This window comes from Panthera tigris, chromosome A1, assembly GCF_018350195.1.
Source record: "Panthera tigris isolate Pti1 chromosome A1, P.tigris_Pti1_mat1.1, whole genome shotgun sequence".
NCBI classification, from domain to species: domain Eukaryota; kingdom Metazoa; phylum Chordata; class Mammalia; order Carnivora; family Felidae; genus Panthera; species Panthera tigris.
This window is the reverse complement of record NC_056660.1, coordinates 94,635,964-94,907,627: the sequence shown is the minus strand read 5'-3', so window position 1 is coordinate 94,907,627 and position 271,664 is coordinate 94,635,964. Positions and strand designations below refer to the sequence as shown.

Genomic DNA, 271,664 nt, shown 5'->3' with positions numbered 1-271,664 from the left:
ATTCATCTTTGAGACACAGAGACAGAGCATGAGCAGGGAAGGGGCAGACAGAGGGAGACACAGGATCTGTCGCAGGCTCCAGGCCCTGAGCTGTCAGCACAGAGCTCGATGTGGGACTCGATTCACGAACTGTGAGATCAAGACCTGAGCTGAGGTCAGACGCTCAACTGAATGAGTCGCCCAGGTGCCTCCCCTGGGGCTTAGTTTTTAACGCTAGAAACATCTTTAGACGTAGACAGTAGAGGGTTTTGTTCTAAGAAACCATATACAAGGGAATAATAACAGGTAAGAGGAAAACATTTTACTAAAGCAAAACATTCTAGGGACCACGGAGTTATAGAATCATCTAAAGGGATGTAGGGTAGTCATCTGACCCATAAAAAAAAACAAAAACTGGAAGGGGATCCACCCAGTAGATGGATCCTGGGGTACGTAGACTTCAAGTCCAAGAATACAAAAGGTGTCTGAGGCATCCAGTTGGCCCTTGCAACTTGTCAGTAAAGCTTCAACATAATAAATCCTTGAAGTAGTGTTTTTCTATCAAAAAATAGAAATATTTTTAAATGTGATGAATACTCTCAAATTGCCTTCCAAAATGTAGTAGTTTATACGCACAGAAGTACATGGAGGGGCGCCTGGGTGGCTCAGTTGGTTGGGTGACCGACTTCAGCTCAGGTCATGATCTCGCAGTCCATGGGTTTGAGCTCCGCGTCGGGCTCTGTGCTGACAGCTCGGAGCCTGCAGCCTGCTTCAGATTCTGTGTCTCCTCCTCTCTCTACCCCTCCGCTGCTCACACTCTGTGTCTCAATAATAAATAAACATTAAAAAAAAAAGTACATGGAAATTCTCATTTTCCTATAACCCCACCACCCTTAAGTATTATCAGTGATGAAATGATTATAAATATAATAGATAAAACATGAAAAATCATATATCATTTGAATTCAAATCTCAACATTATTAGCAACGTTTAGAATATTCTCATCTGTTTTTTGATCATCTGAATTTACTCTTCCAAATCACTTGTTGATAGGTTTTGTGTAGTTTCCTATTGGGTATTGTCTTCACTTCACCGATATGTAAAAACTTTTTATATATCACTGATATGCTACTATATATATATGTATATATATATATATATATATATATATGCACACACACACACTTACATAGAGTTATCATACATATAGATTACTCCTTGATCCATCATTTATTCATTAATGTTATTTGTTGGGTGGACTTTTTTTTTGCCATATCGTGCTTTTAAAATTATATATAGTATGTATCTTGGGGCACCTGGGGCGCTCAGTCAGTTAAGCATCTGACTTGGGCTCAGGTCGTGATCTTGCATTCAATGGGCTCAAGCCCATGTCGGGGCTTTCTGCTCTCAGCACGGAGCCAGCTTCGGATCCTCTGTCTCTCTGTCTCTGCCCCTCCTCTGCTCAGGCTCTCTCTCAAAAATAAATAAACATTTTAAAAAATAATAACTAACCAAATAAAATTTTACCTAGTCATGTATCTTAATCTTCTTCTTTATGATTTATGTGTCGTGTATCATACTTAAAAGACTTTAGTTACCTGAAAATAAAGTATTGCCTTTAGTATTTTCATTGTTCTGTTTTTTTCGTTCAGATCTTTAACCCAATGGAATTTATTTATATATTTGGTACAAGTAGATATTTAACTTTTTATTTTCAAACGGAAATCCAATTATCCCAAAGTCATTTATTACAAAATACATTCCTGCTCCACAGATTTCAAATGTGATCTTTTTTTTTCCTTCTAGATCTCAGTGGATCCTCTTTAGTGTTTCATTGGTTCATTTATCCATCACGCACCTGGGCCACAATGTTTTAATTATATTATTTTAGAATTCCTTAATGCCTAGGAAGGCAAGTCTCTCTACAATAATATCACTTTAAAAAATTGTTTAATCTTTTGAAATGTTTTGCAAGTGTTTAAACAAACTTCCACATACAGTCTTTCAAATAATGTTTAAAAAAAAATTGGCCAAGTCCCCTTCCACTGACTTTCCATCAAAACTGCATTACAAAATATGATAGAAGTTTCAAAAGATTGGCAATAAGAGTTTAAGAAAGATGCCATCCTGAATGCTACATTTATTCGGTTGTAAATCTCTTTGGGCAAAATGCCACTTCTGACTTCATGAAGACTGACATTCCTTATTACCTCTAGTCTGAGACTTTCCACAGTTGCTGTTGCTATCATTAATGAGACCTTAAAAGCTCATATTTAAAAAAAAAGTTAATGTCAATTAACCATTTGTTGTGGTAGAATTAAACTACCTCCGTATATTCACCTTGCTTCCAAACACCTTGGTGAACTTTATGATTGGTGTGGATTCTACTTTACTGAGGTCCATTTGACTTTCTAGGCATAGGGTCATGTTTTCTGCATATAATGAATGGTAACTGTGTCTTTTTTTTTTTTTTTTAAGATTTTTGTTAATGTTTATTTATTTTTGAGAGAGAGTGTGAGCAGGGGAGGGGCAGACAGAGAGGGAGACACAGAATCTGAAGCAGGCTCAGGCTCTGAGCCGTCAGCACAGAGCCCGACGCAGGGCTCGAACCCACAAATCGCGAGATCATGACCTGAGCCGAAGTCAGATGCTTAACCAACTGAGCCACCCAGTGGCTCAGACCCCGGTGTCTTTTCTAATACTGCATTGATACTTTTCATACTGCATTAATTAGAATCTTCCCAAATTCGGAGGTGGGAAATGAGGGGAAAAAATGACAAATGCCATTTCCCCCGCCCTGAATTTAAAGACAATACATTTAGTATTTAATGTGACAGTTGCTATTTATGTCTAATACTGTTGTTGGTTTTTTTTTAAGATTTTATTTTTAAGTGGTCTCTTCACCCCACATGGGGCTTGAACTCACAACCTCCAGATCAAGAGTAGCACACTCCACTGACCCAGCCAGCCAGGTGTTCCCCTCCCCCCCCCACCCCCCGCTTTTTTTTTTTTTTTTCCACATTTAGGAGTTTGCCATTTCTTCCTATTTGTTTTTGAGCTTCTGCAAAGAATGCATGCTTAGCTGATGGAGTTACTAATCTACTATCCTTGTATTTCTCGAATAAATCCCATGTGATCACACTCTATTTGCTAAAATAATTTAAAGCATTCTGGAATGCCTAGAATAAATCTCACTTGACCATGAGGTCAAGTCAGTAAGTCTAGTAAGTAAGACTACTTGTAGTTCGGGCACTCTTTCTGTTGCTCCCTGGCACTCTGGGAATCTCTGAGCACGTAACTCCCCAATCATTCTTTGCTGGGCTTTGTGAAGTTTGTCTTCATGTGCTCTCGGCAGAAACCTTAAGAAAAGGCCAGGCAGGTCTTCGAGCTTGTGCTTCTCTGCTGGACCTTCAATTCTCGAACTCTGCATTACAGCGTCTGGTCCTTTCAGTCCCCCAGCCCCAAAACGCCACTCCCCATCCTCCACAACGAAGCAAGGGTTCTTTGTCTTTCTTGGTTTTCTTATCCCCATGCCTATGTCCGAATATCTCCTCCAAGCGTTAAGCCAAGATCACAGGGCTTACATCATCGGCTCCCTTGTCTCAGGGATCGCGGTGCGTGCTGCCGGTCTTCCAATAGCTAAAAACAGTTGTTCCGTAGACTTTGTCCAGTTTTACTGCAGAAGGTTACATCTGGTCATTGTAACTTCTCTGAGGATGCAAGTAGAATTCCCAATGCCTTTTTGAGGACAGATAGTTGATACCTTTTGTCATTTCTGCAGTACTTAATTCTTTGTTCAGTTTTGGTTTTGGCCACCTCGCTCGAAGCAATTTGCGTCATTTTAATTCTCTTACAAAATGATCGAATTCATTTATAGTCTCAGTCTTAAATAATTACTCTCTTCCATTGGTAACATCACCACATGGAGCCAAGAGCAAGAGAGGACTCACAGTGAAATCTGAATTCCCGGTAAACAATAAATAGTAATTTAAGTACGTCCCATATATTTGAGATATTATTGGAAATATCCCTTAGATTGTTATCCTAGATTATCTGCTGTTTTTCGTAAATTCTAATTTGACTGAGTGTACAGTATTTTACCTGGGAAGCCTATCTATTATGCATCTTTATAAAACAAAAAACAACAAAAAAAAAGGTCCGGTTTTTTGATTAAGTCCAGTGTATTTGTTGGTTTCGGTGGTAGGTTTGTTTTTTAATTTTATTTTAATGTTTATTATTTTTTTTTTTTGAGAGAGAGACAGAGACAGAGTGTGAGCAGGGAAGGGTCAGAGAGAGAGGGAGACACAGAATCTGAAGCAGGGCCCAGGCTCTGAGCTGTCAGCGCAGAGCCCAACGCGGGGCTCGAACTCACAAACCAGAGATCATGACCTGAGCTGAAGTTGGACGCTCAATGGACTGAGCCACCCAGGCACCCCAAGGTTTTTTTTTTTTAATATAGCAATTTCTGCCTCACATTTATTAATTTCTTGCTCTCTTGCTTTCACTTGTGGTTTGTTTCTCCTTTTCTAGTTTTCTAAGTGTTCAAGTCATTTGTATTAAAATAAAAAAAACATCTGAAGTCATGAATTTTGCTGAGTGCAGCTCCATTCACATCATGGAGATTTTTCAGTGAAGGGAGCTCATTTGCATTAATTGCTAAAGCATTTGTAATTTCGGTTTTTTATTTCCTCTTGATTCAAGAGTCATTTAGAAAAGTTGTTTTTTTTTTTTTTTTCCAAGTCCTGAGTGGTTTTTTATTATTTTGTTTTACCACTGAAATCTAATATTGTGACTTTTTGGTCAGGATGTGTCCTCCAAGTGTACTAGTTTAAGAAAAAATGTTAGAGCTTTTGCAGGCCAAGTCTTTAATTGAATTCTGCACACACTTTATAAGCAGAAGAGGGTCATATATGTACTCCCTCTTTATTGGGTTCAAATAGAGAAATATAATAAAGCCAGTTAATTGTGTTATTTAAATCCTTCAAATTTTTACTTGTCTTTGGCCCAGTTCACCTTGAACAAGATCCACAATGAACTTTTGCTCAAGACTTGCAAATGCAGCAAGCTTTTCTCTCCATGATTTATGATGCCTTTTGGAAACATGGCTGGGTAGCTATGAAAAGTGTCCTTTTACAGGGATTTATTAGATAATGTATCATTGAAAGCCAATTAGCCCCTTGTTCAGAATATAGTAAAGGCCAAAAACATGAACGAGATTATGTAGACAAGATGCTTTAGACAATTCACCAAAGCCGGGTTTGCCCATCCCTCTACATAAAAAGCAAGATAGTCATTGTTTTAATCAATGGATTGTTTGAGGGGATATGGAGAAAGAAGGCTGTGAATGATTTTTGTAAGGTCTTACGTGAGCTTCCGGAGGGAAAGCCTGGAAAGGCCCAATCGGAATTTTACGCATTGCTAACAAGTTGGTAAAAATAACAACACTCCCCCACCCAAGGTTGGATGCCACTAATGCTAACGAGTCAATTACAAAATGAAAGCGAGAGGGAAGGCCACATTTATATGTAATTAGGAGTTGTTTTCAGTTTTCAGCCCCATCAACCACAGATTTTTGTGAATTAAGTAGACAAGACTTTCAAAATGTGGACTTTTTTTCAGCGTTCTGAGCTTTTCAATGGAGAACACCTATTTTTTGAAATACAGTTGATCCTTGAACAACGCAGGTGTTAGGGCACTGACCCCCTGCATGGTCACAAATCCACATATAACTCCGGACTCCCCCAATACTTAACTGCTAATAACCTACCACTGACTGGACGCTTTACCAATAACATAGTTCATTAACAAATAATTGTTAGTTATATGCATTTGACACTGTATTCTTACTATAAAGTAAGCTGGAGAAAATATTATTAAGAAAATCATAAGGAAGAGAAAATACATTTATAATACTGCATATGGAGGGGTACCTGGGCGGCTCAGTTAAACGGCTGACTTTGGCTCAGGTCATGATCTCGCGGTTCGTGAGTTTGAGCCCCGTATCGGGCTCTCCATTCTCAGTGCAGAGCTGGCTTCAGATGCCCCCCCCCCTTCTTTCTTTCTCTCTCTCAAAAATAAAAAATAAACATTAAAAAAAGTTGTATAATACTGTATATGTATAGTACTGCCCGGTATTTCTTGAAAAAAAAATCAAGAAGTATAAGTAGACGCATGTAGTTCAGACCCATGCTGCTCAAGGCTCAGCTGTGCTGTCTGAACTGGCTGGACCAAGGACTGGTATTATCATCATAAAAACATCACTCTCTGTGATGCAGTGATAGAGCTAGTGTTCTCAACCTTCCTGAGTGTCTTAGGGAGACCAAGCCATCACTAACCTTCATCTACTTGACAATGCGAGGCTTCAGGTGCCCTTCTCTGCATCAAGGTTAGAGCAAAAGCTGAGGAATTAGATCACAAAGGCTCACATTCCGAGTCTGACATTTCATAGATAAATTATGTAATCTCTCTCCAAGGCTCGGTCCCTCCATTTTAAAATGGAGAGGATGATGATAATGCCTTCCTCCAACACAGTACTCATAAAGCATCCATCACAAACCTGACACTCAATAAATAGTACATATTGTTAGATGGTATTTTGTAAGCATGCTATCTTGATTTTGCAAAATCCCTAAGCAGAAATGGTTTTCACATGGCTTCTTTAAAGCATTTCAACATCCTGGTCCTCATGCTTTTTAAGAGTGATACCATCCATGCCTTTTACAATGAGCAACCCCAGTCATTTTTTTTTTTAATTTTTTTAATGTCTATTTATTTTTGAGACAGAGAGAGACAGAGCATGAATGGGAGAGTGTCAGAGAGAGAGAGGGAGACACAGAATCTGAAACAGGCTCCAGGCTCTGAGCTGTCAGCACGGAGCCCGACGCGGGGCTCGAACTCACGGACCGTGAGATCATGACCTGAGCCGAAATCAGACGCTTAACCGACTGAGCCACCCAGGCGCCCCAACCCCAATCAATTTTAAAGATGATCAATGGTGCCATGTTCCAATCACTACACTTGTATACTATTTTAGAAAACTGATGAAAGGGATTCACCCAAACCATTGACCAAGTCAACTCAATGACCTCAAGCATATAGTACAAATGACTCTCCCCAGTAAGGCTGCTCACCAAGGCTTCTCCCTATAACCAATGTCAGAAGGTTAACATTTGGTAATTCACCCTACACTGAAAACTGAAAAAAATCTCTACATTTGGATTGTGGATTCCAAAAGAGTCCAGATCCTGTCCTTTTTTGCATGTTGTATCCAGAAGCTAGAACAATGCCTCACTCACTATCGAAAGTACAGTACGTATTTTTTTTTAACTGAGATATAATTGACATGTAACATTGTATTAGTCTCAGGTGGACAACATAATGATTCAATCTTTGTACTGCAAAATAATCTCCACGGTCAGTCTAGTTAACATCCATTGCCAACACATACTTTCAAACAAATTATTGCATACGATATTGATAGTGAAATTAAAGAAAGCACAATCTTCAATTCTTCAATGTGTATAAAGAAATGAAATTTTAAGATCATCCTGCCAATGTCATACTGAAATTGAAGTCTGATTTTCAAAAATTGTGGTAAGGCTTCAAATGGAAGCAAACGTGCCGTGAGACTGGCGTAATAAAAAGCCAAAAACAGAACGCCAGGGTCTCCGACCCAGCTAGGCTGTTGAGCAAGTCACTTATTTTCTCCAAGCCTCAGTTTCCTGATTTGGAAAGCAGCAGTTGGCTTGCCGATGTCACAGAAAAGTTCAAGCAAGGCAGAGGATTGGAATGAAAAGGCTTTGAAACATAGAAAGTACCGCACGATACAAACGAGTGTTTAGAAATGTAAGGTGTAGAACTGTATTCATCATACCAAGCACATAAAGAATAAGATGAGTCACTAATGGAAAAGCACAAGAAATAGAATCATAGAGCACAACTGTTTTCTTAAAACAAAAAAATCCAAAAAGGGTGTCTAGATAGCTGATGTCCATTGTTTGATATTTGAAAAGAACATCTAATCACATATGTGATACTCAACTACCGGGAAAAGCTATTTTCTTTTGTACAGTTTTTCCTCTTTATTTTTGCCCCAAATTAAACTTATTAATGGTCTCTATTTATAGAACAAAAAATAGCTCTGCTGCTTACATTGTGCCTTTCCTAACTTGTCAACAGAGGCCAGAGAATGGATGAAATGTGCTAATGGAAGAATTTAAGAATCTCAGAAGACACATCTACTAGTCTATGTACAAACAAAAAAGACTGCAGAAGAGAAACAAACAGAGGAGGGGACACACACACACAAACACACACACATGCAACACACAAATTCCTACAAGCATGTCTCTGAAGAGCAACTAGGAAAAAGATTTAGCAAACTTGCACAGGTGTTTAAACGGCCGAGATAGGTAACCAGTGACACAATTGCTACATAAAGATGTCAAGGTAACAATGAAATGCTAGTTGAACCTGCTTTTTCTTTTACCGGGTTGTTTGATGGAAGTCTTTTTTTTTTTTTTTTTTTAAGTTATCTCTACACCCAGCATAGGGCTCAAACTCACAACTCTGAGATCAAGAGTCACATGCTCTACCTACTGAGCCAGCCAGGTGCCCGGATGGAATATTCTTTTTTTTATTTATTTTTAATGTTTATTTATTTTTGACAGAGAGAGAGACAGAGTGTGAGTAGGGGAAGGGCAGAAAGAGGGAGACACAGAATCCGAAGCAGACTCCAGGCTCCGAGCTGTCAGCATAGAACCCGACACAGGGCTTGAACCCATGAACCATGAGATCATGACCTGAGCCAAAGTCGGACACTTAACTGACTGAACCACTCAGGTGCCTCCCGGATGGAATATTCTTCATAGTGATCCGGCTACCTAGACAATCTTTGGTTTTATGGGTAACTACAGGGAAAAGAGACCATGGACAATGTGAGTAAATGTTTAGATAAGCAGCATATACAAACTTTTGATCATGAATGTCTAAATGTTTTGTGCCTTTATATACATGTAGGACCAGACACTAAGAAAACATAGATCCGTGACTCATGCTTTGGGGAATAATGTTTCAGAAGGGAAGAAAACCTATTTTCTTAATTTCAAATAGTCAAAACATTTTATGAATCGTTTCCTTTTGGCCAGCGTCCGTTGCAGTCGAGCAAACTTTTAAAATTCCATTTGTCTTAAAAATCTACATTTTATTTCCTTTCATCGTGTTTCTCAGGATTATCATCTTCTTCACTGTACCCTCTCCATTAGCACACAACCATTTTGTTATCTTCCATTTACAAAAGCACCTTGATCCCACGAACCCTTCCACTATTTGCCTCAGTTCTCTGTCTCCTTTTGTACCAAAACTTGATAAACGATAGTCTGTGCTCCTTCACCTCACCTTCGCCCCTCAAGCCACTCCAGGGAGGTCCTCACTGCCCCGCCGAAACCACCCTGGTGGACATCACCGAGGCTTGCCATCTCGCCAAACGCGTCACTCCATTTTTCTAGGACTTCAATTCAATTTCAAATGGTTCCCACATTTACATCTCAGCCTGACTTCTCACCTAGGCTCTAGCTCATATATTTGTAACTGCCCAGTCGACACTTCCACTTTGATGTCTCATAGGTATCTCCAACCTAACATGTTTAGAAGACAACTCCATAGCCCACCATCCCATGCCAGGCTCCCCCAGTTTTTCCCTTCAGGAACTGAGAGTCCACTCACTCTCTTGATCAGGCTTGGGACCGGAGTCATCCTTGGCTCCTCCCTTCCCTCCACCCTAAGTCCCACCGTCCCTCCACAAGTACTTGGACTCTTTATCTTCATGACGATCCAGAAGCCAGCCCTTCTCCAGCATCCTCACTGCTACCGCCACGTCCAGTCACTGGCATCGCTTGCCTTGCGGGCGTGGCTCGCTGGCCCTTCCTTTGGGAGGGGTCATCCAGTTCACCTGCCACCGACCCTTCTTGACCCAGCAGCCCCAGTCATCTGCTAAAGACAAATATGTCCTGATATTCCCTTCCTCCTCACAGGACTCGAATCTCATGCTGTCACGTGTAGCATGTGCACAATACGGTCCAAATGAATCCAATCTCACTTGGCCAGTTCCCTCAGGACATTGAGATCTGTTGTTCAGATACTACCTCCTCAAGGAGACTTTCGCAGCAAACCTCTCTAAAAAAGTCACTCCACCTGCTCCCTCTCCATCTTCTTTCACAGCAAACGCATTTTCCTTTACAGCCCTTGTCACAAGGGGAGGGACTAAGGGGGCCAATAGCAGTTTGAGTCTGCGGCTGATGGTGTAGCACTTCCTAAGGTGAGCCAAAGTGTTTTCTGCTGTCTTTTCATCATATACCTGTAGGACCGCTATAAAAGAGTAAGTAAGCTCTAGCAAATTTTTCCTATGTCCGTTGTTTGCAGGGACAGAAGCATGGTAGAGAGCTGAGTAGCATAGGCAATAAAATTGACTCCAATAACCCTAAGAGAAATAAGTAAGTGAAAACTAATCCTTCTCAATAGCCATGTGACCCGTAAATATAGGAAAAGACATAACCTTGTTAGCAATTGAGAAATGCAAATAAAATTATAATGAGATGCTTCAGCCCAAATGGCTAGAATTAAAAATAATCACAAGATCAAGGGTTTATCAGCATGGAGAGCAGTCCGAACTCTCATACACTGCTGGTGGCTGTGTAAATTGGTATCATTGATATGGAAAAATGCTTGGCAGTATCTATTACAATTAAAATTGGTTTAAAAAAATACCCCAGTTCCAACAATTCTATGCCAGTTATATAACCAAGAGAAATGCAGCTATGTGTAGATGAAAAGATGGGCACAGGAAGTGTTGGCAGTCACAATATTTGCAGCTATGAAAAACTAGAAACAACCTAAATGGCCATCAACCGTAGAAGAGGTGAATAAACAATAGTATATTCACACCATGTCATAACGCTATTCACCTGTGTAACCAAATTAATTATCATTCTTTCCGAAATCTAGGAGGTCGCTCAAAATAATACACAGTACATGGCTCCGTTTTTATAAAAATTTTCAAACAGGTAAAATTAATTCATGCTGTTGGCAATCAGGAAAGTAACAGGAAAGGGGCCGCCTGGGCTTTGAGGAACATTCTCCTTCTTGACTTCATCTGCAGTTACACAGATGTGTCCACATACTGATAATCCCATTCCAAAAGAAATTGTGATCTATTCATATAATACAATACCATCAACAAGCATAAATGAATGAACTGCTGCTATATGCCAAATCTGGGTGAATCTCAAACATTTTTTTTTAGATGAGTGTGATTTGAAAAAAATTTCTTTTTACTGTTTATTTATTTTTGAGAGAGAAAGAAAGAGAGAGTGCAAGCAAGGAAGGGGCAGAGAGAGAGGCAGACACAGAATCTGAAGCAGGCTCCGGGCTCCGAGCTGTCAGCACAGAGCCAGATGCGGAGCTTGAACTCACAGACCGCAAGATCACAACGTGAGCTTAACCGACTGAGCCACCCAGGCGCCCCTCAAACATAATTTTAGGCAAAACAAGCGGACGAGACACAGGGCAGACCATGTGATTCCAGTTCTACAAAATGTGAAAAGCAGGCAACATGAATTAATGGTTTTGAAAATCAGGAGAGGGAGAGGAAACCAAGGAAGGGCTTTTGATGTTTTGATTTCGAAGCACCTAATTCCATGGGTTTTTCTTGACCCCAATTTTTCCTCTTCTCGGGAACTAAAACTTGCCAGCTCGCTGGATGGCCCGAGGATCTCCGTGCATGTAAAACAAACAAAAGAGTTGGAGAGGGAAAAGCCTGAACCCTGGCCCAGGGCAGAATGGTTCATTCCTGGAATACTCATTTGCATTCAGCCTGAGGGACGGGAGATTAGCATTTCCGAGAGAAAACAATCTGGCCCTCCCAGTCCTGTCCCCTCCTGGAACCCTCTGAATCACTCCCTTCCCTTGCTGCCACCCTAGTTCTACACCAGAGAGAGCCATACTGTGGAGATGGGGCAAGTGACTTTAGAATTACAGGTAGTTTGTAAAGAGGGCTCTGCTGTATTTGGGGCTGAAAAGCACTTTGGAAATACATGTGATTATTGTTGCATTAGAAGTAAACCTAGGATAAGAAAAATCCATTAGCAAGTGTTTCTGCCGAATGCTTTCTCAGGTGGCCATTCAGAGATACATTTGAAGACACAAAATGCACCAGGATTCAATTATATCTTCCTGATAAGAAATACTTTTAAGTGTCCAACAAGAGCTAATCATGGAAAGCCATCAGAGCCGCAATTTCTAATGGGAGTGAAAAGCAAATCCCTCCTTTAAGGGTAACAGCCTAAAGATTTGCTTAAATAATACCATTTTAGAGACTTCCAAAACAACTCGCCTGTATTTACCCAAGCAAAAGGTCATAATAACAACTTGATCTCACAGTCTGTCACCAGCCTAGCAGATTTGAAAAACCTGGGATTTTCTATTCCTTTCTTAAATCTGAAACATTAGGTCAAAGCCTATTATTTCAAGTTAGGTTTGAAATGAGAGCAGAAATTGATGTGCATATTTTAACACTAACAAGATGTCTTATGTTGTTAAAGATCCTTTAGAATTTATAAGTAATGCTTAGGGTCAGACTGTGCCTATGGGTGAACATTACTTTTCAGCCAAAAAAGCAAGTGATCTCTGTAAACCACTTAAGCCCCTGAGTATAGAATAGAGACCCAGTGAATGTTAGTTATCTTCTCTTTTCCCTTGTTCTCTCAAATTTCTTTTTAAGTTTATTTATTTATTTTGAGAGAGAGAGAGAGAGAACAAGTGGGGAAGGGGCAGAGAGAGAAAGGGAGAGAAAGCATCCTAAGCAGGCTCTGCATCACCAGTGCAGAGCCTGACACGGTGCTCGAACTCATGAACCTCAAGATCATGACCTAAGCCAAAGTCAGACGCTCAACCAACTGAGCCACTCAGTTCCCCCTCAGATTTCTTGAATCCCGTCTGAAAAAGAAAAATAATAACAAGACGCCTAACTATCTTTCAGTTGGTGTCTAGGAAATGTGGTCATTGTGGAAACCACTATCCATTAAATATTCTCTAATTTGACCAACTATGGGATAGATCGTATCATTATCCTCATATAACATATGAGGTTAAGAAAACTGTCCACAATTTAGATGGCAAGTTTTAAAAAAAGGAGGACTGTCTCCTCTCCCACATTGGTCACAAGGGAATGACCACAGATTTCTTTTGACCCCCTGTGACGAATCTTTGGGACTGAAGATTTGCTGGTTCCAAACTGGGCACCCTGTATGTGTTTTACTGACATCCTGAAGAAGTCAACTTGCTAAAGAAGATTGGTTAGCTCTTTTTCTGTTTCCAGAATTCATCTTTCATGATTCCGTGTTTGTGGTAGGTGACTAGACACACAGAGGTAAGGTCTGGAAAATTCCTTTTGGTTTTCAGAACAAATTGCTTATTTTACTTTCTTCAGGGCAAACGTGTAGGTGTGACTTATGTCAACCCTCATACGGAGCCCTGCAAACACGCGCCATATGCCGCCAGGTTAGCAGAGCGCTCAGGGTGCTGTCGAAGCCAAATGGAATGTTATCGAGAAGTCCTTCAGAGTTCAGTACGTCTCACCTTTGAAAATGAGTTCAAATCCCCTTATTGGTGAATACCTTGATATGATTCCCGATTGCTCTCCCACACAGTGATTCCATGGTGTTTCATTAATTACTTCCAACTATCTATTAAATCTTCTGAGAGAGCAAGGTGATTTTATTTGGGGGATCATTTTTCATAATGAAAGAAAACGTCAGTCTCCAAAATAGGTCCCATTCATTCATTTTTTTTAACTTTTTTAGACGTTTATTTATTTTCAAGAGAGAGACAGAGCATGAGCGGGGGAGGGGCGGACAGAGAGGGAGACACAGAATATGAATATTATTACACTTTATTGTAATAATTTCAGGAATAGAATTTAGTGATTCGTCACTTACATATAACACCCACTGCTCATCCTGACAAGTGTGCATCTGTTTACATTCTAATCATCCTTCAAGGTCGAATTAGATTGTGGGTCTGTAGCCATCACTGAGCTCCATGTGCCTATTGCTTTCTTGATTACATACACCTTGCCTCTCCTCTCTTGGTTCCTTTGAGAGCCTTAGTGTCCTACGTATAATGGCACTCAAAACATTCTGCTGATGATATGTCATTTGTGGCCTGTAGTCCACAGTTCAGTACTGAGTCATGTGTTGTTTTACACCGTTCACCTCTAAGCCATAAGCATTAGTCTGGCATATTTAACTGAATTACATGATCCCTAAGGGCAGAAATTAAGTGGTATATTTCTTTCTTATCAAACATAAAACTAAGAACATAGTCGTGATGAATGAACACAATCTTAGAATTGCTCAACAAGTCACAAGCACACACACATGTACACACACACAACACTGTGAAACCTAAATGAGATGATTTAGGCAAAGTTTCTTAAATAGCATGCTCTTGGCACAATTAGGCACTTACCAAGTATACACATGTACTTGATTTCTATTTCACCAAAGACTGCCATCTTCATTCAAAACAAGTAGCAAAGCAACAAAAAGGCAAAGACAATTCACATTCAGTGTTTGGGAGAGTGTGGGGCAGGGCACTTTCATAAACAACGAAAAGTGAAGAAAATCAACATAACCTTTTTGGAGGAAAATTTGGCAGTCTGAAGAGATACTACGAATAATCATCTGTTTCTGAGATCTTTTAATTTTTAGACTCAAAATTTTTCCCATTGTAAATAGATCCATGTTACTTTTTCGCATTTATACTATATTACAGTTGAGAACATAATGAGGGTAATGATCACTGAGAAATTATCTCAAAAAAAAGCCCAAATAAAGCAAACGTCTTACATTGTAAGTAACCCTTTGGACAACACAGAAATGGAGGACAGTTGCTATACTTTGGTTCCAGAGTGTTTTTTTTAAGTTTTTATTTATTTACTTATTTTGAGAGAGTGAGAGTGTTGGGTGAGGGCAGAGAGAGAAGAGAGAGAATCCCAAGCAGGCTCTGCACCGTCAGCACGGAGCCCAGTGCAAGGGCTTGAACTCACGAACCATGAGACCATGACCTGAGCCGAAATCAAAAGTCAGAGGCTTAACTGACTGAGCACCCCAGGTGCCCCTCTCATTAAAAATTTTGAGGGGCACCTGTGTGGCTCAGTTAGTTATGTGTCCAACTTCGGCTCAGGTCATGATCTCACGTTGTGGGTTCGAGCCCTGCATTGAACTCTGTGCTGACAGCTCAGAGCTTGGAGCCTGCTTCAGATTCTGGGTCTCCCTCTCTCTCTACCCCTCCCCCACTCATGCTCTGCTCTCTCTCTCAAAAATAAATAAACATTAAAAAAAATTGAGACACTGCTGCAGCGGGTGAGAGCATAGAGCCTGGGGCCCAGGCTACTTACATTCAAATCCCAATTCTACCACTTATCAGCTGTATGATGGTGGACAGATGACTGAACCATCTCTCTGTGTCAGTTTCCTTATCTATAAAATGGGAATAATAGTAATACCAATTTAGGACTATAGTGAGGATTAAATGTGTTCGTAGATCTCACACTGACAGCAGTGGTAGGAAGAGCTTCGAAAGGGTTCATTTTATTATTGGTATCACTACTTACTAAGTACCTATTATGTGCTAGGGGCTGAGGATATGGTAGTGAGAACTTCACAAGACATATTCTAATGGAAGAAATTATATAGGTTGTAACAATCACAGTAGGGGACTTTAACACCCAATTACATCAAGAGAGATCATCCAGACAGAAATTCAACAAGGGAATAGTAGCTTTGAAAAACACATTAGATTGTTGCCTGGGTGGCTCAGTTGTTTAAGCGTGGCTGACTTTGGCTCAGGTCATGATCTCATGGTTTGGTTCATGAGTTCGAGCCCAAATCCCATGTTGGGCTCTGTGATGACAGCTCAGAGCCTGAAGCCTGCTTTGGATTCTTTTCTCCCTCTCTCTCTGCCCCTTCCCTCCTCTCTCTCTCTCTCTCTCTTTCTCTCTCCCAAAAATAAATAAATAAACATTAAAAAAAAATTAGGGCGCCTGGGTGGCTCAATGAGTTGAGCAGCCAGCTCTTGATTTCGGCTCAGGTCGTGATCTCACAGTTTGTGGGTTCGAGCCCCACGTCTGCTTCTGCACTGACAGTGTAGAGCCTGCTTGGCATAGTCTCTCTCCCTCTCTCTCTGCTCCTCCCTTGCTTGTGTGTGTTCTCTCTCAAAAAAATAAATAACCATTAAAAAAAAATTTATAAAGGAAAGAAAGACACATGAGGCCAGACGAATCTAACAGATATATATAGAACATTTCATCTAAAACCAACAGAATACATATTCTTTTCCAGTGCACAGGCAACATTCTCTAGGATAGATCACATGTGAGGCCACAAAACAAGTCTCAATAAATTTAAGAAGACTGAAATCATATATCTTTTCTGACCACAACACTGTGAAACTAGAAATCAATTACAAGAAAAAATCTAGAAAGAATCTAACTATATGGAGACTAGACAACATGCAACTAGACAACAATGAGTGGGTTAACGAAGAAAATCACAAGTAAAAAAGCACAACAATCCAAAATCCTTGGGAGGCAGCAGAAGCACTTCTAAGAGGGAAATAGAGACCAACCTCAAGAAAAAGAAACATCTCAAACCACCTAAACTTACAACTAAATGCACTAGGAAAAGAAGGACAAAGTCCAAGTCTAGTAGAAGGAAGGAAATAATAAGATGACAGCAGAAATAAATAAAACAGAGATGAAAAAAATTGAAGCAAAAAAAGTCATTTGGTAGGTATTGACTAAATCGACGCACCTACTCTTAAAATTATGGTAAACATCCTAATGGAAGAATCATAGTTGAGAATAAAAAGGATACCAAATATACTCTAGGGGTTGGCAGTCATGTAGGATAATCCAAGAATCAATGGGAAGAAGAATATTCTAGGCAAAGCACATTCGATAAACCGAAGAAAACCAAGATGGCTCACGACCAGAGAGTGATGAGGGAGAAGGGCACAAGATGAAATTGCAGAGGTTGGCAGGATGGATAGATCAGAGGCATACGGACCAGACCATCTTAGAGATCTGGGATATTGTCCAAGTTCAGCCGAAAGCTAATAAAGAGTTTTAGGCAGGAAGTGACATGATCAAATTTATATCATCCTGGTTGAAAAATTATGTAGAAGATCTTGAGTTCCTACACAGCACAAAGACGATATACAATAAAATCTCCACACTTGGAAAAATTCAGCCACACGTTCTTTTTTTAATATGCAATTAAAACACTGTAAATTATATAAATCTATTATGTATTATACATTATACATTTATACGTACACATGACTGTGAAGATGTGTATTATGCATGGTGAAAGTTATTACGGGTCCGGTTTCACCTTGCAGCAGGGTGGGAGGGGTCCCTATATTTCCAATAAGCAATTCTTGGAGACCAGTAAGATGTCCAAGAATTCAACTCAATTCTGACACTTACTACCCAGAGATAGCATCAGATCCCACAGGTTAAGGACTCAATCCTGAAAGATTCCCTCCACCCCAGTTCAGCCATAAAATGAATGATGTAGACCTTCATAGACCAAAATGGAATAGTTAAGGGGGAAAACAAGCCATTTCTAGGAACATATAATTAGTAATAGTAAGATTTTTGTGAAAATATAAATATGAATAAATAAAAGTGTCAATGTTTGTTTATCCAGATCTCAAGGTATACACATCAAACCATCAATATCGATTACTCTTTGAATAGTAGGGTCAAAGAAATGGTGAGCCTTTACTTTTTACTTTGGGTGCTTCTAATTATTTGAATTCTTTATAATGAATATCTGTCAATTTGCAATCAAAAGCAAGCAATGAAGAAGGGGCACCTGGGTGGCTCAGTGGATGGAGCTTGACTCTTGATTTCTCTTGGATCATGATCCCTGGGTCGCGGGATGGAGCTCAGCACTAGCACTGAGTGTAGAGCCTGCTTAGGATTCCCTCTCCCTCCCTCTCTCTCTCTTTCTCTCCCTCCCTCCCTCTCTCTTAAAAAAAAAAAAGAAAAAAAAAAAAAAAGGAAAGGCAAGGAAGAAAGATACAAAAATAAAATCACATCCAAGCTTTGCTTTCTGTTTAGCACAAGTAATTTATAGCATAATAATAAAGTCACAAGTAGTGAGTGAAGGGAAAAGATTGATCTATGCTATTTATAACTTTTTAAGAGTGGCATATAATTAAGGTATTTCCTGTTAATTACTGACAGGCAGAATTAAGGAATCTCTGTCACCCATTATTGATCAGGTAATACAACCTGATGTCAGACTAATACATGATCTGTAGAGGACTGGGCTTTCTTCTATGCCGGCTTCCTCTTCTTTCTCTTAATCTGCCTGCCTGCTTCAATTTGTCTTTTTGAGAACAAATGGGCATGGAAAGACTTCGATCAGAGTAGATGTAGAAATTGCCAGCTCTACTAATCAGTATTCCTAAGTCATGTAGCCTGTGCCTCTCCACAGGTGTCTGAAAAAAATCATGAACCTTCTTTATCAGCTTATAATGAGAGGGACAAGTTAGTTGTATCATACTATTAAGATGTACTCAACAGAAACATGAGAGGGTAAAGTCATCTAATTCAGTATGATTCACTTCTCTGACTCAGCTGAATGACAGGTCCCAAAATACCAGGCTTGCCTTTCAATAGTTTCAGGATAGCTGCCAGGAAATTGTACCAACAAATTATTTTTTTATATTATCTCAATGAGTGCCACCATATTGTGGACCAGCCGTATTAAAGACAGGTTGTTCTCCAGAACACTAATTTCAAGTGCATTTAATAGATGTCAGGTACTTTTAAAAGGTGGGGGTGGGTTATTGATTAAGTAAACTTCGAAAATGTTGAGTAGGGGCATCTGGGTAGCTCAGTCGGTTAAGCATCGACTCTTGATTTTTGCTCAGGTCTTGATCTCAGGGTTCGGTTCTTGGGATGGAGTCCCTACTTGGGATTCTCTCTCCATCTCTCTCTGCTCCTTCCCCGCTCGCTCTGTCTCTCCAAATAAATAAATACACATTTTTTTTTTTTAATGCTGAGTAAAATGAAGTTAGGGGAGTTTTTTTATTAGACTTTTTGGAGCCATTAATGTGCTCATATGAATTATGCATCTTCAAGACATTGCTAGAATAAACAGTATCTTCAAATACTGAATTTATTTTTCTAGGAAATCCTTTCATTGGTGATATCAAAGGCATGTGAAAGATAATATTAGGGGTTTATTGCTCTTTTGGAACCTCATGGTCGATCCTAAATTTGGTGCTTTAGGCTATAAAACAAGTTTCGGTTGCTTCCTTGCTTTAATCATTTAAAAGAGTTGTAGGACCTTCAGGGGTGCTGGGGTGGCTCGGTCGGTTAAGGGTCCAACTTCCCCTCAAGTCATGATCTCGTGGCTCATGGGTTCGAGCCCCGTATCGGGCTGTCTGCTGTCAGCACAGAGCCTGCTACAGATCCTTTGTCCACCGACGCTCCCACCCCCGTCTGCCCCTCCCCTGCTCATGTGCATGCGTTTTAAAAAAAAGTAGTATGACCCTGTAAGATAAAATTTGCCATTTTGTCACTCCCTCTAGAGAATATTTTTGTCTTCATCCTATTAAAAAGCTGCAGAAGACGTTGAAGCCTAACTAGAGAAAACCAAGATATACTGAGTTGTTCATTCATTCCCTCCCACTTTCTGCCTTCCAGTTTAGCCATGTTCTGATGAGAAACACACACAAATAAAGCTTGGCCTTGGCTATAGTGAACTTGGGGTGGCAGATGTGAATGTACAAAAATAGACTTGAACCCTCAAGTTGAACGTGGTTAGTATTCTTGAACCCTCAGTTCATTACTAGTACATTTCCTAGCTACGACTTTACCACTCACTAGTATCTGGACAATTCATGTTGACTCCGCAGTAAAAATACAAGAAAAGCATTCTGGAAAGCATGTGCCCACATTGCAAAGTCTTAAAAACGTTTCTTTTACCACATTTGATCCTACTTAGAGGAAGTGATCACCAAAATATGTGTAGGAATAACCATAGACACTTTATTCATAATAACCACACACACAAAAATGGTACACTTATACAACAGAACCTTATTTGGAACTTTAAATTGATTCTTTGGAAAAATATTTACTAATGTGGGAAAATACATATGTCTATACATACGCATTTTTATTTTTTTAAGTTTATTTACTTATTTTGAGAGAGAGAGAGCATGAGCAGGGGAGGGCAGAGAGAGAAGGAGAGAGAGAATCCCAAGCAGGCTCTGTGCTGTCAGCACAGAGCCAGACACAGGGCTCAATCCCATGAACCATGAGATCATGACCAGAGCTGAAATCAAGAGTGGGACACCCAACTGAGCCACCCAGGTGCCCCTATATAAGCATTTTTTAAAAAGCAGATATACCTGGTGTGCCTGGGTGTCTCAGTTGGTTAAGCATCTGACTTTGGCTCAGGTCATGATCTCATGGTTTCGTGGGTTCGAGCCCCGCATCAGCCTCTGTGCAGACAGCTCAGAGCCTGGAGCCTGCCTCAGATTCTGTGTCTCCCTTTCTCTCTCTGCTCCTCCCTCCTTATGCTCTGTCTGTTTCTCTGTCTCTCAATAAAAAAAGAAAAAAAAAAAAAGCAGATCTACCTAAATACTTTGGTACATATATACTGGTATAAACTGTATTTGCATAGATTATATGGAAGGATACATAAATTGAAAACGGTAGGTACATCTGGAATGGAGAACTGGGAGACTGAGGGATAGGGGAAGGAGAGAGGCTTTTTAACTCTACGCTCTTTTGCACTGTCATAATCCTTTACCCTAATAAATTAAAACAGGAATAAGAATGGAAGGAAGGAAGGAAGGAAGGAAGGAAGGAAGGAAGGAAGGAAGGAAAGGAAGGAAGGAAGGAAAGAAGGAAGGAAAGAAGGAAGGAAAGAAGGAAGGAAAGAAGGAAGGAAGGGTGGGAGGGACTGACCCTATGATTAAATAAATTAGCAAACAAAATGCCTCTTCAATCCTGTATGTAGCCCCAAGTAACCAACTCATGATATTGATAATTCAAGCACATCAAGTTTGAGAATTGTTATTCAAATTCTCTACAGTGTATTTCAAATTTTGTTCATTTGATGTCTCAGTTTCTAAAACAATGTTAATGTACATTTTCTCCTATTTTTAGAGATTTCTGCCTTAGGTAGAAACGATGTGTGCTCTTAAAAACTCGTGACAGTTCAACCTTTCATCAGCATGATATAGATTGCTTTTCCCTTTAAGTAACTTTAGCCTTGGAATTGATTTTCCACTATTAATATTTGGCTTTTGTTATCATTATTATCATCATTAGCATTTGCTTAGATTATCTTTACTCATCCATATAGTTTCGTCTCTCTCGGGTCATTTCATGTTCTGTGTCTCATAAAGAACATACGGATGGATATTAATTTGTCTAAACTGTAGTTCTTTATGTTTTTTTTAACAGGATTCTTTAAACCATTTACATTTATTTCTTATACTTTCTATTTGTCCCATTCATTGTTTTGGTGTATATTATATTTGTTGTGCTTTATGATTTATTCTTTGGTAAATGTATCAGATTGATGGTATCTGTTTTATGCATTGTTTTATTCCAGGCTTTTGCTTTAATTTGCTTGTATGTTATTCTCCCGCTTCTGTTTCTCGGTAGTTTTACCCAAGTGTCTAACACACATATTTAAACTTACGTTACATTCACAGAAGGCTTACGTTTATCTGTGGAAGCCTGGCTTTATCAGTACTTATAACCTCCTGTCCTCTTCCCTTCCCCCTAAATTTCCACACTGTGACATTATGGGAATTTAGTTCTAAATTTTATTATATTATAAATAATTGATGCTCAATTAAATAATTAATGCTCGATTATAAATTATGCTTATTTTTCTGCTCCATACTGCATCCTTATCTTCCTTCTGAGTTGGTTTTTAATATTGCTGAAGTCTATTGTCTATGAATCATTTCGTGTAAGGTTCACAAATGGTATATTTTTCAGTGTTTGTTGCTTAAAACATCCCATTTTACCTTCACGCTCGAATGACAGGTGGATGGAGTATACAAAGCTGTTTTCTCACAGCTCTCTGAAACTACCAATTATACACATTCTAAAATCTCCCTTTGGTTACTCTATTAATTATGTCCCTTCAGATATTTCTTTTTTTGAAAAACATGATGTCTGCCTTTCATGATGACTGCTCTCCTGTAACGTCTCATGGCTTTTGGTTGCAAGGTCATTTTATGAGCCTTTTCCTTTCAGCCCTGTCTGTGCTTAGCCTCCTAGCAAGGACCAGAGTGGGCACAGGGGCTCATCTTGCCCTGTGGGCTTCACCAGCCACCACAGACATTCCCCTTCTCCCAGCTTTGCAACTGCTGCCCAGAACGGGGAAGGAGGAAGCTCCCCTCCAGAACCCTTTCCCAGTAGCTCCCAGCCAGGTCCCTCTGGCCCTTCCGTGTTGCCTCCCAGCTCCCAGCTCCCCTGGGACCATCACCCTCCTGCTCCTGTTTTGGGCTGTGGATTCATCCTTCAATCTAATCTCGTCTAAACTCCCAACTTTCAGGGCACCTGGGTGGCTCAGGGTTAAGGGTCCACCTGTTGCTTTCAGCTCAGGTCAGGATCTCATGGTTCATGGAATCAAGCTCCACATCAGGCTCCAGGCTGAGGGCATGAGCCTGCTTGGGACTCTTTCCCTCTCACCGCCCCTCCCCCACTTGCACTCTCTGTCTCTCTCCATCTCTCTCAAAATAGGTAAGTAAACATTTTAAAAAACCTAAACTCCCAACTTTCAGAGTCTCCTCATTATTTCTGGTCCACTAACTCTATGCCCCCTCTTTCCATGTATTTAAGATTTGTGTCTATTAATTCTAAGGACTTGGGGATCGAGGCGGTTGTGGGTAGAGAGAATATGAGTCTGCTCGATCCAGCCCTTTGGTCTATCTAATGTCCAACCTTACTAACATCTTAAGTCACACACACACACACACACACACACACACACACACACACACACACAGTCTCTCTCTCTCTTTCCCTCTCCCTCTCCCTCTCTCTCCATATTTTTATGCTAAGTCTAAATAATTAGGTCTGCAGTGCTTACTCTCACAAAGAGCAAACCAACCGCATTTCAGTGACGTGCTTGGATTGCACAACCTTCCCTTACAATCTTTCTACCCAAGAAATAGTTCCCCGAATTTATTTTGATCTCCCTTTCAGAATGGAGATTTAGAGTCCCAGATAAGGAACGGCTGCTTCTTGGTTTGGTGACCCTTGCTAGTTTTGTACACTTTGCTGCCTCTTTCCCCGTCTCCCTCAGCCCACCTTACCAAGCCCTCAACATCTGCACAGGACTATCCTGGGATGTGGGGTTCAGCATGTTGCAAGACCCCTTTCTTTTCTCGGAATCTAAACGTTGGAATTTGCATTTAGATGAAGACGCACATCCCCTGGGGTCAGAGGCCACAAATACACTCCCAGGACCCGCATCTATAAAATGGGGACAATAATGGTACTGAATTCTGAGACCTGTGACTCTAGTTTTGGAAGGGCGTGAATGCCTCTCGGCGCTTTTCTGACTTTCCACAATGACATTCTTGCTGCGGGCATCTCCGCAGAGCAGACCACACAAAGGGGGTGCAGATGAGAAGCCACTGTCAGACTCTTGGGCCGGTGCCCAGGCGCCCTCAAGACGCGTGTGACTCTTCATCCTTCAGATCTCTTAGGAGAGTTCAGAAGAACTCCCTGTAGCTCAGGAAGCTCGTCAACCCTCATCTGTTGGGGGACGGACCAACAGGCCACGAGAATGACACTGCTGTGCCTCACACACTCTTCCAGGCCCAACTCAGAGAGCCTGGCCCGAGGCTCAGACAGCCTGTTTCCGCCTGGGTCACGTGCACACTTGGCCGCTGCCGTTTCAGGCTCTGCCGTTGGCAAACGGCCGTGGGCGCCCAGGAGCCCGGCTTAGCCTCCCGATGAGAACATCTCCGAATCGGTCCTGGGGGTCCGGGCCGACCTGGATTGCCCACCAAGGCACCCTCCCAGCCAGGCTCTGCCAACAGGTCTCTTTTCATCCCCTTATCTTAATTTAGCCAGCGTCCGTGCTTTGTGGATTACCAGCGTAAGCGCTTGAGGAGGATGGGGAAGGACAAGGAGAAAAGCAGCTAAAAATGGTGCTGCTCCTGGGTTATAGAAAAGAATAGAACTGCTTACGACGCGGCGGGTGGAAGTGGATAGAACGAAAGATTCTTTCTGTTCCGCCTCCTTTTCATATTGACCAGATGGCTAAGAGTGTGAGCAAATATTTCCTTGGCCTTCCCCCTTCCCTCTCCCGTTGTTACTCTGGCCCCACAACCTCATCCGAGGACGCATTTGTTTGCGTTCCTCATTGACCCGACACGTCTATTTACCAAATCCTAGAAATCGATCGTCTGCTTTGAAGACGTGAGCCCTTGCCTCGCTTTCCTGTATACGCACACACACAGGGCTCTGTCATTTCTTTGACGGTCAGCAGACACGCAAAATCCTACCGAAACCGGGTCGGACGCTAAAAGCAGCTATAAAGACAACGCTTTTCATCGGAACATGCCAGGACCACGCCAAGACAGGTGGGTGCCCTAGAGACCAATAATTTGCTTTCTCGGCCAATGGATATTCATTAAGATCTTGATAAAAGAACACCAGATGGATAAATGAAGAGGGTAATCCAATCCCTAAGGCAGCCCACCTCCTCTCGGAGAACGGAGAGAGGCCCCAAGCAATCCACCTCTCCCTCAAACTTGCACTCCCACCTCTGCAGAACAAAAGCCCTGTGATTAACCACATCCACCCCTCTTTAAAGGCAATTTAGCAACCTTAGGACCGAGCAAGGCCTTTCGGTTCCTTACACCCCTCCAGGCAGAGCACTGTGCCAAATTATTCCAACAACTCCACCAAAACCATTCTCCCCCAGAAAGGAATTCTGGTCAATATACATTTCCCCACTTCACTACGGTTCCAGGGATGCTTTTGTGCTGTTTCTATATCAGCGCCCCAGACAGCTCCCCAGCCCAGCGAGCACAGAATGGGAACCAGGTGGGAAGAAGGAGCAGGGGTTCAGAGGGCAGCTGTGCTCTTAGCTTCAGCACAGGCTTTTGGGAAGGGGGTGGGGCAGGCCCGAGGCCAGAAGGACCCGCCATCCTGTGAGCACGAGGCCATTTTCTAGACGCAAAACCAAAAACTTTTCAGAGTCCACAGGATGGGAAGTCATGGTGAAGTGCCAGCCTTGATCGTATGGAATATCATTCACAGAATGCACAGGGGGACTTCGTTTCCAGTGATCTCTCTGTTTTCCTCCCTTTGCAATCTCCTTAACAGACCACTTCCATAGCACTGATGTCCAGCAGAAACTAACGACAGCCATAGAGTATAATTATTAAGTTTTCTAATAGCACGTTTTCTTTTCTTTTTTTTTTAAACTTTTAAAAACATTTTATGTATTTTTGAGACAGAGAGACAGAACATGAGCGGGGGAGGGGCAGAGAGGGAGGGAGACAGAATCTGAAGCAGGCTCCAAGCTCCGAGCTGTCAACATAGAACCCAATGCGGGGTTCAAACCCATGAACCATGAGATCACAATCTGAGCCGAAGTCGGATGCTTAACCAACAGAGCCACCCAGGCACCCCAACCTTTTCTTCTTTTTATATTTATTTATTTTGAGAGAGAGAGACAGAGAGCAGGAGCAGGGGAGAGGCAGAGAGAGAGGGAGAGACAGGATCCCAAGCAGGCTTTGCGCTGAGACAGGGTTCGATCTCCCGAATGGTACGAGCATGACCTGAGCTGAAACCAAGAGTCAGACGCTTCACCGACTAAGCCATCAGGCACCCCTCTGATAGCCACATTAAAAAAAAAAAAAAAAAAAAAAAAAAAAAAAAAAAAACCAGGTGCAATTAAATTTAATATCCCCTTTAGCCCAATATACCCCAAATAGCATCATTCCAACATATAGAAATATTAATGTATTAATTGTTTTAATATTACATATTGGGCAATGCAGTTATAAAGGCTCTTAGCCTCATGAGGCGATTAGTTCTTGTTCCCAGAGAAATTTCAGTATGAAGAGACAGTTTAAAGAGTCTCTGTCTGAGAGGTAGAGTTATCTGAAGGTCCCATCCAGAAAAAAAAAAAAAAGAAGAAAAGAAAGAAAGAAAGAAAGAAAGAAAGAAAGAAAGAAAAGAAAAGAAAGAAAAATCAAACAAGCAAAGAGGAACTATAAGTGATTAGAGGTCAAGGATCCAAACTTAGCCATAGATCCTCAACTCTGCCCCTGCCTATTTAGGGAAAGAGAAGGTGGAAACAGAACTCCAACATAGGGGAAACAGATTCCCTGTAGACAGAGACCCGGACACTGGCTTTGCCCTGTTCTGGGTCTCAAGGTATTGAAAGAAGGACACATTCAGCATTTAGTAAGGGCGGGCACAGTTCCTGACTGCTATATGGCTGGTGTGTAGGGCCCAGAATGACCAGAGCCCCTTCTGGCCACATCAGCTCTGAGTACAATTCTGTGGGTTATGGAGCAGAGGGGGAGGAGGAAAGCAAGAACAGCAGAGGTCTGCCAGCACCAGAGAGTCCTTTATAACCCAAGCTCCTCCTCCTCGGGCAGCAGTGTGGTCCCATAATATATTCCCTCTTCCCCGTCGGGATTTCCTGGTCAAGGTCCTGTTCTCAGTACCAGGTGCTAAAAAGATGGGGTGAATTAGGACATCAATGGAGGGAAACATAAAGTCTCTGAAGTGCTAAGAGCGTACATAGCCCAATCTCCCATTTTTACCCTCTGTGCTCCTTTCTAGGAGTCCTAACAGGATCTTTTACTCTCTGCTTGTCCATTTGTTCAAGCAAGCTCTCTGGTTGACCAGGTGTTAGAAAGATCTCCCCTATGTGGAGCCAAAGCAAACTTTAGTCGTAAGTTCCAGCTCACCCTGGGCATTGGTCTTGCCCCTGGGACATGCGTAATATCCCTTCTACAGACCACTCTTTAGGTGCACGAAGGCGGCCATCGCATCTCCCCTTTGCATTTTGTGAGTGTGTGCCAAACGAACACCTTGGGATTCCTTAGTTCCTTTCTCATTCATCAAGGTTGCCAGGCCCTTCCTGGCTCCGGAATCTGCTGCATTTTTTGAATGTCCTCTTAAACTGCAATGCACGGCGTGGAATACGCTCCTCCCTCTCTGCGCTGAGCAGCGTCCAGCACAGTGGGGCTATTGTCTGGGACACAGCTTGGCAGCGCGGCCGCACGTCCGCCTTACCATCCTCCTGGCCGATCAACGTTCCCCCTTCTTCTCCCACCGGAGATGCTCTGTTCTCCCTTCCACAGCGACGCTCCTACCTCCTCCGCACCACCCCAGCCCTGCCTCTGCCCAGGGCCTCGTCATCGCTCACCAAGATTCCTGAGATGGGTTCCAATGGCTTTACCAATCCCAGCCTCTCCTGTCTGCAATCCAACTCTCACCCTGTTTCGAGAAGGTTCTTTCTGATCCACAAAGGCGTTTGCGTCACACCCTTGTACAGAAACAACCACAGCTCCCTATGGCCTTCAGAGTAAGTCTTAACCTCAGGGTATAACATTCATACTTCCAGTTATCTGGCTTTAAGCTATCTTCTTGACCTCATGGTCCACTCTACCCTTCCAGCCATGCCGGATCCCTTGCCATTCCCTTTGAGCCTCAAATATTCATACTTCCTCCCTGGTTGTAGAAGGCTTTTTGATCATCCTTTAAAAATTTTTTTTTTTTAACGTTTATTTATTTTTGAGACAGAGAGAGACAGAGCATGAATGGGGGAGGAGCAGAGAGAGAGGGAGACACAGAATCGGAAGCAGGCTCCAGGCTCTGGGCCATCAGCCCAGAGCCCGACGCGGGGCTTGAACTCACGGACCGCGAGATCGTGACCTGAGCCGAAGTCGGACGCTCAACCAACTGAGCCACCCAGGCGCCCCTTTTTGATCATCCTTTAAAGCCCAAAGTCAAAGTCACTCCTCCATGATGCCTTTAACGACCTTGGAAATCCCACAGCGTATTATTTGTATTTCCTTATTGGGTCATTCATTTATCTTTCTTTTGCTTTTTTTTTTCCCCTTTCCTTTTTTTAAGTTTATTTACTTACTTTGAGAGAGAGAGAGAGCATGTGCGAGTGGAAGAGGGGCAGAGAAACAGGGAGGGAGAGAATCCCAAGCAGGCTCCGGTTCAGAGCCGGACCCAGGACTGGATCCCATGAAACGTGCGATCATGATCTGAGCCAGAACCAAGAGTCAGAGGCTTAACTGAATGAGCCACCCAGGTGCCCCACCTTTCCTTTTCAACCAGACACTGTCCCTATACGCAAGGAGGTTCTGACTCTAATGAGAGAAATGGACAAGCAAAGAGCAGACAGAATCATGAATGCTCTAAGGGAGGACAGGTATGGGAACTTTAGGTGTAAGGGGTAGGTGTCTAACCAGACAGACTTTGGTGGCACAGAAGTCTGCACAGAGAATAGGTCATTAGAACAGAGTCACGACCTGAGTGGGAGCTCCAGGCTAAGGGAGTTATCTGTGAAGAAGCCATATGACGAGTGAGATCATGAACCACTGAGAGAAATGAATATGCAAATTTGTGGCTGTGGCACAGTATAGGGATGGGCCATGGAGAGGACAGAGCTGGGACACTGGCGAGGCCATTTCACACAGGACATTGAAGGCTACAGGGTGGCGCATCAAGGAAGGGTTGGAGCAGGGGAGTGATGTGCAGAGATTTCAGGCTTAGAAATACCATTTTAGCAAGAGTGCGGAGAGTGGCTGAGAGCCAGGTTGGAGTGGAGTCAGGGAGACCCATTTTGAGGCTGGAGCAAAACTACAGACATGGCCGTGGGCCCAAAGATCGGTGAACAGATTCAAAAACGAAAGGAGTAAGAAACATCAAGTGGGGAACTTGAACATGAACAGAGAAGGATAAATGCTGGGTCTCTATTTTGTCTTTTTTGGTATAAACTGCCTCCAGAGAGGGAGCCCCACCCTCAACCAAGCCCAAAGTCCCTGGTAACAGGCATAATCTCTCAATCAGCTTTAGAGCCTCCTCGTTGCCTTTGACAGTATTTTGCACAGGTAGGGTCTTCTTTTTCATCATCTTCTTCTTCTTTTAAAGTTTATTAATTTCTTTTGAGAGACAGAGTGAGCAGAGGAGAGGCAGAGGGGGGGGAGGTGGTGGAGAGCATCCCAAGCAGGCCTGTTACCATCAGCGCAGACCCTGACATGGGGCTCGATCTCACAACTGTAAGACCATGATCTGAGCCAAATCAGGAGTTGGATGCTTAATCAGCCGAGCCCCCCTCCCCCTGCTTAATCGCCTGGGCCCCCAGGAGCCCCGACACAGGTAGGGTCTTAAGAAGCTTTTGCCGAATCTGCCCAAACACCTAATTTTTGGTAGGCAGGTTTAATTTATGACAATGTGTCAGGTAGGGCACAAGTTGGGGTGGGTCACCTTGAGAAAGGCCCACAGTTGGGTCATTCCACGTTCATCCATCCATTTTTTTCTCTCCCCAACTATTTACCCAGCGTCTCTCACATGCCAGGCATTGTTTGAGGTGTAGGAGACAGATCAGTAAATGACAACAAGCTTCCTGCCTTGATAGAGCTTATTCTACCAGAGGAAGACAAACATAATCAAGTAATCCAATAAGATGAAAACATAAATTCACAGAGGTATGATTGCCAAGAACAACTGACCATGGAGGTAATATTTAAGCTGTAAACTGGATGACAAGAAGTCAGGAAAGACATGTTAGAAGAGTATTCTAGGCAGAGGGTGTCTGGGACATAAAAGGGAGGGGAAGGAAGGGCAGGGAAGTGCCTAGAATGAGTTCAGAAAGGTGGGGAAGCTCTTTTAGGGCCTCACAGGTCGTGGAAAAAAAAAGTTTGACTACTTCGCATGATATTGGCATGATCTGGCATGAACCCCGCTTTGGGGTTGTTATAACGTGCTCCTCATATCATTGGAGAAAAGCAGAGCAGTTTCCTATGACCGGGCTTTTCCTGGGAATGTTCCACAGGGAACCACCCCAAATCACATGAGCGACCTTAATTTAGTAAAAATTTCACCCAGGTTTTGCTCCAGCATCTTTAGCAACATTCTGTACTCCTTATCTAGGTACAGGAATGCATATGGCTCTTGGTCCACCAAGGGGACCTGAGCCTAACAAAGTCTCTGTGGCATGTCTGCTGTGTGTGGTGCCTTTGCCTCTGTTCCCTGTCTCCTCCTGCAGCGTGAGGTCCTGGGATATGGTGGTAGACTGAGACAGAGCCAACATCGCATCCTGTGACTGGAACCCAGTGCGGAGGTGCAGAAGGAGAGGGAGGAAGAGAAAAAGGAGGAGGATGGTACACTGGCCACGCCAGGCCTGGCAAGAGCTCGTGAGCAGTGACCGTGGGTGACGACACAGAGGTTCAAAGAATGGGGAAAGAAAGGCCGAGGAGAAAAATTTGGCTCTGTGCCTCTTGCAATGAGATAGTGACTCAGCATCAAAATCACAGCCATGGGACACTTGTCTCTTCTGGTTCCCACCGCCCCCCCCCCCCCCAGGAGAAACAGAGGTAATTATTTCTGAAGTTCCAAGGGAAAAAACTGGAATAAGCAAAGATCGCAATGAAACCACAAACTGAAGAGAGATATGACAAGCCCTCTGTTTTTTCTCCACCCCATTTTTGCACCAGGTCTTTCTTATGCCTTAAAGGGCCAAGAGAACTTTATAGAATAAGGAAAAAAGACTTAGAACCGTAACTCCTATAAAGAGGGAGATTATCAACAGCAAATGGGCCTCTGATGAGCAAGTTTTGTTTTGTTTTCTCTTACAAAGATTAAAACACAAGGGCCTGCCACGATATTTTTGTGACAATCATTCGCCCCTGTCCTGACTCTCCCCCGCAAAACAACAACACAAAATCTCCCCATCCTTACAAGAAGCCTGTTTGCAATTACCTCTAGATTCGTAGATGACGGTTCCTTTTCTGCTCGCTATAAATGTGGTTGGGGCCATACCATACACTCTGGGGTCTCGGGTTCTTTGGCCCAGTCCCTAGGATTTAATCAATGCCCTCATAGTCGAATGGCGCCCATGTGTTAGTGATCTCACAGATACATCATTGTAATGCTTCATTATGGTTTTCCTTAGAGGGGGGGAGGAAGCCGGGGGGGGGGGGGAATTCTGTATGAGTTCCAGCATGTACAAAACACTGCTGTCAGAATCTTACCCACAGTAGTAGCCTGAGCATGTCATTCTAATCACAGGGGAACCATATTGGCTCCTTGTCAAATGTTGAATTGATTTTCAAATGGCTTTGATGACTTATATATTCAGCGCACAGTTTGGGGCCTCTGTTTATCTCTCTGTATGAGCCTAGTCACAGCTTGAGAGCATTTGGAACTTGTTCTGTTGGCCATTTGAAAATATAGGTTTAAGTCACTCTTTGGTTGCAAGAGACACACATTTGGAGCTCATTCCTGGCTGGTCTCCAAAGCACAGAATGAATAGATCTATTTAAGATGAAATTTGAGTTTTATCTTCACACGGAACGCTTTTGAATTAAACATATACATAAGTTGTGCATGATTTTATTTGGGGTAATATAGCACACGAGAGCTTGAAAGAAGAGAAGAGGAGAAGAAAACAAAAACACCACCCAGCCTCCTGGTTTACGCTGGTCACATGCTGCCTAGTTTACCTTCCAAGTTCAGCCAGGTGTTCCGTACGGCAGGAGATCTGACTTTTGCCTGAGTCTCCCTCCAGGATAGATAAGAAAATCTTGCCAGCATGGAGTGAAAATTCAGAATTGGACTAGAAAGATGAGACTTTTGCTCACCTAGGAATTGATTAATAGATAAGAGAAAGGAGGAAGGAACTGCAATAAAAACCCAGAGGAAATCTACACCTGGGACCTGGCTGGGGCGGGAGAGGGGGAGGCTAAGCTTTTGTGTGACGCATTAGATCAGTGAGGATGATAATTAGTTGAAATTAGCAAAATGGGAAGCAAGACAGGAATGTGAGAGCCTGAACACCCAGAGTCGCCCGAGCTCTGCTTGTCTGATCATGACTAGCACAATTTTCCCCGGGGTGGCTGCAACACACAATTCCTTATGCTATGGACACATTTGATGGATTAAATGAAAATCTAACCTGGGCTATCTATTACACTGCAAGATGCATGCTTAATACACGTGGACTTGGTTGGAAATGTTTATGACGGGAGGCAGAGACAAGTCAAGCCTGCTTTTTAAAATTCATAAGGTTAATGCTTATGTTCCCCAAGGTCCAGAGAGCTAATGATTTCACTTTGTGATCATGCTTTGTTCCTGTCTATATTGGAAAGAATTCAGTTGTTTCAATTCTGTCTCCAGAGAATTGAAATACCCTTAAGTCATCACCACAGATGTAAAATGAGAGAGCAAGTAAGCCCTGAATTAGCTAGCATTCCTCACCCCATTTCAGGGTTCGAGGTCTGCTGGAAGAGTCAGAAAGAAAGAAAATGATGTTACAGCCAATCCTGGCCATGTTCTATCAATCTGTCATGTCATTTTCCAAAACATAGGGCCTAAATGCTGAATTCAACAGAGAAAGGTATATTGGAGCTGGGACGTGAGGACAGCTAAAGTATTCACAGCTCTAAGGCTGCCAATCCAGAAAGGGTTAAGATCTTAGGTCAAGCCAAGATGGGATCAGTCTGTCTCCGCCAGTCAATACGTTTCCAAACGATAGTTTTAAATCTGAACATCTGAGGTAGATTTCCAAAGAGGCCAATGACTTTTTTAAAAAAATTATTTATTCTGAAGGGGGTGGGGGGCAAAGAGAGAGAGGGAGAGAGATTACCCTAAGTAGGCTCTGCACTGTCAGCACAGAGCCAGACGCAGGGCTTGATCCTGTGAACCATGAAGTCATGACCTGAGCTGATATCAAGAGTTGGACGCTCCTCCGACTGAGCCACCTGGGCTCCCCTCCAATGAAGCCAATGCCATTTAAGCTTCAGACCTTGAGAGGGACCTTAAGTATGTATTCTCATGGTCATGTGTTTTTATAAAACTTGTAAAAGCAAAGTCCTTTAATTACCATGGAAAGAAACTATTGTCCACCCTGACTTACTCTCCATCATACTTCCCCTCATGTTGGGAGGCCCCAGAGTGGCTGTGCTCATGCTGAGTATCTAAGAAGGGAAAGTCGAGTTGGAGATCCCTTGGCTTGGGTTTAGGATGACATATTTATGAGGTTTTCAGGTGTTTAACTGTGTATAGTTAAGTGATCACTAGTCATGCCGGAATGACAGTGACTTCAGAGATGGCCCAATCACCCACAGTGAAAATTCTCCCAGTGTTGGTTCATGAAGGGACAAAGCCTGAAATAATATTATGAGATGAATTTCTCCCATGGTGTTCAGCACCAAACGTTTGTTGGTTGGAAAAGAGAAAAAAGTTGGACAATGCTTGGATCCAGAAGCTATTCTGGCTTTTTTAACTGGATTTGTGATGTTAGTGGTATTTGATAGCTGTTTTAAATGTATGATTTGTTGTGATTTCTTTTCTTATTCGAAATTAATATTTATTTTTACATCTAATTTTTTTTTGAGAGAGAGAGAGGGAGAGCACAAACTGGGGAGAGGGGCAGAGGGAGAGAGAGAGACAGAGAGAGAGAGTGAATCTTAAGCAGGCTTCATGCTCAGGGACAGCCCGACGTGGGGCTCGATCCCACGACCCTGGGATCTTGACCTGAACCAAAATCAAGAGTCGGATGCTCAACAAACTGAGCCACCCAGGCACCCTATATTTTTACATCTAACTTATATTTGTAATCATGGATTATTTTTCTAAAGAGCCCTAAAGGTGATTCACCTCTGCCAATGATCCAAGAAGTCAACTAGATAGCATCAGAGACTATAGACAAAGGGTTAGTGTAATAAAACCTTCTGGAACCTGAGATTTCAGAAGCTACAGAAGGTATATGATCACCATTGCTAGAGATTCTAGTATAGCCTCAAGATATGCCTGACCAGTCCATCACTGGATTCTGAATGAGATCTTTCACTCTAAACAACTTCTTCCCAAGAAAGACACAGTACCCTTGAAGAAGGGTCATAATCATATGCCATGTTCCTTCCCACAACAGCTGTCATACTCCAAGGGCTGGACAGAGTACTCTCTTGAAGAAACTGATAATTTTTTTTTTTTTTTTTTTTTTTTTTTTGAGAGACAGAGAGAGCAAGGCCGGGAGGAGCAGAGAGAGAGGATCCCAAGCAAGCTTCGTGCTGTCAGCGCTGAGCCTGACATGGGGCTTGAACTGAGAAACCCTGAGAACATGACCTGAGTCACAATCAAGAGTCAGACGCTTAACCAAATGAGCCACCCAGGTGCCCCAAAATTGTGATATCCTATCACATACACTTGGTTTACCTCCTATTACCACTTAACCTCAAGGTAGGAGGTGTCAAATCCCAGAGCCCCTCCCTATCACCTCAAACCCCCATTTGTGTTTCTCCAGGATGCCAACCTCCTCATCCATTCCAGGATAAAAGGAAATGAAAACCAAGCTCAATGTGATTTACTTAATGGCCAGAACACATTCTCTCTTCCAACTCTTCAAGCTCCCGAGCGTTTATTCTGTTCCACAACACAAGGCTTTGTTTAGTGTCCTAACACGATTTCATTATCTCTCAATGTCTCTGCTTCTTTCATAGCCCATCTAAACACCATTCTCCAAACGATATTAACTAACAGAAAAAAATAGCTGATGGAATGTAGTGTGGGGTCAGGACCTATCATCACACGTACTTGCTTCTGCTCCACAAAACACAATCGAAGCACCACGGCCTCAAGCAGCGCATGTCCGTCAAATGGGTTTAGGTAAGGTACTTTCAATACAGGCCATTTGTGTATTTATTCTTGCACAGAGCTGTAGCAAATTTGAGTCGATTCCAAAGAAAATATAATTAACTTTGGGAGAGTAAAGAATAAGGAAGTTTACATCCCATAAATTAATATGAGCAAAAAGTTCCCAGGTATATGAAGCTATGTTAAAGTGTGCATGCATTATATGGACACTTCACCCCATGGATGCAATATGTGTGTCAGCAACCAGTTATAAACCGACATTCTCCGAGATGCACTGTCAACTATTTGTTTAATGAAGTTGAAAATCTTGCGTTCAAAAGCATCAGACTGCAAGCATAATAATAAAACATTGTCTCAGCATTTGTTTTTTTAAAAAAAAATTTGTTAATGCTTAATTATTTTTGAGACAGAGACAGCGTGAGAGGGGGAGGGGCAGAGAGAGAGGGAGACACAGAATCTGAAGCAGGCTCCAGGCCCTGAGCTATCAGCACAGAGCCCGATGAAGGCTCAAACCCACAGACTGTGAGATCATGACCTGAGCCGAAGTCAGATGCTTAACCGACTGAGCCACCCACGGACCCAACATAGTCCCACCATTTCAAACGTCCGCAATTAAAGATAACACTAAACATAAGCACACTGAACATCCTATTCTTACTATACACTTTACCAACATAGTACAAACAGTAAAATTTTACCAGAAAGTTTCCCGAACTGTAAACAGCATCCTATGATAGCCAGTCTCCAAGATGTCCACCAATGATCCCTGCTTCTGGGGATTCACAGCCCCCAGATAGCCTCCTCCTCAACCGTATCAGATTTGATCGGTGTGGTCAACAGAATATGGCAGAAGTCATGATATGTCACTTCTGAGATTCGGCTATAAGACTGTGGCTTTGGGGGCACTCTATTGTTTTTTCATCCAATCTCAATCCTTTCCTTTCCTTTTTTTTTTTTTTTTTTTTCTGTCTTTCCCCCTTCCCCACATCACCTCCTGTGGGGGAAGCAAAATGCCATGTTTTGAGCTGCCCTCTGGACACATGGATGTGTTGAGAACACTGAAGCCTCCAGCCAATAGCCAGTGAGGAACGGAGGCATGCTAACATCTGAGTGGATGGAGATTTGACTGGTACACCCTCCCCCACACCCCCACCCCCACCCCCAGTTCCAAAACTAAGTCCAAACTTCAGTAACTTACTGGTTGAGGGCATATCTCTATGACCTCATAGAGATGAATGAGAAAAGCCTGTGTGTACATTTGAAACAGAAAGAGTCACATGCTGAAGAAATAATCACCTCCCTTGTTCAACCCAAATACAAACAAGTGTACTTAAAGGCCACGAGAATGGAGCAGAGCACAAACAAAACCATAAACGGTTCTGTTCTGTATTAGCTTCAAGCCCATCTCATCTCCTTAACCCAGGAGGAAAAAACACGCTTAAACCCCACGTTTTAGGGGCATGTTAAAAGCGCACGGCACTGAATTTCCTGCAGATTTCTTTGACTTTGCATTTGCTGTGCATTTAGAAATTGCTTCTGATAAGTCAATTAGTGCTTTTCAGAAACTGTTAACTTAGGCAATATGTCAAGTAAGCAAAGCATTTTTTAACCTACCAAGGGAACGGAATATGAAACATTCAATTCTGAAAGTTCCCAAAGGTAGAAGTCAATACGCCCTAATTCATTGATATTTCTGCCGCAGATTCTATGGACAAGAAGTCAATATTTCTACCCTAAAACTTTGGAGAGAAGCAGAGTGGATTTCCAAGTGACTATGCGTATTTTAAGAAGGCCTCTTCTTCCTCATTCTATCTTCTTCCTTCCCTTGTAGGACTGTCACTGATGACTCCTCTGCTACCATATCCTGGAGGGGACAGACGGTGTCTGGTTCACTTCTGAGTCCCTTTCACAGTGCTTATCACAGAGCAAGTGGACCCTAGATATAACAAATGGTTTGATGTTAACCAAGCCCTTCCTTCCCAGGTGAGGGCCAAGGAGATTATAAAAGAGAACAAGGGTCAGTGAAACAAAAAGTGAGTAACATTCTACAACAGCAAGAAAACGAATACACAGGCACCCTGTGATATCCTCATGAATTCTTGCTTGAGTCAAAGACGAAATATACTCAGTATACTAAAATAGAACAAGAGTGAGTGTGTAACCAAGATTTAGAGCCAAAGCAACATATACTAATGTGCCAGAACAAAGTGGGGATTTTCCTGATTCCATAGAAATCACCAATCTTTGTACATGTTAGACAATCAAAACAAGGAAAGTGCTGTGTTTTCATGGGTAATAATGGGTTGTAGTGAGCAACTTTTCCCATATATGTTCCCACTGAAAAATGTTTTTCCATGAAGAATTTACTGCTCCTCAATCCCGGAATTTGTCTCATAAAAATCACACAGAAATCTCCTCGGTCTTCTAGTGTATGTCATAAACTTCTCATCCCAGGCATCCAGGAAATAGAACTTTATTTACAAAGTTAAAATAGAAGCTGCCATAAATAATTACTGCCAGAAGGCTAAAAATAACTTTTACTCCTAATTACTACTAAAATAATACAAGGAAATGTTGGAGCCGTATTTCCCAGCACTTCCTGGCTATGAAAATGCCAAAGAGTCACTTGGCAACCATAACTCAAACAACAGAGTTTTGTGTCAATCAAGACAAAGCAACTGGGATGCCTTGGGAGGCGAGGGAGTGGGGGGGGGGGAGGGCAGTTGGCAGCTCCTTTATGAACAAGATTATTATCTGTACCCTACCCCGGCCCTTTCGTATTTTTATGCTTTTTCCCCCAGATCACTTGTTAATTTCCCATTAGACTGAATCAAGAGGAAACATTCTCAAGTATTGAATAAGCATCTGGTCATAATGCAAAACAACTGTGTTGGTGAATCAGCACCTTTTCTAAAATTGAGTTTGACCAATGAAGCAGGCAGTCTGTAAGAACTTTCATGTTCAACAACATCTGTCACTAACGGAGGTATTTCCAACTGCTCTAAATTTCCTATCTGCTAAATAGTTCCCACATCACTAATCAGTTCAGTCTGACTTTGCTAACCCAGTATCTTCTGTGCAATTGGGTACCAAGTACATATTGCCCAGGAGTATGGACTGCCCAGGTTTGAAGCTCACTGTGCCACTTACTAGCTACGTGACCCTAGGCAAGTAACTTAATGGGATTTTCAGCAATGGCAAAGAGGAGAGAAGAATGGAACCTATTTCATAGGATGGCTCTGAGTATTGAACAAGGCAAATGAGCATCCCACATACTTGGTACAGTACTGGGCATAAAGTTAAGTGCTTAATAAAAGAGTGATGGGCCTCATTATTCTTGCCATTTTTTAAAGTCTTATTTCTGCTGTTAATATTATTACTCTTCCAAAACTATGAGGACTGACCTCCTCCAATAAATGTCCAGAGGCACACTCACATGTAAAAGCTTGACTACAGTCCGTGCGTTGATAGGCTATGTTATCAAAAGGTACATTTATCAAGCCCAGACATATGTGCAGGTCCATGAAAGGTACAGAAGAGATAGGGTATGGGCTTTACATCCTCAGAATCAATCATGTGTGTTCTCTGGTCCCGTTTTGAGTCACCAAGCTGTTTCTCCCAATATTCGGCATGGTAATTATTTTACATCTGCTATGAAAACAGATTCCAATTCTCTTCTTAAACCCAGACTCTTTCACCCTCTGTAGTAATTCTCAACTTCTCCAGTGGTAGAATTCACGGGATAAGGGATGAAAAGAACTTTTAAGAAATTCATCTCCACTCCAAAGAACAAAACCATAGCCAACAGGGATTCTATAATTTACTCATGTCCTTATTCAAATTAAGATATGGAGACACCAATAAGGGAAACCAGGAAAGCTGTAGGCTAAATAGCTCGTCCAGAAGAAAAAAAAAGGGGAGGGTTTGGCCGCTCTGAAATGAAGTCTTCTTCATAAAACCAGAATTCCTGCGGGGCAAGTCAGCTGATTGGTTTTTAATGGAGTGCAAAGTTTAATCCCGTTACAAACTAAATCGTACCTAAATCAAATCGGAATCCCTCCAGCCGACTGTAAAAAGAATCTAAGAGGGTACCATTCCTGTCGCTTGCCTAAACATCTCACACCTCCATGCTGTGGACATCATTCTATAAAACACAGAAATCATTTACCGGTAACTCTTTGAGTCATGATTTACATTGAGTCAACTGCTTTTGGGGAAAAATAAAACAAAAAAGAAACTGTCTTCTCTTCCTAAGGTCAGGAATAATCCAGGGCTTTTTTGAAACAATACAAGAGACAATATACTTTGAAAGAGGGTTACCAGTCATGTGAAAGTCAACTTTCATCTGTTTTGAACTTAGCAAAAATAAACCAAACAGTGGATGTATTTGAAGTTCTGACAAACGGAGAAAATGATCATTTATGTCAATGGGTAGAACTCATCTGGCCATGGTAAAAAAAAAAAAAAAAAAAAAAAAAAGAGAGAGAGAGAGAGGAGAAGAATTGACCATTCGTTGTGAATCTATTACATGTCAAACAGTGATGTTTTATGTAGACTGTCATTTACTCCTCATAACAATCCAATGGTGAGAATATCGCTGTTGCCATTTTAGGGATTATCAAAGAAACGGATATTCAAAGAACTTGAAAAGACTTCGCCAGAGTACTGCAGCTATTAGTGACTCAGCCACCAGAGACCAAAAACCCATCCCTGGTCTCTACACTATACCATTAGCCTACCAATGGACCAACCTACCTCACACAGGTACACAGACATTAATTTTTAAGCAAGTTCAAAAAATTATTAACCTGGATGTCAGGAACTTAAAGTGCATTTTGATATAGAAATAACCGTATAGATGACAGACACGTCGGCCACTTTGCAAACAGGTAACAAGGCCAGAATTTCACAAAAGCGAACAGCTGAATAGCCCTATTGCTGCTGCAGAATTGTTGGTTATTTGGGCTTCCTTTTTTTCTCAGATAAGGGGTTTCGGTCTGTAGGAGAAGGAAGGTGAAGAATTGCAATTAGTGATTCCAGATATTAGCCAGGGACGATCTGGTTGCCAGAATCAAAACTCACTTAAATTAGTTTAAGTAAAACAGGAAGAACGTGGGGATTAAGGCCGGGACTGGCAAGCTGGCACGAACAGATATTCCAACCTCCAGCTCCGAGGGTTCAGTTCTTGCCTTTGCACTGATCTGTGAGGCTGCTTCTTTCTTCTCTCTCTGAGGACAATTTTCCCTGCCTTTCCACACTCGGGGGGCAAGGGGGGGGTGGGTGGGGTGGAGGGAGGGTCCGCTTTTATCATGTCCCAGTTCAAATACGTCCCTGAAAACAAAAATCTCTGAATACATTGGCAAATATCCTTTAGAATATCTGGCTCACTGGAAACTTTGATTTCTTTTCTGTTCCAGCAGCAGAAGAGGGCTCTTCAAACACTCAGCTCATAGACCTGTGTCTTAGTCTGCTCAAGTTGCTACAACAAAATCCTATAGACTGGGTGGCTTGAACAGCACACATTTATTGCTCACAGTTCTAGAGACTGGGAGGTCCAAAAGGCAACTGTAGACAGCTGCCTTCTCAGTGTGTCCTCAGATGTACACTGAAAGAACTCCGGGTCTCTTTATCCTACTGTAAATCCCATCATGGGGACCCACTCGCCTGACCTCATATACCATCACATTGCAGGTCAGGGACACACACGTTCAGTCCATAACAAGGTGGCTCACCAGGACCTTGGTTCTCAGTGTCTCTAAGGGAGTCCCAGTCCCACACTTCCTGGCCTCTCCTTCCATCCATAATCTTTCTTCTGCTGACACTTCTTTTTTCTCTGTTTCATCACCTGGCAAAGCTCTAGAAGAGCTGTTGGCCAAAGACTTTGGACCAAGAGTAGTTTGGGCACTGAAAGGTCTAACAGCAGGTATACAGCTCCGGACGGGTCTCTGGTGGAGGTGGTCTCAAATGCAGCAGCCCAAGAGCAGATTTAGGGATCGCCCGTCCCGGACTTTTTTCAGGCACCATCACCTGATAACAGTTATCTTGGGCAAGTCACTTGTTCCTTTTCATGTTCATGGGAAGATCTGAGTAGATGAACCCTCAAGTCTACAATTCTGCGTAGACAGAATTCTGGCATGACACAATGCCAACTTGCCCATCTTCCATTCATTTGACCTGAAGTCTATATAACTAGACTGAAGGCTTAAGCTACATTTACCCTCATATTACAAATTGCCTTCTCTCCATACTTGTGAACACAGATTTTTAGTTCTTGAACAATCACCATCAATCAAAAAGGTTATATTGTGTTTTATGAGCTCTTTACTGCAATTCGCACTCCAGGGGAGTCATTTACTCATTCATCTCTTTGGACCACTGCTTAGTGGCATGAAGAAAAGGGTAAAGGCATGGCATAACCTCAAAGGAAGCTGAACTTCAGGGGAGAGAGAAGACTGATCACCATCAAAGGACAGCAGAGAGAACTGGCAGCTTTAAGGAAGGCTAACCATCATGGCAGGCTAAAATACCTTTAAAGTTCAGAATTATGGGAGAAAATATCAGTGATGATGTTTGCCAAATTTCTAAATGTGTCTGAGAAAGCCAAGTCCTTACCAGACCAGCTCCAATAAGCTGTCTTCTAGGGGAATTAACAAGTCACAAAGATACACAACAAAATTGAGCATGAAGGGAAATAGGGGAAGGGATATTATTAGTTGGATCCAGGTCTAGCTCTTATCTTCTTGCTACAAGTGGGGAGGGGAGTGGCAGAGAAGGTAAGAGTTTTAGACATCTGTCACTCATGATGCCATATTGCACTGGAACAAAGGTGATTCACAGAAAGTCCAGCCAGCCAGCTGTGTGGGTCTCCCTGGTCATTTCGTTAATGCCCATCACCATCCTCATATAAGCCAATAAAAGAAACTCATGGTTTGTATGATTGAATTTTCCCCATCTGTATTAGCTGGAATTCCCCAGAGAAACAGAAATCAGTCTACCTACCTACCTACCTACCTACAAACCTACCTACCTATCTACCTATCTACCTACCCAAATATAGACAGAGAGCAATTATGAGGAATTAGTTTAAGAGATTAAAGAGGCTGAGAAGTCCCGAGATCTGCCATCTCCAAGCTGGAAACCCAGGAAAGCTGGCAGCATAATTCAATCTGAGCCAGAAGGCCTGAAAATCAGGAGACTGTTGGGGTAAATCCCAGTCCAAGGTCAAGGGAAGATGAAATGAGATGTCTCAGCTCAAGGAATGAGGAAAACAGAGGGGATGGTGGTGCTGAATTCCTTCTTCCTCCACTTTTGGTTCCATTTAGGCCATTGACAGAATGGATGCTCACTGGGGAGGGCAATCTTCTTTACTGAGTCCACCAATTCAAATGCTAACCTTTTTCAGAAACACCCTCATGGCATGCTTATAAGTAATGTTTAATCTGCTATCTGGGAAACCTGTAGCCCAGGCAAGTTGACAGGTACAGTTAACCATCATACCGCTTACCACACTAGGACATGGTTGCGCTCTATGCGAATAGCTTATAAATTGGGGTAAGGAGTGATGGGGGTGGGGCAGACTAATTGTGAAATAAAGGCAACTCTAGGCCTCCCACAGGCAAGAAAATGTGCTGGGAGTCTAACCAAATAACAAGAAGGATGATCTGTGAGTTTCTGCTTTTCTTCATGAGTGTCTTCATGCCCATGTTTTTGCTCTACTCCCACGCTGCCCTCTTGACCCATTCACCGTGGGGTTCCCAGCTGGCCTCCCCAGGGCTAGGCTTCCTATCCTTCAATGGTATTTTCAAACCTTAATTAGATATCTTCTCCTGACTGATTCCATCACATCACTCCCCTCTCAGAAACCTGATTCAGTCTACATCAAATACCTGGACATAGCATTCAAACTTCCTGTTCTCATTCCCGTCAAACTGGTCTCACTCCCACAGACAGCATGCTCGTTCCTGCCTCTCTGCCACGCTCCTCTTCTCGAATACCTGACTACCTGCCCATCACTGGCTTGAACCTTCCAGTCCTTCAAAGTCAGGAAAGGTCCCCCATCTTCATAAAAGTCAGCTGTGACCACTCAGATCCTCCCCCAGGGGATGGGCCCTTCCTCAAACATCCACACTGCCATGTCAAACAAGTTTGCGAGTAATGATGTGTTTTAATAGCTTTTAATCTTGTGTCTCCAGTCAGACCGTCAACTTCTGCCACTCAACCGGTCACATAGGCTCTATCGGTGTTTAACAACTATAAGAATGAATGACTATACTTGGCCATATGACCTATACCCTTTATCTCTCATAAAACAAGTCACACAAGGCAGTACCGATATTTCAGCCCAAGTATTAGTTAAATGGTGTCCAGTGGTAGCACTTGGAAGAGTTGTGAGGTGATAACACAGGCAAACTCTTACCTTCACGGGGCAAGGCACGTAAGTAAGAAAGACAACATCTAACGTCTATATGGTCAATTGAATATTCTGGACGTATAGAGGATGGGGAGACAGTTGTCATGCGCACAGGCCACGAGAGGATGTGAGGGCAGTGGGATGGCAGGCAGAAAGCAAAAAGAGGAAAAAAAAACCTGATTAATAATGAAGACGAGCATGGAGACATCTGTCCACATCTCAGCTTGGATAAGGATAAAGGCAAAGAAGGGAGGAAACAGGCACAAGACATATGTACAACCTGGGACCCCTTTAGCTCTGTCCCCAAAATAGGAGTCTGTGCCTGTTGGAGTTGCAGCAAGAAGGTGGGGGCTGGCTTAACCCGTTGGTTGTAACTCCAAGGATCTGAATGGATGCTATCCAGTCACCGACTCCAGGTGTTGTGTGTGGGTTCTGGTGGTGATTCATTTGTTCATTTGCTATTTTATTAGGTGTTTACTGTTTGTTACGTTCCCTGCCAGCTGATGTTACGAACCATACAAGGCCCTGGGCTGGCCCTTCAGGTGAAAATAAAGGCTGATGAGAAGGAAGGAAAACGGTAATGTGAGAAAAGCAGGCAAGGACCCTGTGGGTGACCCTCTATGTGTCCAGAGAAGAAGGGCTGACTCTGGAGGCCGCTGCTGAACTAAGAATTGGTTGGAGCCAGCTTTTAAGAATGTTAAATTGTTTGGGTTTACAGTATACATTTTTTTTTTTTTATTTTGCATTTCACTGTATCTGACATCAGGATAATAATAATAGCAGACATTTAAATAGCACAGGCTGTGTGCCGTGATACATTTTCAATGCTCTACAAGAGTTCATGAGTCTTTACAATGACACAATGAGGTAGATACAATTATCAGTCCTGTTTTAGCGAGGAGGAAACGGAGGCACGGGAGTTAAGGCGCTTGCCCGAGACCACAGGGTTTTCCAGGGGGAAGCCCTAGTGTTCACGCCACGGAACTGGGCTCCAGAATCCCCTTTCATCAGCAGTAAACTTAAGGGAATATGCACACGTGTGCATCGAATATATCCACCCCCAAACAGCTATTAAATCAAAGTGCATCTTAAAACCAAGGGCTCCTTCAGATCACAGAACCCTGCACTGCCTTGAATTGGGGTGGGAATCCTATGGGGTTTAGCAAATATTTATGTAGCTGTGGAGGATTAAGACACAAATAAGATGTAGTCACTCCCTGTAAGGAGGTCAACGTGTAGTGGGAAACCCAGATAAGTAAACACCTCATTATGGTGCACTGTGCTATGGGCTGTGGTCCTATTTCTATTGTGTCGACAAGCTCGTGGGCTGCTAAAAACAAAAGGATTCAGTCTGTCTGCCAGGTCTAAAGAGGCCTCACAGCACTGGTAATCACTGAGCTGAGTCTCAACAGAAGATACATTTCACTCGGGCTAGCAAAGGATTGTAAGCGTTAGCAAAGACCTTCCAGGAGGTAGTCCTACAGAAAGCTAATAAGGGATAATCATGAAATGGAACTGTAATAGCACCTAAATTCTGTTTTGGCCTCTCCAGTCCTTCCTCTCCAAGGTTTCTGAAGAGGGGCACCCGGGTGGCTCAGTCGGTTGGGTGTCCAACTTCAGCTCAGGCCATGATCTCACAGCTCATGAGTTCAAGCCCTGTGTCGGGCTCTGTGCTGACAGCTCAGAGCCTGGAGCCTGCTTCGGATTCTGTGTCTCCCTCTCTCTACCCTCCTCAGCTCATGCTCTGTTCTCTCTCTGTCTCAAAAGTAAATAAACATTAATCAATCAATCAATCAATCAGGTTTCTGAAGAGCCCAGGTGCACAAAAAAAAAGCCCAAGCAAGGTTAGCTAATATTTTCTTCTGAGCTTCCTGCCTGCCTCCCAACCTCAACCCCTACTATAAAGTCAGAAGCTAAGCTAGACCCGTGGAAAATGCCTTCATCTAGGTTAGGATGGTTGAAATACCCTAGAATCCCAACAGCGCAGAACCCAAACCACAGGTCTCAGCATTCTGGTTTGATGATCCAGGTGTAGCACCGGAGTCAAGACAGAGCATTTGAGCACAATGGCCTGGGCAGCATGAGAGAGAAGAGAGCCTTCCAGTGAGGAGCCTGGGTCTCTCCTGTGGCCCGAAGCACCCCCCGGGCAAGTAAATGGAAACACAGGATGTGGGTAAGAGCGAGAAGCAGGCTGCTTACAGGACTGGTCCTGATCCTCAGTTCCACTCCTGCCTTGTGCGGTCCTCCGGAATTTTCATAATACATGCACTGGGACTTTATTTTTTTTTAAAGATACGGTATAATGAAATCTTTAGCCACTGGCAGTCCTTATGAGAGATGGATTTATAGCACCCGTTCCTTCATAGAGTGGAACAAGCCAGGTAAAGGGAAGCCTGAGGAACAAATGGGTCTGCATCCCCCACAACACACGGAGGCATAAAACTCCGCCATGCATGTAGGGAGCCAGTCTAATTCAGCATTGCAGAGCATCTATTCAGTGAAGAGTCAAAGAGGTGAGGTCATGTCTCCCGGTCAGTCTGTCTCCCCATTTGGAAATGAAGGAAATCATCCTGAGATCTTAGTAGGCAGCAGTTATTTCTGACACTCTAAGCATTTTTTGGTCCTAGCTGGGAGGAGACCCAAGGCTTGAAGGAGGACGGGATTTCACTGCCTAGCTCTGTGGCCTCACGCAGGTTACTGACCTCCCTAACCTCACTTTTGAGGATCGGGATGTCAACAAAATGGCAGCAGTGCCTACCTCCTAGGGTGCTTGGGATGAGCCAGTGAAAGAATGTATGTCAAGTGCCTCACGTGAAGGCTGGCACGTGGAACTTGTTGGTTCTTTGTGAGGGCCTACTGTATAAGGACAGTCTCTGCCCTCAAACTCTATCAGACTGGGCATAATTACTGTTAGTTGCAGTAGGGTCAGTGCAGGAACCAGAATTCACCCCACATGTTTTCAGCAGAATGGGTTTAATACAGGAGTTGAGAGGCTGACAAATTCACTAGAAAGTGAGAGATGAGCTTCTTGGAATGAGTCCCAGAACAACCCAGAACTGGCTTAGCACAGGGCCTGCGAACGTAGAGGCCCAGCTACAGCCCTGGCAGGCGTCTGAGGCCCCTGCTGCAGCAGGAAGCAGGAGAATAGACTCAAGAGGCTGTGCTTAGAGACTGGAGATCAGATCAAGATGTGGCCACTACCCCCACTGCTTCCTGACAAGCAGGAAGCTACAAAAGACCAGAAGCCAGGGCAAGAAAGCCATGACCTTGCTGGGCAGTAAAGACAGCCAGAGTGGAAAAGAAGCCCCTGTTTCTCTTCTTAGAAATCTCCTATGAGACCTTCTATCAGTGGAGCCTAATTTATAGCTTGGAATTTTAGCCGCAAAGGAGCCTGGGAAATGTAGTTTCTAAGTAGTCAACCATGCATCAAGCCAAAACGCTAGGACTCATGACAGAAGGAACAGAATTTTGTAAACAACTAAAAATCTATTTCTTTCAGTACAAGATGAAGGAGAGGGTATGTGAAGGCAGAGAATAGTATCACTAAGCCCCCGAGGAAGGAAAAAGGAGTCAGCAAGAACAACGGGATGACCACCAGGAAGGAGGATAAGAAGGACCCTATGAAGAAAGCTAGAAACTGGGTACCTGACATTGTCTAACAGTGGAAATAAAGACCATTTCTGACTTTCCTATTTTCATCCTTTTGGAGAGTAAAAACTCCTAATTCCTTCTTCAGGATTCTTCTTTCCTAAGTGTCCCCAAATGCTGTTGAAAGTCTCATTAACTTGTCTATTGTTAACGAGAGCATCATTAACTGGGTCCAGAAAGAACCAGAGGCCCCTTCCTCAAAGGCCGGCTCTGCATGGAGCTGGTCCCCACGAAGTTGTACCACATCATCGGCTTAGTTCAATTAACGCACAAAGGAGTTGTTAGTAATTACCTGCCACTAGGTTTTCTGGATTTCTCTTTTAAAATGCCATGTCTTATTATTATTATTATTATTAATCAAGGTATGCTCTTTGAACCAAGATTGCTTAGAGTTGAGTACGGATTGGCAAAAGGAAAGCAGACCATGGGTGGCAATTAGGTGTTTACAAGGAAACATATTTTATATCTTGAAGTACAAGCCTCTGATGGCTGACGCCATTTTTCTTTGTGCCCATGGTACAGGGAAAGGCGCTAGTTCTTTACTGGTGAAAATGGGAATGGCAGAAGCAAGCAAAAAGACACTATTGTTTTCATTTTGCACGAAGGTCCCCAGACAGAAGCAGGCATTTCTCACATTTGCTTTCTCAAGGCCTTTATTGTCCCAGCTTCCTGTTAAAAATCGAGCTAGTGATGGCAGACCCATGCGATCCCATTAGAATACTGAAAGCAGTGTATTACAGTACCAGGCAGGAGAGTGAGGGCCAGACAATAGGTATAATAGGAAAGTATTAACCCCAAATGAAATCGACAGTAAGCTGCAAATTGCAGAGCCCGGGCTCCAGCCAACACAACGAAGACACAAGTTACCATTGATGGAGTTTCACAAGCAGGCAAGATCGGAGAGGCTGAGAACAAACAGAGAGGAGACAGAGAGGTTCAGGGACCCCCAGCTTTGTTCCTGTCAATTCTCCCAGGGAATTCACCACGTCTCTCTAATTTACATTAAGTTGGCGCTATCAGAGACAAGCATAGCCCAGACATTGAAAGAACAGTTTCGAACAGAGCTATTTGGACGAAGAATGCTGGATCCATCAAGTGGAGAAACATGCTCGGAGCCTTTAATCTTTTGTGTGCATGCCCCTGTGTGCATTATCAGCCATAACATCTAATGGTGACTCCTCTCCTTGCCTGAGCAGGGGGGAGCAAGAAGAGACTGTCTTTCAAAAAACAGAGAAGATGAACTTTCGGGTCGGTTTCTTAAGGGCTTCTGGCTAGATTTCCTCCACCCTTCAGCGAATCTAAGAGGTCATTGGCCAGAGAAAGATCAGCAGGTAAACATATAAGAATAAGGGTGAGTGATTCTTCAGCTGGGCCTTGAACATGTCCCAGCGGAAGAATTATGCTGAAATATTTCCAAATTACTAGAGAGCGTGTTTCTAAAGATGTAGACATACAACCATAGGTTCACAGCCTCTGTCCACATTAAACGTTGTCCTAGAGAAGGCAGGCCATCCCTTGCACAGAGACGGATTCAAAATTCCCCATAAAGGTATTTATTCCAAGAAAACAAAAACTCACCTTCCCCACATCCTCCTGCCTGGAACAAATGGCAAACCTTCTAGAAAGAGAAGACACATCCTAATGATCTGAGGTACACAAACTTCTCAAAATCAGCCTAGATATTTTCAGCAGAGAAGATGGGTCTATTTATACACCCTTAACTGAAGTCAGGAAGTGGGAAACTGTAAGATTGTTCCCGTCAAACAAAAGACTTTTGCCTTAAGACCTATATAAATAAAATCATAAAACTTTACTGAAGAGCATAAAAGAAGATTTGGATAAATGGGGACATACCGCTTTGCTGGACAAGAAGCATCGACGTGATAAAAATGTCAATTCTTCTCAAATTAATCTACAAATTTGGTGCCATCTCAAGTAAAACACCCACGGTTTCTTTCATGGAACAGACAAGGTAATGCTCTGGGTTTCTGTGGAACAGAAAGTGTCCAAAAATAATTAACAATAATTTTTTTAAAAATTGTTTAAGTAAAGCTATATGAGATATTGTGTGATTAGCACAAAAAAAGTCAATGAAAACAGCTAATCACAATAAAGTACTAAATATCTCCCGTGTATGTATGTGTCTGTGTGTTTTGTGTATATATATGGGAAATTACTTCCAATTAGTCAGGGGTGGGGCACCTGGGTGGCTCAATGGGTTATAAGTATCCAACTGTGGTTCAGATCATGATCTCACAGTTCGTGAGTTCGAACCCCATGTCGGGCTGTCTGCTGTCAGCACAGAGCCTAATTCAGATCCTCTGTCCCCCTCTCTCTCTGCCCTTCCCTACTCATGCTCATTCTCTATCTCAAAAATAAATAAGTAAACTTTAAAACATCAAATTAATGGGGGAAGGAGAATAACCAATGTAAATGTAGTTTTTTACCCATCTTAGGATAGATGGGTAAGAAATATAAGGTCTATCCATACCTTCTAATACAATCCCCCCAAAACAATCAAACATTATCATAAAAGCATTAGGAGATGCAAAATCTAGAAGAAATAGAAAAGACTGACAAATATAACTGTGCAAAACAAACTTGTGATCGTAACAAAATACTGTAAAGCAAAAAGACAAGGAATAGGTGAGAAGGGAATATTTGGAACATGTATCAGAAAAAGGGATAATACCTCACAATCTAGAAGTAGGTACTGCAAAGCAGTAACAGAGAGCACCATAGTCAAAATGGCAGAAGGTTTGAAAGGCAACCATAGAAGAAACTGGGCAGATAGAACTGAATCTTCCTTGACTCTTCTTTCTTTTTTTTTTTTTTTTAAGTTTATTTATTTATTTTGAGAGAGAGAGAGAGAGAGAGAGACAACGTGAGTGGGAAAGGGGCAGAGGGGGGAGAGAGAGACAGAGAGAGACAGAATCCCAAGCAGGCTCTGCATTGTCAGCGCAGAGCCAGATACGGGGCTCAAACCCACAAACCATAGGATCACAGCTTGAGTCAAAATCAAGAGTCGGACGCTCCACCTGCTAATCCACCCAGGTGTCCCTCCCTTGACACTTCTCTGTCACCTAGCCCTACATGCAATACATGACCAGTTCTTTTCTCTCCAGTTCCACTGCCAGTACCCTAGTTCAGGGTCATCTCTCTCTCCCTTCTACCCTGACAGACTCCCAATTGAACCCCCTGGCAACTAGTGAGTCCTCCACACTGAAACCAGGCAGAGCCCGATGAAACACATCACCCCCATGCCTGAATCACTGCTTCCATTACTCTTGGGGGTGAGAACCGAGTGCCAGCAGGGTCTACAAGGCCCTACAAAGTCTGGCTCTTACCAGCCACTCTGAGCTCGTCTCCCATGGTGACAGATTTACTCTCTGGATGTTAGCCTTGTTTATTTTTCTCAGATGCATGTACCTCCTCCTATCATGAAGCCTTTTACCAAGCAGCTTCCTCTACCTAAAAAGCTCAGCTGTCCTGGACCCTCTTTTCCCCTCATGCCTGTAGAGGCCAAGGGCAGGCCACTCCTGCATTGAACACAGTTTTGAGTTAAAGGCAATTAGAGCCCAGGGGATTCAAGAAGGGCTCTCTACCGCTCCCCCCTGCACCCCCCCCCCCAGGCCTAAATTTACACAGGAAAGGAGAGTTTATACCAGGAAGACAACTATCAACAAAAGATTCCTCTCTACCTGAGAGACTACTTACTTCATAAGGCAACCTTTATTTTGCAAGCATCTCCTCTCACATTCTTGCCGATGTATCCTCAGACCTCACCCCTCTCCTTGGCTCAGGATGGCCTCTAAGCCTCGTGGAATTTTGTGTCTGTGTAAACCCCCCCTTATGTACGAAACCAAATTTGATTTTCTGTCAACTCGTCTCCTATCAGTCTGATTCTCAGTCCAGCTAGATGGACCCCAAGGGGAAAGGAAATCCTTGCTCCTTGACATCCCTATCTTTTCAAGGCACCATCTATCTTCTTCCTGAAAATCTCAATTCAGTGTCATCAGTTCTTCCAGAAAACCTTCCCTGGCGTCTTGGATTAAGCCCTTGTCCCCAGCATAAAGTCTTATAATACGTACCTCTCCTTCATGGATGGCACTTGCCACATTTGTAATGTTACAGGTTTCTTTAATTAATCTCTCTCTCCTGCACTAGGCTGTTAGGCTCCCCAAGAAGAGGGACCATGTCGGTTTTTGGTCACCACGGTATCCCATTGCCTGGAACATAATAGATGCTCAATATATAATGTTATGAACAAGTGAATTTTTAATAAAAATGCATATATGTATACTTATATATACATAAATTTATGTATACGTATAATTATATATATTTGTATCTATCATTCATATTTATGTGTCAGATGGAAAGTGCTGGAAAGAGCACAGACACTCAGTGTTAGCAGAATTTTTCACTGGGGATTTTTGGAGATTTTTACTCAATTTCACATTTTAATAGTGAGTATCAATTCCATTGGGAAGCTAAAAAAAATGAAGTTATTACCATTCGGAGGAAAATACTCAAAGGTAAAAATTAAAGCTATGTAGCAGCTGGGAAATTTAAAAAATTATCAGATTTGAGATGATGATTCTGTATTCCTTTGTTGTTTTTCTGTTTTGTTGTGCCTTTTTTTTTTTTTTTTTTTTTTTTTAATGTGAGTTGGCCAAAAGCCACTGCTCAGGCCACCCACTCACCTACAGCTGCAGGATTTTCAAGTCACCTCACAGCTTACTACTGCAGGTTAACTTCTCTTGTCACCTCAGTTTTTTTACCCTTATCTGTTGTTGTTGTTGCTTTACTATTGTTATTAGTTTTCCTTCTTTCTTTCTTTCTTTCTTTCTTTCTTTCTTTCTTTCTTTCTTTCTTTCTTTCTTTCTTTCTCCCTTCCTCCCTTCTTTCCTTCCTTCCTTCCTTCCTTCCTTCCTTCCTTCCTTCCTTCCAGCAAAGCTCATTTTAATTGCTCACTGCAAATACCACCTACTTACCTGGCAACACAGACTGTCCTCCGCCTGTTTAAAAAAGCGAACCTAATTAGCAATAATGCCAAGAAGAAACTAGAAACAAGAGGGTGGAGGAGGCAATGGGAAGAATAATTGAGAAAAAGTATTTTAAACAGTTTAGAGCAGGGCCCCCAAAAGGCCAAGGTGGCCCTGAGTTTTGAGCGATTGTCGGGCTTCTTAAAGGTGAGGCTTCTCAAATAATTACGGTAGTGGAGCCGGAAAAGGTGTTAATTGACTTGGGGACTCAGGCGGCTTTTCACTTTGCATAATTACTCAGAGGAAATGAAAGACAGTTGTGGGTTATCCTATATGAGTCCATCTCTACAGTAACCCAGGAAGGGACTAGCGTTGTGACAAAAGAAAGTTAATGAAACGAGGATTTTTGATTCAAAGTTTTAGATTTTGGCCTCAGCATTTGTAGGATTTCATTCCCCTTGCAGCGCTGAAAACGATCATGCCCTCTACCACATTTTAACAAAATGAAAGCCATGTACCAATTTTAAATCTTGGAGACCCTTAGCAACCCAGGCATTTGCTCTGATTTTTATAGCTATTATGAAATTATTGCAAATCTCACCTTAAAAAATTAATAAGTGACACTCCGTGAGCATAATTACATTGTTCATCTTTCCATAATCCATAATTCCTCTGCGTGTAATAACATGTGATCGGTCCTTCTGTAACCCAGCTGCTTCACATAATTGCTTGCTGTCCTACTGAGAAAAACTTTTAATAAACGACACATTAAGCAAAATTGCGCAACTCTATTCTCTTAGCTACAAAATCAGAAATGGTTTTTCCCCCAGAATTGAATCCTATGATTCTTTCTCCCTTTTCACAATAGCATTGGTGGGTTGGGGAGGAGTGGGGATTCGAATATTTCAATTAGAACCCCCACAGTTCTCCAGGAATACTACCAGGATTTTGCGACTAATTGAAGAAATAGATAACACGTGTCTTTCCTGCAGCGGCTCTTATTTCCTTAATGGACATTTTTTCAGCAACTTTAAGACATGTTTCCCTTTTGAAATACAACATCACATAATGGGCCCCATCTGGAATGGAATGTGCACAAACTAAGAAATGGGGGAAGAAAATCTTTTTTCCTTTTTTCTTTTTCTTTTGGTCTTTATCTAGGGTAATTGCAATTAGCTACTGAACTATCTATATATGTTACCATGATAGAAAATGAGCAAAGCTTTTCAATGACTAGGAACTCCAAATCTTGAAAAGGCTGATATCCAAGGAAAAAAAAAAAATCTTGTGAATTTTGTTTTTCTAGAAGGGAACCGTTTTGTTTTCTATTTAGCTCTATATTACCTTCATTACTGATAGATTTGCTTTTTTTTTTTTTTTTTTTTAATATCCATTTGGAATAACATCTGAACTTTCTAACCCCCTTCTTCAAATTTGGATGAATTCTGTGGTGAATGAATCTTTTCTTTCAGTCAAAAAAAAACATGGAGAATTTCATGAGGAAAAGTATCCTCTGAAATCTTATCCTAGTGTTGGGGTAAATGAAGACTTAGACAAAGCAGAAGGATTTAAGACCTAGAGACAGAAAAATATTAAATCAGAGCTGCTGACTCCCTTCATTCTGTAAGGATTTCCTAGGTCTGCCATGAGAATTGCAGGTATAATTTAAAACACCAAATACCCTGTAGTGCGTGAAAGCCAAGGCCCAACCCTGGAAGTATGGACCAAAGATGACATTTGGGAGGAAGCAACAGACAAATATAAGATGAGGGGATCATTGTCTTGAGAGCAAAATCAGAGAGGGATTCCTAGTCCTGTGTGGAAAAGGGCCCTGAATTTCAAGTCATGGAAGTGGGCTAAAATATTAGGTGGTTAAGGGACAACTGGGAGGCTCAGTCTTCGGCCCAGGTCATGATCTCCCAGCTCATGAGTTCAAGTCCGCGTTGGGCTCTGTGATGATGGGCCAGAGCCTGGAGCCTGCTTCACATTCTGTGTCTCCCTCTCTCTCTGCCCCTCCCCTGCCTGTGCTCTCTCTCTCAAAATAAATAAACATTAAAAAAAATTAAAGAAAAATATGAGGTGGGTTAAGTGATATCCCAGCTTTGGCGGATACTGACAGGATGGCATTGGTGGCCACATTAACACAATTTTGTTCTTGCTCTGCCTTTCTCTGCCATCCGTGGTAAAAGCCATGGGACCAATCCTGGAGACGTGTTTCAGGATAAGGCAGTGAGTTCAACCCCTTCCTTTAGTTCTGTTGTACGACATGGTTCCAAATCAACAGCTGTACATCCTGTTTGGGCAGAGTTTTCTCCACCCCTCCCCCAGAAATTAAGGTAAGGTATGCTACCTGGCAAATGAAGAAGAGAGCAGGGGTTCGTTCTAATTAGTTCTAATCAAAGCATCAGGTTTTGAATTCTCCTTGTCATTCTATCTGAAGGCCTTTATAAACCCAACAATCATCTATGACAGCCAGAATAAGAAGCCTTCTCATTCTCCTCCAGCCTTTCTATTGAATAGTCTTGGGCTGCTGATTGCTAAAATGCAGATCCTATGACAGTGTCTGTGCATGGAAATCACAAGCGTCTTCCAAGATAAAACAATGAGTGCAAAGCTCAAGAAGCATTAAAAGGGAACTACCTGTATTTTCAGACCTCAAAGGAGTGTATATCTTTGGAAGATAATGACATCTTGGACACAAAAATCACTACTTTACAATAGAAATCTCTGATATTCAATCTGCCTCTGTCAACATATGTTTAGGGCCAACGCATGCTGCTTATTTCATTAAATCACCATGAATCTGGGATTGGAATCGTTACACTATTACAGTGCTGTGCCTTCCTCTAAAGCATTATGTTCCCCTTAAGTGTTTACTTTCATTCTTTATCCCAGCCCTCTATCCTATTTCCCCTCTCTCTGGCAATTATCCATGACAGTAAGAATTGTCTGCTGGTGCCATTTTGTAATCCAGGAATACGGGAGCTCATACAAAAGTTTTACAGTTAACTTTGGGGAATGAGATCAAAGACTCCACCATAACACTCTGATTGAACAATTATCTACAAAAAAAAAAAAAAAAAAAAAAAAACAACCCACAAACGTAGTAACTGTTACACGGAAGGCATAGCAAGTCAAAATTTCTCCATTTGTGCGTGGCTGCAATCCTCCTGACGTGTTATCCATCTAACAGCCATAACCTGCAGCCCAGAATAATACCTCCCCCAACTCCAAAACGTGGTAGATCCCAAGGGATTCCTCTGGAGTCACAGACATCCCCTCAGGGTGACATCCCATGCCAGTGAAACTCAAGTTCCCAGTTAAGAGAGGTGACCACAGGTAAAAGTAATGTTCCAGAATTCATCTTTCAGGAACGGTAAATCTAGAACCTGTGTAATTAACATTTTGCAAATGTTTCCCTCAAGGAGAAAAAAAAAATTAGATAAACGCTCCATAAATTTTCATAGCGAAAAAGGGCGACGTTCTGACTGAGGCCCACCCACCGCATAAACAACTGACAGAATGGGCACCACTGGCGAGCCCCTCTGAGGCTTGATTAAAGGCTCACCGCACTTTTCCTAAAAATCTCCGTGTTATCACACACTCTCTGGCAAACCCTGAACCCTGTCATTACCCTCGGCTCAACAACACTCAGAAACCTTGGTCCCCAGGGATGTTGCCATGTTTCACAAAGGGCCGCATTGTGTCTCTAATTCCTGCTCTCCTCGCGGTTCATTTTATATGCTCTGCATGTGTGTTTGGATTTTCAGAACATGACTCATACCTTTTACATTCCTCTGCAACCCTACCAATGGAGAAAAGGAGTGATGGGTTGGCTGATTGGAAGTGAAAGAAGGTGTCCTTCTCTCCCTGGACAGTATGACTTTTTAAAGGATGCACTAAGTGACTTCCCGGCTCACCAAGATCAATGCGATGTGACATCTGAGAAGGGACAGGAGTAGTGGGTGTTCTCCTTATGTTATTTTTAGACAGCTCATCATTTCTTCCACTGACAGAAATAAAGCTTTTTTTCTCCCCCGTCTTTCTCTCAATAGAATAACAGAGCAACATGGAATGAGTCTAGCTCCGTTAGCTCTCCCACACAATTGCATCTAACCGAAAGATTTCGCTAAGCCACCTATTTAGCGTCATAGTCAAAACACATTGAACATGATTCTGTTATCAGTGTTCGGCCCTGAGAGGCTGTGGAATTTTTAAGGAATATGTAAATTTTTCACACTTTTGTCAGGAAGTGAAGACAATTTTTTCTCTGGATCCAGTTGGAAACCCTCTTCATTATTTGAAAGAGTACCTTCTGGAAGAGGAGGAGCCTTGCCCAGGGAATTGGGGGTGGTGGAAGGACGCTGCCCTGCTTGAGATGAGGAAATGAAATCTGTTCTTTGGCTCCCTTAATGGTAAGGGACGAGGGATGTGGGAAATGAGAAGGGTCAGGAAGAAGAGTCAGCTTTTGGAAAGAGGCTCTCAATCTCTCCTGGAAAGGAGTGGTCACTCAAGATATGTCCGGAACGGAGTACTGTCTTCACTGTTGCCGAACAAACGGAGTCCCACCTGCACACCCAGTGCACTCTCCCCCATTCCTACATGATCGACCTCATGTTTGGGATGGAAAATGGGGACTGTTGGGATCAGAGAGGCTGAGTTTCTCTGTGCTGTCTCTCTAGGTCACACGGTAACGAGTCTGCCTGTCGGCCGCAGAAACCCCAAGACAGAAACGAGAAAAACTTGTGTAACCATCAGAAACCTGGGGAACTTGTAGAAATCTTGCAGAGACTTGGGGTGCTCAGAGACTCGGGTAATCTGACTCAGATCTATAAGAGCAGAGAGGTTCCAGCTACATCTGGATTACACTTTCCCCCTCTCTCGGTATTTACACAACCTTTTTATATTTCGTAGGCGTATGTCCTGCGCACACGTAGGTTTGGGTCTGTCCATGCACGTGTGTGTGAGAGAGAATATTTACAGCAGGATCTGACCCAAGACGGGGAGCTCACTGCTCTTTTCCATTCTTCTTTTTTCCCTAAGAGCGTGGTTAGCTTGAGACAAATCTGTTAAAAACTTGGGTGAAAACCCTGGGGCCTACAGAGAAAACTTGGCTTGTCATTGAACATTCCAATTGTCCTGGGGTGGAAGGCTCTGACATCATTGGAATCATAATGCTTTTTTGTTCTTTTATTCTTTGGACTTACGTCTTTTATACTTTTCAAAGGACTTTCATATCCTTTATGTCATCTCACACTGACGACATCCCTGCAGGGTGGAAGGACAGGTATTATTATAATAACTCAGCCACTCTTCCAACAACAGTCATCATTCATGACTGAGGCCCCAGAGCCCACAGCAGGAAAAGCAACTGAATCACTTTATGGCCTCCCAATCCCCACCCAGGAAGGTCCTCTGAGGCCGACTGTGTGACCAGGCTTTGCAAGTGGCCGAAGGAAAGAGTCCCGATCAAAGGGCAGCCTGCCTGATGGTCAGATGCCAACAGCTCTGCCTGGTAGGAGCTGGGTGGGTTGGGGAGAGAGATGCTCTCCTGTACGATGACTTTTCTTCTTTTGAGTCTATTAGAGCACGTGAGTTAGAGGCATGGGGTGGGGGTGGGGGGCTCGCCAGAGTGTTTGCTGCCTTCCTTCAGTCTGGGAGATAGAATGCAATGGGACAGGATGAGAAAGAACATTCCCTGTTTTTTCGTTTAGAGTTCCTTCTTTGGTAAAGCAGCAAGAAAGCAAAACTCTCTAGATTTCGAGGAAAGATGCATAATGTTCTTTTCTTTTGTCCTTTCCCAGCCGGTGACGAACATGCTTCTGTAGAGCAAATGGCTGGACTATTTCATGGCCCCAGTGAGTCATTTTATGTTCTTCAGGAACTTCTGTGTTCACAGCATGAATTTAAAAACAATGCGCAGGGGATGCCTGGGCGGCTCAGCCGATTGAGAGTCTGACCCTTGATTTCGGCTCAGGTCACGATCCCAGGGTCGTGGGATGGGTCCCCACGTTGGGCTCTGTACTCAACGTGGAGTCCGCTCCAGATTCCCTTTCTTCCCCTCTGTCCCTCTCCCCCGCTTGTGTGCGTGCGCTCTCTCTCTCTCAAAATAAAATAAAATAAACCATAAATAAATAAGTTAATTAATTACAAAAATAAAAATGTGTAAAGTTATCAACCTAGTACCTGCTACACAGTAACAGCTCAGTAAGTGTCATCTATTGCTATGATATGCATAATTATATATATACATATGTACCTGTGAGTGTGTGTATGTGTGTGTATATATATACATATACATACATATATATATATATATGTATATATATATAAAATTTACTCTCTGCAACAGAGTAAAGGTTGGTATGTCTCTTGAAGCGGCGGGAGGTGCCACATAGTACTTCCGTGCCTAGGCGTGTCTAGATGAGGCTCATAATTTGAAATTGGCAAAACCAGCGTCCTACCTGTCCAGGAACTGGGGTAAGCCCAGCCCGCATGGAGAGGCCATTGGGTGTAAGATTACCACCAACTCTGCTGGACCCACTAACGCAGGGGGAGCACACCTACAAGCAGACACCATTACTTGGCACTAACACGTGAAACCGTTCATTAGGGGCAGGGAAGCAGTGTGACCGACTCGAACAGGCCTATTCACATTTGTTGGATCATCCCCCACACAATTCCAAAGGCAAGAGCCCGCAGCCATTTTTAAATGTATCCATTTCACAGCCAAGCGAAAATGTTTCTGTACCAAGAATAATCTTACATTAAATTTCTCTTTTTTTTTTTTTTCCAGCAGCCTAAATTTAACCAGGGGGAATTCTTTTTTTAGACGCTATTCTACTCAACCTTTAAAAATGAAGGATCCGAATTTAATGTGAAATCTGCATTTCATCAAAGATGGGACACCGCGTCCTTGGCTTAATTATTCTTTGGAAATCGAACATCTTTACTACTGCATGCTTAACAGGTAGAAGGAAAAACAAACTGCAGACGATGTGATTCAGGCCTGAGGGACTGGAGGCACTGATTCCATCTACACTGATATCGCATGGGGAACCCCCTTTGCATTGATAATACTCACATGCTGAACTAGCACGCGGTATAATAGTCAGTGATAATGTCGCTCGATGTCTACCCTTAGAAAGAGAATTTAGAGCATGAATCAGTAGAATAATAATACTCCCCAATTACATGACACTTTGCTTTATAATCCCCCCCCCCCCATAATATGGATCTCTCCATTTTATTCTTTTATTAGCCCCTGGAGGGGAGAGTCACCAGGGCTCAGGGAAGAGAGATTACTGTAGGTGGTGAAGTCAAGATTTGCATCTTACCCTTCTAGAGCACTTCTCTTGCCGTGGTGCAGCTTCCTAATGAACACTGAGAGTTTTGTGAATGGGGGGGGGAAGGAAGTGTAGTAACTGTACCTCAGGAAACAGCTTCGTGAAAAAACAGAGGAAGAACTGAGGGATGAAAGTCAAACTCAGCCGGAGCCTTGATTATGCTTTTGAGGCCTCAGGGTGACCTGGGACAAGTGCCTTAAATATCCACTGCCTCTGGTTTTCATCTCACAGGAGGGAATGTTAATTCTAGTTCTTTCCACCTCATCAAGTTTTTAAGTAAAGAAGGAGCTAATGAATATGAAACTGTTTTAAAAGGTATTAACTCTTTTCAAAATGTAGGCACTGGGAGATGATTTTTGAAATAAAGTATATTGCTAGTTAACAGAAGCACTTGGATCAAATGAATGTACTCAAGGCCTAGGAGGTCCAGTCTACTCCTGGCCATTTAGATGCCTCCAGAAACCAGTGATGGAGTGGGCACCCGGTCTCTGTGCCGTTTCACTTGCATTTCCCTTTTGATGCTAAAAGGTAGAGATTTACCTTGGGAAACTCCTCCCTCTGGATCCAGACAAGAAGGGAGCTTCATCAAGGAATCCACCCTCCCTGGGCACGGGCACCCTGAACAGAAATCGGAGATTGAGCAGAAGGTTATGGTACCTAAGAAGGGTTGGTGCCCATCAGCCTGCAGTGGAGGCTCAGAAGAGGCCTCCCTGCCTCCAGCCTTCCGACAGTTCCTTACTCCTCTGCCTGCCCTGCCTGGTTTCTCAGCCTTCCTTTTGATTCTGGAAATTCTCCCACACCCTTGTAGGAAATCCCATCCATGCCCTCTTAGGGGTTGTTTTACACCACTGAGTCTAAGAGGGGCTTGCCAGGTCACCATAGTTATCAGAACAGAAGATTTCTTGAAAGAGGGACTATTAGAACCCCGTCAATGTTTAGACACGAACAACCTGTTCTTTGAGTTGGCCAGGGTTAGTCCCAGCAACTTGCAAAGAAAACACCCTAATGGTGAAAGCTGCAACACTAACAGATCATTGCAGCCAGAGGAAGGAGGACAGAAGAGTGACGATCAAGAAAATCAAACCATTTGGTCACCTAGGAATCTACTGTGGAACAAAAGGCAGGCAAGTCAGGTAAAAGAGCCGCTAATAAGTCTTCAACCACCATTCTTGAAAAAGTCTCCTTTTTTCTTCCTTTGCTAAGTCCATAAAAGTTTAAAAGATCAAAATAAAAATATTACGGTTATGACAAAAATTAGTTTCAAACTAAATTACACTATATGTGTGTGTGTGTGTGTGTGTTCTAAAAAATTTTTTCTGTGGCCATGTAAAGAGTACTGTTTAGTGCTATTAGTTTTATAAGAAATGTACTAGTAACTCTGCTAAGGAAGTTGTCAACTTTTTGGTTTTTTTAACTTTTTTAAAAATATTTATTTTTGGCAGAGAGAGAGAGACACAGAGCATCAGCGGGGGAGGGGCAGAGAGAGAGGGAGACACAGAATCCAAAGCAGGCTCCAGGCTCTGAGCTGCCAGCACAGAGCCCGACACAGGGCTCGAACTCACAGACTGCGAGATCATGACCTGAGCCGAAGTCGGACGCTCAACCAACCGAGCCACCCAGGCACCCCAGTTGTCAACTTTTTGTATGAAAGTTAACTCTCAGGGTGCGTGGGTGGCTCAGTTGGTTAAGCGTCCGACTTCAGCTCAGGTCATGATCTCATGGGTCCTGAGTTCGAGCCCTGCATCGGACAGCTCAGGGCCTGGAGACTGCTTTGGATTCTGTGTCTCCCTCTCTCTGCCCCTTGCTCCACTTGCTCTCTGTCTCTCTCTCAAAAATACAATATTAAAAAAGGAAGGAAGGAAGGAAGGAAGGAAGGAAGGAAGGAAGGAAGGAAGGAAGGAAGGAAGGAAGGAGGGAAGGAAGGAAGGAAGTTAACTCTCTTCAAGACTCGGTTCTGCTAAAGTGTATTTAATGGTATGGGGTCATCACGGAATGAAATAGCAAGGAAGAACCGCTTTCCAAAACCTTCGAAATGTCCTAAAATCAGATAAATAAATATCTAGAGATACTTCCACAAGACTGTTCAACAGCCAGAACATCAAACGTGAAAGGGAAATTCAACAGGTTCCCCGCACAATAAAATCACCACCCTCATTTAGTATCACACTGTCTTCACACCTAAACATTGACATATTCCCTCTTTCAAGAAATCTTCTGTTCTGATAACTACTGCAACCTGGCAAGCCCCTCTTAGACTCAGTGGTGTAAAACAATCATTTTCTAATGTTCCCAAATTCCATGGGTCGGGAATGTGTAGCGAGGACGGCTTGACTCTGCTCCGGGATATCTGATGCCCAAGCTGGGAAGCCATGGTCATGGGGGCGAGAATCGTGTGAAGGTGCCTTCCCTCACATGTCCACCGAGAATGCTGGCTGTCAGCCAGGACCTCAGCTGGGAATGTCAACCAGAGCATACATGAGTAGGCTTTCCATGTGGCCTGGGCTTTCTCGCAGCCTCAGGGCAACTGGACTTCTCACGTGTTGGCTCAGGACTTTTTCCATGATATCCCAGCCAACAGGGTGGGAACTCAATCTCATTTTCTGGGCTAGCCTCCAAAGTTACAGGGCGCCATTTCTGCTGGGCCCAAATGAGTGACAAGCCCATTTAAGAGAAGAACACACCAACTTCCACTCTGAATGGGAAGAGTAACAAAGTCTCCTGATAAAAGACCAGGTGGGATGGGAGAGATTGTGTGGCCACCCTTGGAAGATACAATCTGTCACATCATCAGGGATCTCTTCTTTCCAGCTAGAAATAAGCTCTCCTTCTGTAAATTCTCACAACGCTCTATTTTCGAACTGAGGCTTACAGATTTCCATCTTACACTGTAATTACCATGGAACATGGGCCATCTTCACCATTCGATGAGCTCCTAGGGTTTTCTTTCCTTTTTTTGGATCTTCACGGTACCTTACAGAGCTCCTGGCACTTAGGAAATGCTCAATAAGGTTTACTGAAGAAATGTGGGGTTTTTTTTAACCAGTTTCAGATGGGACTACAGCTGACCCTTGAACAGCACAGCCAAGCCCTGGCCCGATGCAGGTGAAAATTCACATAGAAATCCTGACTCCCCCAAAACTTTACTAATAGCTTTCAACTGACCAAAAGCCTTATAGATAACATAAAGCGTGGATCAATACATATCTTGCATGTGATATGTATTATATACTGAGATCTTAACAATAATTCCCAATTTTTGTGTTACTTTTTAGGGTATTTCTAGGCTATGTGCTTCACCTGGGAGTTTTTTCAAATTGTGGCAAAATCTCCCCCAAATTTCCCAATATATTTATTGAAAAACACCCGCGTGTAAGTGGACTCACACTGTGAGTTCAAGGGCCAACTGTATTAGCTACCTAGGAGACACTCACAAGTGCTTTTGGAAAGAAGGGAGGGATGAAGGAAGGGAGAGCGGGAGGGAGGGAAAGGAGTGGGGGGAGGGGAAGACGATGCAAGGCAAACAGGCAGGCATAACTGTTTGAAGTTAATCGTTCATTTTAGAAACATTTACATTGCTGCATTTAAATTTTTCTCCGGAGGAGAAAAGATCCAGTTCTCCACCTTTCATGTACACAGCTAAAGATCCCTAGGGAAAAACACACAATCACGCTGACAGGTGTCATTTCAAACCCAGGACCGTGAACATCAAGGAGGCACTTGTGTCGTGCTTCCTTAACCCATTCGTGTCCCTCCCTTCCCTCACAGGTGTCTATTTCATACCTTCTCCTCTCGTCTCAACCTTCAACATCTTCTCCAACATCTTTGTTTTCGGTCAATGACCTCCTTCCTTCTGTGAACAACAAAACGATGCAAAGGGAGAGCTGCAGAGACCCCTCCCCTCTCATCGTCCAGCCGGGCCTCCATGCAGAGGCCCTCTGTCTTCCCACCACTGCCATACATGGGCCATCTATGCCCCATTCCAAAGCCAGTCCCGCTGCTCTAATGCTGGACTCTAGTCCCACCTACCATGATGCTCCCAGAAGTCCCACCCCCGTCCCCCTGCACCAACAATGTCAGTAGTTGTGTCAATATGCTGGTATTTCTCCCTTCTTAAAAAGATATCTCTCTTCACCATGATTCACCAACGGCCCATTTGTTTTCTGTCCTTAATAAAAAAAGAAAAAAGTAGTTGAAAGTTGTTTATACTTATTGTTTTATCTACATCTTCTCAAAGTGTCTCTTAAGTTCACCCCAATCAGGTTTTCACCCCTACCACAAAATGTTCTTGTCAAGGTCACCCTTGGACCATCTCAGGACCAAATCCAATTTCCAATCCCCAGTCCCCATATTGCTTGACCCATCGGCAGCATCCAATGCATATCTGTAATTGACTTGGTTTCCAAAACACTGTATTTCCCCCTACCCCCAACTACCTCCCCCACTCTCCTTCTGTATCTCCTTTCTTGGTTCCTTCTCCTCTTCTTCTTTGCATTTAATGTTTGGAGCTCGAAGCTTAGACCTTGAATTCTTCTCCATCTCCCCTCGTTACCTTGTCCAGTTTCTAGTTGCAAAGCTTTAAATTACCATCTCTACATGGGAAAGAGCTCCCAGAGTTTATCTCCCCCCACAACTCTCGTCCAAACTCCAGACTCAACATCTCTGCTTTAGATGTCTAGGAGGTAGCTTGTACTTAACATGCCCAGTAGTGCTCGTGTAGTCTCTCCCACCTCAGTTGATGGTAAACTCCAATCTTGAAAATGCTTACACCAAAAACACAGCAGTCATTCTTGCCTTCTCTTACATTTTATATCCATTATATCGGGAAGTCCTGTATCCAGACTGTGACCACTTCTCTCCACTGTTTCAAGCTACTACCATCCCTTGGCTATTAGAATTGCCTCCTAACTGGTCTCCTCCCCGCCCCCTCCCCCCCAGCTCCTGCCTCCCTACTGTCTGTTAGCAACAGTGCAACCAACATGGTTAGTTAAAATACCAGTCATATCCCGTCTCTCCTCTGGTTAAAGCCCTGCAACACCTCCCCATTTCAATCAGAGGGAAAGCTAGAGTCTAAACAATGACCAACAAGCCACTACATGGTTACTTCTCTGACTTCACCTTTTATTGTTCCCCACCTCCTCCACTGGCCTTGTTCTTTACTTTGAATGTTCCAGGCATGATCCCACATTAAGGTCTTTGCCTTGGCTCGTCCCTCTTTGTGGACTGCTCTTCTTTCGAATATGTGAATGGCTTATTCCCTTATTGCCTACAAATCTTTATTCAAATGCCATCTTTTTTGTGAGTCTACCCTGAACACTCATTTCAACCTTCAGTGACTTGCCCCTGGGCATTCCCAATCTCTCTTACCCTGCTCTGTTTCTTTGGTATCATTTATCATTGTCTAACAGACTATTTAATTTCCCCATTTATTATTTATCATGTCTACTGTTTGTTCTGTATCACTCCCTGCTAGAACATAAGCCTCAGAAGAGCAGAGCCTTTTGTCTGTTTTGTTCACGGACGTGTCGTGAGCCCCTAGAGTACTGCCTGGCACATAGTAGGTGCTCAATGAATAATTTTTGAAAGAATAGTGTGAAGACAAAAATCTGTGCAGAAATGGAGTAGAAGAGGGGCACCTGGGTGGCTCAGTCACCCAGAGTGTCTGACTCTTGATTTGGGCTCAGGTCATGATCCCAGGGTCATGGGATTGAGCCCTGCATCAGGTTCTGCACTCTCTCTCTCTCTCTCTTTCTCTCTCCCTCTCCCCCCTCCCTTCCTCCCTCTCTCAAAAAAAAAAAAAAAAAAAAAAAAGAAAAGAAAAGAAAAGAAAAGAAAAGAAAAGAAAAGAAAAAGAGAGTAGAAGAGAACTTACATGGTGTGATTTTAGGGACATTGTGGCATTTCTTTTGTCCCAAAGTAGCTTGCCCAACACAATACCAAGGCGTGACCACCCTTCCTTCTCTGGCTTACAAGTGCCACCTTTAGACTCAGTCATTATTAGTCCATAATAGTGCAGTCAATAGCTAAAACACACACTCATTCTGATGTGTTGGTAGGAGCTCATAGCAAAGTTGGGTTGGGATTGGCAAAGAGGTGAGGGAGACAAGAGACAGGGTGTTAAAGTCAAAGGGCATTGGACTGCAGTGTTTGGCCGGCTCAGTCCAGAGAGCACACGACTCTTAATCTCAGGGTTGTTAAGTCTCATGCCCACATCAGGTGTAGAGATTACTTAAAAATAAAATCTAATAAAAAAGGGGGGGGTACTGGACTTCGGAAGAGTTCTATAATCTCCTTTCCTCACCTGAAAAACTGAAGAGGTGGATTGTGATCACTGTGTTTCCTCCATGCAGTGAAGTACAATAAAAAGCCATCTTATTGGAAGTCAGACAGCTAGACTCAAATTCTAGCTTTCTCACTCAGAAGCCTGAGAACACCACCTAACTTCCCTGTCTGCCCTGACCAATAAGCAACATGAAGGCTCCCAGACCATGAAAGACAATGCCCGGGGTGTGTCCTCAGAAACAGAAGTTAAAGGATTTCAGAGGCATTGAAAGATAAACATGGCTGCCTCCATCATTAAGCCTTGCTCTGTAGTCTACATACGGCCAAGACAAACATAGTCTCCCCGATCTTTAAAACATCGTAGCGTTACAAAGAGGACATGTGACATGGAAAGGGATGCTCTTACCTTGTCATCCATTTATTAACTGTGACTATGATGAAAACCTAGAGGGAAACATGTCCTTACAGTAGACCCTGGGGCCCAGGACTATAACTTTAAGTCAAAAGAGACTCAGAGGCGGTACTGTAAAACCCAGCCAGGCCAATCCCCTGGGGTCCTTTTAAGGAACACAGGCATCAGAACCATGTGTCCGCGGCCCTACGGCACAAGTCAAAACAAGTCAGCTCAACAAGACTTTCATTTAGAGCTAATTCACCCTCTCCTGTAAATAAGGTCTAAGGTAGTCATGAACTGGCTAATGTAGCTTGTTCATATTCTTCCAAAATTTTTCATGGACTAGATCACTTTCAGAGTAGCTACAGTCAAATGGTACCCAACAAACGTCCCCTCTCATGCTCTTCCCCACCCTCCCTTCCTGCCTCCCTCCGTGCCTCCAAGAATGGCATGGAAACCATCACGGCATTATGTGTAGAATCAAGAAACTAAGGCGGTGTTAACAAAAAGAAGCCAGACGCCACAAACTGCATCCTGTATGATTGCCATTTATATGAAGTTCAAAAGTCAGCGAAACTAATGTAGGAGGTGAGAGGTCAAGGTCATAGCTCAGTTAGTGGTGGCTGCTATTATAAGCACCTGCTAGGGAGTTTCTAGAGTGCTGGTAATGTTCTCCCTCTTCATCTGGGCGATAGTCACATTATAATATACTTTTCCATAGGTTCATTCTACTTCATGTAAAAAACAAACTGGGAAGTGTTTTTGAGGGAAACAGCCTCCTTCATATTATCAGCGAGCCCACAGTTCAATCACACTACAGTGAATATGGTGTCTGTTCTGTTCCAAAATTAAGTATATGGCAAAAAAAAAAAAAAAAAGTCACAAAAATTAGTAAAAAATCTATCATACCATCACATATTTGAAAATCAGCATGGGGGCACCTGGGTAGGTCAGGTGGCTGAGCGTCCGACTTCGGCTCAAGTCATGATCTCATGGGTCATGACTTGGAGCCCCACATCAGGCTCGCTGCTGTCAGTACATAGCTCGCTTTGGGTCCTCTGTCCCCTTTTCTCTGCCCCTCCCCTGCTTATGCTCTCTCTCTCAAAAAAATCAATAAAACATTTAAATAAAATAATGTAAAGCAAAAAATAAAAAAAATCAGCTTGGAGGTCTATAATATTTTAGTATCAAATTATTCATGTCTCAAATAGAAAATCTCCAATGTTCACATTTATTTTTAAATTTTGTTTTTTTGTTTTAGAGACAGCATGAGCAGGGAAAAGGGGCAGAGGGAGAGAGAGACTTAAGCAGACTCCACACCCAGGGTGGAGGCTGACATGTGGCTCAATCCCACAACTCTGATCATGACCTGAGCCAAAATCAAGAGCAGGACATTCAACCGACTGAGCCACCCAGATGCCCCACAAATGTTCACATTAAGGTGGCAGCTACTGCCTACTGAAATACTGACTATATGCAATGCAGGCATTCAATCAGCGTTTGAAAGTTTTGGCAAAGCCAAAGCACGGCCTGAGAACAAAGGAGAAATTGGATTCTAATAGATGTTCTGAGATGTGTTGCTGAGAAAATCCCATACTATAATACTTGAACAAAAACTGTGGTATGGAGGGGTACCTGGATGACTCAGTAGGTTAAGTGTCCCACTCTTGACTTCGGCTCAGGTCATGATCTCATGGTTCCTGGGGTTGGAGCCCCATGACAGCATGGAGCCTCCCTGGGATTCTGCCTCCCTCTCTCTCTCTCTCTCTCTCTCTCTCTGCCCCTCCCCTGCTTTCTCTCTCTCTTTCTCTCTCTCTCTCTCTCACAAAATAAATAAAATGAAGATTTTAAAAAATTGTGATATGGAAACTCTCCTCCCTGCCCAGATTCTGAACCAGTGAGTATGGAGAAATGCCTCTGGTGGAAGAGAAGAGAGCTTCTCCAGGAGAAAGAAGGAAGGAAGGAGAAACTCACCAAACAGGTAATTTCACAGCATCTTCTATTCCCCCGGGGAAGGAATGAGCCAAGGCCAAGATGGCAGCACTGATGCTCTTCTAGTCTCGTGGAAGGAAGCATAGTGGGGTCCAAACTCCCTCAGTTACAGATACCAAGATTTGATTAGTAAGTTAAAAGGTGCCTTTCAATGAGGTGGCTGTTGCTAAAAGGACATTCCACAGATCCAGTCTTCCACAGAGGTGGGTGCCGGCCCCAGTGCTGCTTTTTCCTATCTTTCCCCGAATGTTTTAAGGGGACCATCCTGGGGGGGCACCTGGGTGTCTCAGTCGGTGAAGCGTCCAACTCTTGATTTCAGCTCAGGTCATGATCTCAGGGTTCTTGGGTTTGAGCCCCACGCCGGGCTCTGCACTAACAGTGTGGAGCCTGCTTGGGATTCTCTCTCTCCCTCTCTCTGCCCCTCCCCCGCTCCCTCTCTTGTGCTCACTCTCTCTCTCAAAATAAATAAAATTTAAAAAAAAAAAAGAAAAAGGGAACCATCCTGGAGTGCATGAGGGGTGCCCTTGTGGAATCTGGAGAGACGAACTCTGTGCTGGGCAGAGCTGGGTGACAGGTTTATGACAGCAGGAACTCGGGGGCCAGAACAAAGGAGAGGCAGTGTGATAAGGAGCCAGACTTGCCTGGGCTCAGGGACCTGCCTGCTCAAGTACCTGGAGCTCCACCAGCCCAGGCAGGGAGCGTAAACTCTGTGTGTCTCAGGCTCCTCACCAGCAAAACAGGATAAACACAACCATCTCATGGGTTTATCATCAAGTTTAAATGACCGTATGTACATAAAGCACTTAAAACACCTGGCATACAGAAAATGTTATACGATTTTGGCTGTTATTCATATCATTGCACTAAATAATAATGTAATATAAAAGGCAGGACACATTTGGAAGCCTGGAAATGTACATGCTTTGGTTGTTTTGATTTGCTTTTCTAACCAATCAAGGGAGAAAGTTAATAGGGATGCCCAGATGTATTAGTTGAACCATGTAAAACAGGTGATTTGGGGCCAATTGTGTTGTTGTTGTTGTTGTTGTTGTTGTTGTTGTTGTTTGCCTATGCAACAGCACTTTCATGTGATTTGAACTATTATCAAGAGGTGGGATATGAATGTGGGGTTTTTTCCTGTTTTTTGAACTGTCTGGGCCCCTCTTGAACCTAAGGCCAAGAAGTGCTTATGGATTTGCAGTCCCAGGGCTCAGCCATTAAGCATCCTCTACCCTCAGATGCCGCTGGCAAAGGTGTGCAGCCGGCCACAGCCACACTGGGAGACCCTTTCTTCTCGCCTGAGCTTTTAGGTGGGCAGGGAGGCGGAGAGGGCCCGAAGGCATCCATGGTTTTACCCCAACTATTTCACGGGGCTCTTCAAGTCTGTACGCTCTTCAGACTGAAAAAAAAAAAAAGTGACATGACCTCCTACTACAAGTCCCAACCCGCGGCTGAGGATGCCAGCCTGGTCTTCCTACAGTGTATGGACCCAGCCTGTTTCACAGTGCACAGTTATTTTTTCACTTGATCCATGAAGGTATAAAATAAATACGAAATCTTCCTTGCCTATCCTCAATAACTGACCCCTTTCCCTAAAATAAATACTCTTAAAGGTTTTTTTTTTTAGGTATTTAGCCTAAAGAAGTTATGTTTTTACCTGTATTTAGGGTTCTGCTTTTTTTTTTTTAAGTTTATTTATTTATTTTGAGAGCGAGACAGAGAAAGAGAGAGAGAGAGAGAGCTAGGAGGGGAGGGGCAGAGATAGAGGGAGAGACAGAATCCCAAGCAGGCTCTGTGCTGTCAGCACAAAACCCAACGCTAGGTTCGAACTCACAAACTGTGAAATCATGACCTGAGCTGAGATCAAGAAATCAGATGCTTACCCGACTGAGCCACCCAGGTGCCCCAATATTTCTTTTTTAAAAAAATCTACCCAAATAATGGGATCTTCCATGCATGCTGCTTTTTCTTTCTTTCTTTCTTTCTTTCTTTCTTTCTTTCTTTCTTTCTTTCTTTCTTTCTTTCTTTCTTTCTTTCTTTCTTTCTTTCTTTCTTTCTTTCTTTCTTTCTTTCTTTCTTTCTTTCTTTCTTTCTTTCTTTCTTCCTTCCTTCCTTCCTTCCTTCCTTCCTTCCTTCCTTCCTTCCTTCCTTCCTTCCTTCCTTCCTTCCTTTCCTCTCTGTCTCTGTCTCTCTCTCTGTGTCTCTTTCTTTCTTTCCTTAACAACCTACTTAGAAATCTATTCACTACGTACATATAGGAGACCATCCTGGAGTCCACGAGGAGCCCCCAAGGAGTCCTAAAGGTCTGTTGGGGCAATGGTCAGTCATGTTGTAACACTACTAACAGTCCTATCATAAAGTAGCTAGAAGGCTCAGAGGCTAGAGAAGTCTACCTGTGGAAAATTCTATTGCATAGATGTTGCCCCCAATTTTTAAAAACAGGTTTTTTTCCCCATGACCTTCCATGTTCCTCCCAGTTTTTTGCTATTTAAAATGTTGATACGCTATTATCTTTGGCTCAGAGATGCACTATTTTTCGGACAACCTGCTCCCCTGCAGGACACTCCAGTTATTAGGAAATGTGTCCTTGATTTGATATAATATCCAACACTTTTTGAGTTCAAAGTATTGGTCATCAATTATAACTTTAGAGTCAGAGAGACAAAGAAGCATGTGGAATAATGCACTCTCAAGTTTATAAGTCATTGCCAGTTAAGTATTGCACATGTATCCCTGGCAGGCTTGACAGATTTAACAAATAAAAATACAGGACACCCTGATGGATTTAAATCTCAGATAAGTAATGAATAACGTTTTTGGCATGAGTTTGTCCCATGCAATATCTGGGGCATAATTATACTTAATAAATATTAATTGTTTATCTTAAATGCAAATATAACTGATGCCCTGTATTTACCCGGTAAGTATGCACCCTTGGGTTTCTTCTTTCAGCTACAAAGGTCCAGTTCCTGTGACCATTTTCCATACAATTTTATTCCCAGGTCCTCTAGCATTGGGACATCTATTTGTTAAAATTTTTAAGAACTGGGATATATTTTAAAATTGGGACATCTAAATTAAAAAAAAAATTGTTTATTTTTTCAAGTTTATTTATTTATTTTGAGAGCAAGAGAGAGAAAGCATGAGCAGGGGAGGGGCAGAGAGAGGAAGAGAGAAAGAATCCCAAGCAGGCTCCATACCATCACCACAGAGACTGAGGTGGGGCTTGAACCCAAGAACCATGAGATCATGATCTGAGCCAAAACCAAGAGTCAGACACTTAACCTACCGAGCCACCCGGGTGCCCCGCAGCGTGCACTTTCCTTAATGCAAACCCTAGACTTTCATAATGTCACTCACCCTTGAAGTTTCTTCTCTCTATATATATTTTTTGTAACTTTGCCAAATTGTTGGATTATCTTTGAGGCTTTTATAGGAGCCAAAGCAAGCAGGTTTCCATAAAACAGATACTATTACCGCTGCTCAATTATTCATTCACCCGATCGTGTGAGCTGGGGCGTGGGCAATGGATCCATTTGTTTTGACACTTCGACTACCATTTTGGATGGGCCGCGCTGGTTGTTGATGACAGTAAACAGAAACGGTTCAGAGTAGGTAGATTGGGCTCCCAATTTTAAGCCACGAAGGCAGGGGATTAAGAGAGGGAAGAATGGGGAGCAAAGGGGAAGGCAGAAGTCATAAAGGAAAGTGGAAAGAAAAGGCACGGGAGAGGACTCATTACTCTTATCCCTGCTCCTGAGTCCCTAACCCAGGTCATTTCTTCCTTTCTTTTTTGTTTTCTAATGTTTTATTTTTTGAGAGATCGTGCATATGAGCTAGCACAGGGGAGAGGCAGAGAGAGAGAGAGAGAGAGAGAGACAGCAGATCTGAGGCAGGCTCTGCGCTGTCAGTGCAGAGCCCAACGTGGGGACTCAAACTCACTGTGATATCACAACCTAAGCCAATGTCCAATGCTTAACCAACTGAGCCACCCAGGTGCCCCTAACCCAGGTCATCTCTATCAGGGAATCATTTTCCTAAATAGCCCTGATAAAATAGAATTCTAGTAACTGCAACTTCTTCTCCACTCAACAATGCCTCCTGAAGATAATTCCACGTCAACACTCACAGACCCACCTCACTGTTTTCACTACTGCATACAGCGTCACTGTATAAATAGACAACAATTTATGTAGACAGCCATCAAGGTGTTTACCTTTATTGCCATTATAAACAATGCCGCGAGACATATCCTGGTTCAGTCATTCTCCTGCACATTCAATGGGTTTTCGTAAGTGTAACTTCTGAAAAGTAGAATTTCCAGGCCAAAGAAAATGAACTTTAATTTAAATAGATACTGCCAATTTGGAAAAGGTCTGGAAGGTAATGGTCTGTCTTCCGGGGAGGGGACTGGTGTGACAGCCAAAAGGAATTTTAGCCTTATCTGGAATGTTTGAATTATTTTTTCAAGAACGAGAATGAATTCACTTATTAATTATGTAATGAGAAATAATTTTTAGAAAAGAGATTTTAGACACAGAATACATCAATGGCTTAAATAACCTGGAGAATGAAAGAGATCCAATCAACCTGCCTGAACTCTAAGGGCCCAGGTGATAACAGAGGTGATAACAGCTGTCCTACTGAAAGGAGCTCAGGCTTGCTAGATGCTTCTCCCCCGCCCCACATCACACACCATATACACAACACACACCATGCCCGCATCATACATGCCCCCCACATCACATACCACATACATCACACACACACACATACACACACACACATACACACACACCCACACTACACGTATACCACAGACCAACCCCCATGCCTCCACACATACCACACATCACACATCCTACCCACACGAACATACACCACACATACACCCCACAAACATACCACACAAACACACTGTCTGAAAGGTATCCTTGCGTGAGTCAAACCTGGTACAAGTTGTGCTCGACGGAATTTGGGTTTCTGAAGGAGAAACCAGTGAGTAGCTTTCCCTGAGGAATGAAACGGGATTAAATCCCGTGAATTTAAACACAGAATTAACGTAGAGGCCAAAATATCTTTATCAAGCTGATTCTGTAGGTTTAAGGATATGGTTTCCAACTGAGAGTGGGTGCTTGTACTAACACGGAATTTAGAACCGTAGAACAGGCCAGACACCCCTACCAGTCAGGCCTCCCCTGGGTCCCTGCTCCCATCAGTGAGGGTCCCAGCAGGATTCAGAAGACACTCTCAAATTAGGATAATTCAGGGAGAGTGCGTCAAAAGTATGGCGGGCGAAAGTGCTCTGAGGTGAAGTTGGTGCCGTCGGGAAAAAGCTCTGAGACAGAGATCAGCAGGCAGGAAGTCCACTGGGAAGCATTCGCAAGCCCCACATGTGCGAGGGAGTAACAGAGGCGGAAGAAGCAGAGGGAGGGGTTGAAAGTCCGGGACGTGGCAATTGAAGTCCTCAATTGATCCAAGGACTGGGATGAGCCTTCCCAGATGTCCTGCTCAGTGCAAGGGAGATGGGCCATTACGCTGACCCCATGCTGGACGGGGGCTGCCTCTTGGGAGCGGGCTGTGACCTGAGGGGAGAGTGACCTTGGCTCTCTTTAGCGGAAGGCAGCTCCCGGAGAGGGCCTCGGCTGAGAGGCCCGGGTCACCGAGTCACGAATGTTCTCTGAAGCTGCGGGGATGGTCTCCTCTGTCCAAAAGGGGGATCTGGCAGCTCAGCCCTGGGCCACGTGGATCCACGTTCTTCAAAGGTAAGATCTGGGAACAGCTGCCCCTGGATTCTGGCTGGCCTGTTTTTCTGGGTAAATTTCCTCTTAAGGAAGGCTAGTAACATGAAACACGGCTGTTGTTGGGGCAGCTTGTCTCAAGGTCACCGATACACATCATCTCTCCACTCTGCGATTGCTTTAGATGCGTCTCGCTCTCAGCTAGCACCGTTGTGGGTCTAAGGGGTTGACCTGGTGGGCTCACCCTGACCTTCATCAATGACATGCTCTGAGCCCGTAGTCACCATGCCCTTCTCAGGCTGTGGCCACTGCCTTTATCTATTTATTGTTAAAAATGAGTTAAGGGAGGGGTGCCTGGGCGGCTCAGTGAGTTAAGCAAAGGACTCTTGACTTCAGCTTGGGTCATGATCTCATGGTTCGTGGGATCAAGCCCCTCGTGGGCTCTGTCGCTGTCTCTTAAAATAAATACACTTTTAAAAGAATGGGTAAGGGAGTTCCAAGAGACACCCCAGGATGTGACAGTAGCCCTACCTCCTCCTGATCATCCCAGTCTATTACCCCTGCTTGGATGGAGATTATTTCCCTTGCTTGGAAGACTCTGGCACAAAGGTCAGTCAGCAGATAGGGCTTAAAGCTTAATGTGACACCTGCTGAGTTTCCTGATGGAAATGTTCTCCTTCTGGAAAGGGAGGTATCTAAACCCAGAAAGCCGTGAAGTGCAGTAACACGAAGCAACACTGCCCTAAGTGGGTCACTGGGAATGATACAAGCAAAGCCACACCTCCTTGGTTTCCAGACTCACACTTGCTACCTACTGGTGACACAGCCCCATATCATGGTGGTTGATGTAGGGTGCATTCAGTGTCCTGAGGATGGGGCCCATCCTCATAGCATATCATCTCTAAGCTGAATCCTCAGTGGCTGTTAAGAAGCTGTTTCACTGAAGCCAGCAACTTCTGAGTGACACAGTAGGTGACCAGGCCAGTGGACCCCACGGTCATGCGCCCACTGCCACACCTCTATGTCTACAATTGAGTCTCTCAGTCCAATGACGTGGGATCCTGTGTCAGTGAATGGAGAGCTCTACAAGCCCTTTGACAGTCATGCTGGCAGATGCCTCCGGGCAGAAAAAGCAATCCTATGTCCGGTGTCCGTGTTAATTCAGTCAACATGACTTGCTGCTCCTTCAAGATGGCAGCAGTTGAATGTAATCACTTACCGACAAGTCTCCACAGAGAATGATGCCAAGTTAGCAGCTCATTATTGGTCTCTATCCCTAGAATGTTGGGCAGATCACCCGTGGTGAGAGGAAACCCATGCTGTTAGAAACCCATGCATAGCTTTCATCCCTTCCACCATGGCACGAAGCCCCTTTTGCCAGTATTGGAGTGTCCAAGGATTGACATCACTGGCCAAGGCATTTTCTCAACTTGGTTGTTTAGTGTCTCCTCCATGGTGAATGGATGCTCTCTGTTGAGCATTCACGTTTAATCGGAAGTTTGCACCATATCATGCTCCCTCCCATAGATGCTTCCATATCCTTCTTCCCCAGACTTCTTTGTCACGTCTCCTCCAATCTTTCTCCCTCTGGATCACCCTCATCAACCAGACAAGCCCTTGATTACTGACCATGAGCCCATATTTATTGTTCCTTTGGCTACTTGTCTCTCAGCACAGAGTGGCTAATCAGATACATCTCCCAAATCCCTGTTGAGAGGATTTCTCTTCACTCTTTCTTTCAAGCAGCCCCTGAACGGAGCTACAGGACAGCAGCTTACTGTCAGCTTACAACAAACACTAAGAGCCAACTCATCTGAAAACTCTCTTTGGCCTTTTACCTCTTTCCTCAGTTGGTCACAGGGGACCTTGTTGGGGGAGGTCATGGAGAGGACATGGCTGCTGGTTGAGCCATGAGCTGGACCCAGGCAACTGAAGGATCCTCACCCCCACCCGCTGCCCATGGAGTGTACGTTCTGCCCATTTATTCTGCCCATTTGTTTTATTGTGTAAAATAATAAAATAGGGAGCCTGGGTGGCTCAGTCGGTTGAGCGTCCAACTCTTGGCTCAGGTCATGATCTCATAGTTCACGAGCTCTGTGTGGAGCCTGCTTGGGATTCTCTCCCTCTCTCGCTCAAATCAATAAACTAAAAAGAAAAGAAAAGAAAAGAAAAGAAAAGAAAAGAAAAGAAAAGAAAAGAAAAGAAAAGAAAAGAAAAGAAAAGAACTGTAAAATAGAAGCCATTTAGTTAATTTTTTGAAAGAGAGGAGTGGAATTCATTCTATTATCTTACAAACATGGCTCTCCCTTCCACCCCATCCCAGGGACACTAACAACAAAATCACCTAATAACAATCAGCAGCCTCACTGCATCAGAGGAAGTGAGATTCTCACCTATTTTGGCTGCCAGTCCTTAGGAGGAAAAGCCTAACAGGACTGGCTGAAATTCACTCGCAGGCAGGGGAGGGCTCTCGTCTGGGAATTACGTAATCCCCCCCGCAGGGCAAACAGCCAGAAGCCAAATCTGGCAACTCACCAGGGCTTGCTGATTTCTTCCCCTGTCTGTTTGGCCCTTTGGCACACTGCTTTTGTTTTGGTTTGGGATGTTGTGAGTGATGTTTTGAGCGGTGTGAGTATTCTCAGGTCTGCCCCTTCCCTTATTGGGGGAGAAGAAGAGAGCTTCCTTTGTTTGTGAAGCTCAGTAATGATCTAGCTCTTTCTACCGCAGAAGGTGTCAGAGAGTTCAGGGGTTCAAATTTTAATCTCGCACCACTGCGGGTCCTTCTGATGAATTTGTGCTTTAATTTTTCATGCAGGTCTCAGCACCAGACATCATATAAATAAATGAATGCATAAATAAAATTCATGAGGCCGGCCCAGGGATTTGAGGCTGGGAAGCCTTGCTGAGTTCCAGGGACGAGTTTTAACATCAGAGCTTTCTCATCTTATTCTTACCTACGCAAAACTCCATAATGAAGGAACAAAGTAGGTCAGCCCCAGCTGTACTGAAGGAGGACAAGGTGAAAGAATTATCAAAGAAATGCAAAAGCCTGGCGTGGCCATCAGGAGTGCACACTTCTGTAGTGTTTTCTGGTTTTTTTTCTTTTAGTGATAATCTGGCCAGCCAAAAACATGCCAGTGGATTGACTTCTCCACTGTCATCAAAGCAGCAGTCATAAATCTGGATTCCTAACAAGGTTTGTGTGGAAAAGAGCAGTGGGTATTCATGACAACTAAAAGCACTGGGAACCTGTGTGATGTTATTCTTGTGTCTTGGGGTTTTGTTTTCCTGTGTAAAATAATAAAACAACTTCAGTTTCCTCTGACCTCCTGAAAGCTGCTTTCTACGCTTCCTGAAAGCGAAATCCAAATCCACTTTTGGCTGGATTCTACGGACTTTTCCTTGGGATTACCTGCATTCAAATAGCTCTACCAGTCTGCAAACTTTTTGTTCTGCAAAGATGTAAACAAAAACAAAAACAAAGGTTTTTGGCAATTTGCCATCCTAAAAAGGAGCTAAAGTCAAATCCCACTTTAAAGAAAAGTGGGATTCAGGGGCGCCTGGGTGGCTCAGTCAGTTGAGCATCTGACTTTGGCTCAGGTCATGATCTCATGGTTCGTGACTTTGAGTCCTGCTTAGGGCTCTGACAGCTTTGAGCCCGGAGCCTACAGATTCTGTGTCTCCCTCTCTCTCTGCCTCTCCTCTGCTCACGCTCGCTCTCTTTCTTTCTCAAAAATAAACATTAAAAAAAAATTTTTTTAAGAAAAAGAAAAAGTGGGATTTGAAAGACAAACATAATGAATGAAGACAGAAGAAATCATGGACTATGGGTTTTACTTTTCAGAGGGTTTCCTCCAAGAGAGGTCCCCCGTTAGAAAACATTTGCTGAATATTGGGGTGCCTGGGCGTCTTGGTCGGTTAAGCGTCTGACTCTTGATTTCAGCTCAGGTCATGATCTCATGGCTTGTGGGTTCAAGCCCTGCGTCGGGTTCCGCAGTGAACGGTGTGGACCCTGCTTGGGATTCTCTCTCTCCCTCCCTCTCTGCCCTTGCCCTGGGCACATGTGCACCCGCATGCACACGCGCGCGCGCACACACACACACACACACTGACTCCCTCGCTCTCAAAAATAAATACTAAAAAAGAAAGAAAACATTTATCAAACAGATATAGTCTTAGCAGAAGGACGCACAAGGTCCAAATCAGCCCTTCCTGAAGGCAGGAAGCACTGTTTTCTCTGGTTCTGAAGAGACGCAGGTAAAGCCAGGAGCCTTGCACCTGAAACGCACCTGACCAATAAGTGTAAATTCCCTCCTCACTTATCTCCTTTCCTACCTCCATTTGGAGGGCCACCTGATGAAGAAACCAGCCTCTACATTCATGCCCGGGAAACCTGAACCCCACAAACCCCTTCTGCCAAGGGCTTGGGAAATCATGTCCTCCTGTTTGGTACGTACCCAACAGGCAGGGTGACCTGAGAGTTTTATCCCCCAAAGAGAAGACACCTGCTTTCTTCCTTTTCCCTCCACCTCCCCATCCCCAACCTGCTCCCTGGAAGCATCTCTGTCATCTGACATAATACCATGTCCTTATAATACTAGCGTCCTTAATCCTTTTCTCCTCTTGATGTCAATTTAGAAAGGAAAAGATCCTCAAAGGGGAAAGGTGAGAAGTGGGGCAGGTGATGTGAGAGCAGCAGAATATCCCCTCTCACCAGGCTGCTGTCCTCAGGCCACACTCACACACACACACACACACACCGTGAGCCCCCTCCTGTGCCTCAAGCTGCAGAGGTAAGATGCACATCCTTTGAGGTCATGAGCCCGCTTCTGCCCAGCCATCCTCTCATCCCCCACGAGAAGCAGCTTCCTATGTCTAAAGGTATGGACAGTGCCCCACGCAGGGCCCTAGAGACATGGTATAATGGAACGGTCCTGGGCCAAGTCAGATGGGCAGCCTTATCCCAGCTCCCCACGGATGCGCAATCTTGAGCAAATTACTTAACCTCTTTGAGCCTTTATTTTCTCCTGAGTACATGTCATAGTAACACCTAGGTCACAGAGCAGATAAGAGGCTCAAGAAGATAATGTATAAAAAGCTTCTAGTCTGGCACGCAACATAATCCCAATAAATATCAGCCCTTTTTCTCTCTCACACACATACTCACACGTAAGGGATGGAAAAGTCAGGAGAGGAGCACACACAGATGTGTACAGAAGTCACTCAAGTTTCACAGGCCATGGCGTTGTCCGCTGTAAAGTCAGTAGGCTGGGAGCCATGATTTTGATGACCCCATGGAAAACCGAGGTGATCCATGACTGAGGGAGAGAAAAGAAATAAGCAGCAAAGGAATGGCAGACCTCAGAGCTGGATGGCAGGTTGGATCACAGTCTATAGAATCCCCAGAAGACTAAGAAGGCTGCCCTAGAGGGGATCACAAGGGTTCTTTGCGGTTCCCTTTAAGACTCCAATCCCAGAGGCAATCCCAGAATTCGACCTGAATAGAGCCAACTCAACAAACGAGTGTAGGTAACAAGTTCAACGGCACACCTAAAAATGTTGCATTGAGATTGGAAATGCTGCGTCCTCCTTGGCTCCTGTTGCACCTTCTGTTGAGCAAGAGGACAAGAGGTGGACAGATGGAAGGGAAGCATGGAGGAGAGGTTCAAGCAGATCCCCGTCCTACAGACCCCCTTCTCCAGCCTTGCACCTCAACCCAGATTCCTTGAAGAGTCCAAATTACTGGGACCTTGAAAACACATCCAAGTGTAGATTGCAAATATGCCAGGGAGTTTCACTTTTGACACACAGATTCTGGAGGTAATGCACACTTATCAAATGATAGGAGGACTCTAGCCTCCCCTTCCATCTTGGAAATGGGTCATTTCATTTCCTTTTTACCTTGAGAATTTACCCTTTATTTCATATCTGATACAGGTGAAACGAGACAACTGTCAGGTCAGAGATTTCATTATGATGTGCAGAAGGGAGTGAAAAAAAAAACCAGGCATCGTTCAGAATGGGCACCCACCCCACTCTCGGGTGCCGAGAGGCCCAGCTTAGGAAGGTGGACACAGATCTCCCTCCATCCACTTCCAAATGTTTAGGAGTTCAGGTCCAGGGTTTCTGTCACTTTCTTCCTCGGTGTATTAATATAGGACATGAAAACTCAGAATATGTCTGTAGCCACCCTCAGCATGGCCAACCCATCTGTTCTAAGTGGTGAATGATTAGAGAACATGAAAGAAGAAGACAAGCAAGATGTCTTTTAGGGTAAGTGTCTCTCCTTTAAGTTGAGCTGGAGATCGGAAGCTGGAAGTTGAGCTGGGTGGGAGTCAAAAACTGGGTGGTCCCAGAGAACTGCCAGCAACCTACCCATTCAGTGCCTCGTAGATATTCTAAACAGCAACATGTTTTACATTTTTGAAAAGGGTGTTGGCTTTGGATTCAAAATCAGTTTCAACTCAACAACATTCTTTCCCTGTCTTGTATTGTCTATGGGACATGGAAGGTTGCCTGCCCGTAAGTGAGTTGAGGGTCGCCTTTGGTGCGTTTTGTTGGAGATTCACAAATGGTGGGGAATTTTGTTTCCCTGACTCTATTATAGGTGCTTTGTGATGTGGCATGGTAGAGTCAGGGCAGCTACGTTGTACTCATTTAACCTTAAGATCGAAAGCTCGGTGCATTCCCTAATGAACACCTGACTCTCTCCAGCCAGTATCACATACAATGAGGCCAAACACTTTTTGCTGGCAGGTTCAAAAGAAAAAAAAGGAAAGTGGGATTAAGTCCAGAATGTGTTTTCTTCACTAGGAGACTTCTCAGCTCTGCTTTCTCTCATTATAAAACTGCAAGAAAGTGGCAAACACAGAGAAAATAAGGATTTCTGGTACAGTAGGTATTATGGAGGTTTTACCCTGCTAGGTAGAAGAATAGTATTTTTTTTTTTACAATTTCTTCAAATTCAGGCCCTGAGTAGGCTCACTCATATAAAACCGGACCCCACATTCCAATCTGTACCACATCCTATCAGTTGATTCCAGGGGTCACACTCAAATGGTGTGACCTTGTGGGGAGTCCAGTGGTATGAAGGCTGGGAGGTCCGGGTCTCAGGAGCCAGATGAGCCTGTTTGATTTAGTGGCGGTACCAATCTGATCCTTTAAATTGCTTCCTAGCAGAATGTAACCAGCTCTTTTGAAAGTCAGTCTGACTGTAATTTGCTACTAATTGTGGTGTAAAATGAGCTACTCTGGGTCCAGCTGATAGCAAAACATAAATTCAAGTGGCTGTTCTCAGCATGTCCTTGGATTAAGGTGAGCTTTAATATTCTCTCTACCCGGGCTTCTGGAAATCGGATCATTTCCCTGCCCACTGCACATATCACACTACTCATCAAGTTAAGGTAACCTCCCACATGATGAGAAAGATAAGAATGGCTTGGACGGTGCTGGAATTTCATCAAAGAACAGTGTCTTAGTAACTCACTGTGCAGCTTGCTTCCATTACAAATGCCTTTGGGGTGCCTAGGTGGCTCAGTCGGTTAAGCGTCCAGTTCTTGGTTTTGGCTCAGGTTGTGATCTCACAGGTCATGAGTTCAAGCCCCACATCAGGCTCTGTGTTGACAGTGTGGAGTCTGCTTGGGGTGTGCAGTCTCAGTCTCTCTCTCTCTCTCTCAAAATAAATAAAACTTAAAAAAATATATGTGTTTAAAATGTGTTTTGCTGGCTGCCCAACTTCTGACATTTTTACTGCTCCTATGACTACTTACTCCTTAGGGCTATATTCGCCAAGCATGGTCCATGGAGCATGATGGGCCCTTGCAAAAATGCAGATCCCCAAGACGTGATTGAATCCTACCGAATCAGAACTCGGGTGTGGGGTAGGAAACGGGTCCCAGACATCAACACTTAAAATAAGACCCCAAAGGGATTCGATGCACACCCAAGTTTGAAAGTCACTGCCTTAGAGAGAGACAAGGCTCATTCAACAACGGGAAATTTTTAAGCCCAAGAACTGAGTGTTGACTGTGGTGGAATCAAAACCAAGAGGAGAGTGTGGGCTGGAGGTACCAGTAGGAGTTCCCGTATCTCCCTTCAACCTCCATTACGGTCCAAATTACTGTCACCCCCCTTCCCCCATAGGGCTGGTCAAAGGGTGGTATTAAGATAACAAACCACAGGTCTGGGCTCTCCATGGTTTGGCCTTGATGCCCTCTCTCTTTCTCAGGTCCACGCCAGGCTGGCCAGGTTAGTGGCCTCTCTTCGCACATCGGCCGTGCTCATGTGGTCACGTGCCCAGGCCAGACTCCATGCCCTTGTCCATGCTGCCTCTTCCCCCCACCCCGCCATATAGAAAGCCTCACCTCTGCCCCTTGATACATCTCAATCCTACACATCTTTCCTAAGTTCTAACTCCATATGAACCTTTTCTGTCCACCTCAGAACACCATCTTCTCCGTTATTTGAAATTTTATTACCCTGAGAAGCAGTCTCAGGTTTGGGTGTTTTGGTTAGCATTTAGTATGCCATGTAGGGCCCATCTTGCCAGCTAGATTTGGAAGTTCTCTAGGCAAGGACACTACTGTGTTACTTATTTATTAATTTTGAGAGAGAGAGAGAGCGCACAGGGGAGGGGCACAGAGAGAGGGAGAGAGAGAGAACCCCAAGAAGGCTCCGCGCTGTCAATGAGGAGCCCGATGCAGGAGTCAAACCCACAAACGGTGAGATCATGACCTGGGCGCAGATCAAAAGTTGAACGCTTACGTGACTGAGCCACCCAGGTACCCTGACACTATTGTAATTTAAAAAAAAAATTTTTTTAATGTTTATTTACTTTTGAGAGAGAGAGAGAGACAGAGAGACAGAGAGAGAGAGAGAGAGGAAGGGCCAGAAAGAGAGGGAGACACAGAATCTGAAGCAGGCTCCAGGCCCCGAGCTATCAGCACAGAGCCTGATGCGGGGCTTGAACTCACAAACTGTGAGATCCTGACCTGAGCTAAAGTCAGAGGCTTAACCGACTGAGCCACCCAGGTGCCCCACTATTGTACTTCTTACCATTTCCCTTAATTTTTAGCACTGAGTGCAAAGTAAGTAAACAGTGCAAATCTATTAAATTCTCATTAAACTGTTGGTTGACGGAAAATACTTGCCTGCCCGGAGGACTATGTGATGATGTCCACCTCCCCTATCCCATCTGGCCACTGTCAGCACTCACTGAGTCAGTGGTATCGTAGAGGACACTGAGAAGTTGCATAAGAAACAGGCACAGAGAGGACAGCCCTCAACCAGTCATTATTAAGCACCAACTGTATGCCAGGCACTGGGTTAGGTGCTGAGAATACAGTGATTAGGAAAACATTCTCCTTATGGAGCTCCTGCCCTCCCAGAGGAGACAGATTATTCAGGTGATCATAAAAACCAATATAAGATTGCAACACGATACATATTAGAAGGGAAGGATCTGTGTGGGCACCGAAAGCAAGATACGAGAGGACCTTATCTTTGTGCAGGATCAGAAGGAAGGAAACAGTGTTGGACACAGAACTCTGAGCCTCCAGGCTGAGACTGTGCAAACCTCTCCCTATATCCACCTCTCCCCCCAGGGACCCCCAACAACTGGAGAACTGCTTGAGTCTGTGGCTGAATCGCAACTGCCAGGTAATTAATAGGTTTTACCCCCGATGTGGCCAAATCCCTGGAATTCTCCTTGGACTTTCTGGCAATAAAATGGGTATGACAGGACAGCTCTGCTAAGGTCACACTGGAGATGAAAGAATGACCGTAATGCATTTGAACTCCTGGAAAGGTAGAGCAGTCATGGCCCCAAATTAGGAGAGTCAGCCTCAATTTTTTTTGCTAACCAACCCCAGGAAAATGTGAAGGAATGAGGGACAAGGATGTGTGTGTGTGTGTGTGTGTGTGTGTGCGCGCACGTGCGCACATAATAAATTAAACTCAGTTACATAGCTCAGCTGTTCTCTTGTGACTTTCTGTGGATTCCAACAAAGGGACATTTTAGGGGGTTCCAAAAGAATCTTCTGAGGAAAATTTGGCTGCCTATCAAATGACAGAGGGTATTGTTTACTCCTGAATAGCTTCGTCAGCAACGGGCAAATTTAACAGGATAGTTACCCTGAAAACTCAGTACGTAGGAAAAGCAGTAACATATGGAGATAGATACATGGTTTTATTATTTTTCTGTTCTTGTAAAGCTCACATAAAATGTGTTACTTGTCCTTCCCTCCTGAGAGTGTGTGGAAAGGTAGGGAAGGGATGAAGGGAGCCACCAGAGACGTTGGCTGGCCACTTACTATAGCCCTGTTCATTCAGACGGGTTGTAGTGTGCAATCTCACACATTGAAGACATTTCTCTCCAACTTTAAAACAGGAGGCTCAAAACAGCACTGTCATAAGACCCAGAAGATCCGCACAGATAAGGCAGCTGATTGTACTTAACACATGTACACATACACACACACACACACAAACACATTTTCAGTGACTCCATCTATGGAGCACTTTTGTATTAAAATCTGATCTGCTTCTCCTAGCCGATTTTATAGTTAATGTAATATAAAAGCAAAAGAGACCTGTTTTTACAAATATATGTTTTCCTGGCCTATCTGTATGTCTTGCTCCTCTAAGAATTCAAATACTACACATTCGGAAGACAACGTAATGAGAAGAAAGCATATTTCTGTTTTTCTTTCTAGGCCTCAAGCACCACTCTGCCTTGAGTTATAGTTTAATGCATCTCCTATTTGCATACGGGCATTGTTTCCATTCCCAGATGAGGAACCCAAGGCACAGAGAGGTTTAGTAACTTGCTCTAGGTCACAGAGCCAGCTTAGTGGTTAAAGGCACGAGTCGAATCCAGGCATATGGATGCTAGCGTCCATGGTTTGCCCGCCTCTGCTATATCCTCTCTCTGACGCCATGTTAGAGAGATGGCTGGTGGTAACTGTAATTTGCTTGGAGGAGACTGGAAAAATTTAGTGTTTCCCTAGGCTTTCCATAGGCTAATTTTTAAAACTCTTGTTTAGCTAGATGGTTAATGCTAAGGTAGTCACCAGTTAACTTATAGCAAACTAAACGCCATAAATAAATCGCAAATGGCTAATTTGTACAGCCTGAGTCAAGATTCGCAATGAAAGCAAGGGGGAGAAAATGTTTGAGCGAAGTATCTTCAGAGAAAAAAAGCAGTAAGTTAAAATTGACTCCCTGAGGTAAAAAGACTCTACTCTTTGCAATTTACCCAAGTGCTCGGAGGTGACTTATAATTCCCAGCCTACGCTCAGATCTGAGTTTAAAAGTGCTTCTTTTAGCAGCTCTTGCAAGGATAAATTATGACTTCAAAGCGGAAACGTCTCCATTCACAAATGGGTCGCTGACAAGAGCTTGAGGGTGCAAAGAAAGTCTAACAAGCAGGAGAAATATGGCAACAAGAAAAATGAATTTTTACCCTAGATTCCACTTCCTCTCGGCGCTTTCACGCCGTATTATGGAGAGCCCCATTCTCCCTCTTGTCACACTGGGAGGAGCACGAGAAGGGGAGCAGGTTCAATGAAGCCCCGTGGGTCGGGTCCACGCAGAAAGAGGCTGCCCGCATAAGAGGCATCGTCTACTTCTCCGAAGGATCGTGCGGCTCTCACGGCGTGGGGGTTGACCAGGACGGGAGGGCCAAGTGTGGGGGTGGAACTCTGGGCCTGAGGTGACATGGAAATGCCCTCCAGACGTATCCCATGAAATCTCTCGGTGACCAGAGATTCCAGGTCGTTGAGGATCCGTGTAGACTTGCACCCGCTTCTTGAATCTCTGTATCAAGGTGGGGTTTCCTGTCTCAACAGGAACGGGCGGTGCTGACATTGTTCCACTGCATATACAGAGGTGGCTTTGCAAATGCCAGTGTTGACAGCATAGGGATGAAAGGAGATAGCGTTCTAGAAATGTGAAAACCTTCCGTGCACCCAGAGGTAGGAGCCTAGAATGTCGGGTAAGAGCAGAGGGGCCACCAGGAACACCCAAGAAAGCAGTGGATGCGTGTGAAGGGTGGGGGCCTATGTCGCCACACAGACAGAGATGACAGGAGGGCACCCCCGCCCCCATCAGAACTTGGAACCAAAGCCAGTTTGGAAGGAGTTGGTGATGCCACTGGGAAGCAATCCTTAGCACGAGTCAGCTCAGAACCTCCAGCCAGTGGGCAATGGAATTTACTGGAAGAAGCCCTGCTCCACTCGGGTCTCTGGCTCTTGCCTCAGTTTCCAGCCTGGCACCACACTTCTTCCCGAGGATTAGAGCATGGCTGGGACTCCGGCCACTCGGCTGAGCCCCCGATGTCTTATGTGGGTCCTACCATCTTCCTCCTTCACCCCTCCCAGAGGCATGAACACGTTCCCCTCCCTCAAGCCACAAGAAAGAAAACTTGGTGAAACAGAGCTCCGTTTCGTGACTAAGAAGTTCAGAGAGAACCTGCGAATATTCCCAAGAAACTGTGCCTTGCCTGTTGGCGCCCCTCGGCAAAAACGCTAACAGACTGCAGGCCAGGCTTTGTGCCAAGCGCTTTGGTTAACCGCCACGGCCTCACTGGAGAAGGAGGAGTTTTTGTCCCCATTTTGTAGATGAGGCCACAAGGCCCAAAGGGGTCATGACTTACCCAGATCAGATCTGGAGTCGGCCCTTGTGTGGTACATTCCACTCCTTCCAAGAACGTGGCGGATATATCACATCCCCTCGCCGTGTGGCGCATCCCCTCTCTCTTCTCTAGCAGAGGTGCCAGCTTCGAGAATGGTGTCACTGGGTGAAAATGGAATCCAGTTCAATACAGTCATTAGAAAACAGGATCCCCTCTGTGAGTCAGCAACACAAGGTGACTGGTGTGCTGGAAAGACCCTCTTATAGAAGGTGCCCGGGGCGGCTCAGTCGATTCAGTGTCTGACTTTGGCTCAGGTTATGATCTTGTGGTAGATGGGTTTGAGCCTGCTGTCAAGCTCTGTGCTGCCTGCTCGGGCTGCTTCAGATTCTGTGTCTCCCTCTCTCCCTGCCCCTCCCCCACTAGTGCATGCACTCTCTCTCTCTCTCAAAATAATAAATGAACATTAAAAAAATTTTTTTTAAAGGAGCAGTTTCTTAGGTTAAGTTTATTTATTTATTTTGACAGAGAGAGAGAGAGAGAGAGAGAGAGAGCGAACACAAGTGGGGAAGCGGCAGAGAGAGAAAGAGAGAGAGAGAGAGAGAGAGAGAGAGAGGAGGCACAGAGAGAACCCCAAGCAGGCTCCGCACCACCACTGCAGAGCCTGATTTGGGGCTCAAACTCACAAACCACAGGATCATGACCTGAGCTGAAGTTGGACACTTAACCGACTGAGCCGCCCAGGCGCCCTCTTACGGTTATTTAAGACTTCCCTCCCCACCACCCCATCTCCCTCTACTTTTGTGGTAATATAAGGAAAAAGACAAAGTCAGCATTTCAATTCTTCCTGCTGTCTTGATTCAGCCAAGAAAACATGAAAAACAGATCCAGCTCCCTGAGGAACAGAATATTGAGGAGCAGGGGTGGAAAGCGTTAGCCGGGGGCGGGGGGAGGGGGCGGGAATTGGATGCATCAAGAAAAATTAGAAATGAAAACAAAAGTGAGTTCTTTTATTACTGCTAATATATACCATATCAAGATACAGATGGAGGAAAACTTGGGTGAAAAAAAATAAGGAAACAAAAGAGAGGGGGAAATTCCTTTTTGCAGTTATGTCTCTTATCTCCAGTGGCATGATAATCCAGTTGGCAGTGGGCACTGAGGGTCCGCCCTTGGCCGTGTTGCGAGCCGGCTGTGTGACACTGGCCAAGACGCTGCCCATGCCTGGACCTCTAGGTTCTAGGTTTTGGTCCAGCCACAATCTAAACAAACACATTCAATCAATTCACCAATCCACCAGCAGTTGCTTAGCATGAGTTGTTTCTACATTTTTATGCCCGTAACATTCGGAAAAGCAAAAGGTAGGGAAGAAAATGGCAATACCAAGTCACCCGTTTTCCTGTGGGAAGAATTGTTTCATCTCAACATCCTTATGAAATAATTTAAAAGTCAGCTTTAGGGGCACCCAAGTGGCTCAGTCGCTTAAGCATCCGACTTCGGCTCAGGTCATGATCTCACGGTTTGTGAGTTCCAGCCCTGTGTTGAGCTCCATGCTGACGGTACAGAGCCTGCTTGGGATTCTCTCTGTCTCCCTCTCTCTCTGCCCCTCCTCTGCTTGCACGAGCCTGCTCTCTCTCTCTCAAAATAAATAAACTTAGAAAAAAAAGTCATCTTTGCATATTCGTACTCACATAAATGCTTTCCCTGTGATTTAAAGAAAGATGCGTACTGACATTCAGAAAAGAAAAAAAAAAAAAAAACAGCAGGTGGATAGACTGTGAAATTAACATTGCCATATTTCAGTTCTGCCATCCTTAACCTTAGTCCGGATACAAATACAGCTGACGAAGCATGTGGGCTTGTAGAAAATAACACATATTTCATTTCCAGGAAGAGCTCGTATCATTTCCTCCAGATAAAACAATGACTTGGGGACTTAACCTTTCTTCTCTTTCTGGAAGTGAGTAAATGTTGTAGGCACAATCATCAAATCTGAGTATGTGTTTTCCAGAATACTATTGACCCTTGAGTAACACGGGTTTGAACTGCACGCGTCCCCTCACAAGTGGATTTTCTTCAATAAATACGGGAGAGTACAGTACATGTATTTTCACTTCATTCTGATTTTCTGAAATAACATTATGTTTTCTTTAGCTTTCTTTACTGTAGGAATATAGTATATAATCCATATAACATACATATCTGTGTTAATCGACGATGTTATTGGCAAGGCTTCTAGTCAACAGCGGTAGTTAAGTGTTTGGGGGAATCAAAGGTTATACCTGGATTTTTGACTGTATGGGGATCAGCGCCCCTAACCCTCCTGTTCAAGAGTCAAGAGTAGGTGTTTTCAGACATTCTTAGCTAAGAAGATTATCACCCACGTTTTTAAATGTTAAATACACACAGTATGAAAGCGACAAGCATAACTGACATTTTGTATCAAAATTAGTCTCCCTGGGGCTGCTGGGAACTCTGAACACTCCTCTGAACTACCATTGTGATGGAAACCTGGAAAAAGGCAGACGACGTCTGACAGAAAGAGAGGTGGAGAAGGGGTCTATACTGTCTACCCTTACCTACGAGATGCTAAGTGAAGAAACACAAGGAGTCGCTTCTAACCCTTGCTATGACGTGTTCTTTATTTAATGCGCTCAGCCACTTAATTAGCATGCCAATTTAAAGCTTTGAAAAACTGTGTGCAAAGTCAGCAGGGGGTCTGAGCCCTGATGTTATTTTTCCCACAGCTGAATAAGTGATTTCCACCACCACCACCAACACCACACTCGCCCTCATTAGTATGTATGACATGAGTGGAATAACCATTGGGAGATTTATACCGTGCAATCTCCAGCTTAATTAATAAGAAAGGGAGCCGATTTCTAGAGGAAGAAGTACACGTGCACAGGTTCCTACGTACCTCTGTTTAATTAATAATATAAATCCATCGCAAGGAGAGTTTAAATGTGCCCTCCTCGTTTTGTCTACCCATTTAACTATTAACTAAACTTTGTAGTAGCTTACAGATGTGAAGGTGCCGTGATCTTTGGGTAAGCGTCTATAATGTAATTATAACCTTAACATCCCTACCCCACACCAACTCAGTCATTTAGAGAGTATTCAATGAGAGTCAACCAGGCGAGACAATGTGTTAGGGACGCAGGACACACAGGCGAACGAGGAAGAGCCCAATTTTCAAGGAACTTTCAGTTAAACAGAGGAGACAGGGATATAAATAAATGTGATCCACAGAGGGATTTTTCTGAAGGGGGGTGTGTGTATAAATTCTAAAAAGAGCCTCAGCCAATGGTGGAGGGTGAGAAGAATACAGAAGGAAGGCAGAAGAGAGTTTCACAAAGAGCTGATATCAGAAGACAAGGGCCAGGATGACAGGACTAAGTCCATTAAGTCACATCCACCAGTCTATCCCCAGCACCTAGCACACATTCTGTGCCCAAAATAATTTTCTGAATAAGTTCACGAAGTCTGGCAGGCATAGGATGGGACAGCATTTCAGGTGAGGCACAGGGACAAGGGTCAAAGGTCTCGGTTTTGAGAACCACAAGTAACTATTACAACAGAGAAAGTGGTTTGGGCAAGGAAACGATGGTGGGAGGGGACTAGAAAGGGATTAATAAAAATCCTGGTTTATAAAATTAGGTAAAATAGGGGCAGTGGTGTGGCTCAGTTGGTTAAATGTCTGACTTTGGCTCAGGTCATGATCTCATGATTCATGGGATTGAGTCCCACGTTGGGCTCTGCACTGACAGTGCAGAGCCTGCTTGGGATTCTCTCTCTCCCTTTCTGCCCCTTTCCTGCTCGTGCGTGCACGCTCTCTCTTCCAAAATAAAGAAGCATTAAAAAATAAAAAATAAAATAAAATTGGGTAAAATAAACAGCTGTCTTCAAAGAATATTTACTTCACTAAAACTTGGAAGCCTATGAGAGCGTATGTCAACCTCATACATAAATTCAGCATACTATTAGCGGATGCCTTGATAACTACCCTACATCGTTTCTTGGCTTGTCATGCACGGCAGAAAGAAAATAGAGCCAGGCATCTCAATAAAAAACATATTTCTTTTCAGTTTGGAATGATGAAAAAGTCCTGGAGATGGACAGTGGTACTCTCCATAACAGTGTGAACGTACTTAATGTCACTGAATTGTACACTTAAAATTATTACAATGGTAAACTTCATGTTCTGTATATCTTACCACACACACAAAACTATTCTTTGAGGGCCTACCAGGCCCAATAAGCACAGATTTTACCCTACAGAGTTATGGTAATGACTGAATATTAAGCTCACTGGGTTTTCATTATTTTTTTGTTGCGATACACGTTACACACACACAAATCTTAAGTATACAGTACCAGGGGCACCTGGCTGGCTCAGAGGAGTGTATGAGTCTTGATCGCAGGCTCATGGGTTTGAGCCCAATGTTGGGTGTAGAGATTACTTAAAAATGAATAAATAAACTTAAAAAAAATTTTTTTAAAAAGGGTCCTGCTCAATATGTTTTAATATATGTATATACCAGCGTCTAGATCAAGCTCCCTTACCAAGATGCCAACAATTTCCAGCACTGCCCCAGGTCCCCTCCTGTGTCTCTCCCAGTAACCTCTCATTAAAGCTACTGCAACGCTGATTTCTATTTGAAGAATCTCTTCCTCCTTCTTCTTTTTAAAAAATGTTTATTTCTGAGAGAGCACAAGCAGAAGAGAGGCAGAGAGAGAGAGGGAGAAGAAGATGCAAAGCGGACTCCGTGCTGACAGCAGCGAGCCTGATGCAGGGCTCAAATTCACGAACCACAAGATCACAACCTGAGCCAAAGCTTGACGCTCAACCGACTGAGCCACCCAGGCGCCTCTCTTTCTTCTCTTGAAAATGTACGTTCAGCCTCACTGTTTCCTGATTTCAAATTAAATCTACTGAACGGTAGAAGCGTTTGGCAGCTGTTGAAAGGACAGTGTAGGTTCTATTACGGTGTCATGAAGCACCACAAACTCTGTGACTTAAGACAACATAAATGCATTATCTCTCCATGCCCAGGGGCTGAGTCCAGGCACTGGTTAGCTAGGAACTCTGCTCAGGACCTCAACAGGCTGAAATCAGGGCGTAGAAGGGGGTTGCTATTTCCTTGGAGGTGCAGAGCCCTCTCTACCCCTCACTGGCGGGGAGTAGAATTCATTTCTTCGCAGCTGAGTTACTGAGGTCCCTGTTCTCTTGCAAGCTGTCAGGCAGGGACTGCTCTCAGCTCCCAGAAGCCACCCTCTGGTCCTTGCCACATGGTCCCCTCCACTCCCACCATGGCAGCAGACTGTTCTTTCAAAAAGAAGCCATCTTGTAAGGGCCCACCTGATGAGCTCATGTCCACCCACAATAATCTCCCTTCTGATTAGCTCAAAATCCACTGATAGGACCTTAATTATATCACCAAAATGTCTTTTGCCACAAACATAACACAATGATAAGGGAGTGACAATCCATGACAGTCACACTCAGAGGAAGAGAATGTACAAAACATGCACCTTGAGGGGCAAGGGTCCTGGGGCCATCTTAGAATTTGGCCTCCTCTGGTTGTTCTTCACTTATGTCACCTAATCACAAAAACAACAGTTTTATTTCTTTTGAAGACATTATAGAGAATTGAGAAGATCCAGATCAAAGAAAAGTAAAATACAAATTAATATTCCAATCATGATTATAACCACATAGAATCACTGTTAGTATTTTAGCGAATCTATTTCTGTTTTTTCCCTAAGCATTATAAATATGCATATGTGGGTATTTATAGAATAGAGATTGAACTGTCTAATGTTAGGTAGCTATTTAAACTGAGTTTCAGTCCAGTTCACCACTGTTTTCTTGAAGGACTATTTTCATCTTTTGATTTTGAGCATATGTGACAGACTAGCCCTGTGTTTATCTATGTATTAAGCTCGTGCATATGTGTAAAGACATACAATTCTAAGTTTTGCTAGACCAGCATGTGCAATAAGTGAATGCCAGCAAAATATCCATGAAGTACTGCTTTCTAGGTAGCAAGCTAGAGACAACGGGACAAGAAGAATGCTCCTCAGCTGAGGGACTGCCCAACTGAGCTTTTACTGGATAGCAGGAGGCACAATTCATGAACAGAGCAGTGGGGTATGTCATAACTCATTTCTTTTTAATAATTTTTCTCTTTGTATTTTTTTAAAAAAATTTAGTGTTTATTTATTTTTGAGAGAGAGTGACAGAGCATGAGTAGGGGAGGAGCAGAGAGAAAGGGAGAAAGAATCTGAAGCAGGCTCCAGGCTCTGAGCAGTCAGCACAGAGCCCGACGCAGGGCTTGAACCCATGAACCATGAGGTCATGACCTGAGCTGAAGTCAGACACTTAACTGACTGAGCCACCCAGGTGCCCTGAAGCATAAAATTTTTTTTTAAATTTTTTTCATGTTTTTATTTATTTTTTACAGAGAGAGAGAGAGAGAGAGAGAGAGAGACAGAGCATGAGTAGGGGAGGAGCAGAGAGAGAGGGAGACAGAATCTGAAGCAGGCTCCAAGCTCTGAGCCATCAGTACAGAGCCTGATGCGGGGCTTAAACTCATAAACCAGAAGATCATGACCTGAGCCAAAGTCAGACACTTAACCAACTGAGCCACCCAGGTGCCCTAATTTTTCTCTTTTTACATCTGTAGCGGTCATTCGAGCTTCCACAAATGTTCCATTTTCCCTTTTCTGAGCATATCATAGGACAGCGTTTCCCTGTCCCCACGTAGCATGGCCTGTGTGACTTACCTTGGTCATGAAATGGGAACAAAAGTGATGTGTGTCATTCCACAGCAAAAACATGAAGAACGAGCTTGTGATTGGTGATGGGGACTTCGTTACTCCAGCTCTGCGAGACTGCGTGAGCTGTTTGGAGACAGCATCTTGGCCAGCAGGGTCGCTGGGTGGCCGTAATGGGCAGAGGGACTCCTTGTACTGAAAGAAACAAAATGTTGCCTTATGCCCCTGAGAGTTGTTTCTTACTGCAGCATGGTTTAGCCTCAGTTGAATAAGGCAAAAATGAAAGTTTAACAATAACTCGTCTCTTTTTATAAATTAGGGCAGATTCAAGTTTGTACCTGTAAAAACATGTCTTGCACTCACTTGCATCCTGATGAGTTTTTGCGGAGGGGGAGGGAGCGGGTCATGGAGATGCGGATGCACCGAGAAGCACACATGGGAGCCCGTCCTCAGAGTGCACATCTTCTTTCATGTGTGACTTAGCGGGAAAAACGTTGAGAACAGCAGACTGTCACACTGGAGCTGTGAGGCCGGAGGGCTGAAGCATCTGTCTCCCTCGACGCTTGTGTCTCACTCACTGCTAGTTCATCAGGTTTGTTACGAACTGTAAGTGAATGTATCCAAATGCATATCCAGACTAGGAAAGTCTCAAGGCCGCTACAATTCTCTTTTGAAAAGTAGGACACCATAAATAATTACTGGTAAAACATATGAAAAGGCCTTAGTTGGTATGCACTTAACCCTTTATAGTAATGTCTAATAGGAATTAGCAGAGGGCAGAGTTCGACCACTGTAGCCAATTACAACATTATGAGGCCAAGACACGTATGAATCGTGGTGTTTGCTATTGACATGGAACAAAACAGACACGCGAACAAAAACAAAAACGGTTTTCTTGAGTGTGATGAGCTGAAGTGATATTTTTAGCAGAGAGCAGAAGAATGCTTTTAGACGAGCTAAAATCTAGCTTCTGGTCAGGTGGCATAGTTACTATATTTGATATCGAAATCACCCCTCCCTCCTCACCACCCCCCCCAGCGTCTATTTCCCCTTCTTCAGGTAACTCTCCTGATTTCGTTTCATTTCCAGGTAGCTACACCTTCCGTGAGCACCTTGTGCTTGCAGGGAGGTGACTGTCCCCTGTGCCCACTGAGGGTATGCTATGGAGCTCAGGCTTCAGCTAATCTCTGAGTTCTCCTCCCATGGCTACATTGATCGGCTCAAGTGGATCGTCCACCAAGTGGATAGACAACTGTGGGCCAGTAAGACTGGAGGCGATTTTTTTCCTGTAACTCCCAAGGAAGATCCATCTTTGCTCTTTTCAGAGAGCTTATGAGAATGGCCACCTCTCTGATCTCTCCAAGGGATACCTGTGAAAGCCAGCAGCCTGAGAATTTGTTAGCAGCCAGATTACCCCTGTGAGGTAAGACCGGCCTAAGGGTGAATCTGCTGTTGTGGTGAGCAAAGAGGAAAAATGAAAAGAAACCTTGATTACATTGTTGAACTACTGACCTGAAGTAATCCAGAGGTCTGTCCTACCTGTAAACTACCAGCTAGACACAGTAATCTACATGCTTCTAATGTTGAAGACTGTCTTTGTTGGGTTTTTTATTCTTTTACATTTTTTTTAATGCTTATTTATTTTTTGAAGGAGAGAGAGAGACAGACAGAGTACAAGCAGGGCAGGGGCAGAGAGAGAGGGAGACACAGGATCCGAAGCAGGCTCCGGGCTCTGAGCTGGCAGCACAGAGCCCAGACATGGGGCTAGAACTCACGAACTGTGAGATCAGGACCTGAGCCAAAGTCGGACACTTAACTGACTGAGCCACCCAGGAGCCTCTGTTGGGTTTTTGATTCTTTACATCAGACACACTTAAACAGATACAACTACAGACTGACTGCAAACCCAGTTGCCTAAAGACCCACATGGAACACAAAAATCAGAAAGTAGTTGCCCTCTCAAAGTAATAGCTTTAAGGAGACCGAGTCTAAGCTTCCTAAAATGATATATCATACTATACCCTCGCAGTTCCAATTATGTTGAACAGAGTGTAAAGAATTTCAGGCAGGGTCTTTTCAGTGTTTTGGGGAGATTAAGGATGTGTGATCAGGAAGGGAATGACAGAGAACAAAGAGAGAACATAGACCCGAAAACCAAAAAAGCTAATGTTATACTGGGCTTACTGTGTGCCCAGAAGTATCATGGGTAGTGGGTGTATTAATTCGCCTTCTCCCCGTAACAATCTTACAGTACAATTATATTTGTTTCAGAGAAGGAAACAGAGGCACCTGAGGTTAAGCACCGTGCCCCTGGTGCAACACAAGCTAAGGATCTGGCTCCAGTGCTGGAAGCATTTGCCATTTTGGTCACTTTTTAAGGAGACACGGAGAGGGGCCCCTAGCTAGGTGGCTCAGTTGGTGGAGCGTCCGACTTCGGCTCAGATTAGGTCACGATCTTATGGTTCAGGAGTTCAAACCCCACATCGGGCTCACTGCTATCAGGGCAGAGCCTGCTTCGGATCCTCTGTCCCCTCTCTCTGCCCCTCCCCAACTTGCGCTCTCCCAATTTTTTTTTTTTTTAAAGGAAATAGGTAGAGGGGCGCCTGGGTGGCTCAGTCGGTTAAGCGTCCGACTTCAGCCAGGTCATGATCTCGCGGTACGTGAGTTCGAGCCCCGCGTCGGGCTCTGGGCTGATGGCTCAGAGCCTGAGCCTGCTTCCGATTCTGTGTCTCCCTCTCTCTCTGCCCCTCCCCCGTTCATGCTCTGTCTCTCTCTGTCTCAAAAATAAATAAACGTTGAAAAAAAAAATTAAAAAAAAATAAAATAAAAATAAAGGAAATAGGTAGAAATCCCTCACTATCGATACTGGGCATTCTCTGAGTGCACTCTGCACTGAAACCCAGTGGACGTACGTAGGATTCATCTGGATGAAGCAAGATGTTCACACAGGGATGTACCTGGCAGAGCCTACGTGGACAGTGTTTGCAAATGAATCACGCCAAGGAATGAGGTAAACACAGGGAGTTCTCCAGCCAGTTACCTGCACAGACTTCACTGACACCTACTTACCTGCTGATGTCATTGAGAGCCAAAGCTGCTTCTTTGTAAACAGACTCTACCTTTCTTCCTCACTCCTACACACAAGGATGTTATATGAGGATGAAAAACCACCTATCTGGAAGAGGACATCTTTTGTGCTTAAATCGTAATGATGTTAGTCAAATCTAATTCAGCTGTGAAAGTCACTAAAAGAATATTATTAAAAGTTTTTTTTAAGTATTTTTAAGTTCTTTTTTTTAAGATGATAGCTTTACTTTTTAAATTTTTTTTAAAATGTTTATTTTATTTTTGAGTGAGAGAGAAAGAGCACGTGAGGGCGGGGGAGGGAGAGAGGAAGACAGAGGATCCAAAGCAGGCTCTGCACTGACAGCAGAGAGCCTGATGTGGGGCTTGAGCTCAGGAACTACGAGATCATGACCTGAGCCGAAATCAAGAGTTGGATTCTTTACGGACTGAGCCACCCAGGTGCCAATTTTTTTTAAGTTCTTACTTAAATTCCAGTTCATTAACACTCAGTGTGATACTAGTTTCAGGTGTACAATTTAGTGATTCAACACTGCCATTCAATACTCAGGACTCATCGCAGCAAGAGCACTACTGAATTTCCATCATCCATTTCGTCCGTACCCCCCGCCCCAGCTTCCCCCTCATAACCATCAGTTTGTTCTCTACAGTTAAGAGTCAGGTTTCTTGGTTTGCCTATGTCTTTTTTCCTCCTATGATCGTTTGCTTTGCTTCTTAATGCTAGAAACACACTGCTTTCACTGTAAATGTAAATTATAAGCTCAAGGAGTTAAATGAGGCAGTTTTTATTAAGCTCCTTTTTCATTATCGCCAATGTTGTGGAAAGCATAATAGAAAACAACAAAAAAAGGCCTGGAGGTTAATATTTTTTTTAAATATTCACTTAATTTTCTTCTCCTCTGTATTTTTCTTCCTTTCTTTTTTTCTTCTTTTCCCAGTAAAGCTCTCCCACCCCACCCCACTCCAGCATAAGACCAGATCTCCACTCATTCAGGAAGGGCCCACAATAGACTGGAAAAAACGGGCTTTTGTGTCTTTGTTTTATAAAAGCCTAAAACCATGGGGAAAGAGATGGGCTATTCACATCCCAAAGACAGAGGAATGGAGAAGTTCCCCTAAACTCTCCCAGGTCCCTGGGCTTGGGGAAATGTGGAAGAGGCGGGGGTCTGGGACCCGTCCCAAGAGCACAGAGCTGTGCCCTGCATTAAGCAGCCTGCTAGGAAGTCTGCCAGCCCCAAGAGGGACGGCTACATTGTGCACATTGACAGAAATATAAGCAGCCTTCACGAAGATTCCTGGGCTCCCAGCAGGACGTGGGAACAGCAGAGGACCATTAAAACCAAGCACAGAGATGAGAAGCTCTCAGGGCTACCCTGTCTTGGAGCATTAACAGAGGATCCAGTGTCTTCCTGGTTGTGTTTTGCTTGTCGGCTTGTTCTTCTACAAGCCCAACAGCACGGGCAGATAGTCGGATCATAGTCGGATCTCAAGATGAGGTCTACAAAGTGAAAAGATGTGGTACTTCTTGTAGACCAGGGTTTGGGGTATGGGGCTCACGGATGAAGAGAGACAATGCGGTGAATTCTACCATAGGGTGTAGGATCTCGTGTATATACGGGCTACCGAGACTAAACGAACCTGAGAACAACAAACACAGAAAGCCCAATGGTGAAGGAGATAGGACGGTGATCCAAGTGAAACCCTGGAGAAGGCAGAATCTCACTTGGGATCTCAACAGAATACGTAAAAACAGGAAGACCAGGGGACGAGGCAGGGCTCTCCAGGCAATGTGATGGCACGCATGAGCACGCAGAGTTGAAGGTGAGCACATTCAAGGGTGCTAATGAGGAGACGTGTCTGGCAGACTGAACCGAGGGAACAGTGAGCAACCAGAAAAATAAAGAGAGGCCACCCTGTGGATGGTCTGGAGTGTCTGGCTCAGAAGTCTGTATCAGATACCATAGGCAACAAGATACCCACTGGGAGTCTGGACCCTGACTGTGAAATAGTTTTTGAAAATTATATTCATGGGGGTTCTGGGTGGCTCAGGCGGTTAAGCATCTGACTCTGGATTCCAGCTCAAGTCAAGATCCCACGGTTTGTGGGATTTAGTCCTGTGTCAGGCTCTGCACTGACAGTTTGGAGCCTGCTTTGGATTCTCTTTCTCCCTCTCTCTCTGCCCCTCCCACACTCCTCTCTCTCAGGGTGAATATATATACTTAAAAAAAAGAAAGTTATATTCTAAGGTTAATATGATGTTGGCATAACGGATCGTGAAGAGCCAGGGAGTGATACTGGAACAAGGCAGCACTATGGGGCACCATTTGTGCAACCCAGGAGAAAAAGGAGAATGGGCCTGCGTTCAGGGGGGGGATGGACAAAAGAAATGGGGGCATGAAAGAGCGAAAGGAAACATTCTGACGAGTGGAACTCATTTTGGCAATCGACACCGGGCGTAAGACAGTTCATCGTGTCTAAGCAGCGTCACTGGCAAAAGCGCTGTGATATATTTCAGTCTGCTATTGTAAGCTGCTGTTCGCCCTTGTCCCTTAGGAGATTCGTCGTCTTGGTTTGGGCTGGGAAAGAATTACAAAAGTGAAGAGAAAACAAGTGTTTCCATCCTCAGAATGTTTTCATGCTTGTAATGTTCCGGCGGTACCGCTGTTCAATGTCTTCTGACGCTTGGCCACGCTGTTGCATGAGGCAACTGCAAAGACAAACGTGTCCAACTCCAGGAACAAAGCCACCTAAGACTACTTGAATTTGTTAGTCCTGCGGAAGTAGGGGAGACTTCATAAAGAAACAAAGAGCTGGGCCAAAGAACACAAACACAAACAAAAGCAAAAAAAGTGAGAAAACACACGGAACATAAAATACATTCAAAAGGCAGGCAAAGAACTGCTTCAACAGTATAGCAGAGTTTTTAGGGACCGGGTCCTGCGTTCAAATTCCGATTCCACCACTTGGTGACCGTGTAGCCTTGAACAAGTTACTTCAAAGGCTAGCCCTTAAGACCCCCTTCAAATTAGAAGCACGTGTCCCTCTGGGCAGATGGAATCCAGAGGAGGCTGGAGAACTCATTGCTGACCCCCATGCTCCCTTGTGACCGAGCACCCACGTGCAGTAGGCAATCCACGCAATGGTACACAGTGGCTCTATTGCTCTGAATCTCTGTGGTTTCATTTCCTCTTCATATAGTGAAGGAAATGAGTGTATCTACCTCATGGGGCTCTTTTGAGGATTAAATTGCTATAGAACACGTAAAGTGTTTAGTATAGCACTTGGCACATTGTAAACATACTGCAAATGTTTACTATTATGATTGCATTTTTATTCATCTAGAGCTCTCATATTAGGGCAGAGGTTAGCAAACTAGGGCCCGCAGGCCAAATCCAGCCCACCACCTGTTTTTGCGCAGCCTGAGAGGTAACGAGTGTTTTTTTTGGTGTTGTTGTTGTTGTTGTTTTTTTATAGTTTTAGATGGGTCGGAAAGAAATACGAAGAAAAATACCTCATGACACATGAAAATTACATGAAATGCAAATTTTGTTGTCCATACGTAAAGTTTTATTGGATCACAGCTACTCTCAGTGACGTATGGATCATCTATGGCTGCTTTCACAGCACAGCGACCGAGTTGAAAGGCAGCATCAGAGATGGCGTGGCCCATAAAGCCCAGACTATTTTCTATCTGGTTTTGCGGAAAGGGTTCCGCTGATCCGTTTTCTCACTAGCTTCGGGATGTGTTCTTCAGTCTTTCCCAGGGATTAGAATGAAATCAAAATGATTTTCCAAATTCTTGAGCACCAGTGAACATCAAGCTGTTGAAAGAGAGGCATTCTGATTCTTTCCAAGTATTTTGCAATATCTTTCAAAACACTGTCACCTCCTTTCATGGGTGATGACAATGTGCTTAACATTAATTCTCCTTCTGATATACAAAGATAGTGGCGGCAGAGTGCTGTGTCAGAGCCAGAGCAAACACATGCCTGTAGAGGCTGCCCTAAGTGTTACTATATGTTAAACAGGTTCAAGATGGAAACATATTTCGTATGGACAGGTGCCAACCCATCTTTGGCTGTCACATGATGTCAACATATACACAAGCAAAGCAGAAAATTCAGTCCATCACTGAGATGTTTTATCTGTTTGATGCCAAAAATCCAGATATTTGGAAACATCTGGATAACTGATTACATTTTTCATGTTTCATCTGGATTTGGCAGTCAGCCTATTTCAACTAAAGAGCCAAATATTAGCTGTGTTCTCAATGCTAACGTAATACGCAGAACCCACTTTCCCCATAGCTTTTCCAACGTAAGTTTCCTGGTTCCACTTTTTCTTCTTAATACTTCTAGGTTCTCCTCTGTTTATCTCTTTTCTTTATCTTCTTTATCTCTTGTACTTTTTTCTTCTTGCACGCCCTCTCTCTCTCTCTCTTTTTTTTTTTTTTTGCCTTGACTATTCTCTTTAGCACAATCTCTACCATAAAACTTTTAACGAGTGTGATCTTCTTTCCGACCCAAGAAGAAAAGTGAGTGGCTTCTTAACAACTGAAGTTTCCAATTAAAACCCAACGTCTAAGCCTCTGATGGTGTCAAATGACCTTCAAACGCTGGGATACTGCTTTGTGTTCAATCGAGCAGACCATGTCTGTGGCAGAATTCAAGGGAAAGGTCACAGGAGCAGCTTTTCATTTACCTAGTCACACTTTTTCTATTGTTTTCAATTGATTTTGAACAATCTGTTCAATGTTATAAATGTATATAAAACCCCTGTGATATAATACAGGCTCCTCTGAGCCACTTATTCACAATTATGGCAATTACACCCTTTCCTTGACTCTGGCTATTTGGGGAGGCATGGTTATGGTCTACACCGGTCCACAGTCTTCTTTTTGTAATACTATGGACATTGCCAAGACAAATGCAACCCTCTCTCCCTGCTCCCCTAAATTCCTGACTGATGCTCTGCCTTTATGAAGTCTTGCTTTGAACACAGCAGTTAACCCATGACGTTCCTGTCTGGGTGTCTTTTGCACGTTCTCGGTGAGGGGTTTTTCTTCCCCCAACAACACTGTAGAAGTCATTTAGCCCCAGATCATACAAACAGGAACACCAGCTGAAACTGCAAAGTGGAGAATGTTATTGTCCTTGGTCCTAACCTGATGACTTCATACTTAAGGAGAAAGAGCTTCCACAAGAAAAGAGAAGGGATGCCTGGGTGGCTCAGGCAGGTGAGCACCTTACTCTTGAGATTTCGGCTCAGGTCGCGATCTCATAGTCGTGGGATCGAGCCCTGCATCGGGCTCCACGCTGAGCATTGAGCCTGCTTAAGATTCTCACTCTTTCTCTGCCCCTCTCCCCCACTCTCACATGCTCCCCCTCTCCCTCCCTCCTTCCCTATCTCTCTCTCAATCTCTCTCACAAATTTAGAACAGAAAAAAGGAGAAAACATCTTGGTGTTAAGATACCTATTGCATGATTCCTGGAGGTAGTGAACTATGTTATGTTCGGACAAACGTTTGGTTTTCTCTTTGCTCAAAGATCACTCAAGCACGCACACACACACACACACACACACACACACTTTTTCCTGAAATCCTTTATAATTAAAAGGAGAAAAATTATGCTTCCAATACTAGAGTGTACCATGTCATTTTAACGCCAGCTCAAATCATAGAAATACTAAATACAAAATTGCTAGAAGAATATAAGTAATAATGATGAAGTTTCAACCAATACAGTTGTGTGACAAGAACATCATGCCAGACCAAGACATTTTCAAGGTAAAATTATAGTACTTTACAAAGTATACCATTACAGAAATATTTCTGTATCGCTAAAGTGCTTTCCTGTGTTGAGAGATAAACCAGGATGACAGTGATTGTTTAATTCAATTAAGAACAATCTTCTCTAACAAACTATTTTAGGGAATACACACTTTTTTGGGTCTCTGCCAGAAAGCCGATATTCCCAACCCTTCGGCAGCTTTTGTCCTTTACCTGTGCTGGAAAAAAAAATAATAAAGGAGAAGAGCCAACCAAGATCACCCCACTCTTCTACTAACCTATCTACTAACGAGGCATCACTTTTTTAAAAAAAAATTTTTTTAACGTTTATTTATTTTTGAGACAGAGAAAGACAGAGCATGAATGGGGGAGGAGCAGAGAGAGAGGGAGACACAGAATTGGAAACAGGCTCCAGGCTCTGAGCCATCAGCCCAGAGCCTGACGCTGGGCTCGAACTCACAGACCATGAGATCGTGACCTGAGCTGAAGTCGGATGCTTAACCGACTGAGCCACCCAGGCAGAGGCGTCACTTTTTATTCTCCTTCCCACCCGACACCTTTACCACCCAACCACACTGCTGAACACAGGACTTGGTCCCTCAGAGGTGGGAGGAGACATGAAGAACATCTCACTCTGTCTAGAACCTACTGCTCTCTTCATTGACTGACTCACCAAAGAGCCCAGGAAGCAGTCCTGTTTGCTCCTGAAACCTCTGCTAAGAATGGAATGTTTCTAAGTTCACTGACTTCTAGAAACTTATGAGATCCTCCCTGCCTCAAAACCCTCCAGTAGGCCTGCTACCCAAATCAGAATGAAATCCCAAATTGTTTTCTAGGGGGACCTATGAAAACCCACATATCCAGCGACCGCTTTCCTCAGGACCTCAGACCCTGCCTTCTCCTGCCCCTCATCTACTCTGTCCCAGCCACACTGGCCTTTCTTCTGTTCTTGTGTATGTGCCCAACTTGTCTTGTCAAAGAGCTCCTATACTCGCTCTTTCTGCCTTCTACCAGCATCTCCCATGGCTTACTTGGGTCTCTGCTAAAGGTCAGACCCCCAAAGAGACTTTTCCCAACTACTTTGTGACAGAATAATAATAGATGTTCACAGTCGCAATTTCTGAACCCTGTGAATATATTACCTTACATGGCAAAAGAGACTTTACAGGTGTGAATAAGTTAAGAATCTCAAGACAGAAGATTTTCCTGGGTTATCCAGGTGGGTCCAATGTAATCCAAAGGGTCCTTATAAGAAGGTAAGTGTTGGGCTTGCAAATTGGCCTCCATACACGGAGGGCAAGGAGAAACTGGAGAAAGAGGCAGACCACTCCAGATTGGTAGGCCATTTTAATAAGCACAGGGACTAACATACAAGGCTTGTCTTAAGCACCCATGAGATAAGTAGCAGCCATCAAAGTCTTAAAATTTTGTAGAGAGGTCTTAACTGGGTTCAGTCATGTATACCAGGCAAATGGTTCCAACAATACCTTTCTCTCTCAAGGTTGTGTCCTTCAAACAGCTCATACTGTGGGAACACTGGACAGAATATACATTCCAAGGACAGGTGTTGTGGTAAAGAGCCTCCCATTGCCCTCGTCCAGCTCCTGAGTCAACCAGCAGCCACATCCTCTCCATGACCTCCCCAATAGTAAGAGTCAGAGACAGATCTGAAGATGTTAGGCTGTTGGCCTAGGAATGAGCCAAGGAATGAAATGAATTCTAGAAGCTGGAAAAAGCCAGGAAACAGACTGCTCTCCCCTAAAACTTCCAGAAGGAAGGCTGCCCTGCAGAGGTCTTGACTTTAGGCCAGCAAGACTCATTTTGGACTTTCGGTAAGACTCAGTTTGGGTTTTTGGCTTGCAGAAGAGTAAGATAAATGGTGTTGTTTTAAGAGTAGTCATTTCTTGCAGCAGCAATAGCGAATATATGCACACCCCTCTAAAATAACCCTGCCTCCCTACTCCCCACTGGCTTGCTTTCAGTGCATTACTCTGCTTTATTTTTCTTTATAGGACTGGCTACTACTGAAAACCATATTGCTGTCTCACCTGTTTGTTTGCTTGTCTGTCTCCTGCAACAGAATGCAAACCTCATGAAAGTAGAAACTTTGCTTCATTAACCTTGGCTTACACATCTACAAGATCACCTGAAGAGAGTAGGCACTTAGTGGATGTTTGTTGAATGAATGAATGAATGAATGAGTAAATTAATACTTATTAAAACCAGACCCCACTGAAACATAATTTGGATGCTAGTGGTGTGTGTGTGTGTGTGTGTGCGCGCGCATGCGCAGGTGTGTGTACAACGAAGTGGAGTAGGAAGACTCATAGTGTCAAGCTGAGAGCTAGTACTGCTATTGATCGTGATAGTGGTATTATTGTGGAATTCAACCCATTTCTGTGATAGAGCAACGGCCCTGATTGATATTAATTGAAACACATCCATTATTTCAAGAAGGCTTTTGATTAAACCCCCATATGAAAATGCCCTCCATATATAACGTCAGGAATGTTCTGGACTATGTCTCCCTACCAAGTAGGTAACATCCTCGAATGAAAGGTCCTGCTCACAGGGCCATTATCAACAGTTTAGTGTCCAAGCATGAATTACACACTTTGAAGAATCTCCCCCAAATTACGTGGCTCAAGTAGTCAATGTAGTTGTGATCAAAGCAGTAACAAAAAATCAACCCCCAAACTACAGTCAAAACAGTAAGGTACTGGCATACAAACAGACACACAGATCAATGGGATAGAACTGAGAGCCCAGAAATAAACCCATGGGAATATGGTTATTTCATCTACAATGAAGAAGGCAAAACCGTGCAATGGGGAAAAGACAGTGTTTTCAATAAATGGTGTTGGGAAAAGGGACAGTTGCATGCAAAAGAAATAAGGTGGACCACTAAATAAGCTCAAAAAGGATTAAAGACCTAAACGTAAGACTGCACACCATACGACTCCTAGAAGAAAACATAGGCAATAGTTTCTTAGCCATCAACCTCAGCAACATTTTTCTAGATGTGTCTCCTGAGACAAAGAAAACAAAAGCAAAAATGAACTGAGATGACTTCAAACGAAAAAGCTTCTGCACAGTACAGTAAACCAGGAATAAAACAAAAAGGCAACCTACTGAAAAGAAGAAGGTATTTGCAGATATATCTGATAAGGGGCTAGTGTCCAAACTGTGCAAAGAACTTCTATAGATCAACACACAGAAAAACAAATGATCTGATTAAAAATGGGCAGAGAACCTGAAAAGGCATTTTCCCCAAGAAAATATATAGGAACCCCAGTGGAGCACTGGTGAGCACGCGGTACTTACAGAGCACTGGGTATTATACGTAAGTGATGAATCACTACACTCTACTCCTGAAACCAATGCTACACTACATGTTAACTAACTTGAATGTAAATTTTAAAAAAAAGAAGAAAGAAAGAAAGAAAACATACAGATGGCCAACAGACTCAGGAAAAGATGCTCAATGTCACTCATCATCAGAGAAATGCAAATCAAAACCACAAGGAGGTATCACCTCATACCAGTCAGAACGGGTAGCATCCAAATGAAAAGAAATAACAAGTGTTGGCAAGGATGTGGAGAACAGAGAATTCTTGTGCACTGTTGGTGGGAATCCAAACTGGTGAGGCCATTGTGGAAAAAGTATGGAGGTTCCTCAAAAAGACTAAAAATAGTTTTACACAATCCAGTAATCCCACTTCCGGGTATTTATGTGAAGAAATGAAAACACTAATTTGAAAATATACATGCACCTCTATGCTTATTGCAGCATTATTTACAACAGCCAAGACACAGAAGAAACCCAAGTGCCAACTGACAGATGAATTAATAAAGAGGATGGGATATGCACGCGCATGCCCACACACACACACACGCACGCGCGCCCGCACGGGAATATTACTCTGCCTTAAAAAAAGAATGGAATCTTGATATTTACAACAACATGGATGGACCTGGAGGGTATTAGTCTACATGAAATAAGTCGGAGAAAAACAAACACTCTATGAGTGCACTTATATATGAATCTAAAAAACAAAGCAAACAACATCAACACAAGAGAAACAGAGTCATAAACATAGTCAACAAATTGGTGGTTGAGGCTCCTGGGTGGCTCAGTTGGTTAAGCGTCCAGCTCTTGGTTTTGGCTCAGGTCATGATCTCCTGGTTTGTGAGTTCAAGCCCTGTGTTGGGCTCCAAGCTGACAGTGCGGAGCCTGCTTGGGATTCTCTCTCCCTCTCTCTCTCTGCTCCTCTAGCTCGCATGCTCGGTCTCTCTCTCTCTCTCTCAAAATAAATGAATAAACTTAAAAAAAAAAAGCCAGTGGTGGTTGTCACAGGGAGGAGGGGTGGGGGAAAGGTAAAATAGGTAAAGAAAATTAAGAGGTACAAATTTCCAGATATAAAATAAATTTTTTAATGTATTTTTTAAATGTTTTTATTTATTTTTGAAGGAGAGAGAGACAGAGCATGAGCCGGGGAGGAGCAGAGAGAGAGGGAGACATAGAATTTGAAGCAGGCTCCAGGCTCCGAGCTGACAGCATAGAGCCCGATGCGGAGATCGAACTCACGAACCGTGAGATCATGACCTGAGCCGAAGTCCGACGCTCAACTGACTAAGCCACCCAGGCGCCACAAATAAATTTTTAAAAAAGAAAAATTAACCCAAGAAATGGTATCTCATTTTGTTTCAATTTGCATAACTTTAATCATTGGGGAATTTGACATTTTTTTCACCTACCTTTCAGGGTTTTTTTGAACTTTTTTTTTAAGACTGTTTCCTTTTTTCCCTAAGTTTACTAATTTATTTTGAGAGAAAGAGAATGCGTGACTGTGGGTGGGGGAGAGGCAGAGAGAGAGGGAGAGAGAGGATCCCAAGCAGGCTCTGTGCTGTCAGTGCAGAGCCCAAAGTGAGGCTTCATCCCATGAACTGTGAGATCATGACCTGAGCTGAAATCAAGAGTCTGACATGTAACCAACTGAGCCACCCAGGCGCCCCTGAACTTATTTCGATAACTGTCGGCTTATGATCTGCACAGATTTTTCTTTTTGTTCTTTTTCTTATTCATTTATAGACACTTTTAAAAGCTACATTCTTGATACCAATTCATTCTTTGTTACATATGCTATAAACTCTTTCTCCTCATCTGTTTTAACTTTAAAATGTTTCATTTCACTTTATTTTCATCTACACATTTTTCTTTAGCCTTGCTTTTTGAAACAAGCCTGATAAACCATATATCCATTCATGTTAGATGACTGGAAAACACATATACATATTTTCTGGCCTTGCTGTCAGAAAATTTTGTGAAAGGCTCAAATTATCTTTAGCATAACCAAACGTAGTAAGCAGAAGTACCTTTCTTAGAAGAGTCATACTGGATCATGGATAGAGACACCACAACATTTAGTAACATGATTTTCCTTAATGGCCAATCACTGTATTTCCAAATATAGTTAAAATGTGCCTATTCATTTGCAGAAATTTTCAGGAACTCTTAACATTCTTTCCACATGGGCATGTTCAGGTTGAGTGGTTTCATGATATCTTATTGAAAAAAAAAAACCAACAAACTTCGATACGTTATTTTTTGTTATGATATGGCTAATTTTACTTTTGTGAACCAAAAATGAACAAGTTCCCATACCACATTAATTTTTTATTTACCGTCAGTGATGCCTTTTAAATGACACATGCTGGGAACTAGTTTCTTTCATTTAGTATTTAAGTAGTGTATAGACTTAAAAATACAGACTTTATTATCATGTAAGCAAAATGCAATAAAATGTTACAGATTACACAATCCTTTACATTTCCCCAGAAATGTTGAAACAATGCTTTTTAAAGACCATCTAAAAGAGATCAGAAATTTCTAGAGACTCTCCCTCAAAGAAGAGGACGCAAGTTTGAATGATGTGTTAGAAACAAGACCTTTCACCTATAGAATGGGTGGAACTAGGAAACGTTACAAGTTCTCAATGAGTCTGCAGAAGGAGAAAGCAAAGCCACAGAAAATTTTCATTTCCAGCCAGTATTTCAGACCTCTTTTGCTACTAATTCTCTTGTAAGAACTAGAAAGATGCAAACACGCATCGATGGGTGGACGGAAGGAATGACTTTGGCTGCTGTAACATATCAACTTCTCTGGAAAGCTCTTCTAAAGAGCAGAACAGCCAACACAAAGGAGTGAACTGGCCAAAGAACTAAGTGTGCACAATCCACAAACAGGACCATTAGCTTCTAGGGTCAATGAAAGTAGTCTTGAGTCTGAACTTCTATCTGGAATTAAAGAACTAGTAAATAAGGTGGGTGTGGGGAGGGCAGGGTTGAACACTGTGTTCTGATTCACCCAAGATTTGTATTTTTTTTAAGTTTGTTTATTAATTATAACAGAGAGGGAGAGAGAATGTGAACTGGGAAGGGGCAGAAAGAGAGGGAGAAAGAGAATCCCAAGCAGGCTCCAAGATCAGCACAGATCCTGACATAAGGCACAATCCCACAAACTGGGAGATCACGACCTGAGCGGAAATCAAGAGTCGGACACTTAACCGACTGAGCCACCCAGGTGGCCCACCTAAGATCTGTATTTAAAACATCAAAAATGTGTTGTTTATGGGAAGGTACACTGAGGATAGAAGGGAGGAAAGAGGTGGATTTCTTTTATCTACCTATCTATTTATTTATAATTCACATTCAAGTTGGTTAGCATATACCACAATAACGATTTCAGAGGTAGATTCCAATGATTCATCCCCTACATATAACACCCAGTGCTCATGCCCCTTACCCATTTAGCCCATCCCCTTACCCACAGCCCCTCCAGCAACCCTCAGTTTGTTCTCTGTATTTAAGAGTCTCTTATGTTTTGTCCCCCTCCCTGTTTTTATATTTTTGCTTCCCTTCCCTTATGTTCATCGGTTCTGTGTCTTAAAGTCCTCATATGAGTGAAGTCATATGGTATTTGTCTTTCTCTGACTAATTTCACTTAGCATAATGTCCTCCAGTTCCATCCACATAGTTGCAAATGGCAAGATTTCATTCTTTTTGATTGCCAAGTAATACTCCATTGTATATGTATACCACATCTTCTTTATCCATTCACCCATCAATGGACATTTGGGCTCTTTCCATACTTTGGCTATTGTTGATAGCACTGCTCTAAACATGGGAGTGCATGTGCCCCTTCAAAACAGCACACCTGTATCCCTTGGATAAATACCTAGTAGTGCAATTGCTGGGTCGTAGGGTAGTTCTGTTTTTAATTTTTTGAGGACTCTCCATACTGTTTTCCAGAGTGGCTGCACCAGCTTGCCTTCCCACCAACAATGCAAAAGAGATCCTCTTTCTCCGCATCCTCACCAACATCTGTTGTTGCCTGAGTTAATGTTAAGCCATTCTGACTGATGTGAGGTGGTATCTCATTGTGGTTTTAATTTGTATTTTCTTGACGATGATTGGTTTTGAGGATTTTTTCATGTGTCTGTTGGCCATCTGGATGTCTTCTCTGGAGACATGTCTACTCGTGTCTTTTGCCCATTTCTTCACTGGATTATTCGTTTTTGGTGTGTTGAGTTTGATAAGTTCCTTATAGATTTTGGATACTAACCCTTTGTCTGATATGTCACTTGCAAATGTCTTCTCCCATTATGTTGGTTGCCTTTTAGTTCTGCTGATAGTTTCCTTCACTGCACAGAAGATTTTTATCTTGATGAAGATCCCAATAGTTCATTTTTGCTTTTGTTTTCCTTGCCTCCGGAGATGTGTTAAGAAGTTGCTGCGGCTAAGATCAAAGAGGTTTTTGCCTTTCTCCTCAAGGATTTAGATGGCTTCCTATCTTAGGTTTAGGTCTTTCATCCATTTTGAGTTTATGTTTTGTGTATAATGTAAGAAAGCGGTTGAGGTTCACTTTTCTGCATGTCGCTGTCCAGTTTTCCCCACACCATTTGCTGAAGAGACTGTCTTTATTCCATTGGATATTCTTTCCTGCTTTGTCAAAGATTAATTGGCCATGCGTTTGTGGGTCCATTTCTGGGTTCTCTATTCTGTTCCATTGATCTGAGTGTCTGTTCTTGTGCCAGTACCATACTGTCTTGATGATTACAGCTTTGTAGTATAGCTTGAAGTCCGGGATTGTGATGCCTCCAGCTTTGGTTTTCTTTTTCAGGATTGCTTGGCTACTCAGGGTAGCCAAGCAATCCATACAAACTTTGGTAGAGATTGCATTGAATACATAGATTGCTTTGGGTAGTGTTGACATTTTAACAATATTTGTTCTTCCCATCCAGGAGTATAGAATATTTTTCCCTCCTTTGTGTGTCTTCTTCAATTTCTTTCATAAGCTTTCTATAGTTTTCAGCGTATAGATTTTTCACCTCTTTGGTTAGGTCCATTCCTAGATATTTTATGGTTTTTGGTGCAATTGCAAATGGGATCGATTCCTTGATTTCTCTTTCTGTTGCTTCATTATTGGTGTATAGAAATGCAACTGATTTCTATGCATAAGAGATGCATTTCTTAAAACGAGAGACCAGATCAAGAGCTGGGCAGACTGCTCAGTGATCCCAACTGAGCAAGAATCTGTAATGACATGATGACCTTTCCTCTGCCATCTTCTAGAGGTTTCTCCTCTAAATATCTTTTTTTTTTTTTTTTTTTTTTTAGGATCCTCTTTCTCAAAATACCTAGCCACTGCAGGGGCATAAGCCACTGTGAAAAATACATAAGCTGTTTCATTCTACTTGGAGGCACTCTAAATATAGATAGGGATTGTGGAAGGAGTCTGCCACAAGCCTGCAATTGTGGGTCCATGCTATTGATGTTGGATAAACCTCTTGGGCAGTCTATTCCGTGCCAAGCCTTGAGCTGAATTAGCCACTTCAGCACGTTCAGAGCGGCATTCCGAAGAGGACAGTGTACTAGCTCTGCAGTTACACGGCCACGGATTTAAGTCCTGGCTCCACCCCTTGCCTAGCAGTGGCCTCGGAAGGTGGTTAGTCTCTCAGAGACTCAACTTTCTTCTCTCTGAATCCAGGGCGCATACCTGCCTTTCAGCTTTGTGCTGCAGAGTAAGGATGCTGAGTGCCAAGTGTCTGTGTGGCAGAAACAGCGCTCCTGGATTTCACTTCCAGTCAGTGGACGGGGAGCCAAGGGATCCACGCCCCAGGGGAGTGGAGAAGGTTCAGTGCCTCTTACATCCTTAAAGGCTGTGCATACAGATGGTCTAACTATAAGATCAAAGAGGGCTGCCAGAGATCACACGGAGCTTTGTGCACACAAGAGGCAGACCTTTTGCTGTGTTACGCTACTGAGATTTTAGAGTTTTTCTATTCCAGCAACACCTGGGAACTGGCTGGAAATGAAAGTTCTTAGGCCCCACCACTGACGTGGCAACACAGAAAATCTGTGGTTTTGTTTTGTTTTGTTTAAGTTTTATTTATTTTTGAGACAGAGAGAGACAGAGCATGAATGGGGGAGGGTCAGAGAGAGGGAGACACAGAATCTGAAACAGGCTCCAGGCTCTGAGCTCTCAGCACAGAGCCCGACACGGGGCTCGAACTCACGGACCGCGAGATCGTGACCTGAGCCGAAGTCGGCCGCTCAACCAACTGAGCCACCCAGGCGCCCCAGAAAATCTGTGTTTTAAGCAGCCCAGGAATCTGAGTTTTTAGGAGCCCCCCAAGGGTGATTACAGTGTACTGGCAAGTTTGAGAACCACTGGTACAGACCAGCCTGACTAACCCAACCCAGTGCCAGGTGAGCACTCAACAAATAAGGAGTTAGGATTAGTTGCAACCAACTAGTTACCGCAACTACGTAAAAACACGCTGGTTATGTTTGTCGCTACAAAATATGTTGGTCATATTTTATAAATGGAATCTGATGCCCTGTTTAATATCTGCTCCTTCTTCTATCTGGACGGTGGGCAGACAGTGGGATTAAGATGATCGAGAAACCTACCATGTGGTAATCCCGATGCTAAAGGCAAATTTATGATTGCAATGAAACTGATATGTGAGACTCGCTGGTGAAGTATGGAAATCAAATCCCCCAAATTTGCAAATATTTCGTAATCAGTTACATAACAAAGCCGCAGTCACCCAAGACTGGACCTCGTAAGAAAAGCTGCAGTTGTAAAATATCTTTAGAATTATATTTGTCTAATTTATGCCACAAAGTGTGAGTGTGTGTCTGTGTGTGATAGCGAGGTTGGTCTTCTTTGATAAAATTCTTAAATTTAATTATAATGAGATTTACTACAATTTTGCCTGCTTGCCTCTTCTTTCTACATTAATGTCTGCTTAGATTTTAAATTCTGTTCTCCCCGACCAGTGCTGTAGGGGCCTTGATTCTCTAACAGACAAGTGCAGGCTCTCCGAGCTCAGGCTGAGCCACTAATATATCATATGATGACCTTGGAAAATTGTTAATTGGCCTGAAACCTTATTATGACATCGTATAGAGCCTAAGGTTTTGATCGTAACATAATAGTGCCCTACTTATCATGGCTAGCCTCATTAATTTGATGTGATGATCCGTTTTTTCTCTTTCAAGTGCTGCATAATGTATATTTATTTGTCCTAATTAAAGTCAATGAAAACAAATTTTGTCTGAAGAATTAGGTGGCATGCATGGAGCTTTCCTGGAAATCAGCAAAATCAGATCTGGAAGCCACTTTTCTGAGGATACCGCACCTGGACCATTCTGAACTAGTATGCACAAGAGGAGAAAAAACACAGAATGTTCCCCTCATGGACTTTTTCCCTTTAAGACTGAGAGAACAATTTTGCACTGGTATTTGGAACATTCTAGGCTAGGGAGACTCAGAATTTTTCTATTTTGTCTGTGCTAAAGAATTTCGTCTTTTATGAAGTACCAGACCGTAACTGCCTGGCAGTATTTGCCATCGTTATTCCCCAAAGCTTGGAGGGAATTCCCAACTGACAAATGCATTTTTTTACATTTTTATTTATTTATTTTGAGAGACAGAGGGAGAGCACAAGTGGGGGTGGGACAGAGAGAGAGAATCCCAAGCAGCCCGATTCGGGGCTCAAACTCAGGAACTGTGAGATCAGAGTCGATGCTCATCCGACTGAGCCACCCAGGCACGCCAACAAATGGAGCTGCATAATCTCCATCCCTTCTGTCTTGCTGTTCCTTATTCACGGTTACTCACTGTGGAATTTCATATCACCTGCATTCATTGCACATTTAAGAAACATTTGTCCTCACTCACTTTATTTTTCTGTTTCATCCTATTTCCCATGCCCGTCCCTCCCTTCTAGAAGCAGCCGTTCTAATATGTTAATGTATTCCTTTTTGTTTATATTCTTGGAAAACTGTTCTACATGCATATATTTTAAATTTTTTAAAAATAGTTTGTGTTATATACATCCAATTTCCTTTCATACTGCTTTCACGCAGCAGTATGTTTTGAGATACAGCCATAGGGCCATGGATACGGCCAGTCCACTATTTTTAATTCTTGTATATTAACGATGGGCCCTTTTTCTAGCTATGAGGTGTAAAGGGTCAAATGAGAAACTTCATGGCTCCTGTTTCTTTTTTTTTTTTTTTTTTAACGTTTATTTATTTTTGAGACAGAGAAAGACAGAGCATGAATGGGGGGAGGGGTCAAAGAGAGGGAGACACAGAATCTGAAACAGGCTCCGGGCTCTGAGCTGTCAGCACAGGGGCCCGACGCGGGGCTCGAACTCACGGACCGTGAGATCGTGACCGGAGCCGAAGTCGGCGCTCAACCGACTGAGCCACCCAGGCACCGCATCATGGCTCCTGTTTCTACAGAGCTTACATCTCATTGGGAAAATACACATTAAACAAGTAACCATGCACAGCAAGTGTTTGTCATTCATGTTTTCCATAAATATTTATTGAACGCCTTCCATGTACTACATATGTTAAGGACTGGGGATAAAGTAGAGAATGAGACAGAAGAGATCCCTGCCCTCCTGAGGCTTATACTCCAGAGGATTGGCCAAGTCCTGAAGATCATGGTAAGGATTTAAGGTCTATGGCAAGTGATTACATGGTTTTCTGCAACAGAATGCTATCACATGATATGATATCTTTATTCTAGATGCTATTGGAATAGTGGAGGAGAGGGGAACAAGACAGGGTTCAGGGGAACCAGTTAGAAATCTGTTGCAATGAAACGGTTGAGAATGGATAGTGCCTTCAGTGGAGCTGGTGGCAGTGGAACAGAAGAGAAAGAAGAGGGTGATGTCTCATATGCTGGAGAAAGAATGGGCAAGATGTGCTGCTAGACTAACTGTGAGGGGTGAGGAGGAAACAGGAATCATCCCTGGGATTCTGGTCTGAAAGCTTAAAGGGAGATGATGGAGGGTGGGTTGAGTTTGGGGAGAAAAGTCAAATCCTCTTTGGGTAATGATGCTTAGGCAGCCTCTACACGGTAGCCAGCAGGCAGGTGAGTCTATGAATATGATGCTCAGAGTACAGCTGTCAACTAAAGATGCATTCAGGAATCATCATGGAGGGATGGTCTTTAAAATCATGCATGGGCGGGGGCGGGGGGGGGCGCCTGAGTGGCTCAGTCAGTTAGGTGTCCCACTCTTGGTTTCGGCTCAGCTCGTGATCTTGGGGTTAGTGGGTTCAAGCCCCATATCAGGCTCCACGCCGGCAGCGTGGAGCCTGCCTGTGATTCCCTCTCACCCCGTTTCTCTCTGCCCCTCCCCTGCTCATTCACTCTCTCAAAATAAATAAACTTAAATTAAAAAGAAAAATCCATGCATAGGAATGTAGACAATGGCAAAAAAAAAAAAAAAAAAAAAGTGGGGATGGAGGAGGCATGACAGAGCCCAAATGAATCCCAACATTCGGAAACTGGATGGAAGAGAAAAAGCCAGCAGGAAAGCGTAGTAACTGCTCAGAGGTTTACTGTGAGGGAAGACACCTACAGAGAAGGGTATAAACAGTAAGCGGAAGTTAAGAAGCAGAGATGCCGTGTGCAGACAAATCTTTAGTGGATGCTGGGGGCAATGAAGAGGGAGCAAAGGCAGGGCGGAATCTGGAAGAAAATTCTGGATGAAGACGGCGTGATTGGAACATGGTGCCCAGAGAGGGTGGAGAGTGGAGTGCTCCTGAGACGCCGGGGCAGGGGCAGGCTCCTGGTGAGAGAAGAGGGCTCCCCTTCGACAGCACCCGTTCCACGCCTTTCTCTGAAAGCTACTTCACTGACAAAATAAGGTAAGAGCAGGAGCCAGTGTGACAGCTCTGTTCCACTGGATTCCATCCACAACGAGCAGAAGCTAAGAGGCCTAACTTCTTAAAAAGTAATTTGTTCAAAGGTCATTGTCAAAGAAACTAGGCCTCAAAACAAGAAGATATCTATAGAATTTGGCACAGAATCTGATTTTCTATTGTCACAGGGCAAATCTGGGTTGGAAGAAGGCTGTCTGGTGGAAGAAAATTACTCTCTCTGTCTGAGAAGAGCCCATAACAGGCTTTGACAGAAACCCAGAGAGACCGTGCAGCCTTTTTCTGCGTTTATCAAAAAGCTGAAATCTCCCTCCTTTTTTCCAGCTTCAGGAGGCCTACAGAGCAGAAGACAGATACTCCAGGATACATTAAATTCAGGAATGTCAAAATAAGGAGGGGGAAATGACCGACCAAATGGGTCGAGATCAGAAGACAGACTGCTGCCTTCCAGCATCTACCTGGGTACAGGCCAGGTCACTCTCCCTCCAAGATCTTACCTATGAGTCTGAGTGGACCAATTTAATGAATCTCTACTCAGGTAAACACAAATTACATAGTATTTAATAACAGCTAAACGATAGGACCAAATCTATCTAAATATATTTACTTCTTTAAATCTTGGACTAAAGAGCACAGATGTTAATTGCCCTGGTCATAGTATTCATAGTGTTTTTTTCTTTTTTCTTTTATAGAGAGAGAACACATGCGTGAGCAGGGAAGAGAGGCAGAGGGGGAGAGAGAGAGAGAGAAAGAGAGAGAGAATCTTAAGCAGACTCCATGCTCAGCATGAATGAAGCCCAACAGGGGGCTCGATCCCACGACCCTGAGATCAAGACCTGAGCCAAAATCAAGAGTCAGATGCTCAACTGACTGAGCCACTCAGGCACCTGTGTTTTGGCACTTTCTGAGTTGACTGCTTATACACAGTAATTAATTTATCCAACCACATTCTCTGTTTTGTTTTTCAGATCTTCATGCCACGGAGAAGTGTAAAGAGTTGGGTCACAAAGCCAGGTCCAAGAGGCCGATATCGACGTGTAAATGTAAACAGGGTAGCCCAGAGGGGAAAAGACATCTCTACAGGGTTAGACTCTCAAACCCAAGCTTGTAAAATGCCATCACAGGTGGTAAAGAGGGGCAGTACATTACATTGCAAAGAATGCTAACTTGGGAACTAACCTTTTGCCACTGGCCTGCCCCTAACATACAGCACCACCCTGGGCAATTTACGAACCCCCCACATCATTCCACCTGCAAATTACCCATAAGCACTCAGGAATTTTTAAGGTCTATCCTACTCTTAAAGTCTCTTGATCTGATGTATTAATAGGGATTAGTTTTGTTCCGAGTGACAGAAGCAGACCTCAAAATGACTGAAATAAAAGGGGGGATGAGAGGCGCCTGGGTGGCTCAGTCAGTTGAGTGTCTGACTTTGGCTCAGGTCATGATCTCATGGTTCAGGGAGTTCGAGCCCTGCATCAGGCTCTCTGCTGTCAGTGCAGGGCCCGCTTCAGATCCTCTGTCCTCCTCTCTCTCTGCCCCTCCCCTGCTGGTTTTCTCTCACTCTCAATCTCTCTCTCTCTAAAAAAATAAATTAACTTAAAAACAGGGTGAGGGGGACGAAATTGATTGGTTCGTACAACTGTAAAGCTATTGGCAGCCCACAAAGCCCCTTCTGAGAAATGGGAAAAGGGACTCCTGAGTAACCATGTGGCTTGGCAAGTAATGGAAGCCTTTGTGTGAAACACAACACAACAGAACAAGTCCCTTCCTCTAGGTAGATGCAGCCCTGCTCCCCAGTGGACCAAATGGATTTCAACCCCACTTGCCCCTTTGGCTGGGAACCCTCCACAGTTCACAAACTGTTCAACTGTATATAGCGGCCCTGAATCCGAGGGTAACCGGCATCAAGTCCAGCTGGGTCTACAGACTCAAACGCTATCACCAGGACTTATGATCACTCTTTCCTCCTGGCTCTGCTGGTCTTTTGTGGACTCCCTTCTTCTGTGTGTGCATGTGCATGTGCGTGTGTGTAGCTATCAATCAGCTGACTGAGTAGTCTTAGAAGAACTGAGGAACCACCCCGCTAAGGTTTTTACATTAGCAAAAACCCTGAAATGATACTCACCAATACCCATGAAGCTGCAGTAAAACTGGTATAGTTGTATTTGTGCATATCTAGGGCTCCATCAATTGGCACAAGTCTTTGGAAAGCTATTGGGCAATTTTGACCAACAGAAATACAAACTGCTGTGTCATGTGGGCCCTTATGAATACCCCTGAGAACTTACCCTAGAGAACTAACTTAAACCTAGCACTTCACATGCATGAGAATGTTTATTCAACATTGTCTACTATAACAAGTTGGAAACGGACAGACATCAACCACAGAGGAACAGGTAGGTGAATCACAACACGGCAACAAAATGAACTGAGTGGCCATTGTAATGACAACTGTGGGGGCACCTGGCTGGCTCAGCTGGAGCAGCGTGACTCTTGATCTCAGTGTCGTGAGTTTAATCGCCATGTCCAGTGGAAAGATTACTTAAATAAATACAACCTTAAAATAAAGAAACAAACAAACAAACAAACAACCTCAAAGAGTCTATATAACCAGGGTGCTAAGTGAAACAAGGTATGGACAAAGTTACGTACATATGACGATAAGCATACAGAGATGAAGCCTAGGAAGGGGCACCTAAAAATGGAAGTCATGTTTGTGTTTACAATGGAGGAGTAATAAGAAAGCTGTTTCCTCTTTTCAGTTTCTTGGCAATCTCGGTACAACTTTGTTTTAGAAGAACTAAAATCTAGTGAGCAAATTCTACGATTTAAGAATCACTATCTTGGGGCACCCGGGTGGCTCAGTCGGTTAAGCGTCCGACTCTTGGTTTCTGCTCAGGTCACGATCTCGCCGTTCATGAGTTCGAGCCCCGTGTCGGGCTTCGCACTTGCTTGTGATTCTCTCTCTCCCTCTTTCTCTGGCCCTTCCTTCTGCCCCTCCCTCACTTATTCTGTCTCTCTCTCAAATAGATAGATAGATAGATAGATAGATAGATAGATAGATAGATAGATAGATATGACTATCTCAGTTTCCTTATGATGGTTTTTTTACGATTAAGTCAAAGGTTGTATATGAAATGTTTAGGGAATGCCTGCCTCAACCTGAGGCAGAAATAAACGTTAGTCATCACTGTTAGGGTAATATGCTTAAAACATCGAGTGTGCTCTGTACACAGTAAAAGAAGACAGAAAGTGATTTTTTCACTTGAGTTTTCTCCGTTAATGTGAAGACAAAGCGATTTTCCTTTACCACACATGCCCTTACCAATTCACACTGTCTTGCTTCGGTGATCTAACCTCAAGGGCATTCCATGCTATCTCCTCAGAGCCTCTTGGAAACTTTTGTTGGGAGGCTCAGAACGTAAGTGTCCACCTGGATTGATACTGCTCAGGGGAAGATAAAGGCAGCAGGGAGAAGGCCAGTTACAGGGGAAGAGGGAAGACAAGACTCGCATTAAAAAGTTAATGTTTCAGGGCACCCGGGTGGCTCAGTCAGTTAGGCATCTGATGCTTGATTTGAGCTCAGGTCATGATCTCACAGTTCAGGAGATGGAGTCCCATGTCAGGTTCCACAATGACAACATGGAGACTACTTGGGATTCTCTCTCTCCCTCCCTCTCTCTCCCACTCGTGCTTTCTCTCATACTCCTAAAATAAATAATTAAACTTAAAAAAATATGAAGACAGATAGTGTGAGCGGGGTAAGGGCACAGAGAGAGGGAGACAGAGGATCTGAAGCAGGCTTCGTTCTGTCAGTGCAAAGCCCAAAGTGGGGCCCAAACACACAAACCATGAGGTCATGACCTGAGCTGAAGTTGGATGCTTAACTGACTAAGCCACCCAAGTACCCCCAAAGGTCAACGCTGTAATCACACAGGTCATTGGTAAATACATTCTCACTGTAGAATGAATTTAGAATAGCCAACTCGTCAGCTAAGCCTAAAGCTCAGGCTGCCATCACAAAATACCCCAGACCTGGGTGCTTCAACAACAGACATTTATTTTCTCACAGTTCTGAAGACCAGAAGTGCATGACCAAGTTTCCACAGAGTTAGTTTCTGGTGAGGACTCTCTTCCTGACCTGCAGATGTCCTGCCTTCTCACTGTGTCCTCACATGGTAGTGAGAGAGAGAGAGAGTGCGAGAGCAAGAGAGAGAGAGAGAGAGAGAGAGAGAGGAGAGTGCGAGCTCTCTGGTATCACCTCCTATAAGGGTGTTAATCTCATCAGTGGGACCCCACCCTCATGACTTCATCTAATTACTTCCTTACTCCAGTCCTGGAGGGTCAGGGCTCCAACATAAGAACTTTGAGGGACACACACATTCAGTCCATAACAAGAGTCCCTTCCTTTCGCCATCTAGATGCTTTTCCCCCAGTTAGAACTCTATGATCAATTCTCAGGTACAGAAATATATCCAGACTTTTCCCTTTTAAAGAAAAAAAAAGAAAACTATCGATTTTATGAGGTTTATTCTGTGCAGTTTTTAAAATCTTCCTGAGCGTAGACCTCTTCAAATTCTTTTTTTTATAAAATATGTCTTGGTCAATGGTCAATGTTCAGAGTGTCTGTTGTTTTTTAGCTGCTGCATAATATTCTAAAATAAAATGTCCAGATCCTACTAGTTACTTTGTTATTTTTTTAAAGTAATCTTTACACCCGATGTGGGGCTTGAACTCACCACCCCGAGATCAAGATCAAGAGTCACATGCTCTACTGACTGAACCAGCCAGGCACCACCCCCATTAGCTACTTTAAATAACTATTACCATATTGATAAATATTTAAGTCATTTCTGATCTTTTTTTCCAATTACAGACAATTCTGCAATAAAAATCTTACACCATCTCTGCGCACAAAGGTGAATGTTTCTCTTGGGTTGGTGCTGAGAAGCTGAATTGCTCGATCGCAATATATGCACATTATCAATTTTAACAGACACTGGCAAATTGTCCTCTAAGGTGGCTATCCTATTTATATTCTCACTAGTAATTTATGAGACTGCTTGAACCTCCTTGCCAACATTTGAAATTATCCAACTTGAATATTCTTTGCCAATCTCATGAGTACCCAAAATGTTATCTTACAATTTAAATTTGTATTTCCCTGTTGGATGGGAGGCTGAGCATTTTCTGGAATATTTATTGGCCAACTCCCAAGCAGTCCCTCATAAGTATCACCTCCTTATGTGTTTTCACCATTTTTTTTCCCCTATCAAATTGTTTACCATTGTCTTATTCAATCTGTATGACTCCTCCATATATATACTAATCCTTTATTGTCTGTTAGTTAGGTTGCAAATATTTTCCCCCCAATCTGCCCACTGCCTTTTTTATTTATGGTACATTTTTCTTTACAAAAGTTTTTATTTGGGAAATAGACAAAAGTTCTGATTTTTTCCTTGGATGACTTTGCTTATAGTGTTATAAGAAGAACTTTTCTGTGCCAAGATCATAACCATATAAGTACTCTTACAAACTCATTTAATGTTCTTGTATTTTTTCTTCTACTTTTAGATCTTTAGTCCATCTGGAACTTATTTTAAAAAATGATGTGAGGGGGGCACCTGGTTGGCTCAGTCGGTTAAGCGTCAGACTCCTGGTTTCAGGTCGGGTCATGACCTCACAGTTTCATGAGTTGGAGCCCCGCGTAGGACTCTGTGCTGACAGTGTGGAGCCTGCTTGGGGTTCTCTCTCTCCCTCTCTCTCTCTCTCTGCTCCTCCCCCATTCACACTGTCTCTATCTCTCTCCAAAATAAACTTTAAAATTTTTTTTTAAAAAAATGATGTGAGGTAGGAGCTAACTTAACTACTTTCTAAATGGATAGTCAGTTGTCCCAATCAAGGGACCGAGCTCTTTGTAAGGATTGTAAGCTCTACACTTTTCTATCTCATTGTTTCTGGATCCAGCTCAAGAGGAAATGAGGTAATCTATACAGCTATACCCAACACTCTCTGAAAGAACAGAACCTGACTCGGGAGATTACTTCAACATGAATGCTTCTTCTCAAAAGCAAATCATCTTTTCTATAAATTAAATGATCAACCCCCACTTTATCTCTTCCATAATTAAGATTTTCCTCCAATTTGGTTTTTGGTTGAATGAGCACACATTTACATTTGAACAATTTTCTGAAATTGTGATAGAGGAAGATTCGCCATAATGCTACACACATTTTGAACCAGACGCTATTTTGTTAAGTTAGCAGCAGCCTTAAACACCACATGCTTCGAGCAAGTTCTGGACCTCCATGTGTTTCTCGAAAGGGTTGGAACAAGGAACCAAATGCATGTAACACGCACGGTTCCTCTGCCTGGTGTCTCAGTGCAGCCGGTGGTGGGGTTCCAGAGACCTGGGTTTGAATTTGCCTCAATCACATTAGAACCACAAGACTTTGCCATATTTTCTTAATATCTGTTTGCTTCATCTGTTGAATGGGGGTAACACAAATACTTACTTATTAGAATCACTATAAAGACAAAATGGGTTAATACACACAAAGCTCTTTTTTTTTTTTAATGTTTATTTATTTTTGAGAGAGAGAGAGAGACAGAGTGTGAGTGGGAGAGGGGTGGAGAGAGAGGGAGACAGAGAATCCGAAGCAGGCTCCAGGCTCCGAGCTGTCAGCACAGAGCCCGACGTGGGGCTCAAACTCACAAACCATGAGATCATGACCTGACCTGAAGTCAGATGCTCAACAGAGCCACCCAGGCGCCTGCCCTCTCCCCCCAACAAAGCTCTTAGAAAAATATCCGCCATGACCAGTGTTCTGTGTTAGTGGAAAGCTTTCAGCCCTGCAGGCTGCTGCTTTCATAATGTCCCACTTTTGTCCTTTTGAAAACTTCTCATGATTTTAGATTCACTTCTCTTTTTCATTCTTACTGCTTTTTTTTCTTGTGTATTTGCAAAAATAGAGTCTTTGTCCCAAATTCGCTGTCAAAGAAACCTGGGAGATGTCTCTATGGCCAGTCTGATGAGGAGAGCATCCAGATCCCTGTATCTCAGCTTGGGTTCAAGAAAACCTGAGCCTCAATCATGGACCCTCTCATAGTTACCATGAGAAATTCAGCTCTAGGGGCACCTGGGTGGCTCAGTCAGTTGAGCATCCAGCTTTGGCTCCGGTCATGATCTCATAGTTTGTGAGTTCGAGGCTCGTGTTGGGTTCTGTGCTGACAGCTCAGAGCCTGGGGCCTGCTTTGGATTCTGTATCTCCCACTCTCTCTGCGCCTCCCAACTTGTGCTCCCTTGCCCGCTCACTCTCTCTCTCCCAAAAATAAACATTAAAAAATAAATAAAAAGTCAGCTCTAGGCTGCACCACTCCTAACAGCCAAGAAGCTTTGAGAATGCACTTGCCACCCATATTGAGTGAGGTCTTTTTTGTGAGCTCTGTGCTGGGTTTCAGGTCATGTGATCTCAGCTAAAGAGCTAAGGCTCAGAATCAGTGGGTGGGTTTCCAGGGTCCCACCCGTGCTTTTGGCACACAGGCTGCCTCCCCTACTACAGCTCCCCACACTGTAATTCACCAGAGGCCCCTACTTTAAAGAACCCAGGCCTCAGCCCTTATGTGGAGTCTCCCCTGTGAGCCCTACCCTGGGAGATGATCTGTTTGGGGAGTAGTCTGCATGTTTTGGCTCTACCCCAATGAAGGATGAAGTCCTTGTCACCCTGCAAGGGCCATTAAGGGCCCAGGGACCTTTTGTATGCCATATTAGGGGAGAACCACAGGTGGCAGGATTAGTCAGTGAAGATATTGAGGATATGGGGGTCACTGTTCATGTGGAAGGAGAAGTCTCAAAGAGACAAGGACAACGAAGGGAGGTCTGGAATGGAGGAGAGAGCTGGCGACCCAGCTGGGGGAGAAGCTGTACACAGTTGTATGTTCACTAAAACATGGAAGGATCGCTGGAAGGAAGGGCCAATGTGTGGATGACAACCAAGTGACAGGGGTGGCGAGCGTGGTGGGTGTCGTGCCCCAAATCTAGAAAGCCGTCCCTGTGATGTCAAGAAAAGCGAGATGTTCCACTGTATTAAAAGAAAAAGCGTAGGGGCACCTGAGCGGCTCAGTCGGTTGAGCGTCCGACTTTGGCTCAGGTCGTGACCTCACGGTTCGTGGGTTTGAGCCCCGTGTCGGGCCCTGGGCTGATCCTCTGCAGCCTCAGATCCTCTGTAGCCCCATCTCTCTCTGCCACTCCCCTGCTTGCACTCTCACAAAAATACATATTTAAGAAAGAAATCAAAGATGAAAAGTGTTAAAACAGGCTCCTAAGCACTGTTCGAATATTTAATTTGTAAAATAGAAAGACAGTGGCTTATATGTTACATATATTCTACATATTTTATATATATACATGTTATACGTTATTTTTCGTATACGGTATCGGTGCGTATATGAAAGTTCTATGAAGAAAAGTCTAAAAGAGATTATTTGAGAATGCTTCTGAATGGGAGACGGCCCTGCGGGCCCCTCCCCTGTGTAAGACTACACAGAGGACCGTAGGCTGGGGGATTCGCAGGATTCAGCTAAGCCTGGAAGGGAGGCTGTTAGGGGCTGAGCGTTTGTACTTTCCTGAATTTCACATGTTGAAGCCCTAACTCCCAGAGGGGGCTGTATTCGGAGTAAGGAAGTAATTAAGGTCAAACAAGGTTATCAAAGTGGGGCCCTTATCCAATGGGATTAGCGTCCTTAAAGGGTGACCCAAGAGAGCTAACTCTCAGGGGCACTCGGGTGGCTCAGTCGGTTAAGTGTCTGAATCTTGGTTTCGGTTCAGGTCACGATCTCACCAAGGGAGCGATCAAGCCCCGAGCCAGAGTCCCATGTCAGGTTCCTCACTGACCTGGAGCCTGACTGGGATTCTCTCTCTCCCGCTCTCTCTGTGCCCGCCCCCCCCCACATGTGCATACATATGTCCCACCCCCCAAAATTAATAAACTTTTTTTTTTTGAAAGAGGGAGCTCACTCCTTCTATGCTCGCAGGTACGGAGGACAGGCCCTATGAGGGCACAGGTAGAGAAGGCATGCCAGGAAGAGTACTCACCAGAAACCGAATGAGCCAGAACCTTGGTCTTGGATTTCTAGACTCCAGAACTGTGAGAAAACAAACATGTGCTGTGTAAGAACGACAACCAGACAGCCAGGCAACCCAAGCCAACACACAGCCTCCTAACTTGGAGGTTAGGATGTAAACCAGCTCGCCTTTCCCTCTTGGTCTCTGGATGTGATGATGTGAGTCACTACCAAGCAGCAAGAAAAACCCTCCTGGTCCATAGCAGACATGTGCTCCCTTGGAACCTCCTAGCTCGGCCTACCTGTTCCTACTCTTCCCACGAAACAGCAGGCACTGCTCCAAAGCGAACTGCATTAAAAACAAAAAACCACACCTACCACAGGCCGCCTATTGTAACACTGGGCAGAGAACCGGTTAAAGAGAACTCTATTTGGGGGCATTTCTGGCCAGAGAGCTACTCTCTTTGCCCTAAATGTTACCTGACCCGGGGACCCTGGCGTGACTGACGTTAAACGTGGGAAGGAGTGGTCCTGTACTCATCCGCTCAACACATGTTCACCGCATTTCTAGGATGGGCCAGGCACTGTTCTAAGAGCGGGGGATATGGTGGTACATGAAAGGCACTTTCTGCCCTGAGGAAGCTTAGGAAGCTGGGTGGCAGGAGACAGACACTAAACAAGCAAATATAGGGGCTCCTGGGTGGCTCAGTCCGTTAAGTGTCTGATTTCCACTCAGGTCATGATCTCACAGTTGGTGAGTTTGAGCCCCACATCGGGCTCTGTGCTGACAGCTCAGAGCCTGGAGCCTCTGCTTCGGATTCGGTGTCTCCCGCTCTCTCTGCCCCTCCCCTGCTCTTGCTCTGTCTCTGTCTCTCAAAATTATATAAACTAAAAAAAAAAAAGTTTTTAAGTAATAAAAAATAAACAATTAATTATATACAGGATCCTAGGAGAGTAGGAGCTAGGAGAAAAAACAAAGCCAGGATAGGGGATGAGGAGGGAGTATTACAGCCTGAGGAGCTATAATTTTACATATGGTGGTCAAGGAGCCTTGGCATTTGAGCAAAGATGGGCGGAGCCCTATTGGTAACTAAGGAAGGAGAAACAACAGCCCAAGGGTGGTTGTGCTGGAAGCTTCTAGGCCAAGGCTGGCTAGAGTGAAGTGTGTGAAGGGGAGCAGGAGGGAAGGCCACATGCCACCGGCTTTGGCTTTTGCTCTGAAAGAGATGGGAAAGAAACCTCCAGACAGTTTTGCGCAGAGGAGTGACAGGATTCCACCGTAAACGTTGAAGGATCATTCTGGCCACCGTTTGCGGACTAGAGGGTCAGGTAGGGTACCGAACACGGCAAGTCCAGAAGCAGGGAGACCAGTCACGACGTTCCTGGACGACTCCAGGAGAAAAGGACTGTGGCTTAGTCCCGTGTGGTGGTGCAGGAGCTGAGAAGAGGTCAGATTCTGGATATATTTTGAAGGCAGAGCCAACAGGATGTGCTGACAAATCAGATGTGACCAACGAGAGAAGAGTCAAGCGTGACTCCCAGCGGTTGGGCCTGAGCAGCTGGAAGGATGACGTTGCTTTGTGATCAAGAGACACAGCACTGTGGGGCGCCCAGATGGCTCAGTCGGTTGAGCGGCTGACTCTTGGTTACCGCCCAGGTCGTGATCTCGCAGTTTCATGACTTCGAGCCCCGCATCGGGCTCCATGCGACACGCAATACTGATAAGTCAAATACCATCTTACTGATAAGTCAAGTACCATCATCTCTGAGTCACCACCACCCAACAACTCACTGATAGGAACCTGAGAGAGCCAGGCTGATTGTGGCTTCACACTGAGTGAATTAACACTGCCGTACAGCATTCTTATTAAAGTTTCTCTGTTGTGTTTTGTAAGAAAATCACTAAACATTTTCTCTAACCACCCTGCCCCCTCCCCCCTGCCCCCCCCACCCCCACCAAAAAAAGCAACCAGAAGAAGTAATGTATCGATTAAAGCAAAAAAGGGAAAATTCCCTAAGGCAAGGGAACCCAGAGAAACAATGTCAACATTGGACCGTCATAATTCAAAAATCTATGCTTGTGATCTTGTTTGGAGGGTAGGGAAGAGAAGGGCACAGTAATGGTGAGTTAGAGGCAAGGATTAGGGACTTTCAGAAGTTTGCTTAAACAAGAAAAGGCTTTAAAAGGCTATCTGAAGAAAGGAAATGTCTCCATTGCTTTGAAGCATGGAAAAGAAAGGAATTATGAGGAAATGAATGTGTGTTTTCATAAGAGTCTTAATAACAGCTCATGACACAGGACCTCTTAAGAAAACAGGCATGTGGGTTTTCAGTTCAAATGTAAAAACGCAGCATTCTAGTTTGTATTAATCAGTAGCCGGTTATGAATAAACTATTTAAGAGGGTTCACGTTACAAGGAGAGTGACACCAATTGTTCCACTTAAATTTTGGTCAAGTACAAACTGAGCATTAAAAAATAGCGAATGATCTAAAACTTTCAGGAAGTACTGAAGAACACGTTATTTCTTTCAAAATGTAATATTTAAGCTCATTTCAACCTGCGAGTTGCCTCCGCAAACATTCTTAAATCCAGCTCGTTAAGCATCGTCAATGTTTTATGGGACTATTAACTAGAGACCTGCCGAGGTACAAAATTCACCGTCAGGGTGAGACACTAGGAAATGATTTTTATGTTTCATAATTAACCTGTACAGGGGAGTTTTCAGAGGATAGCTTTATATGTAATGACATTATTTTTTTATACTTCATTAAAAAATCTACTTCAGATCCAAACATATCATGTTTTAAGTATACTTTCATTGTCCGCAATTATCCAGCCTCAATGTAGATGTTTAAAACAGCTGTCTTCTGTTTTAAAGTCAGAGCAAACAAAACACCCTCAGTTGTCTCCATTTCTCTGGTTATAAAATTACTCTTAAATACACATTCATCCTGAACAGCCTGGAAAAAGGCTTTCGGTTGATATCAGTACAGTGTTTTCTCACATAATCTAAAACCTAGATTTGGAACAAATTTGGAAGCCTAATTTTATATTTAAACATGGGCCAGAACAATTCCCTCTTCCAGCCGCCTTCTACTACCTGGAAGCAAAGGCCTTGAAAACAGTTCTCCGCCCCCAAAAAAGTTATATTTTGCTTTTCATCATTCTTCTGGCCAAATAGCAAATTCCAAAGTGGTGCTGAATCATCTGGTTTATCTGGTTACGAGAGGTATACATTACGTTTCGGTAACTGCGTTTTTAAACACACTTTTATCCAAGTAGATATTTTTCAGTCTAAATGTTAGCAAGAAGGACAATCGAGAGCAGTTACGTTGGAACAGCAAGATGAAAACAAGGCCAGAGACAGCCCTGGCTCTGTATTACATAACCAAAGACTTCAATTAAATGTAAAGGGCTTTGGCGGGGTGGGAGGAGGGAATGGAGTGCTGGTTTACTTAACATTTATTGTTCATTCATTACCTTATTTCTAATCTACCAGTCTCCTCATTTCCCAAGCAATAATTTGATATCAGAAGTGAATGGGGCCCCGGCATCACTGTGGTATAGTGGAGTGATTGTTACCCCCAGAGAGGGCACCACCCGTGAAGCTATTCATGGAGGGGCAGACAGTAAATCACTGTTAGCACGCTCTGGCTTGCTGGGAGAACAGGCCTTGGAGATGCTGCACAGTGTTCCCGGTGGATTCCAACTGCATTTTCTCTCCTTCTACGGGTCTTTCAGAGTTACCGCTTCTACTTGCGTTGCCGTGTATTTTCATTTTCAAGCACCTTGTTTGGTCATTGTGGTTATTTACGTATCACTTCCGTCCATAAATCCTTTATTCCTCATTCGAGAAAGAAATCAGACGCTACACATGAGAAGTTCTATGTTGGGGCAAAGCCTAGTTTTTTTGTTCATCGTTAGAAGTGGAGACTCAAAGGGCACCTGGGTGGCTGGGGTCGGTTAAGCCTCTGACTTCGGCTAGGGTCAGGATCTCACAGTTCCTGATTTGAACCCCGTGTCGGGCTCTTGTGCTGACAGCTCGGAGTCTGGAGCCTGCTTCGGATTCTGTGTGTGTGTGTGTGTGTGTGTGTGTCTCAAAAATAACCATATAAATAAATAAGTAAATAAGTAAATTAATAAACAAATAAAGTGGAAGCTCAAAACAACTAGAAAGTTGTGTGTTTTTATTTCCATTTTTAAATGATTCTATCCCACCAAAAAAAAAATCTATTTTTTTCCCTACTGAATCCTTCAAATGCACCTCTCTTTTGTGGGCAAGCCCTTATTCTCTTCCAGACCCTGGAGGTGCAAGAGAAACAAAAGAGGTGGAGTCCCAGGATTCAAAGGAGCTTCTGCTCTAACACAAAAAGACAAGCATCCAAACACGCAATTGCACCGACAGTTATCCCCAGCTGTGATACGTGGGCTAAGATGGCACGGTACTTTGAACACATAATGGAGGGGTAGGATGTATTCTAGAACATCAGAGAAGTCTTCCTTGATGCAAGGGTGTCTGGGTGGACATGTGAAGGATGAGTATAGGCTAACCAGGTAAAGAAGTGAAAGAGGGAGATGGTGGTATTCCAGGCAGAAGCACGTGGGCAGGTCTGTGGTTACAAAGGAGCACCGGGCAACATTTCGGAGGAAAAACATGGAAGGCAGCATGGCAGAGAGAAGAGACCAGAGGGGTGGGCAATAACCAAATCATGCACAGCCTTGAAGGCCCTATGGAGGTTTGGGGATAGCAAACAGTATTTTAAGCAGGGGACTGATGGGATCAGATATTCATCTTTCAAAGGTCACTTCAGCTACAGTTTGGAGGATGAATTCCAGGACAAGAGTACATACGACTTTATTTATGTTAATTGGGGGAGGGGGGAACCACCAAAAAGATTGCTGTAGATTGGTTCTGGGTACATAAGGTATATGTAAAAGCTAGAAAATGAACTATGGGGTTGCAGAAATATTGCCTATGAAGAAGTAGAGGGAGATAGATACAGTGTGGACTAATACAGAAGTGAAGCTTTATACACCATGGTTTTTTTTTTTTTAATGTTTATTTATTTATTTGAGAGAGAAGAGAGACAGCACTTGTGCACAAGGAGGGGAGGGGCATATTGTTTATTTACCTATTTTGAGAGGAGGAGGGAGAATCCAAAGCAGACTTCATGCTATCAGTGCAGAGCCCAATGCGGGGCTCAAACTCACAAACTGTGAGATCATGACCTCAGTGGGAATCAAGAGTCAGATGCTCAGCCAACGGAGCCACCCAGGCGCCCCCTAGGGAGGCTTGTTTCTAAGACTAAGACAGGAAAGTTCGGTGACCTGCTGATGGAGAGATCCAGGCGAGGCGGAGAGACAGCAAAGAATTCCTAAGTGTAAGGGATCGAACAGGTGGAGGGACTGGTCTCAGACTGGAAGAGAGGCACCAGCTCCCCCATAGGAGGAGATGTAGATGAAATAAAGAGTACAGAGGCAGAAAGTTCCCATGTGATAGACTGTTTTCAGGGAAGTAGGAGGCACCAAGGTGAAAACATCTGGTTACACGGAGAAAGTTAGAGTCTAATGAGGAAAAGGGAAGATGATGGCGAGGCAGTGCCCAACCAACTGAGGTTGATAACTGAAATTTCGCTCTATGGGGCTTCAGCTGCCTAGGGTGAGGGCAAAGACGGCTGATATTTACATGATTCAGGATTGGTTCTTAGTCAGATGGGGGTGAACAAAAGACAGTTTGGTTTTCAAGGAAGCTGAAAGTGCTTGCTAAGAGAGACCGTTATTACAAAGCTCTGTTGGCTGGAGAGAGAAATGAAAGAAGGACAGACAGATGGCTGGCTGGATGCTGGCTGGAGGGATGGACAGATGGAGGGAGGGATGTCTGGCTGGCTGTGCGGACAGAGGAATGGATGGATAGATGGATGGACAGATGGGCAGAGAGATGGACAGAAGGAGGGATGGATGGATGATGGATGGATGGATGGATGGATGGATGGATAAATGGATGGATGAATGGATGGATGGACAGGGGAATGGACGGACAGAGGGATGTATGGCTAGATGGCTAGATGGATGGATGGACAGACAGACAGACTGCGAGTGGCAGGACCAACAGCTTGTAGGTCTTCCAGAAATCAGAGCTGTGCAGAGAGCATGCAAGTGATGAGAGAAAGCTATGTCTGGAGTGAGAGCTCTGAATTAGCGATTTAATGGAGCCTTTTTTGATAACAAACCTGAGACTGAGGGAAAAGAAGAATGTACATGCAGAATGCAAGAAGCCGAGGAAACAGAGGGTTAGCGACTAGGTGGACCCTAACACTTCCAGGAATGGTGACAAGTGGAGGAACAGATAGGGAAACATGTAGCCTGGCGCTAAGTCTTTGAAAACTGGCATACAATGAGGTCTGCGGACAACAGACATCATCAGCGTATTTGTAGAACACAGCCTCCAAAGCTCTAGGAGTTTTAGCGAGAAGGAGAAATGATCCAAGAAGCCACTGACTTCACTTCCCAACACCAGGATAAATGGGCAAGAGGAAAAATAAACAGCCCCACCAGAAAAGGCCAGGGAAGAGCAGGACTCTAGGACACAGATGAGATTCATTGCGATGGTGGTTCTCATCCACAGTTACACACTGAGAATCATGTAGGAGCTTGGAAGAAAATAACCATGCACAGGTCCTACCCTCCCCCCACCTGATAATTCAGAATCTCTGGAGCCTGGGTATTTGTGTCATTTAAAAGCTCACCAGTAATTCTAACGTACAAATGGATTTTCAAACTGTTGATTTAAAGCAGGGGGTTGAAGGGAACTTTGGAGAAGGGATTGCAGAGAGAGGGGTTTCTTGATTATGATTGATATTGGCCTGAACGTACATACAGCACTCCCCATGGGTCCCTCAGGAATGGATACCCACAAGAAGGTGAACACTAAGCACCAACAGATCCCTCTTCTCTCAAGAGAACTCTGCCTTTCGTCTTCAAGCAGAGTTTCTGGCGAAATAACTAGACGTGGTCTTTCAAAGGATCCCTGTGTGAGCCTACCTTTGTAAACGCCCTCCACACTCTTTTCAGGTGATGTGTGTGGGGGGTGGGTGCAGGTGTTATCATCACAGTCGCATTTACTGAAGAGTTGTTAGGGGTAGTCCCCAGCACTGACACAAAACAAGCCTCCCCTTTCCCTGGTGCTTCCATCTGACTGACGCGGACGATGATAAGGATGACAGCGACGCTAAAGCGAACCTTTACAGCACGGTGCCTACCAGGCCCTAGACTTGTGGCTTTCACTCACCATCTCATTTAATCATACAATCTCTCGGAAGTGAGTCCAGGGGACACAGGGGAGTCCACTGGGGCTTCTGAGAGCTGAGCGACCTGCCCAAGGTCACCAGCTGTTAAGTAATGTCAAGCAGAGCCCACCTCCATGTCTTCCAGCTCCAGGAGTGTCTCTCCCCTGGCAGGGGTCCCCTTGCCCCTCACTGATGGGGGCCTCACTGGATGGTGAAACCTCGGGATCTAGCAATTGCCAGGATGATCCTGGGTGGCATTTCTTAGCCCAGTGAAAGTTAACTCCAACTCTTTTCTTCTTGTGTTCCGTAATTTAAAATTAGGTAAATTTAATCTGTCCCTTCTTGGCTCAGATTTACTGCAAATTAAACATGCAAGTATTAATAATGGAAATAATTTCCCTTTAAAAACACATCCTGAAACTCGATGTGGGGCATTTCCAATATATCCATAAAGCAAACAAGACAGCTTAATTGTTTCTCCCAGGAAAGAAGCTAAACCCGGAATTAATTCGGTTCAGCCTGTGAAACAATTCGTTTGCTCTGCCTAATTCTGCCAATTAAAGAACTTTTTTCCCCGACACAATTAGCATGTAAAGCAGCGGCAGGGAGCAAAGAAGGGGCCTCAACGATCCCGGCGGGGTGGAGGTGTTGGAGGAGAACCCCCTGGGACCTCTTGGTCTCGACCTAGGGGCTGAGGGTGAGGGTCGGGGGAGGGGGAAGGGCGCACGGACCAGCTCCAAGACCCGTTTGGCAGTGGCCCTGCCATCACTAGCCGAAATCAGGGCGTTAAACAGCGCCGCCGAGGATCGAGCCGGCCCGGCCCGCCAGGGCACTTCCCCCAGTCCGGACCGGATCCCAGAGAGACCCGCGCGGCGGGAGGGCGCAGCCCAGCCCGCCAGCCCCCACGCCCCTGTGCCCTCTCCGGGAGCCGGCTCCGGTGCTGCGGGGGTTGCGCGCGCACCTAGGACCGCGCCCCCCGCCACCAGGGATCTGTGGCTTTTGCTTAAGGTGGGGATAGCGGCCCCTGCTGGCAGCTCTGGCGAACAGCAGAGACTGACTCCCTCACCGTTCTCGCCACCTTTTCCAGGTGGTTTGTAGACAAGAAAAATATGGTACATACAGGGTGTTGTCGCATGTGCGTTTATTCTTCGTGAGTCCTCAAGAGCAGATGTCTGCGTAACTTGCGTTCCCAGCAGAAACAGTAGAAAAAAGAACGTGGGCGCTCGTCCCCATTAGGGAACAGGTACAGTTTCTAATACATTTATTGGAGGGAGGTCACTCGGCCTAAGGGCAACTGGGACCCTGATCCTCCTCCCAGCGCTTTTCACGGCCGAACCCATGACTGGGAAATTTTGCTTCGAGAACTGCTTGGTGGCCCAGTGCTACTTTCTTTAAAGGCGGTGGCTCCAGTCCGCACCATCTGCGAAGCCCACTGGGGAACCGCGGCCACCTTGCGCAGTGGTTAGCGGGGTGTGCGGGCGCGGCGGGGAGCGAGCAGCGGCCCGGGGGAGGGGGACACAGTGTGGCCTGACTAGTTGGCATAAACCTGTAACTGCGAAGCTTTTTGGCGACCGCAAGTTCACGCGGTGGAGGAGGGCTGCGCCTGCCATTCTTGGTGTGATCGTAACAATAGCGCCGTGTAAAGAAGTTGCGATTTACTTCTCGCACGAAGCTGTTGGATTCTCACTGGGATTGTCTGCGTCGTCTTTCTGAAGTTTACTTACATTTCCAAGGACAGTCCACACACTTTCTAAGTTTCAAAACGGACTGTGGCTGTCGTTGGTGACACCATTCTTTGTACTACAGTTTACGTGCTTACTTAACATGCTTTATTAACATGTTGTATGCGCGTTAACTAATAGCAGTGTTCGTATCTTCGATGTGTGTTTTTAACCGCATCGGCTTTCATCCAATTCATCTGGGCGCGTCACTTCTGGAATCTACCTCTTGATACAGTAATCAGAATTAGAAAGGCTCATCGTTCACTTACCCTCATCCTTTAAAACTTTTCCATTTAAGAAAATCGATGAACAGATCCTTTCTTGTAACTCGCTCCTGCACTACGTCTATTTTTATTTATTTTTCTGATTTGGCAGGGCTCAGCAATGCTGTCCGGGATTTTTTTTTTTTTTTTTTTTTTTCTCCTTCCTCTTCTTCTTTGCTAGAGCAGATGCGGGGGTGGGGGAAGCAGGGGCGGGCTCCAGCCCGAGTCAATCCCACGGGGACCTCCACCCACAGCGCGGCGGGGCCGGGAACCGTGGTGGAAGGAAGCCTCGCTGACCAGTCGGTGCAAGGCTCCACCTGCAGCCACGCCGCGTAGGTTCTCCCCCTCTCGGCCACGCTCACTCACATTCACACACAAACACCACAGCCCTCCTTTGGGTCGGAGAAGACGCCAGCCAAAGGAGGCGGGGTTGCGGGAGGAGAGTCCGCTCTGCGCAATCCAGTCCGGGACTTGGCTCCGCCCGGGAGCCGCGGCCTCTCCAGTGACAGAGGAGTAGTGAGCGGCACCGGGTGAGGCTGCAGCCAACTCCGCTCCCCGCGCACTCGGCTGCCCAGGCGCTCGGGACGCAGTAGCGGCGCTTCTCCGCGGGGCCGACCGCCCGCGATGCCCGCTTAGGAGCGGCGGTAGCGGCCAGCGTCGCCACACCCGCGGCACAGCCCTCGCGGTCGCCGAGCGGGGCTACAGCGTGCCCCCTGCCCCAGCCCCCACCCCGCCCCCCACCCTGAAATGACTTGTTAATCCGCGCAGACACCACCGAAGGGACTCACCGGAGTGGAATCCAAGTGGAATTTGGACCTGGAGAAGACTTTCTTGAACATTCACTCCTTCCTTGTTGGTTTTTCTTTCTTTCTTTTTTCCTCTCCCCTTCTGCGCCTGTCATTGGAGATGAACACAGCGCGTTTGCATCCCAGAAAGTAGTCGCCGCGACTGTTACCCCCAAAGAGACAAGCACACATGTAGGAATGACAAAGGCTTGCAAAGGAGAGAGCGCAGCTTGCGGCCCGGAGAGATCTCCTCGATAATGGATTACTAAATGGGATACTCGCTGTACCAGCGCGCTCCGAGCCCCGGCCGCCTGCCCGTCGATGCACCGAAAAGGTACGGCTGGGGCGCCCCGGCGCGCCCCACCTCTCCGGGCGGCTCGCCTCCGGCCAGCGGGTCCCGGGGCCGCGGCCGGCCGGCACGCGCTGTCGGCTTTGTGGTAGCTGCGTTTTATTTTGTCTGGTGTCTGTCTCCCGTGCGTTGCCGGGCCCTTGGGGAGCAGTCGTGAGCCCGGCCCGCTCCTCTCCGCCCTGTGCCGGGGAGACCGCCCGGCTCCGTGTTGCGAGCTTCCCCACCCGCGCCGCGCACACGCCCGGCGCCGCCCGGGACCGCGACCGCGCGGTACTGCCTGGCTGGGGGATGTGTGTACAGGACCCGGGGCTCGTCCTCACTTTCTGGCCAACGGGCAGCAGAGAGGCCCCGAGAGGGTGGGATTTTCAGAAGCTCCCAGTCCTGGTGCAAAGGCTGGAGAAGGGGTTCTGCCCTCGAGGGCTGGCGAACGCTGGGCAGCAGAGCGCTGTTTTCGCCCAGCACCAGGTTTGGGTTCTGGGGTGGGAGAAGGGGTTCCACAGAGACGGTGGGAAAGCGAAGAGAATCTTTTGTTGTCCGCTCGGGGTCTGGGCTGGGCTCTGTGGAGTGCGGGGAAACTTGTAATGGCCCTGGTACCCGTGCGCCCTGCCACTTGGTGACATCCCGGCTTTCGTGGCCGCTGGCACCAGAGGTTCCGGGCTTTGTTTGCTCGAGTGAGAGTGCCCAGGAACGGTCTCCTCTCGGTGTGGCGCGGCGCCCCCCTCCCTGGGTTCTGTCCCCCGCTGTAGCTCCCTTCTGGCCGGGCGAGGACAGCATCTGTCGCGGCTGCGTCCCCCTCCAGCACCGAGCCCGCCACGCCGGGGCTTGGCGGCCGCTGCGCTCTCCTCCAAAATCCACGAGGTCTCTCTAGGGAAAGGAGTTGTCCCTGAGGGGGAAGGGTGGGAAGACTTGGCAATAGATGACCCAGAGCTTGCTACCCAGACCAGGGCTCTGCCCAGGCCACCGGTTCTGGAGGTCCGAACTACTCGCTGCGTCCTAGAGAGCTCCCTCTCGGACAGTGGGGCGCTCAGGAGCTAGCCCGACAGTGCCCACCCACCCTGTAAGACCCTGCTGGGGTGGAAAGTGTCTCTTCTCCAGATTCTCTTTTTTCTCAGCTCCCCACTGTGGCACACGGTGCAAAGCAGGATCCTGAGGTCCGCTCCCTCCTCCCACGACCCGAGTGGTAAAGGGGGAGCCAGGGAGCAGTCCCGAACTTGTGCGTTTCGCGAAAGGAAACAGGATTCGGCTGTCTTTCCCGCTCCCTCGACTCCCCTCCGCCCGGCGCCGCCTCCTTTTCCACCGCGGGGTCACCCGACCAGGCGCTTCTGGAAAGTTTCTCTGAAAGCCAGGGGTGGCGGGCACGACAGGATTGGGGCTCAGCTTGTGCAGTCTGCGGGAAACCGAACCCGGAGGGAAGTGGGTGGACCGCCCAGGATGCGGGGAGTTAGGTGCTGGCCCACAGGCAGTGGCGCCCACCGTGCGCAGTTTGGTTAGGGTCTCCGCGCTGCACTAGCTGGACCAGTCGAGGAAGGGTGGGGGGCGGGAAGTTAAGGGGGAGGGTTTAGGATGCTGGTGCGGCCACTGGACAGCGGCTGACGCACGGGTGGCCTGTGGGCAGGAGCCCGGACTTGCTGGCTTGTAAGTACCAGTTCCAAGTGCAGCATCCCCAGCCCCCCCCCACCGCCCCCCACCCCGTGCCACGCGCAGTTTTCCAGCCGGCGGCGGGTTTCCAGGGAGGAGCGGAGACGGGAGCCAGGTGTTCATGGAGCGGGGGAGGAACTGCTGTCTTCACAGCCAAGGCAAGCACTTGCAGCCGCGGCCTCCGGCCTGTATCGGCAGTGGGCAGCCCCAACGTCCCTTCCGAGTCGGTCCTTGGGAGAAAGGTGGCTGGCTGCTTTGAGAATGCGGTGGCCAGTTACTGCCACGGGGGGATCGCTTTCTGCTTCCGCTGGATGGAAATCAAGTTGCTACTTGCTGAATGGGATCCATGAAAGGTTTAAAACACAGGCGTGCGCGGACACACACACACACACACACACACACACAGACACGCAGATGCTTGCACTTGTACGCACAACTTTCTTTGCCTCAAATCTGAAAAGATGTTTCACCGTGTTGCCGCGGCGTTCTGCCAGCAGGTCTCAGGAAAGCTATGTAATGCCCCCCAGCGCTGGTTGTTAAGTCTTTCCGGGGTAGGAAGGTCAGTGCCTCTGCCTCCTCTAATCCTGGTAATTGTCGGTCTTCCTTCGGACATATTTCTGGGGCGTCAAGTCCTCTCTGATGGCAGGGGAAAGACTGTTGGTTCCTGACACATGAATCCTTTATTTAGGCCTTTTCCCCAAAAGTAAAGATGCCTGTCCCCGATTCTGAATGAAAATATCGTATTTTTACACCTCCTCCAAGTGGCTACCAGAGGTCAAGATGGCAAGCATTTTATATGTTTTATTTTTTTAATACCCTGTTTAGTCTGCATGGAGTTTTATGATTTGCAGTAAGCTTTGATTAAACTACTCCAGGCACCAAAGTTAATTATTAACCTAACCTTAAAAGCAGTGGCAGACCAGTGTCTCCACCTATTAACCTAAAACTATCTGTTAAAAAATAATTGCACTATTTCAATTTGGTTTACCCATGCTTGTTTACCTGATGACTTTTATTTGAAACTTGAGTAACCCCCACCCCATATTATTATTTTGGTTCTAGGATATTCTTAAAATTTTTTGTTAATGCTTATTTATTGTTAAGAGACAGAGCATGAGCAGAGGAGGGGAAGTGAGAGGGAGACACAGAATCTGAAGCAGGCTCCAGGCTCTGAGCTGTCAGCACAGAGCTTGATGCGGGACTCGAACTTACGAACCGCGAGATCATGACCTGAGCCGAAGTTGGATGTTCAACTGACTGAGCCACCCAGGCGCCCCGGTTCTAGGATATTCTTGAATGAGGCACTTTGCCAAACAATCCGAAAGCAGAAAAGAATCAGTCTTAAAACCTCATTTCTGGGTTGTCTTTTACCAATTTGATATAAAGATGCATTGTAGCTCCTGTTTCTTACTTACAGTCTTCCCAAAGCGTGTTATGTTTTGCAACTATCCCGCTGTGGAGATGGGCCACACTCTTCAATAATGCATGTAATCCACATATGTAAATTTTCAGCAGACACCCAAAATCATGGTCTCAGGAGCCATCTGCAGAATATATTGATTGCATACAACATCTACATTTAAATAGGCTAAAAATTCCTAAGAACTGGCATATAGACACTCAAATGTTGAATAGGTAAATCAATGAAAGAAATAGCCACACATGATTCACATTTCTCCACTTAGAGTGGACCTGGTACCCCCTCCCCGCCCCCCCCCCCCGTCCCCGTGGCTTCAAATAAGTGATTATTATCAAGTGGCAATAAGTGCAACTCTTTATTTACCCACACAGTGACACACATACACAAACACACAGCCCTCAAGTTCTTTCCAAGTCTAGTGAATGCTTTTCCCATCATTAAAAAAATATAGCATTTGCATTTTGAGTAGGCGGATAACATTGCTTAGTATGTTGAATCAGAAGGATGGCAAGAATTAGGAAGACTGTTATCTTCCCTGAATAAAAATAAGACACCCAAATTAAGAACTTGTATTAAATTCAAAATAAATACTCATGCTTTAAAAGCAAACGGGTAATTGCACTCCCATATGAAATGGAAGGAAAAATACTGTTTTGAACGAGGAGGTAAGTCGGATACTTTACTATGTGTACAGAGTGGTTCAGCTCTTTTCCGAGGAGGACAAAAGAGTGATCATGGGAAAAGAAGTTTTTTAGAACTAGATTGCCAAAAGCGAATATATTCTCCCCATCCTATTTGTTTGCAGAAAGGAATCACGGAACAAGCCAAACTAATTGCAAAGGCTTTAATTAAGCATCTGCCGTTTGCAGCAGTATGTAAAGCCAGAGAGAGGCTGCACGGATCTCTGTATGGTTTCCCCCCTCCCCCACCCCAGGTTTAGACCATTTATTGTCCTCCTCCTACAGCGGGTGTGCCTGGAAGTTCACGTGTCCGGAGGAAGGCGGAGCCTGGAAACATCCTGCTGTGCCCTCCCGCATCAGTGTCCCCCTACTCTCTTGAGGTACCCCAGAGCCAAGTCACCTCTGAGATATTTCTACTCTACAGGGAAGGCTTTTCTCATCCACTGAGCTATGCTCTGCTGGCAACCTCGAGGTTGCCTCTTGGGGATGTGGTAAGGTAGGGGAGGGCGGGAGGCATTTAATCCCTCTGAAATGGGCAAGTAAGATGTCACACCACACAAACGTCAAGGGGAGGAGGCAGTACAGGCTCCTCAGAATGGGACTATGACAGTGGAGTATATACCCAAGGGCACCCTGCTTTGTGAAGCAGGTGAGTTCTTGCAAAACCTTTCGATTAGAGTCATTCTAATTGCAGTAATGGAGAGTGCCCCATAAAAGGATCAGTAGTCGGATGTTTCCCAAGTCACCTCTTCAGCCGGGACCTCTCTCTCTTGGGTCTCTCAAGTAGTAAATGCCAAAAGTTAGGTAGCTCTTCTTGGATCCAATAGGTATCTCCCACCTAACATGTTTAGAACACCCGATTCTGGATCTTTCCCCCCCAAATATGCTTTTCTTATTATCATCTTCTCCATCTTGGTAACTGTTAGAGCTGCTTGCATGTAACCACTTAACAGTTATATCCTCCACTCTTCTCTTCTCGTCATCACAGCCGCTCCGCCTGCAAGGCTGCTGACCCCTCCTTCAGAATGCCTGAGGACGTCCTCCAGATCTCCCACCTCTGTGGCCCTCAGAGTAGCCAAGCCAGTGTTCTCTCCTGCTGCTTTTTACTGTGCCAGCCTCCCAACCAGTCTCCCTGCTCTGCTCCTGCCCCCCTATAGTCGTTTCTCAACACAGCAGCCAAAGTGACTTTTTAAAAACTTGAAGCCAGAGGGCGCCTGGGTGGCTCAGTCAGTTAGGAGGTGACTCTTGGTTTCTGCTCAGGTCACATGATCTTGGGGTTTCATGGGTTCCAGCCCTGCATCGAGCTCTGCGCTGTCGGTGTGGAGCCTGCTTGGGATGCTCTTATCTCCTGTCTCCGACCCTCCCCCACTCGTGCTGTCTTTGTCTCTCTCAAAATAAATAAACTTAAAAAAAAAAATCGAAGCCAGATGAGATCACTTTTGCTCAAATGCTTTCCCATCTCATTCCAGCAGAAGCCAAAGTGTGTCCTATGGCCTTTGTGGCCCTACATGTCTGTGCTCTGATCCCCACCTCTCTGACTCCCCACCCCCTTTGGGGCTATGTGAATATGCCAGGCATGCTCTCTTTATGGTCCTTTTTTTTTTTTTTTTAAATTTAAATTTTAGTTAACATACAGGGCAATATTGGTTTCAGGAGTAGAATTCAGTGATTCATCACTAACATACAACACCCGGTGCTCATCCCAACAAGTGCCTTCCTTGATGCCCCTTCCCCACCCACCTCCTTCCAGCAGCCCTCAGTCTGTTCTCTATCGTTTAAGAGCCTCTTGTGTTTTGTTTCCCTTTCTGCTCTTTCCTGCCTTCCCAATGTTCATCTGTTCTGTTTCTTAAATTCCACATGTGAATAAATCATATTTATCTTTCTCTGACTTATTTCACTTAGCATAATATACTCTAGTTCCATCCATGTCCTTGCAAATGGCAAGATTTCATTCTTTTTGGTGGTTGAGTAATATTCCATTGTATGTATATGTGTATATTCCATTGTATGTATATACACACACATACATACACAACATCTTCTTTATCCATTCATCAGTCAGTGGACATTTAGTCTCTCCCCATGGTTTGGCTATTGTTGATAATGCTGCTGTAAACATTGGGGGGCACATGCCCCTTTGAATTTGTATTTTTGTAGCCTTTAGGTAAGTCCCTAGTAGTGCCATTGCTGGATCATCTTCAGGGTCCTTTGCATGGTCTTCACACTTGCTCTTCCATGGCTTTGGATGATTCTTTCCCCAGACAGCCATGTGATTTTCTCCTCATATCCTTAGGTCTCTGTGCAAATGTCACTTTCACAGTGAAGCCTTTTCTGATCGCCTTATTTACTTCACCCTTTCCCCCAAGACTCCCTACCTCCCTGGACTGCCTCACTTGTTTCCCTTCTCACTTTTTACAGCCTGAGAGACTATATGTTTTTTCTGTCTCCCACTCGAATGTAAGGCCATGAGGAAAGACTTTTCATGTGTTGTTCACTGCTGTATCTCCCAACACCTAAAACCCATGCCTGGCACATCATAGGCTATTCATGAGATGAGCTGAATCAACTCATTGATGAATCAGTACAAGGTGCATCTTTTTGCAAACACTAGTCTTTACCTCTTTTGTCTGCTCTTGTTTTCCTTTCTTACGTTTTCATCCAGTGGAATACTTCCTGCATATGTGAGTGAGTAAGTGAGTGTATAACACGGTCTTCCATGCACACAGGTGATATGTCTCATGCACCATTAGTGGAGCATTCACTGTGGGTTGTTTTCCGAGTCTTGGTGACGGACTGGAGCCTGCTCATTCCCACACTCTCACCCAGTCCCCTCTGTGGCCAAGAGCACACATCTGTGGGACACCTGGGTGAAGCTGGAGGGAATCTGAGTTAGGTAAAAAAGCAACTTGCCAAGAAACAGAGCTAGGAAGACAGCCAGCACTTGTGGGGATTGAGCTTTTGACTTTGGCCTCATTCGGTCGGCATTCTAACCACTGGCCACAGAACTGTCTTGCTTTTCTGGAGTTTGCTAGTAGTACTTTTGAAAATTCACCTTTCTAACAGGAGGAAATGGTCTGCTAACGAACCCACATTTTTGCCCTGTACTTCTACTAGTACAGTGATAACTGTTGTTAAAGGTCTTGCACTTGGAGTCGCGTGTCCTGGGTTCAAGACTCTTCCTACCTTGGACAAGCCATTTAACCTCCCTGGAGCTACAGTACTTTATTTAATTTTTATTTCTTAATTTTTTAAAAATATGTATTCATTTTTGAGACACACAGAGAGACAGAGCGTGAGTGGGTGAGAGGCAGAGAGAGAGGGAGACACAGAATCGGAAGCAGGCTCCAGGCTCTGGAGCTGTCAGCACAGAGCCCGATGTGGGGCTCGAACTCGTGAACTGTGAGATCGTGACCTGAGCCAAAGTCAGATGCTTAACCGACTGAGCCACCCAGGCGCCCCGAGAGCTGCAGTATTTTAAATAAAAATTGCAAATAGTAAACCTGTGCTTCCTACCTTCTACTACTGCTAGGAAGATAACATGAAGTCACAAATGTGAACGTTTTTGGTAAAATATGAAATGTGCTCTGGAAACTTGAGAAGTCTGATGCTAATTCCCTTCTCCCCAGCCCAGACCTTCCCGCCTCCAGCCTAGCAGAGACCTTGCTTCATCGTCTTCTAAACCATAAAAGATTATATGCTGTTGATGTCACATTTTAGCATAAACCACATTATGAAATTAAATAAGATCCTCAAGTTCACTGAAAATTCACAGTCTACATAGAGCATGTATAGCAGCCCTATTAATGAGAATGCCAACCGCCTAGAGTAATGAAAGCTTTCAGTGTGACCATTAAATCGGGCAAGGTCGGGGGGTGGCACTCTGCCAGGCATTATAAAAAGTAAGAGCATTGTTTTTGCTGAGGTAAGTCCTAAAATAGTTCATGTCAATGTAAGCATTAATGTAGAACAGGCATGTCAGGGTGAACCAAGGGTAGTAGGAGAGGAGTTTTAATCCTTGCTGTAACAGGGGAGAACTCATTACGATTTTGTGACATACAATTTATAAATGTGGAGGGACTGTCAGGGGAAGGTAGTGGGCAGGTAAAGGGGCACTGCAGAGGCCATGCTTCTTAGGCACACATGACACACCGGGATCCGCATCCCATTTTTGGCCATTTACAAAGAGCGTGACTTTGAACCAGTTACGTCTCTGCCTCAGTTTCTGTCTGTAAGATGCTGGTATGATGCTAAGAAGAGGAAATATAACATCTGCAAAATTCACAGCACAATGCCTGGCACACGATACATGCTCTTTAAATACTAGATGTTATGATTTTCTCGGTGACGGTAGTCATGGAGAGTGCCCTGGTGGGACAGTACAAAGGAAATGGCCACAAAAGTGCAGCAGACAGAGATGATGCAAAGGAAACAGCCTTTGAACTAGAAATGAACATTCACACTGTGAGTTGGCCACAGGGACAAGGGTTTTAAGCTGGGAAGCGTGTGAAAGGGTCATTTGTACCAGAAGAGGAGTCGTGATCCTTTTCCTAACTTTCAATGTTGAAATATCACACCAAAAACGTGGAAGAAAAGACATTACACAAATAAAACCCTAGCAGGCAGCACAAGACTTTACATCACACAAGAGCCCAAAGGATGGCTAGTTTGTTTTCTTTTTTTAAATATGATAGCCTTCACTTCCCAACATTGAAAAATAAAATACACAACCTGCATACAACTAAAGAATCCAAGAGCAGCCCATAATGTCGGTTCAGGGATGAGCTGAATTGACCCCAAGGGCCATACCTGTCATAGGAGAGAGGCTTGTCTCCCCGCTGAGTGCTCCAGGAGGCGGTGGCTGGGACTTCTCCCAGATTGCCTTCCTGGTGGCCATACACTTCCCGCGTCACTCTTCTCTTGCCACGTATGAACTACACTTGGGAGAGCAGGAGTCTCCGTGCAGAAGCAAACTACTACCGTCCCCACCAAATGGAGCAGTTGGCCGACCCCAAGAGAGACAGCATTTACTGTACTGACTGGTATACTGCCATATTACCTGACATTTGATTCAGACAATAGTTCTCAGCAGCACCTCTAAAAGGCACAGGGACAGGGGCAAGAAACTGGTACTATCACAATTCCCTGATGGTCTCCCTCTCCACCCAGGAGAAGCAAGACTCCCTCCATGGCTTACAATTAGTTATTTTCATCGAGGAGAAAAAAAAAATTGTCTCTTAAACTTTGTACGTGGAAAGAGGATGTCAAGAGAATGAAATAAATCCACAATTAACACACCCCAAAGGCCGAAGGGCCAGGCCCTTTCCAGCAGCAAGTGTGATGGCTGTTGCTTTGAAAGAACTGTTAGACAGGTATTTCCACACACAGCCCTTAGACCTTAGAGGCTTTCATTTAATGTGACTCAGCACTTTCTGGTGGTTTCCAACTAACCTGTAATTGCCATCTGTAGAATATTTAATTTAAAGAATCCATGCCAATTAAAACAATTTAGAAGGATCTCTACAAACTGATGCTTCTTCACCCCTCTCTTATCCCTTCTGCCCCCGCCAACGTATTTCAGACCAAGCCTCTGCCATGATTTGATGTGAAGCATTTCTAGAACACAACGGGCTGTGTCACTGAACACAGTGACAGCATGCCGCTGGAAAGTAAACATTTTAGGAAGTGGGAAGAAATGAAGAATATAGTAATTACATCCTGACGTTAGATGAGCCTTTTATAGACAAGCTTTTCTGTGAAGGCTCCATCCTTTTTTCCTTTCTCCTATTCCTGAATCTTCTTTTAAGGAACGTATTTTCCATCTTCTCATTAATATTACAGCGACTCCAGCCCTTGCCTCCCCCTCCCCCAGACTCCTACTGTCCTCCAACGAGGAAACTGAGAGAATGCTGATTGAGCTGTTGAATGGCAACGTTCCTTTCCTGAAAACGGAATGCTGTATGAAAAACTGCTTCCCACAAAAAAAAAAAAAAAGAAAAAAAAAAACCCACCCAAACAATCCAACAACTGTCTTTCCTCCTTTTTACCCCGAGAACCACAGGACTTCATTCACATATTTTGGTGTTTGAATGCATTTGTGCTTAGGCCTCAAATACCCAGGTGGAAAACCAATCTATTAAGCCTTTCATTATTCCAAAAATGTGAGCATCTGAGTCACTGAGAACATCCCCATCCCTGCATGGGGAGTGAGAAATAGAAACCAAATTGTTTGCGGCATTCGAAACCAGAGTGCGTGCGGCCGAATGGCAGTTAGGTGGATTTTTTTTTTATAGGAAGGATCCTTGTAAGTGGTCTGCGAGATGGATTCCGTGCTAATTCTTCTCGCATCATGAATGATGGCCCTAGCTAGACACTGTCGCTGGGATCTTCATCTATTAATCATGGAGGCTGCTTTCTTATTCGGTTGCCATAGTTTCAGTGCCTCAGATAGTGTTGGGGTGTCTTGGGAAAGGTTCAAGATATACTGGGGCGTGCAAGCCTCGCAGTTATCTTGGCACTTTGTGGTGCTCTGAAAGCATCGAAAACCGCCTCTCGTATAATTCAGTGTTGGATTAAAAGAGGCGACTTCTGAGAAGGTCTCTCTGGACCTTGTTATGTGCACATCCAGCTGATATCTACTCCAGGATCTGCCTCTTGTTCAGTCTTCCTGGTGGGGGGGAGGGGGGAATGACCGTCCAGGGGCCGATGTCACTTTCATCTTTCGACAAGAAAGCCGAAGGGTGCGAGCTCTTCGTTAAGGCTATTCACAAGTGCGGAGGTAAATGAGGGCGTGCGTGGCTTTGCTCAAAACGTCAGGTTCATGATTCGGTTTGGGCTCTGCAGCTTGCTGACTACACGGAAGGACCTCAGGAGCGCCGCACGCTTTGGCGTGGCGATGGAAACGGTCCCTGCTTTAAGTTCAGGTTTAACCTCTATGATTCTCTTAGGCTTGATGCACCTTCCTGAGGAGCTAGAGATCATTTCGCTGTATTTTGCGACCCTGGCCCACAGGGCTAACAGCCCTGTCAGCTCTGGAGTCCATGAGTTTTGTTTTGTTTTTTTTTTCCTTTCTGGAATTCTCATCTTTGGCAGGTTTTGTTGTTAGGTTTGTGACTTCAGGGTTGATTAGGAAAAGCTGCCTGGTGGTGTATGTATTGGGTGACCGAGTCCAGAAAAGACAGGGAGGAGGAAGTTGCTGCAAGAATGAGATACACACACACCCAGTGATTTATGTGTTTTGTGGGTGATGGAGAACACAGCTTTCCTTTGTTAGGTGCATTTGGCCGTGTGGAACAGATACTGGTACGCGTCGTAATGCTGGAGTTCCCATCTCTCAAGTGGACTTTCAAGGACTCCTACCAGTCCAAGCCAAGCCATTTCATTCCTTTGTAGATTAAAACATAAAACAATCTCACACTTGAGGCACACAGCACTGAAGTCAGGACGTGCGGGGCCTCCAACAAAAAACCCAGGCAGATTCACGGGAAGAAAACCTTGAATTCATTTACCAATGGCCCTAATCTAGAAAACTGGTCACTTCCCCCCCCCTCCCTTACTAGAAAATGACTAGTTTTTATTTCAGGGTGGGAGCTTCAAAGCAGCCGTTTAAAATTTTCCCAGTCCCAGCCTGCCAAAATTTTTGAGTAAGATCAACAAGCGTTTTTAATGCACGTGTCTATTATATTGACCCCTCCCCTCCCCAACCACACTAAATGATTGATTTTAGAGGCCAATAATTTCAAGTAAATTAAAAGGATAACATGGCCTTAATTGCTACTGGCTTCACCAGGCTTCTGGGCACCAGAATTCCTCGTGGAGAAACGCTTTTAAGTGTCACAGATTTTGATCATGTGGTCTGGCTTACCCATAGGCCGCAATTATCAGCACCCCCCTTTCTCCCCCTCCCCTTCCCACTATCTCTGGGAAGCAAAGAAAACATACATTTGTAAATTCAGTATTATGGACCTCTGATTATTTGGCAGGATAGAAAATAGGTCTTCTTCATTTTACGGTAGTCTCACAAGTAAGTTTTGTTGTTTTTTTTTTTAATTTTTCTTAAAGGCATAGTGATGGGGAGGACAGTGGTACTAATATTTCCGATCAGAAGCTTTTTTTTTTTCCTTGGAAGAAGAGTTTGTGTGAATTCAAGTTGCTGTCCTCTTGACAATAATGAGACTGTGATTACTCTTTGGTGTCCAGGCGGACATCGTATCGCACACGCAGCCTAAAGAAAAGCAAGCAGTACTTTTGTGTGAATGTCTGTCAGATACAATATGGACTTTAATTAACCTTAATTAATGATTTCTGATTACAGATTTTCTTTTGTGCCTCCAAGACGTCAGTGCCTTGGAGGCTGTATTTTTGGTGGAACATTTTCAGACGGCAGTGACTTGAACACGCTTCCATTATGTTGCCATGCAAAACACACTAGGTTCCTCTATGAAAAATGTGATTCTGTATCATTTGCAAAATGGTCATGTAAAGAAAGAAGAATCACTTGAGGGGCAACTGACATTTATAAGTGGTACAGAGTACTTTCAATCTTCGGGGGACGCATTTTTAACTTTAAAGGAATTTAGTTAACAAAATTGATGGTATTTACTGGCTCCTAAGGGGATGAGAGGCCATTCCTTTTCAAGATGGAATGGGACTTTGAGGGTTTTTTTTTTTCAATTTTTTTTAATGTTTATTTATTTTAGAGAGAGAGAGAGACAGAACATGTGTGAGGGAGGGGCAGAGAGAGAGGGAGACACAGAATCCAAAGCAAGCTCCAGACTCCGAGCTGATGGCATAGAGCCTGACGCAGGGCTTGAACTCACAAATTGTGAGATCATGACCTGAGTCTAAGTCATGAGTTCTTTCAAATGAAAGATAGTCTATGCTGGGGGCAGTGGACCAAGTGGTATTTCCTTTGCCCAAAAGTACCTGTTAAGTGTGTGCTAAACACAATGACTAGGGAATAGGGTAAGCATGGGAGAGAAAGAGGTCTTACTTTTCGTTAAAAGTACTTTTTCCTGTGTCATGAGTTTTACTACAGATATCAAGAAGCTGAATTATAATGTTAATGTGCCACTTATGTTCGACTTTTAACTAGAGGGTCTAATAAAAGTTAGATATAATATATTAATTATATTATAAGTATCGTATTAATTAAATTTCTGTGTGAATAATCATTTTGTAGCTTACATAAAACTCCAATAGCACATAACACATCTAGTTTAGCATAATTTGTGCTTATGAATTATAAATGCTTAACTTTTACAATTAAGCTTACCGATCTGTAAGCATCATAAGGAGAAATTACCTAAATTAAATGGATTTGTCACATTTGCTGTGCTGTGTTCTAGCGTAGTGATTATCTAGAATAATTTTTGAGATGGTTGTCCCATTGTGTGCAATACGCATTTACTTTTAGTGCAAGTAAAGTCAACGCAAGATCCCAGGCTTGTTCAGCGGAGGGGAGCTGCTGATGATATAGAGAGTAGAAACGAGAGTAGCTTTCCAGGGTCGCCAAGAGAAAAGGTCGCAAGCATCTACTGGGTACTTTTCTCTTTAAAGGGATGTACAGAGTACAGGGAAAGGCTTTCTATTCAAAAGTCAACTTTTCTCTACAAGGTGTTTCCTCTCATTTGTGACGAGGGGAAGTTCAGTGTGTTGAATATGCTGGTTAATTAATTCTCGTGGGATATCGTGGAGGGCGGAGCTTTCGTTCCCGTATTTTGTCGTGTCCAGAACATCAGACCTGTTAATATTGCCCAAACACATCCGCTCCCCAGAATGAAAAGGACAACATAATTGCCTCTGCTGTTAGAAAACAGCCACAGCCAGTTCCCCAGCAGATCCTACAACATGCCAGGTGTGCAAGAGAAGGCTTTGAAATGTTGTGAATAGCTTGACATTATCACAGTGTTATTGAAATGCAAATTCTGCTGAGCAGAACTTGAAAGGGTTTTGTAAGTAGGACTAGGACAATGTCTTTTCTTGCTTGTTGTCAACCATACCTACTAGTCTTAACTCCAAAGGCTCTTTCTATTAAAAGTCATCATAGCATATTTGCATATTTCATTGTTTCTCACTGCCTGTGTTTCAAGTGAAGACACATCTTCCCAGAGTGGCAGCTTCTGGGCAGAGGATGCACTGGCTTCCAGCAGCGAGGTGCCAAGACAGGACTGTTCTGCCTAGGAAGGAGTCTTGCTGAGTCCCACATCACATTCAGATATCAGGCGTGTTGATAACCACCAACATGAACGGTATTTAACAGTGTTATTATTAATGATAAAGACCTTATTTATATCATAAGGATATTTTGCAGAGCGCGTTTATAAACATTGCCTCATTTAACATCATTACAACCCAGGTTAGGCAGGGCAGGTATTATGCCCAATTTAAAGATGAGATAACTGAGGTTCAGAGAGGCCAAATAATTGGCCTAAGAGTACCTCCAGTGAGGGAAGGGCTTGCGACAGGGTCCCTAATCTTCTGAACCTGAGTTTTGTGCTCCTTCACCCCACTGCCCTGTTTGCTCAATACTTAAAAATTTTTGAAAAACGACGACAGCCTCCCAATCATAGATGTTCCTACTGTGCAGATTGAACACGGACAGAACAAGTTGAGAGGCAGCTTTTCAAGAGGGCACCTGCGTGGCTCAGTCAGCTAAGCATCCAACTCTAGATTTTGGCTCAATGCATAATCTCAAAGTCATGGGATCGAGCCCCATGTCGGGCTTCGGGCTGATAGCACGGAGCCTGCTTGGGATTCTCTTTCTCTCTCCCTCTCTGCTCCTCCCCCATTGACATAAATAAAATTAACAAAATTTTTTTAAAAAGGAGCTTTCCAAGGACTCCACCTGAGGTTATCAGTGCAAATGGACCTACGTCCCCGCTTCTCAGTGGAATGCCATTTCAGGACATTGTCTCCAGAGAATCGCAGGGTCTTGAGTTGTCATCTGAAAGGAGATGAACTGCAAAATGGAGGATGTTTTTAATGGGGATTCTAGTCCTGTTTGATAGAAGGGATCCAAATAAACAGCACTATTAAGGTACACCTTGTCCCTGGGGCACGGTAGAATGGAGGGACAGAAGGGTGAACCACACATTCCGGCAGGAGTATCCTCCAGGGGCTGATAACTTGTACCCATTGACACAGGAGCATGTTTTTAGCAAGGAGTAAACTGACCGTATGGCACAATGTCAGTGGATCTTCCCTCTGACAAAGGTCATTTGACAGCCTGGTCCAGTCTATCAGGCCTAGTGAAAGCAGCAAATCAATTTAATCCAACAGATCATATATTTAGCACTTACGCCAGGCAGATTCTAGATATGCCGCAGAGGTACAATGATGACCTAGTGCAGAATATACCCATCGACTGTGTACCCAACATGGGCCAGACCCTGGGCCCACGTTCTAGCAAGCAAAGTAGATATGTGAAAACTCGCTCTGGTGTAAGGTCTGATTACTCTCCATCCCTAAAGCAGAGTGCATTTGCTAAGCTGGGGTACTTAGCTAAGGATACTAAGAAGGACAGGAAGGGAGAGTTCTACCCAGCCGGGAGGTCAGGCAGGACTTTGTGAAGGAGGAAGCATCTGGGTTGCCTGAAGGAGTGAGGTTTCAGTAGGTGAGAGGGCAGGGGAAGAAAAGCCAGGGGGCTAAGGGAAAAGCGCAAGCAAAGGCTCAAAGCAGGGAAATAGAGAACTTGGCCCCAGGGCGGCAAGGGGTCCTCCTGCTGACTTGGGGATGTGGTGTGGAAGGCTGAGGACAGAAGGGGATTGAGAGCACTCTGTTGGGGACTCTGCCATGCTCCAGAGGGACCCGGAGCTGCAGACAACTGAAGCTTCCCAGCAAGAAGATGACATCATCAGAGGTGGCCTTTAGAGGTAGAAATCTGTCAGCACTGTGTGTGGGACAAAGGAAACGGATTCTGAGCAGGTTGGTAAGATACAGGCGTCAGGACATAGGGACCAGTTGGACGCGTTGGGTGAGGAAGGAGAAGGAGGGAAAATGGCTCCAAGATGTCATAACTGGGGAACTGAGAGGAGGGTGGGGGGCAGTGGCCAAGAAGGAACTCCAGTTTACAAACAAAAGAGTTCATATTTCACAGCCATCTTACCCCAGATTTAAAGGACACGTAACAGGCCAAACACCAAAGCCTTGGCCCTAGAGCCCTACTGTGCTCACACCCAGCTTTGTAGAGCGAGCACTAAAGATTTTGAAATTAAGAGTGTTTCAGCTGTCAGGGAGCCTGGGTGGCTCAGTTGGTTAAGCATCCGACTCTCGATTTCAGCGCAGGTCAAGATCTCGCGGCTCATGAGTTCGAGCCCCACGTCAGGCTCTGCGCTGACAGTGTGGAACCTGCTTGGGATTCTCTCTCTCCCCCTCTCACTCATGCTCATGCTCTCACTCTCAAAATAAATAAATGAACTTAAAAAAAAAAAGTGTCTCAACTGTCACATTTGGTCTGGGAGCTGGGACCACTTTCTCAACATTTGGGAGGTTAATGACGTAACAAGAGGCGGATAACCTGAGAACGACTGAGGGACCGTCCAGCGCATCGATAAAAACAGGTTACAAAAGGAGTGGCCAAGTGCTGACGGCTCCCCACCCCACTCCATGTTGGGCCTATTTATATGTGTTTAATCTCTTGAATTGCCTTATGCGACCAAAAATGTTATAGATGATGTAATTCACAAAACACAAATAACACCTAACTTGTGTTGTTTATTTAATAAGACAGGGTTAGCAGACACGAGGCCTTATTTGCCGCCTTGTGCTAAAACTGAACACTGTGTATGTAGTGGAAGGAAAAAAAAATGTGTTTAATAAGATCTTACTTTGGAACAAAGAAATCTTCATTACATCAGTGACTGAGGTATCTCGGGTTTCATTTTATGGGATCAACCTTTAGATAAGGGCCGATATAAGTACAGCTGTCCAGCAGAACCCTCCGATGTCGTTAAGAGTTGAAAATAACCAATATTAACACTGTGAAAAAAAAGGATCCTAAAAAGATGGGCATTCTCTAGTTACCCTCCATATGACATCTTTCTTTCAGGGGTTTCTAAACAAAACCTGTACCAGGAAAGCCTTACTCCATATTTTAAAAAGAGAGTAAATAATGGAAGTAACACAGAACAGGATGAATTTCCACAGGGAGGCCTAACAAACCAAGTTTCTAGAAGGGAGACAAGTTCCCTAAGTTTGCCTTCAAGTCTTATTTTAAAGGCCAATTCAAATTCAACATTAAGGAGTAATTTCATACCTATATATTACGTGGGGACACCATACCTCAGTGGGGTGTCAGAACGCTGAGAGACTGAACTCCAGATTACTTTAGGACTGTGAGAATACTTTGCTGTCCTGTTGTTTCCAACTTGCAGGCTGCCCTCTAGTGTTAGTTCATCTCAACACAACCACTTTGGTGTAGCTCCCGTGAAGGTGAAAAACGAGGCAGGGATTCTAAGCAGCTAGTCAGCAGTTAACCCAGCCTGGCTAGACACGGTCTCTAAATAGAGGGTTAAGAAGCTGAGGATGCCCGGGGCGCCTGGGTGGCTCAGTCGGTTAAGGTTAAGCATCTAACTTCAGCTCAGGTCGTCATCTCAAGGCTCATGTGGGTTCAGGCCCCACATCAGGCTCTGTGCTGACAGCTCGGAGCCTGCAGCCAGCAGCCTGCTTCTGTTTCTGTGTCTCCCTCCCTCTGCCCCTCCCCTGCTCATTCGTGCTCTCTCTCTCTCTCTCTCTCTCTCTCTCTCTCTCTCTCAAAAATAAACATTAAAAAAAAAGAGAGAGATGGGGCGCCTGGGTGGCTCAGTCGGTTAAGCGGCCGACTTCGGCTCAGGTCATGATCTCACGGTTCGTGAGTTCGGGCCCCGCGTCGGGCTCTGTGCTGACAGCTCAGAGCCTGGAGCCTGCTTCTGATTCTGTGTCTCCCTCTCTCTCTGCCCCTCCCCTGCTCATGCGTGTGCTCTCTCTCTCTCTCTCTCTCAAAAAATAAACATTAAAAAAAAAAAAGTATGAGCTCTGGAGTTTCCTATTCTACTAAGATCTTGGGAAAGTTACTTAACCTCTCTGTGCCTCATTTTCCTCCTCTGTAAAAATGGAATACAAACAGTGCCTACCTCTGAAGGCAATTCTCATGACTCAGTGTGACTGTGTGTACCACAATGATGTCTGGTATACAATAAGCACTCAATAAAAATTAGCTATTATAATTTGACAACAAGTCCTCTTACTAGAACCAGCTAAATTCAGTGTTTTATGTCACCAGCAGGGTATGGTTCTTGGCATAGAAGTTAAAACTGAAAAGACAAGATGATGACAAGATGATAGCATCCAGAAGAGCCTTGCTGCCTGCTTCTGTCTCTGCCTGTCTGCTCTTTTGTATGCCACAGCATTATTCACAATAGCTGAGTGAATCGCCATTCATTATTTTATTTAGGAAATATTTAGTGCATACCTACTATGTGCATCAAGCTGTATTATATATTAGATCATACTGGATACTTCCAAAATATTAAATAAAGTGTTGGGTGGGGCAACTAGGATTCGTTCCATTTTAAATTTGCCTTTGTTGGGGTCTAGTGCCCAGTTAGGAGCCTGGGCTGGTCAGGGTTATGCCACATGTCCCAAGCTACAACTTTCTCATGTTCTGGAAACAGAGGATATAGAAATTCCGAGGAAATAATACAGAGGGGTTTTATCGCTTAGTTTTCTGTATGCGGAATTTCGATCGCATTTAACATTATATGTAAAATCACAAAATTCAGAAATTTTCACTAACAAAGAGGGCCCAAAGATCTGTTAATTTAATACCTGACTCAGAACCAATGTATAAATATGAAGAGGTTATTTTCTGCAACACAACTTTAAGTTATTATGTGGCATTGAGCACTTATGCTAGCAAACTGAAAACGTCACATTGATTCATGGGCCTTAAACTCTTGTTTTCCACCAAACCTAACTAACGTGTGAACCCCAAAACAGCAGAGCGGATGGGTTGCAGAGTAAATCCCTAGTCCGACCCAGCCTTCGCGCCTACCTCCCTGAGGTGTAATGAGAAGGCAGAAAAGAAGGTGGGTGATCACAGAGGAAAAACAAAGGCCAAACTGATCATCAGTTCTCCAGCAAACACAACTTCATTCTGGCTCTACCCATCCCAAGTATTTACTGCTCTGGGCAAAACCTAATTCACAAAAATCAGTAAGTTGCTGGTCAGGAGTTAGGGAATGTGCTATCAAGTCGGAGCTTGGACACCGGGTACATCCGGAGTTGGATAATAGGAACTGGGGCCCCTCCTCCCTGGTGGCATGGAGTTTTGTGTTTGTTTGGTACCCATCCAAACGCAGGACCATCTGACAGCTGTTTGGTGTTTCTTGTGAAATGGACTTGGGCCATGGCCAGATGCTAGTGGACAGATGTTCACAACACAAAACGTTCACCGAAATAGGCGCTAATTGGCACCCTCCTAATGATCTGAACAAATACGGCAGGAATGGGCTGGGTCTGCCAGTGACCATCTCAGCGTCCAAGCCTGCCTCCCTTGCTTAGCGGGGAGGCCTGGTGGGAAACCGCTTTCTCCACACTCCAGGATTTCGGGTTCCCGGACTCCTGGACAGAAAACCTCCAAAAGGAGTATCTGTTGTTTATGTCGTGTGTAGGTATGCTTGTAGGCATGTGCTTATTAACAAGTGAAACTTCTCAAAAAGGTGACCAGATCAGGGACCTTTGGAGTTCGCCCACCAGCCACCGAGGCAAGTCTTAAAGCACAGAATCTTCTCCACAAATTTGGTTTCTCTGCGGTAATTTTTGAACAAATACTGTCAAAATAATCACATGTTACCTTCACGTGAACCCTCAAATAGAATATGTGTCCTTCATTTCATACCTTTGACTGTGACGGTTAGTAATAGCTACAATGTAACTGCGTCCCAACATTTTGGTTAAAATGGAGTTTTAAGAAACCCAAATTAGTTTCAAGGGAATAGTTCAGGGGCAAACTGGTTTGACAATGCCCTATTCATAATTAGGTGGACTTGCTCCCACATGTACAGGCTTATAATTTACTGTCTTTGATTTCAACAGTTAAACTGTCTTTTAGTGCCTGAAGCACTTTTTCCGTGGGGGTTTCTCTCCTCTCTGTTTTGCAAGTCGGGAGCAAACTTTTAACTCCTGACTCATTGCTAATACGATCTGTTACCCAGCTAGAGACTGACAAATAATTTTGTTCTAAGGCAGGATATAGTTTTCAGCTTAGGCGGCTAAGAACGTTTCACTGATGATCCTGTTCACTATTTGTTTTCCGTGGAATCCAATCACACGTGGGTAAGGACACAAAGCAGGGACCTTCCCACACTCTGCAGCCCCTACGCATACCCATTAAAGCCTCCTTGTCCCCACACCTTCCCGGACAGAGAGATCTAATCAAGACTCATCCTCCGCCCAGAGCTTTCTAAAACACACTCTGTACTACACTAAGCCAGATAAAGAGCCTGGACACATTTTATTAGTCACTTCTGTAGTTCTGTATCCCCCCACATGATCAACTTGCTGGAAGCATGGTAGGTGTAAGAGGGTTTCTCATTGTGGTCTTTGCCCTGGCTCAAAGTCTCCTGGGTTTTGTCCCCCTAACATCTTACTCTCAGGATTTCTCTGGACCAATAATAACACCCCCCTCCTTTCCATTCTCTAGCGTGGCTCCTGCTCCCTTGAATGAAAGGCAGCTCCCACTAAAGGAGCTAGAATATGCCCGGCAAGCAGTGCTGGGTACTATTGAGTCCATTGTTTGCTCTCGGCACTGTGGAGCCAAATCGCATTTTATAGCACAGTGTGTTCTAGGAATCCCACTTCACCAGGACAACAGACCTTCTCTAATGCTTTCCTCTTTTCCCCATTTGCCGCTGTCACAGGCAGCGCCACACAGTCCTGCAGCAGGCAATTATAATCCACTTCTCTCCAAGGCTCTGCTCTCGCCCACTTCCAAGGGACCACAAGGCATCAGCTGCCATATTAAACAGACACTAACGACACCACGCGTGACCAGCCAAAGCAGTCAACGTGATGGTGTGTTGAAGATCGAATACCTTTGAGGGGCTGGACTCAGGAGTTCAGAAGTGGCCTCCCTTGCGGGAGGTTTGTAAGAAATCCAGCTAAAACTATACTTGGTGCTTTGGCAAGTGTTTAAAGGTAAATGAGGTGACTTGTGTTTCAAGTGAATGTATTAGTAAGAGCTTCCCGATACAGTCACCAAAAAATAGGTCTGATACAGAGTTACGTAACGTATAATGTGCTATTCGAATGCACGAGATACACTTATTTTTCCTCTATAGGTTTCAAGGCGGTTTGCAAACTAGTAAGGCTGCCCCTGTTTTCCAAGTGGAGAACTGTCCTTCGGTGACTCACAAGGATTCTTGGCAATGAATGAGTGCTGGCTCCAACACAGCCAACTCCTCCTGGACCCTTGTCTGTGCAGGGAGCTGCTTTTCTCCTGGAGACGGGATCTCCATCGTGGCTTATTTATCCCTACACCCGATCCACATAAATCTTACTTCAGCTTTCTAGTGTATTTTGGCAATGGCTGCATGAACAGGTTTCCATTTCGGTCACCTCTGGCCAACATGTGGCACTACTTATGAAATCGTTTTCTAGTGCATTGGTACAACCGTCCCATTATTAACACCTTCCTGTAATTAAGGGTAAGTGATTTTCCCCCCACTGGGGTAAAAAGGGTTTGGGGAGAGAAACTGACCTGCCCTTGCAAGTTGAGAAGCTGATGTGGGTGGACCCGTCTCCTGCTAGATAGGATACAGACTAATGCCCCATCTAAGACACAGGCCCTCTCGCCTTCCACCTTTTGGGGCTCTTACCTGGCTTGTTCCATGGCCTGGTGCAGCTATGCTGAGCGATGGAAAACAGGCCCAAGCTCGGAGGATTTCATTTCATACCAAACCGTTAACTGTCATGGGGAGGGGCTAAGTCACTGGTGCCGGACTTCCCCATGGATCTTTTATACGCACCACCCCATTTTGTCCTTACAAGACACGGTGGCACCTGTCTTTGCCCTGGTTTGGGAAAAGTGGAGGAATATTCTCCTCTTGAATAAAAAGAGAGTCGATGTAAAGTTGCGTGTTCTTATCCTTCTGCCCACCTCTTGCACTTTGTAACTTTCAGCTTGGCAAACTGAAACATGTTGAAAAGGACAGTTGGCTACCAAATTTTTTTTTTTTTTTTTTTTAAAGAAATGTGAACGTCAGAGGAAGCCTCGGGCTCTGAATAGAGTTATTTTACACATTCTGGGAAATTTTAAAGAATAGGAACAAAGACCGTGGCTCCCCTTGCAGTGGTCTTTCCAGGTGAATCAGTAATTCTGTGACTGGTGTCAGTGACCAGGGGCTGGGCGGGGGGGGGGGGGGGGGGGGGGGTCTGCACTTTTTGTTGTCACCATTCTTCAGGTTAATGGAAATGACCTAGTCCAGATCTGTAGACACGATCCTGTGACAGACTCTGGGGAGAGTCCTTGTGGCGAACATCAGGCAGGTATTTGTTTTAAAGCCCTACCCTAGCTGTCAGAAAGCTGATGGTTCCTGATACTTTAACTTGTCAGTCCAGACATCCTAATTCCTGAGTGGGATTATTGATGATGCTGTTGTAGGGGGCCTGTGTTTAATTGCAAACAGGAAGCTGATAGAGCAAGCTTGTTGTGATTACATCCTCTGAGATACCTATTATGTCTGAATTCAATAATCAGGTCAAAACTTAGGGGTAGGAGGGAAGGAGACTGTGCAAGAGACGAGAGAAGAGAGGCAGCGAGTCCATGGTCACTTGCAGAGAAAGGCAGAGGCCTGGGTTCAAGTCCAAAGTTCACCACGCACTAGGTGCATGACCTCAGGCAAACCACTTAACCTCCCTGTGCCTCAGTTTCCCCCTCTGTAAAACGGCGTAGTAGTAGTATCTGCCTCCGGGTTGCTGTGAGGATAAACGAGTCAATATGTATAAATTGCTTTAAGGGCCTGTTATATAGTAAGTGCTAGATAAGTATTTCCTATTTTTACTCTTTTTCCCCAAAATCTGTTCATGTAAGCATGCTGATGAGGCATAAGCTGCAAAAAGAATGTGTGTGTGTGCATGCATGTGTGTGTGCGTGTACTCACTTGAAAATATCAAGCAGAACTGATTCTACACTTGAATTGGCTTCTATTGCCTGCCTGTTTTGACATCTTCTCTACACCCAAAGCTTTGTCACCCTCCTCTTCCCCATTCCTCCTTGAGGGTCTTGTGCGTACATTTTCATTGGCCATGGCCTGTCTCTCACCTAAATGTGGCTTTACAAACTCCATAAAGCCCCTCGCTTTTCAGATCGCCCAAAACAGAGACTATAGCCTAATTATGTTTGCATTCAGAGTTACTTGTTGAATGTGCCAGTGGATGCCAATATTTAAAAACAAGGCTAACCCAACTCCTCTCTTGACAATATTGGATTCCCGTCCTTAAGGGTGAGAATTGTAGGCACGAAGCTGTTTGGGAAACTGGGTTGCCCGAGGACTACCTGATCAGAATCTCCAGGGTTGAGGCCTGGGAACCCATAAGTGTCAAATATCCCTCAGGTGACTGTAATGACCAGTTAGTCTTGGGGGCCTCTGATTTCATCAGTCATTCTGAGAAGGACTTTCCTCATGTGTGAGGTGATCAGACAATCAAGCTTCTGTGCCCAGGTTTTGGTGCAGACCAAAGGGTGTCATACGTTTTTATACAGTGCAAAAAAAAAGCCCAGGTCAACCAAAGACGCTGTTCACGCTGTCAGATGCACAGCACCTGGATGCCGTGGAAGGTCTCGGGGCCCCAGAGGTGTCTGCTGGGCACATGCGGACAGGTCACTGGAGAAAACCTTGCCTTCCGTATCATCTTTGCTTCTGCAGTGATTCAGGAAAGCCAGTTAAAGGCAAGGCTTCAAGCCCATGGAGCCTGACACGGGGCTCTCTGTATCATTAGATACTATTAACATTAGCACCTTTAGAGTATTATTTCACAGACCTGGTTTCAAGTTCACGGACTAAAAGGTGGTGTGGTGGTGTCGGATAACCTGGGACAGGATCCTTCCCTTGGTAATCTCTCCTTTCTTAAAATAATCCAGACCTGCTGACCGTGTGAAACTTGTAACTAACCTTTAGTAGCAGATACATTTATTTCGCTAAGATAAAACCGAAGGGGCTCAGCAGTCATCACAGGAATAAATACCATGGAAATTAATGACCTGATGCTGGCGAGGATGGGGAGAAACGGGAACCGTCTTGCACTGTTGGTGGGAATGCAAACTGGTGCAGCCACTCTGGAAAACAGTGTGGAGGTTCCTCAAAAAATTAAAAGTAGACCTACCCTAAGACCCAGCAACAGCACTGCTAGGAATTTACCCAAGGGATACAGGAGTGCTGATGCAAAGGGGCACTTGTACCCCAATGTTTATAGCAGCACTCTCAACAATAGCCAAATTATGGAAAGAGCCTCAATGTCCATCAACTGATGAATGGATAAAGAAATTGTGGTTTATATACACAATGGAGTACTACGTGGCAATGAGAAAGAATGAAATATGGCCCTTTGTAGCAACGTGGATGGAACTGGAGAGTGTGATGCTAAGTGAAATAAGCCATACAGAGAAAGACAGATACCATATGGTTTCACTCTTATGTGGATCCTGAGAAACTTAACAGAAACCCATGGGGGAGGGGAAGGAAAAAAAAAGAGGTTAGAGTGGAAGAGAGCCAAAGCATAAGAAACACTTAAAAACTGAGAACAAACTGAGGGTTGATGGGGGGTGGGAGGGAGGGGAGGGTGGGTGATAGGTATTGAGGAGGGCACCTGTTGGGATGAGCCCTGGGTGTTGTATGGAAGCCAATTTGACAATAAACTTCATATACTGTAAAAAAAAAAAAAAAGAAAGAAATTAATGACCTGAAATAACTGAGGGACGGTTATAACATGTGTTTTTAAATGACAATGGCTGAGGGGCGCCTGGGTGGCTCAGTCAGTTGGGCGTCCGACTTCGGCACAGGTCACGATCTCACGGTCCGTGAGTTCGAGCCCCTCGTCGGGCTCTGGGCTGATGGCTCAGAGCCTGGAGCCTGCTTCCGATTCTGTGTCTCCCTCTCTCTCTGCCCCTCCCCTGTTCATGCTCTGTCTCTCTCTGTCTCAAAAATAAATAAAAACGTTAAAAAAAAAAATTAAATGACAATGGCTGAAAATGCCTCTGGACTGATAAACTCTTCAACCGCCAACCTCTTTCCACTCAAATCCTGAAGGAATGCCATTGCTTATTTTTCTGTTTGTACAAGGTTAGGATCCATCACTGATTTAAATACGATTGTAAGATGCCCGTGAGCAGGGACACGAGTCACAGCCAACCGAATTGAGTCCCTGCTGTCACCACCCCGAAGGTAGGTAGGTAGGCTTTGGCGGCGAGGCGTCTGTGAAAGTGCATGAACGTTGGTTGAGCATTCTGATTCTTGTTTGGATACCATTCCGTGTGCTGAAAATTTATAGCTGATACGCGGTACGAGTGACACGGGGGAAAACTCTTGTGAATTTTGCATACGTGATGGATTGCATTTCTGCCGTTATTAGAAAAGCACTAACGTGCCACACTCTGTTAACACTATCTGGATATTCATACCTCATTAGAAGAGGAGAGCATCATTTCTCACTTATTATTGTAAATAAAATCATTTTTGTCACGTGTCTCCAGTTCCAACTCTGTTTCCATTTTGTTTCTCTGGTCAATGTTGGCAGAGGTGAAGAGAAAATTAGCCTCTGCGACCTGCCCCACCCCCCCAACCCAGTCAGAGGCTGGGCAACAGGGGGGCACTGTGGGTCCCAGCAGAAGCCACCCCCACAGTGGCTCCCCATCCTTCCCTGCCTTCTAAATGTCATGAGGGTTTCACGGAAGTTTAGACTTCTCCAGAAGATAAACATAATCATCCAGATCCTTCTGCTTCTTATCTCCTTGAGGCTTTAGCCTCAATTGTGTTCTAGTATCTGAGATCTCCATACGCTATGGGTCACACACAGAATTCGCCCATTGAGACTAATTCCTCAGTCTTCAAAGGGTACAAGGTTATAAAGCAACCTCTTAGTAGATCCCTGGCTATCTTAAGGGAATTTAGTATGCAATTCTCCTCCCCTAATTTTCAGAGACCCCTAAGAGGACAGACCATGTCCATTTTGTTGCTAGCTTATAAAGAGTTTTAGTTTCAGTTAGTTGATCCACTGAGAGCCTGAAAAGTGCTTATTTGGGCTTCCCATCAGCCAGCACCAAGAGTGTTTAAATTAGTGGTTTAAAATATCGTACGTACAACATCAGGCTTTAGTTACTGTACACTTCTTTCTAGAAGTCAAAACTGCACACAGAGAAGACTCGGCCTGTCCAATTACTCCTTTAGTTTCCAAGGCAGCATTCATGTAAGAACAGAGTTTAAACTGTTTCTGGATAATGACAAAACCGTTGTGGTTATCCACTGTGGCTTATGGAACAGAACGGTGCAGAGTAGTACTGTTTTAAGTACTACTGTACTTTAAGTACTGTACTTAAGTACTTTAAGTACTTTAAGTACTACGGTACAGCCAAGGAGAAAAGAGTTGTGTTCTTCTATCTTCTGTTGACTTGGTATAATCTGTGGGCAGGCCCGTTCGTTCCGTGGCCTCAGTTTCCCAGGGAAAAGGGGATTTTAGGAAAACAGATCTTAAAACCCTCCAGCTGAAGAAGCAGTTATCAAGAAACAAAATGTATTATTTAAGCACAACAGCAGTGCCTCCATGGTCCATACCATTATATTTATGGACTACACACTGAAAAGAGCTTTGAGTGTAATACAAACACGGGGAGGCCTGTTTTGCAATTCTTGACGATCGAAAACCCGGAGATGTGTCAGCAGCCGTGGTGACCCTCCAGAGCCCATTCGCAAAGTTGTCTGTATACAATGACACGCACCGCGTCTGTCCTCCACAGCAGGAGCTTGAAACTTTCCTCCGTACCCCACCCCAACGTGAGTCTTCCGCTCCAGTGTGACAAGCAATGTGATATTCACTGAAACGTGCCATGAGCCTCGAGAACCACTGTTGAGCCGACATGGACGTGACAGCTAAATGGACAGTATCGAGAGTGTGCCAGCCTTCCCTGGAAGCAAGAGTTAAGGTCCATAAATCAAACCTCGAGTACAGCAGAGAAGAAAGCTGTCAACGAGGGGGAAGGCGTTCTAACTGGCCCTAGCTGTGCTACGCGAAGCCTGGCTGTGTGGATACCGACAAGAGCTCTGGAACTAACTCAAGACCCATCAGCCCAGAACTAGACAGTCAAGTTCCAGAGCTGCCAGACATCCCTGTGTGCAGGTGCAAATGTAAGTGATAGGGGAGATGGTCCTACACAATCACCAGGACAGCCACGCCACCAGAGTGCCCCAGCACTGGGGCATGCACAGTGATAAGGTGGAACGCTTTTGCAGATGGCATTCATTTGCAGCCCCTAAACACATTTTAGCCCCTCTCAAAGAGTAGCTTACATATTGCAAGGTTCTTGGTATAATATCCCTTAATTAACGGTGCTAATCATGTTCCTTCCTTATTTGCAGAATGCTTTGCATTCATGGGTGTTGACTCAAGGGATTATTCAGCTTCTTTTATGAAGTATCAGATGTATAGCAGTTTACATCATTGGATCCTCTCCTCTGGTTTAGATCCAAAGACGTTATTAGCCAGTCTTAATGCTTGCTTCTTAGTAATACTGTTATGAAATAAAAGCTTCTGTTGCAGAAGCTTCCTTAATAGATAAAAACAAAGGCCTTTTCTTAATCAGTACATTAATATTAATCAAATAGTTAAGTAAGGAGAAGAAAATGGCAACCGCTTTGAAACCTAGGCCTTTTCACCTTGAGAATTTATACCAACCGCTAATTTCTGATAACATGCCCCCCCCACACACACACACACATCTGTCGACAGGTTAGGAGTTAATTCTTCAGAGTTACTTTCATATGTTTGAATACTGAAAAACAAACAAATAGGAATGTAGCGTGAATACACTGAGTGGGTTTAGCACATGCCTTGGCTAGGAATCCAATTAGGATGACCTGGGAGAACAGGATCAAAGCAAATATTTCCATAGAACTGAACACGAGGCTTTTCAGCAGCATCGCTATGCCGTGGCTCTCCACAGAACACCTGGTACACAGGCCCGCTATTACCTACCATTTCTGTAACACCACTGGAATAAAAAAGGACAGGTTTTCTTCTAAGCTAATAGATTTCTTTTAAATCCTTTAAAAATCTTCCTAGAGTAGCAGCACAAAGGTGAAGCCAAAGCAGGGAGCAAACAGGATGACTTAATGGAAATCAGGCAACAAGTCTGGGGGGAGAAAAAATAGGTTCGGAACCGAAAATAAATTGAATATGTAACACCTTTCCATCCTGTTCCCTTTTCTTTTTGTTTCTCGTGGCAATCTATATTTATGGAAAAGTCAGTTGATTGCTTATCAGGCTGAAGCTTGTGTTTGCTCAGACTAGTGATAATGAACAGTAAAAAGAGGTGGGAATTGGCTGCATTGTGAGGAGGTGGAATCAGGGAAAACTGGGTGGGTGGGCTCAGGACCGGTGTCTAGAGCCCAACGCTGGGTTTGCAAAGCGCTGTATTTCTCCCTCTGCCGCGGTGTCAACTGGAGGGGGGGGGGGGGTGGTGTGAGGATAAGGATCTGGTCTCCAGGCCATCTGGAAAGGCGTCCGGCTCCGGGAGAGAGCGCCCAGTGATTCCGTCGTCACAGCGCTCCGGTCCAGACGACAAGGGGTCTGAGGCCTTGCTCTGCTGGCAGTGGGGCCCGTCAGCCAGTGGCAGCACCAACTCAGAGCTTCTTAGAAAGGCTGCATGTTACCAGGGTGGCCGGCGTAACATTCACGTTTGAGAGGCGCTGGCCAAAAGGACATAGAGACGTCAGCTACGAGGACACGTCGAGCGTGGATTACAAAACATGAGGCTGTCTTGGAAAATGGAGCAGGTTCTCGAGACAGCTGGCTGACTGCACTGTAGGGATGTGAGCGTATCTGTCGGCAGTTTGTCTTTCATAAGGCATGCCATCAGAGTGTGTCAGGGAAGTAGTTACTTGCACCTTGACGGGCTTGTACTTCTAGAGTCACAGGAGCCCAGTGTTGGCCTAGTGGCCCCAAGGCCACGTAGGCAAATGGAGCTGAGGTAAGACAGCTGGGAGATAAGGAGAATGACACCAATCTGAACGGCCTTTCAGATTATGGCTATGCTCAGGTTTCAGACCTCTGACTCCAGGAAACCAAGACCCCGCCCTGGGTTTCCAGCACATGCTTATTACTGAAATGACTTCTCATTTTACGAAAGCTTCCTGCTTCTAAAAAACTTCATAGACCTTTGAACCAGGGCGCCTGGGTGGCTCTGTCGGTTAAGCGGCTGACTCCTGATGTCGGCTCAGGTCACGATCTCATGGTTCGTGAGATAGAGCCCCGAGCTGGGCTCTGCACTGACAGTATGAAGCCTGCTTGGGATCCTTTCTCTGTCCCTGTCCCTCTGCCCCTCCCCTGCTCGCACACCCACTCTCTCTGTCTCTCCAAATAAAGAAACCTTTACAAACACAATCTTAATCATAACAGCCTCACGAGATAGCTCAGTACTGTGTTTCTCTGATTCTAAAAGGCAAATGAGGGTTTCTGCCATCACCCCTGTGGTTTCCATGGACAGCAGAGCTAGACAGGGCCAGGAAGATGGGAGGATAAAAAGACAGCCCTCCACGGAGCATTCCACTGCCACATCTGAATGGCATCTCCAGGCATACAGGGAGAGACTAGACTGGCCCTTGTCTTTACTTTCCTACCCTGGCTGCCATTTTCTAGGTCAATCAAGTCCATGTGTGGAAAAAGCTTCTCACATAGTTTCCTATTATAACAGCAAAGGGTTAGGCTGCAGATAAACCCTCTGCCACTTCACCTTTTGTGCCAAAGTCTAAAAGCAGTAAATCCCAAGCTGGAGAAACATTGACTAGAAATGGTGATATCACAGTAATTACAAATCTGTTTTTGTCCTTGTAAACGTTTTGATGATATGATCTCAGTCCTGTTTGGCAGGGAGAACCCATCCTGAGAGTCAGTGAGAGGCCTCTTCTGAGAAATACACAAGGAAACTGCACACTGCATCCATGCCCTAGATTGTGCCCGGGCCTGGGAAAGATGATAGGGAAGGAGATTCCTCAATGATTCCAGAGACCAACCTTGATAAGGAAAGGCCACCCAGTTGGAAGGAGTGCCTTCGACGGGAATAAACCAGAAGTGTAAATGTATTACTGAAAGAAAGCCTTGAGTCTATTCCAGCTTTTCCAGTACCCAAGTTATTTCTTGGAAATGTTAGGGACCAAAGGGAATTCTTTTTTCCTATCTCGACAAGGTACATTTCATCTGCATGAGAAATGCAGCAGAGAACATGGGCTGCCATATAATCAAAGATCCTCCAGATGTATTTCAAGAGTTGCCCAAAAGATTAAAGAACTTAAGAGAGAAGTAGAGGAGAAGAGAGAATTTGCAAAATCCAACACAAAAGTGAAAGGGCTGCTGTGGCCATGAATTTGACCATGCTGGAGACTTGATTAGGAGCAGTGAGGCTTGACTACATTATCTCCAGGCATTTGCTTGCCTTATCCTACTGTCCTATTTACTTTTCTGCTTCTTCCAGCACAGACTAGTGTCAGCGTGTGGGGGTGATATTTCTGCTACCTAATCTGCGTTCAACAGCCCTGGAAGGTCAGGAAAGTAGTCCAATCATAGACCTTTGGGGGAAGATCTAATAGTTATCACACGTTGATCCATCTTGACTGTGTGTTGATCGGTCTTGACCACTCTGAATGTAAAACAGAAATTCTGGCCCTTACTTAGAAATGTAACAAGCCTAGATGCTAAGGGTAAGCGTATACAGCCTATTTTGGTTCAAGAGTAATGGGAATTATTCCAGAAAGAAAAAAAAAGTTATTTTCAGCAGAAACTAAACCAAGAGAAAAAAACCAAGAGGCTGACACCCTTGTGCAGTTTTGAAGATAACCCCAGAAAAGGTGAGAGTAGAGGAGGGAGTTCCAGGTGGTGGGGAACCTGCCATAAGCTGGGTCCTTTCGCTCATGTGCCACATGGGAAGGAAGGGGGTATGACTGAATCCAGGGGTCCTGAGAGTTTTCCAGAAACGTTTGTACAATTTAGTTAGCTATAAAATAGGAAGGTAACACTTCTCTGACTTAAAGAAATTCAGTGATAAGCCTAACAGGAAAAGCGAGCATCATCCCATGGTAGTTAAAAGGTGAAACTCGCATCATCTTGAAAGAGAAAAGCAGGGCACCTGGGTGGTTCAGTCGGTTGAACATCCAACTTTGGCTCAGGTCGTGATCTCGTGGTCCATGAGTTTGAGCCCCACATCAGGCTCAGCTGCTGTCAGCACAGAGCCTGCTTCAGATCCTCTGAACCCCTCTCTCTGACCTTCCCCATTTTCACTCTCTCAAAAATAAATAAGCATTTAAAAAGAGAGAGAAAATCTAGTATTTGTTTGGGTGTAGAGGGGGATAAAAACTTCAGCTTTATGATATGCTTGCTCCTTGGGCTTTGTCAGTATTCAAACAGACATACACGCACAGAATTTCAATGTTAAGAATGAAAAATGATGCCATCTCCCAAATAACAACAAAAAAATGTCAGGGCAAGGGTTCAAGCAGCATTGACGAAGCAGCCTCTGGAGTTACCAGTCTAGGGAGTGGAAGACAGAGAGTGTATGAAGTAGTCCTGAATGGAAGGCCCTCACCACCGTGGATTTCTCACCACTCAGCCAGAGACAGGTCCTGTGTCCCCAAACACGATGCAGAAACCAGCTCTGTTCAGAGCATAAAGTGATGAAGACCTCCGTAAGTTTTGCTCTGATCTACCAGGATCTGCAAACGGTCAAACTCCACCTCCAAAGAAGTCCAAATTCTTCTGGCATCCTCGTGTGTGATATTTGCCCTTTTTAAATTTTATCTACTTGTTTGCTTCCTTAGTTTCTTTGAACAGATGTATGGACACGTTTTGGTGGCAAATTCCCTAGAGTCGAAGGTAAACAAGAGGGAGAAAACAAGTGTTTTCTGACCTCTGTTAATGAAAGACAAAGGGACAGTCAGGTCCTTAAAAAAGGCTACCAAAAATGATACGTGTATATCAAGACGCTGGGAGGCAGGGCTCCTGGGAAGAAATAAAAACTCCATAGGGAATGAAGAAAAGGCAAATGCTGAATGTCCTATAGCAGATACTCGACTTGCCAAAGAGGTGGCCAGATTACTGACTTCTATAAACACCAGAATATGGGTCAGTTACAGTAGCGTGGTTCCTAGAACTTTACATGATCTGGTGAGCAAATATGGTCTGTAAAGGATGGAAGAAACCATGATCTCAAACGCCCCACCCGAGCAAATGGGCAACCATCAATGCATTTACCAACACAAGACATGAGCTGCTTCTTCTGCACACGAGACTACCTACCTGGATAACTAAGGCATCTTGAAGAACTTAAAACTTTTCTTCTGCCCTAGATACCCATTCATGTGGAAGATGTTACCAAGTTCACTCTAACTGTTAATTAGCGTTTGAACTTGTAATGACAATAACTCCGAGCTTGGTACTGACAAAACGAACTTGTGTGGGTGGCCTCTTAGCACAGGAACACACACCGTAATTAACCCTTTATGGAGTCCTGTTAGTCTGGGGTTGCTGCCTTTTGAGAATGACCTCGGATGCTAGTTATCATTTAAAAAATACAATAATAATAGTTTTGAGGACTCTGCTTCTCTCCTCCCCAACACACCATAGACGTACTAGGACTTCTGAAAACAGACACAACATGTTTAGATGAAACACCTGTGGCATTCATTTGAATTCCGATTTTGAATATTTAAAATGCAATGGACATGGCGATCGTCACTAATTAGCATGTTGTGTAGCCAGGCCTGCTTGTGATTCAACTGTTTCTGTGTTTGCCCTCCGCCCCCTACCACCCATCGCTGCTGATCCACATGAATGTTATCAAGTCTTTGCCGCCTGAGGAAGACATGACCCACATCTGACTCCTTTATTTTGCCCCAGTTAGTATCAAGTGGGGCAGGACAGTCTCGACTGTGAGTCATTCACGTCGCCGTCTTACTGTTCCCATGACTGTGAACTTCACCGTCGTGGAGATGGATTGAGGGCTTTGACATCAGTTCAATGTTGCTAATGGAAAATATTATTTACACAAGACTTTTTCCTGTCTGCATTCAGCCATGCAGAAATACGCTGTCACCTAAGTGCCAAAAGATGCTGATCTGAAGTAGAAGTTGTTGGCTGGCTCTGGTGCCAGTCAGGTGAGAATAAACGGCCAAGGAAGACACAAGTAGAAAATGATGGTTTGGGCCAAGCTTTTCTCTCTCCCTCTGTCTCTCCCTCATTCTTGAAATTAGGTATGTAACGCACGCATACACACATCGGTCTCCATGAAATATGCCTGATTACAAGCAAAGAGGGAATCGTGGGGCAAAACTCTGTGCAGCTTCAAAGCCTCACCCCCTCATCTTGCCACGTCATGGTTCTGACAGTGAGAGATGGAGATGAAGAGTTCATTTCTTCTCGGTTTCAGAGTATTGACAAGGGACCAGCCCCTCCCAGCAGAAATGACTTGAAAAAAGCTAGGAATCAGGGGATCTGTGTGAATGCCTGAACCAGGAGTTTATCTAGTGATAGACAATGTATCCAGTGGTCTCCATTGGTGGAGACAACACACAGGTGCGGGCCAGAAAATGGCCTCCCTGCTGCAAAGTTTTTAATGACAGAGTGCAGTTGGCCTGCATTTATCATAGTAGTATTTTACTCACTTTACCACATGGAAAGTGGCATTTGAAACGAATGCGAATGAAAAGCATGATAATGGATGCTTTTTCCAATTACTATAGATTAATTCATTCTAATTGTGTATTAATTACTTACATATTTAATATATATTAATAGAATTATAATTTCCAATTAATTGTACTGCTATATATATATCTTAGTGTTAGCATAACCACATGGCTTGAAAACAATGAGTTTTTGAATGGTAGCTTATTATGTGAAGAAAATATCAGACTGAGCATGTAAAGAAGATGGGTATTTTACCTAACCAAGATGTTACAGTAGAAGAAAAGGAGTTCTACTTAACAAAATACAAAGTTTAGACGCACCTGGGTGGCTCAGTCAGTTAAGTGTTCAATTTTTAGTTTCTGTTCAGGCCATGATCTCATGGTTTGTGGGTTCAAGCCCTGTGTCAGCCTGTGTGATAACCACATGGAACCTGTTTAGGATTCTCTCTCTCTCTGTCTCTCTCTCTCTCTCTCTCTGTCTCTCTCTCTCTGCCCTTCCCCACTTCTGTGTGCGTGCTCTCTCGCTCTTTCTCTCTCAAAATAAATCAATTAAAAAAAAAACAGTTTAGCACAAAGAAACAAGATGAACCTGTAATGGGAAGTAAGACTTAACACAATTAACAAGGAGATCAGAAAATTCTCAAGAACGCTTACTCAACACACTAAAGATTAGCTAAAGCAATATAATGCATTCTGTGTCTAGTGTTAATTTATGACACACTGGAAAGAACAACTGATGTGACTGATGACCTAAATAATTAGCTTTTATATAAAAATCAAAAGGTTAAAGGCCAGAAGTGAAATAGAAACTAAAATATAAAGTCTGTGGACTTCAAAGACCTCTAAATAATTCAAGGTGGGCATCTGCCACTGACAGAAATGGTGTCACCAACTCTAGTAATGAAAATCAAGTTACTGAAGGAAACCCATCAGTTACTGAAGGAAATCATTAGTCATTTTATGTTTATGTGTGATTTGAGGAGAATTAATCAGGCACACATTTTTTAAAAAGTCACACATGTCGGCATTAGAGAAATTTTTAAATTTTTTTTTTCAACGTTTATTTATTTTTGAGACAGAGAGAGAGCATGAACAGGGGAGGGGCAGAGACAGAGAAAGACACAGAATCTGAAACAGGCTGCAGGCTCTGAGTGGTCAGCACAGAGCCCGACGCGGGGCTCGAACTCACGGGCCAGCCCGATGCGGGGGTCGAACTCACGGGCCGTGAGATCATGACCTGAGCCGAAGTCCCAAAGTCGGACGCTTAACCGACCAAGCCACCTAGGTGCCCCGAGAAATTTTTAAATGTGCTGCAATGAGGGGCACCTGGGTGGCTCAGTTGGTTAAGCGTCTGGTTCTCAATGTTGGTGCAGGTCGTGTTCTCACTTTTTGTGGGATTGAGTCCCGCGTTGGGCTCCGTGCTGAGCACGGAGCCTGCATGGGATCCTCTTTCTCCCTCCCCTCCCTTACTCGTTCTCACTCTCTCTCTCAAAATAAATAAATAAACTTAAAAAGTTTTAAAAAGTAAAATGCAATGCAATGAAAGGTATAGGTTAACACGTTGGAAGACTGGGAGTCATTTCTTTGGAGTGAAACCTAAGACTATGGATGGTGGTCCAGCATGCTGGCCAGCCGTAGGGGCAAGACGATTCTTCTGAGTAATGACCGTCGATGATTTGTTTTGTTCTCAGACCACAAAACAGGAAAAATGCTTTCCATAGCATGTCAGATAATGTGCATACTCCACAGTCTATAGACTTTGAACAGCCTTAGAATTAGGAATATGTGACCTAGGGCCACCTGGGTGGCTCAGTCGGTTAAGTGTCTGACTTCAGCTCAGGTCACGATCTTGCAGTTCACGAATTCGAGCCCCTCGTCGGACTCTGTGCTGACAGCTCAGAGCCTGGAGCCTGCTTCTGTCTGTCTGTCTGTCGGTCTGTCTGTCTCTCTCTCAAAAATAAATAAAACATTAAAAAAGGGGGGGTTATGGGGCACCTGGGTGGCTCAGTCAGTTAAGTGGCCGACTTCGGCTTGGGTCATGATCTTGTGGTCCCTGAGTTCGAGCCCCGCATCGGGCTCTGTGCTGACAGCTCAGAGCCTGGAGCCTGTTTCAGATTCTCTGTCTCCCTCTCTCTGACCCTCCCCTGTTCATGCTCTGTCTCTCCCTGTCTCAAAAATAAATAAAACGTTATGGGCGCGTGGGTGGCTCAGTCGGTTAAGCGGCCGACTTCGGCTCAGGTCATGATCTCGCGGTCCGTGAGTTCGAGCCCCACGTCGGGCTCTGTGCTGACAGCTCAGAGCCTGGAGCCTGTTTCAGATTCTGTGTCTCCCTCTCTCTGACCCTCCCCCATTCATGCTCTGTCTCTCTCTGTCTCAAAAAAATAAATAAACGTTAAAAAAAATAAATAAAACGTTAAAAAAAAATTTTAAAAAGGGGGGGTATGTGACCCATATTCCAGAAAGAACAGCCAAACCAAACAAAAACTCCAAAAGCAACCCAATGCCACCCCAGCTTTAGAAAGCACAACTACCACATCGTGTTTGCCCAGATCATCACAACTAAAATCTCACTGTAAAAAAGTTGTCCGGTGCTGAAGAAAGAAATGCTATTTGTTCTGACTCCTAGAGATGGGGGCATTGGGCTGTAGCACGTGAGGATAAGGTGCAGATAGTTAAAACCACACCTTATATGTAATGAAGAAAAATTCGCTTGATTGTAGAACCCACCATTGAAAACATTATTTCCTATGAATGACTTCCATGGAAAAACACTGCCAACACCAAAATTTTTTTAAAGTTTATTTTTGAGAGAGAGAGACAGTGTGTGTGTATGTGTGTGTGTGTGTGTGTGTGTGTGTGTGTGTGCGCACGTGCACGAGCAGAGGAGGGGCAGAAAGAGGGAGAGAGAATCCCAAGCAGGCTCTGCACTGTCAGCACAGAGCCCCATGTGGGGCTTAAACTCATGAGCCGCAAGATCATGACCCGAGCCAAGATCCAGAGCTGGACACTCCAGTGACTGGGCCAACCAACTGCCCCTCCAAGATGAACGTAAAGCACCCATGAAGTATATCCAAACAGGTACAGAATATGTCAACTGAAATAGCAGGCAAAAATACCACAAACCGTTGTTGAAAGCAAAACCACATCTAGCAACCCTCAAGTGAAATTCTGCTCCTCTGGACAGAACGATCCTGAGAACTCATGCAAAATAATGGGCTAGGAGAGCATTGGAAGCCATGAGATATGGAAGATATGAAAGAATTCATGATCCCAGCACTCCAGGTGGCTCCACGAGCGTGAGGGTGACAATCGCTGGGGGGGAGGGGGGCGGTAAGGTTTGCATCTTGGCCATCCCCATCACTCACTTCAGGACACCCACCAGTCACCAGGAAAAAAAATGGTAATGCCCAACAATACATTATTTTGAGGAAGGGAAGATGTTTTTAAAGAATCAAAAAGTGCCTGTTACTAACTCTGGAATAAACGAACTCATATCACTGAGCCCAAGCAGATGGACTGGAGAAATGTAAGATTCATTGGTGACGACTGAAGATAGCTATTCCCACAAAGCCTGTGGCCTGTGTTTTTAAGAGCAGATAAAGCAATGACACGTTTGGCTCGTGTGATCTGTCTTGCATTTATTACCCATATGCGTGTTCTTATATGTTTGTGGTTGCCTTTTTTGTTTAATGTTTTTATTTATTTTTGAGAGAAAGAGAGCACAAGTGGGGGAGGGGAAGAGGGAGAGGGAGACACAGAATCGGAGGCAGGCTCCAGGCTCCAAGCTGTCAGCACAGAGCCCGACACGGGGGCTTGAACTCACAGACCGTGAGATCACGACCTGAGCTGAAGTTGGACGCTTAACCGACTGAGCCACCCAGGCGACCCTGTTTGTGGTCGTCTTGCACGTCCTCCCTGTTCCTTCTTTTTTCCTAAACGTGTTAAAATTGCCGAGAAGGCGAAAACCCTACTGTTAATAATAATAGCAATGATCATAGTAACCCACATTTACCTAGGCGCTTCCTACTGGTTCATTTAATCTCCACAGCAACCCCACAGGCATGTGTTACTATCATTTCCACTTTTTTAGGTAGGTACAGGAACCTTTCCCTCGGTCATACAACTGGAAAACAACAAGTCTAGGGATTCAAGCCCAGACTGAATGACAACAAAAACTCATGATCTGGTCTGTGCTGACCCCTAAACACTGTCCCACACGCAGGGTACCACATGCAAGCCCCAGGGCGTCCTCCCCTTTGGGGGGGTTCAGAGCCTGGTTATTCGTGAAGCATCTATGTGTTTTTTGCACAAGCCACTTGGCCTCTCTGGAAGAACGGATTCTCTGCAGACCGAGGGACTGGGTTCGATGAGCTCCTGCTCGAACTGTCCTGTGATTTTATCTTCCATTCCCACCCTCCTCTCAAGAAACGTATTTATTATGAAAGCATGCCGTGGTTTCCTATTGATAGGTTCCTATGAGTATGTGCATGAGTGTGTGTGTGTGTGTGTGTGTGTGTGTGTGTGTGTGTGTGTGACAGAGAGAGACAGAGAGAGAGAGGGAGATTGTTGCCAAAAGCTTTTCATCAAAAACACAGGAATCAAAACACTTAACTTCTAACTGATATCCGAACTGCTTCTGGCCAGGTAGGTGTTCCAAATATTGGGCTGTTCTTATTATGGACTCGATTTTAAGGCACACCTATTCTTTTCTTTTCCACACATGCTAATACATTGTCCATCTTGCCTCTCCTAATAGCCCATGAGTCTTGAACTTGCAGCCAGAAAAGTACTGCCTTTGTAAGGCACAAAAGAACACCAGTGGTTTGTTTTTTTTTTTTAAATCACACGAGGCCTGAATAAAAAGCTCTCTGGCCATTCAGAGGCTGCTTGCATTGTGCAGCTGTTCCTTGACTGCTGAGAACATCTGGCCGCTGACAATGCAGTACCTGAAGGAAACCGTGCACATGGTGCTATTTGGGAGTTGCAGGACCTGGGATTTTTGCCAGGGTCCGCTGAAAGGTTGGGGGCCCTTTTTTCTTGGTCAAACCCTGATAAGCATATTGCAGCTTGTCATTACTGTTGTTTTGCTGTTTGCCTGCCAGTATTTGTTTCACAATTTTATTATGATGATGTCTTCCCAACGTGCTGGCACTTAGGGACTTTTTCTTTTCCTGTTTCGGTCCCACCTCTGTGAAATGTACAGTGAGACTTTGATTGGTCATAGTCTACTCCCAGTTAGCAATACATCACTGTGTGGACTCAGTTCCCATGACTTTGGTTCCCTGGGACAATGTCTCTTTCTTCACCAAGCTGATGGTAAATATCTGGTCAGCCTCATCTATTTAAAGCCAGCCAAGCAGGAATCCTAGTGCTGGGGAGAGGATTCTTTTGTTTGTTTGTAAGTAAACAATGGGCTCAACTCTTCCTGACTAAAATTAAATTCCAATCACTCTTAAAATAATACCAAAGAACTAATCTAATTGCAACAGGGAGGCGGAGGGCGATGAGGGCGAATTTCCTAGGGCTGCCTGCTGCTTCACCACCGTGCCTTCCGTGTTTTCTGACGATTCTAGCGAACCTGCCTATGCAAAGGAAATTATTATCTCCCTTGCAGACAGAGCTGGGTGAGCTAAAAGCCAGGTGGGCAACTTTATCTGACATCATTTCCTTCTGAGTAACCAGGATTGAGTTGACAGAGCTACTTCAGCGGTGGCATTTAATTTTTTTCATGTTAAAAAAAATTTTTTTTAAGTTCATTTTTGAGAGACAGACACAGAGAGTGAGCAATGAAGGGGCAGAGAGCGGGGGAGGGAGAGCATCCCAAGCAGGTTCCACACCCAGTGGGGAGCCCGATGCGGGGCTCAAACTCACAAACTGAGATCACATCCTGAGCCGAAATCAAGAGTCAGACACTTAACCGACCAAGTCAACCAGGCGCCCCAAGTTTTTTTCATGTTTTTTTTTAAAAAGCCTTAAAAAACAAAAGCCTGAGCAAAATGACTAGTGTCTCTTTCTGGTTTAGAATGTTCTGGAGGATGCCTGTTCTAATCCGTCTCAGTGGAGGAAAATCTGGATTGACGAAAACTCGAGGGAAGTGGGTGTAGCCTGTGTTACAGAATCATTTACAGGAGGAGCCTCTGAGGCAGGAGCTCCCCTTCTGTAGTTATAAACATGACCTACACAAAAGCTGTAGATCTATACAACACAGAAGTGTGGAAAGGTGCTGTGTATTCTTTTTTTTTTTTTATGCTTATTCATTTTTGAGAGAGAGACAGAGCACGAGTGGGGAAGGGGGCAGAGAGAAAGGGAGACACAGAACCTGAAGCAGGCTCCAGGCTCTGAGCTGTCAGCACAGAGCCCAATGTGGGGCTTGAACCCACGAACCATGAGATCATGACCTGAGCTGAAGTCGGAGGCTTAACCAACTGAGGCACCAGGCGCCTCAGGTGCCACGTATTTTTATTTCTCCCTCGGCTCCGCATCAGCTCTGCTGGGATGAGCGGGACATCAGTACATGCTAATGCATGCATGGGCTGCCACCCATTTTCTCCCTCAGCTTGAGGGCAGCCCTCTTTCTTGGCAGTGCACATTCCTATCTGAAACACCATCAACTCAATGAATCCCGTTTGCAAAGTCAGGATAACTGCCATACGACCTTGATCAGTTTCAAATTGTTCAACATCCAAAGAGCACCTGCCTATCAAGAACCCCCTGCTGCTTCCTCGTATGTTCTCACAACAAACTCCTCCTGACTCCGTGCCTTTTGCTCATCACTGCAATTTCTATTCATCTCCACCCAAATCCTTCCTGTCCCCTTGCCCTAAGCACGGGAAGGCCAACTCTGACTGTGTGCAGACTTGCATCCCTGTTTCCCGGCCAGGTCAATGACCTTATTCCTTTGTCTGACTGTAGCCTCGGTTGGGCAAGGTTACCCCCCACGAGCTTACTTCTTTGTACGGACCCCCGTCACTCGGTGCACCACACTGCCCTTCTTCCTTCCCTTGGGCCACCCTGGCCACTGTTTCTCAACAGAATGTCTGTGCTTTTCTTTAGAGCCTCATTTCCTTAGCCAAAGACGGGTATTTGTATTACGCTAAATGCTTCTCTCTTCCAGGATGGGGGGCCTGATTTATGTACGAGTAAGGATCAGTAAGGCATTTCAAATGTTAGAAAGCTTAACATGTGAATTTCTTCAGTCGTTCCTTACTGAAGTTAGGTTTCTGCTTGGGTTTATGTAGTCCTTCTCGAAAAGGCTTCTACAGTTAAAGTATAAAGTCTTGATGTGTTCATTCATATTCATTCAATAACTATGTGCTCCATGTGGGGCTCAGCACTGGGTATCCTGCTCCTTGCAGGAGCTAAGCCTGCAGGAGCATGGTAGTTCCAAGTGCACTGGGAAGCAGCGGGGTGACAGGTCTGATTTATGCTCTGTACATGTGAATTCAGCACAACAGTGGGGGCAGCAGGGATGGACAGAAGGAAAGGAACTCCGGCTGTATCCACGAATAATCAACAAGGCTTACTGAGATAAGCCAGTGGATTCTGTCTTGCTGGTTTCTGGCCGTGTCAGTGGGTTGGGAGAGAAAGGGCAAAGAGCCGATCAGCCTCCTTGGGGAGAGTGGGGAGATGACCCCAAGTGCCAGGGAAGGAAGGGGCAGCCTTGGATGCAAGTGGAGAATGGAGGGCGTGAAGCCTGGAGGTGCCAGGAAGGAAAGGGAGGGCTGATGGCCTCCTGGCCTTGGTTGTATCCACCTGGTAGAAGTGAGGTCTCTGCCCTGAGATGGGAGAGAGGTTTGGCAGAGAGTAGTAAGGGTCTGGCCTCCCAGCTGCCTCACCGATCCAGAGACGGGCTGCTTTTGAGCAGGAGAAAGGGACGAGGAGCTGAAGAGTTGTTTGTAGCTTTGCTAAGTATGCTCTGTAGCCCTTCCAGATAGCTACGTGCAGCCTCACTCCAGAGGAAAGTGCACTGATATGCTTTGGAAAGATCTTCAATAACAAGGGCTTTCTAAGTAACTTCCAGTTTAGCCAGGAAATCACTCACCCAGAATCGCTCCCTCCCCCAAGTATTCCAGTTACTCAAAAGTTTTACTGAAACATGTCAGCATTGAGAAATGCAGAAGGCAGCTAAGCAGGTTGAAGAGCTGTCAGAAATCCCGCATCTGCGCACAGAGCACCAAAGGCAGGGTCTCTTTAGAGGCTAGTCATTTCAAACCCACCATGTCCAATGCACAGGTGCACCACAGGTTACAAAAAGGAAAGACAAAGAAGAAAACCTTCAGCATGGAGTAGAACAGTCGTATTTTATGGCACATGTGTTCATTTAGTTGGCATGGGGGCATTTTGAATTGTTACCTTAGAAATTAACCAATAGTGGGGCGCCTGGGTGGCTCAGTGGGTTAAGCATCTGACTTTGGCTCAGGTCATGACCTCGCAGTTCATGGGTTCGAGCCCCCCCGTTGGGCTCTGTGCTGACAGCTCAGACCCTGGAGCCTGCTTTGGATTCTGTGTCTCCCTCCCTCTCTCTCTCTGCCCCTCCCCTGCTTGAGTTCTCTCCCTCAAGAATAAATAACTATTAAAAAAAGAAGACATTAACCAATAGCTTTGCAGTTTGAGTGAACAGTTAAAAGGACTCAAAAGACCAAAATGTTAACTAATAGGTACATTTAATAGGTGCATAGGATTCATTTTAAAATAGTGTGGTCAAAATGTGGACGGTATGCAGCACAGAGCCTGCTTTGGGTCCTCTGTCCCTCTCTCTCTGCCCCTTCCCCCCTCCTTCGTTCTCTCTCTCTCTCTCTCTCTCTCTCTCTCTCTCAGAAATGAATAAACATTTTTTTTCAAAAAAAAGCATGTGGACAGTCACACTCAGGGCCAAGCTGAGGTGTGTTTGTGAGCTGCTGGCAAAGGGCAAGGAGAAACCTGATCCTGCACTTTGTAAATTACAAACTGTTTATACCTGTCATCTCTGTCTGGGTCTGTGCTAATGACACTTGAACAATTGGCTTATGTGTGACAGAGCACTGAGAGCCAGCAGTTTCAAAGCAACCACATCCAAAGGCATTGTTATTGAGGTCCACAGGAGATTGAGGGAAAGTAACGAGGATTGTGATGTAGGTGAGGACTTTTACCACTGGGTTTGGGGTGATTTTAGAAGGGTTGGCCCTGGAAATATCTCCAGTTAGATTGGGCCTGGGTATGCAGTTATACCCCCCACCAGGACCCGAATGCCTCAGGGACACTAATCTTCCCACAATTTCTCAAATTGGAAGGACTAGTTGGAAAAGGCAGGGTTCATTATATCATATTACAGTCACTGAGTCCTTTCCATCTGGCTCAGAAAACTGCAGTAGGAATCATGTGTTTTTAAAACTTTGTTTCTTTTCTCCCCCCCTCCAGACCTTCCCCATCCTCACTGCCCAATGTCTAGTACAATGCCCTGCACGCAGACTAATAAGCACCTATGAAAGGTTTAGCGCATTTAAGACCTGGGAAATACTCTAATTAGAGGGCAGGGTGCACCATCGCTCAGGATGTAGGCTTTGGGGTCAGCTCACCCAGGGTTCTAGTCCATCCACCCCACTTACCAGTATGTGGCCTGGGGAAGTCTCCTCACCTGGGACATGGGGGTAATAACAGCAGGCATCTCAAAGTGTCTTGAGGACTAAGTGAGCCATTACAGGAGTTAGATCAGTGCCTGACGCGTGGTAAACACATCAAGTATTATTATTTTTGCAAAAATAAATTCCTCTTGAGCAGAGAGAGCCCTTCTGAAAATACGCCACCTAAAATAATGGTAAGCAGGTATCTTTGGTCACTGGGAAAAGTTCTACAACTTCTGCATATTCCCTAGCCTATTTTTAAAGGTAAAAATTTTATTTTTTATTTTCTTTTAATATTTTGAGAGAGAAAGAGAGAGACCAAGCAGGGGAGAGGCAGAGAGAGAGAGAGGGAGAGAGAGAATCCCAAGCAGGCTCCACACCCAACACAGAGCCCAACGTGCAGCCCGAACTCACAACCATGAGATCATGACCTGAGCTGAAATCAAGCGTCAGACACTTAACCGACTGAGCCACCAGTCCGCCCAAAACACCCCTTTAAGATTTTATTCTTAAGCAATTTCTATACCCAACAGGGGGCTCAAACTTACTACCCTGAGATCAAGTCACATGCTCTACCAACTGAGCCAGCCAGGCACCCCCAAAAGGTAAAAATTTTAGATTAATATGAGTTTTCACTCCTTGTAAATCCAAAGGGGACACAATTATATACAAGAGTGTATACAATTTTGTTTAAAACAAAGCAGAAAAGTAGGAGTCTTTTTGAATAATAAATTAAACTTTAAAAATGTTTTTTCCTCTAAAAAAAAGTACCAGATTCTGTTTCCTCTTGGAAACAACTTCGCATCTGGGATGCCAAATTTCAGTCTTAATACAGTATGGAACAGTTGAGTTATAATTTTTTAACTTCCCAGAACACACAGAATTCTGATGGGAACATGGGAAAGGACATTTATCTTTTCAGCTGCATGAAAATGAAACCCGTAATATTTTAGTGAACTGAAAGAAAAATACATATTAAAAATTAAGACCATGTGTGACAAGGAGTGTCTCTATAGCTACAACATTAGATTTTGTACAGTTACCCTGCTCTACAATATGATGTCCTATACCAGTGATTGGAAGTAACAGTGCCTTTTAGATGAGAATGAAAGTAATTAGTAGTTATTTTCATTCAAAGATACTTAAGACTGACAACCATTTATTTCAAGTGGACGGATGTGCAGCCATATTGAATATAAGCCACCTTCTGATTAGGAGAATAAAACACAGCCTTCAAGGAAAACAGGGAGATGCTGATGAATATTGTTTACTTCATCCTTAGAGGGAGATTAGTTTGGAACGGCTCTCTTATAGCTGTGTCTCAGGATATTAAAATAACTGGTTGAAATATAAAGCATTCAATTAATCACTATTCATACTAAACAGATTCTCCATTGACACTGGCCAGATTCTTTCGTGTGTGTGTGTGTGTGTGTGTGTGTGTGTGTGTGTGTGTGTGTTTGCTGTTTTATTTTAATGCCCGAGGTTAATAACACCCTTAAGAGACTGTCTACGGGTCCACCCAGTACCAACAGAGCCTAGGCTTATCATTATGCCAGCTTCACAACCAGAATCCATTAGTTAATTTAACAGAGTCTGAGAAAAACTCATTTGTCTCCTTCAGTGTTCTGCACAAAGTGACACAGGGTCAGGCATTATCTGGTGGCGGGGGACAGTGAAATTAAAGTCCCTGGGCACCAGCCATTCACAGCAGTAGAATGGATGATTATCAGGCTGGATATAATTATAGAGCCACAGCAGTCCCCAACAATACACTGGCTATCTACCGAGCACAAAGGTTTAAATCCTTAATTTGTTGTGGGCCAGAATTATCTGTGAAGTGTCCATGCGTTTTTGTGTATCATCAATCACAACTCAGATAGGCAACCACTGCTGTTTGCGTTTTGGAAGTTTGGCAGCTGGTAAGGTTCTGCCTAGTTTTCTGACAGAAAGATAGGAAGCAGGGCTGCAGAAAGGCTTTTAGTGGCAGAAGGATGACACTTCTGCCGAGGTCCTATCACAGGCTCATTAGCTGAGTGGAAATCCGAACCTCGTCAGTTTCAAAGGTATACTTAGACATATACAGAGTCATCTGTTTCATTAAGTTAATTTACCTGAGCCGGCTTGCCTCATAATCAAACTGCTTCTGCAATGTCAGCACCACACCTTAAAGGCCCATGAGGACAGAGTGGGGTGAGAGGCACTGCTCATCAGGACACTGGGGCTTACATGGCATACTTTAACTGGGCGCTTCCAGAAATCCACATTCTATTCACAAGCGAGAAACATGGCAGGAAGTTCACGAAGGCTTGTTATTCACTTTTGGTTCCAAAGGATGAAGTTGGAAAATGAGAAGAGAGACCGTGCGCTATGCTAATCACTTAAGAATAGTATCCAATTGTTAAGAGAGGAAATGAAAAAAGGAAAAGGAAGCCGGAGAGAGGGCTACCCATTTGGTGATTAGGTGTTTAACCTCTCGTGAGCCTGGAGAGTGCAAACTGCTGTACAGCTAGATTCACTCAAATGATAGGACCTCCAGGAAACTGTACCTGCAACTTATATCCTGCAGAAGTTGCTAATTAAAGAAAAATCTGTATTTCTCACCCCCCCTCCCTTTGTTTTGTTCTCAAAGTGGTGTCTTTGTTCCTTTTTTAATATGCCTTTGTGGTATTTAAACTTGAGTGTTATCAGTGGAGAGCTGTTTGCATGTTAAAATTTAATCTTATCTAAGGTTTTGTGGTCTCAGGGTTGACTTTTAACTGAAAGTTGTTACTGGCTTTCATGCCATGCTGTTAACCCTGACTGTTTAAGACGAACAATTAGATTTCATTAGAACCAACTGGTTTGATAAAGAGACCTGAGGACATGTTATCTCCCTTCTTCTAGCACAGAGCTAGAACTTCAGTTCTCTGGAGGAAGATGGAAAAGAATTCCTTCTCCAACCTCATGTATACCTTCACCTGTTCATGGCCTACTAGGTATAAAAGATCACCTTCTCAAAGCACTTAGGTGAGAAATACTTCCCTACACATAGGGGAAAAGTCCACATATTTTCTTGCATTGAATCATCAGAAATAGTTTATTTTATTTAGCAAGCCCCAAATCCATTTGTTTAACTTGGCAATAACTGTCTTTTTTTGGCCATGTTTAATTTTCTTTATCCAACATTTTGGAAGATCCAACTCCACCCATTGTTAGAGCAGGAATGTTCAATTGCTTAGTTCTGAAGACAAAATATTTAATGTCAAGTGTGACTGTGAAGGATCAACCCCCGTCTGAATGGATATTTTGCTAGTAGGAGCTTTAAGTAACAATTGAAACTTCATTGTCAGGAGTAGATAAAATAAATACCATCTTTTCACACCCAGGGGATTCTGGGCCAGCTATATCTTTCTGAGTTCTGATTTCATTGTCCACACAATTGAATAAAATATCTACTCTAATGCAATATTAAGATCACAGATTTAATAATACAGAACTTGGGGAATGCAAAATTTACTTTTGTCGAGATAACAATTTCTTCCGTGTGCTGGGCATTATGTGCACTTAAAGCTATGCTTTCAGTAACGTAACTAGGTCAGGGATTTCATAGAACGTGGAGGCGCTCTGGTTACCGTACCAATACCATCCTCTTAACATTTCGTGTATATTTCAACAGCCTGTATGTGCAAGTAAAAGGCAAACGCTATGTCAGTCTGATGTGTGTTACCAGGGTATGTATACGTAACAGAGCTTCTGAGACCAGCTAGCACTAAGGCCTTTAAACAAGAAACTCTGGTGCAATTTGCAGTAACTGCTTCAAGGCTCCAGTCTATGACCAAATGAGCTACATGAGTAAATCTAAGCCTTTCTGGAAAAATTAAAACTTAAAATGTCTAGCGTTTTTCTAACAGTGCATATGTATTTGTACTCTATTTTGTAATTTGTTACTGATGTATCTGTGTCCCCATACACTGTAAATTCTCTGAGGACAGAGATTATATATTTGATTATTCATTCACTGATTCACTACCTAATGGTAGGCAGATTACTAAACAAATAATGTCAGTTTGATTGCTCTGATAGAGCACTTTCATGTGGAAGAAAGGAGAGAGAGATTAGTGATTAACAGGGGCTGGGAGGGGTGGGGAATCAGGGAAGACTTCACAAAGGAGGTGGTATTTGTTGAAGAAGGTCTTACAGGAAGGGTAGGAACTTCCAAGGTAGGAAAGAGAATGGGAAGGAGAAGTGGGATGGGGCGGGAGGTAGGGGGACAATGGGGAAGGCACTGGGGAAAAAAACCCAGCCTAGGGAAGGGCAGTGTAGGATGCAAAACAATGAAAGAGGAGAAAAGAAGGCAAAAGACAATCCAGTAGGAGCCATTCTCGTAAACTCCTCCAAATCAACTGAATTGTGAGAAATGCTCAACCTTATTGGCAGGGGCAGTTCATGGAAACCCTGGTGTATATTCTTAACCCTGGGCACAGCCAGGAAAGCCAGGGCAAGCTCCTCACCTCGGACTGCTAGGATGAAGATGCCCGAGGGCTCTCAATACTGCTTCCTTTCAAGTTCTTGTACATTAGCCCTCCCTCCTCTCCCTATTGGCCACGGTGCCTGAGACAGTGTCTTGCTCACAAAAACAGACAATAAATGCTCAATCTGTGGTCTTTTGTAAACGCGCCTCTCCCTTTGAGGTGCCTGTAATTGTAGTTGGGGAGACAGATACGAGCCAGGTCGTAATGACGAACACCAGTAACGACAGACTGCTCCTTTTTGACACTGATGTGGCCCCAAAAACTGCACTGTAAAAAGTGCACCCCTCCTGGGGTGCCTGAGGTACTCACTCCGTTAAGCGTCCCATGCCTGGTTTCCGCTCAGGTATTGATCTCGTGGTTTGTGAGTTCGAGCCCCGCATTGGGCTCTGTGCTGGTCTCACAGAACCTGCTGGGGATTCTCTCTCTTTCTCTCCCCCTCTCCCCCTACCCCTCCCCAGCTCGTGCTCTCTCTCTCTCGCTCTCTCTCAAGATAAATAAATAAACTTAAAAAAAAAAAGTGCACCCCTCCCTTCCTGAAACGAGTAATTTAAACTTCCGTAAAGTTTTGGTGAGGCACCAAACTGCAGGTACCGTCATCTGAGAATGGCAGCCATCCATGAGTGCAACAAAATGTGGGCATCAGCAACATAAGACGCAGAAGGCCGTGGCTGGGAAGTTTGGGGGTAAAGGGGAAAAAGCAAACAACGGTGAAGTGTTTTGGGGAAACAAGTGTTGTGAACGTGTACAAAATCCAAAATGCTGAAATGTGGGGACACTTAAGAGTTTCCAAATGCCAGCCTCAGGCTCAAGGGGGACTGAGAAGAAAACAGAAGCATACGTTTATTACATGCCTCTTTACTTTTAATCCTAAAAATAACTGTATGAAGAGAAAGCACCGTTAGCCCCCTTTTATAGTGGAGGAACCCGTGGCTGACAGAGATTAAATCAACTAACCCAAGGCCATGTGGCCACTAATAGACGGAATAGGACGGAAATCCACTATAATATAAGCTCCATCGTTCACTGAGCAAGCCTCGGGGCCTAGAACATGGCTGGCACACAGCAAGTGCTCAGGAATTATTTTCTGAAACCACCAAACTCCAAAGCCAGTGTTTACAAAGTGGTCAGGGTCGAGTTGGTCTCAGAGAAGACGGACTTTTGTACCTGCTCCTGGGATAAAGAAATAGCTAGAAAGGCAAGTGGGCAGACATTTAGTTGGAATGAAGGAACAACAGCAGTAGAAAACACACAAGACAAGGGAGATGAAGAGTTAGGTGTTTTGCCTAAGTCTCTACCCAAAATATTGGTTCTTGTACTAGTAGAAAACTGTTTTCCTTGTCACTGAAACAACAGCTAAGACAAAGCATAGAACATGTGACCCCTAAAGAATATCTTCTAAGAATTAACAGTGTGTGTGTGTGTGTGTGTGTGTGTGTGTGTGTGTGTCTGTGTACATAATCATACATTCTACAGAGGTTAGAAACCTGTAAAAATAAATGGCGATATTGAAAGAGGTTTTTAACCTTAACTGTAGCATTTGCTAGTGGAAACTGTGATTACTGTTGTATTTTTGGTGGTGACTGTTCATGATTTTTTTAAAGGTCTGACACCTGCCCTCTTGATATTTATGTGTTTCTTGCAAGGGAACCCAAGATTCACAACTGTGAGCTTGTAATGAGGAAAAGAAGACAATACAGATATCATGAAAAGGAGTATGAATTGAATATCACCAGAGAGACAAATCACATATTCTATGCTGCTTTAATTGGAAAGCAGTTCTTTCGTGGGGTTACTTTCTCCTCAGCTAAGATAATTAAGTCTGGGCTGACACTGGTGACCAGCTACCGATGATATATCGTCAGTTACTAACAATGCAGGAATCAGTAATCAAAATTTATATTTCCCAGGTTACCAGGGCACAGTTGAAGAAGAAAAGCCGTTTTGATAAGGCTGCGAGATAGGGTTCCTAACAGTACTCACATGGCCTCTACTCCACAGCATCTGGGGGGGTGGGGGGGAGGGGGCTAATGAGGTCTGTTTTATTTCAACTCTGTCATAAAACAGAACCTACCTATTGTCCGTGTTTACATTAAAAATACATCATAAGCCCCATGCTAGAAGTCTCTTCCTTGCTCCCTGTCATTTTTAATGGATCAAATTATATTTTCTTAGTGGTTTGGCATGAGGGCAGGTGGGCACAAAATAGACTTAGGTATTTTAAGAGCCATGCCATGCAGCTGGCGCAAGTTTTTTGAATCATGATCAGTTATCCCTGAGCAGAGCTGAAGGCACTGAAATTGAAGGATTAGGATTGTAATTTTGATCCCATTTGTTTGTATCAGCGGCGCCCAACTTGTCTGCTTACTACAATCACCTGGGGACCTACGAAAATTTCCAAAGCCCAGGCCATACCCCCAGACGAATGCAGTCACAATCTCTGGGTGTGGGACACAGGCACCTTTGATTTGCAAAGCTCTCCAGGAGATTTCAAAGTACAGGCGAGTGTGGAAAACACCGGTTTATACTCACAGTATGGTATGTGTTTGCACTTAGTTGTGCACAGAGAGGCATACGCGGGTGGGGTGAGGAAAAGGGAACACATATGATCCAAAGGGCAGTTCAAGCTGGAGCTGAAATTGGATTCTGAAACCACCGTCTCCCTCCCCAGTGAGAGAAGCAATTTCACAGTGGTTGAAAAGGACCCTGGGGAGAATGGAGAAATAAGCCTTTGGCCTCCCTCTGCTCAGCACCTAGCTCAGTGTGGAGTACAGAAGTGGAAAGGAGGGGCGCCTGGGTGGCTCAGTCAGTTAAGCGTCCGTCTTCGGCTCAGGTCATGATCTCACGGTTCGTGGGTTTGAGCCCCGTGTCGGGCTCTGTGCTGACAGCTCAGAGCCTAGAGCCTGCTTCAGATTCTATGTCTCCCTCTCTCTCTGCCTCTCCTCCACTCATGCTCTGTCTCTCTCTCTCTCTCTCTCTTTCTCTCTTTCTCTCTCTTTCTCTCTCAAAAATAAATAAATGTTTAAAACAAAACAAAACAAAACAAAACAAAACAGTGGAAAGGAAAGAGGGAGGAGGAGTGCCTTATAGCTTACCTCCCAGAAAGGGATGTTGGGGTAGAATGAAGGATGCTTTTCCCTGATCATATTCCAATACAGTGCCCTCTTTGCTCTGTTGCTGAAGTCTTATTTTCTCTCTACTCTAGTCAATGTCCCCTCCTCTCTGGCAACAGTCATTCTGATGTAGTCTAAGGTGACCACTCCCAGAAGAGAACACCCATTCTGCTTCTAAAAAGCCCGACATCATTTAGGGATGCTCCAGAAGCCTCCTTTGGCCTTCCTGTGACATGGGAGGTGAACGCCAAGAAAGGGCATGGACACCAAAGGACATGGGGGGTGGGGTGGGTAGGAGCCTGCCCGGAAATGAACATGCAAATAGAGGGAAAATCAGGTTCCCATACTCAGCACTGGAGTCTTGTTTGTAGAAAATATGAAGGGTAGTTGCTTTGAGCTCTTTCGATTCTTTGAATTTGACCTCACTGTGCCCTGCCTTTCTAAGTTGGTTACATTTTTATTTGAAAGCTAATAAATTAGGCAGACATTCATATGGCGTGCAGGCAGGCGGGTTCACGGTGTTGGGTAAACTACGAGCCACCGTATGTATCCATCTGTGTCACAGATAAAATTCACAAAGTTATCTCTACAGACACCACAATGCCCGTAAACGCCCCTCACTCTCATCCTGTATTCCAGAATATTATCACTGGTTGAGCAGACTACGAAGGCAGAGAGGTCCTAGGGAAAATTCTGGGAAATGGCACGTAGCAGGAGGCCTGAGTCCTGGGTCTGCCTCGGGAGACACAGATTTTTAAGAAATAACTAGTTTTGGGGTTCCCCCCACAAATGAAATGCATGCACAAGGAACGAATTTTTTAAAAACTACAAGAGTACAACACAAAAAGTGAGTCCCTTTCCCACAGGTGACCTCCAGTCCCCCTCTTTCATAGACAAACCTGTGCTATTAGCTGCTTGTATGGCAGAAATGAAATATTCACAACACTTAAAAAATCAGTCTTGGGGTGGATTTAAATTTGCATTTTAAAAAATGCCCCTTTCACAATCACCATAGAATGCAAGGTGGTATATTTAAAAATACCCAAAGCCTCTTGAGTCAAAATCGACAAATATTTAGGGGCACCTGGGTGGCTTAGTCATTTGGGTGTCCAACTTTGATCTTGGCTCAGGTCATGATGTCACAGTTCGTGAGTTCAAGCCCCGCGTCACGCTCCGGGCTGACAGTGCACAGCCTGCTTGGAATTCTATCTCCCTCTCTCTCTCTCTCTCTCTCTGCCCCTACCCGACTTGTGTTTTCGTGCTCCCTCTCTCTCTCTAAGTAAATAAATAAACTTAAAGAAAATTTTTTTTATTCGACAAATATTTAGCAAGGACTTCCAACGTGCAAGATGTTGCCTAAGCATGGCATTTGTACTGAGGATTCTACACATTCACATTTCAGGTTTTCTGGTGTACAATCAACTCATCTAGTTTTATGTCTTTGCTTTAAATCCTTTTTTCTTTTCCAGAAACAAAGATCATCTCTTTCTTGTGCCCCACCCCCCACCTCCACTACCCCCTCCCGTAACTTCTGAACTTTTCACACATTCCCTACTTTGAGATCTGTTTTGAGCCCAGATATCCGGGTGGGTGGTAGGTTCTGGCCAAAGTACTATCTCTCATACCTTCTCCAGCTGGACTGGCTCAAGGATCTGCTAGTCCCCAAAGAAATAAAACTTCTCTGAGTTGCAGAAGAAAAAGAGCTGCAATGCACTATGCTGAAAAGACACATGTGCTGAAGGATGATAGTCAGGCCACGACCCAGCCGACATCCTGCCTGCATCTTGTTTGTGAAGGGAGAAACACCTCACTCTGTAGCCCGCTGAGGCCCACTGTGGGCTGGCTGCACAGATGAGTGCCCCATAGCCCCCTCCAGCCCCGGCCAGTAACATCTGTATGTGTTCTCTCCAGCTGGCTGGCCCAGCTGTTCTGGTGTCAGGAGAAAGTTATGAGTCACCGGGAAGGGATTTGAGGCAAGAGTGCAGTTATATCATCTCTTGGGGTCTGTATGTCATTGGCAATAGAGCCTTAATAACAAGCCAGTGGATGACATTCACCCCCAGGAAGGCCACACACCAGAACTTAACTTCGTATCCCACACTTCAAGACCTCCTCTGAGCCTTGCAGAGATGAGATGAGGTGGGGCAGTATGGATGCTGGACGTTCCCACCCTAGAAGGCCTTGGGTGGGTGCCCATCACGTTCATTAGGTTACCGCCATCTCTGGCCTTGCAACTGACCTATCTCTACACAAGCTGGTCAAACTGGGATTCTGAATGAATGAGGCCCTGCCAAAGCCTGAGGACTTTCTCTTTGGTTGTTTGATTCCAGGCAGGCTATTTCATCCACAGAGCTATATGGGCAGCCTCCAGCAAAAGCTTGAGTCAACAGCAGGATTTTCCTGGACCATCTGTGGTTTCCTGCTCTAAGCAGTGCTTCCTCAGTACGTGGGAGGAAGAACTTGTCAGAGGATCCAAGAATCAGAGGCAATCAGGGTTTCCATCGGGACCTTACATGTTGTCTGGTCTAGCCCCACATCCGATGTCTGACTGCCCCAGACAATATTCCTTCTACTTCCACACTCATCCGGCCTCCCACCCCCCTGGGGAGGCCAGTCCATGTTTGTGTTACTGGGACTACTAGAAACATTATTTGGAGCAGCAATGACCTCCTAATGGTTTCTGCCCATTGATCTTAGCTCTACCCTCATAACTGTCTTCCAGGTTTCTCTAGGTATCTAAAAACACCCATCCTCACTCCTTGAGTCTCCACCTTTTAGTTTGTTTATTTTTGAGAGAGAGAGCATGAGCAGGGGAGGGGCACAGAGCGAGACAGAATCTGAAGCAGGCTCTACACTGACAGTGCAGAGCCCAAACGCGTGGCTCGAACCCACAAACTGCAAGATCGTGACCTGACCAAAGTTGGACACTTAACTGACTAAGCCACCCAGGTGCCCCTTTTGGTTTGTCAGAAGTTGTTCTGATGCTCTTTCTTGGGGTAACATGTACTCATTATTTGAGGAGTATGTGTCAGAAGTTCACTGTGTAGTAAGCTTTGTTTCTGCACATGGAGATACAGTGACTAACAAGACAAGCTTGTCCATACCGAGGTGACATTCTATTTGGTGTTGGGGGGTGGGATAGATGAAATCAAATAAGAATATAAATGTGGAAATACCAACTAGGGATAAATCTGCTACAGAAATTTGGAAGAATGTGATTTAAAAAAAAAGGCATTGGGTTGCTTTCCGAGGTCAGGAAAGGTCTGTTAGGGAAGGGACATTTTCACTGACTTCTGAACGACAAAGGTGAAACCGCTGTCTGAAGACTGTGAGAATGTTCCAGGTGGTGCAGGGGGCGAGCCGCAGGTCCGGGTCCAGAAGGCAGGAATGGAAAACCAGGAAAACCAGGTCGGTTGGATGGAGGAGAGTGTGGAATGGTGGAATGGAACCAGATGGGGTTGGGGGAGATAGGGGGTGCTTCCTGCACCCAGGAGAGGCGGTTTCAATTGCACCGTGAAAGCAGTAAGAAGCCACTAGAGAATTTATGCAGCGGAAGGCGGGACCTGACTGCGCTTTTGAAAGACCATCATAGGGAGTGAGTAGAGAGGTGGATAGATATGGCATGTGTTTGGTGATAAAATCAATATCTGGATGTTACCTCTCCATCCCTTTGAACTTGAAGTATTTTACGTTTACGCTGCTCTCTACTTTTGCTGACCCGATGCTGCCTCCCAAGGCAGTCTGGGGGCGCTCTGTAAGGGCAGAACCAACCACTGAGTCCCTGATCTCAGGATCCCCCACATCCCAGCTCCGTGCCTTGCCTGCACAGGAGACTCCACCATTTGTTGAGGGAATAAATGGATGAATCCATGAGTGAAGGGGGACCGCTGCTCATTTAACCAAACGCTGAAAGTCAAGTCCTCTCTCCCTGCCAGCACGCCTGTATGCTGTCATCTCAGGTGTCCCGTTCCCACTGACAACTCCCGACACGTTAAGGAACGAATCTGTGACACACAAAAACAATGCCCCCTTGGAATAAAACCACTTGCAAAAAATGGGGAAAATTACCAAGAACGAGTCTCGGCCTCCAAGGCCACCTCACAAAGTGTGAGGGAAGAGGTATGTCCTCATGCCAGATGGTGACATGGGGCCCGAGCCTAGGTAATCCTGCCCTGGGGGGCATACAGCACCTTGTTCCCACCTCACTGAAAATTCTGGAGGAGCCTCTGCCTTTCTTCCACGCCTTAGTGCTGCTGGAAAGGGCTGATTAAATAGATATGCGAGGAACACATCTGCCTACTCTTGCATAACACTTCAGAATGACTTTTCTTTTTTTACTCTTTGGAGAACTGAAGACTATGTTAACTGAACAGGAAGAATATCACCATTTGAGTAGAAAATGATTCTGCCTTAGTCTTTTACTTATTCACAGTGAACCTGGGGACTCTCCCTTTCAAAAAGAAGTTCATGCATTAGTCCCTCTCCAGGTGTTCTACAGCTCTGGGTGGGTGTGTGTGTGTGTGTGTGTGTGTGTGCGTGCGCGCGTGTTCCATCTCACTACTCAGACCTTAGCATCCTTACCAGAGAGAAAGCCTGTATGACCCACATGGACCTCTATGCTTATCAGTAACCAGATGATGGGTAGCTTTTCAGAGCCATTTATGCATTTCCCATGCCACCGTTTCCTCCCCAAGAAAGCCGTGCATGTGTGTGCGTGCAGGGATCTCTGTGCTGTCTTGGGGTGACCAGCCGCCTGGGCATGTCTGCTGGGCTGGGTTTCCTCACTTCTCTTTTGTCTGACCCTCAGCACTTTCCTTTGGCTTCTGCCTGTCACACTCAAGCTTCCTGGATAATTTCACTTTCTCCTGATTCTGGTCTCTTTCACAGACAGTAATTATACTGATTGCCTGCCATGCTATTAATTATGGGATTTGCAGTTTATTTGTTTATTCATTCACTTATTCACTCATTCTTAGATCGGGGGGTCAATTGGTGATAACCATGGACTGTTTTCCCTCCAGACAATCTGGATTGCCATCATTAACTTTGTGTCCCGGTTATCCACCATTAGCCATCCGCCTCCATTTTGGCTCAGAAGTAGAAGTGATCAGCATTGTGCCTGATGCCCAGTGCCCACGTTGTGAGAATCAAACGAGGTGGGCCATTGGCGGGGGGGGGGGAGGGGGGGGGGTGGCTACAATTTGTGGGGAGATTCTCAGGGAAGAAGGGAAGAAGTATGCCTTCCCCCTCTGCAAACCCCACCTGTTGCCCAAGATAACAGCTGTCCTCCCAAAATATTCTTGAAATTCAAATGCTTCACTTTATTAATGAGCCCTTCAGTGGACTGGTGTTATCTATGAAAGGACAGTTGCAGGTATTTAAAACTTAAAGGCAAGTACCTCAAGCAGCAACTGCCAGCCCACAGTTCCCTCTGATTACAGGGACTGGAAAAAGCCATTGGCCGGGGTCATTCCACAGGGGAGAGAAAGATTACAGACCGCACACACTATGAAGGCTCCTTTGGAGAAACCACCCCCAACTGCACAGAAATGGCAGTGAAGTCTACCCCTTTAACACACCCAGAGAGAGAGAAGGGGGTCGTTGGCTGGCAGGTGGGAAGGAAAATGAAGCTCACCCAGACGGGGCGAGGGGTGCTGCTGCCCCAGGTGAGGCTACCACCCGCCCCAGTGGTAGATGCCACTGCTCACCCACCAGTCCTTGCGACCCTCTCTACCAAGATCACCCCGCTGCACTCATTCTATGGAAGCCTGTTCTTGTCAGCCCCATGTATGGACAGGAACCCGTCACTATGAGCACAGAACGGAGGAAATCAAGACGAGGTGGCTCAGTCAGCAATTCCTAACCTCTGAATTATTGTTTCAAGTATAATAGGATACACATTTTTTTAAAAAAAAGAGGAAATGAGGCTACATTTTTTTCATTGTGAGCCCCTCACAGCACACCTGGGACATTAGAGAACTCCTGGGTTTAGCAAAGCCGGTGCTGGGAATCATGCTGTAAAGCACCTCCTTTGCCCTTATTTTTCATCTTTTTATTTATTTTTATTTTTTTAAATGTTTATTTTATTTATTTTTGAGAAAGAGAGAAAAACAGAGTGTCAGCAGGATAGGGGCAGAGGGAGACAGAGAATCCGAAGCAAGCTCCAGGCTCCAAGCTGTCAGCCCAGAGCCCAACGTGGGGCTCGAACCCATGGACCACAAGACCATGACCTGAGCTGAAGTCGGATGCTTAACTGACTGAGCCACCCAGGCACCCCTTTCATCCTGTTTTTAATCTCTTCAGGGACAAAGGAATATAGTTTTGCAGTCTCTCTCTCAAAACCTTTGCAATAGATGTGTTTGAGAATTTTTAATTTTTCATATTTTAGAAAAGTGACATGGGACATATACCCCAGTGGGGGCAACATCCAGTAACCAAGCCATTAACACTGTTTGCAGTGGAGCATTATTTACAATAGCCAAGATATGGAGGCAGCCCAAGTGTCCACCCAGAGGTGAATGGATAAAGATGTGTGTATACACACACACGCGCACGCACGCGCACACAATGGAGTATCACTCAGCCATAAAAAAAAAAGAATGGAATCTTTCCAACTGCAACACGGATGGATGCAGAGAGTATGATGCTAAGCGAAGTAAGTCAGACAGAGAAAGACGAATATCATATTATTTCACTCCTATGTGGGATTTAAACAAAACAAACAAGAAAACGCTCTTAAATGCAGAGAACAAACTGGTGGTTGCCAGAGGGGGTGGGAATGGGGGAGGTGAAATAGACAAAGGGGATTAAGAGGTATATACTTCTAGTTACAAAATAACTAAGTCACAGAGCTGAAAAGCAGAGCACATGGAATACAGCCAATAAGATTGCCAGTAATGTTGTTTGATGGAAGGTGGTGACTACACTTATCACGGTGAGCACTGAGAAATGTCTAGAACTGTTGAATCATGTCACATACCTGAGACTAATACAACACTGTATGTTAACTACATTTCAATTTTAAAATCCTTTCTGCAAAAAAAACAAAAATGTTTTTTGCATTGACATGTGTAAGTATTCATACTAACAAGAATAAATAAAGACTATAAATGGTGTCATGCCAATTTGGGTCAAATTTGGTCACCAAACAAATGGGGAAGAACTTGTAAGTTTTCAGGTGGGTCTGTTCTCTTGGTTTGGTTTCGTTTGTAATCACAAATAAGGGAGTGTATACCTATAATTCAAAACTGACTTGCTTCATCTAGATCTAAGAAACAGAAAATCAAATCTTGTTTTTCTGTAAACTTAAGAAAAAGTGAGGCATTTTTCAAGACAACTACTGCTATGAAAATAGTTCATCCAGATGCCAACCACCTTCATCTCAATGAACAGGACTTTTTAAATCTGTTTCTGTGCAGTGAACTTTAAGTCACCTATGTAAGGAATCGAGTCATTAAGTGGCAGAGAAATTTAAACAAACCCATAATTTCCTGGAACTTAGTCTTTCTGGCCTTAAGGAAGCATATTTTCAGGATGTTTGAAAATAGTTATTAATTTTGAGGGTAGGATTTCACATTATAAATAAACGATGACAGGGAGTGTGATCACCAGATTTGGCTTGATTTGAAAAGCAGCCAGAAAGTGGTGCTCTCTCTACCCCAATTCAAACGGATACCTGTTCTAAGTAAATCAAGCCAGCCTAATAAAGAATATGAACAAAGGCAATAAAGGCATCATTCGTTTCAGAAATTCAGCAATGTCTACCAAATGCAATAATAAATTTAAATGTATTTAACTTTAAATTTGCAGTTTTCATCCGGTTCCCTAGGACATAAAGAGAACTTGTTTTTCTTTTTAATAAATGAAATGAATTTCCTAAAGACTATAAGAAAACTGAGGAAAGTCCAGGGATAATGCTTCCATCTCATGTCTGTCCTGGATGTGTCTAGACGTAGACACACAGATAACCCACTGTGTACGTAGATATTTCACTGATGATAAGAACCAGCCAGGAATAGCGTGCTTTATTATGGAGCAGATCCTGAAATGATATTATGTTTCTCTATATACAATGAGAAGCTTGTAGTCAACTACAAAGTCTAGTTTTGGCTTTCACAAAGTCTAGTTTTGGCTTTCACGTTACTGGAAGAGCATCGGACCTCAGTGAAAGAGACAAGGAATAGGAAGAATGAAAGCTAGCATGCTAGCGGCAAACACCAGAGAACCTGATGCAACAAGGTTAGTTCAAGAAAATGGTTTCCGCTGCCTGATCTGGAGACTGTTCTACCAAAACAACAAAAAAAAAGTAATAAAAATTTGTAGGGCTCAAAGTGTCAATCATCTGTGACTGGTGATGTTGTTATTTGGGGCTGTTGTTCAGAGCTCAAAGGAGGAGGCTTGCAGGTGGATTCCATTTCTCTCTGAGCCATGTTTGAAGCCGGCTTCCACTCCAGAAGGGGAAAGAACACTATCCCAGCAGCCAGCTATGCCTGGGGCAAATCCCAGGCCCAGGGAAGAGCAGCAAGGTGAGGGTTGTGGCTGGGAGAGCCTGCTTTCCATTAACTACACTGAGAGCAAACAGAGGAGAAATTATTGGGGAGACGCGTCCTGTCAAAGGCCAGAAATTGCTCTATTTTAGTTTAAATCAGCTCAGGATTTTGACAAAGGTTCGTGGAAAACTTCAGACACTCATGTCTCTAGTTCGCTCTCTGCAACGTCACTCTGCAGATATCTTTCTAAGGGTGACAGGAAAGTGCCTCCAATTTAGGCCCGTTATTTTTGCCCTGTTTCATTTTTAATGAAATTACCGATGTACAGAAAACTAGGGAGAGTAATATGAAAAGAACTCACATAATCCGCACCTCGAATGAACTAATACCAATATTCTGAGCTTCTACTGAGAGCTCTCCCCCCCCCCCCCCCGCCACCCTCCCGCTTCCTGGGTCCTATTCTTAGAAGGGAAAAGGAATCTGGTCCAATCTTCATTCTCAGCTAAAATTCTTTAAACTGAACTTTGGGTGAAGTGCAAAATATCCATCCATTACTTTAGACAAATATTTGGAATTCCTTAAGCAAAGAGTGAAATGGTGTCTGAAAATCCAATCAGCACGGAGTTGCTCATTTCAATACACCCTTCTCCAGACCGGGTCCTCCTTGAGATCTCTCAGTTCCCTCTGGCACCTCCTCCGGCACCTCTGGTCCACAGTGAACCACCGTGCCACATGCCAAGTCTTTCTCCAACCAGAGGCTCTGGGTGACCACCCCAGCCCCATACCTCTCTCTGCAACACCTTCCCCCTGTGGACAGTATTCTTCTCCCACGGGACTTGTCTGTCTTTCTAAAACCTTATTGATACTTGTTTATGCCTGGGTGGCTCAGGGCAATGGGGAGGAGCTATCGGGTCCATCTACTAAAGAGGACGTTCCTAGGGGGTGAGGAGACCTTTTTCTCCATCTCCGTCTCATCAGCATCTAGCACAGAGCCTGGCTCCTGAGAGCAAGCAGGGAATCGGGCAATGCAAGTAATGAACATCAGGCAGGAAGCCCAGGAGAAATGAATGAGTCTTGGCTTCCTTTCTGAAAGCACTGTAATGTAGGGACAGAGCTCAAGGAAGAAGTCAGGAGTCCTCGACTGCTGTTCAGCTTTGCCACTTCTGAGCTGTGCCACACTTGGCGAGTGACCTCACTTCTCAGGGCCTCAGTTTCCTTAATGGTAAAACAAAGGGGGGATTTGTTTCTGCCTCCAGGCAGATACTGGAGTTCAGCAATACTGTAAAGGCTGCAAACATGGAGTTGGACAGAAGCTGGTGTGTGACATAGATGAGCATGGCTGGGACTGTTGCAGCTTTCTGAGGTCAAGACACTTGGCTACGGTATTCTCGGGCCTGCTAAGGTCATGACTATGCCCACGGAGCCCTGGTGAGGCAGAAGAGTATATTGGAAACATCTGAGCAAAGTGCACTGAATGCCTTGGCTCGGCAGGGGGACGGCTGGGGAAGGCGGGTGTCGGGGAGGAGGGGGCCATGTTGGTAAAGACAAAGAAAACGGTTGTAACACAGAACCTCCTGAAAGCTAAGACATCCCTTCTCCCCTTAAAAGATTCAATCGGTTTACAACCAAACTTTATTTTTTCCAATAAATTTTTTTTTCCTAAGGAGACTTCCGAATTCACAGCTGTTTTTCTGCTCCTTTGTGACGGTGGCTTTAGACCTAAGATGGAACATCTGTTATACACAGTGTTTATTATTATGCTCCACTGAATGCCAACATCACTCTCCAAGATGTGCTGAAGTTAGGTCTGTGACATTTCCCTTGAAGTGGGTGCTTTTATGTCTCTGCTGATGGCTGAGAAGAGGAGAAAGAGAGAGAGCGGAGTCTTTATTAAGAAGCCAGGGCTAGGGGTGCCTGGGTGGCTGTCGGTTAAGTGTCCGACTCTTGATTTCTGCTCAAGTCATGATCTTGCGGCACGTGGGTTCTAGCCCCACGTCGGGCTCTGGGCTGACAGTAAAGAGCCTGCTTGGCATTTTCTCTCTCCCTTTCTGTCTCTGCCCTCCCCTGCTCATGCTCTCTCTCTCTCAAACTAAATAAATGAACTAAAAAAAAAAAAAAAAAGATGAAGAAGCCAGGGCTATCTTTCTCATTTGCATGAACCTTATGTCTTAATGCAAATATCACCCAACAGGTGGCCAGACGTGGTCCCTAAAGACTGGGTTGAACGGTTTCAACCAGGATCACCGGGGCCACATTGCTCCTAATTCCATCTGGGAAGTGTTCTTTGGTGGCCCCGGCCATGCATCCTGTGGACAGCAGCAGCCTCTTAATGCCGGAGCCCTTGAAACAGGGCTGTCCAGGCCAGTGAGGCACACCTGCTGTTTCAACACTTGTAATTCTTGAGATGGTGCGAGAATAATCAGCAGTTGGGTGTCTGGGAGACGAGTCTCCAGCATTCAGCAAGCTGGATTTTCTGCACCAGCACCTGCTCTCCCGCCTCTCTCTGGGCAGAGGCTCCTTCCCCTGACTTGAGGGGTGTCCAGATCTATTTATCTTATCAGCTCCTGAAGCAGGCGGCCTTGTTCTTACCCTTCATAACAGACACTGTTCTCTATGATGTATCGGCTTTACAACATCACTGCTGAGGAGGTTGTAAGCTGGCAAGTGGTTCCACTTAACACAATGTTGTCACGAGACAATCAATTTCTCCTAAAACTGTGGCTTGGAAGCATTTGCGTCTTTCTGTCACGTTAAGCCTGCAATCACAGCGCTGTAAAGTGGAATGAGCCTTTGCATGCCGACATGTTTGGAAGCAACTCGTGTACTCCTTTTATAGTTTTATTACTGAAGCCATTAGGGACGTTCAGCCACTCTGTCCACGTGAGCAGAGATGCATCGACCTATATTCAACTATTACCTTAAGTGCAGTTTCTATTTATGTCGGCAGCTCTCTCTTTCCAGCCTTCCTTCTGTTCTCCTTTCTCGTTGATGTACTGGAAGGACATCAACGTTGGCGTCACACAGACCTGGGTTTGCGTCTGCACTTCCCGTTCTTACTGCTGGTGTCGTAAATAGTGACGGTGTGCCACCTGGCCGTGTCGCCTAACCTTCCGGAGCCTCAGTTTCCTTGTGTGCATGAGACCATACGGTCTGTCTCCCTGGGTGGCTGCGATGTTTAACTAAAATAACATGCATGGTTACCTTGCATGCAGACAGTGCTCGATAGATCTCCACTCCCACCCCATCCCTTTCCTATTGTCCACATTGTTACTTTCCTTTGCACTCCAGTGAGTGCTGGGATGCACGTTTAACAAATCACACAGAGTGAATTAACGCCATTCTGAGGCAGGCTCTCCACCTCTCCCGGATGCCCGCCTCCAGAGATAGGAAGCTCAGGGACCAGGAAGGAGGAAGAGGGGAGCGAGAGCAGAAGGAAAAGGGAAGGGGAAAGGCGAGAGGGATTCCTCTCCCACCAAAGAAGGAGAACACCCCAGTTGCTAATCTGGGGCCCACCTGAGAATTCAAGGAGTTCCAAGAAAAGCTATTAAAAGGTAATCTTTTAGTCTCTCAACAGAAGAATAAACATTTATTTATGGAGGGCTACCGCTTTTTATGTGCATTATCTCACAACCCAACTTAAGACACTGTTTTTACCCACTCCAAAGATGAGGAGACTGAGGCCCGGTGATCTTTGGCATCTTATCTTGTCAAAGGTCCCAGCTGGTAAGTGGGATTCAAAAGCCCATGTTTTGACCCTCTGCTCTTTCTACCCTCCTACATTATGAGCAATAGCCTGTTTTCACATATTTCAATTCAGATTTTTAAAGACAATCACATTATAAAGACAAAGGTGATGACGTCAGGAAGCTGGAGCACGATAGTCAAGATATAGAAGCAACCCAAGTGTCCATCAAGAGATGAAAAGCCAAGGAAGTGGGGTGTATGTGTGTACACACATGCAGTGGAATATTACTCAGCCACAAAAAATTACGAAATCTTGCCATTTGCAACACGGATGGATGTAGAGGGTATTCTGCTAAGTGAAGGAAGTCAGACTGAGAAAGACAAACACCATGTTTCACTCATATGTGGAATCTAAAAAACACAAACAAATGAACAAGCAAAATAGAAGCAGACTCATAGATACAGGAAACAAATGGTGGGTACCAAAGGAGAGACGGGTAAGGGGGCGGGTGAAACAGACAAAGGGGATTAAGAGGTTCAAACTTCCAGTTATAAAGCAAGCACGTCATGGGATGTAATGCAGGGCACAGGGAATATACTCAATAATATTGCAATAATGTTGTATGGTGCAGATGGTAACTACTCTGAACATGGGGATCATGTTGCAATGTATAAAAATATCAAATCAGGGGCACTGGGTGGCTCAGTCAGTTAAGCATCTGACTCTTGATCTCATCTCAGGTCTTGATCTCACCGCTGTGAGTTCAAACCCCGCACTGGGCTCCACGCTGAGCATGAAGCCTACTTAAAATTATATATATATATACATATATATATATATATATATATATATACACACACACATATATATATATCATATAACATATAATATATATGATATATTTGATATATATGATATATATTACATATATCATAGCTATTTGATATATATCATATATATATATATCAAATAACTATGATGTAGATCTAAACTAAAACTAATATGTCAGTTTACACTTCAATTTTAAAAATATTTTTTTAAGCTAGAGCAATAAAAATAGAAGTGTTACCCTTAGTGTAAAACCCAACTATCTGAATGGGATTAAGTGGTAATAGGTATGGTCCCTGCGGCCAGGTTAGAACTACTTATGGGACTTGAACCTTGCTTGTCCTGATGTTGAAAGCGGGCAGCATCACATGCTGGGATTCCTCTGCTCCAGCTCAAGGAACTTTTCACAACAGGAGCATCCTGGCTCAAGGTCACTCCATACTGTCGGCCCTAATCACCGCCACATACCCACTCCCTTCTTCATTGGGGCAGAGTCACCTGCACTCTCAGAGCCTGGCAGAGTCCCAGAGGCCATTACATTTGATATCCCTTCCTTTCACAGGTGAGGAAACAGAGCCAGCAAGGCTATGTGACTTGCCCAGGGTCACCCTGTTAGTGTGCCCTTCCTTCTATTAATGACAGCGAGAATTATTGATTACCTTTAAAACTTCTTATGATGTCAGTAGAAAATGTGCTCTTGAAAAGAAGGACTGAAACATGGGAGTAAATGATTTGCCTCATGGGGGGGGAACCCTGCCACTACCACCATTTCCTCTTTATTTCTAGGACACACTTAAGAGCTCTTATCCAGAACATGTTGCATTTGCAAGTCTCCAGGTAAATTATCTTTCTCACCATTACCGCGTATTATTAAAACATTCACTGGATGCCAACATTCTAGAAGACTGTGATACAAGCTGTATCCGTACAGCCAAGTCCAGGTGCAGGGGCAGGCACACTGTGCTGCAGGTGCACGGGTTAGCAGCGTGTGGAGCAGCCCCCTTGAGTCTCTAAAACGAGCAGCATACATCCACCCATTCATTTGCGTGTACCGACGCTGGGTCCCACTGGGTTCATTGGCTAAGACTGACATACCACTGCTTGCGGATACGGTAAAAACAAGCAGAATAATTCGTGCAGCAGAGGTGATGTGCCTTTCCTGGGCATGGAGGCTGCCCTCAGAGCCGAGGCTTCAAGGGTCAGACAGGTGAAGCGAGGTTAGCGGGTGAAGAGCCTTCCTAAGACAACGGAACGTGGTGGGAATGCTTCCAACGGGAGAGGGCTAGCCGCTGTACTTTGGGCAGCCGCTGCTTGGCTCCAGAGCATTGGCCATGTGGAATGTTGGCCAGCTAAGCCAGATCTCAGATTTATCTTTAAGAAGCCAGAAATCCAGAGTTGTACATTAAATCTGCTATTTTTCTTTTCTAAATGTTGGCAACTTAGTTGTTTTTTTTTTTTTTTTTTTCCTGCTCTGTGAGCCAAGTTTTGGCCAAGTCCTAGATACCAGCAGTGTGTGAGCCCAAGTAGAATTTTCCAGGGCAGGAACTGGGGGAACAGTTGGGCAGAGGATTGGAACTAGTATCAGGGGTTAAGCATAAGTGGTACTCTGGCTGCATAGGCCTGTCATGGCTCCCCAATCCTCTCGGTGCTTATGAAATCAACCTGATGAATCAGAAGTAAGATGTGGCAATTCTCGTTCTCTGACTTCATAATCATTCCCAATTCTAGTGACATCCTGTTTCATGCTTTGCTGCCACGGTGACCTGCTGTATGACAAGGGTACGGGGGAGGGAGGTAGATGGAAGCACCAATTCCTGAAAATATTTGATCATTTGAAAAACCAAGTATCAACACAAATGCAGTCACGAGATTTTCAGACAGGTTTCCTTTGAGCCCCTTTTGTTTGGCCCTCGATCTGGAATACTGAAGGCTGCTTTCCTGGCCAATCAAGCATTCTGCACAGACTGTTCAGCCACACGGGTCACACATCATGGATCCATTACTCAATTTGGTCTTAAAAACCGTAGGGGAAAAATTACAGTAAAAGAGAATTGGTATCTGAGCTGACACCATGTAGTAAGTCAACACAATTCCTGCCCATGTGACTCAGAGTAAAGTCAGCTCATCAATTTTAGATGTATCTAAATAGATCTAATAAATTCACCGAGCAGATGCCTATTAAAATTAAGAGTGCTCTTAAGGTTTTCCACAAATACTGTGGGTTGGAGAAGACTAGGATTATAACTTCATAGTAATGGTACATTTTACAAAGGCCATTTCTCTTCAGGCTAAGAATGGTGGAAAGTTGAGACAATTAGATGGAAAATTCAGACAGAATAAGCTTACTTTCAAAGTAGATGTTTCTGCTTGGAATCGTCACATTGAAAGCCTTCCCATTATCTAATTGTCTGGATATTTGCTGAAACCTAAATCATATTTGGACTCTGTAAGCAGCGTCCAAGAGAGGGAAATCGGCAAATGTCTGCAGACACCTATAAATATGCTCTCTGTGGGTAGCGCTTTTCAAAGTTTCAAAACCTACTTAAACAACCTCTTTAATTGCAGTATCCCAGCGAGGTTAAGAGTTTTAAGCTCAGCGCCGAGCTCCTGTTTGGTTTTTGGTTCTGTACTGCCGTGGTCTTAGTAGGGAGACACAGCTCACGTTCCGCAGAACGGGAAATGACAACGTGATTGACTTGGGATCGCCCCACAAAGTAATCGTTTCAACAAGAAAATATATTGCCTACATATCTGCAAGGGTTAGAGCCCAAGGTTGGGTAGGAAGGGGATAATACATCAAAACCGCAGCTGAAGACAACTGTGGAGTGTTCGTGCGGACTGCCCGCGGTACTGCCCGAACACTTTCTCCCGTATGATGTACATGTTAACAACCTGATGATATGATGAGAGAAAGACACATAAAATGGCTATTTTTCCTGGCGCACAGCCCTACCGTAAACCGGGGGACATGTAAATAACCCATCTCAGCCATGGTCCTGGCTATGTGTGAAGGATTCAGAGAAGTCATGGAAGTGCATAATGGGTTTCTTCTGCAAGCACTGCTCTGCCTGCCGGCTCCTGGGGCTGTGCATATTGCGTCTACCCCACGCCCTCTTAGGATGGGAAACATGAAAATTGGGAGGTACATTAAAATAGCAGGACTCGGTCTTGTTAGCTTGTAGGACATTTGTACAAAGAGGAATGCCAATTGTGGAAGGCTAGGGACTCATCTGTCATGTCAAGACAAATTAGTCTGCAAACGTATACATATATTCCCAAAGATTTCTAAAGCAATGAGAATCAGCGTTCTGAGGCTCCCATTATTCTTCCATTATGTGCAGCAAACTCTCCGAGGTAATATGCTTCTGTATTCTACGATAATACTGCTCTTGAGCCCTGGGTACATGTTGCCACTTCCTTTTCCCTGTGTACTTTCTCATCTAAAACTGCAACAGTTGACTGGTATCTGGTTTATGTCTTACTTACTCTTGTTATTGATTTCTCTTCTTTAGTGTTAAACTGAACAGATGCCATGAGAAACAAATAAGGGGACCTCAGAGCTTCTTCCCTTTGGGTTCAGTTTCTCCAGAATAGGAAGAACTGGCAAGTGAATGAATGAACAGACGATTGCTTTTAACCTGTCTATAAATACATGTTTACGTCTCTTGGTAATGGATTGCCCTTGTGAGCAAGTCCTCATTTAAGGTTTAATTTTAATCCACACATCAGAGATGGGAGATACAGAATTGCTCGGGCTTTGCTCGCAAGCTCTCTGCCTCTTCTTCAAGATAAAGCAAATTAATTAATGTGTACTTTTCAACTGAAGAAATGATTAAGACCCAGCTGTGTCTGTGAAATTGTAAGTTGCGATGCAACACTCTGGGACTTGTTAATGCTTTTTTTGGCATGAAGAAGAGAGACATAGGTATCTAATATTAAGTGGTGTTCTAAAAAGCGTTAAGTTAGCAGTTTGTTTGCCAAATTAACTTTCAAAGACATCTAAGTTACTAAGTTTGACTTTTCTGCACACAAATCTTAAATGATTGATGGACTACTGTAAAATAGCTTTGTTCAAAAAGATCATCTTTGGCAGGCTACTTCAAAGGCTTTACCACTTTGGAAAGATGAAAAGATATCCCCATTTTACATTATTTTCCCAGTAGATCAACACTCACTTGAAATATGCCTGAGAATTATGTGATATTTACTGTATTATGAGTCTTCTTTCACTGTATCCAGCAGCCCTACGTGGGATTGCTTTTATTTCTAAGATTTAGGAGAATTTTCTACACATAAAGAGCATCTTTAAGAAAATACACCTGCACAGAACAGTATATCTGGCATTTTTATTCACTACTGTTTCATTGCAAGGCAGTATTTGAGACTAAAATATACAGAGAGATGATTTTAATCAACAATACCATTACAGGATGTGGTTTCAGATTCTCCCTACAGTATCCTTCAGAGTCTAAAGGATCCATTTCTTTCTTTTTAGACATAGATTGTGTGATTTTATGTCTAAGGTCACTCTAGAATTATTGTGGAATTGTATAAACCAAGGGTGAACATCTCAACTAAGGGGTCAAGCAGATAACAGAAGTTAGCAAACAGGGCCCTATTATAGGGTATGTGCGTGTGTGTTGGGGTGTGTGTGTGTGTGTGTGTGTGTGTGTGTGTGTGTGTGTGTTGGGGTGTGATGCCTGAAGGGAACTGTGATTTAGGTCAGTATGTCAGATATTCTGATTTTTACTAGAAACCTCCTAATTTTGGGGGGGTGCCTGGGTGGCTCAGTTAGTCAAGCATCCAACTCTTGGTTTTGGCTCAGGTCATGATCTCATGGTTCATGAGTATGAGCCTCACGTCCCACTCTGTGCTGCTGGGTGTGAAACCTGGTTGATATTCTCTCTCTCCCTCTCTTGCTGCCCCTCCCCCGCTCATGCTGGCGTGCATGCTCTCGAGCTCTCGCCCTCAAAATAAATAAATAAAATTTAAAAAAGAAAAAAGAAAGAAAGAAACCTCCTAGTTTTTCCAATACTGACAACTACTTTAAATTTTTTAAAAATCCTGAGCTGGCCAAACAAAACATGTCTGGGGGATGGCCTGCTGCCGTATACCTGCTCAGAAGAAAAGTATTTACGTTAAAAAAAAAAAATGCGTGCTCAGTTGTCCATTTTTTGGAATGCAGTAATTGTGGAACGGCCACCTATAATGGCCTTAAAATGGCTCAGGACAAAGGAACTCGGGCTCTGGGCCACGTGTTTGGAAGGGGCTTTGCCAAAGGGCTCGGATGCATGGGGAAGGAGGGTGCATAGTGGTTAGTGGTTACAGCTTTCTTATGTAAAACACAATAATCCGTGAACTCACAATGGAAAAGATATGAAGGTGAGGCCCCTGGTCTCTTAAATTTATCTTCAAGGCCATTTCATTTCATGGAGGTGAATAAAGCTGACTTGAAAAAAAAAAATTCTTTCTTTGCTCTTTGGCAGGGTGAAGTAGAGAAATAAAGTCTCCCCGCTGAACTACTATGAGGTCAGAAGCCTTGCTGCTATATTTCACACTGCTACACTTTGCTGGGGCTGGTTTCCCAGAAGATTCTGAACCAATCAGTATTTCGCATGGCAACTGTAAGTATCCACAGTTTCACTGTCCTTTTCTTCCTTGGTGGGCACTGTAGGCTGCATCAGCCAGCAAAACATCAACATTTTCTAAAATCTAATACAACAGGAGACTGTTAGTCACTTTAACTTGCAGGTGACAGAGGCGTCTCGTCAAATTGGTGAGATGGCTGTTCTGTAACTCTGTTAAATACTGGTGTGGAGACACGTGTGAACATGTGTGTGTGGATGTGAAATGCTTCTCAGTACCTCTGATGAAGTCTCAAGTCACTGCAAGGAGGCCATTCATGATCATGCCCGAAAACCTGCCATGGGAGAATGTCACTACCTTCTGTGTATTGCCAGTGGTGATGTTTTCGTATGTAGTTAGTGCGTGGGCATTTTACAAGATAAGAACAGGAAATAAGACAGTTCTGGAGGACTTAGGGACACAAATTAACTTTTCTTTTACACTTAGAACAGCTATCATTGCTAGCCTTAAGAGTGATTCTGAATTCACAGAGGATCTATTTAAACTATGTATAACTTTCCTTTTAGTCTCTGCCTCAGTGTCAAGGGGAGAAAACCACACAATTAAGAATTCAGTTGACTACTGGAGGGAAGTCCTACCTGAGTGTGGGATGGAACAGGCAATTAACTACTTCTTTCCCTTCTCTCCAAAAGACAAAATGTTTTATCACAGTAAACGTGAAAGAGAGTCTTTTACCCAAATATCTATTTTCCCAGTAATCATCCCAAAACAAACACTCAACAAACCATAAGGAAGGTGTTTAGCATTTATATGGGATACTAAGGAGATCCATCAATGCCTGGCTTTCTGCTGGACAGTCTAGGTTGAAAAGAGAAATAATTTTACACGAAGGTGAAGTGGCAAGACCTGACAGAGAAAATAAAGAGCAAACAAAAGTCAGGGCGAGATTAAGGACCAAACTGTGTCATTCGAAATCGTTGTTCTTAAAGTGGCAGTCCACCTGACTCAAGGCCCCTAACCTTAATACACATTTCTTAATCTCTAATCATAATTAAGATAGGTATTCTATCTTTGGTGCCCCTGTGAAGAAGTCCCCCAGCACAAATGTGCTGCTGAAAATCCAATGTCCGTGGACACTCACATTCTTGACAGAAGGGAGATGTGAATTTGTTTTAGCGAGCTCCTTGACGAATGGGTAAATGAAATTTCAGAGCAGTAGAGGGGGAAGCACAAGATACTCCCATACCAAGCTTGATATACCAAGGTATATTTTACTCTCTGATACCCACTGTGAGTACTGCTCAGATACTACAGGGGTTTAATGTGTATGCGTGTGTCGGGGTGGGGGGGTGTTTGTGGTGTCTGGATGGCTCATTTAGTTGAGCATCTGACTCTTGATTTCCGCTCAGGCCATGATCTCATGGTTCATGGCATTAAGCCCTTCATCGGGCTCCACACTGACAGCATAGAGCCTACTTGGGATTCTCTCTCTCTCTCTCTCTCTCTCTCTCTCTCTCTTTTTCTCTCTCTCTCTCTCTCTTTCTCTCTCCCTCCCTCCCCCCTCTCCCTCTCTCCCTCTCTCTCTCCCTCCCACTCTCTCTGCCTCTCCCCTTCTCGCACACATGTGCACACTCTGTCTCTCAAAACATGTTTTTTACAGTGTAGGGATCTGAGCATAAATCTGAATGGTTTTCAAATTATTATTTACACCCCACCCACCCACCCCCCAAAAAACATTTCTAAACGTGACTCATCTTTCTTTCCTCCTGAGTTTCTTTGGAGGACTGCCAGTGCTCTGGAGATTATAGGTTTAAAGGTAGAGAGATTTTTGAGATGTAGGTATTTCTAAAGGTCAGATATTATTGCAAATTGCCCACTCTCAGCTAAAGAGAACTGTAGGAAAGCAGAAATATATTCATTGACTCTCCAAGTCAGGGAAAATTCCAGATCACCCGACTGGCTACACTCCGTTTGACCCTGTCCTGTTGAAGCCCCCCGCTTCTGTGAGATTAAGCCAATTGCTTAACTCAAGAGTGAACTTCCCACAGTTCCTAGAATGCCAACCAACCTAGCAGGGCTGCCTTCAATAGTAGATTATTCCAACTGGACGCCTGTGGAGACTGTATTTTTCTTCTGGCTCCTGGATGAGGGCTCTCGCCTCCAGACCACATTGCCTTTGTGGTGATTGATGGGAAAGCTGCTTTGAAATAGTTTTGTCCGGAGACAAGATCTTTGGCAGGCTGCCCCTCGGGCTTAGCACTCTAAAGAAGATGAAAAGAAAACGGGAAGAAAAGAGCACCTTCATGTAAAGGGTTCACTTGCAAGTTTAACCCCAGAAAGAGGGACAAGTCAGAAATTGTGACACTCAGAAACAGAAGTCCAGGCTTATTATCATCTGGAAATGAAACTGTAACTTGATCGTCCCTTACAGAGGACCGTCTATCACAGGCTTTCCTAAAATAACAGACTCATTGGAAATGGAAAGTGGTGGCATGGACTGACTCAAATATGGTTTTGTTTTGTGGCCGGGCCCCCCTCCTCTCCCTGCCCTGTCAATTCTTGGCTTGATTTCCTTTCCCTCTCTTGCCCCATCTCTTCTTTTCACAGATACAAAACAGTATCCGGTGTTTGTGGGCCACAAGCCAGGACGGAACACCACACAGAGGCACAGGCTGGACATCCAGATGATTATGATCATGAATAGAACCCTCTACATTGCTGCTAGGTGAGTTGCCTTTTCCTCATGTCTGTCCTCAGCATCCGACGAAGGTCCTAAGATCGAATGTGCCTGTGATGCCTCGTCTTAAAAGATCATGACATTCCCAAATAATGTGTTATTTAATTTGAAGGCTACTTTACTCTGTCAAGCCATCATTCTTGCAAGATTTTCTGTGTCTGTTTAACTGTAGGTGGATTTAGAGCGAAATAATTGCATATTTTGGAGGTTAGACTCAAAGAATCCACTCTCTTGAACATATACACAAATATCTACTCCAGCGACCAGTATGATACTTGTTAAATTAACTTGAATTTGTAAACATTTATTATAAAGATATGGGTGTGGATGTGTATTAAGCCTGTTAGTATTTTTGTAGTGAATATATGGTGTATCTCATTACTGCCATAGAATGGCAGTAGAAAGTTTTTGATTTGGATCTAGTAAGAAAATACTCATCCATTGGGTATTGTCATCTAAATAGACCATGTCTTAAGGCTGAATGGCAGGGTAAGAATACAGCCTCGACAGTGCTCACGTGGATTTAGGCTTTTTTCCTCATTATGTTCTTAACTTACCTGGACCACAACTGTTCTGGCCATAAGTGTCCTCTGTCAAATGAGACGCTGGATTAGATTATCCTAAGAAATCCCCTGGGATTGGGGAACCTGGGTGGCGCAGGTTAAGCTCTGTCGGTTAAGCGTCCGACTTCAGCTCAGGTCACGATCTCAAGGTTCGTGGGTTCAAGCCCTGCGTCAGGCTCTGTGCTAACAGCTCAGAGCCTACAGCCTGCTTTGGAGTCTGTGTCTCCCTCTCTCTCTGCCCCTTTCCCACTTGTGCTCTGTATCTCTCTCTCTCTCAAAAATAAATAAATATTAAGAAAAATTTTTTTTAAAAACAAGAGAAGTTCCTTTGGATTCTAACAATGTATGATCCTCAGTTTTGGAGGTATGTAGCTCATTCAAAATAATTCTAAATGAAGAGCAACAAAGAACGCTATCTTGTGGGGTTCCACTGTGATCTTAACTTGGGTCTAGACTGATTAATCACTTCACAGTGGGAAGAAAACATAGACAGTGTGTTTGTGATACTTGTATGCCCGTGAACATAGATAAGGAACAGGTAAATAACAACAGTGCTTGATTCTTCCAAAGCACTTAGGTGTTCTAAAATGACAAGCTAGGCAACATAAACCAAAAACCACTGGCCACATTAAAATATTCTTCGAGTATCCCACAAAACATCCTAGGGAGCAATGCCAAAACACTTTTTAACAATTTTACTTCACAAATACTTATATGGTATATACTACTTGTACATTCTATATAAATCATGCTATGTAAATTCTTTATAAATGTTAATTCATTCAATCCTGGAGGAAAAAAAAAAACACCTTAGGTGAAGGAGCTATTATTATCCTCATGTCTTACAGGAAGAAAGCAAGGTACAGAAAGGTGAAATGCCTGGGCCACGGTGGCAAAGGCAGGATTTGAAATGGGCTGGCCTTGCTCTACACTCTGGGAATTTACTTCCTGTACTAGGCACCTACTGAGTAGGAAAGTTGAGCCTATTTATCTGGCAGTTAACCTTCTAACCGCTGTTGCCCAAGAACACAGCCAGTGTGGGTATTCACTGGAAAGCATTCTAATAAGGGCCTCAGCAGGTACCTCTCTGGTAGAATATCAGGTCCTTCTGAGGCACCTGGGTGGCTCAGTCTGTTGAGCATCCGACTCCTGATTTTGGCCCAGGTCATGATATAATCCCAGGGTTATGGGATCGAGCCCCATGTTGGGTGGGGGGCACTTTAGATTCTTTCTGTCTCTCCCTCTGCCCCTCTCCCCCAATCATGCTCTTTCTCCCTAAAATAAAAGTAAAATAAACATTTTAAATGTTTTAAAAAAAAAGAGTATCAGGTCCTTCTTAAATACCATTTTTAGTTTCCTAAATGTAGCAGGACTGGAAGATTACATTTGTACCCAATTATCTATGGGCAGGTCAAAACAAATGATTATGCTTTGGATCTGTGAGATTCTTGAGTCAAGAATCTTCTGTGAATGACTCACTTTGTAACTGAGTCTCTAGTGGACTGTCCCTACACCTGATGATTTAATGCGGGTATGGACTGCAGGTCCGGGGTGGCCCCTGAGTTATGAGCCAAGTGCTACACAAACTTAAAAAGTGACCGTTATTCCAGCTTGTTAAAACCAAGACAGTGTTATCCTAACCCCCACCCCCCAGAAAGAAGAGACCAGAAACGTAAGGGGAAAAAGGAGAGAAACACATTCATGCTTTTTTTAAGACTATAAAACAGACTTGGGACACCTGGCTGGCTCAGTCGGTTAAATGTCCGACTTCGGCTTAGGTCACGATCTCAGGGTGTGTGGGTTTGAGCCCCACCTCGGGCTCACTGACAGTGTGGAGTCTGCTTGGGATTCTCTCTCCTACTCCCGGCCCCTCTCTCACTCAGCGTTCCCTCTCAAAATAAATAAATAAACTTTAAAATAAATTAAATTTTTAAAAAAGACTATGAAACAGACTTGCCTTTTGTGAAAGGTCAAATTTGTAAAACGCCCTCACACTGACATTTTGACTTCCACTCTACACACACAGCCCCTTCCCTTCGATCCACACCCTTAGGAAAACTCCTCAAGGAGCTCCCTGGCCACCATGTTTAAGGTCTCTCCTCGCCCTTCAACTTCCCAGCATTGCCCAGAGGGATCCAGGTTCCTAGGCAGCAAGGGACCCGACTTAAAGTCATATCCTTCCCCCAGGCTCAAACCAGGGCAACTTTCAGTTCAGTTTTGCTCACTGTGGGGGAGGAAGAGGGAAGTCCTTGGATTAAGTCAGTTTGTGTTCAAATAACTTAATTCAGTCAGAGTGGCTTGTGAACCCTGAGATGAACACACGGGTAGCTGGGAATAGCCCTCCATTCTGGTCTTAGATTTAGCATAAAAGCGCTGTTTCTGTTCGCTGGGCAGTGGGATCTCTTGGATATTGAAAAAGATTGCCACTGCCCAAAAGGTTTCATTCAGGGAATTCTATTTCTAAAAGGCTTCCCTGCTCTTCCAGACAATCTGAGTCAGCAATCAGAAGCCAAGGCCTATCCAGAACCCAGAGATTGAGTGAGCCTTGATGGCAGGAACCCCTTTCAATTCGGCTTTATTACTATCCATTTTGAAGATCCTTTTTTTGTTTGTTTGTTTAATCTCTGAAACTGCTAATTAACATAAACAGGCCATGCCAGAAGGGGGCAATCCGAGAGCTTTCTGAGGAATTGCCAATGCATATTAATCAGTTGTTAATTTACAATTCATATATTCAGCTCCTCCTTAAAAGTTTTGAGGGGAGGCAGGGTAAGGAAAACACTAGAGTCACTGCAAACCTGATACTGAAGTAATAAGCAATTCCATCCCAAAAATGAGCCTGACCCACAGCACCACCAATAAAGTCAAACAAGTAATAAAAGAATGCAATAAAACTGCCTTGAAATTAAAGGGCAGGGTGATTCTGGCACCCTACTGAGGTTCCAAGAACTTCCCAATTCAGCAATTTACCAAAAAAAAAAAAAAAAAAAACAACAGGCTCACCATTCTCCCCGACCACACACGCGCGCGCGCGCGCGCACACACACACACACACACACACACACACACACACACACAGGCTCACACGCTCACAGTTGCAAGGAAATTTTATAAGCCAACAGCCTTGCCCCCAACTTTTATTTTCACATGAGAGAGCCAGTTTTGATTTCTGTTTCTCTCTGTTGTACTTTTCCTAAAAGCAGTAGCAGACAGATTTCCAAGGAACCGTGGGGGGAAAAAATTAAAGTGAATCCTGACAGCAGATCGTTCCTTTCTTTTTTTCTTTCCTTTTTTCCTCCCCCCTCCCTCCACTTTCTCTTAAGTAATGAGGGGGCTTGAAAGTCTCCATGTGGGAGCCTTGAGGTCCTGGCTTAAAGCTGTGGGTAATTTTCCAGCCCCAGGACTTCCTGCATTTTAGAAAAAGTCAATGTTATTTCAAGGGAAAACGAGCTGTTTTGCTTTCCCTCACAAGCCCCCCATCTTTCCAGTTGAGCATAGTTCTTTTCTTTTCTTTCTTCTGAATTCCAGACAAAAACGCCCTTGTACTCCGCTCACACAGAAGGGGATGTTTAAATATAGCCCCACACCTGAGCTGCTGATTCTGTTTCTTCCCTTCCAGGGGGGAGATGGGCAGCAAATCGTAAAGACAACCAAATTCTCAGCAAAACAGGAAGGTGAACAGAAGCAAGAAATGTAAACTTTAGCTCAAGTACATTTTAGACCTTAATTGACCATCGTTGTGTGAAGAAAATAGTGCTTTCTGGAAATAATTTCACCTTTGCCATCTCCCAACTTGTCAATCAAATTGTCAAAGCTAAGGCTGAAAACACGTTTTGTAAAGGGGGAAACAGCCAGAGATTTGCTTTTTGTTAGTCTCCTCACCCCCCCCCCCCCCGCTCCTCCCCACCGGTGATGAACAAGTGTGGTATGCAAGTGATCAGTTTGTGGATTTGAAGACGCTGTAAAGGCACATGAACCCATCTGTGTTCTGGCTTTGGGGGTCAATTTAACTTTCAGAGTCCTCTCTCCTGAACTACACACATACAGATATTGTAGTTCTGGCATGAGGGACACTACAGCAAGGTTTTTTTAAAAGGTGCCCCCTCCAGAAAGATCCCATGATTTGTCAGAAATAGCAGAGTGGGTCCATCGGCACCTCTCAGAGGCTGAGCGGTTCCCTTTTTCTTGCGTGTGAATGTCTTGTTTTTTAATAACAGGGATATGGATTTATCTGCCTTGAATGAGATACATACTCATTCAGGAGAGCATTAACTATCTCGACTCTTGTGTTTGACACTATTAATTTTTCATTGTTTACAGGGACCATATTTATACTGTTGATATGGACACCTCACACACAGAAGAAATTTATTGTAGCAAAGTAAGTAGTTTTAAAACCATCTTTCTAGCATGAAGGGCTTTAGGATAGTTCTTGAAGGGAATACGTATTTTAACTGCATTGATTGAGATGACATGGCCAATAATTTGGAACATTTTGTGGAATCCTAATTTGAGGCTAATACATGTTCAGAAACAGTTACATACTTCATAGTTTATTCATTAAATATGTGTGCATATATAACTTGGGAATTTTAGGTCATTTCTAAATTCCTTTACTGCCATGTTTGTCCAGGAAAATATCAGTTTTCCTATGTAAAATTTTTGCCTCACAAATGTTTCCATGTTACATTTCCATGTCTTACAGTATTAGGATTTGACTGTTGTGGCTCAGGAATTTGATTATCCATTTCAGACAGACATAAAATACAACCTAAGCTTCCCCTATATAACTCCACATGGAGGTGTTTTAGTTATTAAAATCTGCCATAGAAGTAGACGATTCCTTCGGTCCATGAATTTACATGGAGTGTAACCTGAATTCAATCTTTGTCCACCTAAAGTGAATGTCCCCTTTATGTTTAAGTAAATGACTTCCATATTTTAAGGAAAAAGCGTGCTTTATGAAAACTGATTTGTCAACTGAAAGGAAAGGGCCAGGACATGTATTTTATCAAAACGAGCGTAATTTAGCGAGTTGATTGGGATATTCTACGTGAAATTTCCACACTGCTGTTTGTTCCTCTTTCCTTTCTCCTTCATCTTTATCTCAAAAGAGAAGAAGATCATTCCGTAGCTTAATGAATAGATAGGAGTTCAAAATTAGATGAACAGTTCTCATCTCTGATCTTTTGTTGTTATGGTGAATTAATCATGGAGAAAGGGTGCGGAAAGCTTTCAATAAATATATGTTCAGCCTCCGTCTCCCCAAGGGAACGCTTACTTCTGAAATCAAATGCAACCAACCACCCCTGGACTCTAATTGATTTCTTTCTTGGTCCCTGCAGAAACTGACATGGAAATCTAGACAGGCTGATGTAGACACATGCAGAATGAAGGGGAAACATAAGGTAGGCAATTTTCATTTCTCCTGCAGCTGCCACTTTGGGTTAAGTTTCTGACGGTTATCTCCAGCCGTAGACCGTGATGCGGAATGGATCGTGAGAGTCCCTTTTCCCTCGGTAATTGCTTTTTCCATCAACTTATTGAAGGCTTTAATTTGCAGAAATAGTTTGCTTTTAACGTGATGAAATATTACGACAGCTGCTAGGACTGCATCATGAACTACGTCGGGGCGCCAGGGATTACGGCCACAAAGCTGGCTGCCCCCACTCTTCTGAGTGCACTCTCCACTAGCCCACCACGCACACCCAGAGCCCCCAGGGAGGCTGGAGAAGCGTGCAGGAAAAAGCTGCCGCAGACATGCGGGGGGCTGTGTCTTAGTCCTAGACCAACATAAAAACACACTTCAGCCGGGAGCCCTGCAACATCAAGGGACCCCGGGACATCTGGTGTTAAAATTAATATAATGGAAGGCTGGCACTTCCAGGCTTGTCGTCCTTTTGTGGCATAAACACACGCTCGCTCCTCTCTACGCCTGCCGCGTTTTCACTGTTAAAAAAGCAACTGCGGTCAGCATCACCTTTTGGGTAGACAATCAGGAGGAGCTCGGGTGTGTAACAGAGGAGCCCCACAGCCACCTTTGCTCTAACCTTACGGTCGTCAGATCACGGTACACAGGAAAGAATGGGTTTTCTGTACTGAACTGACTGGACACAAACGAGTCTGAATTATTTTTCAGGACGAGTGTCACAACTTCATTAAAGTTCTTCTAAAGAAAAGCGATGATACTCTGTTTGTCTGTGGAACTAATGCCTTCAACCCTTCCTGCAGAAACTATAAGGTAACTGCTGTTCTGTCTGTTGGAACCACACGGGGCCGGAGGTATTTCATAATTTACTGTGATTGTACCTGCAGCGACCTAAGACGGGTAATTCAACACCGTCGGGTGCCTCTCGCTTGTTGGGACTTCGTGTGTCCCTCCCCTCGAGTGATCCTGAGCAGGCTTCTAAGCTTCCTGTTTATGCAGGATTCAACGACACACCTTGCAGGGGCCTGCCCAGCAAAGTTCGTTTCTGTAAGACCCTACTCCCCATTGTTCAGAACACCAGCAGACTTTCCCATAGGCACCGTGTGGGCTTCCCCTCTCTCCCCCTCCCTGCCTCCCTCCCACCCCACCATCTCCTCTCTGAGCACAAAAACACACTTCTGTTGGGAATGATTCCTACTTTAAAACGCATCTCAAAAGCACGCCATGGAAACTGTAGACTTTCTTTTAGATAAGATTTCGAAGAACACGGAAATTTAGTTCCACTAAGCACTCCACTTACTTGACTGTGGCCTTACCTACTCTGGCCTTTATGCAAGGGGAAAAAAAAATGAACTCTTGAAGCATTCATACATCTAGTCGGTTCTGAGCAGCGACAGGGGCAGTGCTGAAGAAGCAGGAGCCGCCAGCTGAAGACGTGCCAATGATCCGAGGTCCTGGCTCGGCATCTGTTAGCTCTCCTTGCCCCTTCTTTCTGCCACAGTCTTCCTTTCAGCGAACATGTACGGAGTTGCTCACATGGCCAGGCACTGACTGGGGTTATAAGGACAAACAGGAGGCCTCCGTCCTTAAGGAAGCCAGACGGGGAGATGAGAATTCCCAACTCCATGGGCTTGTTGCTGTGACATAACACAGGGCACTATGGAGGCACAAGAGAAAGGTACTAACCTTACCCTAAGGTGAGAAATCAAAGCTTCTAGAAGGAGGTAGATGACCCTTCTCTTCAAATGCTCCCCCTGCTGTTCTCACATGTGGAACATGAGCACCTCCAGCCCAGAAGACAGCCTAGAGTTCTGTGAGGGCAGGGACCATGTCTGTGACAGTCTGGAATCTGACCAATACCTCCAAACAGGTGCTCTGTTAATTCTGGTGGGGTAAAGAGTGAATGGAATGCCTAATTTTTGTTTTAAAGAGGAAGTAGAAGTTAGCCAAATGAAGGGAGGAGGGCATTCCGGGTAGAGGGAACAGCATGAACAAAGGCACTGAGTGAGAAACAGTGTGTTGAGCTTGAGAAACTTCATTTGATTTTGAAGTGCCGGGCTGTGAGGTGACAATAACAAACAACAGGCTGGAGAGGGAGGTGGCCCCAGGGATGAAGGGAAGAGAAGAGATTCAGGAAATACTTAAGTGACCAAAGCCAGGAGGATGTAAAAACTGATGAGAAGCACAGGACAAGGAGAGAGAGGAGTAAAGAAGGACTGCCAGGCTGTCTCTTGGGTGAGCGAATGGATGGAGCTGCCACGGGTTCAGACAGGGAACAGAAGCAGAAAAGCGGCGGGCTGGCAGAGGCAGGTAGCGAGAAGGCGCCCGAGGCTTCAGTTTGGAGCATCAGGAGGGCCCCCGGCTCTGCGGTTGGCAATGCCTGCCGATGGGACGTGAACAGAGCTAATAAGAAAATGCATGGGTGAGCCTTGATTTAGGGAGAGACATGGGGAGAAACACACATTGGGTTTCACCAGGCATAAAGTGAACCCTGAGGGGCATAAAGAATGAGAAATGATAGGGGCGCCTGGGTGGCTCAGTCGGTTGGGCATCCCGCTTTGGCTCAGTTCGGGGGCTTGAGCCCTGTGTTGGGCTCTTGCCCTGGCAGTGTGGAGCCTGCTTGGGATTCTCTCCCTCTCCCTCTCTCTCTACCCCTCCCGTGCTTTCATTTCTCTCTCTCAAAAGAGAATGAGAAACGGGCGGATATCAAAACCAGAGGGCCCACCACCCTTTGTCTCGACAGTTTTAAAACACCCTCAGCCTCAGCACGAACATCAGAGGCAGGGTCTGTGTGACCCTCAGGCTCATCGTCCATCTTACATTTGGAAGGGGCACCAGCAAGGCCAGGATTAGGGTGACGCAGGGGAGGCATGCGCCTCAGGCACAGAAAGTAAGAGAATTCTGTATCAAGGTGGGTGATCACTTAATGCAGCATTTTACAAAATCTAAATTGATGTAAAACACACTCCCCTAAAATAGCAAACTTTTTAATAATGAGCTGGATCCATTCGGTCTGTAACAAAGGCAGTCCATCCAAACTCTAGCTCAGGCCGGTGACAGTGTGCAGCTGATGTTGTGACTTTAATTCTCCCACTTAATATTCTGTCTCCGTATGTCATTGTTTAGGACTCATTAAGATTAATGCTTTTCACAATTCCCAACCAATTCCCTAGCTGGAAAGCTATCTTTCATGACAAATTACAGGTTTTCTCGGCACTGTGATACACAGACCGGGAGTGGTCTAGCTCATTCTTCCCACACATGTTCCATTCCCCGGAATGCCTCACCTGTGGCGATACGTCCACCTCTCGCTTGTTCCAGTCACCTCTGCTGAGGCATGTTCTGGAGCCTGGGCCTCCCAAGAAAGCACACACGGATGTTCTTCCCGCACAGTCCCATCTGTCTCCCTGCCTAGCACTGTGAATGGTAGCAAGCACCCCTGACATCGGTCAGAGCAGTGTTTTTTTCAGACCCAGGGCACAGTGGATGATATGAGACATGATGTGTTTGGCTGCAGGGAGAACAGACATTCTTTCCCTTAAGCGCTGTTTATGAACAGATCAACAGTAAAGGTTCAAAGCAAAACCAATGACCAATCTTCCCCCACCCCCAAAAAGCCCCAAGTCTCAGCACAGAAGCATCAACTTGAAGCAGGAGGGTGACAAATTTTTGGTCTCCACCTCTTTTGGTCTCCACCATGCCCTAATTCATACAGTTTTTTCAACGGAAGTAAGCTGGATGTTTCAGAGAGATTACAGCCCCCAAACAAGATTACTTGGGAAAGAATTCTGAAGGCCACCCACCACAAATCTAAAAGTTCACTCCATACCTTTTGCCCTCCTGTTCTCCAAACCTCTTGAACTTCTGCAGAAGTAATTATCTGTACCCTATGGTGATTTAATTTCCCAGGGGCTGCTGTTAAGTCTGAGATTTGGAGACTACTACAAGGATTAGTTCTAACTTCATGGAAAGAGGATTTCACCGTGGCATCGTTTTGTCTCTGGACCCTTCCAGACTCACAAACCGAAACATTAATACTTCCCTGCTCCTTGCCTTTGGCTATAGCTGAGGCTACTTTTTTTTTTCTTTTTTTTCGGAAGTAGGTTCATTTAAAAACCTAAATCCTCCCTTGTATATTGCCTCCCCATTGCCAGGATTACAGTGTGCACTGCCTGGGATAAAAGCATTTCCGCTGCATCACTGTGTACTAAGCATTACCTTTGAGTACTTGCCAGACCCACAGACCACAAAGTCTGTCACAGTTCAGCAGGATGCTCTTCTTGGGATAAAATATATTAAAAAAAAAAAAAAAAAAAAAGACTTTCAGGGGTGCCTGGGTAGCTCAGTTGGTTGAGTGTCCGACTTCAGCTCAGGTCATGATCTCATGGTCTGTGAGTTCGGGCCTCACGTTGGGCTCTGTGCTGGCAGCTCGGAGCCTGGAGCCTGCTTCAAATTCTTTGTCTTCTTCTCTCTCTATCCCTCCCCTGCTCATGCTCTCTTTCTCTCTCTCTCAAAAATAATAAATAAACATTAAAAATTAAAAAAAAAAAAGACTTTCATAAAAATGTGCTAAAGGGAGAGGAGTACACTTACAGATGTCTCAGCTAAACAAATAGGGTGCAGGAGATATACAGAGAGAGGAGACAGGTGCTATCTCAAAGTGGTTACAGGAGACAAGGCCTGACATATCTCTGAAACAGTTTCTGGGGGGTTCAGGGCAAAAAGCATAAACGACGGGACAACACTAACAGCTGTTCAGGAAGCACCTCCCTGCCCTCCTGGGCAACACCTCCAAACACCGTGATTTAAGGCAACCTGATTTAGTGCTAACGGCCTTTCGGTGGGTCCCCCCTCGGCATCACTGCCGTCTTAGATTCTCCCAGTTTCGTATCTGTTGTCAAACATGGCAAACCGCCAGATGTAAACAAGATCCCCTCAAACTATAAAGAGAAGATTGAACCACGGAAGGTTATAAAAACATCAACGAGGTGGGGGAGATCACTTCACAGACCCTGTGGCATGGAGATTTAAATGCCGTGAGAGCCCGCGGTGTGAGGAAAAAGAACTCAAGGCAGAAGGCGGGAACCACCCAAGTACTGGTCAGGGTGGAGCCGCCCTCTGACGAGTGTCAGTGGCCAGGCAAGAGAAGCGAATTTCCTGCTCGCATCACAGCTGAGTGCAGGCCAGTGACAGAGGGTCTGTTCCACTAGGCTATTCAGAAGGCTAAGCTTCCTCCTGCCCCTACCTCTGCCAGCTCCTAGGATCCTGGAAGGCTGTACCAGATCCTCTGTATCTAGTGGGGCAGAATGTGGAAAGCAAGCAAGAGTGGAGGACCCCAGAAGGTTTTGAGAGGCAAGACCCAGAGGTGGCACACAGCCTTCCACTCACGTCCTCTTGGCCAGAGCTCATCCCATGATCACACCTGACTGCAAGGGTGGGGGGCAATGTAGTTCAGTGCGATGTGGGGGAAAGGGAAGTAGAAATTGATGAGTAATTGAACCACCAGCAAGGCTTTACCACACTCACAAATGCCTATGAAGCTACACAGGTAACTTGCAGGAGTAAGACAAGCAGGGTGTACGTGTATTTTATGGGTAAAGAGGCCTTGACGCTGGAGACCATATGCTTGTTTGGGGAAAATGGCAGAGTGGCCATTACTTAGCTTGTAGCTGGTTGCTGCCACTTGCATAAAAAGGTCTTGAATTGACTTTTCGACTTGGTAAAAAAAAAAACATAAGAAGTCAGGTTTCATCTGCAGTCTCATTTTAAAATAGAGCTCCTGCCTGCTTATCTTTCTTCTTTCCTTTGATTTCCTTTCCTTCCTTCCTTTCTTTCCCCCCCCTCCATCCCTTCCCTCCTTCCTTCCTAACATACTAAGATGGCCAAACAAACCTCACTGACAGACCAGTTACAACCCCCAGCACGTAGAACAAGGCCGAGGGTGGGCACACGGATGCATGTCAAATGGCCGCCCCACTCCTCACTGCGCTTCACTTGTGTGACCCCCGCACCTTCTAGGCCTCTCCTTCTGATCTACATGATTGGAGGCTGGGATATGTTTCTGAAGTTGGTGCAAAAGGCCACCTGAGCTCTGCTTGCATTGGTGTTTTTGCTCCTTTGCTGATGCCACACTGTCCTGCAAGCTAAACAGAGGGGGATTCCAGCATCTTCTGCTGGGATTTAACCAAAGGGGCAGGATTCCTCAGGCAAAACAAAACCAAAGACAAATCATTCTCTATAGAGTTCATGACTCAACAGATCATTCAGAGGCAGCGAGGGAGGAAGGGAGGAAGTTTTCCCAGTGATTGCCTTAAACATTCCTTTTCCAAGGAAAAGACACTTGTTTCCAGGCCATTCCAAAAGGATACGGAAACCTATTTACTACAATGGTTAAGAGTCAAGCAAACATGACTCTCAGACTCTCCAAGCTAGAGAACCTTCATCAAGTGAGGTAATCTCTCTAAACCTCAGTTTCCTCATCTGAAACCAATAGACTTATCTCAGAAGGCATTTCAGGATTATCTGCACTTAGGCATATGAATTAAAGCACACATGATGTGCTTTATGCCATGACTACTGTCGGTTGTTGTTGTTCCTAATTAAGTCCTATTATTTCATTTAGATGGATACTCTGGAACCTTTCGGGGATGAATTCAGTGGAATGGCCAGATGCCCTTATGATGCCAAACATGCCAATGTTGCCCTGTTTGCAGGTAAACCACCTGGTTCCTTCTCATTGCATTTGCTCTCACGGGCCTGTCACCGCGAATCTGCTCTGGAGGATTCGCAGAGTCACAGTTGTGTTTCGATTCTCTGGTGAATACTGTAATTAAGAACGCCTTCTTCCATTTGAAATTCATGTGGAAACTGTACTTTTGCTTCGTGAAAGGAGTGTCTGCCACTCTTACCTGTGCTTTCATGCCTTCAGAGAAGGATAACTTTGCTTCAGCTTTGCATAGAGTGTGCAACATTGGCCGCTAGGGCATGTTCGGGTTCAAATAATAAAAGATCCCACCTCAGACCAGCAGTGTGGATTGATCTTTCAAGGTAGGATTGACTTTGGGGGTGGGATGATTCAACAGCCTGGTGACATCATCCAGGACACAGGGCCTTTTCACTTCTGTGCTCTCGAAATCTCAATTCTTTCTCTGAGAGAGACCAGCCGCCCTCACAGTCGGGGACTGCTGTCCCCAGTTATGGCTACAACACATATGGCTATGTGTTCCTGTCCACATACAGAAAGGGAAAGGAAGGAGACAAGGTAGAGCCTCAGGTAGATCTCCAAGCAGTGAGGCTACATGCCCCCAAGTTTCCAGCAAACATCGCAAATGTCATTGACCGGATTAGGGTACGTGCTCATTGGTGATGGAAAGATAATAGGGCAGCGGAAGATGCTGATTAGCTTAGGGTGATACACATTCCTCGTCCTCTCCCCTTCCTTCCCCTGCAAAGGATCTAAAGCAGCAGCAAATAAGCCATCATCTCCAGATTGGGATTCTCGAGTGTGTGTGTGTTTTAATTAGGAATTTATTTAGGAATTCATTGCCAGCTGTGTGGAGGTGGGTGTAGCTCCGAGAAGTGTTGGTATAATAGTGATTGTTATAGCACGTAATAAAGCGGTTAGCTATAATTTCCATCACCACAGCTAAAAACTGGCACATCCGTGCCCTGAGGAACTTCAGGGCTCTGATGATGAAACAAGATTAGCTCTTCGAACCTCTTCCTCAGTGTCCTGCATTTGGGGGCATGAATCTACAGTCACGGACTGGAGAAACAGCCTGTGTCAGGAAGGAAGGGTTCCTTGGGTTCGCCCCCAAAGTTCGGGCACAGTGTTAGCGGGAGGGGGCGCAGTACAAAACACAAAGCCTTGTGAACCTGTCAGTCGACAGGCCAGGAGCAAGACCCGTGCGGAGAGTGCTTCAGTGGATTCTCAAGTAACTTCAGCTACAGCACCTTTCTGACCCTTGAGCCTGCTGGCACCATGGAGGACATGGGCCACAGTGGGAAATTTAACTGTCACCGAAGAGAGGACTTGTAGCCTGAGGTAGAAAGGGGACGGGGTCAGAGTATCGGCTAAGGCCACCAACCTTCCAGCAGTTACGCAGAGTGTGCCCCAGAAGATGACACTGTGAGAGCCCCTCTTCCTCCCCCTATAGGTACACTTGGACAGGTTTTCAATGGACTGTTTGAAATCCCATAAAAGCTCAGCCCTTATTAATAGAAGATCCTTGTTGGCAGCTGAATGGTTGTCATGCTAACACGAGGGGCAGAACACTGCTCTGTTTTAGAAATAAAAGTCCTGGTGAGATACCCAGTGATGAATGTAGAACAAAACGCATAACCAAAGAGGCACATAGGTGGCTCAGTGGGGTGAGTGTCCGACTCTTGATTTCAGCCCATCATGATCGGGGTCATGGGATCGAGCCCCCACTGGAACCCACACTGACCGTGGAGCCTGCTTAAGATTCATTCTCTCTCTCCCCGCTCTCCCTCTGCCCCTCTCCCCCCACTCACACGTGCTCTAAAATTAAAAAAAAAAAAAGAGAGAGAGAGAAAAGTTGTAATGGAAAGTGGATGGGAGGAAAATCCACACACACTGCCCTCCCACTGCCCACCAGCACCCGGCATATGTGCATGACCCGGAGCCATGATTGTTTAAGACAAGCTGTGATTTCTGTAGATCTGTTTATCAACAGAGAGGTTTGCCATCTGTGGTTCAAATCTAACCAGTCAATCTTCACTGATAAATGGTTGTCAATAATGAAGATGTCAAGATAGCTCCAAGTTGAACCTGAGCAAATTTCAGTTTAGATCAAAAGCAGACATCAAGACCTCTGCTTAGATATGTCTGGATAAACTTTTCTAAAAAAAAAAAAAAAAAATTACACTTAATGGAACTACAGTGTATATAAGCCACTCTGACATACAACTCAACATAGGTAACCACTAAAAATGAACCAAGGAAATGGGGTGCCTGGGTGGGTCAGTTGGTTAAGTATCTGACTTCAGCTCAGGTCATGCTCTCACAGTTCGTGGGTTTGAGCCCCGTGCAGGGCTCTGTGCTGACAGTGCAAAGTCTGGAGCCTACTTCAGATTCGGTGTCTCCCTCTCTCTCTGACCCTCCCCCACTCACAGTCTCTCTCTCTCTCTCTCTCTCTCTCTCTCTCTCTCTCAAAAATAAATAAATGTTTAAAAATTTTCAAAAAATGAACCAAGGAACTAATTTCTATTTTTGAACATAATTACTGTTTGTTTCACATACTGCATAGATTTTACTATTCTAGAAGGACCCATTTGATTACTTGTGTGCAGAATGTTTACTAATCCAGGAAAAGAGCCCAAAGTGGTAGGGATTAATCTTCAACTTTCTTCATCCTCTTTCGCCTTAAATATACCCTAAAGCACATACCCCCAAAAAGCATGAATTCTCAAAGGCCAGATTCAACTTGGTATCAGGACCCTTCCCCTTTTCTCCTTGCTTTGGTCTCTTGAGTGTGAGAACATTTTCAGTTCATGACTCTGAAATACTGAAGCAAATATCTCTTATTTCAGCTAGACTGGCAGGGCTCAGTGGCTCTCATGAATGAAGTGACTCTCATGATCTAAGGAGCCATTCAGTCAGCATTTTTTTTTTTTGCTTATGAACCCCCTGACTCCCCTCACCTGCCCAGGCGAAGGACTCTATCACTTCTGCACAAACTTAAAATTTCTGATGATACAATCAGCTTCTGTCTTTCCCTGGGCTCCCATCTAATCCAGTTTGCCATGGTGTGGTGGCAGTAGCAGTGTCCAGGGGGCCTTGGCCTTGAGATTTCGGTCAAGGTCCATCTAATCAGGTGAAGCAAACAACATTTTTCATTTACCCCGTTCCCTGAGCTGCTGCTGCTGCTGCTGCTGCTTAGAAATTGCCATGCAATTTAAAAATGAAAAATGTTTCATCTCTCAAGATCCTAATTTACAATGGTTAGGAATGTGGGCCAAGTATTTTCCCAGCGACTCTTGGATGTTCCCCAGTTGTCCTATCTCATTTGCCTGATGTAGGAAAGCAATCTGGGGGATGTCTCTATTATTCCCCCACGCCCAGTGTAGTGCCCCAACCCCGTTCACCTCTTTTCTTTCTCTCCTAAGATGGAAAACTATACTCAGCCACAGTGACTGACTTCCTTGCCATTGATGCGGTCATTTACCGGAGTCTGGGAGACAGCCCAACCCTACGGACCGTCAAGCATGATTCCAAATGGCTGAAAGGTGAACCAACAATTAAGAGAGGGGTGGGGACTCATATCTTGAGGGAGATTTAGAGTCTGGACAGACCAGACTGGAGTTTCATTTTGGTAATAGCTTCTGACAGACAGGAAGGTGGAAATGGCATCTTTTGCCCCAAATGATTTATTTACTTCCCCCTTCTCATTTCCCATGAGTTTCTGGAGTATTAACACAACTACCAATGCAACTACAATAGAACACACCACATTCATCTTTCCTGCCTCAAGCGCTCGTTTCAGAGTCTAACATGAAAAGAACTGAACACTCCATTCATGGAAGGGAACAGGGATCAGAGGTGGTGGGGAGCAGGGAAAACGCTATTCCCAACCCGGCATGAGTCAGGGTTCACGAGGAGATGCGTACAAAAAATCCTTTCTGTAATAGGAGCATTCGTTGTGGAAAATAAAATTACAGACATATGAAAATTCATTTATTCTTCATTGTTAATTGCAACCACTTCTGAAAGATAGAATTTTGTAGGCTCGAATGCCTTCTGAAATCACCAGCGCTTGCTGGTGTGGTCATGAGAAATGGTTCGTGTTAACCCAATGTCTAATGGCCCTACACTTTTAATTAATATCATGTCTTTGGTCGCAGCTGATTGAAGTTCTTTTAACTCTGTGTGACATGTCCCCAATTAAAGTGCCATGTGTCCACAGAACCGTACTTTGTCCAAGCAGTGGATTATGGAGACTACATCTACTTCTTCTTCAGGGAAATAGCAGTGGAGTACAACACCATGGGAAAGGTAAGAGGCGTGGATGACTCCCCTGGCCCCGTGTTGTTCTGGATGACCTTGATATAAGAACCATAAATCTAATCGCAAGGTCATCGCTTTGAGAAGACTCGGCCAAAGTTTGGTGGATGTGAAACGCTGTTCTGCCTCAGAGCCCTGTAAGCTTTTCCAGACCAGTCCCAGATTGCAGGGAACCTCTTAAATATTTCTACTGAAAATGTAATCCACAGATGTCTATCTGGGTGATTTCACACTGAGTTTCACGTATCTTGAGATGTGGTTTCCTTCCAGGTAAACTCATTGTTGTTTTTGTTTTTGTTTTCTTTTTAACTCAGTTGTTCCACAGAGAGTAGATAACCAGTATCTTTAAGCAAAAGGAGAGCCCTGATCGTCTTTTACTGCAAAAAGCAACAGAACACTTACGGGATGTCCACTTCAGTTATTTTTACCAGAGAGTAGGTCAAGGTCACTAAGTTGGAGGGCACAGACTCAGTGCCAGGGTGGCCTGCAGGGTTAAAGGAATTCAGAGTATGAGATTCAGGGCCCAGAGACAGCCAGTGAGGATGGCAGAGATGCTGCATACAGAGTGTGCTTTTGTTTGAGGAAATAAAAAGCTAAGCAGTCTGTATGGAAATGAGTTTATCTGGCTGGGAGCTGATCCCCTGAAGGATTTATGGTTCTGTATTAAATGCCACAGCCTTATCTTTCAAAACATGCTGTTCCAATGAGTTCCCCCCCCCTTTTTTTTGCTACTAATTTTAGAAACATGGGATTAAATTAAGCACCGTGTTGTTGTTGCTTCTGTTTTCTAAGAAAGGCAAATTCTACTAACATCTTGAGAAGTGAGTGCATTTCATCTTTCCTGTGTGTTTTTCCTCTGCAGGTAGTTTTTCCAAGAGTGGCTCAGGTTTGTAAGAACGACATGGGAGGGTCCCAAAGAGTCCTGGAAAAACAGTGGACGTCTTTCCTTAAGGCTCGCCTGAACTGCTCAGTTCCCGGAGACTCTCATTTTTATTTTAACATACTCCAGGCAGTCACAGATGTGATTCGTATTAATGGCCGTGATGTTGTCCTGGCAACCTTTTCCACACCTTACAACAGGTAACCATGCCCTCGCTCTGCTGACCTAATCCGTCCTTCCCAGCTTCCCTTGCCCCTAGGGGTTCTCTCCTAATGCACAAGATTCACAACTGATGCAAAAATTGATGCTTAAGTGCTCCGTTTTCATCAAATTAATAGTCAGTTAGAAGCAATATTAGCTTAGGATTTTAGGGGAAGTAATTAAATAAATTATAACAATATCTTCTATTTATATGCCTGGCGTACAAACACTTCTTATGTGTTATTTCAAAATCTCTCCAGTAATAATGGAAACTGAATACCGTTGCCCTCTTTTTACGCTTGAAGAAACTAAACTCAATTATATTACCTGGTCCAAGTCAGGAGTCGAAAGAGGCAGCTTTAGAACTCAAGAATGTTTCTCCTCCCGCTTCCCTCTTCGAGTTCATCTAACGTTCTGTTTGACTTTTACTATTTCTATGACTGGATCGGTAACTTTTAAAGCCAAAACACTGAAAATTTACTTAAATGCTACAGAGTGAAATTTAGGGTTCAGACAAGTCCATCTCTCATCCCCCCACAAGGGACCCTGGTTATTATCCTGTCGGAGGAACCTGGACCCCAACCACCAGGGACTCCGGGGGGCTTGAGTGAGGACTTGGAAGTCATCAAACACGGTGCCTAGAAATATTGAACATCAGCTTATTCATTCCTATATTTGTGTTTATTTACGCTGAGACTTTGAGTAATCAAATGATGCACTAAAAAGTGTTCCTGGGGCAGCAGAAATGTGTGGAGATTAAAAAACAGGAGGAAGAAAGGCATGAGATTCTCTGGTACTGAGCTCTCCTGAACTTTAGAGTCCTGGCACTGCTGCGTAAAAATGATTGTGACTGGTGGGCATGGACATAAAATCTGAGAATACATGGTTTCATTCTGGATTATACTTTTTGTTACACTTGTTATTCTGGATGAGACTTTTAAGAACCTGATACGAGTCTAGATGACAGATAAATGCATGATGAGACTGGAGGGTGGCATACAGGAAGAAATGTGTAAGAACTAGGGAGAGTCCAAAACAGAGCATGCCGGAAGATGCTCTGATGTTCCTCAGTTAAAAAGAGGGCAAGAGTCAAGAACTCTCCACTGAATACGTACAAATATGAATCCATGCTGCAAAAAAAGTATTCAGTTCGATTTAAGTAAGTCTTAACCATCCACGACGGTTTTAGACTTGAGAAACAGAAAAGATACAAAAATTTAGGCTGTAACTATTCATACTTCGGAATCCCCGTAGCTAGGATTGTTTAAAAAGAATACTGTCTTAGTACTCAGGAATACAGGGGCTGGTAGAATTTGAGCGTGTTTCTAGTTTGTTTGGCCAGGGGGCCGAGGTGGGTGTCAAGGGTGCACTGGGTAATTACAATACAGTAGTAGATTCTCATGTATTAGAGAAACTCTGTGTAAGGGATTTTCTTAAAAGGCCCCTAGGAGTGGCTCAGTAGGTTGAGCAACGAACTTGGGCTCAGGTCATGGTCTCACACTCCATGAGTTTGAGCCCCGCGTTGGGCTCTGTGCTGACAGCTCAGAGCCTGGAGCCTACTTTGGATTCTGTGTCTCCCTCTCTCTCTGCCCCTCCCTGTCATGCGCTGTCTCTCTCTGCCTCTCAAAAATAAAGAAAACTAATAAAAAAAAATTTTTAAAGGCCCCTAGGAAACACCCAATTAATACATGCCTATGCAGCCTCAGAAACAGTATTCAGAAAAATCAGAAACTGACAAAAATATACATACCCGTTTTCATCTGCAAATTAGAGTTGTAGTGGTTCTGGTTTTAGTGGTTCTGGTTTCATCCATTTCCACCCCGTCTTCCACACATGCAAACTTGGTCATGAAGGCCTCTTCCAAGTCTTTGAGGTGCTCCTCCTTACCAATGGGAAAAAGCCCACGTTCCCCAGCAGAGCACACAGCGCCCCCCCCCCAGCCCCCCAGTGGTCAAGCCCGTCTTCTCCTTCAGCTCCACAGCCTCACAGGCTGAAGCTAAGAGGTAGTTCCTGGATGTGCCAAGCCGATACCTGCCCTGCTCCCAGCCAGGTCTGCCAGTCCATCCAGTGTATATCAGCTGAGAGCCTATGTTATTTATTGGGCATTTACTGTTGGAATCTGTCAATATATTTGCTGAAGGAACAGAAGGCAGGAAGAAAGGAATGAAGGAAAGATGAACAGAAAGAGGGAGGGAGAAAAGGCAGGAACGGAAAAGAAAGGATTTCACAAGCAATTCTAACCATGGGCAGATTATCAAACCCTAGGGTATCCTTAGTTATTATGAGGTGCCTCATAAAATACTTCAATATTTATCCTGTTTGTCATAATATTTATTTATTTATTTATTTATTTATTTATTTATTTATTTAGAGAGTGACAGAGTGAGTGGGGGAGGGCCAGAGAGAGAGGGAAAGAGAGAATCCCAACCAGGCTCCACAATGTCAGTGCAGAGCCCCATCCCACGCGGGGCTTGATATCACAAAATGCGAGATCATGACCTGAGCCGAAACCATGAGTCGGACGCTTAACCGAGTGAGCCACCCAGGCACCCCTATATGTCATAATATTTAAAGTAAATATGTGAACTTTTTAGGAAAGGGAGATGTGAAGAGAGTCTTACCAAATTAAATACATAAGGCTAGGGCTGTGACATCAAAAACAATGGGGATCACAGTCTTATCTATTCAATTCTGTGCACGATGTATACATATTCCACATACTTTAAAATCCATCCTGCTACTTTGTCTTACATAAGCTTTCTAATCCTCTCCCTAATTCTTGCTTTATTAGTAATACTTCAGTAATTGTGTTATGAAATTAAAGATGGCATAAAATTCTCCTAATCGTGTAAGAAGTGATTTCCAAAACCTTCAACATTTGCAAAATCAAGACTAAATCGTTCTCTCTGCCCTGGATGATGTTCCCACAATACAAAGCACCCGTGTCTTGCCCAGGATGTTCCTGCCTATGCAGTGCCCCACTACCTGAAGCCCTGATTAAAACTCTTGGCCAGCTGGTGCCTGAAATTTTTTTGATCAAAATCAAGGAACAGCCATACTTCAAAACAAACATGGGTTCAGGGCGCCTGGATGGCTGAGTCTGTCAAGCACCCAACTCTTGTTTTCAGCTCAGGTCATGATCTCGTGGTTCCTGAGATGGAGCCCCACATTGGGCTCTGTGCTGAGAGTGTGGAGCCTGCTTGGGATTCTCTCTCTCCCTCTCTCTCTCTCTCTCTCTCTCTGCCCATGCCCTACTTACACGTTCATGCTCTCCCTCTCGCTCTCTGTCGCAATACATAAGCTTTAAAAAAAAGGGGTGGGGGTTCAAAGAGTTTTACCAAGATTAATGAATAATTCATGCCTTCTCTCCATTGATTAAAAAAAAATCCCAATTCTTTTCAGGAGTAGCAAGGAAGGAGGCAATTATAGGTAGAGATTACTGCCATTATTATTATTTAGCACTTAATAGAGCACTTTATTTGCAAAATGTTCATGCTTTAGAGACTTAAATTGCTTACTCTCATGCAAATAAATAGGAAGTAAAAATTGAAACCAACAGTGACTAACATAAAATAAGCATGTTTTCCCCACACATACGTTCTCACTGTCCTTGGCTGGAGAAACCAAATTCATAGAAGCAATATGTGGACAATGCACCAATATTAAAGATGAAAAATGTTTTCCAAAGATTTTCTCTTTGGGTTAGTGACTTGAAAATTCCGGGAATTCATGAACCTTCTAAACTACCAGTTCCAAGCAAATGCAGTTCCCAAGGCCATACAAACATGTAGGGGTCTTTTTTCTCTCTGAGTTTGCTGCAACCAGTCCTTTCTTTAAGGCCACGGATGCAAATGTGATTCAGAGAAACATTGTTTTATATACTGGGATCCTTTACATTCACAGTGATCAGGGTGTGAACTTTAAATTCCAACCGCCAGTAACAGGGAAGTTGCTCTGTAGTATGTTTTCCAAGCTGCACGCGTTAACTGTTGTAAGAGGAACACTGTATGAAATGTTCTGTTACAGCATCCCTGGGTCTGCAGTTTGTGCCTATGACATGCTTGACATCGCCAATGTGTTCACTGGGAGGTTCAAAGAACAGAAGTCTCCAGATTCCACTTGGACACCAGTTCCTGATGAAAGAGTGCCCAAACCCAGGTACGTGTAAATATTTATACGACTGTTTTGAACTGCAAGAAATGGGCAGCTTGGTCCCAGACAATGAACATCTTAAGAACTGCCCACCAGCGCCTTCCATGCTGGCCACGGCAATACAACTACCAGAGCAACAGAAAGATCTATCAGGCCATTTGCCTTCATCCCCTTAACCCATTCAAAACAATGACACTCTAGTCTTTTGCTTAACCTCTACCTCTGTGGCTTATCCAAGGTCATCCTAGGCTGATGAGAAGCATCTGGCCCAGCCAGCCCCACTGGCGTGTGGCTGAGGAAACTGAGGCTCAGAGAGTTAGAGAGTGTATTGTGCAAGTTCACAGACCTGCGTGGATCATTTGCACTACTCCACCCTTCTTCCCTTCCCTTCCACACAGACCCATGTCTCTGCACTCTAATAAAATGCAGACTATAAATGGTGATCCCTGGAGTTTGTGACCAGGCTGGATGGGAGCTCAGTCCAGGACTCCAGGGCAACGGCGGGTAGAGACCAGTGAGTGCCCTGTGTTATCAGGTTTTCCCTGGTCTACCAGGTTCTAATCTGTTTTGGATCCAGACACAGCGCATATCCCTCCACCGAAACATGCCCCCAAATCGCTTTTGTGGGGAACATGTTGTCCCGAGACCACACGGAGACCTCCTGGTCCTATGTAACCTCCATCAAATCTTCACACTAAATCAGCTAATTCATTCTCTCCCACCCAGACAGGATGAAACTCCACCCCCCCAACCCCATGCCTGCCCTCATCATGTGGCACACGCTTCAAACTTTCATTACAACATTTGGCATCTAAGTTCCATAGAAACATCCTGTGCATCTGGCTTCCTCCATGGAATTGGTGTGCCTCTGCAAAGAAGTCCAATATCTAAACCTTTTGGTTTCCAACTCTCTCCTCCAACCTCCAATCACCACCCCCACCATACACACACACACACACACACACAAAGTAGCCCACTTCATCCAATCGAGCGGACTCAGATAACATGAACCACTAAACCCAGGGGAGAAACCTCTGAGGTTCATGCATCTTCATCACCTGAATTATCCGGGGTGTGTATATACTGTTACCCACGGAGAGCAGACTAGGTGCAGAAAGCACACTCTGGCAACCTCAGAAAGATTCGCTAAGTCCCTGCCTGGCATTGTGTAGCTACTTTCTAGATAAGCAGGAAGGGGAGATAAGTTTGAGGAATGACGGTTCAGGGAGTCCTTAAATAACAGGGTCTCCTCGGTGCGTAGAGACGGCGACAGCCAGCCATCACCAGGATACATAAACTCTGATTTTCTACCGGTGGCAATGTGTTTCTCCCCGCCCTTCCACGTGCTTTCTCCCTCCTCTTGCCGACATCAGGATGGTCTCGTGGAGCTGGCTTGGTCGGTGCCACAAAAGAGCGTGCACATGAGGCCAGATCACGCCAGTGTTGTCAGGGTCTAGTTTTACTCTCTGGAACCCATAGGCAGAGCAGGGCTGTGGACAAGGGCTGTGGTTGGTGTTTCCCTGACCTGACTTTACTAAGTTGTCCCCTGACTCCCGAGACCACAGAGTTTCTTGTAGCAATGAATTTCCACTGTCATTGCTCAAAGATAAAGAAATGACCTTTCAGGAGACAATCTTCAGTGTAACTGGCTTTTCATATACCTGCCCAACTCAAACAAAAAATGAAAACAGTAAAAACAAAACCCACCCATTCTCTGACCCCCAGGTAATGAGAGAGGGTGAGGTGGAGCCTTGCTGGTATATACTGCTGCCTGGCGGCTTTATGAATGCCTTTGTTTTTGACATTTGTGGAAGCGTCAGCTAATTCTCTCTTTGTGTGAAACAAATGCCTCAAGAACTTCCAGCAGGGTTTTAGGACAGGTAGAGCAGTCTCTGGCACAGGTGCAAAGCACATACTTCCTCACTTGTTTTAAGCTCCCATCACTGTTTATGAGGTTTGTTTGTGCTTCTCGGGGGAAGCCAAGCTGCCCCCAGCTGATGCTGAACTGCCCTGGCTGGAGCTTCTCTATGGAATGAGGAGGCGGCAGGGAGAAAATCCAAGCATATTTTTTTGGTGGCATTCTGCATTGTTCAACTTCCTCTTCTCAGCCTACGGTACATTCTCCTGCGTGCCAGATGCTTAGGGAAGCAGTTCGTTCAAAGAATTTGCCATAAGGCACGAAATAAGCTCCCTCCCTTTGTCTCTTTTTAGGCCAGGTTGCTGCGCTGGCTCATCGTCCTTAGAAAAATATGCAACCTCTAATGAGTTTCCTGATGATACCCTGAACTTCATCAAAACGCACCCACTCATGGATGAGGCTGTGCCTTCCGTCATCAACAGGCCATGGTTCCTGAGGACGATGGTCAGGTGGGTGTCAAGCAAATCATGTCCTAAGTGGATCTTTCCCTACTCTGTCCCATGCTCATAAAACCTATCAGTGGATCATGATTTGAAATGCCACAAACATCTTCTGTTATCCTGGGCATTGATTCAGCTGTGAAAGGCTGGCCAGTTGGGTGCCTGCCACAAAACCCCCATAACCACATTCCCAGTGGGTAGAGTTTTGATATTTTCAGGCTAAATGGACACATGCCAGCGATTAGATGTAACGAAAATATCTCCTTCCGGGTTAGCCTATTCTGTGCAAAAGCAGAGAAGCAGTGAAGGAGAACCAGTCAGTGGCTGTGGATACCTGTTTGGTTGGACATGGTTGCAAAACATGCTCCAGATTCCATCGGAGTATTGCCCCTGGGTTGTTAGCTGTCAGGCCAGGGATGAACGGCACATTTGGACAAGAATGATGGTGTGAGGGATTCATACTGCACCATTTGTAACCTCAAGTGGTGGCCAGAAGAGAGGGGATAGTTGACTAGAAATCTGTGATAGCGTTAAATTCTCCTTCTTGTAATTTAGACCTGATTTCTGAATGATCCAGCATGATTTCCCAAGTACCACCCTGCAGTGGCAGTCATCAAACAAAATGTCATTCAACCCTACCACCGTTTTTACTTTAAGTAGGCTCCATGCCCAACATGAGGCTCAAACTCATGACCTTGAGATCAAGAGTCATGCACCCAACTGGCTGAGCCAGCCAGGGGTCCCACCACCATTTTTAAACAGTGATTTTACTGAAAGATATTAAAGTATTACAATGGCTCTTGCCCATAAAATGAAAACTGTGGTATATAACTTGCAGGAGGGTTCATGTTTTCTGGTTTCTGCCATGGTGCTTGGCACAAATCAGTATCCGTGGCATGGTGAACAGCTGAAAGGTACCAGAGAAAGATGATGCCCTTTACCTTTGGCTTTAAGTGGACCTGGTTTGGCTTGTACATCCTCATATCAATTAATGGTATCATCAGCACGCTACCTGCCCATCCTTCAGAACTGTCAGCCCCTCTACACACACTTGGAAAGCTTTCCAGTCTGACATTTCGTTGACAAGCCTTTGCACCTCCAAGGAAGAGTATGTAAAACTGGTAGCCATGCTCTTCTCTTCCATGTTAACTGAAATGTTAAATGAGTTCCATTATCATTTCTTCCCCTCTTCACGGGACACATCAGCCTTTCCCTGGTGCTCATGGAAGAGATAATTGCTGAGTGGTTTCAGATGGTTGGGCTGTCTCTTTGCTCTGTAACTTGGCCTCCGCAAATGCATACCTCCTTCCTCCCCTTGGAGCCACACTAATGCTCCACATATGGAAAGGACCAGAACAGCTTGAGAACATTATCTATATGCATACATTTTTCTTGAGGTCATTACTAGAAAGCGAAGTCACAACTGTTTGAAGTGGAAAAGGGGACCCCTGAATGACAGACCAACAAAGATATAAACTGTGATCCTGTCATCTTAGATACCGCCTGACCAAAATTGCAGTGGACAGTGCTGCTGGGCCCTATCAGAATCACACTGTGGTTTTCCTGGGATCAGAGAAGGGGATCATCTTGAAGTTCTTGGCCAGGATAGGAAACAGTGGTTTCCTAAATGACAGCCTTTTCCTGGAGGAGATGAGCGTTTACAACCCTGAAAAGTACGTAGACTGTTGGGCTCTTTCTTACTCATTCTTTGTCACTGTGATCCTTTTCATTCAAAGGAAAATCTGAGAAGAGCAGACTTCAGTTGTCTAAGCATTTAGGAGGCTTTTAGTATTGTTCGGGGGGGAAAAAAGCATTATTTTTCTCTTTACCAATAAATGTGCATTTATATAGAGACACACCACACAGGGCCAAGGAGGGGGGCATCTTTAGGATCTGTATCACCTTCAGTGAGATCAGATTAAGGGATCACCTTGTGGGCCGGGAGGCGGGGTGGCTGGAAAAAGAGAACTGACTCATGATCCTGCCTTATAAAATCAGGTGCAGCTACGATGGGGTAGAGGACAAGAGGATTATGGGCATGCAACTAGACAAAGCCAGCAGCTCTCTGTACGTTGCATTCTCCACCTGTGTGATAAAGCTTCCCCTGGGCCGCTGTGAACGACACGGGAAGTGTAAAAAGTATGTATTTTGCCTCCCCAACCATGAGAGGGCACGGTGCTTAGAGGGGAGTCCGGGGTAGCTCATGGTCATCTTTTTCCTGCAGAACCTGTATCGCCTCCAGAGACCCATACTGTGGGTGGGTAAAGGAAGGAGGTTCCTGTGCCCATCTGTCACCCAGCAGCAGGTAAGGAACCGGAAGTGTGGAAAAGCGTAAAGTGGTCCCCAGCCGCGGTGCGTTCTAGATGTACGATTGACTGTGCTCTCACATGCCGCTGCCATTCAGCCTTCTGTGCACAGATCTCATCAGTGGGGCTGCTGACGGTCCTCCTGCCTCTCCCCATTTCATGCAACACCCCGCCATCACATGTGGCAGATTTCCGATTGATTAATCACCCATCCTCAGACTGATTAAAAACACAGAGAAACGAAACACTGTGGGCTTCTAAGTATTCCCTGGAGAGCGGGACAAGAAGATGCACGCCTTGATCACTGCAGCATAAGAGCAGCAGAGAAAAGGAGCAGGAGGGTACCAATTAGATTAGTGCTGCGGTTTGCCCAGCCACAGCAAAAGTGACTCCTCTAATTGACCATGCAGGGCCGAGAAGAGCTCACGGAGCATTTGTTAAGCGACGCATTTGTACTGCAAGTATGGCATATGCATCCAATAAACCATTCTCTTGCACTGAGGAACAGTTGACCCTATTACTCGTTAAGGAGCCAATCAATTCTTGGCAGCTCTCCAACAGATCAGCTAGATCGGGCCAGCCTATCGCACCTGTGATTTGGGTGCTTAAAATTGTTACCCTGACTTTAAGGGCTTGAATGGCATTAGTTAAAAGGTTTCTTTTCGTTATTTTAGTGGATGTGAAATCCAGTGCACGTCTTTTGACAAGTTATGGCAACTCAAGGAAGGTGCCATACGGCAGGACAGTTCTGTCTTAGCCATTCCGTCATGTTCCCCAGGTCTTCATGGCACTCTGGACCTCTTCTCCTATCTCAGAATAGCTAGACAGACAGGAGGGCACATCTGATGACCGCCACAGGCAAAATTTGAGGGAAAGTATTTCCACAAACAGAGCCAATGATAATTGTGAAGTCTGACTTGGAAATCTGACTAATGTGAAGGGTCGACTCACTATGTATCACTATATCAGCTCCACAAGTAGCAATATTGACATACTAGAGCTTTGTATCTTTTCATGGGGACCCTCGAAATGAAGGAGAAAAGATCTCAAAGCACAGGAGGGGAAGCTAACAAATGACCTATCTCCTTTCTACATTCAAGGTGTGACCAAAGGTAGTAAGACTGACTTTTAAAAATCATTTTTAAGTCGGGGCACCTAGGTGGCTCAGTCGTTGGTCGTCCGACTTCGGCTCAGGTCATGATTTCATGCTTCGTGGGTTTGAGCCCTGTGTCGGGTCCTATGCTGACAGTTTGGAGCCTGGAGCCTGCTTCAGACTCTGGGTCTCCCTCTTTCTCTGCCCCTCCCCTGCTCACGCTCTATCTTTCTCTTTCTCTCAAAAATAAATAAATATTAAAATATATATGTATTTTTTAACCTGGGTGGCTTGGTCAGTTAAGCCTCTGACTCTTGATTTCAGCTCAGATTACGATCTCACGGTTCATGAGATCGAGCCCCCAGGTCGGGCTCCAGGATGGGCATGTAGCCTACTTGGGATTCTCTCTCTACCTCTCTCTCTCTGCCTCTCCCCTGCTCACGTGTGCACGCTCTCTCTCTCAAAACAAACTTTTAAAAATATCACTTTTAAGTCAATATGTGAATGCCAAAATTGTTCCTTTAAGGATTTACATATATATTTCATTGCTTAAAACATGGTGGAACTCTCCTTGAAGAGTGGTCTTCAGGGACTGATGAATACTGGCTTTCACTACCACTGAAAATCCTTATCCTTTGAATATGAATTTGATTTTTAACATAGAAAAAAAAAACACTGGAAAACAAACATGGTGTATTATTAGATCAAGGTGTGACTTTCAAGATACTTTTCCTATATGGTCCATAAAATAAACTCTAAAGGCAGCTGCAAAACAGAGTTTCAATTACGTTGTGAGAGGCGGTACAGAGTTCTCCCCCAAAAGGACAGTTCTCCCATGGATGATTCCAGTGTGCTTGTTTTAAAAATCAAAATATATATATTACGATTGGTCTTGTTATAAAGCTCATTCAGCCCGACGGTGACCAAGGAGACTTGAAAGAAAAGTCAGCATGAGGGTAATACTCCAGAGTCACAGGGCCACAGAGTCTCAGGTGGTCTCAGCCAAATGTACCACAATGTCCCATCCCCTCAAGGGAGCTCCATACCCACCAGCCAGTTGTTCCTTTGAACACTTTCTCATATAGGTTATTTCTGGGCAAGAAAATAAAGGTCTAGGAAGGCAGTGCTGGGGTCAAACAAAAAGTACAGAGGAAAAGACCTTTTCTTTTTTTTAATTTAGAGACTTCTGTATCACTTATAAAGAGTTATGTTGACATTTAAACTTTTTAAACGCTTAAGAAATGCTCAATCTGTAAAAGAAGGATATAAATAATCTGCAAACTAATTAACTCCCTGAATAATATCAGAATTAACTGCTCAAACCATGGAGAGTCACAGAAGACTCATTTCTGTAAACTTCGGAGACAAATTTTCAAGCTGTTATCTACTTCTTGTTTCTGCACCTGCTGCTCAAGTTATCAAACTGTGTTGGTTTCTTTAGTGAAACTTCAGACTCATTCTGGAGTAATGACTCATGATGTTGAATTTGTTTCTTTCTCTCTTTTTTTTTTTTTAAGACTGACTTTTGAACAGGACATAGAACGTGGCAACACAGATGGCCTGGGAGACTGTCACAGTAAGTAAAGCTTTTTATCCACGCACATCTTGGTGCAAAGACCCTTTTATCGGACGGCCTAGAAACGTCACCCCACATGTGGCCCTAGTGCGGCTCGCACTAAAATATGCATAAGTAACAGAAATCATCTTCTACACATCAAGGAAACAGCGTGTTATGAAGCCAGTGTTGTCGATGTCGTTGCTACAAATGCTGGCGCCTATTCCACGGTATTCACTCTAGAGGATAGTAATTATAGCAGAGCAGTAAGTTAGATCAACATTTCCATTAAAAAACTAGTTTTAAAAAACGTGTTTTTACCCTGCAATTTTTAACCAAATAATAAAAAGATTGATTGCTATACTCTAGCTTTTTAATTGAATGGGAGTGTTTTGTTCTTCTTGAACTTATCGACTAACAAAAGTAATTATTTTTCTAATGAGATTTATGGCTATTACCATTTGCAGTAAAGAAAATTTTCAGAAAGAACCCACTCAAGTAAAGGGTGACTCAAAATAACCTTTTTATAGGAATTAACCTTTTATGCTTAGCCCCAAGTTCATTTCCAAAATTATTAAATGGCAACATTTTAGTTGGAACTTAGTATAAAAGGTCCTGGTCAAATGTCTGCCCAGTTGTCCTGCGATCTGATTAATATGGGTATTCTCCTGAAAATGTTTATTCATGCTAATTTAGAGAAGAATGCCATTCTCTTAGAAAATACTTAGTTTGCAGTGTTTTAAATCTTTGAGCCATAAGTACTGAAATTTCTGACTCTAAGGTACCATTCAACTTTCTACCGTATCTTTTTTTGGAGATCAAATATAACCAAAGAGGGATATGGGCATCCTCATCTCCAAATTTTTTGCTGTATTTATTTTGTTTCCAAATATTCGATATTGGCAAAAGCTTCTTCTTATGTCTTCAAACACAGAATTTATGAGTTCATAAATCAACACGGGAGACAGTGGCATCACCAAAAGATCTGTGTTACTTGTGTGCAGTGAGACAGTTTGAGGTTTGATCAGTGGATCTCAATCACATTGGTGCCTCATGGCTCCATTTTCAGGGAAACAAGTTTCGGTTTGTGCATGTGTCTATGTGAGCGAACTTAAATTAGCTGACTTCAGTGAATAATTTGCTTCATATTTTTAGGATCTGGTGGTATGGGCATCTGTAGAAAATAGGAGTGTCAACGGGAACTGAATAACTAAACACGTGAGAAATGTGAAAATGGTTGTTAACTGTCTCCATCACGTGTCCACAACACCAGTAGGGCTCACACCACATGTGTGTGTTCGGGCCAAGGAACCTACGGAAGCCTCTGTACCTAACACGGGGGAGATCCTCAGGCCCCAAGCCAGCGATTTACTCTTCAGTCTCAGTGTTCAAGCCTCCGTGTTTTCGTGTGCTTCCTAACCTTGAACTCTATTACCGGTGCAACATTTAGGGTGCCGGCTTAGGGCAGGAGGTACACTTGACCTTCTGCTGCCTTTCCTAGTGGCTTCTCTGCTCTTTGTGCTCCTGCTGGAGTATGACCTGCTTCTATGAGACACATCTATTCACACAGAGGCACGCAGAGGGTTCAGATAACATGTGCATGGTGACTCTTGAACAGGATTGTAAAGGGAAATGGGGGAATCATGAAGAGTTGGTGTCAGAGGCTGGATAGCAAGCAAGCTAAATGAGCCAGTGATAAGACCCAGACACATGCACATGTGTGCGTTGCCTATACGTGTATATGAGTATTTTTATTTTTGTTTTTAATTTCCCAATGAAAACCTATGATGAATTCAGAACATTGTGATACTGGACAGTTCCTTACAGCATGGTCGAGAGGATGAAATGAGAGAGAATATAAAGAAAACTGTTTTGCAAGTGTGGTCTGACTGTCACTTATTTCGCCCACATACACACCCCACTGTACAGAGTAAGGCACATAGAATGGCAGTTCCCATTGTTTCTACAAACTCTTGCTTTTTCTTTGAGTCTTGAAAACAAAGGCAGTGACTCTGAGGAAACTCACTCGGAAAAGAGATAGGAGGGTATGAAATCGGACCCAGTACGAAGCGTCTTGTATTACAAGCAGAAATTAAAAAGCACTTACTTAGTAGTGGGGATCATATGTTAGCATAATTCTGTATTAGCTCATTCCTACTTACAATGTAAGTCACACTAAGCACAGTGTTACACATTAAGTAACCTTCTCCTCCCTTTTGTCTTCCAGATTCCTTCGTGGCCCTGAATGGTAAGGAAGATATTACTCATGATTTAATATCGATGGAAATCTATGTGGGAACTCCTCTTCCACTAATCCTCTTGAGTATTTTCCAACCTTAGGTTTCTTTTTTAATTAATTTTTTATCCTCATTATTTTTTTTATAGACATTTCAACTCCTCTTCCAGATCATGAAATGTCTTACAACACAGTATATGGTCAGTTTATAGATTTCTTTTTTTTTTTGTAATTTTAAGCCACTCATCCTGTGGTAGTTTATAGTTTTCATCCCTAAACATCACGGACCAGATTCTTTGTTACTTCAGGGCCCCAATTCACTAAAATTATTTCTTAATTTCACAGTGCTTCAAAAATCACTCTATGAGAGACAACTGACGTATGAGACTGGTTCCTACATTTTTAATCCACATAACGTGAAATTTGCCAACCTTAGGGAATTCGGTGAATATGTTTAATGAGTTCTTGAGGGAGAAGTAATTGCTTTTGGACACAAATTCATCCAAGATAAAAGAACAGTGCTTGTAACTAATAGGCTGTAGCTCTTGACTGGTAAGAATACCATTCCCTAAAATGCTGACTTTCAGGGCAGTAACCTCTGCAGGGGAAAAAAAATCTAGACATCATGCAGACACCAGCCCTTACTAGGCAAACCTTTCCAATATCACATGGAAATTAGCCATCAAAATTTAAGTTCACAAAGAGTATGACTATTTAGACATATTTTCAGTGACAGTTCTTCAGAATGTATACAGGGAGGAGTGGTGTGGGGGGAATGATGTGCAAACAGGATTCCTCCCGTTGTTTCCACTCTGAAATACACACTGTATTAAACAAAGCCATGAAGTCCATAAATAAAACATTCTGAGTTCTTTAGAAGAAAACTTTAGAAGTGCACCACTGCCATTCTCAGAGTTCTCCCTAATGTTTGCGAGGATAAACCATTCGTGTGTTTTTTAATGTTTATTTATTTTGAGAAAAAAAGACTGAGTGTGAGTGGAGGGGAGAGAGGCAGAGAGAGGGAGAGAGAATCCCCAGCAGGTTCTGTTGTGTCAGCGCAGAGCCCTATGTGGGGCTCAATCTAACGAACCTCAAGATCATGACCTGAGCTGAAAGCAAAAGTTGGAGGCCTAACCGACTAGCCACCCAGGCACCCCCGTGTGCTTTTGAAATATAATATGAAAAACACGTGTGATGGTAGATTTAATAAGCTTTGCATTATAATGGGGACCTAAGAGTTTCACAGATGCACATTTTATAGTTTTTGTGTTAAAAATCTGTAACAATTACAGTTCTAGGATGGTGTTTGTAGAGGTAATAAAGGAAGGGGGAAACAGGGAAAGAAAAGAGAGCAAGGCAGGTTTAGAATCTGAAGAAATAGTTCAAAATAGTTCAAAATAAACAAACATGTTTAATAGCGCTATGTCCACTCTTCCTCCCTGTGTCCAACTGGCATAAATAAAAAGCCTCTTTGAAAGTACTAAAGACCATGTGGTCCTAAATGAGCTAGCTGCACAGTTATGGAAAACAATGCCTGGTTTCTCCTTCCTGTTCTCCTGGTGGAGGGAGGCAGTGGGGAGCAGACGAGTCCACAGAATTCATCCACCTTTAGCCTTCTCTCATCTGTGACTCAAGCCAGTATACTGAAGACCAGCGACGAAGAAAAATTTCTCAGGAGGCAGATGTCGTCTAGCTTAGCTCGCCCGTCAACAAGAGAACCCACTTAGCATCTACTCTCCTCCAATATCATACTCTGCAATCACTTCCTGTAATTGAATAATCTTTATCAGATATTGAGAAATCCAGGTCTTAAGTCTAATTGAACCAGCAACCTCCCTAGCATTCATCAACTGGACAAAGACCAATTTTAACTCCCAGGTAATTTCTCATATAAGAAAGAATAATCAAATCATGGGATGCTTTTTGTGAACAAAAATCACTCTCCAATCTATGCTTCTCTCTTATTTCCTTTACAAAAGGAAAGGAACTTACTAATTCCTCCATATTAACATAATGCCTGTTTGTCCTCAGCTCTTGATCAGTGATTTCTGTGATGAAAAAGAAGAGCTGGACTTTTCCTTAATGATCCTGTCCGTTTTAGGCTAATTCATCCAGTGTTAAGTGGTTAGATGATTGACCGCCAAAATGAGAACTCAACCAGACAGTACTTACGAAAGAAAACACAGAGACTTTCTTTTCACAAACTATTGTAAGAAATGCTTACTTTGCCGTTAGAAAACCTAGAATAGATTTAATTCACTCAGCAAATATGTGTTGAGTGCCTTCTGTGGTGCCAGGCACTGGACTAGACACTGTATTTCTCCCATCAAAGGAGGGACCAATGGGGCGCCTGGGTGGCTCAGTCGGTTAAGCATCCAACTTTGGCTCAGGTCACGATCTCGTAGTTCGCAAATTCGAGCCCCGTGTCGGGCTCTGTGCTGACAGCTCAGAGCCTGGAGCCTGCTTCAGATTCTGTGTCTCCCTCTCTCTCTCTCTCTCTGCCCCTTGCCCGCTCACATGTCACTGTCTCTCTCACTCCCTCTCTCTCAAAAATAAACAAACATTAAAAAAATTGTTTTTTATAAAGGAAGGACCAAATTACTATTTTTATCTGCATAGATATAGACTAGGAAGCCAACCACAAAGTCCAAAATACACTCACTGTTTCCAGCTGTGTCCTTTGCATGTCCCCATAAAATGTTCAGGGGCTGAGTGCAGGTTCATAAAGAGAGCCACAAAGCTCGAACTGCCTAACCCAGAAAAAGGAATCATTACAATAAACCATGCAAACTCTCCGCTTGGCAAAAGTTCTGTGCAACACCAGTTACATATGTGAGAACCCCCTTTTTAGTGAATTGGACCCTGACTATTTTCCTTCTTTCTCCCTTTCTTGTATTGATTTAATGTCTCTTGTTTTGTGTCTAATTGGCTACAGTCATTGTTAATAAGTTATAGTAGTTTGAAGGGTCTCTAACCTCTGGAATCACAAAGACTTGTAGATATAGAGAAACAATATGATGCATATTAAAGTTAACTTCTAAAATATATCTATTTCATTATATATTATAAGAATAATATATCAGGGGCACCTGGCTGGCACAGTCAGCTGAGCGTGCAACTCTGGATCCTCAGGGTCGTGAGTTCGAGCCCAACACCGGGTGGAGAGCTTACTTCAAAAAAAAAAAAAAAAAAAGAAGAAGAAGAAGATGTCATAAGGTCCACTGATTAAAATATGACCTTTCACAGTGGATTAACAGGACAAAATTATAGGTTCCAAGCCTACTGACTTGTAATACCATATTTACAAATGACTGCCTATTTTTGTAGCATGATTTTGGTTGCAGAGTCTCGTAATGAATGCACAAAAAATTATATAGCCTGTAGCGTCAGATGTTAAAAAGGAAGATAAGTGATTTCCTTTTAACGTGTTTAAGTTTAGAGAAGTAGCAATACTAATACACCTCTTTGATTTCAAACTAAGGACTGCTGTTTAATGATGCTTTTACAAGGCAGTCCTAAAACTTTTGAGAATTTCTTTGACTCTGATTCACCAGTGGCACGTGTTACCTGTCCTCACGCATAAGTTCCAAAGAATACAAACCTCATGCTGCTCGACTTTTTTTTTTTTTAATTTTGAGTACATCGGATGCATGGTTTCTCTAGATTTACATATAGAAAATGGGGATGTGGTGGGTATTAGACTAACGCTTCAGCCATAGGAAGGAGCTGATTTCTCACATTTGTGTAAAGCATTTTCCTACCTAACTACCATCTGGTCCACATTAATTTCCTCTCATAGCCATAGCTTTCCATTACCAATGAGTTTTCCATGTATTTGCAGCATATGGTCCAGGAAATCTTTCGACGGAGAATGTGTCCCTTAGGCATATATTTCCCCTAGATTACCGTATTAAGAAATGTTCTCCCTAAACCATACTTAGGGCATTACCATAAAATTGCCCCTTGAACACAGTTAAATTGAAAGTACTCAAAATGCATATCAATTCAGGTAAAAGAAATTCTTGCTACTTGGAGAAAAGGGTTTGTTTGGTTTTTTTTTTCCTTCCCGCCTTTCTAACTCCCTACAAAGCAATGTCTCATTGTTTGCTTATGCTGGGTGCTGAATGCTCTCTTAGGCTGGCCATATATTTTGTTACAGCAGTGCAGAATTCAAGAGTAGAAAACGGAGGCTACATTTTAGACCTCAGTATAAGCGAAAAAGAAATAAAAGAAATTCTGTATTTCCAAGTCCAGGTTAATTTCCCTACCTCTCTGTTCTCTTATCAGCACTGAGATGAGAAGCAAAACCCAGAAATGTAAAGAAATAAAAATTAAAAAAATAAAAAAATAAAGTCTAGGTGCAGACATTCCTGAGTTTGAAATGAACATGTTCTTAACAGTTGGATATAAACCAGACTTTGTGCAACAAAGCTGATGTCTGAGGCTGTGCAGAAGCCAAACAAACTCTACATAGAAAGCGGTTTCTTAAATGTTACTCAAGTTCTGTGGTGGCATTTAAGGGTGGTGCTTCCAGAGAAATCAATATAGCTTAGGTGAGCCACCTAGCTTCCCTGCTTCTTCCCCGCCATCTTTCGAACAAAATGTTGCCTGTCGCGTGCAGTATTAAAGTCTCCTGGGAATCCAACTTCCCATGCTAACTGTAAAACAGAAGAATGCAGAGTATTGCTCATTCTAATCTTTCTTTCTGGTCACCAGTATTTTATTGAACACATACGTGGTGATCGCAGCCCAAGGCTGGAACCACTTGTGAATCCACCCTACCTTCTACCAGAGGCACCGGTTACAAATTCGCAGTAGTTGCCTTGATATCTTTTTAAACATTGTTCGAGAGGCTGCTATAGGTAAGACAGTTTCATAGACTCTACTCGGAAATCACAGAGAGGTAAAGTTTTCTTTCTCCGAGAGAGAACAGGTAGTGGGCCTTCTTGAAATCATCGTGACAGTTTATACCAGAGCACCTGGTGCCACTTGTACTTAGCCTTATGGCATGATGGGAGGAAAGCAGAGGAATGTGTTCACAGGAAAAATCCAGAGTGTCGGCCCTAACTCCCAACCTGGCCATTCTTTTTCTGATGTTTTCCTGTGGTAGGCTACTCTGGATCCCAAAAAGCTCTCCCTTTCTAATCTGAATCACGTCAGTCAGTGTGGCCTCAAGAACAACCTTTACGAGGTAGGAGTCATGAGACCGTGAAACTGGCTTTGCTGGAATGACACACAAAAGGCACAGCCAGAGCAACACGGGGCGGCTGACGCTGCCATCCCAGGGAACCGGTGGTGGAGGCAGGCGGGCACTTCTCTCAGAAATAGGAAGTTTATGAGGCCGAGTCGAAGCTGAAAACCAGACACACCCTCCGTGAGAAAGGCTCAGGACAGCGGCGCTGTTTGTAACACTACCATGCACCTGCCCCGCCAGTCACACATGGTGACCCCCCAGAGCAGACCCGTCCCGCCTTGACCAGTGCTGAGGGAAGACCCAAGCCGGACACTAGGACTTCTTGAGCGTGTTCTGTGTGTCGGACACTGCTGGGTGCTTTCACCACCATGTCGCTTCTATCCTCCCAACGCGGAGAGGGAAGCAACATGCCCATTTCGCGCACAAGGAAAACGAAGGCCCGGAGAGATTGAGGGAGTCTCCCAGGCTCACCCAGAGAGCAGCCCAGATAGGATCTGGCCCTTCATCGTCTAACGGCCAGGGCGGGGAGTCTCCTGCTGAACCCCAACCCCTCAAGCCTGTTCTTTCTCGGGCCGTCTCCTTTCAGGCTTACTGCCGGCTCGGGTGTCCCACTCTTGGCCTCTGTGCCGAGGGAATGTGGGGGTCTCCGCTGATGCTCTCCCTAACTGTATTTATGATGAAAACAGGGCACTCCAGTTCCCTCTTGCCCAGCACCACCACGTCGGATGCAGCGGCTCAAGAGGGGTATGAGTCTAGGGCGGGAAAGCTGGACTGGAAGGACCTGCTGCACTCACCCGACAGCACAGACTCTTTGGGGGCAGTGTCTTCCCGTAATCACCAAGACCAGAAGGGTAAGGCCTTGGAAATGCCTCTTCCTCTGGGGGGAAGAGGGAGGGAAAAGTGAGGAGGGCTGTGTAACTGCTTCCAGCTGAGCCACAGCAGCATCTCAGGCACCCCCAGCACACGATGCTCCCAAGCTTCCTCAAAAAACACCTCTCTGCACCAGGCTCGATCCTAAATTATACCCCCAGCGAGGAGAAACCACACAAAACAAATAACACATCCTTCTGAGCTTCCTCCATCCCAAAGGGGAGCAGCTTGGCCCAGTGCAGATCCTCCCCCCACCCCGGCTCCTCTGAGCTCAGGCCTCAACGCTGGGTCCTCTTCTCCCATTCCCTAACTGGATGGAATGCAGGGCCGGCCCCGGCGTGTGCGTGTCATCATAGTAAAGGCCCGTTTTAATGGGTGAGTGGAGAAATAGCAGGGCAGAGCCTTTTCTGGCTGGTGGCATCTCTCACTCACACGTGGTGCTGAATTTGAATAGAGCCGCGGTCCTGCAATGTACTGTAATTGCCCTTTGAGGACAACAGCTAAGACAAAAATATGTTATTTAATCAAGCAGAATTGCTATGCATTTAAAACGGAAAGGAAGCTGCACTCAATGAAAGGGACTCTACTGTGAACTGTCCTAAATTCTCCCCTGCTTTCTTTGCTCAACTAGAGACAGGAAATGTCCTCTTCTTTTCTCGCCAGTGGCTGCTTCTGGTAACACATCCTACTTTAGCTGCAGCTGCAACCAAAGAGGCCTTTACTTGTCCAAAAAACAGTCTTGTAAATCAGAGACTGAAAAGCCCAGTTATGTTGCGAGCTGTTTCCCCTCATTCAGAATTGTTCACTTCTATATGTTTTCAAGGGTTTCATCCAAGCAAGGGTTTGAGTCTCGAGGACGGACCAGCCATGGTGACCCTTTGGAAGACCGTCTGTCATGTCCTCCCTCAGGGTTTTCTCTATACGTATTTCCATCTTGACTTTTAGATGATGTTTTCCAGGCAGACTCACATGCTCAATTTTCACCCTCTTTTTTGCAACTCACGTCGTGAGAGTGCCATACGCTCTGCTGCTCTACGTGCTAAAAAGTGAAGATTGTAGCCCTTTTAACTTGTGCTCAAGCACGTTCCCATAATCACTTTGATTATTCTTCTATAACTTTTCATATTCCCTGCCCCAAAGCTTAAAAACAGCAGCTTTTGTCTCAGCAGCCTCTTGAAGTTGGAGGCCTCCCTCCCTTTACCATTCCCTAGAAAGCGCCAGGCTCCTCAGTGGTGGCACAGAACTATCACATCAGGCCACGAGCCCTAGCATGTGCCATTATTTGTTATGTGTGGCTCCAGATCGCAGATGTGGGAGTCTTGGCCGAGTTCTCAAGAAGAGACGGCTCTGTAAAATTGCTTCGTGTTTGCCCACTGCCAACTTTCTGAAAAACCAAACGGCCTTTCCAATAAAGCATTAAATATGTCAGCCAAATATCTAGCTGTTGGTTACAATCATTTCCTCTTCACTTCACTGAGACGGGTGGCATGAATCTTCTCCAATCGTTAACTCCCCCAAGGGATGGAGGTTATCAAAGAGTCCAATTAACACTTTGACAGATCATTTTAAAATTCGGCATTGTTCATTCTCTTGGGTCTTATTATGAATATTGACAAAGCTGGAAGCAGTCTACAAATTGTCAGACAATGGTGGCAGAGGTGATTGCATGGGTGTTTAACATGATCACTGTTCTTGTGCTATTAACTCCTTGCCTTGCCCTGTCAAATTCGAGTTTGGTTTTTGACAGTTGATTATGTATTTGATGGGGCAATGACAACGGGTTGTTATGCAGAAAAAAAAAATTTTTTAATGTAGCTTAATGTTCCTTTTACCATGATTTTTATGATTTTAATTTCCATTTTGCTCTGAATTGTTTTTCTGTTTTAATGTTCACGATTTATTTCAAACTTCTGTTCTGTTTTGCCAAGCACTGTGTGGTTGGACTTGGTGATGGCGTTCCTCTGTTGGAAAAGTCTAGTTTCTTTTCTGACTCATTATGACGTCCCCTAACTTGGCCCAATCTGTGATCTCCTCGCTTCTTCTCATTCCCTGATGTGGGTGCCTTAATGATGTCACACCCGTGTGTGCAGCATCTCCTGGGATGCGAGGGTTTCCTGGGTTTTGCGTGGGCCTCTGGCAGGTGCTCTTTTCACTGGGTCAATTGTCTCATGGGAATGTGACATTTGTGTGCCCCAGCTTTAGGAGCTAAATATACTCTGGAATTGTTTCTAAAATATCACACATTTCCCCGCTAAGCAGAAAATGTGTCCCGCTCACCAGCTAGCTAAGGAGTCAAGTGTCCCATGCCTTTTTTATTCTGGCTGAATAAAGCCAGTGAGCAAAGGAGCCCACAGCTCTGCTCTGCAGACATGGTGAACACCACTGGGCTGGTCCCGCTCTGCCCCACCTCATCCTCCAAAAGATGCTGCATTTCCAGAGTATGTTTGCTTGCTGTTTTCTTTCTTTTCCTCGCTGTGTCTTTTGTCCTGATTTAATCCTGTGCGTCCCTCACATTCTGTCAAAGCACCAATCCTCACCTTGCAATCTAACCCCCTTCTGCTACCATTGTTCTCAGCCTCCCCCTTTCAAAATAATAGACCCAAGCCCTCTCTCTGCCCTTCTGTGGAATGTTCCAAGGCTCTTTCCTTCTACACTGTAAGTAGCATTCTGAGGCTGTATGTACACATACAGGCATACTAACAAAGCGTGAGAAGAGGCCTGTGAGGCTCGGAGAAGCATTATCACAGAAAATGAAGTAATTTTCTCTCTCAGTAACTGGCCTTGCCCTTCATTACCCTACTGGCCTTGTCTAATGTCTCTTGTCCTTACTGCTTTTCTTTAAAATTGCCTGATATCTTTCAAGCCCTAGATTCATTAGTAAAAACACAGCCAACTGCACTGTTTTATCTCTGGGTCCCTAGATGTCTGGAGCCGCTAGAGCCAGCCCTTTAATCACCAAGTTGATAAATTGGATGCAGCCCTGGCTACTTCTTTCTTGGTTTTGCCACATTTAAAAATATATATTATTTATTCATCTTATAACCATTGAGGTGGTAATGAGTAGTTACAAAGGGGCTCTAATTACATATGAATAAGAAAGAAAATCCACTTTATTTTTAGATCTGGCTTGTCTCCCCCCACCTCCCTTTCCACAGCAAAAGAAATAAGAGCTTTCTTTTTTAGGTTAGGCAATACTGAAAATTAATAGCCACTCTTGTGCCTCTTGTTTCTGACCAATAGTAATAATACTATAAAACCTTATTTCCAAGAAGACTGGAAGATACGTGAGGGAATTAGCCATGTACCGATCTGCCAAGAAAGCTGTGTAGCGTCAATATAATATGTAAATGCTGACCACTGGTGTTAGGTCCCAAGAATAAATCAGAACAGAAGGAAATCCCCTACTTCAGACTTGCGAGAGTTCTTGTGAGCTGTCAGAAAACAGATAAAATGGTCAATCTATACAGAGATGTTCCCATTTGAGTGGAAATGCCAGCACTGTCGTATGCTTATATATTTCGGGATACCTTTAAAGTGAGATGTCACCAATTACATTTAGTCAAGAGGATACACTCACTGCAGACAAGAAAAAGAGGTAGAAATAGAATTTAAATTCGAGATCAAATGAATAATTTAAACTAAAACATACAGTAGATGCTGAGTATGTTTTAATCAATGTACAAGCTATCTGTGTGAGCAATTTTACTTGGGGAAATAATCTTACAGTAAGATACATAAAGTATGATGAGGAGTATATTGCCCACCCTTCCTAACTATCCTGAATAGAATTTTTTTTTCTTTTTAAAAAAATTTTTTTAACATTTATTTATTTTTGAGAGACAGAGAGAGAGAGCGCATGAGCAGGGGGGGGGGGGGGGGGGGGGGAGGGGGACACAGAATCCAAAGCAGGCTCCTGGCTCTGAGCTGTTTGTTAGCACAGAGCCCGATGCGAGGCTCTAACTCACAAACTGCAAGACGGTGACCTGAGCTGAAGTCGGACGCCTAACCGACTGAGCCACCCAGGCGCCCCCCTGAATAGAATTTGCTAAAATCACAGAGTTTATCAACAATTCCTCCAACGCAGGGTCACCTACAGCAGTAGGGCCCCCCCAAGTAGGACGATGATTTAGGTGCCTCTGGTGATCCTGGCATTTGAGAGTACTAAATCCTGTGGAAGAAGGTCACATCACACCCTTTTTGTTTCTCTTTCAGTCTTCTGGGTTAGGTTGAGGAAGAAGTCTGTTTGAGGCTCTATCATTAATAACTCCCTTAACGTGCTACTCTCCTGCTTTGACAAGAAAAAAACAGGCTTTCGGCTAGGGGCTTCGCCAGGCAGCTGTAGCTAGCTGGAATTAACACTGTTTTGCTTTTAATTACTTTTTTATGGTTACTTCCTATCTATGAAAAGTGACGTGCTTTTTTTTCCCATTTGTGATAATGATACAAAGTTTCTATCTGAAATCTACTTTAAAGGTAATTTAAATAAAATACTAAGTAAACACGAATGCAGGAAGTGTAGGGATATAAAAATACTAAGCAAAGAGTATGGTCGGTGAGTCTCACTGGAATCACTGAAATTGTGGTACTGTAGTTGCCTGACTAAGCTCTGGGTAACTCTGGCCCGGGGCAATTATAGGAGCCCGGTGAGGATTAAACTCGCTTCTGCCTTTGGAAGGACAAGATGTAGAACCACCACGCTGCCGATGGCTGGGCTCTGAGCGCTGCAGTGATACGATCCGGTGCTCTTCCAACTACTGAGCTCTCTGAGTGGGGATGAGAAGTTTGGCCAAGTAGTTGTTTAGAGCAAAATGGATTTAGACTAAAAGGAAATCACTTATTCTAGCCTTGTTAAGAGTCTGGTGAGACTTTAGACCAGCAGTGAGCGCCCGAGTGATGCTTGCAGTGAGTTATTCCCCAAGTTGTGGCCTAGGGAGAGCTGAGCTTCGGCATTTCTGCTGCCAGTCTCCTTTTCTGAATTGGAAAGGACCCGTGTGTGATACAGTGTGTTCCCCTGACCTGGCAATAACCTACACTTGACCCTTTTTTCCCTGTGCTCTCATTCAAACCCTACCTATTCTGACTCTCAACCCCTCAGAGGTAGGCCTTCCTCATTAACAAGTTGAGAAATCCAGTTTGGGGTGAGTATTGTAGATACCAGAGCCTGGCCTTGAGTGCGCTTGCGTTTTAACAACCTCCAGTGCTTCAAACCTAATGGATTGGGGATTTTCAAGGGCCCCAGTTCTCTCAATGGGGTAAGTTATTTCTTGGCTCCTATCAAGTCTTATGTAGGTGATCTTACATACGGGGAAAAGTATCACTGATGACAACAGTAAAGGAAGAAAAACAAGCTTCTCTTCTTTGCCTGACTCCTCAACTTGGGCCAGATTTTCTCTGCCATTTCCTCAGTAACATTACCATAACAAAAATGTTTTCTGAGGCGTCTCAAGCAAAATTTATTACTGGCTCCATAGCACAGTGTTGGACGCCAGTAAGGAGTGAGAGGCTACACAAGAGATAGACACGGTTCCCATCCAAGAACCAGTGGACTGCCAGACAAAGCGTGCGCGCGCACACACACACACACACACACACACACACACACCAAAATGCATCCAGAAAGCCTCTCCGACCACCACTGCCTGTGTGAGCAAGGCAAAAGTGTGCACGGCAGGCTTTAGAAGAAAGTATCAGGCAACTGAAGACAGCTTGGCTGATGTCAAGGAACTTAGCCCTTGATAAAGGTTTCTCAGCCCCTTTTCTTTAGCCCTTCCCTTCAACCTGCCACTTGACGGGAAGGGTGCAGGGGATGGGGGGCAGGGAGTGAGGTATGTTTGGTACAGGATTCATATTCTAAGGTTTGAGGAAATGCTGCCCAAGTCAGGCTTTTTTGAACAGCTTGAGCTTTATTTCAAAAAGACCTAGCCTGTGGTAATTTGCATAGCTTTTATTAGTAAAACCTATAGTACCACAGTCAGTTTTAAATGTGACGGGAGGGCAGTCTCTGAGAATTCAGAGAAAAGGGCTCAGTCTGATGGCGAAGCCTACGAGAGAGCAGGCAGGGGCAAGAGGGTCCAGCTCCCACCCCACACTCCATGACTGACTGCACCGGGTGGGAATGGGCATGCTCACAGCCCAGGGACATGACGCGGACAGGGAACTGCCCACCGTCGTTCCAACAACCATTCTGAATTCAAGTTCACTTACGACTGTTTTTGAATGTTACAGGAAAGCTAGCCTTCAAAGTTCATAACACGTTTCTGAGTTGCTATTGCTGCTGATGATGAAAAAACAAGATACAATTCTTGAAATTCAGTCTATTAATATTTCAATTTGTAAATGGCACTATACCCACCCCATAAAGGTTTAGTATCATTTTTATTACTCTCTGTTAAACTATTGTAATCTCCAAGGTGGAGATGGGTCTAAAGAATGTTTGTGGGACATTATTTAGCGGTGACTGAGTAGGGTTACTAGAAAAAATACAGAATTCCTAGTTCAATTTCAGATAAGCCAATGATTTTTACTGTAATTATGTCCCATGGATTGCATGAGACATTCTTATACTAAAACGTTATTGTTTAGCTGAAGGTGAAATTTAACCAGATATTCTGTATACTACCTGGCTATCCTATTCAAAGAGACCGCTGATAATTTGACTTCAGTGAATATATATCTAATCTCTAGATTACAACTATCCTCTAACTCTTAGAAAACCTAGAATAACCTTTATAAGAGAAATTAAAATTTTCATTCTGTGAAAATATTATTACATATAATTTCAGAGAATTATCACCAGAAGTTACATACATGTTTGAAATGTGATAGATTTAAAATTAAAAGATTATCACTGGAAAACAGGCTTTCAAATGCCACTTTTAACCGAGAAAGGCTCAGAAAACAAACTGTTCCTAAACAGGGGCATAGTTAAAACTATTATTTTATTATTATTATTATTTATATGCTTTTCTGTATTTAAAAAAAAATTTTTTAAGTTTATTTATTTTTGATACAGTACAAGTGGGGGATGGGCAGAGAGAGAGGGAGACACAGAATCCAAAGCAGGTTCCAGGCTCCGAGCTGTCAGCACAGAGCCCCATGCAGGGCTCAAACTCATGAACTGTGAGATCATGACCTGAACCGAAGTCAGATGCTTAACCAACTAAGCCACCCAAGAGCCCCAAAACTATTGATTCTTTCTAATTCTATTGAACCTCAGGTTTTTATCAACTATAACAGTTGATGTTAACCATATGTATTTTTTTTAAATTATATGGCTGCTTTTGTTTTCCATTTCCATGGCGTTAGAGGAAATTAACTGGAATTCAGAAAGCACCAGAAAATATGTTTAATAATGGTGACAACAGCTCCAGTCTCAAAGAAAGGCAAACCAAAAACCTTAATTTCTTTCTTCATACGTTCAACAGACATTCAGCTAATGGTGCTATCTTTAAAATCAGTGTTACATTGGATACTGATCTGAATTCGACATATGTCCTCAACTCAAGGAGATTATAGTTTTTCAGGGGGGCACATGCAGGTGACCTCCTGGCTAGCCAATGGGGCAAAAGTGAAGTCTGAGAGTAAGAGAGGTAAAGGAAAGAGGGGCCAGTAGAGCTCTGAGAGTGGATTAAGAGAGACATAACTCAGATCCAAGTTCGGGGCTAGAGAAAGGCCTGGCAAAGTATTAAAGGATAAAAGGGAGAAGAAGGACATTTCAAGTTCAGTAAGTGACATGACCAGGACATGAAGTTAGGCAAGTAGAGAGTGTAATGAATGATAAAGAGACAAGTGATGTGCTGTGACCAAAGTGAGAGAGTCTACAGAGTCCAGAATGGGACTTGACATTGAAATGGTGGTCTGGAGCCTTAAAAGTCATGCTAAGGGGGTTGGGCTCTAGCTACAGGCAATGTTGGGAGAGGAAGATGGATGAGTGGGGAAAAGGGATGAAAGGAGGGTGGGAGGGAGGGAAAGGTAGAGATCAAGAGGACAGACAAATAATAAAGGGACCACTCAACAGTATTAGGTTATTAGTTACACATACACAGTAAGTTTGGGAATTGGAATTTTGCATTCGTTTTGGATCTAACATGTCTATTTCTACACATCGTTGGCATTTACCTCGTAGATGTTACTTGCCAAGCAAAGAGCTCTATCCTAGGTAAAGCCCCCAGCAAGCTGAACTCCAAATCTGGGCTTCTCTGCCTCTTTCATGAAAAACTTGGTTGCACATGGCACAGAGTTTTCACCCAGATCAGACTTTGAAACTGTGGGGGGGAGGGGGGGTACCTGGGAAAGAATGATAATATAATTCAGGAGCCACCATTTATTTTCACTATATTTAATATTTCTCCATCACCTACCAGAAAAGGAATCAATTTGTAGTCTCTGGCTTTCCTTTGAATAACTGAGGAAAGCAGTATAGTAAGAGGGTCAGGCACTGGGCTTCCCCACAGGTGATGTGGAAGTTTCCATGTAGCATGTGCTGGGGAGGAGGGCAAGGACTGGGAAGCCCGTGTGGAAGGCTCGAATTGTACTTGCAGCAGTGTAGGCAGGGACGGAGATTTGATCTAATTAATTCTGTATCCTCCTGACAACTTGCTGAATTTATCTAAGGTCTTGATGAGATTATTGTGGAAAGGGTAGAAGAAGAAAAAAAAAGTTAAATGTCAGCCATGTAGAAAGGTGTTTCATCTCCCTGCCTGCCTGAATCTGCACGCCAATATTTGAATTCTCCTTTTCTAGAGATCCCAACTAAAACTTTTTTTTTTTTAACCTAACATCCATTGTCTCAAAAAAATGAAGGGCTTAAATTATGATTCTGGAGACTTGAATTTTTTCTTCTAAAATCAGCAACTTAAACTTAAAAAACCAATTCACGTTCTAGAGGTGCTTCTTACCTTTAATCTGTAGCCACTTTTCAAGCCACATCACCCTTGACACGAAATCATTTTACCCCCACCCTTTCCCCTCAATCTTTTTCCATTCTCTCCTATCTTTTGCACAAAAACACGCACAATGGCAAAGTTTTCTGACAGCTTAATGGAACTTTCAAGGACTACAGGGACTAAGTTAGGCATGATCTTATTAACTGAACATCTGGAGTCGTTAAAAATTTGCTCTTTAACTGGTTCAACTGCATGGTGTTCATCTAAAATTTGTTTTGTCCTAACAATAAAATGGTAAAGAGTCCATCTGTATTTTGGATCACGTGTAATATTGGAAACATAATATTAGCTTTATCTCAAAACTTACTGATAGCTCATGTCCCAGAGTTTAAAAGTAAACAGACCCACCCACCCCCCCCCCCAAAAAAAATGCTTGTTCCAAGTTTCACTTTGCAAACATCACTGCTCCATAGACAAAGTGGTCCAGTAAGGGCAAAAGAGTGGAAAGTGGGAAATTTCCTGAAGACAGCTTCTCTTTCTTGACATTGGACATGAGAACGGCCCCAAAAGCTGCAAGCATTGCTCAGAATGCATAACTCATGTCCTTACCATAAAGAGAAAGACGCCGGAAAAGCTGTATTTGCGCACCGGGCCCAGGGAGACACAGGCAGTGCGAGGGACAGGTCAAGAGGCCTGCAAAGCGTTTGGGCTGCATTGCCGGCCTGCACGGAGCCACACAAGCTGCAGCACACGTAAGTCTCCCAGCACCTTGAATGACAGAAAGGCCCTCCAGTACACTAGTGAAAATTAGGTGGGCTATCCTCAAACATACCGAGTGCACAGCAGACGGGATCTTAATCGGTGTCAGAAAGCTAATTACGGGCAGTGCGGAGGTTTGTCATCTTTAATTAGTGTTTCTTAAGCTCTTGTAAGCCTACGGCCTGGGAACCGTCTTTGTGAACAGATTCATTTTTAATGGGATAATAGGAATTCCCCACTCCACTTATTTGTTAAACTTCATAATTTTTAAAGGATGCATTCTTTTTAAATATGTTTCTGCAATTACATTTCTTCACCGAAGGCAGAAGCAGTCATGAACTGTATAGAAATAATGGAAGTTTGGTATAGTCACCATTGACAGTGCTTTATTAGGAGGGAAAATAGTGTCAAGAAATTTATAGGGCAGCAATCTGCATTATGCCTAACCTTTTGGACATATTAAAGCTTATCGTTTCCAGTCCTGCAGGCTCTTGTTATTCATAAATAATAGATAACACTGGACACAATCATCTGACATTTGTTAAGGCAATAAATATACCCTAAGTGCTGATGGGTCTTACACTGCATGATTTAAAAAGCACACAGCAGAAATTTAATGTAACTTAAAATGTCTTATATAATTCTATGGATTTGCAGATTCAGTTCAACTCAGCAGATCTGTAGGCACTAAGCTCTGCTGAGTACACTGTTGTGTTAGGCATTTTTAATATTATAAAGCAGGACCTTGGTTTGGGGAATGAGCTCCAGTCCCTCCTTCAATCCAGAAATATAAGAGAATTTTCCTGAGCTGCTTATTCTCGCCTGATCATGCAAAAGTAGGAGGAAAGACGCCCTGAACCACCACTATCTAAGGTTGCTTGGTGGCGATGCATTGTTTGAGCGGAGTCGGTGCAAGGTGACCTGACCCAAGACTGCAGGCCTCCAACGGAGGTGAGCTCCCCAGAGGACCTGCCTCCTCTGGCCCTGCGACTCAGTTCTGACTGGGCCTACCCAATCTAGGACATATCTGGGCTCTGTAGTACCAACCACTACCTGATGGCCCCTGTGACAGAGACGGGGAGCCTCAGAAATTCCCCTCTGTGTCTTCATGCTGGGGCAGATAAAGAGACCACAGGCATTTTTCCAACAGCTCTCGGCTCTAGCAAATTGGGCTGGTTCTCTTACAGCAGCGCTGCTGTGTTTTCGGCCATATGTCAAGCTTCTGTCAGGTACCAAGGGAAAGTGTGAGGGATTTGTTTGTCTAACAAAATCACATCAACTTCGTATTCTTTGTCAGAATACGGTAACCGCAGTAAAGAACGGTCGTACCCGAGACCCACGAAAGCCTCATACTTTGACCACGGAGCACCGCATTTATTTATTTATTTTAGAAATCATGTTGAAAGTCTGGCAATGCATTGCCTCAGTAGTCCATGAGGCTGGACTTTAAAACTAAACGTTCGTTTTCTGGCATACCATTCGTGTCACGCAGGGCAGTGTTGCTCAAGTTGTAGTGAAAATAAGAATCATCTGGAGGCCTTGTTAAAACACAAATTTCTGAGCCCCAACGCCAGAGGTTCTGATTCAGAAAGTCTGGGTAGGACCCGGGGATTTGTATGTTTAACAAGTTCCAGGTGATGCTGGTATCGAGCAGCACTGATTTGGGACACTTTCCAAGTTGTTATGTGTTATCCTACTTAAGGTCCTTCTCTAATATTTTGTTTTATTTTTTTATTTTTAATTTTTTTAACATATATGTTATGTTTGAAAGAGAGAGACAAAACATGAGTGAGGGAGGGGCAGAGAGGGAGACAGAATTGGAAGCAGGCTCCAGGCTCTGAGCTGTCAGCACAGAGCCCGATGTGGGGCTCGAACCCATGAACTAAGAGATCATGACCTGAGCCGAAGTCAGACACCTAACCGACTGAGCCACCCAGGCGTCCCGTTTTTTTTTTTAAATCTTGACTTTTCTACTCTTGGCTGACACAATCAAACCCTATCAAAGTGTCACATTAAAACAGTCTACCTTGGACCCTGTACAAGGCAGGTAACCTGTCCAAAATTCTAGAAACACTTCCATTACAGTACATTGACCATTAACAAATGCCCTGCACAATGCCAAGTGCTTTACATGCGTTCATTCGTTTAATCTATTAAATCCTTCCAATGACACCCATCTGCTAGCCAACACCACTAATGCTCAGAGGGACTAAGTGACTTGTCCAAGATCACAAAGCTCGTTAGTTCTAAAGCCAAGACTTAAGCCCAGGTCGTTCTGTTCATGTTCTTGACCAGTTCATGTTCTTGACCAGTAACACCCAGCCTCATTCATAATCCAGATCCCAAGAATGACATCTCCAGCAAGTTTAAGTTGGCAGCTTTAGTATTCAAACAGCCTTGTTTCCTCCTATTTGTGTCGTCTTTGCTTTGTGGAGAAAAAAAATCAAAGCGCTGAAAATAATCCAAAGAATCACCTGAATTTAACAGTATTAGTGAAATTTTAGTGGGAGATCCACTTCCCCATTTTGTGGTTTTGATGCCTTGTGAGAGCAAAGGAAAAAGATGGGATTAGAAAGTCGGAAAATAGAAATGTTTTGTCTGGTTTCAGAAGAAACTCCTTAGACACTCGGTTTCCAGTCTAATTAGAAAGAAAACCTTTAAAAAAAAAAAAAAGGAAAATAAACCATGCAAATTTTGCTAAAACTTTGCCCATCTGAAATGATCATCACCTTTACAAAGACAGTGATAGTTCTAACACGTGAAAACACTGACCCACATTTCAGGATATGGCTTTTAAAAGTTATCTCATCATGACTCCCAATCTAGACTTCAATCCATGCTACGGAGGTAGCATTCCCATTGGTGGTGCCGTGTCTAAAAGGGTACAGCAGAGAAGGATCAGAGATGCCAGGATTCCCACTGACACAAGGGAAAATGAAGCTATTTCTCCTCTAAAAAATGTGAAATAGAACGAACTTCATGCTCATTCTCCCTTTTCTACCTGTGATGGCATCCCAACAACAATTTAAAAAATGCATCAATTTCAAAGGTGAGAGAACTGGAAGTAGATTCACCCACAGACAACCACAGTAAGCACTATTTCAATATGTGAGTTTTAAAACAGCTTCTGAACTGAGGATATTAAGCAGCCAGGAAGCTGCCTCCACTTTGGCATGATCAGTCATTAACTTCATACATCTTGAAGACCATGGCGCCTCCTAGTACCTAATCTTCAGCCTGCCAGGAAAAAAAAAAAAAAAAAAAAGGAAAATAAAAAGGAAAAGGAAAGTTTGAGTTATAAACTCTGAGCCCATTTCCAAGGCTGCTGGCGGTTCAGTTTATTCTTAAGCCATCTGGATCACGTTATGCCCCAAGACAAGAAGAAGGCTCCTTCCTGCCGAGATAACCACAGAGAGTTCCCACTGCGTTTTCAGTATGGTCATCTCCATCGGGTGGGGCATGGCTTTGAGGATAAATTGTCTCCAGCGAGGGTTTTTCCCCTATTTGTTTTCTTCTCTCCTTAACAGGGATTACAGCCTGTCCACTGTGGTTAGCATCCATGATGCCTGGCCTATGATTGGTTCATTCATTCATAGTGCCTTGTAGGACTGTCAGCCTGGCATTCTGTTGCAATAAGATTTTCAAACAAGAAAAATTGGGTTGTTAGATTCCATTCACCCAAGTTGTTATGAGGATTTCAAGGAAATTGCAGGCTTGTCTTACTATAAAGGAAAATCAAGGGTTTATTTTTAGGGGATCCTACTCCGGGGGCTTTTCTTGGTGTTTTGCCATCTTTGTTAGCTCTCAGACCCAACACGAAACTCTCTCTGGCTCCGCGGCGAAGGAAATGTCCATTCTCCTTTTTGCCTTTGCATATGTCTCTAAAGGACACAGAGAGGCTTTGTTGTCTTTGTGGTCATCGGGTCTGCTTTACACAGATGCCTATTAATCACTTCACTATGGAGACAGACACATCCATCATATCACAGCAGCTCCGAAACAGGCAGTCCAGTGAACAGGGGTGAGAGGGGAAAGTGCACACTTAACCATTTCAAGGTCCTAGCTGCCAGGGGCTCCTATACTTAGCAAGGTAATTGGTGGGGATGGGGAGGGCTCTTCCTTGGTATTTAGCTTAACAGGTGCAGTGATTTTGTGTACTTTTCGTTTGTGTGTCTTGTTGCATGCTTTGATAGAACAGACATCTCCCAGCTTCTGTAGGATACAGCGGATAAGTATAGTGGAGAACAAGTTTTAATTTTAAAAAGTTATAGTAAACTCAGGCGGACTACCTGTACTTCTGAGGCAAAGCTGTTGACTCTGAAGCCAGTAGTTTTTTCGAATAATGGAGTCAACGTCAAGCAGAGTAAGCTGAAAGTCAGCCTTCTCAGGCAAGACAACCCTTAGAATTGCAGGTAAGTTAACCAAGACTTTCCTTCCAAAACTGGCTTGTCCACCATGTCTTTTTCAGTCATTCAAGGCTTTTCACAGCCTGCTTCCAAATGGTGATCAGCTCTCACTCTTCTGTTGCCTCTACAAGTACTCATGCATTCATTCACTATTTAACAGATATTTACCGAGCACCTTTATGCCTGGGAATTTAGGGGTATATCTCCCTCCTAGAGAAGAACAAACGTACAGTAATGTAAAAGTGATGAGTTAAGAGAGAGAAGTTAAGGTCTCTGGGGAACTTAGGAAAGAGCTAACCCAGTTGGAAGAAGTTGGAGAAGGCTTCCTCTTTTAAGCCGAGGCCTAAAGGAGAGGGTCAGAGGAGTGGGAGGTGAGCAGGGATATTCAGGACAGAGGGAAGAGACTATGTGAAAGTCCAGAAGCAAGTGAGAGGATAGCCAAGTGGCTGGTGTCTATAGCATGAGTGACTAGATGGGAGTTCAACTATCGACCATTATGAACACAGCTTTCACTTCCTTCCCTCTGTGCATTGGTTCTTACTGCTGCTTCAGCTGCCATCCTCCACATCCTTAAGGCCTGCCTTAAACGCCACTTCCTAGGCTGAAGCAGAAGCAGTGTATCTCTTGATGCTTCCAAACACTTTGGATGCTCACATGTGAGCACCTGCCCTCTCCCTTAACTGGATCGCAGGGTTTGTGCCTCCTTCACCTTTGTCTCTCCACAACCTGGCACAGTGCTTTGGTCTGTGCTCAGTAGATGCCTGCTGAAGGCACCAAGAACATTACAGTCCAAGAGGGCATCTTTTCTGAGGTCTGCTGTCCCAGAGCCTGGCACTGGGCTTCCAGGGCAGACTAGGCAATTGTAGAGAACCCAAGAGAAGGGCTACCGGAAACCTTATTATATATAACAATCTGGTGTTTGAAATTTCAATATGCCTTCATGTGGTCATCGTGGGAAAAGTTAGAATTGTGTTGGACTTCCTTGAAGTTTGTAACTGTTCTTATTTTAATTACATTTTGCAGGGCCTGGAGGGTGGGGTTGTTCATAATCTTTTCATGGCTTCAGCCTCCAAAGAGCTTAAAATTGTCCCTCTGAGACCTCCCTCTGCAACCCTCCAGCATCTAAAAACTCTCTCACCTCAGGGGGAAAAAAGTGAAGATTCTATTCTTTCTCAGTTCTGCCAATTTAAGACATGATTTCAGAGAAATCTCTAAGCCATTGTGTGCCTTGCTTCCTGCAATAGGAAGGTGGAAAGAATAACCATTTAGCACCTCATGACTGGTGAGAAATAGTTGGTGGTTAATGAATCAATGCAAAGGCTGTTTCAGATACTGTTTTCATTATATGCCCCATTTTCGACTGGTGAGAGTAAAAGGCCCAGGAGTTGGTAGAGGAAGGCATTTCAATGCCCCAGGATAGAGAAGCCAACTCTTATTGGTCCTCCTAGTTGGGGGGGGGGGGGGGGGTGCGGGGAGCGAGATACCTGGAGATGGAGTATGCCACCCTACAAAGGCCCCTCCACTTCCCCAGGATTTCCATGCAACATCAGAAGCAATGATGTTCAGCCAGCTCCCTTTAAAGAGTTGTATTTTTTTTTGAATTATTCAATTATTTAATTCCACCAGAGCACCCAGTTGTTACAAATAACTCATTTACCCTCAACATCTCTTTTGGAATTATCCCAGAATGAATTTCTTTTGATTTTTCAAATAGTTCCTCATTATCATTTTGAACATACACGGAGCACCTTTATAAATTTGTTTTGTCTAATGGATGTTAGTATTATTATATTCTGTTCTATGGATGGAGATCTAATTTGGTTCTGTGACTTCAGGTTATGGTCACTCCAAAAATGACCCACCAACTTTAGAGGCCCACCTAAAAGGGTCTCTACAATGTACTGCAAACCCATTTATTCAATAATCATTTATCAAGTGCCCAACTAAGATCCCTGGTGATAGTAAAGGTTATAAATGCATATAAACTAGAGTCCCTGCCCTCAAGGAGCTGAATCCAAGATTATTAGTCCACCAGAAGTCTATAATCACCGTGTTTTGTTCAACATTTCCCGCTTTTGTTGTTTTACTTACTTCACAATGCAGAACCTACAGGCAGTCCTGAAACAGAGGTATGTGCTCTCTTACGTTGCCTCAACACATCATCCCTTTGGCAGCATTTGGACAGCACAAGGTCTGGAGCTGGGAAGGGCAGGTCCGCCCTCCTCCCCAGGGAGACCCATACATAACAAATGGAATGAAATGGAGCAGCTGTGACTATTACTCTTATGCCCTCAGTAAGCTACTAACCCACTTCTCTTCTGTGGCTTCTTTTGACCTTCAGATTTGTCCAGCAAACTACAGCACTTAAGTTCTTTCTTATTCGTCACTTCATTAGATTCTTGCAAGAACCCCGGAAGGCTTTAAGAGTTGCAAATGAAACAACTGAGGCCCAGAGACGATAAGTCACCTGCCAGAAAGGTCGCACAACAGCAAGTGGGAGCTTAAGACCCCAGGCCTTCGGAGACCGCTAGTGCTGGTTGCACCCCCACCCCTCTGACAAACCCAGTGTGTTTAGTTCTTGACAGTGACCAATGTCACAAAGTTGATGCAATCATTTCCATGAATGCCCCTTTGCCCTTTTCACGATATAAGCAGAAAGCTTTAAGTTTGGAAGGCATTTTCCAAGAATAACTTAGAACTTGTCTTCTTGACTGCTCTTTCAACTTAATCTCTGATCTATTTCCAACTTTGGACATGGGATTTCTGAATTTACACAAGCAGATGAGGGAAGCCACCTGCTTCATGGTAGTGATCTCAAAACTGAAGGGATGCAAGTTTTTTAAGGGCACTATTTACATAACAAAATGAGATGGGGGGGACGGGGGAGGGGTGAGACACCATTTTTCTCAAAGGTCAGACCCTACTTGATTTGTTAACAACCAAAAACTTGAACTCAAATGTTATTCCCTTAAAAATGTTCTTCCCAGTAAAAGTGCAAGTGCTTTCCATGAGATTAAGACAGTCAAGGACCTTCAGACATCAAAGAGGAATATTTGGGAACTAAAAGTAAAGCAGCCCTGGATAACCTTGAAACTTTTACATTTTTCCCAATTAAATAATGAATAAAATACATGGGACTGCTTTAGCCTTATTCTTCTTTCCCAGTTCCTCTCAAGCTGAGAGGCAATTTAAATTGTAAAATACCAAAGTCAACTGTAGATAACTACCTATTATAAGTATGCATTTATTGGGAAGACACAGCCCCATAAACAGTGTTGCCAAGAAGAGATCCATGAAATACCCACTAAGAAAAATTTACCTAGTTCCCCCCACCCCCACCCCATGGGCGAGGTCTACCCTGTGGTTAAAATTCACTGAGATCACCAAGTTAATGAGGGAAATCAAACCCATTTTATTCACAGGTGTACATTTTTGTGCCATTGTATGTAGGTGGTTAAAAATGATGTTCAATAGAACACCAAACATAATCAAAACCGAAAGAAAATCAGTTGCTATTTCAGCATTACAACAAGGAAATGCAAATTTAAGGAAGAAATTTTCATTAGCACAGTTCCTCTGTGACTAGGTATTAAAACAGATTTAAATGCAAGGCACCTCACCGTTTGGGAAGCTCCACGATATAAAAGGTGTGAGTTATAGCTGAATCCCCTGCTGTTTTTTGCTTCTCTGTTTCTACCCCCTTAAAAGTTCACGAAGATAAATCTGGAAATATTTGAGAAGTGTCACATTTGGAAATTATTCAGAATCTTGCCATCTTACAGACTTTTTCCCTGGGTGAAGTGCCTGCCCTGCCCTTCATTACCAAGGGCATTTGTTTAATCACAGAATCTTTGTTTCTCAAGAGGTATCTGCTGCTTCTATTTATTCGCCCCTGAAGTCACAATCCTTTGTCACAGGACAATCATTTCCACAGCAACCAACTGTGATGTCACAACTGGGGGGAGGAGGAATGTTTAGAAAGAAAAGAGAAAGAGAATGTTCTTTTCCACAGGCAAAGGCTTCTGAGTTTTAAAACCACGGCTTCACCAATCAAAATATTTTAGCAGAAAGATCCCATGACAAAGCTGCACTTCTTCAAGGTCTCAGCTGTGATGGTTACAAAGTATCTCAGCAGAAGTTGAAGGGTTGCATGTTGTGGGTTTAGGAAGGGGTAAGAGTTTCATTTTGCTTCATTCTAATTCTGTGCCAGCAATATCTGCCAGTAAAATACATTAAACATATTCCAGAAAGAGTTGATTTAGTAGATGAAAAATGTTTCTCCTGAGACCAAAGAAGGTACATTTTCTGTCTTACTATCATTTCCATAATAGGAACAATGTTTATATTTCCTCAGCCCATGCAGTATCTCTAACGTATTCATGTTCTTTCACTCTCCAGAGGCAGGAATTGAGGTATTTGAGATTTTGTTTTTAGCTACCGCATCAAGCACTTAAGATCTGACAATTGTGATGTGTATTCTCACTTGGTATTAAAAACTAAGAGCTTCAGTGTTTCCATTTGATTAGAGTCTCTCAGCTTGGTGGCTGATTAAGCAGGAACAGGGAGAAAGCAACTTTCTTCAAAAATACAGCATCTCGGTTAATGTAGTGTAAGATTATTGACGGGTGTAGTCACATAATTTTTATTAAATTGAAGAGATTAGCTCTGCAGAAGAATCTCACCGTGGCAGCAAACCCTAACTGTAATAATGAGACCTGACGCTTCTCAAACCCACTACAGGGCCCCAAATGGTCTTTTTCTTCCCCTTAAATATTCTTTCAGTTTAAGGAAGGAAGAGCTTCATTCACATATTCAGCATATTTACCTGAAATTGAGTGCACATGGGTTTTTGTGGGGTTTTTTTTTTTTTTTTTTTGAGAAGGATGATACAAAATCAGCATAAACATTTGTAATGTGAGCTTTAACTGTTTTCTTTCACTGTAAATGACACACGTGCTCTTTCCTCCAGTTGCCTGAAATGCAAACACAGCTTTTCTCCAGATAGAGGCCACGGGCCCCACAAAGAAGTCATAAGAAAAGACCCTGGAAGCCTAGAGGGTTGTGCCATTTGTTCATTTAATGGGCATAAAATTGTTGCCTCTTCCTCTCCCATACTCAAAATATCTCCATTATCCCAATGTTATGAGGGTAAGATGGAAAAAAGATGAAGGGGGAAAGGAGGAGGAACAAATTCTGGAAATGAAAAATCATCATATTCCAGGGGCTGAAACAAAGTAGAAAGAGCATATACTTGACAGAGGTTAAAGCACTTTTTCAGAACACAAAGAAGCAACAAAGGAAGTCTATTTGCATACTCTACGGGGGGGGGGGGGGTTAATTAGTTAACGTTTGGCAAGCTGCGCCCCAAGACAAGTTGTGCAGAGGTGCTATTGTCACTTATTACTGTTATTAATTAACGGGGTGAACTTCAAACCAAAATAAGCCTCGCGGTGTGCTTTCATGTCTTAAAACTGTATGCGATGTCTATTGCAGGAGTGATTCGGGAAAGTTACCTCAAAGGCCATGACCAGCTCGTGCCCGTCACCCTCTTGGCCATTGCGGTCATCCTGGCTTTTGTCATGGGGGCCGTCTTCTCCGGCATCATCGTCTATTGCGTCTGTGACCACAGGCGCAAAGACGTGTCCGCCGTGCAGCGCAAAGAGAAGGAGCTCACCCACTCGCGCCGGGGCTCCATGAGCAGCGTCACCAAGCTCAGCGGCCTCTTTGGGGACAGCCAGTCCAAAGACCCGAAGCCGGAGGCCATCCTCACACCACTCATGCACAACGGCAAGCTCGCCACTCCCGGCAACACGGCCAAGATGCTCATCAAGGCTGATCAGCACCACTTAGACCTGGCGGCCTTGCCCACCCCGGAGTCCACCCCAACACTGCAGCAGAAGCGGAAGCCCAGCCGCGGCAGCCGCGAGTGGGAGAGGAACCAGAACCTCATCAATGCGTGCACCAAGGACATGCCCCCCATGGGCTCCCCCGTGATCCCCACGGACCTGCCCCTCCGGGCCTCCCCCAGCCACATCCCCAGCGTGGTGGTCCTGCCCATCACGCAGCAGGGCTATCCGCATGAGTACGTGGACCAGCCCAAAATGAGCGAGGTGGCCCAGATGGCGCTGGAGGACCAGGCGGCCACCCTGGAGTATAAGACCATCAAGGAGCATCTCAGCAGCAAGAGTCCCAACCACGGGGTGAACCTCGTGGAGAACCTGGACAGCCTGCCCCCCAAAGTCCCCCAGCGGGAGGCCTCCCTGGGCCCTCCGGGAGCCTCCCTGTCTCAGAACGGCCTGAGCAAGCGGCTGGAAATGCACCACTCCTCCTCCTACGGCCTTGACTATAAGAGGAGCTACCCCACGAACTCGCTCACGAGAAGCCACCAGGCCACCACTCTCAAAAGAAACAATACTAACTGCTCCAATTCCTCCCACCTGTCCAGAAACCAGAGCTTTGGCCGGGGAGACAACCCGCCCCCCGCCCCGCAGCGGGTGGACTCGATTCAGGTGCACGGCGCGCCTCCCTCCGGCCAGGCCGTGACTGTTTCGCGGCAGCCCAGCCTCAACGCCTACAACTCGCTGACGAGGTCGGGGCTGAAGCGCACACCCTCGCTAAAGCCGGACGTACCCCCCAAACCCTCCTTTGCCCCCCTTTCCACATCCATGAAGCCCAATGACGCGTGTACATAATCCCAGGGGGAGGGGTCAGGTGTCGAACCAGCGGGAAAAGCCAGGCGCGCGCTCAGCTCGGCGAGGCCCTCCACTGCCTGAGTACCCACCAGACCAAGATGGCCGCGGCGGAGCAGAGGACGCTGGGTCCCCCTCGGGGATGCCGGGGGACTCTGGGAAATTGGGCCACGTGGTTTGGTGAAGGTTTGCGACGCGGGACTCACCTCCATTCTCGGACTTCACTCTCCCCGAACACCGTGCAACAGGTCGGACTCACGAAAGACTTAAATTATCATCACAAACATGAGCCAAAAGCACATAGCCACCCACCCCCACCCCCACACGCATGCGCGCGCGCACACGCGCACGCGCACAGGCTCTCACACCCGCGCGCGCGCGCACCCACACACGCGCGCGCGCGCACCCACACACGCGCGCGCGCGCACCCACACACGCGCGCGCGCGCACCCACACACACGCGCACACACACACGCACACACAGGTGAACGACTGCAACGTCTTTGTCCATGACCGCACCGGGCGCTGCCGAGCAGGGCTGGCGTTCCACCTGCAAAACACAAATACATTTTTAAAAATCATGAAAATTCAAAAGACAAAAAAATAAAGGATTCATTGATAATTCTAACTCAGACTTTAACAATGGCAGAAGTTTACTATGCTCAGATACTGTGAAATGCCCACCAGTGTTACAGCTTTCTGTTATTAGCAGATTAATGCCATGTTGGGCAACTATGTCATAGATTTCTGCTCCTCTCTTTTAATGAAATAACGTGACCGTTAACGCAAGTAACTCTTTATTTATTGTTCACCCTTTTTTTTTTTTTTCCTTAAGGAAAGGACTCTTCCATATACCATCCTATGAACAGCTCTTCAGAAAGCCCCTTGAAAGTTAAACTATTTAACGTGAAATCCATTAACTGGAATAATTGAGTTTATTTTTACAATAAATTCACTGAGTAAATAAGTTGGAGCTGGAATTCTGAGCTTTGTGTTTGGACTGTCTGATCTCTAGCTAAAGGAAAAAAGTTGACAGGGGAATATTTATTCAAATCAACCAGTTAATTTGCTGGCCAGGTCTCTGGCCTGTAACATGCAAAAAATTAATTAGCTTAAAAGTCCTTCCAGATCCTAACTTCGAAAGCAACCGGGAGAGGAACTTTTAGAATGACACATCCGCGTCCCATTTCTGCCAACATGGCTTTGTCAGTGGTTCCTACTTTCTGTGAAGGCACCAGCTTGTGATACCCATCTCATTTCACCTTGCATGTGAGACCGCAAACAAAATCCACTAAAGGTGTGAACTAATTAATACGCTGGCTGCTACCTTGCATAAATTAATGGTTTGCTCACACGGGTTTTTCGTGGGGTTACATCTGTGAATAGCCTCTTTTCCACATGTAAATTTGTGCCTTACACCCTGAGTTGTGTACACTTGTAAACTGTCGTTATGATCCACTTCCCCCCCCTTTTGAAATAAATGCAGATATTTATTTGACCCTCCCTCCCCCCACCCCCACTCCAGCCCTCTGGAAGATTAGCATCTAGCAGATGGAAGAAGAATGTAGTGGTGATGGTAATAATCCTGCAGCCTGGGAGAGCTGGGCGGCACCACGCCCTCCGATTCACACTTCCTTCTAGTGCCAACTCCACCCACCCCTTGGCTGTGCTACCAAGCATGGCCCCCAGTGTTGTGGGTGGCAATACCCTTTCTCCCTCCAGCGTTCCCTCCTTCCCTTATATTCTCAGATCATTTCAACATGGTGATATCCTCATTGGCCAGCAGAGAAGGGTCTAACGTCCCAGCTCCTCATTTCTGCTGTGTCCTCTGGCTGGAGAACACGCTGTGTGCGGTTGCCAGGCACCTGGGAGGTGTCTCCAAGCCATGGGCTCAGCACACACGTGCGCTGCACACAAAGAAATGACGTGGAAATAGATGCAGGCGGGCTGGTCCCTGCTATGATGGATGAGTAACTCCAAGTACAAAGCCAATCACAACGGATGCTGCAAAAACATTGACTGGGGTGGAAGATTTTTAATTTTTTAAAAACTTTCTTCATCCTTGTGTTGTTATTGTTTGTACGGGGGCGGGGTGGGAGGGTGTGTGCTCCCCCCTGGTTTTCATTAGCTGGAGCACACAGAGGGGACTTTTGTTTACTCTATCATGAACAAAAAAATTGTCAACATACTGTAAACGGTGAGCATTGTTTTGGGTTGTTGTGTTCTTAAACAGTTAAACAGTATATTTGGTGGTCTCTTTATTTCTTTTTATTTCCAGTTTGATCTTCTGGGTTTAGTCTTGTCTTTAAAAGAAAAAAACTTTCAAAAAAAGACTATTTTGGACAATTTTGAGGTGGCTGGTGAAAACGTGGTACCTCCATAATCAGAGACCTAGGTGTGTAATGAGGACACGTGCATATGGCCTTCCTTTCCTGTAAACATCCCTTGCAGCTTTGCTGCCGTGCGGGCTAGGTTTTTGCTGTTTTGTGTTGTCCTGTTTTTATTTTGTTTTGTGAGCGGAATCAATGTTCACCTCCTGAGAATTCCGTGCCCTGAAACCATGAAGTCTTTTCTAGAAACTGGGATAATTGTTTTTTACCTTGACTTTTCTTTGGAAATGCAGAACTTACTTAGGAAAGTGATGGGTATACACCCCCCTGCTACCTTCTCCCCCACACTTGACTCCCAAGAGCATTGGCCACGCAGCACCCACTGTCTTGTCCCCCATGCGTGGGCATCATTGCCTCAGCCGTGTTACGGAGACCTGTGTCAAAACTTCCATCCCACATCCCCACAACTCCTCACTTGCTGTGTTCTCCCTGAAATGCCCACTTGTATTGAGCTGGTCTTTTGCATTTAAGCATTTCCTTCCCCTTTTTTTTTCCCCACTGCGCGTGGGGGGAGGGTCCATAAACCTGAGTGTGCCTTTGCTTTCCACCCTTGCTAGACACTGGTAGATGCAACAAACTCAGATTTATATTTGTTGTAAAGTTGTAAAAATATTGTGACGTCACCAATTTTCCTTCCATCTCCACATCCCCTAACATCTGATTCATGACTTAATGTATGTTGTAAAATGGGAAGAAAAAAAAAAGAAAAGAAAAAAAAGGAAAAAAAAGACAAAACAAAAAAAAAAAAACAAGGAAAAGGCTCTTTATGACTTAAAAGTAATAAAACAAGACTGTTCTACATTATCATTTGTGTCCTGAATGCTTTTATTTATCTCTTAATTTTCCCCTTTGGAACCCCACCCTTCTGGGGTTGGACTTTACTCTTCTTCCCATCTCTGCCGGGTTTCCAGAGCATCCATAACGATGTGGTTAGACCCATTTGTTTACAGTACTCACACCCTTCCCCCATCACCCACCACCACCCAAATTATTGATGTGTTTTCTCTGCCTTCACCCAGCCTGGAGCAGAGTTGTAGCAGAAACCGCCGGTAATTAAAAGGCAGAGCACGCATTGACTCCCTCTATTCATTTTACGCATTTTCTTTTTATGGGCTTGTTCATCATCAAACATTTATGGTAGGCTTGATAGTTTAAGAGATCAAGGCTAGGATTTTAGTATGTAGGGTCCACTAAAAATAGATCCTTGCACAGATGTGACTTCAGCCTTTTTACATATTAATAAGATGAAGGGTGCCGGGATTTTACTCCTTGTTAGCATTTCTCTCTCTTGGAACCCAGAAGACACGGTTGGAGGTATATCAGGATGCAGCCCTTGATTTTTATTTTGCAGAAAAGCATTGCGAAATGCCTAGACAAGGTTTTCCCCTCTGGAGTGTTTTTAAAACACTTATTTACATAAGTCTGCAGCTACAGTATTTTACTTTTGACTTTCTGAAACAGTGTTTTAGGTCAGTCTGCATGTGGGAAGCTGCGGGGTGGGTTTCAGTTCACACGTATAACCATCCAGTCACCTTAGGGTATTTCCAGTTACATTTCCCTTTTTTTTTTTTAAGTTTATTTATTTATCTTGAGAGAGAGAGAGAGAGCGAGAGAGAGAGAGCGCATGTGCTCAAGCAGGGGAGGGGCAGAGAGAGAGGGACAGAGAGAATCCTGAGCAGGCTCTGTACTGTCAGCCCAGAGTCTGACGCGGGGCTCGAACCCACGAACCATGGGTTCATGACCTGAGCCAAAACCAAGAGCCGGTCGCTTAACCAAATGAACCACCCAGGCGCTCCTGCCAGTTACATTTCTTGAATCCCATCCAGAGGGTCAAGCATGTCAGGCACACAAGTTGACTAGAATGTAGTTCTTGCCTCATCACTTACACGGAGAGATGGGCAGGCTCTTTGTAATTGCCCAGGAGGAAGTGGCCCAAAGGTTTGGGGCACAAGGGCTACATTTGAGCTGGTTCTTCAGAGAATGAGTTCTCTGGACAGCTAGACCAGGCAAAAGTGATAACTTGTACAAAGTAGCCAAGTGTGCTGTGACTGGGAGACAAAAGGTTTAGGGGCCTTGAGCAGGGTCATTGAGATGAACCTGCTAGAAGCAAGGCTGCGAAAGGGAAGAGGGGCCCGGTTACCATGCGTTAGGCTTTTAGCTGATGGGCCGCAGGGCATCTTTGGAGTGGATGAAGCAGGAAACACATGTGTTTGTGCTTTAGAAATCTACCTGGCAGCAATGTGGAAAATGGATCAGTCCACAGAAAGTCTGTGGACCACCGGGCAATGCGCCAAATGGCATACCAAGTAGGTGGGAGCGCCACAAGCAAAATCTCCCATGTCTGACTTCAGATTCTTTAGAGAAGAGAATTGAATCTGCTCTGCAACCGTCCCTTCTTTTGCTAAACTGAAGATCTTCCTTCTCCTTATGTGACCGACAGTTTTGCCCTGCCTGGCTGTCACTAAATGTAGAACTGAAAGCTAGTCTGAGTTTCATTTTTAATTTTTTAAATTAATTATTTTGAGACAGAGAAACAGGGAGAGCACAAGCAGGTGAGGCGCAGAGAGAGAGAGAGAGAGAGAACCCCAAGCAGGCTCTGAGTTGTCAGCACAGAGCCCATTGTGGGGCTCCCTTTCACGAACCTGTGAGATCATGACCTGAGCTGAAATCTAGAGTGAGACACTTAACCGACTGAACCACCCAGGCGCCCCTGACTTTCATTTTTAAAAAAACGGGGAAGCTGAGATCCACCAAATGAAAGGATTTGCCCATGACCCCAAAGCTGGCGATACAGCAGCTCTTCCAAGAACAAATTCATTGTCTCTTACCTCCATTCATTTACAACATTAGAACATTATTAGCCAGGAAGACATGACCCCCCTCACTTGGTCTCCCTCCTCTCAGGAAGCCCTTTGTACACACCTCCCCCTTCCCTGGTGGGGGATCCCAAATGCCTTCAACTGGGCTGAGTGGAGGGGGCAGGCTGGAGCTTGAGTCACACTGGTTTGAAGCTGACAATCCCCTCAGTGCAACCTGACACCTGCTATGGTGGCTTTTGCCCCAGTCAGCTTTGTTCTGGTCTGGTGAAGAGGAGTCCCAGGCTGAACAGGTGCAGCCTGTGTTTTAGCCGGGGCCCCAGGGATGTCCTCACTCAGACTCGAGGAGTGCCTCCGATAAGCCAGCTTTTTAATTGTCGTGTTTACTCTCTCGCTTGCTTGCTGCAGGGTTAGTGGTGTCTACAGGGTGCTTTCAGACTGCTGGCCCCAAGGAGTGGCTGTCCCGACACAGCCAACAAGCCAGGCATTCTATGGGGCCAGAGCTGGCATCTTAGACCTGCCTACCTCCCTCAAGCGCCATGTCAAGCAAACACAAACAGGTCTTGTTGTTCAGTCTTATCATTTGGCAGAAGGCACACAAAGTATCCCAGAACCACAGCGCCTGGGTTTGAACAGCCTGAACAAAAGCTCTTTCAAAAAATTCATTCAGCAAGTCAAAGAAAAGTGATCTAAAAGGCACCTACATTCTCAGGCACTGGTATATTTTTTTTGCTGGAGGCAAAGGGGTGAGGGGAATTTAAAAGAACGCCTTCGTAACAAAATAACACGATTAAGACCATAATCCTCATCCTGGCTGAGCAGTGTGACAGCTGGGTGCATGCACCCAGTAACCCTTAGAAACCCACATCTCACGCTTGTCTTAAAACCAGGTGGTGT

At 44.4% G+C, this 271,664-nt stretch overlaps 1 protein-coding gene and 2 long non-coding RNA genes across 11 annotated transcripts; 2 read left to right on the top strand and 1 right to left on the bottom strand.

Moving 5' to 3' along the window:
- The first annotated feature begins 57,161 nt into the window (after nt 1-57,161).
- LOC122237590 lies at nt 57,162-77,078 on the top strand. Of its 3 annotated transcripts, XR_006216167.1 has the most exons (5): nt 57,162-57,516; nt 57,806-57,859; nt 58,798-58,971; nt 67,907-68,001; nt 76,569-77,078. It is a non-coding gene; the product is annotated as an uncharacterized LOC122237590 (long non-coding RNA). The 3 variants fall into 3 exon arrangements; XR_006216168.1 differs by lacking the exons at nt 67,907-68,001; nt 76,569-77,078 and adding an exon at nt 63,113-63,519; XR_006216169.1 differs by lacking the exons at nt 67,907-68,001; nt 76,569-77,078 and having other exon boundaries at nt 58,834-60,575.
- A 57,283-nt stretch (nt 77,079-134,361) lies between these two features.
- Nucleotides 134,362-268,706, top strand: SEMA6A (semaphorin 6A). 5 transcript variants are annotated; one of them, XR_006216154.1, is made up of 21 exons: nt 134,362-134,744; nt 204,127-204,264; nt 206,834-206,951; nt 211,847-211,907; nt 212,872-212,934; nt 213,666-213,767; nt 219,577-219,667; nt 223,083-223,202; nt 223,880-223,968; nt 224,840-225,057; nt 229,085-229,216; nt 231,422-231,577; nt 233,065-233,241; nt 233,567-233,707; nt 233,793-233,873; nt 236,485-236,543; nt 238,750-238,770; nt 238,908-238,958; nt 244,639-244,803; nt 264,366-265,809; nt 266,397-268,706. XR_006216154.1 is itself a non-coding variant. In XM_042982620.1 (20 exons), the coding sequence occupies exons 2-20, from the start codon at nt 204,165-204,167 to the stop codon at nt 265,562-265,564; spliced, it is 3,144 nt and encodes a 1,047-aa protein (XP_042838554.1). In that variant the 5' UTR covers nt 134,362-134,744; nt 204,127-204,164; the 3' UTR covers nt 265,565-265,933. The 5 variants fall into 5 exon arrangements, 4 of the variants coding, with proteins under 4 accessions (XP_042838554.1, XP_042838555.1, XP_042838556.1 ...); XM_042982620.1 differs by lacking the exon at nt 266,397-268,706 and having other exon boundaries at nt 264,366-265,933; XM_042982621.1 differs by lacking the exons at nt 238,908-238,958; nt 266,397-268,706 and having other exon boundaries at nt 264,366-265,933.
- On the bottom strand, nt 146,567-263,655 carry LOC122237596. Of its 3 annotated transcripts, none has more exons than XR_006216177.1 (3): nt 262,493-263,655; nt 241,848-241,928; nt 146,567-146,718 (listed from the first exon to the last, which is right to left on the bottom strand). It is a non-coding gene; the product is annotated as an uncharacterized LOC122237596 (long non-coding RNA). The 3 variants fall into 3 exon arrangements; XR_006216176.1 differs by lacking the exon at nt 146,567-146,718 and adding an exon at nt 206,227-206,487; XR_006216174.1 differs by lacking the exon at nt 146,567-146,718 and adding an exon at nt 235,779-236,761.
- Nucleotides 268,707-271,664: the final 2,958 nt, after the last annotated feature.

What these genes read in the sequence shown, in the direction of transcription:
- SEMA6A (XM_042982620.1), top strand. Translation starts at nt 204,165, where the DNA reads ATGAGGTCAGAAGCCTTGCTGCTATATTTCACACTGCTACACTTTGCT. An exon ending in ACCCTCTACATTGCTGCTAG is followed by an intron (nt 206,952 to 211,846) that starts GTGAGTTGCCTT and finishes CATTGTTTACAG; the next exon opens with GGACCATATTTATACTGTTG. An exon ending in TTCCTGAGGACGATGGTCAG is followed by an intron (nt 231,578 to 233,064) that starts GTGGGTGTCAAG and finishes CTGTCATCTTAG; the next exon opens with ATACCGCCTGACCAAAATTG.